Consider the following 287106-nt stretch of genomic DNA (forward strand, 5'->3'; position numbering starts at 1 on the left):
GGGGTAGGGGGGAGGGGAGCAAATTCTATTCAGGCATATCGTACCAAAGGCTTTTCCACTTAGTACCGCAAAACGGAGGTCTTGCATTAATTTCAGAATACGCATACAGTGGAAAAGGTTAAAGCCACAGGAGTGGTCATTCTCTATACAAACGTACTAGACTGTTTCGTTCTTGGTTTTTGAAGCTAGAGCAATGATTTTTTGCAACATAGATTACTATTATTAATATCTGTGTCGGGCTGTTTTGCTTTTTTTGAAATATTTTTTTCTTAAGGCGCTAGTGGACTTCAAATATTCGCAAAAACGGCCAAATTTACTAGGCCGCAAACAGAAGCATGGTACTGAAAAAGAATTTAGACACTGTGATTTTCTAAAATTTTAAACTGCATTCCTTTTCTTTTCATAAAAAAATATAATATTGGTTTATATATTTTAGTCTTTTTATGACATTTTGAACATTAACCGGCACAGAGAATCTGTATTTTGCGCCATGAGTTGTATGATCCGAGCGTGAATCTTGAAATATGTTAAAACTGGCACTGAATTGTTTTTTTGTAAAACCTAGTTTTTGCAAAGGTTACTTATCACTTTGATATCTATCAATAAAGATATTTAGATTACGCCCGATAATGGCATCGTCGCCCTCACGAAAGCCGTTTTCCTCTAAGTTACAATAAGAAGATGTTTTTTCAATTGGTATTAATTCTGAAACTAGGCAATAACCAGAAAAGTTTTTCGGCCTTTTGAGTCTCGCAAATGTGATCAGGAATTTCGGTTTCCTCATGTTACACCATATATTTTAAGACCAACACTAAGATAGATGACAGTGACTAAGCAAAGGGTTATGTATGAGAAGGCAGAGGTAAACAATAGGATTTGTCATAATGGCCGATCCCGGTTCCATTAAGAGGAAAATGGACGACCTCGAAACCGCCTTTCCATTTCTATGTTTTTTTTTCACTACGTTTCTACGTAGTCCTCGTTTTCCTCTCTGGATATTGATATTATGAAACACACCATTTGATGTATATTAACCATAGCTATGCCGCTTCATTACTCCACTAACATGAGGAAACAACACAAAATATGCATATTATTTGCTACTTTTGTGAAAAAAATGCAATTATCTGAATAGTTTTTGAAGAATCATTGTAACCCTTTACCCATGTATTCATGATGTTGCGATGAAAATACTACAAAAAAAAAAAATTCTAATAAAAATAAACAGAAAGTTGGTACTTAGGTATACACTCCGGCAATTAGAGAACTCACAATGGTTATTTCAATTATAACCTAAGTTTTTACTCAAACAAGTTTTAATCTTAAGTACCTAAATCTTTATTAATTTTAATTATAATTTAATAATAATATTTTTTCAAAAAAAAATATTTAATTTAATTCATAATTCATAAGCAAACTTATACAAAAGGATTCTTAAAAGTAAACCAGAAGGTCTGTTTCCTCAGTAGGCGAACCTGTGATTTAGGATAAACAGTGCCCCTCCCCTTAAATATAATTATTATTCAAACTATCTGACAATAATATTACGTAGTTAATTTTAATACGTATTAAAGACACGTGTATTATTCTAGCTTATTGAAGATTATTTTGATTTTGAAGATAAGATTCTACTTAACTTGACTTTACTATTTTACCCCCAGTGGATACTTCGCGCTTCATAGGAATCCAGGATGGGGAAACGTAATATGTATTATATGTGCCATATTTTAATAATGTGATTTTACTACGAGTTAAACGATTAGGTATACGTGGAAAAAGCAGGCACTTTATTCCACATTTTTTTTAAATTATAGCATGTAAAGTATGTACTAGTATGGCACTTTAAATGTATTGTATGTCAATAAGTAACTCAATGACTACTTTTTAGTGCATGTATATTTTTCATGTGGATTTGCCCGTGAGACGTATTGACTTCGAAACTAAATATAATTGTTATCATAATAATATACTATTTGACAAATCTGAATACTGCTCTTTGGAATGGAATTAAGCTTATTAATTAATCAACCTAAACTTATATCGAGTGAAAACTAATTTACGTAAGTAATAGAATGACAAAGGGAATTTAATATCATAAACTATTATATTAAGGTAGGTATCATGTCTAATATATTGGGTTAGCTTAATAGAAAATTGTTTTACGCTCTAAGTTGATAAAATTACAGTATGCTTATAATGGTGCTGCTTTACCGCACTACTCCAATAATTAGCCCATTACGTAACTATGTCAAAAAGGAGATCATCGATTTTGAGCCCGGAAGAAAAACCATCGCGTGTATACTACAGACTATTAATACTACTACAGTAATTATGTACGCACTTATTACGAAAAAATATATAATATTGGGTGAAAATGAAACGGGGATATACATAATATAAATACATTATATTGTTCATTTCTTTAAAGCTTTACCGTCGTCAACATCTTTATTAGCATTGAACCTAACATAAATTAGGTTTTACAATTAAGTTAATATCCATCGACCCCAAACTAGGCTCAGCCCGTAGTATCTCATAAATACTTAAAATAATAAAAAAACTTAATTTACTTAATATTTTGGTTTAAAGTTTGGATATGTAATTGTATTCAGAATAATGATATTAAATACACTCCTTTGATACAACAAAACGCATCCATCTTTTTTTCAATCTGTCAAATATTTTCAAGCAACGCCAACCTTAAATAAACCTTATTATTATTGAAAGTCGTGTTACAAATGGTCACTTAACAATATGTTAACTTTCTTCTTGTTACAAACAAGATCAAAATATTACCCTATATCACATGAGAAAATGATTTCAGTTTTATTTACACGCCAAATTTTGTAATTTTTTATGAAAAATACCGCACTTATGTTAGTATGAGTATAGGCATAAGTGTTTAAAAGTTGTTCTTCCCAGATTCATGTCTTCACTCACTGCGGGATTATTTTTTTTTATACTACATCGGTGGCAAACAAGCATACGGCCCGCCTGATGGTAAGCAGTCTCCGTAGCCTATGTACGCCTGCAACTCCAGAGGAGTTACATGCGCGTTGCCGACCCTAAACTCGCCCCCCCCCCCCCCTCGTTGAGCTCTGGCAACCTTACTTACCGGCAGGAACACAACACTATGAATAGGGCCTAGTGTTATTTGGCTGCGGTTTTCTGTAAGGTGGAGGTACTTCCCCAGTTGGGCTCTGCTCTAGATCTGGAATGACATCCACTGGCTGTGCCCTACCACACAAAGCGAGATGAAATTCACAATGCCCATACCTCTCTTTTGGACGTAGTTTAAGGACGTACCCGGGTCCATTGATGAATAAAACGTTCGTTTTAATCCAAAAGGCTCCAGTTGGTTCTGGACCCAAGTGTCTGTAAAAATTGACGATCTCCTTTAAAGGGCCATATGTACTTTAAAGTAAAATGTTGCACGATACATTTGCGAATAGGTAATTCGCAACTCGTGTCGATTTAATTTATCGCCACTCGTTGCGAATTTCTTATTTTACGCACTTATGTATCGTAATGTACTATTTTAATGAATCGTATTTTTCATTATTAACATCAGAAATTATTTCACTGGCGTGCCAATTTAGGATTGATTAAAAATGTAATCATATTTTTTTACTGTTAATATTAGGTTAGGTTAGGTTAGGTTAGGTTAGTTTTTACTAATAAACCGAGATTTTTTTTTTCTCAATAGTAACTCAAAAATTGTCGACTTAAAGAAAATATGGCATCATTAAAAAACCGGACAAGTGCGAGTCGGACTCACCCACCGATTTGTTATTATAGCGGTAACAGAAATATATCTTCTGTGAAAATTTCAACCGTCTAGCTATCACGGTTCATGAGAACAGCCTGGTAACAGACAGACAGATGGACGGACAACGGAGTCTTAGTAAGAGGGTCCCGTTTTACCCTTTGGGTACGGAACCCTAAAAAAAAGATTATATAAAGTTTTCATTTTCCAGGGAGCAGGAAAGCGTACCTACAGATTTGTTTAAATATCGATGGGGTTAGTGGAGGGTTAAAAAATCGTTAAGTAGATTGTGAATTTGATCGTTTTGGTCCAAGTTAATGCAATAATGTTTCTATAACTTAATCTGACAATTAATTTGTACGGTTTTCCTTAAGACGCACTGTTAATTTTGGCATCAGGTATCTTCATTTTTTTCAGCAATTACAAACCTCAAAATACTTGTTTGTGAACTGATTATTCATGGCATCGACTTCATTTCTGTAATTGCTGTTACACGATTGGTTAACTTTTTTAGCAAGGAAAATCGTGTCAAAGATGTCTCTTTTTAAACTAATATTTTAATTGTACAGGTCAAATGTGACCGGTTCAAGCCTTTAAATTTTCTGTGTAGATTACTCTAAGCATTGTAATACTGTAGTTATGATTTTTCGATTAATTCTTTTTTTTCCTTTAAACGGTAAATAAAACCCGTTTTGCCGCATACGACCTTATAGAATAAGCTAGTGCAAAAGTAGATTCACTACGCGCGAAGTTTCGGGATGGGTTCGGAAAGCAAGAGCCACATTTTTAGATTTTATTGTTTAACGATGCGTCAACTCAATCTGACAATCACAAGTTCCATGCCCGATTTTCACATTGTAACCGGCAGATTAAGAAAATGCGTACAAATAATTGTCAAAATTAGTAATAGCACATTTATAGCATTAATTTGGACTAATCCATAATCTGCTTAACGATTTGTTGAACCCCCACCAACCAACGGATCAACATAGACGACTAAAAGTGGTTACACAAAAGTCCCCTCTTGGGCTTCCCAAGCACTATTAAATTTAAAAATAGAAAGAAACAAAGTATAATTAAAAGTTATTTCTATAAAGCTGATTTTAAATTTTAGCTTGAATTCGTATTTGCAGTTCAGCTAGAATATTCTCGTTTTATCATTCAGTGTAATGGCCACTAGCTAAGTCACGAACTTGGCCGTAAATCTCTATGACTTCCTTTTCCTTATCCTGTAAGTACCTGTGACAGAGGTTAGCAATTTAAATGCAGACGTATACTGGGTAATTCTGACAAAGAGGGCTGAAATTAAAATACAAATATAAGATCGAAAAGTGAAATAAGTTTTCAAAATTGACATCGGCGTGATAAGAATAGAAATTTATTAGGACAAATAATTATTTTTTGAAATTGAGTGATCGATTTTCATTGAATACTTTTTTCAAACGTAGAGGCTCAATTCTGCTGACCCATATAAAAACCCAGTAACTGCTTTAGACCAAATTTTACAGGAGAGCGTAAAAACATTGTGTCAGCCTCAAAAAATGTTTTCTTTATTAATAAAAATATAGATAAAATATAGATATAGGCAGGGTAATATATAGCTACAGTGACCACAATATACAAAGTTGTATTAGCATACGACTTGATGATGATTGATTGATGCTGTAGCCGTCTTAGAAAAATGATTTTCGCATTTTAAAACAGATTGTAAGAAGCACCCGGTAGTTCAGTAAAACTGGAAATGGAGGAGTTTTAATTAGATGAGTATCTCTGATTTTAAGGGAGGGCGAAAGTGGATTAGTGGGGCAGAGTATTGATTAGTTTAATCAGTTTAGTGGGAATATTAATTAACAAAATGTAAATTAGGTAACTAACTCAAGCCGAAGTGATTTTTCAAGTCGACGAAATTTACGGGGTCAGTTTTTACACAAAGAAATATATTTCTTTAGCTTCGTGCCAGCGTTTCTATTATCATTCTTACATCGGGGGGATGGACCATAACGAAATAAAAATATATACAGATAAAAAAAACTTTTACAAATAATTCCTCTTCACAATTAAAACCACTCAACCGATTTAGTTAAAATTTGATATCGAGATAGTTTTTTGTCCTAAATTCAAAAAACCGGCCAAGAGCATGTTGGGCCACGCTCAGCGTAGGGCTCCGTATGGGTTCCGTAGTTACTCTTCCGTCACAATAAGCTAAACTGGAGCTTAAAGTATAGTAAATTGTTAACCAAGGGATGAAACGGTACCTTTCACCCGAGTTAAACAAATAGGCAAATTTGCATAATCAGTACCTAATTAAAGTAAGTAAGTCTTTTTCCTATGAAGGGGAAACTTTTTGCGATAACTCAAAAACAGCTAAACTGATCATGTCCGCTATAGTTTTCATTTAATGTATTTCTTAAGCTCTACTTCCACGATTTTTTTCATATTTTTTGGACCTATGATTCAAAAGTTAGAGGGGGGGGACACCTTTTTTTTCTTTCGGAGCGATTATCTCCGAATATATTCACTTTATCAAAAAATGTTTGTTGAAGACCCCTATTAGTTTTGAAAGACGTTTCCAACGATACCCCACACTGTAGAGAAAAAAAAAATCACCCCCAATTTACGTGTAGGGGAGGTACCCTAAAAAAATTAAATGTTTTAGATTTTATTGTACGACTTTGTCGGCTTTATTGATTTATATATCCATGCCAAATTTCAGCTTTCTAGCACTAACGACCACGGAGCAAAGCCTCGGACAGACAGACAGACAGACAGACGGACATGACGAAACTATAAGGGTTCCTAGTTAACTACGGAACCCTAAAAAAAGGAACAGGAGTGTAAAAGGGGGGTAGAAATTTGTAAAACCTGCATCAAAAATATGGCTTTTTAAATACTTATACAAAAGGAAGCCTTTGGTTCAGAAAAAGCCGTATTTAGCCTTTTTGTGTGGTATGCAAATGCAACTACATAGGCAGGATTTAACAAAAAAAAAACCTTTCAAAATGGAACAACATTAAGATATGTAACACTGTAAAAACATCACTTATTTAAGGGTATGCAGGTTAGCATCGTGCCAATTTATGTTCATGTGCCATTAAAACAATTGCTCTAAGAACACGAGACTTGAGGGAATGTTGGTGCGACGGCGCCCTAATTTATGAGACGTAATATTCGTGCTCCCATCTTACCTGCCTTGTTAATACAATTGCTCTAAAACTGTAAGCGAGTTGTATGCTCAAGAGATCCAGCGTAAACGTGGTCCCTGAGTAGTTGCAAATCTTAATATTACAGTTACGCTAGTTCATTATAGTGGTTCAGTCGCGTGGTCTTCGTTAGCGCTGGGAATTATACGGCCCGGGGCCTATTCTGATGGACTCGAGAGACAAATTTGCTGGTGTTAAAAGCTTTGTTCGAGTAATGTTTCAGCGTAAAATGATTCTTTATTTTCATGCTAATGATCTGTGATAAATTGCACCTGATTTAACAAAATGCGGTGATAAATTTAGTTTGTTATTGATTTTAAATGTATGCTGAAGAATGTAAATTAAAATACCTGAGATCAATTAAATCAGCCCGGGTAGTCAACGTGCCTATCGTTCACGCTCCGTGGCAAACGAAACGCAACTGTCACAGTCGCACTAATATGGCAGAGTGATAGAGAGAGATGACTACGCTACGCTACGGAGCGACAACGATTGTAATGTTGGCTACGCGACCATTAAAAAAATGCATTTTGAGGAATTAATATCCTCCCTTAGGACACAAATAACTATCCCCCTTTAATTGCGCAAACTAGGATTGCACGCATTTAAGACCAAATAAATGTATTAAAACGAATTCCAGCTTGCTGGAAATTATTCCTTCGACAATTCTTATATTTATTAAAAATAATAAATATCAGGGGCATCTTACATAGATCAATCCAGCCCCAAAACTAAGTAAAGCTTGTACTATGGGTACTAGGCGACGATAAACACATGTGTTTATATAGATAAATACATACTTATATACATATAAAACACCCATGACTCAAGAACAAATATCTGTGTTCATCACACAAATTGCCCTTACCGGCATTCGAACCCAGGGCCATCGGCTTCATAGGCAGGGTCACTGCTCACTACCCACTAGGCCAGACCGGTCGTCTTTTATTATTTTAATTTGATTAGCTGTTTTTGTGGTTCTTCAATTACATTATTATACGTGTATATTTTGGTCAATTCAATATAATATAACACCTATTCGTATGTTTAGCCTTAAGGAATAAAGTTAATTTTCACCAGTAAAGAAGACAATTGTACTCGTACATCGACAAACGCCAAACTTTATCGAGAAGACAGAAGCTACCAAATGCTACGAAATGTCATCATCAATTTTGAGTTCATTGACATTAAAGTAATTTTACCACAATTTAAAACCAATCAGATTTATTTACGCGTGTACACCTGTGAAGTAAACATGTGCAAACCAATCAAATAGTTTCCATTTTGGCAAATTGTGTATCGGGCAAATATTCCCGTCAATTCTCAATGCGAATTGAAATGTTTGCTGAAGTATTATTGAAACAGACCGTTTTCAAATGCTGTATGACAACTTTATTAATTGAAACGAATATGAGTGCCAGTTTACGATAGTTTAACAAAGAAACATATGTACATACCGAGTAGTGATAAATGGTTTTGTGGAGATAAGTAATAGTTGTCCTTTTTTATTTTATAAACGGTTAAAAGGTGTTGTTTCCTGGAAATTCGTACCTAAATTTGTAGGTTTGGTACTGCTCTCTCTTCTTCGCGTTGTGCCGGCATTTTTCCACGGCTCGTTGGGAGCCTAGGGTCCGCTTGGCTAATTCAAGAATTGGCGTAGACACTAGTTTTTACGAAAACGACTGCCATATGACCTTCCATCCCAGAGGGTAAACTAGGCCTTATTGAGATTAGTCCGGTTTCGATATTTTTCTTCACCGAAAAGCGACGAATATCAAATGATATTTGTATAGGTATATGTATAAATTAAATACCACAAAAAGTACCACAGACTTATCACAGACTGGTTGTTGAGCCATTTAGGGTTTATATTACATTGGACACTTCCAACAACCAATTTGCTTGAACTCTAAGAATTAATGTCCGTAACTATACCTAAATATTGTCAGCTTTTTACGTTCAATTTTATTTTGAATATTGTAATTTTAATAATAATAATCTTGAATCTGGGCCTAGTGTTGTTTTTTTGTCTACTCAAAAGCAATGAAAATGATTTACTTTTTATGTAAGTTGACGGTCATAGTCATCTTCTTTATTCTTGAGTAAAGACATTTTTCACATGTTTTTTCGCAATTATTTAACCAAAAAATAATAAACCTAGATACTAGAAGGTATATATTTGTATGACATTCACCTTTTGTAATTGTAAAATAAAACAAGTACTAATAATGCTATTTATTACGGTAATACCCGTACCCATACCTTTTACATATTTAATCCTAAGCGTTTCAGAATTGAGGGTGTTGTATTGTTGTAATAAATTTAGCTAAAAGGCTGGAAGTTTTTTGGTAAACAGAGTCCCTAAATAGCAAGCTTGGTATGCCGCTTCCATACAATGGATAACACCAAAACACCAAAATTGACAAAAATATATTGAGATGACTGACAGCTAAACAATATAACAGTTGAACTACAACAACTAGTCTAAAGTTTGATAAATAATAAAAATAAGTAACAGATATTAATTTCTTGGATTAACGAGATCTGAAATACAAGCTTTTATCGCTGACTGTACTTTCCTTTCCACAAGCAACTTATACTCTTCGAGACAATAATTCTAAAAACCCCAATCAAAATTAGGTTGTGTTGTTTTATCACAGAGGTTCCTCATCATCAGTACCATAATATTGCATTGTCACGCGTCTTACATATGTATGCAAAATTTTAGCTCAATCGGAAACCGAGAGGTGGGTCAAATTTACCTCCCAAGATTTGACCCACACAAACATTCATACATGTATACATATTAACAGGGCAAGTTAAATAAAAGCTTGTAAAAACTTCCTGTATTACTACTTATACTTCATAAGTTCTTCAATTTCGGTTCCAGAATAAGTACCTACGACTCAAGGGTATCCGTCCCACTTACTCTTACATACAGGCTTAAGAACATAATCTTTATCACTCGAGCACTCGCGGACTCCCTTTATTTTATTCCCTTCCAAAGACAAGTTGATAATATAGCCTGTTAATCTCTATATAAAGTCGTATTACTGTATTACTCATCATTGTTGTAGATGACATAAGGCGCCCGCTGATTACCAGTTCGCCGGCATCGACATATTTCTAAGGACGGTCCGTAAGGGCATTAAGAATGTACAGCGGGTCACGCACACGAATTTGAGCCAATCGGGCTGTCTAACGTCAAAACGCGATTGGTTGATGACTTCGCATCACGCGCGCGGTTGGTCACAACTAGTTAGACTACTTAAGTTCAAACTTACTCCTCACATATTTACTAAAATAAGATCGCAAAACTCGAGGAGTTTCGTACACTTACATTTTTATCGTACGCGTGTAATTATACTCCTGTTCCTCCCATGATGTGGGCGGTCAATGACACTGTGCGAGCGGGTCAGCAATATATGCACGTGGGATAAAGATAGAAACAGGCGAGTCAATGTACGAACTTCTTTGTACTTTGCGTCCTTACTTGTGATTTAACTCGCAGTCGAAGCTGCGTACTGGTAACGGGTATATTGCTAATGTTCTATAGGTAAGACTCATTAAAGATTCATTATTTTTCATAGTCACTATGTATGTATTACGGATTTTTGTATTAAAATAACCGCTATGAGTATGTCATCTACAACAATAATTAGACACGTTTCGCGGATTCATTTATTCAGAAGATAAAACAAAAACAGTCGCAAAAAATACAGCAATTAATTGTCTCTTTTATTTATTTATCCCTCCTGGCCTCTTGTAACGTATCTCACATACGGCGCTATGATATATGTTAAAGCTCTAAATTATTGGATGAATGTGTGGTGTGATATGCTCTCGGAATGTCCCATAAAGGTGATGCATTTTGCAAAAGTTTGTACGTCGTTTACGTGCAATATACGCTGAGTGCTTTTTACCTGCAATAGCACCTGAGCAGAAAACTTCTACGTTTTCTTGTAAGATTTTTTACTTTGTCAAGTATTGTGCATATTTTCTACTAAAAGGCGTTTACCGAAGATAAGAGAAAAGTGCAATGCAGTGAATGAATTTTCTGCTCGAAAGGTACTTAGATGCTGTTTAATACATACGAGTAATAATGATATCACGGTATAATATATATATACATTTTGACGTATAGGCTCCGTTGCGTACTGGTTGGTTAAATAATAGTATATAGTAATAGTAATTGGTACACATATTGTACGCTGCACCCGACCCGCCGCCGCCGCTTCGGCAGCCGTCAACGGAGTGCGTGCGTAGAAAACCTCTTTAACCGTTATGTCAGCAGTTTGATTGTAGGAGAAAGTTTTTATCATTAGTTGTAAAAAACCAAAAAATTAACTATACGTAAGGTTTAGTGGTATTAAATGATTCTGAAAGAAAAAAATAATTTACTCTTAACCACAACAGTATTTTTTTTTCGAGCGGCAATAAAATCAATACTTCGCGATCACTTGTTTTGTGACCTATACATAGTGTTGTGTTCCTGTCGGTGAGTAAGGTTGCCAGAGCTCAACGAGGGGGAGGGGGGGTTTGGGTCGGCAACGCGCATGTAACTCCTCTGGAGTTGCAGGTGTACATAGGCTACGGAGACTGCTTACCATCAGGCGGGCCGTATGCTTGTTTGCCACCGACGTAGTATAAAAAAAAAAAAAAGACCTACTCGTAGTTGTGACGTACGTCAGTAAATTCAACGTTTGAGTTGAACCAGAGTAGTGATACATTACTCGCTCAATTATTTTATATAGAAAAATAAAAGTCCTCCATTTTTTATAAGACCTTTGAATGTGTGTTCGTTAAAGCCTAAACTATCGAAGTCGTATCTGCTGTATAAAAAGCCTAATAATCTATCATGTTGGAACATTATTTGCAACTTCTATTGATTTCCACTTGTTATAATTATAGCGTGGACTACGCAAAATGATCACGTTTTGCTCCCGTTTCCCTAATTACAAATTAATTTTCGCGAGAGTTCGATAATTTCCGGAGCGTATCGTTTTCGTGTTATTGCGTTAATAATTAAATTTCGGCTCAGATTTCATTTTCGTGCACAATGAAGTCGTGTATATTTTATGCTTACACAAACTTTACCTTATATAATTTTGAGCCAATTATTAGTCGTTGATGAGACTCAAATATGAAACTGATACGCCAGTCAATAAGGTTACCTACAATTAAGAGATTTTAAAGCATTTCAAAAATATTTTAATTTTATAACTATAGTATTTGCTACAGTAATCTTAGTCTGTACTTGCATTTATAATTCACAATGCGATATTATTAATTAAATATCCGGTAATGATGACATTTTTCAATTTCAGCTGTATTAATTATACCTCGAATTGGAATATTAAAACACGATGTAAATTGTTCTTGATTAAATAAAATTAATTGAACCAGGAACCGTTTCTTATTCAAATTTGAAATCGGTTAGAAATTTGGTTGAATTGTGTGGGAAATAACAACCGTCTACCATTTTAAGTGAATGTCTGGTTTTGCGGCTGTCCGTGGGCGACTATAATTGCTTAACATTAGTCAATTTGTCTTTTCATTCGCCTCTTATATCATAAAAAAAATATAACGATGCATAGGTATTCGTCAGTGTCGGATGCAATGACGACGCGTAGGTCACATAGTAATTTTAACATGGGGAACCCTAAGTTTATAAAAAAAAAAAACAACTGTTCTAATTCCCTGGCTTTATTTTAGTTTTAACCCCTTCTGACCCCCTCTTAGGGCCAGTTTCACCAACTGTTATTATCAACAGCAACAATATATAAATTATATAAGCTTACCACAAATAGGTAGGTACAGAAGAACTTAATCAAACTAGCTGTTCCGGGTGCACTTAATTCTGGACCAAACAAAAGTATGACGATTGAAAACAAAGCACTATTAAATTGTCTCGTTGGATTGGCAAGAGTAGGGCCGACAACCCACCACGCAAATAGGCGCAACTGTATGACACACGAGTACCTATTGGCTATAACCTATGTAAATGGACTCGTTGATTGCAGTTCAGACACGTGATTATAATATCCTTCCAACTTTGTTATTAATGAGTGTTTAAATTGGATCATCAAAAGGACGTGTATATATTATACAACGTGTTTATGACCTTGAAATATTGATTTTGCTCCTTAAACTTACTTTAGTGTGTAAGTGTACCAAATCAATGTGATTGAAATGTGTGTCAACATTTCTTCAAACAAAAACGTCACTTTTGTCACCCGGACATAAGCGATCTATATCGTATCTAGACCTAATGTTTGACGTATTTTAAATTTCGAATCGGGCCGTATTTAATAATGGTTAGTAAGAGAAATAGCCATGGCGCAGCAGTATAACTCTTTCATCCTAAACAATATTTGTATCATTTTTTAGGGTTCCGTAGCCAAATGGCAAAAAACGGAACCCTTATAGATTCGTCATGTCCGTCTGTCTGTCCGATTCTGTCACAGCCACGTTTTTCCGAAACTATAAGAGCTGTACTGTTCAAACTTAGTAAGTGGATGTATTCTACGAACCGCATTAAGATTTTCACACAAAAATAGAAAAAAAACAATAAATTTTGGGGGTTCCCCATACTTAGAACTGAAACTCAAAAAATCTTTTTTCATCAAACCCATACGTGTGGGGTATCTATGGATAGGTCTTCAAAAATGATATTGAGGTTTCTAATATCATTTTTTTCTAAAATGAATAGTTTGCGCGAGAGACACTTCCAAAGTGGTAAAATGTGTGTTCCCCCCCCCCCCGGAACTTCTAAAATAACAGAATAAAAATCTAAAAAAAATATATGATATACATTGCCATGTAAACTTCCACCGAAAATTGGTTTGAACGAGATCTAGTAAGTAGTTTTTTTTTAATACGTCATGAAATTAAAAAAAAAAATTTTTTTTCATCATACCCATACGTGTGGGGTATCTATGGATAGGTCTTCAAAAATGATATTAAGGTTTCTAATATCATTTTTTTCTAAACTGAATAGTTTGCGCGAGAGAACCTTCCAAAGTGAAAAAAAGTGTGTCCCCCCCCCTGTAACTTCTAAAATAACAGAATGAAAAATCTAAAAAAAATATATAATATACATTACCATGCAAACTTCCACCGAAAATTGGTTTGAACGAGATCTAGTAAGTAGTTTTTTTTTAATACGTCATAAAATTTAAAAAAATTTTTTTTCATTAAACATATACGTGTGGGGTATCTATGAATAGGTCTTCAAAAATGATATTTAGGTTCCTAATATCATTTTTTTCTAAACTGAATAGTTTGCGCGAGAGACACTTCCAAAGTGGTAAAATGTGTGTCCAAAGTGGGAAAATGTTGAACAAGATCTAATAAGAAGATTTTTTTTTAATACGTCTTAAATTGTACGGAACCCTTCATGCGCGAGTCCGACTCGCACTTGGCCGCTTTTTTTATTTAGGTTTTACTTCTTCTTCCTCGCGTTCCGACGTTCGCGTTCGTTCGTCCGGCTTATTGCCATGGCTCATGGGAATCTGGGGCTCGCTTGACAGCTAATCCCGAGAATTAGCGTAGGCACTAGTTTTTTCGACAGCGACTGCCATCTTTCTGACCTTCCAACCCAGAGGGTAAACTAGGCCTTATTGGGGTCCGGTTTCCTCACGATGTTTTCCTTCACCGAAAAGCGACTGGTGAATATCAAATGATATTTCGTACATAAATTCCGAAAAACTCATAGGTATCAGCCGGGGTTAGAGCCCACGACCTTCGGATTGAAAGTCTCCGCTCTTATCGCTATTCTATCTTTAAAAAACTCGCAAAAAAACTAATGATGGTGATTAGTAATCACTGATGACACGTTACAAGGGCTAGAATTACCTAAATTACGATAAAAATTCATAAGACGAAGAAGACAAGACATTTAATGCCACAACATCGAACATAAAGAAAAATAAGACATGAAAACAAACAACATTGGACGTTCAAATAAAATCCCCACTCAGAACAATGCGGCGCCGATCCGTGGCGCTGGTTTTCAGTGGGGACTTAAAACCATTAGTTAGTGGCGACAAATTACACGATATGAAAGTCAAACGTGAATGCCAAAAGTTTTGATAAAGGTTACTGTTCATGTAGTTATACTGTGATGCTACACGCTACCAGTGGGTTGCCCATTACTTAATTACGGGCATGAGCTCTAATATGGCTTGCGAAGCCGAACGTTGCCTTACACACGAGCCTTTAATGACCCAACAGCCGCAAAAGGGTAGTTAATGTTTTAGAGTAAGTGTGGATAAAGTCTAATAGGGTCCAAATAGAAACGCTCTAGCATTGAGATATTTAGTTAGTTTTACTAATTACAGTTTGACTTGTGACTAAGCAAAACTTTAAAAGTAAATTTCTTGAGCATTTGAGGGAAAGGAACTCTTAAACTCTACAGAGTATATCTATGGGTATTCTTTCACTTATATAGCAAGGCCATATAGCAAGAATGAGCGACCAAAAATGGACCAAACGTGTAACACTTTGGAAAGGGCCACATGGAAAAAGAAAATCTGGCAGACCAAACACAAGATGGGTCGATGACGTCACCAACATCATACCGCACAAATGGCAAGATGTAGCGCAGGACCGCTCAGAATGGCGGCGGCTGGGGGAGGCCTTTACTCGCGAAGAGGTCCACTAATCATAGTGCTAGTTAGTAGTTAAATTAAGTTAATAATAATAATATAAAAATAAGTAAGCTAGAGATATATATTTATTAATCATTGTTATTAGAGTGGAATTAAAGGCTTTTTTATTTTTTATTTTTATTTTTATTTATTTTTATTTATTATTCTTTCACTTTCTTCCGTGTTCCGAAAGATCCTTGTTATTTTTTCCTTTAATATGAAAACGTTATCGATAGTAGCCAGTAATAGTAAGTATATAGTTGCCGTTGATCCGCTGCCCTTTCTGGCACGGTCACGTCCTCAGACACCTCGCTGTTTACAGACCTGATTGCGCCGCCGGCTGTTTGATCAACACCTCTGTCATTGAATAGTCTTCTAAGACGTTCCATTCGCTTGCCGAGAACTCTTGATACGAGCACGTTCAGGGGCTACTTGGTTAGTCACTTGGCAGTTTCTGGAAAACACCTAACGGAATTTAAATCTGTCACCACGATACATTTTTGATTGGTTTTTGTCCATAAACGTTTGTCACTTGACTAGACCTCCTACAGCCTTATTACGACTGCCTTAGCAGTGTCAAACTAACATATTCGCTAATGTCTGCGTAACTTACTTTCTATAGATCTCGTTCACACTTATATGCGAGTACGAGCAAGATGCATAGAAAGTAAGTTAAATACACGCTAGAGTGTCAAAAGTGTGCTAGCTGTACAGATATGGGGAATATGCCGCTGATGTGCCATTTCCAAATTGTTAATCATAATGTAATCAAGCAGTTAGCCTTTCATCTTTAAAGCTCGCCCACAAGGTCCGGATTTCGGGGCCTGAGGAAGCAGGAAAGTGAGTATTGTGTTGCAAATACAAACAAGCTTCAGTATAGTTCGTGCCATCCATGAAGAAGCGCGTGTGTGTCAAATCTAACCTTAAATAACATGACAATACGCGTCGTCGTTAACACGATCTATATTTTATTACCTACCTATCTAAAATTCCTCATATTTCAGCCCTAACAACCAACCAATATCTCTTACGTCTGGTAACCCTAGCAACCACCACCTCTACTGTATTATATTTCAAATTATGTCATCTTGTTTACGGCGCGGCGGCGTCTTAGAAAGTTCATCGAGAGATTTTTCTCAGGGTCCGTATTGAGTTACAAAAACAAAATTAAGTTTGCTAAGTCGGGAAATGCGGTGGGGAAGTTATGGTATCCTAATACGATTTGTTTTCTGTGATAAACAATGGTGGATGTATAAGATTATGTAGATAAACGGCCCGATTCGAATAATGATTAAGACACGTTTAAGATCTTAGAAAGATCTTTAAAAGATTGATAACTAAACGTCATGTCAAAAGTGACGTTTATTTCGATTCCGCTGTGATCTCAATAAGATCTATCTACGATATTTCTAACGTCAAAGTAACATTAGTTGCCCGAATCGAGCTGCTTCTGTCAATTATTCGACATACAAATGAGAACTTATCTAAACCAGAACTTATCGTTATCGTATCTCATTCTTCGAATCGGGCCGAAAATCATTCACAAAGGACTGTTTTTAGTCTGCCACGAACAGTTTTGTGACCATACGAAACTAGTGATCCCAAGTTCGAAACCGGGTTGTGTCGTGAGCATTTTTTTATCTGTTATGGGTATATATACTGTATCTAAGCTTGTATCTATGGTATATCATAGACAAAATTATCAATAGATCAATGTTTGATATTGTACTCCAAATCCAATCAATTTATCCTAACGCTTTATGTTTGTAGACCCAATTCGTATGTTGGCTTATTCAATCCGATCCTAATATTTGCGATTTTCAAAATTTCGAATCAACAATTTGTCGATGTAAGAGCAATACAATATCAGAAATAAGATACATGAACTATATGTAAGCAATTCTACATACTTACAAGTCTTACAACAAACGAAAACCTGGGCTTCTGATTGCAGCTCCGATCTTTGGACAGTAACAAAATCATTAGTACTATTCTGATAAAAAGTATTTAATTAATATAAATAATAATTTTGAGTACCCTACAATACTCATGAATTAAGTATTTCCCTGAAAAGAATTGAATATATTAGTGTCATATAATTATCATTTGAAATATTAAACATGTAAAAATGTTTTTTTGACATACTCGTAATATTATATCTTTCCTCTTCGTAATGCTCATTTCCTCTTAATTATATATACACAGTGTTCCACGAGGAACCCGAAAGATTTTGATACTCGTAGTGTGATCATATTCAAAGACCGAAATTTCCTATAAACTTTTCTGGAATTTGCCTAGAGTTAATGCAATGAATAATTGAAAAAAAAAACATATTTTATTGTTACTTAGTGCTAAACGCCTTTTTACTGGCGATGTTGCTACTATGGGGTATAGTCTAAATATCCTCGTTGTAGTATAGATGTAGAAAAGTGACAAATTATACTACAAAAAAAGTAAAAGTAGTAGTATAAAATCCATTTTAAGTGGCAAGTTTACTATTAAATACAACTACATACAAATTTAAAAAACGTAAAAACCAGATTTTTTTTGTGAAATTGACTTAAATATGTATAAAAAAATCCTTTGTTTCGCGTCAGAAATGCGTGGTTAATATCGTTCGAGTTCATCGTGATACACCGTGTATAACTACTATAACTAGCAATCTCGGTGAAATAAATGTCATAATTTTCTAAATCTGCACCCCTGAGAACCTAGAAATCGAAATCTATGACGTCGTTAACAAATAATACATGTCCGCCAACTTGGAATTAAAAACCGGGCAAGTGCGAGTCGGACTCGCGCACGAAGAGTTCCGTAACATTATTTAAAAAAAAAGGCAAAAAAAATATGTTTGTTGTATGGGAATTATTAAATATTTATTTTATTCTGTTTTTAGTATTTGTTGTTATAGCGGCAACAGAAATACATAATCTGTATAGAAATTTCAACTGGCCAACTATCATGGTTCATGAGATACAGCCTGGTGACAGACCGACGGACAGACGGACAGACCGACGGACGGACGGCGAAGTCTCAGTAATAGGGTCCCGTTTGACCCTTTGGGTACGGAACCCTAAAAACGGTCGTTATTTTCGATTTTCCCATCTTCTACAATCCAGAAACCATACCGATGACCAGTACATGTCAGCCATAATTTTATTTACCTATATATTTCGTGATTTTAACCGACATTTTACTAAATAGCTATTCTGCTAATTGGGGTAGAGACGTATCGAACCGTAATATAATTGGTAATAGTTAGACACGGATTTCAACTTCACTCAACATGGCAACTTGATTGCTTACATAATTAGAACAGCTACCCAATATGAACTCAGAGCTTCATGGACGTACGTTATGGCTCTAAATACAATGTTCCGGGCACTGAGTTGCCTAAACTCCTAACTATTCTGAAACCGAATATGAAACTTGCCATAACATTTCTATGAATACCTACACGTTCTTAGACTGCCGATTAGAGAAACTTCGTCTGCCTAGTTAGCTGTTAAGAGGATAGTTTACAGCCAACTTTCTATGAAAATGTAAATGTTTGAAAGTATCGTAAGGTCAGGACAGTCGCAATTATGAGGCATATGACCTAAACAACTAACAAAATACAAGAATAGAAGCTAGAGCCACTTGTATTCATGGCACACTTTAACCGGTTATACAAGAGAGTTCACCGATGGCTCTGATATGGCTCTAATCTCTTGACTCACTTTTGTATTTTTAGAGTAGTTGCTTTTGCTATAGTTGCAGTTACACTGGCTGACTATAAAAACTACTGGCTAACTAATAAAAAAGCCCAATTTGGATTTCAAAGTTCGACAAAAACAAAACTAAAGTAGCGATCAGGCTAAATAAATTTGAGCACAGAATGATTTTTTCAAAAGGAAATTTAGGGTACAGTAACGCTGTCTTTTTTTTAAATTAACTGGTTTAAAAGATAGCTGTTCGTTTTGGACAGGATTTATGATACAAGCTCTGTAAAATAGCAAATTTCAATTCAAATTTCTCAACTACTTCGCATATTCACTATCCTCTTAAGTGAAGGACCCGCGCGAAATCGCCTTTTCATACAAACGTAGTCCTCATTTTCCTATTTTTTACAATAATCAAAAAATAGAAAAAGGCAAACTTAGCTTAGCTATGTTGAATATATGTACATCAAATTATGGAAATATATTTTCCATAATGTCAAAATCCAGAGCGGAAAATGGGGACTACGTTTATATGGAGAAACGGCCGTCCCCATTCCTCTTAAGGATTGCACATTGCACTGTAAGTTTTACTTTATAATCTCACACGGGTTTATTTCCTGGTTAAGATTTTTGGCTAAGTTTACTCGTGAATTGTAATTAGGAGTGTCAGTGCTGCGCTTGTGGTGTGGTTTAAGATACTGTTCGGATTCAGACTACACCAGCATTACTGCTGCAGTATTGCAGCATGACATTGCTGCCGGAAATGTCATTTATACGGACATTAACATTGATTTTGATATTTATGGCAGCGCTTAAGTATTAATTTGCGTACCTGTACCTACTCACCTCAAGTACCTACTTGTAACGTAATTTATCACACAGAATATTCATTAATATTGAAAATTGCAATTTACAGATTAAAAAAAGGCCTAATACACAAAGTTTATTTTAAGTAACTAAAAAATATAAAATAAAATTGAAAATGGGTAAATGTTGTACAGCCAGCATCAAAAGTAACGGCTTAAACAAGGTGTCAAAAGTTTCTACCATTCTGTAACAGCTTAACAAAATGTGATGGTTCTGTGTGTAGAATAATTAAGACTGTAAAGGATATACTTTTGGACATACATTTTAGAGATTTATCTTTATTTGGAAAAGTTATCTGGAATATCAGATACTTTTGGCGCGTTGTTTCATCCGCTACTATTGATGCTGACTGTACGGGATTTACACAAAACTTTTGCTGACACTCCCTATTACAATACATATTGTTTTGTCGTTACATTACTAATCGATGCCGATGATATTGTTGGAGAGGTATATTATACGGAATATCTTATAGACGGTGGATTTATTTTACAAACGAGAGTACATTTTAATATTATTTATATTTTAATATTCGGAAATAACAAGCTGCCACTTGAAGTAACATATTTAATAGGTATCAATTTGCGTTTAAAGTCTAGTAGGTACCTACAATGAAAAAAGCCAGCGCTTCTTTCTTTTTGAATTTCGATAATTAAATAAATCTATTTTTACAATCAATTATTCTTATCAGTACCCCTAGTGTAAATAAATTCTATTTTGAAACGTGACGTACGCGTTTGCGTTTAGTCTCATTTTGTATTGGATTTAGAAAGAGCGCGCCAAGCGGGACGTTTTGGAAACTCAAAATCCTATACAAAATGAGACTTAACGCAAACGCGTGCGTCACGTTATGATGTCGATAAAATTTACACTAGGGGTACCTGTCGACGCTTTATTTAAATATTAAGTAACCGAAAATCTTAGACCATTTAATTTAAGTAAATAATAAATCAGGCGCAACTACTTTGAACGAACCCTCAAAAGTTGTTATCACGAAAACAGAAAGGATTGGGAAATCTTTTGAAGGGTAATTTTTCTCTCAGACAGATGGTAGTTTTGTACAAACCTAGCTTTTTGGCTGGAAAAAATGTGCGTGAATAAAAAAGTCCTGAGTGATAAATCGTAAAAGCTGATTTTAAATTAAGTACTGTAAGCCTCAAACGGCGCAAATATGCATCCATTGATTCCGGTTGCATGTTTGAGCCGTTTGGGGTGGAGACCCTCGGAACCTGGGGACCCGGAGCCCATTGTATTTTCAGAGAGCTGGCGAAGCGTCTCATTGATGCTACGGGTGACCAGAGGGCTGGTTCTTTCCTTGCCCAGCGAATTGGCATCGCCATACAACGCGGTAATGCCACCAGCCTTCTGGGCACCCTACCATCGGGCGACGAGCTAGCTCCCATTTTTTATTTGTAAATATATGTATTTAGATATGTTTATTTACTTTAGTTATATTCTTTTTTGTATTTTATGTGTTTTAATAAGTTAGTTTAAATATATTATACTGTAAAATTAAAAAAATTAAGTATGGGTTTGATAGGTCAATTACACACACTTACAATTCGTAAATGTTTATTATTCGATGTTTTCAATTTGTGAAGGATAAAAAATAAATAAATATCACGATACAATCTTCATTTCAATCTAGTTGTCTGTCAGTTCTCGGATGTTACGATGATTTTTATTTTTATCTCATTATATTAAACGCAGGGGGTATTTATTAAAAAATAATACATGTTAACAAAATATTGTCTCAAACGCTGTCAGCTCCATGTAATTTTAAATAATAGCATCTGTTTCATGAAGTGATCATTAATGCCTGCTAATATATTGCTGGCTTGGGTTAGGTTAGGTTATTTTTCCCCAGAATTAGTGCCTAGTAAATATTCTGAATAAAATTGTAGATTTGAAATAGGCTATAAGTAATATGATTTTAATATTAATATTTTTTGTATACATTTACATTTATGTTTATCTCAAGAGGTTAGTTTTGATCTACGTAATACGATTTTAGGGTTCCGTACCCAAAGGGTAAAACGAGACCCTATCACTAAGACTCCGCTGTCCGTCTGTCCGTCTATCACCAGGCTGTATCTCATGAACCGTGTTAGTTAGACAGTTGAAATTTTCACAGATGATGTAGTATTTCTGTTGCCGTTATAACAACAAATACTAAAAAACAGAATAAAATAAATATTTAAGGGAGCCTCCTTAAATATTTATTTTATTCTGTTTATTATTGTATTCTTCCTCACTCACTTTTGACACTGGCAGATCAGTATCATATCGGAAACAGATCGAATAACCAAAACTCAAATTGGGCTGCTTGTTTAATAGAACCACGAATAGGATCACGTTTAATACGATTTCTGCGCACCTAATGCGCCACTGGTCCTTGAGGGCCTACCGCGAACTAAATTCGACGTGCTACCTCTCTGTCGCACTTGTAAATTGTACGTAAGTGTGACAGCAACGTGAGGTTTGTGGTTTGTGAGGCAACACGGGCGCAACACTGCCACTTATTTCCATAAACTTGTTCATGATTAATAAGCCTGGAGACCGATTCAAATTTCTCAACTTGTTACGGCTTTGGTATGGTTTTGATTCGACCATGAAAATAGCTCACGATGATTGGTGCATGTGAAATAAATTGAACGTCGTGCGTGATATGCGTGCAATAATCAAAACGTTCGTCAAGTCCAAAATTCAAAAATGTATTCTGCAATTCGACCTCAAGGGCTCTTTTACAGGTTAATACAACATTTGCAGTGACATCATATAGTGACATGAAAATACATATCAACATTTATAAATGCAACAATACCTAAGTAAAAATATATTAAAGTAATCTTAAAATAAATATTGACCTTATTGAGCCTTATTGAACTTACTGTGGGACTTAGTCAATTTGTGTAATAATGTCCTATAATATTTATTATTTATTTATTTATTTATTTATTTATTATTTTTATTTTCCTCTACTCAGTGCTATATTTGTCTACCGTTCTTCATCAACTCTAATCTACTCAAAGGTTAACTGGAAGAAATCCCTTAAAGGAATAGATAGATAGATAAAATCTTTATTCAACCACAACTTACATGCTTTGTGACATAAACAAATAACAAGAGAAAATTGACAAGAGATAAAGAAAAGGGATAAGTTCGCCTTTGTACTGCTTATCCTGTGCCATATTTATGTTTTGTGTTTTGCACAAAAAAGAGTTTATACACACATATGTATATACATAAATAATTACAACAATATTTCAAAGTTCAAATCAAAACCAGTTGAAAGACATATCAAATTGTTAAATTAGAAACTACATCCCGTTTGAGATACGTTTTTGACATGCTCCCTGTATTTAATAATGTAAAATGAAGTATCTTAAATAGAGAAAGGGTAAACATAAGGTAAAATGAAGTATCTTAAATAGAAGAAGCGTAAACATAAGGTAAAATGAAGTATCTTATTTTCAGAACAGACTGTAGGTAATAATTCTATTCTCCAGTGGAATTGACCTATCCGCGCCCGTGCCGGGCTAACTACTAATGGCAAAATTAAACTAACGCTCGGTTAGTGCTAATTGCATTGTTTGCTGACGCTCATTTGGCTTTATATGGACATGGGGGACAATTACAGCGCAAGTTACATATCATTTCACCATTGCTGGTGTAAGAAAATTAAATGAGTATGTAGATGGCCTTAAAAAATTGAAGTAATTTTTCTGCTTTGAAATACCATAAATCAATAGCAGTTTATGTGACTGGTACATATTTAAATCTCGCTTTAAGCTCGTTTCACTGTAAATTATTAGGCATGAAAATACGAGTCCAACTGTAGATAATAAGGCATTAGGTAACTAACACGCATTATAAGCTCTATATAATGTGTTCATGAAACGTATGTGGGTTTTAACCACGATTGCGTCATTTGATCACAGTTTACAATTGACATCTAGTAAGTATATAAAACGTTATCTCGACTACTTAATACTACAAAATAGCCACAACCGAATACAGAACCTAGAAGGAGGCTTCTATGAAATTGAAGTCGGTTAAAAATGAGGTCGATTCAAATTCCTTTGTTTTTACAAGCTTTTTTAGTTTCACCTGTCCCGCTGTCTGTAATCAAATGTTGCTTAATGTTGTTAAATTTGATCCACTTTTCGGTTTCCGAATGAGCTGAAAATTTGCATACACATGTAAGTCGGGTGACAATGCAATATTATGGTACCATGGAGCTTATCTGATGATGGAGACAAGAGGTGGACATAGGAACTCTGTGATAAAACAACGCCACCTAATTGTGTTTGGGGTTTTTAGAATTGGCTCGATGAGTATTAGTTGCCTGTGGAAAGACAAGTACAGTCCGCGATAAAAGTTTGTACCAAAAATGATTTTTTTACCAAAAACTTATTTAGAGTAACATTTTCACAAATAAGAAGTATTTTTACAATAAATAAAATTGTTGCTGAGCATAATTTGTGGTTTTGAACGCATTATATATGGTTTATGATATGTGTGTATATAAAATATTAAATAAAACAATTTAATGTGCCATTATTAACCAAAATACTATATAAATACTATGATGGTACTTGATTAAATGCCTTAGCCTACAGATAAACGTCCAATTTTTAAATAATATGGCGGCTGTGAGAGAGTAAGCTGAATGGGCAACATGCCACTGAATTATTAAACAGAATGACCCTTTCTTAAGGCAACTTCAGTTCGTGTCTGTTCTAGTTAGGTATTCTAGTCGTAATAGGTAACGAACAGTTTTCTTTTGAGTACCCGTTTATCTTTCATGGTGGTTTATTTTTAATGATGTTTGTTTTTATTTTATTTTTTTATTCAGGCAAACAAACAGTCACTACAAGAAAGGCTTATACATATATAATAGTACATTGTGCAACGAGGTAAGTGAAATTTTGGACACGAGGGAATTAATGACCCGAGTTTGCAATATTCTTACCCCCGGAGTTGTTCAACACGCAATGTTTTTCATCACACTTGCGAAGAAAAAACTATTAAAATTTAGTTTTTTCTTAAATTTCGCGAAATCATTCTTAAATGACATATCAAACATTCGTCCGTCATTTTTGAATTTATTGGCAGATGAGGCATTTAGATTTTTTTTGCCTTAGGGCACAGACCTATTCGGCATTCAGCCACAATTGAAAATTACGTAAAATATTTTAATCGGCTGTTAAATTAATCAAATTAAATAATTTTAAACATAAACAAAAATATTAAATTATAAACCTCAGTATTTTAAAAGTAAAACTTATCTATGCTACTTGTATGAATAAGTGACATAATAAATAAATAAAAACCTAAACCCGCGAGAACAAAATAGGCCTTTGTCCTTCAGCACACCTGCATCAAATAAGATCTTTTTTGAACAAGTGTGATGAAAACTTATTTTAAACACTGTTCACAGTATGTGTGACCAACACTGTTCACCACTTATTAATTAGGTACAATTATTTAGATTATTTGTAGTTTTTTTTACAACACTGGAGCTTAAGACTCTGGGAGGCATTGACATTAATAAATTCATGAAGAAGATAAAATAATCTTTAACGCTTAACAGTTAACAGTGCTTGCAGTGTTAACGTTAATATTGAATAGTTACTATTTTTCGCTTCATATCAGTAGATGTTACATTAAGTTATTGTATTTAAGCACATCTATTACAAGTTTTTTATATATTATACACCTGGTTAAAATGTGTGTTGTAAGTATGAACGAGCCTGCGAAGAGGAGCGCGCTCACCGGCTCGGGTGTGGCAGCGGCCGGTGACGAACAGCCGGTGCGGGCGCGTCACTCGCTGTCTACTACGGTTGGGCACTTTATAACTCAGCTCATTATTAAGGGCAACGCAATCAAAGTGGTTATTGCAGTGGCCGTATAAAACCATTACCTCGAGCAACATTCGCCTCGAACTTAAATCTAACAGAACAATTTTTTTTAGTAACTGCTGGTAAGGTAATCTATTTTTGTAGAATCGAAAGTGCACATAGTATTTAAGATTTTTTTTTGACTGTTTTGAGACCTTCCAAGTATTTATTATAGTAGGGGTTCCAAATTGCGACAGCGTGTTCTAAATGGCAGTGAATTAAGGAAATGAATTATTGCAAATAAGTATTCGGCCGACGAAATTCCGTACTAGACCGCATAACAAAACCGTACATCTTGAATGCTTTACCTATTAGGTATACTATTTATGTGTAAGTCAAGGTGCAGCTTTGAGTCAAGTGATTGTTACGAGGGGTATTATTGTTTATTTTTTGTAGTGAAATAAAGTACTCAACAAGTCGTATATTTAGAAGAAAACAATTAAAATAAACAATATAGGTAACATTTTGATAAACTTCTTCTTATTAAAAAATATTTATTCTCTTCAGTATGACGAATAAATAAAAGATAACAACCAAAATATATATATATATATATATATATATATATATATATATCGACTGTCCGATTCCCTTATATTCATTCTCATGAATAGTTTCTTGATGACATGTACCTAATCATTTTTTATACGAATTTATTTACAAAACAAAACAACATTTTCTTTTATTTACAACGTTGGAAAATGAGATTTCATTATTATCTCCCTGAAACAAGAAATCAAAAAAATTTCATAGCATGGCATATAATTAACCCCTTACAATAAACAAATATTGGTAATGTAAAGAGCCCCAGAAAAGCCATGTTTTCTCGCCTACAGTAAAATTAGATATGTCATATTTTGGTTGGATCTCTGCCTTTTCCGCTTTATCGGTCATCGGTTCTACGAATGACAATGTAAAGCCCACTGTCACTTAATACTGGTAAAATTTAAGGGGACCTAGCCTAGAAATAATTGTTGAAGAAAAACGCGAATATTAACTTAAATCATATATATAAATTGTTCTTAAAGTCGCGTAGACTTCGACTCGCGGTTTAACGTAAAGACAAGATAATATTTTGTCTCGAAATAGGCAGTTGTGCTCCGGATTTTAGCTCAAAGTCGCAATCCGTTGTCATTTTCTTACAATGATGTTTGCTCGTGAGTTGTCGCTTTTTCCGCGCGTGAGTTGTGCTGCACCACGCGATAAGGCATCAAGTCACGTCGATCTGTCGCTTCTCGCGGTAAGTTATGCTAGCAGTGGTGATTTATCGTGGCATTTGTCATCCCAATAATTTTTTGGCGTTTCTGGATGTACGATTGGTATCTTGACTGGGCCCCCATAGCTATGACAACGATCTTAATTAGATCAGTAAAAAAGCAATTACGATTTATGAAAGACGCATGATTGAAAAAACGTTTCAAATTCTTTTAAGTAATAGCCAATTCAAATCGGTAATATATTTTACACGTGCTTTCAGGTAATAGAAACACAAACCGGGCGGAATGGCGCTCTTTTTCGCACGTATGCTGTAAAGTGTTTCATACACATACTCGCGCGAGCAGGGGCTAAGTGGAAGAACTACAGCCCTGAGCAGTTTTGTGGCATTCCAAAAACCTAACGCGGCTCACCCTAAAGACCTACTGTCACTACAAAACCATTCGGCTCGGAAGAGAAAGGACAGGCTTGAACCATTCCAAAGCGCTCATAAAGGCCTTCAGCAAAAAAGCGTCCTCGAATGCCTTAGCGCTGTCTAGAGCCAACTACGCAACTTGGTAAGGGTGCTTACTGGGCGCTGCGGCCTAAATAAGCACATGCACACCATGGGAAAACGATATGGAGGCAGAGGAGACGCCCTTGCACATTCTCGCAATGTGCCCTTGCCTAATGCGTACCCGTGACTCAACCCTGGGCAGTCACATATTACGCCTGGAGTTGAGGTCTCTCGAGATCAAAAATATCTTGCAGCTGCTTGAAGTTGCAGGTAGTAGGTGGCGATCATAATAGATCAGGAATGGTCGCAGTGATATATAGGCTGTAGAGCCTTACATAGCCCCCAAGAAGAAGACGAAGAAGTTATATACACATTCATAGTACAAAACAAATTATATAATGTCAGTGAAAGTCTTTGTCGCACGTGTGTTACATTCTGAACCTGGATGGATTCACAAAACTGAGTAAGCTATTTAAAAATGTAATTTGTATTTCTCATATCAAGTGAATTGTACTCTGTTTGAGATATAAATGTCTAAAACCATATAACAGAGTGACAGTGACGACATTCAGCAGGGCCACATTTAGGGGAGGGCAACCGGGGCTGCTGCCCCGGGCCTCCACAAAAGAGGGGCCCCCGAGGCCTCCAGACCTCTAAATCCGGCATTGACATTCAGAGTACCTATACCCATTGTAAATTAATTGTTTTTTTAGTGTGGCCGACGTACTGTATCCTGCGATACGAGTACCATTAATTCCAGAATCAGCGATTAAGCGTTACACAGTACTTGCAGCACTTGCGGCAGAGCGTCACTGATAATGATCGCGAAGTCATTAAGGGTTTAGTTCAAGGTTAATGAATAACCCGCTTCACCGCTGGCTAGGTTTTATGTGTAAGTAGTTTTCTTAATAAAATTAGTCTGCACGCGTGATTCGGGGAATAGTCGCGAAATAATATCCACCGGCCTTGTCACCTGTACCGACTTTTTCAGCCCAAAAAATAACAACACATAAAACACAAAAAATAACAATACATTAATATCCGATCTTAATTCAATATTAACCTAAAAATAATATTTTAATTTCTTTCTTTCGTGTGTATTTCACCGATTTTTAGCCAAATCACTAACGTCGTCAACAAAAGCCACGGCCTACAATAAACTGTATTAAAAAAAAAACCGCTGATAATTCAATAAAATCTCACATTTTCAAGGAAAAGTCACGGTTACATGGAATCTGCGGGCTTTGTGAGAGAATTCCCGGTAATTTTGCGGCTTTTCTAGGGCTGCCACCCACTAGAGCGACTCTTGTCCGCGAGATTCCTGTGAATAGTTTTGAAATTGTGGCGTTGCTGTGTAAAATAAAAGGGTTGGTAATAGATTTTTAATACGTGTTGTATGGGAGGCGGTCGGCGAGGGAATTATTCGTCGGATTGAGGGCAGATCACAGCCCTAAAGTGGGCATAAACGGAGGGAAAGCGGCAAATCTCCGCCGCTCCGCAATTCGTCCGCTCCACGTAAACCATTTCGCAGGCTCACGAGCAATTGTGTCTGGTTTTTATGATTCGATGCTATTGTTCGTTAGAATTTTTCAAAACCCTGGTACGGAGCCAAATGTAGGATTCGGCTGAATATAAAACGCATTAACACCGTTTGCGATTTAAATGTTAATCACTGGGAGCGTTAATGTGGCAATGTTTTCTGCATTTGCTAAAGCGACGATTAATGTTGTTGTATTACGACAAAATTGTTCTAATTTGATACGCAACGTTGTACAACTGTTGGTACCATTGCTTTATATTTAGGCAAAAAAGATTAGGGTAGGTCACAGTGAACTCAGAAATTACCGTTTGAAATATACCTAACATTGTTCACACTGTGCACTGTAATATAACAATTCATTACTCTCATTGCAAAGATACCTTTAGTCAGCTAAAAGTTTCTGTTTGTACGTTTACTGTACTAAAAAAAAGACATGGTAAAATATAAATAGGAACTATTCACTGCACTGTATTTTAATGTATATTTTTTATCTGTTAAATATTATTATTCCCATTCGCAAATTTTCTGAGAGCTTGTGGCGGAGTATTTATTTTATAAACTTTTGACGATACCTGTTGGCATAACTGATGTGGAACTAGAGGAAAATACAGATGCCTTTTATGTATTTTGGACGGATTGAAGATGAATAATTTTATTGGTATTATTTTTTCCTTAAAAAGAATGTGTAAAATATTAATGACAAGCATGATTATAAAACGTTGATTATGAAGAGAACACTACACACACCAAAAAATAAGTCTGAGAAATAAAGTAGAGTTCAATAGAAATTGTAAATCATGTAAACAAATATGACAGATTCTGTTAGTATTTGACATATAACCTATAATTTTTAAGGAGGTTGTTTTCTCTGAAATATAATTAATATATAATTAAAATATTTAAGTAAATAACCTATTGATGAAATAGATCATGGTTGTCTTTCAAAAGCGCGAGATTACGAAGAAAGAAGGTAAATTTGGTTTGTTTACATTATTTACATTTTCTATTGAACGTCACTTTAGGTGAGTAGGTACATGTAGAGACTGAATTCATACTTTAATTTAGATTTTTTAGTTTTTATTTAATTGTAATTTATTATATGTAAAACTTCAGATATTGACATTATTATTAATTTTATATTGCTAATATTATGTTTCTTTAATTACTTGAATAGATTATGATTCAAACAAAAATCGTCTAAGTATCAACATTTTGAGTAAAAATAAAGGCGTAAATAAATAAACCGAAATGCAAAAATCGCGAAAATTTATGAATGATAAATGTCAATTTTTAAAATAACAGCAATGTCGTCGCATATTTATTACTGTTAATCTCGCTCGGAGATTTACGAGTATATTTACGTAAGCCTAAGGCATGCCATTCATCCATAAAGTTCAGGCAGATACATGAAGCTTATAACAACGTTGGATGTTGTAAGAAAATCAAAAATATGAGGCTTCCACAGCAATGCAACAAAAATAATATATTTCGACAATTGCTCAATACTCACGTTTTTTTGCACGTTTGTTGCCAATATTTCTGACGGAATAGTCTCGATTGAAACAGACGCTAATGTATGAAAGAAATTTCAGATGAAACATACATTGAGTAATGACCCCTAATCTGAAAGAAAATTTCATAAGTGGAAACTTACCTAAAAACATTCTTGTGAAAGTTTCTAGGAATTTTCGTTAATGCCCTGCAACTTGCATATTGCTAGGCTAGGAAATATGATCTTGAATTCCAGAAAGCATGAATATAGGTTATAGGTCAGGTACTATGCGTCCCGTGTACACGGGACTGTCACGTCCCGTTTTGTCCCGTACTTATATCAATACCGCTGCAGAATCACCTTTGTTACAAATTAGCGCGGTTTTAATAAAGATGCAATGCCAATCCGTAACATACTGGATCGAGCATAAATATCTACACTCGCCGGTAACAAGCGATACAACAAGAGAAATTCAGTCCAACAGGATTATCATGCACGGGACTAACCTGAGGTTGCAGCAATGGTGGAATCCTCTCGATGTGACTGGTTCTTCTTACGTTTATCACCTTTTTTTCTTTCACACGCCGGCCGGCGGTACGGTTAATAGTCTTAGGCCTTTTGTCACACGCGATAGAAAACTAAAACACTTAGGTTTCGTTGCTTAAACCATAAAAAAAACGATTTAAATCGGTAGCGGTCGATCCGCACGCCTTGTGCGTTTCGTTAGTTCTCTCTTTTGCCACCAGAGGCGCTCTGCTGATGGCTGTCCTTAGCATGTCGTCCGATCATTTTCGGGCGATCCTATTGGCTTAAATTTCAATATTGCATCGCTGTGAAGTGCGTTTTGACATTGCATCGATAAACGGTTTGAAGCGCGCGGAATATGATTAATTATTTAAAAAACTAAACGTTAAGAACGGAACATTCCGCCCACCAAAATACCAATGGGATTTTCCCGATGAAAAAGAAAACGTTACTTAACTGTTGATAAGACTACGATTTACGAAACTAATCTTAAAACTAGGTAATAGTATTTTGGAGTGATTATTCGGATGGAAGAGGACATAGTTTGACCAGGGGCCTTTTAACTAAGTTATCCTTCGCGGTTCTCACGGTAGCCACCCGAACTACTCCATCAGGTCCGTTATGGAGAGAAACAACTCGTCCTAACGGCCAATGAAGAGGAGGTCGGTTCTCGTCTTTAATAAGCACGAGTGAATTTACGGTTAACGGTGTCGAGTCTTTGGTCCATTTTGCCCGCTGAGTTAAAGCATGTAGGTACTCATTTTGCCAGCGTTTCCAGAACTGCTGTTGGAACGCTTGTATGAGTTGCCACCGGTTTAGTCGATTAAGTTTAACGCCCGTGTAGTCAGAGTCTGGAACTGCGGTCAGAGGCTCTAATGTCAAAAAGTGACCGGGTGTGAGGACGTTCAGATCATTAGGGTCGGAACTTAATGGACACAAAGGCTTAGAATTTAAAATCGATTTTATTTTAGTGAAATATGTCAATAATTGTAAATGCTTAACGATTGCTAGGAGCGCGCGATGGCGCTCGACCTCCGTTCCGAAAAGGTATTCAGATCCTGAAACGATGTCACGCACGTTAGTACAAAACCTACGAACGTAAGCTAGAATGCGACAGAATTTGTCCAACGACGAATATCTCTCAAACAGCCGATCGATTATTGACGTTTGCTGGATAGGTGCGGTTTGGCTTGTTACGAGAGTTACACGACGCTGTTGGGAAAGTACGACGTTATCGTTGTTGCGATCCTTCGATAGATCTGATGGCCATTCAGACGGCGATTGGGAAAGCCGCTCTGGGCCCGCCCACCATAGCGAATTGGTTAATAGTTCCCGAGGCAACTGCCCACGTGAGCAGATATCTGCGGGATTCGTTCCAGAGGGAACGTGTCTCCAGCAAGCGGTAGGAACGATGTCCTGCACGTGGCTAACACGATTTGCGACAAATGTCACCCAACGAGAGGACGGAGCGCGCAACCAAGCCAATGTAACGGTTGAGTCGCACCAAAAGTAGGCTTCGCGAACAGGAAGCCGTAGCATGTGGATGCGGCAAACGAAGTGGACGCGGATGGAGCCATCAGGCTCGGTGATACTTAGATATACGACGGCGCCATACGCTATCTCAGAACTATCACAAAACCCATGCAGTTGATACGATTGAATACCTTCGATGGCGAATTTGCGAGGAATATTCAGATCCCTACTTTGAGGAAGCTGATGGAAGAAACTGTTCCATTGCGATACAATTTCCGGAGGAGGCGTTTCATCCCATGAAGAGCCGAGAATCCAAAGTCTTTGGATCAAGGCTTTGGCTTGGATTGTCAAAGGAGACAAGAAACCCAAAGGGTCAAAGATTCTGGCAACCTCACTCAGAATCGTTTGTTTGGTACACGGTTGATTAGACGGTTGGACGTTACAAACGAACGAGTCTGAAGCGGGCTCCCATTTAAGGCCAAGGACCTTAACGGTTGTGACTTCTGCCTCGGTGAATGCGATGGCGTCCGGAAGACACATTTCTGAGGGCATATCCCTTAGAAGTTCGGGTCGATTGCTTACCCATTTTCGTAGCTCAAAAGAGCCGAGCTTAAAAAGAGCGATAACTTGTGACTTGATGTCACGAGCATCATCCAGCGAAGAACTTCCGGTAACGACGTCATCGACGTAAATATCGGAAGTTAGAACGGTTTTAGCCTTCGGGTACTTATGACCATCGTTGTTGGCCAATTGCTGGATCGTTCGGCAAGCAAGAAACGGAGCCGAGGAGACCCCGTACGGTACGGTGTTGAATACGTATTCCTGAAGAGGCTCATCTGGGTTAGCTCGCCAGAGAATACGCCGGTAATCACGGTAATGCGGAGCAACGGTAATTTGACGGTACAGTTGGTGCACGTTGGCCATAGATGCCGCTTCGTGCTCCCGGTAGTGGAAAGGAATCTCCGCATTGTTGGATGATATCTTTGGAGCCGCGTTCTTAGCAGGCATCAAAGACATGTGACAACTTTCGCTGTAGTCATCGGTCATGAAATCAACATATTGTTGTTTCAAGTCTGGATCACGAGAAAGGCGCTTTTCGATAGCATGGAAGCGTCGTACCGCTATCTCCCGAGAGCCTTCAAACACAGGCTCAGCGTTATCTTTGAAGGGAAGACAGACGACGTACCTACCAGTCTCGTCACGGTAATGCTCGTTTGTGAAACTATTTTCACAGCGTTGTTCATCTGGGGTTAATCGGGAAGAATGCGGAACGGTATCGATCTCCCAGAAGCGTTGAACGATATTGTTTAAGCTATCATCCTTATTAGGTGATGGTACACTTAATAAAGACGACGACGCTAGTCGGGTTTTTCCGACTATCAGCCATCCGAAGACAGAGTTGAGAGCACGCGGTTGATTGACGCAGCGTTTCAAACGTTGGTCGAGAAGTGACTCAGCAAAGACGTCGGCAGCGAGCAAGACATCAATTGGACCAGGAATATCAAAACCAGGATCTGCTAACGGTAATGTTTTGAGGTCATCCCATCCACTCATATTGAGTCTGCCTATAGGCTGATCTGCACATATGTGCGGTGAAACAAACATTTCCAGACGGAAATGTACGGTGTCCTTGGCACCTATATCACAGGTGACCTGGCCAGTCACTGATGCAGGTGCACCCCCTAGGACGCACGGCCCATCACTAGTCGCGGTAGGCTTCAACTTTAGCCGCTGAGCCGCGTGTGTGGTGAGGAAATTATTTTGACTTCCGGTGTCGAATAACGCGCGGAATGTCTGAAACTCGCCCGAAGCATCACGAATTTGGACGAGCGCGGTTGCCAGCAGCACGGTCGTATTCGAAGGTGAATTGGACGGAGTTAACGGTTCTTTAGCCAGCAAGACGACTGCTGAGCTTGATTTTTCACCAGAAGGTTCGGGGTTGCTGACAGCTTGCTCTCGGTGTAACAGAGTATGGTGCTTCCGCTTGCATTTCTGACAAGAGAATATCGATGTGCACTGTCGCACTGAATGAGACGCGTTAAGACAATTATAGCACCATTTCCTCTCCGTAGTCACAGTCATTCGTTCATCCACCGATTTCGCTAGAAAGGCCTTACAGGCTGAAATGTGGTGCTCTTCACCACAGAAGGAACATTTTCGGACAACTTTTGGAGTTCCCGAAACTTTCGGTTTCACCTCTTGTTTGTCACCACCTTTTGGAAGGGGGTTCACGGTAGGAGAGAGGAGTGTATGCGTGACGTTATGTCGCTTCGGTTTCTGTAAGGTTCCCGTTGCCTCTTTAGAAGTGTTCGCGTTTTTAGAATTAACAGCTGTAAAGTGCGTATCGCGCAACAAAGCTTCGCTTTTCCCGTGTAAAAATGCCCTAATTTGCTTGTATTGAGGCATTTCCACGTCGGCGTGTTTTTCTTCAAATTCGCGTCGTAGCTTGGTATCTAACTTCGCAAGAATATTGTAACAAAGGACAAAGTCCCAATGTTCGGTCGGTAATTTCAACTGTTTTAAGATAGTTAGATTTTCATCGATTGTATCTAGCGCATGTCGAAAATCTTGAGCGTTAGCCGTATTAAAACTGACATCTAAAATGTCACGCCAACACGTAAAAGCTAAGTCGCGTTTGTCCTCGTAGCGGGACTTGAGAGCATCGTATGCACTTAAGTAATGTTCACTTGCAACAGGAAACGTTCTAATTAACGATAAAGCGTCACCGCGTAAAACGGACACTAAATAATGAAATTTCTCAATTTCCCTCAAAAGGGTAGATTCGTGAATAAGCGCATTATAAGTCGCGATGAACTCGGGCCACTCTTTAACAGCACCCGAAAAGGTCGGTAGTGAAATTTTTGGAAGCCGCATATTACTACTGTGAGTACTATGCGAACCCGTTGGAATGTCCTGTCTCGAAATATCCGGTTGATGAGACGAACACGGTAAAAATTTACGCTGAATGGCAACTACGTTAAAATACGCTTCGTCGAATCTTTCCTGAATTTCATTCTCACTGTCGTCGACATCATCCCCTAATAGATCCGAAATGATAAGGTGAGACTCTTGAAAACTATCAGCTATATTTTTTATCTCCTGACAATATGAAAGAAATAATTCGACTTGTGAATCATCGGTATTGGCTAAGGTCCCTATTTCCAAAGCCTTCGCTATACGGTTATACGCTATAGTTCGTTTACGTCGTAAACTCGGTAAGTTGTTGACGGTATAAGCTTTATCGGTACATTTTTTACCTACAGATTTACGCCTTGTTAGGTAAGACATTGTTTAAGTTTAGAAAACAATGTTTACTAATACGCAAATAATATACGCTAAAACAACAAGCTCGTATTTAAAAACACTATACGTTATCAGTGATAGCACAAATAAAAACAGCTTCGATGTTTGTATAACGCGACAACTATTGAAACCGGCACCCTGAGTTCGCGGAATTAATGTAGTAAAATATATCAACTCGGTCAATTTATATGAAAAAGAACTCAAGAAGCACTCGGAACGGTTGGCGATGTTCGAAAAAGTCGATAGAAAATAAAATGAAAGAAAGTCCAGTATAATTTTCTTATTTTAATTCAACGAAAATAATTCGGGCAATATGAAACTACGAAATAAGTAATTAAAAAGTTTGAATATCTTCCTTCAAAGTTATTATACGATAACGTTCGATTTCCAAATTTTAAATATAATGACAATTTTTAATACGATAACTCGAGCGGTCAAAATAAGGAAATGAGTTATACGACTTTCGAACACCTGGGTGGAGTCGTTTTGAACAAAGGAAACGGACCAACGTAACGCGTGACTACACTACGTACAAAACTCCGTAAGACGGGTGCCTCGTTACACTGGGAGGTTGTCAGGTTGATTTCTCGAATACCCGTCGGTAGGGAATATTGTAAGTTGTAGTTTTATTTAGAAAAATGATACGATTTCTTAGTAAGTAATTCGGTTATTTATGGTACAATTCTAAATGATTTTGTAAACTAGATTTAAACGATTAGGTATATTTCGATAAAGTTTTAGTGAAAAGATTATGCAATTGTAAATTCGTTAAACGGTAGGGTAGCGAGACAAAATGCACCAAAGACTTTGATTTTAACTTCGTAATTACGCGATAGATTGACGTTGCAATTCGTTTACACGGTAAATAAGGAAGAATATTAAACGAGTATTAACGACAATGGTAGAAAGGTTACGAAGTAAAATTGGTAGTTGGTAGGCCGAGTGTAAATGAAGGTCAAAAGGTGATTCCCGGGTTTCGGCACCAAAAAGAATGTTACAAATTAGCGCGGTTTTAATAAAGATGCAATGCCAATCCGTAACATACTGGATCGAGCATAAATATCTACACTCGCCGGTAACAAGCGATACAACAAGAGAAATTCAGTCCAACAGGATTATCATGCACGGGACTAACCTGAGGTTGCAGCAATGGTGGAATCCTCTCGATGTGACTGGTTCTTCTTACGTTTATCACCTTTTTTTCTTTCACACGCCGGCCGGCGGTACGGTTAATAGTCTTAGGCCTTTTGTCACACGCGATAGAAAACTAAAACACTTAGGTTTCGTTGCTTAAACCATAAAAAAAACGATTTAAATCGGTAGCGGTCGATCCGCACGCCTTGTGCGTTTCGTTAGTTCTCTCTTTTGCCACCAGAGGCGCTCTGCTGATGGCTGTCCTTAGCATGTCGTCCGATCATTTTCGGGCGATCCTATTGGCTTAAATTTCAATATTGCATCGCTGTGAAGTGCGTTTTGACATTGCATCGATAAACGGTTTGAAGCGCGCGGAATATGATTAATTATTTAAAAAACTAAACGTTAAGAACGGAACAACCTTGTTTCCTCAAAATTTAAATTAAAGCTTTGTGAATACGTAATTTCACCCTATGATCCGATTCGCCTCAGTTTATTATAATTGCTTATTCATTCATTTCAAAAGAATTACCCCAAAGAAAGAAAATATACCCATTCATTCCAGAAAAGCGGCATTTAACTTTAAAAACGGCATTCAACATTCGATTGATGTTATTATATTATTTTTCAAACAGCGATACAGATGTCACCTCAGTAAAAATTTTGCAAGATTTTCTGTTTTAAGTTTATAAATTGTATGGTGATGACATATATCAATGTAAAAAAAAAATTGTATGTAATGTGTAAGTTCGAATCATCCTCCCGTGCAACCTCCAGGGATCTTATAAGCTTCTTGCCGAAACATGCTCAGTCGTGAAACGCGATGACGTGGCTGATAAATTTATTTTACGGAACGCTTCTTTTACGGATAGTGCGCACAATTTATTTGCATCGGTTTGAGAACAAGATTACCGGAATAAAATCAGTGGCAATAGTCGCGTGAGGGTTCAAGTAGAAATTAGGGCGTTTTCTAAAATAATGATTCTTACAATTCTGTAATTTATTGGGCTCATTCTACTCAGAATCGTTAGCATTCTCCAATTTCTCAATCCTACCATTAAAAAAAATGGTCGTCCTATTACGTCACAATTTAGTGTGAATTTTTTTTACTTGTATGAGCATGAAGGAGTGGAAACTACAATTTCCATACAAAAATGTGGGACTTTTTTTAGCATAGAGATTGAATATGCTAGTGATTCTGAGTTGAATGAACTCAAAAACACCAGGATCTATGAGAATCAGGTCTTCAATATTTTATTAAAAAGGGCATGAAATCCTTGTTTCTAGTAGAGGAGAATTTAAATAAAACTGTGCCCGATTGCCCGAATCGATGGACTGAATGTAAGTATTTTTGTGTGTTGTCATAGTATCTTTATGTGCGAATGCCATGTGTACTCGTACTTATACATGTTATAATAATAATCGGAAAAGGACAAGGAGAGGAAGAAGAAGATGCACAACGTATCAGCATTGCGATGTAATAAGGAAATGCCGCCAATATCCTTGGTATAATGCTTCAAGGGCCTATTTTAGATTTAAACTAGTTACAGTAATACTTCTGTATATATTATCTATTATATAAATAAATATTTTGTTGAATTTAAGTAAATTGTATAATATTTACTAAATAGTTTTAAATACTTAATATTATGTAAGTAATTGTGGTACAACTTCATTAAATCAGAAGCTTCTAAATTCTCAGATGAAATCTACTCTATTAACGTTTACTCGTGTTAAATTATTACCTTCGATAATATGGCTGTTTTCCACCAATATGTTATTAAACGTTTATTTCGGTATAACCTTGGCACCACTTAAAACAGCCGACCCGTGAAGAACCCTCTCTACTTGTTGATCGAGCGCTTTCGAGAAAAGTGCCTCTATCATCTTCTATGAAAAAATAGGCCGGGCTAATGGGACTTCATATAATATAATGTATGTATGTACTTTTTTTCCTTCCGAAAAAGGAAAAGATTGAAATAGTTGGGTAGTTAATGAATAATGGAGTTAAAATTAGACAAACGTTACAATGAGAAATTGTTAGGGGTTGTCAAGGGGAATGATTGGGTGGAAATTATTTTCGTTGCCTTGTTTCTGACCACTCTGTCACGCTTGTATTGGTGGCTTTTATCAAATAAAAAAAAGTTTGTGCTATTGCATGTCTTCATAGTTGTAGATTTTATTTTACTTGAGAAAAAATTAAAACTAAAAATCACCCATACAAAAAGCTACACTCCGTCACAGTTTTGGGGACAAAAACAAGACGACGAAAAATTTGACCTAGTTAATGAATAATTGAGTTAAAATTAAGCAAAGGTTCAAATGAGAAATCGTTACGGGTTGTCAAGGTTTATTAAACTGCTATTACAACTACACTGTAACTATATTCATTGATACTAACCATTATTTTATATTAAAGGAAAAATGAAAAAAAACTGGTAGGCTTCCGTAGCTCAGTTGGTTAAGAGCGATGCACGGATTGCAGATATTTTGTTGGGTACGTAAAACATCGCATCGAAACAGAGCCACAGTCTAGTTACGGGATCACTAAATCGCGGACCGCCGACCTACTTTGTCCTGTACGTTACATTTGCTTATTCAATGAACTCAAATATTATATAGAAACGGACCGCGATGTTCATTTTATTTTAAGAACCGAACCTCTGAAACTACTAATTGGTAATTTATCTAGTGACATTATCTCTTTTAGGATACTTTTGATGCATGAGCTCATCTCATGCTGCTGTAAGTTTCTTGTCATCTGCATATTTATGTACCTACAAGTAAACACTTACATACCTAAAAACCCTATTTTGAAACTATGTCAACTAAATATTATTATAGTACCTAACAACCTTGGAAGTCTTGGAACAAACTAAACTATCAATGATCCATTAGGATATTAGTTTGCACAACTAAATTATAGCGGTAGTATATAATTTAATAGACTAGGTACTTTGACGATATTATTACTCTATACTATAGTAATTAGAGGAAACTTTGCTTTCATGTGTGTGTTATACTGCTCGTATAGATACATTATCGAAAGCCAGGAATTTCATTTGTAGTGGTTGTAGGTACCGTTCACATGAAAAGGAAAATAATTTTAGTCTTTTTCATTTTTTTTTATGAAATTATACTCGAATGCTCTATTCAATTAGAATAAGTACGAGTATGTCCTTTTTTGCATTTAGTCGCTATCATATTAACGTACTTGTAATTTAACTCTTTGTTAGTAACAAAGTTTTTTTTTTATGGAGGATGCCTATCCATAGGCCAATGCCATATGCCATAGGCGTTTGACCACGATCACACCTGATGGTAAGTGATGATGCGGTCTATGGTGGAGCACGCTTACCTATGAGATACCTATTCTATTTACTCTAGCCTTGAAGAGATTCAGATTGTACTCATGCGGAAACACAGACTCGGGCAGGGCATTCCACTCCTAAGTAGAAATAAACAAACATAACTGACATATCTGATTCATATCGTATCTAGGCCTAATACTTGATGTATATCTTAAAGTTCAAATCGGCTCGCTAGTCACATCCTTTGCGAAATATATTACTTACTGCAGTGTTTTTTATTCCTGGAGCTACATTTTCGTTGAAATATATAATTTACTGAGTACATATAAGAAATCAATGTGTTGTGAGCGTGTGTTACCAGAGGTGATTATATTCTATGACGAATAAATGTATGCTTGGATAGTCCTTCTGAGTCTACTCCTTGTAAATGAATGTATGAAATAAAGGTTACCTTAATGTAATTACGTTATTTTATGTTAAGGTAAAACTCCACGTTTCTAGTTTTGTGAAGAATGTCTTATAAAGAATACCTTACAAAAGCAAGTACAAAACGCTAACATTTAAGTAGAAAGAATGTGAATGAACGCAGTAAATTAGAAAAGGGAAAACTGTTCCCGTAGTCTTTCATTTTTCATACCCATTAGAACACAGTAAATGTTCTGGAAGGGATTTTTCCAAAAATTACATTATATTTGATCAGCCCATTTTCTTTGAGTTTTCCCGCATTTGTTAAAAGTAAACCTTTATTTCCTTGTTTATACAGGGAGCGACCGTTATGGGGGTTATAACTTAGACTGACGCTTCTTTGGAATATCTCAGCCTCTTTGAAATAATGGGAGGAATATGCGGGCCATCAATGGCGTGTACAAATATAAGGTTGCGATGTATATAATGTATGGCTGTATCGTTTTACCATAATTATGATCTTCCTTGTGTTGTCCGGGCTTTTAGCCACGGGTCATGAAAATGACTGCCATATGGCCTTCCAACCGAAAGAGAAAACTGGCGGCCCCATTCGAACTTTAAGATTCATCAAATATTAGGTCTAGATTATACGATATCGATTGGATATGTCAGTGTCAAAAGTGACGTTTTTTTGTAAAGAAACCTACCTGGACCTAATATTTGACGTATCGGGTCGTAAAACTTAACAGGCCTATTTCATAATTACTCAAATGAAACAATATCACAGTAAATTATTAATAATGTATATTTTTTATTTATTTATTTAAGACGCAGACCTAAAAAAATATACAAGTGAATTTTGTTGGTGTTACAAAGGAAGCAGTTTACAAAACTTTTAAATTGTTCAATATCAAAGGGTGTAGCAGGATAGCCTAGGAAAAATTGCCCCCAGCGATTTTGGGCCGAAACTGTAATCAAACGATGCCTTTTGGGGAGGTTATACTCTGCACAAAGTTTCATCCCTCTGTTACCCCCTGGGGGTGAAAAACACCCGATTAACCCCAAAACTGTTTTAATTATTTTTTCCTAAACTATGAAAGTGACGAATTTGAAATTTTGTACAAATATTAATAATACTAAAATCTATGTGCTAAAAAAATATTAACCCCCTAACCATTTAAATTCTTGTAAAAAAAACAAAAATAAAAAAAGAATCACCCTGTATATCAAGTTTGGCTCATGGTACACACACCATTTTTTTTTTTCAAAAATGAACCAGTTTATATTCTACATTATACAAAAGCTATCCTGCTACACCCTTTTATGATGTAAATGAAGGAAGGTAGAACATAAATATAATGAATTACAAATTTAATTTTTGACTTCTCAAAATAATTTCTTAGATTGTTTTTCAGGAAACCGTTGCATAGTATTTTTTATTTAGAAACCAAACAGTCATATAAACGTATCAAAAATGCAGATCAGGCAGGTCGAAATCGTCATCTGATGGTGGATTATCAATGAATGGTTTTTGGCACACATCTCCGGTCTGGTATATTCTCGCAGGATTGATCATTGCTGTAGTTGCAAATAGCTGAGCATTTGAGTCCTGCTTCCCTGCAACCACAACTGCTGCTACAACTTTTTTTGCAGTTACAGTTAGTTAAAATTTTGTAAACCTTTGAGAAGCCGTAGAAACTATTTGGCTCACTAAGACTATTAAGACTATTGTCAATGAATTGCAAATTTCATCTGCTCGAAAGTGTGCATAGTGACTTTTGCCGTAACTCTGGTTCTCTGTGGATTTTTACAAAAACTGAAAAGGTCCTAAAATTAAATGGATTTTCATGTACTTTACGATCCCAAGGGCTTTCGAGGTCGAAAACTTGGATTTGTTATTACTATTTCATCACTAACAACATATTAAAAAAACAGAACTACCTCATTTGATGTTAGGTAAAATGTACCAATTCCATGGACTATTTACAAGAGCTAATAAAATGATCGACCACTGTATTGTACTAACTGTATTTTAATTTTACTCTTATTTACAGCTCCTAATGATGGTGATGATGATGTACTCCTAGACGTATCCGTCGACAGCGACAGCCTGTCAAATAAAAGCGGCCAAGTGCGAGTCGGACTCGCCCATGAAGGGTTACAAAATTATAACGTATTAAAAAAAAACTACTTACTAGATCTCGTTCAACCAATTTTCGGTGGAAGTTTGAATGGTAATGTAGATCATATATTTTTTTTAGCTTTATCATTCTCTTACTTTAGAAGTTACAGGGGGGGGGGGGACACATTTTATCACTTTGGAAGTGTCTCTCGCGCAATATACAGTTTAGAAAAAAAAATATTGGAAACCTCAATATCATTTTTGAAGACCTATCCCCACACGTAAGGGTTTGATGAAAAAAAAAATGTTTTGAGTTTCAGTTCTAAGTATGGGGAACACCCAAAATTTATTGTTTTTTTTTTTCTATTTTTGTGTGAAAATCTTAATGCGGTTCACAGAATACATCTACTTACCAAATTTCAACAGTATATTTCTTATAGTTTCGGAAAAAGTGGCTGTGACATACGGACGGACAGACAGACAGACAGACATGACGAATCCATAAGGGTTCCGTTTTTGTCATTTGGCTACAGAACCCTAAAAAGGGTCTTAACTATTACGTGCATGGGCGCGAACGTGGCTTGCGAATCCAAATTTTATTTTGAAAATCCGGCAACACGAAACACAGTAGAGTTGCCCAGATGTGTTTTATATGTAATGGTAGGAGGGATTGGGCCGAGTTTATCGGAGCTAGTGTTTGGCGTTAAGATCATTAAGTTCGGTGTATTCGAAGTTATCAAGATTTGTGTTGACAGCAGTTCACCAGTCCGATCTCCGCGATGCAAGCTCCTCCCACGACTCGCATGATATGCCAGTGGCCAAAAGGTGGCGTTTTAAGACATCCTTGTAGCGCAGGTACTGCCCACCAGCCTTGTGTTAACCTGTGATTAGCTCAGAGTAAAACACTGTTGTAGGCAGTCTTGATGGTGCCATACGTACAAGGTGCTCCTAATACCTTAATACCTACTGGCGAAATGGTCCCACTGGACTGAAATCATAATTTTAAATCAATGAATGACTCCAGTTCTTAAATGCTTATTATATATGCATTACAAAATTTAAATAACAATAGTAATATTGTTCATAACTTATGTGTTTGGATGGGTGCTAACAGTCTACACGAACTGTTTACTACACCTACATCGGAGTTCCAAAACTACGAATCACATTAAGTGGGTCAAAATTGCCTCCCAAGATTTGACCTAAACAAACACACAAGGTAACTACACAAACAAAGCTAAACAAGAGTTTGTAATTAAAATAGCAAATATTGACCTTGAGCAGAAGGTACCTTTAAAAAGATTTTCATATAGCGTCAGGACGGTCGAAAAAGGATTTTTAAAGGTCACTTAGGCGATTCGTCAGGGTGTGACAGACCCCCAATTTATTCTGATTGACGGGCCGTATTTGACTTTCATAACTTGGACGCGATTTTGAGTTAATGTTTTAAATAAAGTAGGTAAGTATAATAATGAGACCTCGATAATACAAATCTATGGAATCTTTTTGTTTTGGCACTGTTAACAAGTTTTCATCTGGTTTTGATTGATTTTGATTTTATATAAAAATACCTACATAATAATTATACTAACAACTACTGACTAATACACCTTAAAAAATTAAAACCCGTTCTGAGTCATGCCAAGTCCAAAGGTCCCCATCACACTAGCAGCGTTACCCCGCTGTATGGCGATGGAGATCTCAGAACGGGGGTCATTTTTCTTTCTCTCTAAGTCGCTTGCCAAGCTCTTGAAAGAGCTCACGCGTCTCCCGCCCCCAGGGCCCGGCTGTCTCGACGGCGACGGGCACGAAGTCGTAGGTGGCTTCCAAGGCAGAGTATTTCAGGCGCTTGCTTTTGGCGGCAGTCTCTGCCGCTGAGCCTGCCGACTTAGCAGTGTGTCCTACATGGGATGCAGCAAATGTACTCACAGAGGCTGCAACCCATATAAGACACCGTCCCAATAGGCACAATGGTTGTCGATTTGCGGAAAATGCCCAGAAGCACTAACTAAGACACCGTCCTCTCTGCCATGGAACCAGCGTCAGCCCGTCGGGTCGTTTGCCGTCTGTTCGAGACAGCTCTGGTTTTTTCAGGAGGCACGGAACACCTACCGAGAGTATCGCTCGACGAACGATTTTGATTAGAGAATGGTGCCTGGGGAAACGACGAATGTATAAATAGGTACTTAATTACATAAAAAAACACACCCAAAAACATCCATGACTTAGGAACAAATGTCCATGCTCATCACACGAATAAATGCCCTTCCCAAGATTTGAACCCGGGACGGGACCATCGGCTTCATAGACAGGGCTGTCAAACTACTACTCTTACTACTACTAATACTACTAGGTCGCTTGAAATCGAAAATCTCAATTCAAATCGCATTTTACTATATTATAAAGAATATTTCGCTTTATCGAGGTTCCACTAATATCAACGCCATCCATCATGCGATTTGAGCAGACTCCGACCCCTCGAGAGCATTTCTCGAATCTCGGGAGTAACATTGTTACAAGGATTTTCCGATAAATTTCTATTTTAAGCGAAATCGCTACAGTGGCAGTGATGTTCGCAGCTGATTGGATTTGTTCGATAAATGAGATGGTTACGAAAATCCTCTTGTCAACTTAGTTACACTACCCAACTATGCTCCAAAATCTTCTATGATCCAAAACTAACTCTGGTATCTTGGTTTAGATGTGATGCTCATAAATGACAGAAAACACTCGGAATATACTAATAATAACATCTATTGGAACTAAGTAGTTCTAAGTGTTGAACTTATGGGCTATAATTGTATTGGACTATTATATTTATAGTTGGGTAAGTTGGGTGATTTTATGTTACTAAATATATCCTAGTAGCGAGGCGTCAATTTTTTTTATAAATGGTAAACAATTGTACAACCAAAGGATGGTAAGAGCTCAACGCTAGCTAGGGACGAAATATATATATATATACAAGAATTGCTCGTTTAAAGGTATAAGATTATGTGTAACTTTTCACAGTATTTTTTACGGCGTCCGGATATCTATTATCTCGAGTTATCATAGTTTTGCGTAACCATACGAAGGTAGTGAGGCGACAGGCCCTACTCGCGGAGCGCGGAGGGAGCGACTCACTAACTCATGAAATATAAGAGTCAAGCTTGCCAAAAACTGATTTTTTTTTGAGATAGCAGAGATGCGTCTGACATGGCAGTGCTCCCAACTGGGTAGTTGTGCTCCAACATTCTTATATATTATATAGGTTAAACCTATATCACAAACTCATTTAAGTTTTACATCATGATAGATGTAGAGATGAACTGATGATCTACTTTCAATCAGCATATACATCAACATGCCACTTTAATATAATTAACAAAAATATTTTGAATTTCCAATTCTGATTGAAATCTGGCGCAAAGTATGCTACAGCATAAACAACATATTCAGAGCGAAAATTAATTAATAGACGCGATTGTAACAGCTAAATTACTCGTAGAAGATGCCCCAAAGCGCCTCACGTTTTGTGGTAACTTGATCGTCAAACGTTAGCGCTTCACAAATTAGTTACTAGAATACCAATTCACTTTGTCTTAGTATTTCCTTTGACTAAGTATAATGTTATCATTAACGATAGCATTAATAACGGGTTTGTTCATTAAAATACATTCGATAAACATACGAATATGTGTAGTGCACTGTTAAATTTTATCTTACGTTCAAATTCAAAAAAAATGCAGCATAAAAGTCTTACTTGCTCATGTTACAATGTTTTCATTATCGAAATCCAGACTACATTTTTCACTGAAACGCTTCAAATATGGAGCGTTGCTAACCCCGGCAAAGTTTCAAATCCAAGTGGTTGCAAAGAGCGAACATTTTTGGTATTTCATAAAAATTGCTCTCCGCGATTGCCCGTTCAAATTCGCAAGTTCATATGCGTTCTAAACAGTTCATACTATCCCTTTTCTCTATGGAAATAAAGTTCAAATTGTGAACATTTACTTATATGCAAGTTTAGTTCGAGTGCGCTCAATGTTTACTCTGAGTTGGACAAGTGCAACGACTCCAAAACTATCGCACACACAAAAAAGGGAGTATCTGACTATGACAGCAGCAAATCATAAGGCGTTAAGGTTCTGTTTAGCGTGGCAGAACAGCGTATTGCAAGTCGCTAGTCGCACGAGCGGGTCCAAAGCCGGTTCAAACAATTCTGAGCTGAAAGCACTTTGTGATATTTGCATTTACACTAGCCAAGACGCTGAAATGTCAGTGGTTATGAAATCAGTTCCTATTTTAGGTATACATAGTTTTCGTCGCGTTCGCGCAAATGGCATTGGATTGGGCATATCCTCAGGAAGCCTGACACCCACCTATCTAAGGTGGCCCTGACCTGGAAGATGCCCGGAAAACGGAAACATGGTCGCCCTAAATCTACTTGGCGCCGTTCCGTGGAGCAAGAGTTGGGTGTATTGGGGATGGGGTGGGAGGAGGTTACCCAAGCTGCCCAGGACCGGAGTCAGTGGAAGAAAATGGTTCGAGCCCTACACCCCAGCAGGGGGTAACAGGATGAAAAGAAGAAGAAGATAGTTTTCGTCGCGACGTTGCTTTGATACCTATAAAGAGACTAGGGAGGAATTGCTAAAAATCCAATTTCGTTCTTCACGGTCACCATGTAGTACTACCTACTTACTATTCATAATAATTAAACTAACTAACTATCGTGGCGCAGTGATCCAAAGAGGGTCTTGGCCTCCAAAACGAGAGAATGCCACCTGTCCCGATCCTGTGCCACTTCCTGCCAGTTGTCGGCTTTGAGTTGGCACAGATCCGCCTGTACACTGTCGCTCCAGCGGTATCTGGGCCGACCCACTGGACGGCGACCAGTCGGTTGTCCCAAATAAGCTCTCTTAACACCTCGATCCTCACCCATCCTCAGTAAATGGCCGAACCAGCGAAGTCTGTGGCATTTCGTTTCGCCGATGATATTGGGTTCGGCCACTAACTCCTCGATTTCGGCATTCTTATGGATCCTCCAGGTGCCGTCATCTCTTTTGATAGGTCCCAGGATCTTCCGTAACACCTTTCTTTCCGCTACCAGGAGCTGACTCTCTTCTTTCAGTGTTAGTGTCCAAGCTTCGCAGCCATACATAAGGATTGGTCTTATTATAGTTTTATATAATAATTAGGTACTTAAATACAGTAAAGCGCTTAGAACATCTTACTTAATTCATAAACAGATCGAAAAACTGAAACTTGAATTGGCCTTTTAGTGTATTTCAATACCAACAACGAATATCACAATAATATCAAAATAATATTCAGGAGGCTGATACGGACACAACTATATGGAGTGACGTAAGATCGACTAAGCCAGAAGGGATTTATGTGTCAAGGAACGGGCTATGTATTGGCGTTGGCTATGAAATATCACCAAATGTTGGTAGTAGCCTGTCTATAGACCGCTCTTTTGGCAAATAAATATATTCTTCCCTGTTATACTCGTACTTAAGGGCGTTCTGTATTGAGTCGCAAAATATCTAAATCACACCCAAGTTGTAATTTACCCTCAAAGACGCTGATGGATTGACTTAAAACCTGCCAAGATGCACCCATATCATTTTCCTGAATTACGTAAGCGCTGGTTTATTATTCAAAAGCCCTCAAAAGGCCGAAATACGGGGGTCTCGACGCCAATTACAACTTTGTTCCTTTCGGTGTTGAGACTCTCGGTCCGTGGGGCCCGGGAGCTCAGAGCTGCTTTACGGATTTGGCCAAATGGCTGGTTGAAGTTACTGGGGACAAAAGAGCTGGCAGCTTCCTCGCTCAACGAATAAGCGTTGTGATTGAGCGAGGAAATACTGCCAGTATCCTTGGCACTATGCCCCAGGGGCCTTCTTAGATATAGATTCTTAGTTTTTAATTATTTTAAGTTTGTATAGTACCTATATTCACATTTTACTCTAATTATTTCACGCAATGCACGAAAAAAAGCATCAAATTCATATGTTTAGTTGAAACATATTGATTGGTTGATATCTTAAAAAATCTAATTACGTAAATAATATACCCTCGTTGATTGTAAATATTAATGGAAATAAAGTATTTGTATTTTATTTGTAAAACTGCGACACTAACAATGTAAAATAATACTACTTTGCTTTAATATTTACTCCAAATTAAGAAAATTATGCATTATGTCCTAAACTATTTATTATTTAAATGTGTTCAGATGAAATATTAAGAAGAACATCTTGCATATCTATGATATTTTTACCGATAACTCAATATCTATTATGATCGTGTACAAATGATTAGGCGCACGATTTATGACCAATGTAATAATTCAAAATATACAATAAATTTTCGTTTACCTGATTATAAAATATACGTTATACTTGACATAAAAATAGTATTTGAATATAACGTAAAGTAATTTTACAGAGTTGGGCCATAGTAATTAATCTCACGGGAGGAAAGTAGTAGGTACCATTTTGCGGAACTATAAGCCTTCCCGGAAACAAGTGACTGATCAAAGATTAATTGAGAGTCCCCGGCAAGCTCGGCCGCATTTCACCTTCCCATACAAAATGGAGTTTCGGTCTCATTTTAAAACTACGTGCAGGATTGTATTATTTATTTAATCGTATGGCATGCATGGTTAGGCAATCAGAGAACAGCTTTGAGGTTGTTAAGCCAGGTAGCTTGACACCCGTGTCAAGACATCTAGATCCTCAGCTGGGCCAGGATAGAAATGAAGTGGGCAGCGCCGAAATATGTGCTCAATGGTTTGTTCTTCTTCGCCGCACTCGCAGAGCGGAGACTCCTTCCAACCCCACTTATGTTGGAAATAATTACAGCGGCCATGACCTGTTCTCAACCTGTTCAGACGACACCAGATCTTTCGAGGTAGATAGAACCCTTTTGGTTTTCTCTTTACTCTTTGTTGGATTGTATTGAAACTTTGCAAATATATTGACATGTGGTATATCTAGTCCTGTAATTAATTTATATAGCTCCAGTTAATAAAACAAAAGAAATAGAGCAAAAACAAGTTTTGTATGAAAAACTTAAATTCGCTGTATTTTTAACTACGAGTATGGAATCGGAAGCTACATAAACTAATTACAGGAAAAGATATACCTTATCCTACTGTGTGTACAGTTCTGTTTCAGAGCAATCTAGCTAGTCGTTTTAAAATGACAGCGTAACAACGTTTGTATGGAGAACCGAGCTTGAAATATCTTGTTTCATGACAATTATCTTTTAATTAACTTTTTCTCTAATATGCTCGGAAAGGTTCGCTTTATTATAGCAAAAATAGTACGGGAAGTTCATATCCATGGTCTAACTCAAATTAAGAAAATCTAAACCATTATTGTCTTGTTTTAGCGGACGGGAAGTTCACACTATATTGTTTTACTTTTTTAAAACATGTATCCTATCCACTAAGAAAAATGCAAACATCCTATTATTATAGCCGCGGGCAGCGTCTATATGACCCGATCAGCTATCATTTGAAGCTATAGGATAGAGTGAGATAGTAAGATATACGACCTTACATATCTCGTTCTAGATTACAAGAGCTCCGTGCGAATATTGTTTAATAAATTCAAAGACTATATAACTGTTATATTTTTAAGGATATCAGTCGTGCACAAACAGCTTATATTACACAATTATATTGGATGAATAGGTACCGAATGGCAGAAAATGTTGTGCTTTTAACTTTCAAAAAATAATTAAAGAGGGAAATCAATTTTGGCGGTTTTGATGTGAAGGAGATTTGAGTGATGCTTGATGCTTAAATAATGACTATTTTACCTTATTTCCTCGCAGTTTTGGAGAAAAGCACTATATATGTCTCGGCAGGAATAGCAATTAATCGAACCTCATCCAATTGCCCTTTCCCGGCCTCTGCAATAATGTACTAAAACGTTCTTATACCAAAAGTGTTCAAGGAAATGGGATAAATCCATTTTTTTTTGTAAATTAAGTATTTAAAACTAAAGAAAACAAACCTTAAATTAAAAACAAAACTTAAAAATAAAATTTATTATACCCTCAGCCTAAAATAGCCCCCCCCCCCCCCCCCCTGCATCGTACCTGGCCCAAAGGTCCCCATAATGCCTGCACTCCACTAATTATTTATTTTCTTGCTTACTTTACGGCCCTTGCAATGGGGACGTTGGGCCCCTAGTCGTCCGATACCAGAATTTTGTCGGAAAGGTGTCAGTCCGGCTGATAGGCGTCTTAGGCGGACCACAGGGCGGGCGTTTTCTTTGCCCAGAAGCGCCGACAGGCAGTGCAAACGCTGGTGGGAAACAACCTTCCCTTCCAACCTTCTTGCAACCGTGCCGAAATGTGACTTGGGCTCTTTTATTTTTAGTTTTGTTTTGTTTTAGTATAAGTTTAAATTTCTTGTTCTTTTTTTAAATGAATATTAACTACGGTTCATACATAGAATACATGATACCTATAGCTGCATAATATTATTACTTATAGTACGGCTAATATTATACAGTTTAGAGTTACCCTCAACCAGTTACAAAGGAATTCCGCATTAACAGATTATTCATGATCGTTCATTGTATTGTTCACTGACTGTTAGCTTACATAATTTAGCGATACCTCAGGGAAATACTGAAGACAACAATGCCGCATGAATCCGCAATATGCATGCAAATTGCATGCATGCGTTGTATGGCTACGTAACGTGATTGAGGCATACGGCATGTTTCCTAATTGACTATGGACTAAATTAGCGGATCACAACTGCAATTGTTGTCAACCTTAGTAATGACAGGGGAAACTACTGTAAAGGATGACTCATGCTGGAATTGTCTCAATTTTAAAGTTTCTAACCAACTTAAAAGTTTGCAACTTTCGACTTCATAAGGTAGTTTCGTGTTCTTTTCTCACTATCAATGAGAGTAAGCGTGAGAGAGATGGATGTACGTGCTCGGGACCGCGGATATCATGTTTTAAATTATGTGTTGTAAGTTTTAACAGAAAAAAAGTATACTATGAGTTCCCTCAACAATAAAATTGCGTATTTTTAGAAGCAATTTTCATATTTTTAGCTTTTGTACATATATTGTTACAAATTTTAAAGTACGTTTTTGATCTATGTACTTGTTTTTTTTCTATCAAGCGAAAGTCAAGAAATCAGGATCCGAATCAAGGAAATCCTCAAGATTGCTAATTACATTTTTGGCAATCGTATTATGATGTACAAAGTGGTACAAGCTGCCAATGACTCGGTCCTAGTCCGGGCCGAGGCGTCCGGCATTTTATTTTTTCTAATGGTCGGAGGCCCGGATCCAGATCGTTCTTCGTGGTTTTTTAAACAGTAGGGTGGCGTATAAGCATTGAAAGAAGGAATAGATAGGTTCGCATACTTCTGGTAAGCCTCCGTAGCTGCTAGTGGTGATTGGACCGTTCTTCCAGTGGTTGTAAATTCGAGTCTTCAAACTTCAACATTTATTCAGAAAATTGGCCACAAGGGCACTTTTATACGTCAAAATGGAATTTACATACAAGCAAATAAAAACATTAATAAATACCCTCGTTCTGGGTAATTCCTCATGCAGAGGCTGATGTCTATCGCGATTCAGCGTGGCAACGCGGTGGGCTTGATGGGCACTTTTGCGTCTGGAAGGGTTTGGAACGGGTTGTTTGAGCAAGCAAAAAAAAAATGCAACTGACTGAAAATATTCTGAAATTAGGTATTTCGAGATGATGTAAATGTCTCCAAATGTCCGAAACAAACTATATATATCTATGTATATAGATTATCAAATTATCCTTAGAGATAGATAGGGTCTCCAAGAGTCAAAATCCGAGAACCGAATGAGGTGTTTCACTGTATTATTTATATTAAAAAATAAAGTTCTTGCCGAGGGTGGTTAATTTTTCCAGTTTTCCTTACATAAGTAGGATGATTGGGTATTTAATTGGCCAATTAAATCATCATTGTTTTCTGTTCGAGAAAACAAAGTTTAGGTCAACACGCCCAAAGCTCATCATTATTTTCAGTTGCCTTTCATTTCAAGTGATAGCCTTGTTTGTAACATTAAATAATTAATCATACTTCAACTCGAAATATATAAAGAACGTCCAAATGATGATTGCGGGAATCAGGAAACTCGGGAAAAGTTGGAAAATTCCGGGAAACTCGTTAAGATATAAATTGCAATGTTACTTCAAGATGGATTTGGAGCGTTTAACCAATAATACTTCACTTTAAATTGTTCGCAAAGTAAATAATAATAAAATTATTGTCTACGCAAGTTTCCTGGTTCAGTAATTTTTTGCTGGTATTAAATTAAATACTTATAACTTCTGGCTAAGTGAGACATATTGAAAGCAGTAACAGTAGATTGTTAACCAAGAGATGAAGTGATGCCTTTCACCCGCGCTAAACACTCTACTTTTCATTTTGAATACGAGGATAATAGATGTGTTTAAAAAACATGACTAAGTAGTAGTTCTTGACGGTACTTCCCATTACCAATTTCGGTAAAAGTATCATTATTTATGGAAAGGGGAGTTGGATATCCAAATGGATATTCTATAACAAATCCATTTAAAACCAGACTTCAATTACTTATGGAAAAAAAAAAACAATAAAATCGAACTTGGAAATTAAAATTCTCTAGTCCATAAACCTATCACTTTCTGCACATCTCATATAACAACAATAAACCGCTTGCAGAGCATGAGAAATAACAAATAAATATAAGTATCTCGAAAAACTTCAAAGTATTTAATAAGTTTCGAAAAAATGATAACATCGGCAGTTGTAAAAAATGTGGATTATTAGTGTCACTAGCACAAAAACTTGCTCATCTTCTTGTATAATGCCAAATATTTCCTGGCTTGAAATTTATTTACTTATTGGTACCTGTCTTTATTTGGTACCCGGTATTGAAGAAAGATAAGCGCATAAGTTGCTGCGCATTTAATTCCGACATGACTTTACTCAATTTACTAAAACCAAAATGTACAGTTAGCATCAACATTAGCGAATGTAACAACGTGCCAAAAGTAGTAATAGCAATACAATACAAATTAATTCAAGTACAAAAAGTGCATGCAGAAAAAACACAAACAAAAAATACAATCAAAAATAAAACATACAAGAAGAACATGCGTAAGTGGACTTATTTATATTAAGGGAGTGGAGTGTGTGTGTGTGTGTGTGTGTGTGTGTGTGTGTGTGTGTGCGTGCGTGCGTGCTTGCGTGCGTGCGTGCGTGCGTGCGTGCGTGCGTGCGTGCGTGCGTGCGTGCGTGCGTGCGTGCGTGCGTGTGTGTAGCCAGATAAATCTCTACAGTTCGCGTTCAATAGTACCTGTTACAGTCTTAATTTGTTCTATATAAGTAAGAATATATCTCTATTTGTGACAGTCCATCTCAAAAGGGACCTTATGGCGGTCGGCGCTTACGCCGATACTAGCGTCGCGCCAATACTAATGGTATATGCATTACGCGTCGTAAGCACCAACAGCCATAAGGTCCCTTTTGATATGGACAACCACATTTGATGAGGTTTTTAGTATTTGGTAGATACTTTTGATTCAGACTACCATGAAAACTTTACAGAAACTTATAGATCCTGTCATTAACGACGCCGCGTGCCTTGTCTAGTATTGTCATGTTGTTAAAGGTTAGATTTGACAAATCTGCGCGTCATCGTGAACTATATAATTATGTTTTCAAAAATTGACAGAATACATAGCAGAATTTACAAGCGCAACATCGCATACCGGCCTCTAACTTTACTGACATACCTAATGAACTATTTTACCCTATGCTTGAAATAATTGCTCCAACTAACCTTATTATTACGAAAAAAACTTTTCTTTTCAAACCAAACCGGACATATCAATATTTTGAAAGCGGAAAGTCGCCCCTAAAAATTTTTATCGTGTTTAATCCTATTGTTTCAGTGCTCAGTAATCTTTACATATCCGCCGAGCTCGAAACGATGGACATAGATTACATATTATAAAGTAGATATGCCACTCAAAGAAAAACTGTATCAATTGGAAATACAATGGAAGGCCGTTTCTAGCTGGAATGGCTGGCAGACAAATTAGTATTATTTTTGCTAAAAATTAACTAAGCACTTATATCGGAGGAACGAGTTACTTGGCATCTAATTATTATTAAATAAATAAAATAAAAAGCCTTTTTATTCCATAACCAACTTAAGCTATACAGGTATATAGGTACATGAAAAAAGTTATAGTTTTAAACAAATTAAATAACATAAAATACTTAATTTACTCCATTTTAAACTATGAAGGTTTAGACCCCTCTCTAAATCATGCCATTGCGCTCTGTCTTGAGCTACTTCCTGCCTTATTTATGTCGTCTGCCCAACGAGCGTTTCGTTTGCCGTATCTTCTGGTTCTTTTTGGTCTAGTCCACAGCGTGACGATCTTAGTCCATTTCTCTTCGTGCATTCTTACCACGTGACTGGCCCAATTCCATTTTGATCTTAATGTGTATTCTAGAGCTTCAATGCATTTTGTTTAATGTCGTAAAAGGTCATGTCTAATTTTCTCGATTAAATTTATGTTTAATATATTTCTTTTTATGGCTCTCTGACATTTTTCTTTAGTCTTGTATGTAAACTATTACTTTTTCTTTAGGTTTAGTGGTATATTACTTATTAAGGTTTCTTTCATACTCCAGAACTTGTTGAACCCTCCGTTATATTTCGTCCAAATTATTTGTTTGATTTAATGGAATCTGTTTGCCGAGATAAATGAATGATTGGACTTTTTCGCTCCTTTCACTGTCTAAATAAGAAAATATTTTCATCTTTAACATTTGTCGTGATTTTTGTTTTTTGCAAGTTAATTGCTAAACCATTTTTTTACTACTTTTAATTATTATTATTAAATAAGGAATAGACGGGGTCAACTAAACTAGATGTTAAGGCGTCATCTAACACGGAGATAATTTACCGTGCATATTTTTTTATAATACTGTTATAAATTCCTATATATATAATTTACATCGAAGTGTAGGACACAATTTGCCTCCTGATCTGTTCCATTCTAAAATGCTAAATCTGTATGTACTTACTTAACTGTAAGTCATTTAACGAAGGTACACAGAATGTACATAGTTCATTTATACTATTTCGATAGCATATTTTTGTCAGTGACGTTTCTGTTGTACTATAATTAAATAATCTATGGCTCGGGCGCGACAGTAGCTATTTTTCGTTAAAAATGCTGCTTAAACAATTGGTTTTTCGAAACGCTACAAGCTCTAAGCTTGGGATTTTACACTTTTGCAGAAGCTTTTAGTATTTCAATTTCTGAAATTTAATTAAGTGTCAGAACTTTTCGTAATGATGTAAAGTTTTGCGTTGAAACTTAAAGTTTTTCAGAGTATTCATTTTGTGTTCTTGGATTTTAATGGAATATACAAAGATTTTATAATGTTTTCTTTCTTAAAATAGGTAATAAACTTTTTCGATTCGAACTTTAAGATAGGTACGTCTAACATTTGCTAAAGATACGATATGGATTAGATATAACAGTGTCGTTTCTTCAAACAAAACCATCACTTTTGACACTGACATATCCAATGCACAACGTATCTTAAGGAATTTTTTGACGTATCTTATCGAAGCTTGAATCGGGCCGATGGTAACATTAGGTAACTTACCTAGTTACTTACTGTTGGATAGTGTTGCTCCACAGTTACTCCACAAAACTGGCATGTGGATACATTTTTACAGTCATCAATAAGTCCAGTGTGCCCACTTACCATTTAAATTTGGCAAATCTCAAAGGTACCATTACAGACCTATTTATAACTTACCTACTAGTGCCTACTAGGCAAAAGTTCGACCCTAATCCAAACTGATAGTAATCCATGAAAGGAATTTGGCCGAATCACTTGGGAATAGCCCTTTAGGTTACTGTTCAATGATGAAATTAGAACATTGCCTGATGTATACAGGGTTGAAATGAGTATTTTTTGTATAAGTTAAGGTTCCGCGTCTTTCCTGTAAACAACATAAAAAATGGACTTTAAAGTATTATTTTCTCGCCGAACATTAAGCCCTTTATAGGGCAAAGGTCTCAAAAAAGACCATATAACACCATCTTTTTTTTTTCTTGTACAGAATTTTCAGGACGAGGCTATGAGGTTTGAATTGAGGATTATTTTAGTCTTGCCCGTTACAGGGATAAAGGTCTTAAACCTTTTACTTCGTATACTTCGTAGATGCAAGAAGTAAATAAATTTAAATCTTGCCTCCTTTTTTCAGCATTCTTAACTTGGAAGTTCGTGATTTCGTAAGCAAAAAAGTTTAATGTTTTTGTTGAAATACATAAAGCAGGATTCTGTAGTGATTGGGACTAATCCGGTCCCCGCAGACTTGTAGAAATACTGAAATTTGCCGCGCTGGATTTAATTAGTAAGTGTCGACAGCATTACCAACTTTGCAAATTTTTTTTCAAGTGTGCTCATAATGTGGAACTTATTAAACCGCGTTTAGGCTCATAATCCTAGATAGCTTTTTCATTTCAATTAACGATCTTGTGCGGTAATTTTATAATCATCGAACTAGTGCGGTAATGTATGTTGCCACTTTTTTTAAATAGTACACTAACTTACTGTTATAAAAATTTAAGATTAATATATAATATATATTTTTTTCTCGCAAGTATGTTGAAAAACGGCGTATGAAACACGTGTAATTTGATCATTACACACATCGGCTTTTTTATTGCGCGCTCGCTTCCAGCTCACGCCTCGGCTATAAAGACCAACGTAACACACTTATAACATAACGCCTCCATTGCTTCACATTGCTTGTTAGGTACTATTATCACTTTTCTTACCTTTTAATTTATTTGAAAGGATCTTTTATAAGTTCTCTAGCTATTTATACAGAATTGTCTATGATATTAAAACAGTCGAAGCCTTAAAATTAGCTCAAATTTCATTTTAGTAATATTAGTCAGGAAAATCTTAGAAAAGCTTTTACTTTTGTAAATGAAAACTAGAATTAATGGCTAAATTTATATCAAAGGGCCTAAATCGGATTACCTATTTAAAGAATTGAAAATTAAAGGATACCATAAAAGAAAATCGGTACATATTAACTTTAACTTTAACCCAAGAATAATATAGGCTCGAGTTCACAAAGATCTTTTCTAGTCAACGCTAATATTTGGAGGGAACTTCGATTTGTAAATATGTTTGTGAATTCAACCGTATCTACAGTCCGATCCGAGGACATGTTCCGTGTTCGATTTAAGCTTTTCTTCGGCTAAAATTCAATAAATTTTCGTTTAAATTTCTACCGCAGACACAGAATCAGAATACTTACCAAATACTTATGTAATTCGTTCCCGAGCGGGATGAAGCATGGCCATTCTGATGCTGTATCCCTTTACATCAAAAATTGACTATAAACTGTATATGTAGAATTGGTAACCACCTTACATGAATTAAATTTTTCACAACGATTATTAAAATTAAGAAAATACCCTGAATTTTTTTTAAAATACCTACCTAACAAATCGTTTCGACGTCTTGATTTAAGCAGGATTCGATTGCTACCTACTTAGTACAAAAAATAACAACCTTTTACCTATGCTTCAAATAATGTTAAGGTACAAACACCAAAATCCAAGTCTTAACACGTTTCAAGCTTCCGCGTTCCTAAAAGTCCGGTATCGGTTAACCCTTGCCGTAATTTCATTAGACCAGTTTCCTTACTTTGATCCCGTCGTTGGCACGCAGAACGCGTCACGCACATTAACATTCAACACCTAACTGCGCCCTTGGGACGTCAAGTCGTGAATTAACGTCAAACGTTACGTCCGAATTTATGGTGACGTTGGCAATGGTTGAGAATTGTTGGACAATACGAGTAGAAGTTTATTGGAAAACAGGTGTTTGAATCACATATCACCAATGTACGAGTATGCTTGTCGCGAAATGTCGGCTTAACCTAACTGGTGACCGAAGAGCTGTCGGCTTCCATGCACAACGTAGCAGCATTACGATACAACGAGGAAATGCCGCCAGCATCCTTGGTACTATTTTAGATTTAAGGTAGTTATTAATTTCGTTTAGTATTTATATAGTTACTGTAGTACCTCTGTATATTATCTTATACCTTTAAACGAGAAATTCTTGTATATATCTGTATATTTTGGGAATCTCGGAAACGGCTTTAAAGATTTCGATGAAATTTGCTGTGTGGCGGTTTTCCGAGGCGAAAAGACGATTTTGCTATATTTTATCTCTGGGAAAACGAGCATTTTTGAGTTTTATATATGTTCCGAGCAAAGCTCGGTCTCCCAGATACGAGTATTATCTATTATGTAAATAAATGATTTTAAAATTGTTAACAGAATTGCATAAATTATTTGCTTTTGTAGCAATATTTCAAGATATAATCACTTTGAATTCCAGTTCGCTAACTTTACGTTTTAGTACTTTCAAGCAGCCGCTATGAACCTCAAAAATGTATACGTTTTTTCATTTGTAGTCTCGGTACCTCTTTCGCACTAATAAATGTTCATACCTATAAGTGGCTTCCCTTTTAGATATTATATCTTTCATGTCATTCTAGATCGGTGCTTTGAATACAGATATATTGTTTCAGATATATCGGATAGCTTAATGTGGACATACTTGGGCTGCACCGGTTGGTGGCTACCCGGTTCTTATACTTTAAAAATGAATGAATTCAAATTTTATATTCATGTTCGCTTATACCATAGACAAAACTGCAAGTTCATATTAAACATAAAAAAAAAATAGCAGTTTGCCTTACCTTACCCTACCTTACCTTACCTTACCTTATAAATATGACGAATTAAATATTTTGACGTAACTGATGTGTTTCAAAACTGACGAAACACGAAAATACTGTATTTAAGGAAAATGTTTCCCTAATCCGAAAGCCACACCGCAATGCGTCCGCGAAATGCCATTATTGTTGATGTGGCGTTATATTACGCAAACGACGTTAACAATGATTTGTGCTGTGGTGCGTGGTTTACAATTGCTTAGATTACAGGACTGCCTCACTGCAGCCGATGACTTGTCTTTATGTTGCTGCAATTTGTACGACTTTGCAATCGATTGTCTTAATTTTAGCCGACTAGCGAGAAGGGGATTTTCGGAGTTCCGTAGCAAAAACGATGATAGCTGTAGCTTAGTGTTATCTGTAGATCGATTACCTTCAATTTGTAATGTGATTAATTTCCACTATAATATATAACGGCACAAAACTTATTGCAAATTACAGGGCGCTCTCATGTTGCTTCTCGCTTTGGTCCTCGCGCTGCCGCGATGTTGCTCTCTCTGGCCACACACTGCTATAATATTCGTGCATTTATTTAATCGCGACGCTCCGCTCAAAGCAATGGCCGTAGAAACGGTGGCAGCTTGCATTTTTAGTATAGCGGTTCTTTGACCCGTGACAAAAAACCGACAAATTAGGGAGCGGGGCATGACGAGGAGCATGACCTGCGGCATGACATGTAACATTCCCACTTAGTCTCTGCCTACTTTCCATGCCACTCGACGAGTGTGTCGCAGGGGTAATACTTTTCACTGTATCTGTCATCCAAATACATTTTCACTATTCGATTGGCATTTCTCGATATTCGATCATCAAATTGGCTGCTACCCCTGAGGTACTAAATAAGTGACAATTTTTCATCATGATACATTTTCACTTTTGGGGTTGGCTTTTGCTGATATTTTATTATCGTTTTGTCTTGCGCCCTTGGCCGCGTAGTCAACATGCCAATCGTTAACGCTCCACGCTCTCTATATCACTCTTCCAAATTAGTGCGACAGTGACAGTTGCGTTTGAAGTCTTAGGGGCAGTATCCCGTGTACAAACCTGCCTTTATGTCTATGAAAACCTATTAAATAATGTACCACATTATAAATAGGTAGGTATCGATGTCTATACGGATCCGTTGTTAGACCTTACGTATTGTTCAACTGTGAAAGCGAGAGACGATGCGTACCACAGGGCAAAGAAACTACTTCGTTAAGGCTTAAAGAGGAACGAAGCTTGAAAAAAAGTACTTTTTTCATTTATTTGAGTGGTAAATGTGATTTGCGGCTTCTCTGGATCCAAATCACTCTGTCTCTAAAAACGCCACGCGTCGGTATTTAATTTTAATGCGACATTTTCCTAACAACGTCCTTGGCGCGAGATCCCTTGCGGCTAAACTCGTTATTCGTCGACATACACACGCATCCTGGTTGGAAATGATTATGTTGTAATTATAATTATATTCATGGCCTCGCCTAATGCAATAAGGGCCCCGAACAAAAGCGCAATCACAAAGGACGAGCTAAATAATGGCGAAAATTTTTGGCATAATTTTAATTAAAGGCTAATTTGTGACATTCGCGAGCGGGAAAATTGACCTTTCACAATTTTTACATCAAAGGCACATAATTAGATGGCAACAATCTTTCAATCGACAAAGTTGGGATTCAGGTACGATCCTTAATTTGTAGAAAAGTAGGGCTTTTTACGGTAAATTCGTTTTCAAACGATTCAGGATTGAACATACCTAAATTAAAACGCTGAGAGCCCAATGGAACCTGTGTTACTTGAATAACAGACACGACATAATGCTGTATTTTTTAATTTTGCCGTTATAATAAATGTTATTCTAGTAGTCATGAATATTTGTACAGTCACAATCATATTTGTTTTTTTTTTTATATTTTTCATGTGAATGGAAACTCCGAAAACCGAATCCCATCGGAAGTGAAAAATGTCAAACTTTTAAATTGAGTATTTGTAAATAATAATGTGTAAAATATTTTCACAGCGGAGCGCGCAGAAATATCTGAACCAAACGTATTAGTAGTGCTATAAAAAGTACCAGATATGTTAGGGTGTTATTATGTGCGAGACAACACGGTTGCAAGTGAAGTGACAATACCAACGAATAAGTATTACACAAATATGAAGACAGAAAATATTATCCATGTAAGACATAAACCTACATACAGAACATTTTCTGCTTTCAATATCATTTTATGGGAATTTATGGACACGTGACGGCTGCCATGCGCCTTATAAAAATCTTTATGACACATAAAACTGTTTTATTTACAAAATATTTACAACGGCACTTAACCAATACATAAAGAATTTTATTACACTTAATACAGATTCATGAACAATCATTCCGTTTGTAAACATTAATTACGTATTTGAAAACAATTTCATTAACACTGATCTAGATTTATGTTATGAGAAACAACTCAAAAAAGTAATTTATTTTATTTACAAGTTATATTTATCATACATTCCTTACAATTTGAGTGTTTAAGGAAGAAGCGTAGGGAAATTTCAGACTAATTCAGAATAATGTAGAATCATTTATTCTCCTTCGGCCATTGTTTGAATCTTACAGTGTTTAGATACTTCGTAGATAATTAAATGAGATTTATGAAAACTTTTTCCTTTGAGCAAATAAATTGTAAAAGTTATGAATCAACCATGACGAAATATAATATGACAGTGAGGTGAGGAATTATTCCATCTTAAATAAATCCAAATGATTTTTTTGTGATTTTATTCCATTACATTTCTGAATATTTTTATTGTACTCGTTTAATCAATTATACAATATTATCTATGAAGATACTGAGTGACAGACTATGTCAAGAAATAAAATAAGAGAAAGAATTCCTGGACAGCTTTTATATAACTCCAATACAAATGAAAACACCTGTATGCGAGTTAAATGAAGCGAAATCAATTGATTTGATACAATAATGTGACTGATAAACACATCATTTTATTCATTCTTTTTACGTCGCCAAATAAAACCGATAACAGCGCACGTCGTTGAAAATAATGCTGATTCCGTGGTAATTTTCAGCTGTACAATATAACTCCTAGCAGACACCAGAATGTTTTTGTAATTTATGATTTAGGAGCATACTTAGGTCTAAAATGTAGTCATTATTCTAAGGATGGGTAAACAAAAACAATACATTTTCACTCATGCCTACTAACATTGGTATTGGTAACATAATATTGTAAACAGGTATGGGTTCTCATAAATTACAATTAGAAAAGAAAGCCATTTTGCTTCTTTGCAATCGAAAATAAATCTAAGTTCACTAGACTTGAGACGACCTTGCGCATTAGGGTATAGGAGCAAGTAACATACCTAGTTATCCATTTTTGTGTCTTCATAATTACGAAATATAACCTACGAATTTAACCACTTTTCTCTTATTAGATTTTATGAAGGATTCCGCTGTACATAGTAACAATACTATAAGTAATCTACTGAAACCTACTTGATACTTACAGTAATTCGTTTCTTTAATATCAGTTTCTCGTAATTCCTAGGATTTTAAAAAGCAGAACGGTTTTAGATAGCTGGTCATCTTACAACGCATTTTCTAGGGAAATTGTATACGAAAACTACTTTTAAGAATATGAGAAATGTTTTTAAGTTATCACGTAGTGCTTTGACGTCAAAGATGTTTGTGTTAAATGCGAATAATAGGAGAAAGATGGGATAGTGTGGCAGAAGTTTTGAGGCGTGACTTTGCATGGCCGCTGGACGCTCGCCGCTCACCACGTGGACCACCACTGAAGCTGAATCTGTTGGCAAAAAACTCGATTTAAAAAGAAATAATATAATGTATGTGTTTGAAGACTAGTGACTAGTGTCTTGTGGCAGGAGTAAAAAATCGTAGAAATATTCTTAGATGGATTTTTTTCTAGATATTCATAACAAAATGCGCGAAAGCAGATTGCGATTATTGGGACACGTTCAACGTTGTAGCAATGACCTTACAAAGAGTGTAACCACCGAAGGTGCTGGGGTCACAAGGGGAAGAGGCCGACCGTTGACAAACTGGGCTTCGATCATCAAAAAAGACCTACTCTACTGACGCAAGGCTTGATCCCGGATATGACAAAAGACCGCCAAAAATGTCGCAAGTGTTAAATGTGCCGATACTGCCGACCCCAAGTAAATGGGATAAGGCAACGATAATGATGATAATTCCGTCATAACCAGTATGTCAAAAGTAAGGAGATAAAATCTTAATTATCAACTATCACTATTTTTCAATAACACTAAAGCTAACTATAATGCATTGCGTAGGTTTGGTAAGGCCTACGTGATATTTGAGCGTTACCGGATTCATTATTTTTTGAATGCGCTCGACACCAATTTTAGTTTAACTAATGAAAATCCAAATTCAAAGCCTTTAGCAATTCCTAGCCTTAATTGAGCTTACCTATAGGACTAGATCGATCTGTGTTAAATTGTCCTATAATATTTTTTTAAATACAAAGTTGTTTAAAAATACTGTAAGATGTCTGGCCAACCAACCAGTCATAGTATTAATTGAGTTAATATTTAAAAAGACCGAACACAGGCCGATTTTCATTTATTCTATTTGACTTTCTATCAACTATCAAGTGAAGTTTATGCCGACGTGTGTCTTTTCATTAGTCATTATAACAGAATTTACAAAAAGTAAAAGGAATCTTTTATTAAGATCCGAACTAAACATTATTTAAATACGATTAAGGTCAAAGGTGGCTGCGGGATAAGCATGACTGGCCTTCCATTTGGGGCTCGTTTACACGGACGAGTTCATACATTTGACACTAAACGCAAGGAGCAACTAGCTAATGTATACAGTATATACTCTAATCATCAATGTCAGACCCCATTGTGAAGGGCAGTCTAACTTACCCGTTTCGATATTTCAAAAAATCCGTTTAGTAACAAATCGAACTGCTAATACCAAAATTGTCTAGATATATTTAATTACCAAAATGGCGGTTTTCCATTATCCTTTAATACCTAGTAAGGATGACTTACACAAAAAGGATTAATAACGCAAAAACCTCCATTATCATGAATCTTTTGAGGTCGCAGGGTCTCGTAATAATACCGATGTTTCCAGTGATCAACAAAAGAGAACTGATCAAGGAAACCCGAACTTACGGCTCAAGTAATACAATAAAATCGGTCGCGTGGAAAACCATCGGTTCCGCGGTATGTTTTGCTAGTTTCGGTAAAATAAAACGTTGCGAATTAAAATAACGATTTACTTTACAGACATGTATTTACAAGGTGATTATTAAACGAAAAGTTCAGTGACCGCAGCTACTAAATCTCGTGCCATTAACGGACGACTCACTCTATAGAAACCTAAGTGTCGGAAGCTTCAGCCCAGACTGGAACCAGTTTTAGCAGTCATCCTTAACTTTTTGATCTGAGACAATCATCATTGGCAGATTTTGGTTCAACCATTGTCAGCAGGATGATATAAATTTAGTAATTTTTTTTTTTTAATATTTATTAAAAACATAATGCCACAGACGGACTTACTTATACAAATGTTCCTAAGTATGAGCATGCTTTGTAAACCAACGTTTTGGAACTAAATCTAACTGGAACTGGAATCTAATTAAGAATACACTGAAAGAAATGTTTGCATAACTGTAACAAAATTTTGGTTACTGTTTACACAAAAATTGGGACTTGCGAACTATGTGTTATATGTTTCAAAACCGTGTTTGGCTATCAGTGTTCAGGTACTGGGTATACACTACAAAATAAGTTTGTAAATTTATGCAAAGTTTATTTTCTTATAACCGTAGTTTAGTTATTTAGTAAAGTTACAAAACCAGTTCGGCTATCTATTTTTTTCAGTGTAAATCATCAGGATTGTCTGGGAAACATCTCTATGTTATTTCCTTGTCAATAAACTACCCTAATTATACGACACAAAACACATTGAGAAACGCACTTAAAAATAGAAACTGCTCATAAACAAAAACACAAAAAATTATGATGCGACATCTTTTTAAGCTTTACATGTGTGATTTACAGAAGTATAACAAATAGTTAATTCAAACATTTAGGGACTAGGAAGGGACTCCAGCGGGGCGCGAAAAAGATAAATGGTTTTCCCACAATTATGGACAGAGATTAGTGAAGGGCTCAAAGAAAAATATCTTACAGCTGAAATAGCGACCACTCTTTTATCAACAAATGAAACACGGCCGGTGTTTTTCACGAAATATGTAAAGACAAAAAGCAGTGACAGTAATCACTCGAGGGTCACAAAAACACAACAACAACTTTTTCCGAGGCCTAAGCATTAGCGGCAAAGGGGGTAATACTAAATGCGAAAATGTTTGTAACATTAAAACTTGAATGAAATATTGCATAGCATAGAAATGGTTAAATCGTTATAAGCAGTGTTACTAATAGTTGTTGTAATTAACTGCGTTGTTGTTGCTTCCGCATTGCTGTCACGATTGAGACTAACTACTTGAACTTGTTTTTATTCCGTCACTGGTTAAACGTTACGCTTAAGCTCTTCTACGTCCGTGTGCTTGCAGCCTTAATCCACTTTTAGGGAAAACTCATTGCCACCGTTTCGTAGAATTCATATTCTTTTGTATTTTTATTAGAACACCCACGCGCGGTGGATTTGCCTTTGCTTTTATTGGCTTAATTTCACTTGACCGGCTTAAGCTTTATGTTGACAACATTTTGTGATTATTTCCTCTGAAAATAAATTTAGTATATATTTAAAATGTTACGCAGTACAGGCAGTTTCCTATAAATAGGTTTTTTTAACAAGTACACAACCCAGCCTTGGCTCGATAGTCTTTTTATAACATAACAAACACAAACCATAAACAAAATTTGCTAAAATTGTAAAGGGCCAAGTTAGACATTACTAGATCAATGTAGGAAAAACAGTAAGAATGACAAATTCGAGATCGTAAAGAAGAAAAAGCTTGTAGATGGTCTTTTCCACATTTAGTCTACTCGACTAGTTCAAAATGGTGAAATATAGAGATACTACTCCTAAAATTACGTGTGATACCTCATTGGATTTGGAATAATGTATAAGAAAATGTATTCAAAGCGTTTATTAGCACACAAACAATTTCAAAAGTTGTAGACAAAAAAAGGGCGGAAAAAATAAGACATTTCCTTTTTCGCCATATCTCAAAAAGTATTAATTTATAAAATATTAATATAATATTAAAGAGAAGGAAATTTACAATCAAAAAGGCTTAACTTGCAGAGTATTTTTGGGATATGTGCGCGGCGTGAAAAAGTATTTAATATACAGTTAAAAATTTTGAAAAAATATGGTGTATTTTATGGTGTATATAACACATGTTAAAAAATGAAAATCTGTTAGAAATTTATCTTAAAGTTATTTTTTTAACAAGTTAGGCAATTATCAAGTAGCACATTTTTCTCTGACTTTTTAAATCTAAACAAAATGTAAAATATTATTATTTTTACATACATACTAAACAAGATCACGTTATAAAAGTTTTAATAAAATTAATAAGTAATATGTTAAAGTTTTTAGAATAATGGTGAAAACTAACAAAAAATTAAAAATCAAGGTAAAATTGTAAAATATAAAACTATGAATTATGTATAAGCATTCTATTAATTATTTCAAAACTGTTATAACATGATCTTGTTAAGCGTGTACATAAGAAGGACTCAACGAAGCAAAAATACCTTAAGATAATTATTTATACACTTTTTTTTTTTTAGGTACAACGAAGAAGGTAGTCCGAGAAAATTTTGTTAATACACAATTTCCTTACTTGTTGAAAAAAAATCTATTTTTCTAATGGTAATAGATTCTCTAAAGTGTACGCCATAGTTTATTTAATTTTTTACACAATTAATACAATATTCAATATAAAATATTCAATGTGACATGTACCTACTTGCTTTTGAAGCCGCGCACCCATACCTAAAATCACGCGTGGATTCCTATTGTCAGCGTTGAATAAAAAATACTAATATATAAATAATGGAGATACGGTTCTGCAAGTAAGACTTTTCTAGTAATATTTTCCTCTTTAATAATATTAAGTTTGACTTCTTGAATATTAATAATTTTTGAGATATTGGGGAAATAATATCTACTTTTTTCCCCTTTTTCCGGGTTCCGTACCTCGAAAGGAAAAAACGGAACCCTTATAGGATCACTTTGTTGTCCGTCCGCCCGTCCGTCTGTCTGTCTGTCAAGACCCTTTTTCTCAGGAACGCGTGGAGGTATCAAGCTGAAATTTATATCAAATACTCAAGTCTACTGTCCTATGGAGCTGTGAAAAAATCAAACTTCTAAGCCAACGAAATCAAAACATACAGCCGTTTATGCCGCAAATTTCCGCAAATTTTCGACACTCACAAGGTAATCAAAACCTACAGGGTACTTTCCGTGAACTCAGAATCTTGAAATTTGGTACGAAGCAACGTCTTATAGCACAGATAAAGGATAAATTGCGAAAACCGTAAATTTTTAGTTACATCATATAATACAGGTACATACAGGTTTGTACGGAACCCTCGGCGCGTGAGTCCGACTCGTACTTGGCCGGTTTTTTATTTATTAACACATTTTTCTAGACATCATTACGAATCTAATAAGGTGTCACACGTATTTTTAGGAGTAGTATCTCTATTCTTCACCGTTTTCAGTTTGTCGAGTAGACTAATTGATGTTTCTTCAATTCTACTCGTTACGTAACTTGGAACATTTCGGACACTGTAAGATGTAAATTATATAGGTATATTATTATGACAATTATGAGCAGTATCTGAACCATTTATAATAACTAATTGCAAAAGCCAATTATTATTCGTTATTTTGATATTCTTTTATAATACTTACATAAGTATTACTACTGCTCATAATGGAAATAGGTATAGGTATACCTACTTATACCTATTTCCTTAGAAACACCATGTGTTCTATTTAAAAAGATGATACACCATCCCATTCCTCCTCAAATATAACATTCAATTTCCGTAATCGTAGGGTGGCATTACGTCGTTACCATGTCGTCCGATAAGTTAAGTAATTAAGCAGCTTTCTCTGTCCCTCCGTGAATAGGTGACCTTTCCCATTTTTACTTTATTACCACTATTTGGCGTTTCAGATGTTTTTATAACCCCGTCCAAATCATATGACGCACGCCTACGGCAGAAATGACTCGGCTTTTCTGAAAGGTACAGGCGTCCATTCTTTATAAGAACTATTTATGAGGTCGCGGTCTACTTTAATAATATTTGGATTGTATTACGTGGAGGCCTGATATCAATTTTATTTCTTAGTAAAATTGATTTGATTTGTAGTCGTAAACTAGATTATACTTTCTAGGCTAACATTAATTGTTTTGTGTACCTACAGATAAAACATACCTATATATCTTCAATAGGGTTTGGTTTTTATTCTTGTTTAAATATCCTACAGTTATTACTGTGCTATGGTAATAAATGCAAAGCTGGAAACCCAGAAGGGAGATTAACGCAAAAAGTTAACGCTCCGCATTCAAATTGTTACAGAAAAAAGCTGACTCGCAGTACCCGGAAATCTCGAAATCCGGTACAAATTACGACCAAGTGCAGGCCGTATGTTCCCATTTTCTCGCCAAGCTTGGGCGAATCAAGCCCTCAGGACAACCAGTATATACTAAAAAAAGAAATTGTTCAGCGACGAGGTTATTACTTTGCGATAGCAGAGAATACAACTTTTCTATTCCGCCACTTCACCCAAAATTTTAGGAAAGTTTTGGTCCTAATGGAAAATTATCGGCTGGTTGGCCTTGATATACCAATCGCAATAATCAAGGCTCGGAAAAACGCCCTTAATTTTGAAAACATAGGCCTGTTCCCTACAGAAGAGACTTCCTTATACCAATGTCAATGATCAAATATGCCCCAATGACATAATTAAACTGTGAAGGATCGTTTTCGACTCATAAATGTTGTCCTAAATAATGGTTAGAGATTTACCCGGTAAATACCCGATATACCGCGGGTAAATAGGGAGGTATTTTAGTTTTTCTTCTCAATGTGATGAGTTAAGTGGTGTGTGAGCTTAAATAAGTTTTTTTTTAATGTTAAGTATAATGTATATTCAAATCAATAACGAAAAGTTGGCTATGTGAAATTCGATTTTTACGTGTCAATCCAATTATGAAAATCGTGTAAAATCATTCTCTAACCTCCGGAGATTTTTTTATTACATTAGAAAGATGAAAATAAGACTGCTAAGTCAATGAAAGAAAAAACATTGTGTAGTAGGATTTACGACGTGGGAAGCTCATAAGTCAAATATAGTTAGTTTATGAGAAAAATGTACCTATATAACTTTTTTGTAGGAAATTTTGTCTTCTTTAGTTTCATCATACACTTTTCGATATTACTGACAGATTTCTAGAAACATGACAAAAAATACCTATCAACCCCTCTCCCTAACCACACCCCCACTGATCGAAATTGGAATGTTTATTATCAACGTATTAGTACTATATATTTCCTAAAATTTTAATTATTTATGAAAATTATATGATAAATACCTTAATTACAACTGCAGGTTTCATCAAACCGTTTCATTCTTATTTAGAACACATAATCATTACTACCAACAATTCGGTATATATCTCCACTATAACAACACAGTCGCTCACTCACACGCGTTCGAACATGCATATTTATACGAGTATCTACTTATAGGTTAATTATAAGAAGCAATAACTCTCTGTAAGCTATGCCTTTTAGAACCATCAAAATTGTAAACAACTTAGTGAGTACCTAACTAATTTAATTTAAATCTTATACCGGGTGTTTCCTGTAACAGGAGCAATAAATTAAACTGTAGGCTGTACTCCTCAAACTCACCAACATTTGTTCAGCAACTTTTAAAAATAACTTGTGTTTTGATTTTTATTACACTTTAAAGTTTATTCTAAGACGCAATGTATTGCGAATTTTGTTATGTTTAAAGCGTGACAAGCAACGTCAAACACACTGATGTCAGCGTACATTGAAAATAATATTTAATTTGTATGAAAAAGATAAAATCTAAAGATTTCGCAATTTTTAAAAGTTGTTAATCAAAAGTTATGTCGTTTGAGGTGTACAATATATGGTTTAATTATTTGCTCGTGTTACAGGAAACACCCGGTAGAACTTAATAGAATATTATTTTTATGGCCTGTATATGTAATGTACACACCAAAATTGTAAGCTACTATTGCGGGAGAGCGGTGCTTCTTAATACAAGTATATTCATTACTTAAAAAAAGGCATCGGCACAGATGTAAAAAGTTTACTTATAAGTTACGAAATAAATTTTTTTTTTTTTTTCATTTGGGTATTTGCCATGTATTTACCCGAGTGGGTAAACTGGGTAAATACCCGTGACCTCTCCCAACTCTAAGCCAGTGTAACAGCCTGCGGCAGCTATAGGTCAGAGCGAGACACAGCGATCCGACCTTTTTTAGGTGGGAACCTATGGCCGCCGCTCGCCGCTGCCGCCCCTGCGAAGTCGTGGACGGACCGTAAACGGTGAGGTATATTCACATAGTATTTTTGTATATAGACAGAGATGATCTATCAGCTTTCAACAACTACCTGAATAGACCTCCTTGTTCATTTCTGAAGTAAAGGAAAAATTATAAAATTTAAACTCACATTTTTGTCTACTGTTTCATTTTGAAAGTTGTAGTACCTTTCTTTGGCAAAATCAAGAATTAATTCAATTCACTATGACCTCAAGAAACAAAACAACAATCGGTAATTTAAGAACGTTTTATACTGGAAAACCTAAAATATTCGCATCACTGGAGCTAAACAATTGAAATAATACTCAAGAAAGTTGATGAAAATCTTTTATAATTCCTGGGTTAATTTTACGATTATTACGATAATTTAATTCCGCCTGGATAAAGATTCCGTTTCATCTTTATTAACTGCTATTACAACAGTCTAGCTACGTTTGAAGTATTTAACAATTATTAATAATGATTTTAAGTACAAGGGAGGAAAGGAAATGTTTTACTTAGGCAATTGAATTATTGTTAACGTTGAAACGATTTTTTAATTTGAGCAAAAGGTCTCTGAACTCTCCAATATCTATAAAGGGTTTCTTAAGCTTTTCAATAGGAACTAATATCGAACATAATTAATTAAAACTTCAATTCCAACGAAATTTTTAGTTTACAAATATTTAAAAGCTTACGATATTATAAAACTGATAGGCTTTCACAGAATAGCTAATAGCAAAATGGCTGGAGTTAAAATAAAATTTAATTTAAAATGTTGAAGTGATAGGTATTCAAACTCTTATAAAAACTAATTAATTCTAGAACTAGCTCTTAATGTAAATTTTCCAGTACTCGAGCAAGAGATGGGTGATTTAGGGAAAGATGGGAGGAGGTGCCTGGGATCGTGATCACTGGAAACAGTTTTTTTTTACCCCTTGTTCTGATATTGATAATCGAGCAAGCAATACATTCAAAAATATTACCACGACCGTAGGTAGTAAACGGTTCTAAAAGTGGAATCATGACAGTTGTGAGGATTTCAAGCCACATTTTGACTGATAAACCCTTATACATAATATATAAATAAGTACTCAATATAAATTGTATTAAAGTAAACCAAAGTACTTAGATATAAATTTTGTCACATTATATTAAACCTGAAATATTGTTTTTTTTTTCATACTTATTGTAGGTATACTGTACTGTACACTTTTTTCTCTGTTATAATAGATTTTATTTCTGCTGCCACTATTGTGTAAGCTTTAGCGGAGGAATCGCTGACTCCCGAATCACAGGCTCTGACCTAGTTCGGGAGACAAAAGCTGGACCCTGGTGAAACCATTACAAATCTAATTATAAGCTTTTCTGTATCTAGTATAACATAATATCGACACTCTATACTGTGTTAGGTTTTTTAAAATGAATAAAGATTTTTTTTTTTTTTTAATTTTCTACTGTCAAATAGGTAATTAATGTCTCACAGCCAAGCGGATACCACTCTTGCACACAACGGTAACTTTGGCAGCACAAAAGGTATTCGAAAATTCTTAAATATTACAGAACTCGAAGTGAAACGTTCCACTGGTTTGTGAAAGAATTGGATTTGCCCGCATACACTCAACTTACAACTTTACAGCTCAGTCGACCTCATTTAAAACAAGTTATAGTCGCCGGTGTCCTTGAGCTTTAAAAAATGGCTCAACACGTTACTCAAGCCTCGTATACTAAAATTGGTTTTAAAAGCACCGCAGACGGTGACCTTTTTCAGCGATACAATCATCTATTTCAACCTACGACCAACTGCGATTTGATACATTTGTATTGCCATATTGCATCGCCCTGCTCACTGAAATTTTAAATGTACGAGTAAAGTAAGTTACATATTGAAAAATACATTTATCTGTCTACTTGATTTTTTGGTGATTTATTCTAGGTCTACAATTAGTTACTTGATGATTAGTTATTTAGATGATTTGATTAAGTTGTTATGTTGATTATTTTGGTTGATTGATTCATTGTTGGTTGGTTGGTCACACTAGTAAATGCATAGCTCAGTCTGTCTATTGATACGTCCGTTGGTCTGTTTAATGTAGCGTTTCGGTTTGTTTCTCTGCGAACGGTTGTTATCTTGACTAGCCTCCCAGGTGCTGGTGCGCGTTCGATGTTCCGTCTCCAGGATGATGCCCTTGATGAAAGTATGTTTCGTCTTTTTATTTATTTACATATATATATATATAGTATACGTGTGTATTATATTTGTATGTAAATGTTATTATATGTATTTTTGTTTGATTTGTTTTGCTATTGTAATTGTAGCACCGCTCACAATCTCTCTGCTTAGCCTTACGGTTGACTGGTAGAGAATGCCTCGTGGCATTAAGTCCGCCTTTTGTACTATAAGATTGTTTTTCTTTTGTGCAATAAATATATAAATAAAGTCACTAGAACGGTTGCTAGGTATGTAATCATGAAAGTGCCACTAACCATAGCTGCTAGGAGCGCAAGTGTAGTTCCCAAAGTCTCTAGGCGCGGCGCGCGCGATCAGCAGCCTTCTGATGCACATACGTTGTTCTATGTCCACGCTGATGCCCTTGAAGAAAGTCGCTAGGTAGCCATGAAAGTGCTAACCAGAGCTGCTTGAGCACAAGTGTAGTTCCCAGACTCCCTAGGAACGGCGCGCGCGTTCCGCAGCCTGCTGGCGGCTGTTCGTTGTTCCATCTCCACGCTGATACCCTTTGTGAAGGTTGCTAGAAAGTTTGCTAGTTAGGCATGAAAGTACTAACCAGAGCTGCTCGGAGCACATGTGTAGTTCCCGGAATCTCTGGGCGCGGCGCGCGCAATCAGCAGCCTGCTGGTGCGAGTCCGTTGTTCCGTCTCCACGCTGATGCCGCCGCGCTGCGCGTAATTCACCACGTGTGGGCCGCGGTACCAATAGATGAAGCTGGAAGAAAAGCAGTAAATAAGTAGACTGAATTATGAAGCTGACTGTTTAAAGTTTATATGAGAATTGATATATTCAAAAGCGCTCTTTTAAAAAACCAAAATATTGCTTTGCTAATTTGCGAAAATATTATAACGTGCTGGTTAATAAGTGAAAAATACCACCAAAAGTACAAAACTTGACACGAGTTTCGTCTCTCTCTGAGGCTTCATTAGGAGATGCTAGAGACGTACTGAGAACGGAATGAGCTGACGTAACTGGTCAGCCAGGATATGTCAAACTTAATATAAAATTCTCCATAAAAATCCTTTTTGACATTTCCTGCAGTAATACAGTCGGCAACATGACTGTCTCAGTATTGCAACGCGTCATTACTGCTGCAAATGCCAAAATCAACGTTGCTGCCCGAAAGTCTGACAGCAGTAATGATGGTGTAGTCTGAATCTAAAACTAAAAAAATGCCTTTCGCATATACCTATAAATACTTAGGGCCGGTTGCACCATAATGTCTGTCACCGTTAAAGAATTCGCTAAATTTTATTGTATGAGAAGTTTCATTGTAAAACCGATACGGCTCGCTGGGTGATCAGTCTGTCAGGTGGGGAATGAGCAACTGGCACTTATTAAGCTTGGAATAAATTTAAAAGTGGAAAAATTACTGTCTTGGGTGAGACTTGAACTCACACTCACTTGATCCAGAGGCCGTGAGTTTAAGTCTCACCCAAGACGGTAATTTTTCCACTTTTAAATTTATTCTAAGCTTAATAGCATCGTTCGCAGACGTTTCTGCTTGTTAAAAAATAATTTGGCACTTATAAACCCCAAAAAACATAATTATGTTGAAAGCCACTTGCAACATCCCACTCAGCCGGGGTTGGTCAACCCCGGGTTAAACCGTTGACCCAGTGGCAAATTGTATTGGTAACCATGGTAACTCTATGCTTAACCGGTTAACTCCTGCAAGTGGTGCTTAAGAATAATAAGAATAGATCCTAAAATTATTACCAGTCATCCTCAATTTTTACTTAATTAAAATGAAAGACAACCAAGTTCTTAATAAGCTTATTACTTATAACTTCAAACATAGACTCAAACTCTAATTTAAATTTGAAGTAGACTTTACGAAATTAATTACATTTTCGAAGCTATTTTGAGACTTGTTAGATGAATGTGGAGTCATAATTAATCTATATTACACGTAAGTAATAACTCAATTTATATAGATGCCTAGATGGTACTAAATTAGTTTTGGCAGGAAAGCCAGATGTACAGTTTTCGAAGTTAGGCGGCGTCGGTAGTGTGGGTTAGTTTTGGATGTTATGAAGGATCGTTGCAACTTTCAATTTCGGCCGTGCTTAATATTACTAAGTACTACGAATTATAACTAATAATGTTAATTGTGATAAAGGTCCGCTTTATCACATGTGAACCATGACATACCTACACATGACATACAGTAGCGGCAAAAATCTATCATATGTTTTTGATACATTTGCATATATATTATATATATATTTTTTTGTAATTGTTGAAAAACAGCTTTAGCGATTTCGATTAAATTTACAATATAGGAACGTATGAAATTCGATCAACCTAGGGTTTCTGTTTATAAAATTATTGTGCCCGAATTTTCGTGGTAGCTCGGTGGGTATTAAATTGTAACGTAATGATTCGATTTTAATTTCAAACCAGAGGCTAACGAGGGCGAAACTTCGATCCATCTAGATTATATTGTAGGTAAGATTCGCTTTTGAGTGTTTTTAAATAAGGAATTCAATATTTATAACATACTTAATAAAAAAATGGTCGCGCACTGTTGGTTTAAGAGGAATTTCCTTCCGCGGACGCTCCGGCTGTGGAATGAGCTCCCTGCCGAGGTTTTCCCGAGGGTATTCAGTATGGGGTTCTTCAAAAAAGGAGTATACAGGGTTTTAAAGGCGTCCATAGGCTACGGTGACTGCTTACCATCAGGCGGGCCGTATGGTTGTTTGCCACCGACGTGGTATTAAAAAAAATTGGTGTGTGGATGCAAGCGATTGTGTCTATAAATATAACCACATTAATATTAAACCGATTGAGATTTTTGCAGCAGTTCGTCAACATAATATATTAAACGCGTCGCGCGTGCGAAACTTCGTAATATTTTTTTTCATCCGCACGGAGTAATGGATTTAAAATTTAAACGGACAAATTGAATGTTAATAAATTATAGAGTTTTCAAATTAATTGTGATTTTATGACAGAACAGGTAAGTATCGTTGATAAAAGTCAAATTGTATGTTATGGAAATGAAACGAATATACCTACATTTTTTAACGATTCAATCGTCTGATCCTTCGCCTAAAGTTACGAGTCACGGGCCACCCCAGACTAGCGTCTTTTGAGCGGCGGCGTCTAGTCAGCGCTATGGAGTTGATTAGATGCCGACGCTCGGGTGACCCTAGTGTGGGATGGTTCTAAAATATTGTAACAACAAGTAACTAAGTTATATATGTCATCACATTAGGGGTGTCCCTCTACCAAAATTATTAATTTAATTCGAGTGAAACACTGAAACTAATAACATAATTATTGCTACCATAAAATAACTGTTAAAATCGTGAGGTCGATTCCAATGTAACAATTTGTTATGATTATGAACTGGTTTTGGTTTTATTCAGTAAATGAGTATATGACTTCGACATTTGAAATTGTAAATTGAATTTTAACGTAACTTGTACCTAGTTTTTATTAAAGTCAAAGCATTTGCCCAAAAATAGGAACCTCACCTATAATGTATAATATAAGTAATGTTCAATTTATGTAATATTTTTTGGGGCCAAAAAACAAGACAACGAAAAGAATTTTCACCCACGTGATAAATTCTAGGGCAGAACAGCTTTACGAGGGTAATTATTACTATAATAGGGTTGTTTTTCTTTTGTTTCTTAACTCCTACCATAATTAATGAGACTCCGCTCACATACAACAAGTTACAAATACCATAGTAGGTGTACCGAGCGCTCGTCTTATATATACAAACCAGTTTAAATGTGACCTTGAAAAGTATAATATTTAATTATAGGTAATCAAAGCCTAATTTATACTGTTTCCCTCAAGGCAAATAGCTTGAGGAAGGATAATAGAGTAAAGAGAAATGTTCGCAATCTCCAAAGCCCAAAGGGTCGCTCGGTCCTATTTCTCGAACCATATTCGGCTAATATTAGTAGTGTGTTGCTATGGCAGCTCATACGACTTGACAGTTCGTAGACTAATATTTCGAGAAATGGACCCCAGTGGGTGGTCATACCAAAAAGGGTAATGACACCCACGCCAAATTTTAACATTTCCCACGGTTCAGTGTGACCGCTAGCGTAAAGGGTAAAGTATCTCGTATAATGCCAATTTTAATATTATTATATCAAAACATTCCAGTTGATTAGTAGTCCCGGAGATATGGGTGTGTATCTCATCTCACTTTGTATGGTAGAGCACAGCAGATGTCATTCCAGATCTACAGCAGATCCCAAACTGGGGATGTACCTCCACCTTACAGTAAACCGTAGCCAAATAACACTAGACCCTACTTACATTGTTCCTGCCGGTGAGTAAGGTTGCCAGAGCTCAACAAGGGTGCGGGCTGTTAAGGTCGGCAACGGGCATGTAGCACCTCTGGAGTTGCAGGCTATGGAGACTGCTCACCATCAAACGGGCCGTATGATTGTTTGCCACCGACGTAGTATTTAAAATAATAACTGCTCCTCAAACGCATAACAGCCGTTGGAAAACTCATTAAACATTTACCGCAATTTATTCCTAATTCAAACTGGTGTTTCAATAGCACTTACCGTAGGTTGGAGAGGCGGAACTATCAATGTTTTAATAAAATTGGTATTCATTTCCAGAAAAATTATACCCCTATACCGGAAAACTTGATATAATATGAACACATAGTATTGTCTTTATCTCTCTACTATTTCTTGCTTCCGTATCGTGAGTTAAGTCAATACTGCTGACTAAAAGCAAACGTCATGAAAACGTGTGAATTCCGTACATGTTTCCCCGCTTTTTCTTTGGGGGACGTTAATGGAGCGAACTACCTCATCTTTTCCAATTATGGGTGGACTCAGCTCGGCAAAAAGCCATACTCCAATGGACGAGGAGAAAACACAGGTGTCGGAAAAATACAAATAGTTACTAACAGACCAATTCGTACATACACTGATATCATTGAGTTATCCGGCAGTTTCCTCGTACCTCGTACTGCTCCGTTAATTAAATAACATGATCGATGGATAAATTGTGTGAAAAAGGATATGAGGAAGAAAGGAGTGAGTGCTGAGATGAATAAAGATAGAGGAAAACATGTTGTGCCGACCCCACATAACGTGGCATAAGGGCAGGAAGAAGAAGATACATTCGATACAGTAAACAATTTAACAACTATGTACAATATTTGGCACCCAAATTTAGATCTCAGTAGTTTTGTCAGTGAACTCAACAATTAAGCATATTGAGTATTGGGTATTGGGTGGTTCTCATATTAATTGTAATGATAATACAGGTAACACAGTTAACAAATTTATTTAGTACACTGTATACCATCAAGTAACATAATTTTATTGAAATTCTGTGGAATGGGTAAGAGCCAAAAGTCTCCCAAGTCGACAAAGCATTTTTCTAGTAGCTATTCACTAATTCAGTGGCAAATAAGTATACATTATATGTTATTACAATCGCCTATAGACACTGGCCACGGGATACATTGACTATCGACGACCGATCTGGCCTGGTAGGTAGAGACCCTGCCTACGAAGCCGGTGATACCGGGTTCGAATCCCGGTAAGGGCATTAATATGTATGATTAGGTAACAGCGATAATTGTGTCTGAGTCATGGGTGTTTTCTATATATATAAGTATGTATGTACATAGTACAAGCTTTGCTTAGTTTGGGGCTAGATCGATCTGTGTAATATTCTCCCCAAATATTTATTTATTTATCTAACAACCTGTATTTTCCATTTTTGAAAAACCCATTGGTCCAATAGTCGTTGATTGGACTACAGACCATTACTTAGCCCCGGGACTTGGCTCGCGATGCACGTCGAGTTAATGCCTAGCCGGCACGTACGAGCAGCGGCCCCGAGAGTATCCTTCGACACTGCGTGAATAGTCCTTGTGACTGATATCTCGTAGAAGTCGTAGATTATACATTACTCGTAGTGTAGTTTAATTGACTAGAATCTATGATAGGTGGCCGTTTTGGGAAAATGGACGTTTTACCACAATCTATACAGAAATCATTGTGTATATTAAAACTATTTTTAAATTAATAGTCATGATTACCTAAAAGTATTGATATATTAATATTGACCCAAGGATTGAGGACAGCTTCTTAGACCAAAAGTAGACATCTTTACTAACCTATTGTTACGTTTTTCTCTACTTCATTTATAAAAAGAAAACGATATTTTCTGTTTATGGTTAGTTTTGTGACAGAAGGTTGTTTAATTTCATATACTTTTATATACGAAAATTTGACGACACTTTTTAAGTAAAAAGTGTTCGTTACTCTGAGCAGAAATGATTAGAAATTCACCTTTTTTTGGTTTATATTTATATTTTTTTAGTACAGTTGCCATCAGTTATATCAGCGAGGCCAAGGTGCTCACAAATATCTGAATAAAGTACCTATTCATTATCAAACCAAATATCAGAAAGAGATACTTTTGAACGCGAACTAGGTATAGAGAATAATCTCTATCTGGAAAAATTCTCAAGGGTGGCAGGTACTTTTGCTGACTGTACTCACAGCACAAGCTTACTAGAATTGTCCTATAATATTTATTTATTTATAATTTGTTAGGCCAGATAGTCTCCTTCACAGATCGCCAGGACAAGGAGATTGATAGAAGGATCGAAAACGCCTGGCGGAGCTTTTGGTCTATGAAGGAACTCATGAAAGGTAAACTCCCAATTGCACTAAAGCGCAAGCTCGTCGACATGTGCATCTTACCCATCCTCACCTATGGTGCCCAAACCTGGTCATTAACTGAGGCGCAAAAATCACGGCTCAAGGTTTGTCAAAGAGCAATGGAGCGGAGTATCCTGGGTATCCGAAGATCAGACAGGGTGAGGAACACAGAGCTTCGCTCCAAAACCCGTGTCGTCGATGTTGGGATGAAGACCGCCAGGCTTAAGTGGGACTGGGCTGGACATGTCTGCCGGATGAATGATGACAGATGGGCTAAAATAGCCACTAGCTGGCATCCCCGGTATAGTCGTGGCAGAGGCAGACCGAGAAAGAGATGGCGGGACGACTTGGATGCGTTTCAGCGGGACTGGCGGGACCTTGCTCAGCACAGGGAGGATTGGAAAGCTAGAGGGGAGGCCTTTGCCCAGCAGTGGGACACACAAATAGGCTATTAAAAAAAAAATAATAATAATTTGTTTACCTCGACGGATCAGGCACAATTCGAATATGAATTCGGCGCAGGCCTAACGATGCACGTCAATTTAATATCGGGCCCGTGCAAACAGCTCTGGCCCTGTCTTCACATATTTTTTTATCATGGATCGTCACAAAACTGACTGTAACATTTTGGACACTTTTAGGTGAAAGATACTTGTTTTTGTGTTAAAATAGGTCTATTTTTTTTAATAATAAGGGAAATTACCTTGGTGGATCGGGCGCATGCCTCGCGATGCACGTGAGGTTGATATCGGATCCGGCCCGCACGAACAGCTCGGGACCCGAGAGGATCTCCGCCTTCGACACTGCAACGAAATACACCAATTTAAAAGTCCGGGAAAATTAAGATCACCTTCTAATGGATGTTCGTTTTATACTCCCGATACCCGACAGATATTTCTTTTCTTCGATATATTATGCGAAGAGTAGGTAAGTAGGTACCTAAGACCTAAATAATAGTTACCTTCTATAGTAATAAACATTTAACGATAATGAAAATATCTTGCTTTTAAAATTTTAAGTTGAGTAATAAGACTAATAAGTTAAAAAAAATATATAGCTGCAGTAAACAAGACTACATTTTTTGGGAACATCATCGGAAGGCAGACTAACGTATATACAGTATGTTTATTAACTAAAGCCATTTACTCAAACCCGTAAATGTTTAGGTCATACTGAGTAAGTCTTACTATGGGACCAACCCCGAAATCACGAAATAAAATTTGGCTATTATATATTATATAAATTTAAAAGTCTTAAGACGATTAACCTCGAGGTGTTTCTAATGGATTTTAGTTTTATCCTGCTGCACACTTTTTTTTACTAATGATAGATGGTTGCGGGTAATATAAGTGTGTTTTGTTTTAGTGAGAACAGCGGTAGTTACCAGTATTTCCACCATTCTGAACATTTTCCAAAAAACGAAACGACAGAAAAATTATATTTAACTACTAAACTTGCTCACAAAATATCACAAGAATCGGTTGAGAATTGCGACTTGTAGAGGAGAACATCCCGACATAGGAAATCAGTTTGCCCGAATCAAAACGAACACCTTCGCTAACGCTTCTAAATTCTAGATATTTTATTATTTTAAAATAACGTAGACGTTAACGTTTTTAAAAACAAATTTACCTTTTTTGCATGTTTCTCCTCAGTGCCTCATTTACTACTAATCACCTGGTTTAAGTCCTAGGCCATTAAGCTCACCTTCAACTAATGGTTTTTCGTTTCGTTTTACACTGCATCGTACTTTTTACAATTTCGCTAATGATGGCTCAAGGGTAATAAACTTATCCGACCGACAGGGTAACATTGCCAGACCATTTCCGTCGTAAGAAAAGTTAGTAATATTTTTACCTAACTTTAGCACCTTGTACCGGACAAATGGCCGCCGGTCAATATAGCTAGTATCTAGACATTAAAAGTCCATACTAACACTATATTATCCCATACATTTTATTCATGAGAAAATAAGTAAGGTCTGGCGGCTTTCGGATCTTGCTCTATTAGTAACTTACCAAGAAGCACATATTTTTTGTCCGCAATCGCCCATTGCCCGTGGGGTAAATATAGATATCAATGTTGGTCTAGGAGATAAACATGCGACAGTGCCCTAGCGGTTTTTAAGCTAATATCTAGATATCGCTCCTTAGCGATAAGACCACTTGTTGTCTGCCTCAATTTATTATTTTTTCTTCCCTTTTGCATTTTTTCACTGAGGTGAGCCAATAAAAAGTATTATATTCTATTCTATACCTGCATAGAAAGAAGAGTTATTTTTCGAAGTTATAGAGAAGAGAAGAGTTATTTTTCGAAGAATAGCACCTACGTATACCCATATTTATTATTTAAAAGAGAGCGAAGAGGCATTTTTAACACATGTATGTTATCAATGGCAATCACTGGGCATTTAAATATTTTAGTCGAGTTCTTTTTCTCAGAATAGAACCTACGTAATAAAAAATATTGTTGTTACAATAATTGCAAGCAATTTATGCAGTTGCGGGCACGTATTTTTACAAATACGTGCCATTGTTATGCCTCAGGTTTCTGTTCAGTTGTTATTTTATTGCAAATGTTGCTGGATATTGGATTTCTTTTGTGTTTTTCCGTGAACATTTTGCAGTGAAAATGCGAGTTTTATTATTTTCTAACGAATACGAAAACGATAACATAATATATGACTTCTGATATTTAAGACGATTAATATGAAAATATTGTTACGATATTTATCTTCATCCAATACGGGTAGCTCAATATTGTTTAGGTTACGATGATTTAAGTATATACCTATATTTATATGTGTGTATATGGACATTACCTACTGTATTCGATATGTCATCTAATTAGTATCAAAATTTGAAAATTAGGTTCAGAGGAAGGAAGGATGAAAGGGAGGGAGAAAGGTAGGAAGAACAGAAAGATTGGAAGAGGAAATAAAGAGCTTACCAACAACGGTGAGCCTGAAGGACAGGCTGATCTTAGGTTCCGTGGAGACCTGGCACTCGTAGCCACCGGAGTCCCGCGGCTGCGCTGGTGCCACACGCAGCGTCCACTCGTCCGTGCCGTCAGTGTGGAGCGCAGCGAACCGCGCGTCGCTGCTGTACGTGTGGACGCCTACGGTGAGGATGTGGAGGTCGCGTTTGCGGATCCAGGAAACCTGGTGGCAAATAACAAATAGTTTAGCTTGTTTATTACTGCAAGGTACCCAAACCCACCACACTCCTTCACCGAAAAGCCTCAAAGTAAAGCGTTGGTGTGTTCGATGTGACAGTAATTTTTTAATGAAATGAGTGACGATTTCACGTTTTAATCGCGGCGGTAATTCGGCAACGACACCCAACGCAATTTATCAAATACTTAACATTTACATAGTTCGCGTCTACGCTGTGGCAGTAATATTGATACAGTAATGCTGCTGTAAGAGGTACAAATTATTGGCCTAATAATATTAGCCAAAAGATTATTAACCTAAAACTGAACTAACTGCGGTCGAGGTACGCATTACATATTCAGCTGGGAAATTGTTGTTAATATTGCAAATATATTTTTTACATAATAGAGATATACAGAGGTATTACAGTAACTGTACAAATACTAAATGAAATGTAAACTAGCTCAAATGTAAAATAGGTGCTTCAGGCATTGTACCAAGGATGCTGGCGGCATCTTAATTAACATTAGGTACATTAAAAGGAAGTTAACATCATTGGTGTAAGTGTTAACATTATAAAATAAGTAAATTTTATAAAGTAAAAGTGCTGTTAGATTAAATTGAAAGACTGAAATATACTCGACAAAATGGTAAGTACTTAAGCTGCGTGAATGGAATAATTATCACCTTCTTCGCCAGCTCTTAATCATAATAAATGGTTTTTAAAATAAAATTCCCAATTTATAATGCAATTTGCTTTATTATTCTGACACGAGTTTCAATCAACGTATCTACTTAATCATGTTTTTTTATTCAAAATTATCGACCCGCCATAGCTTTGCAAAGGGTTAAACAAAACCTTAACAAATTATACATTTAAACCTTCCTCAAAATCTAATCTATAAGGTGTAAGCCGCATGAAAATCCGTTCAGTATTTTTTGAGTTTATCGCTGACATAGAGACAGACAGGCGCGGCGGCGGACTTTGTTTTATAAGGTGTAGTTATCGTGAATAAAGTAGGTACTTATTAAAAAAAAAAAAAAACTAACAATTTCAAACAAACACTTGGTGATAATACTTAGGTAGTTAGAGGCATACTTTAATAAAATAGTCTACTAGTTATGTACATACATAAATCCCGTTTATAAATCTATAATATAAAAATAAAGGTCAAATGAATTAATAAAAACGGAAATTATACTAATTGCTGTCCAAGAGCAATTATGGTGTTTGAATGAATTGAAACACTATTAACGATTTATTTACGACACGACGACAAATGTTTCATTTAAATACTTAATAACTCGATGTTTTATCTCTCATTAAAACTTTCATTGGCCCACAAAAACGAAAAAAGAGTGTAAAAAGTTCTGTTATAAAACGCCGTCACGCACGGCCCAAAGGAATATTTTAAAAGCCGACTCGACTTTCATTGTTTTTACATGGAAAAAAAAAACAAAGTAGCCGTTGATAAGCTAACGTGTGTAGAGACCCGACAATTCAACTTGGTAATGTAACTGGGTAATTTTAAATTAACGGGAATGTTGAAAATATTTTAGAAAATCTTTTAATTAATTTTAAGAGCACAAAAGACAAGTGCAGACGCTTGCGGGAGAGTACCCATGACCCTAGCTCCAGGTCATTCCTGATGCAGATTTGATCGTCACGAACGGCGAGGTATACTTCAACAGTTTAATCGGTATCACTTTTTGGTATCATACAGCGTCAGTGTAAGCATTAGGAAAATTCTAAATACCTAAATCTTTACTGGTGTCTTCATAGACTTCTACCTGTCTTCTCACTCCCTTAGAAATATTTTGGGATATAACAAATCCTTTGCTTTAGTTTTGGTTATTATATTATATTGCCAAATTCTATCGAAATATGTTCGATGTTCAATTAGACATGATATTCGGATCGCGTTTGCAGTACCTAACGGAAAAAGGAAGTAGACACTTTTACTTGAAAAATTGCGCTGATGTCATAGCCACATTGCTGTTGCAATTAGAACATTCAATCCTTCACTTATTTAGTCATTTTGAAACAGTCATCGGCATCTGCAGTTGTCACCCACAGTACACAGTAACCGTTCGTTACGGTTTACGGTTCAATTTATTTTCGATATTTTTTAATTCTAATTAACTTTCGGCCAACACTGACCCTCAGTCATATTAAGTAGCAACCAATCACAATTTTTTTATATTCACAATATTAGCAGGATTACCAAAAAGTTACGAATTCGCTCTCAGAATTACAATATTTCCGCGTAGCAACATCACTATCAGTACAGTCCCATCAGTCCCTAACCACGACTTACACTTTCAAATCCGGATCTAGCGATAGGAACATTAGGAACACGTGTAAGCTCTTTTGTTTTCCACTGTCTGACCTTGAGCTACTTCTGAAATGTGTTGACAGAACTGAGATTAGATTAGGTTCCAATTGAATGGGCTTACTGACTGACTTATTGAAGTAAATCCTTATTTACTGCAATTAGTATAGACAATAATGAAACAAAATTATAGTGACCCAATGACTAATAGGTGTATCTTCAGTTACAGAACTAATAATTGAAACGTTGACCTTATAAATTTGTATGTAATTGGTAAATTTGTTTCTTTGTTAAAAAATTACGTCTAATTTCCTTAAAATGAAAATGCATATGTCTAGTATAATGTCTTTTTCTAGCGTAAAATATGTTAGGTAAAAGTATACTTATACTCGTATATTAGGTAACTCAATGCACATACATTGTGGATTAACAGCAGTAATTTATTATTTTTAAAAATGTTTGCAAATGCATGATGTTGCTTTGATGTACTCACTTTTTTATCTTTTCTCTCTCAGTTTCCTAGACTGATTGAAATGATAAATTATAATGTATTTTCATTCTTCAAAGTTCCCTTTGAGCAATTCTGTTTTATTCCATTAGTGGAACTGTTTTGGCTCATGTATTAGCAATATAATTTACGAGTATATCCTGTATTATTACAACTCTTAGGCGCCTTTAGTATTTTAAGGGATTCTTAGGAATAATAAGCTGGTATTCCAGAGTAGTGAGTTTATCCACTATTCCTTTATTTAAAAGTATAATGATATCGTTTGCATCGTTTCTGCTTAATACAAAATTATTTTTTAAGGGATCTTTCTGCTAGTTTGTAAATCTAATCTATGCGACTATGTAAGACAAGCTTAGTGAGCTTCAAACGTTGTTTTTACTGTTGTTTCAATTTGAGTTTGCGGTTATTATTGGCACATCAGAGTGGTCATCAAGTATCTACTTTTCTTATGAACAAATAGCCAGGGCAGGTCACGACCCTCCATTCTTTCGAGTCAAATAGGCCATTAATAACGATGCCTGAGAATGGACTCAGAGTTAATATTTGTACAGGTCCAAAAATTTAATCTCAATACATTTTTGGCGCTGAAAAAAAACTGACATTGCCTGTTTCTACAGACTTAGTGAAATACGTAATTAAACATGCGGCCCTATTCGAAGAATGAAATACGATAAAGATAAGTTCTGGTTTAGATAAGTTCTCATTTAGATATCGTTTGTATGTCGTATAATTGACAGAAGCAGCTCGATTCGGGCAACCTATGTCACTTTGACGTTAGAAATATCGTAGATAGATCTTATTGGGATCACAGCGGAATCAAAATAAACGTCAGTTTTGACATGTCGTTTAGTTATCGATCTTTTAAAGATCTTTCCAAGATCTTAAACGTGTCTTAATCATTGTTCGAACCTAGCCGTTAGTATTAGCTATTTGGGTAATCTTTATCATGTTGTTCGGTGACTTGTTTTATTTTTAGTTATAATAGTATAAATCCGCACTAGAAGCGCTGGTGGCCTAGCGGTAAGAGCGTACGACTTGTAATCCGGGGGTCGCGGGTTCAAACCCCGGTCCGTGCCAATGAGTTTTTAGGAACTTATGTACGAAATATCATTTGATATTTACCAGTCGCTTTTCGGTGAAGGAAAACATCGTGAGGAAACTGGACTTATCCCAATAAGCCCTAGTATACACTATGGGTTGGAAGGTCAGATGGCAGTCGCTTTCGTAAAAACTAGTGCCTACGCCAAATCTTGGGATTAGTTGTCAAGCGGACCCCAGGCTCCCATGAGCCGTAGCAAAATGCCGGGACAACGTCGAGGAAGAAGAAGAGTATACTACTGAATGTAGGTATGTATTTCCTTTCAATTGGCATATTTAGCTACCATTCATAAAAATCTGTGCTAGTCCAAGGAAAAGTGTCTCCTAGTTTGACAGGCATCATAATATTTTTATGGTAAGTATGTAGATATATTTAATACACAGAGTTACCCCATTATGTACGGAGACACATCTACTACCTAAAATCAATGTAACTTTGCTATCACAAACACCAAGATATAGAAAATTTAACTCGTAAAATTAACGCCCGTGTAATCTTATTTTAACGTTCCAAGTTTGTTTTATCGCTAGAACTTGTTTTGTTGTACTAATTTAATTATCTCAATTATTAACAATCCTTCTGAAATTAAAATATTAACATAAAAGTTTGTAAGCGAGTTTGGATTACAGTAAAAATTGGTCCGAATACGGCACCCGACCAAAATAAAGTGAATCTAAAGAAACTAATTTTGGGGTTTGTCAAATGTGACCAAGTGTGACGAGGAGGGGGGGAGGGGTCAAAAAAACTTAAAAACTCGTGTGACGTAATTAATGGATGACCCCATAGCTAAGGAAGAAAACAGGTATACGGAGACGAAGCAAAAACTAGTGAATACACTAATTGACATAAAAAAAAACGTTAATATGTGGACTTTATTCTTAACACAGATACAGGAACAAAATACGACAACATTATGACAATCTATTGTCATTTGTTCATTCTAAACGTTAGAGGATTTAACAACCGGAGCGGAGTCACCTTTAAGAGCTTACCGCTCTGTCGAAAACCTCGGCCAATGGTCATAAGTATTGTACGTACTGACGTTTATCTGACATGGCTATTTTTAGTACAAATTTTGTAAGTTACGTAGAAATAGCCATACATTTGACATGTACCTGCAAAAATCGGCAGACTGTTCTGTACAAAAAATTACGGACAAGGCGTTTCCAGTTGTTAAACCCTCCAAATTCTAAACTGGTAAAAAAAAACAGTGACTTTTGCGGCCGAGTATTTCATGAAATTACCGCGTTACGGTATAGCTCATGTCATTCACGAAGACGCGTGCCTTGATTCGTAATGTCATGTTATTAAGGTTTTTTTTTAATTGTATTACTTATATAAATTTTTTTATTAACTTGTCTCGGGTGCCCATTTTGGATTTAGATTTTTAGTTTTATATAGTAGTTTTAGTTTACTTAATTAAAGGTTAGATTTGACAAATCTGCGCGTCATCATGAATGACACGATCTATATTGATCTAACACTTTTCGTGGATTACTTTTATTTTCATGGCTCTACTCTTTCCTATAAATATTTTAACGAATATCTTATATCACAAAATATGTCATCAAGCATCAGTCAGTAGGTATAGGTACTCATTGAAATTCATAATGTGACTGTAAATTCATATCTACAATACACTCATTTAAGTCGGATTACAATCGTAAGGAATTCTCTAATGATATTTATTCCCACCATAAGCGCCGACGAAACGCATACAACTCCAATGAGATTGATATAATTTGCCTCATGAGATATTCAAGATCCAAATTAGAGAAACGTTCCCCTGTTTGCTTTCTGAATTTCATTTATTTATCTTGTTAAGCGTTATTGCGTAAGGAACAATGGAATTCCGCCTTTTGAATATAACATTTTATTAGAATTTTCTTACACTGTTTTATTAGAATTACTCGCTTATAACTCTTATAAGAACTATACCCGTACCATGAGTCACTGACAGTGTCAAAACTGACATATACGCTGTCGAGAACGTAATTTACTATGGAAGGTAAGAGGCAAGGAACAGAATTTCCATATACCAAAAAGTGTCCGACAAAAAACCATAAATAGGTGGCGCTACAATACCTAGAATACTTGAGAAAAAAATCTAATCAAAGACAGCGCACTTCACTCCGTCAATAACGCTTAGGTTCCTAGGCTATAGGCGCGAGAGGTATTCTATTCTATTTATGATAATGAAACCATGAATAAAGAAATACTAAGAATAAGATGCTTAAAATAGTACAAAATACTCAGGAGACATTATTATTCAAAAAGTCATTTCTCGACCAGAAATGTCACTGTTGACAGATATGGAGCATAATTATTTCCCATCGTAATTTCACGGAAACGTACGAACGTGTCTTGCTATTTCAGTCAGTCTTGTTACAAAAAATACTGAGGTTGACTCAAGTAGCATGACAAGCACGAACGTTTCCGAGAAAATACGATGGCAAACAATTACATTGGCGTTATATATGTATATATGTAATGTGGGTTAATAAAAAAAAATGTGCATGCCTAATACATTATTGGCGAAATGTGCTTAATACATTACTGCGAAATGTGCTGAATTCGTGAAAAAATTTTAACACCATATCTCTGTACCACATTTCTAGCAAATGAATTTCTAATCCAAAATAGGTGACCGAGACTTGGGGACGAAATTTAGTTCCAGTAAAGATTTATGACAACTAATTAAGAAAAGAAATATAAATATAAAGTGACAAACAAAATATAGATAATAAGTATAAAAAATATAAACAACATATAAAACCTATTTAGACCTCGACAATAGGTGAATAGCTCTGTGCTTTCCCGTGAATTATGACAAATATATTATGGTGAAGCGTTCATGTTAGGGAGGTTCCTAATTAACTATGCATTTTAAATAAAACGCAAACCATATTACTTTACACATCTCAATAAAATCTTTCACTCCAACTTTTCTATAAACATCATCCAAAAATTCAATCTTTCGACAACCAATGTCTGCAGCCTCAAATAGAACAACACCATAATTAACCAGTAAGCAGCGTCAGGCAATATTTAAGTTATAAAATAAAACAAAATCGCCGCGACCAGAGCTGGCTTTGTTCCAAAATGTACGAGCCTCGACCCAATTCTCTTTGCTTTATTCCCAACACAGATGCCACCTAATAGATGGAGCAAAAGAGATTTGTGACAACGGCTCTTATTTTTTACACACCAGAGTGCATGCTAGTCTTGTAATACAAGAAAGCGATTCTTTAAAAGTGTTCGTAAACGACATTATGGTAGTGCACCATTAACTGACCAGCGAATTACTTTAATTTCATCAGATAAAAGTGACGATACAGCCCAGAATGAGGACTACTTAAATAGCTCATAGTCTAGTCAGCCTCGCTTCAATGAATGACGAAGCAAATAAATGTCGACAGTATAAAAATTTAACGTTCATACTGAGAAACAGTGTGACCGCAAATTTCAGCTGTCCATATTTATGAACTATGCGCAAACAAATTTACAAATATACAAAATTTACGTTCAAAGTTTAGACGTGAGCTGTTACAATACAAAATATAACGCAGAAGAGGTTGAGTTATAAGAGAAATAGTGTTTATACTCGTATGTGGTGACTGTGTACTTACTTACTTACTTACTTATTACAATTATTTTAAACAGGTTACCCATGTATACGTGATACTACGTAAACTCGACTAATACTTATTTTTTGTATTTTTATACGCATACAGTGCTGTGTCTTTAGGGGCTAATCTATGCTTTATCCCTGAGCTCGGTACTCGGCTCACGCGACATTTCCTACAGTACTTAGACTCGTTCGGAAAATCAAATGCTATATACGGAGCTAAGCGGCATTGCCAATAAACGGCATAGACGATCGTAAGACCGTTTGACTGACTTTTAGCTGAATTAGCAACTCATGCGATAGATTTACTAGCCAATTTTTAGGTTCCATTTAAACTCTACCTATGTTACTTAATATCATTTTTTTTTAATCTCTATGTAACTTAGTAATACATTATATGTATGTTTAATTCTAGAGATAGTTCCAAAAATGTATAATGTGTGTAATACAAGTTTACTAATTTTATGTTCAGTACCCCTAGTGTAAATTTGATCGACATCATAACGTGACGAACGCGTTTGCGTTAAGTCTCATTTTGTATAGGATTTTGAGTTTCCAAAACGTCCCGCTTGGTGCGCTCTTTCTAAATCCAATACAAAATGAGACTAAACGCAAACGCGTACGTCACGTTTCGAAATCGAATTTATTTACACTAGGGGTACTGACTACATATGTATTAACAGTATAAGTGCCTTGGCTGTAGCTGTAAACTTATACTTTGTGTTTGCCTGAGTAAAGAATAAAGAATAAAAAGCTTTACGGCTTTTGGACAATGAAGCTAATTCTGATTTAACAATTTGTTATGGGTTTGATCTTATTTAGAAGCACTTCACAAAAAGGTCCTCCTACCTTCTTCAAATCAAACCTTAAGGAATACTATCTTTCCCTTCCATAGTTTTTTTATTATTATTTTTATTATTAATGACACTGTTTCTTTATTTATGTATGTTTATGGTTAGACGTATTTAAGTATGTTTATTCATATTAATGTCTTGTGTTGTTTGGTTATACTATTCTATTAGAATTTTAATTATTATTATTATTTTGTTGTTTTTCTTTGTGCCACCTACCGTATATTCTAATTTTATTATCTCCGATACCCAAAGGTTGTCTGAAAGAGATCGCTCTTAAGCGATAAGACCGCATGTTGTTACCTCTATCAAATTGGCTTTGTTTGTTTCTGTACATTTATTGTTCAACTATGTGAGGTGTTCAATAAAGAGTATTGTATTGTAAAGATAAGTTTTCAAGCGTTATCACGAAAATATAGGCTTTTTAGCTTTATCTGAAGTGTTAAAAAATTGTGTCACGTCACATACCCGACACTTTTCCTGGAAGGTCCTTTTTGATACGACCTTGAGTCGACGTAAAAATGTCGTAACATCAAGCATCTGATGAGTCAAAAAGTGAGACCGAGATGCTTTAGGAGACGACAACTGATTGCATTTCGTGAGTATCAATCAATCAGCGTATGGGCTCCTAACTTAATTGTAATATTCATGCTCCAGGGACGCACGCTGAGCGCTGACACAAGTTCCTATTAAAATAACATTAAAACCATATCAACTTGTCAAAACAGCATCGGCCTCCAGATTTTTGACAGACTGCGGCAGTTTAAAATAATAGTTCTATAGTTTATTACCTATAAAACTGAAATATTTTATTATTCTCGCCTTAGCAAGCATTTGAGTAAATTTGACAAATGCAAGCCTCATAAAAACTGGTTGTTATTTTTTTATGGATTTTATTTAAGCTGAATATGAACTTTTTTCGCCACTGTAAATAAACTTGAAGATACAATCTGAAATACGGTACTTATTTTAAAGCACTTATCACACAGGCGATTTTATAAAAATATTATAAAAAATCAAGGTCATACTGGGTGGGCCCTGTAACACATGTAATTAAAACATATATTTTACTAGTGAAACGACAAAACTTACGAAAGTTAGACCTATTTTTCAAACAAATTAATTATTATTTTGCCGTAAAAGTACATGACGATTTTATCAATGAATTCATTCATAATTTATCCATGCAATCACTGAACATTCATTGTGATTGACGTGACTTCAAACATAACAAAATTCAAAATAAACTAGGTCTTAGCATAAACTTTAAAGCGTACTGGAAATCAAAACAAAAGTTATTTTTCATAATGTTGGTCATTTTGAAGCCTACATTTTAATTGTTGCTTCTGTTACATAGCTCACCCGGTATTTCATAGTAACAATATAGTTTTTTCAGCTGAATCCTTTCTAGCTATTGTTTTGACCTATTTTTCATACATTACATTTAAATGTCGAGCTCACGAGATGTATTGCCATTCGCCGCAATGTATGCGTTTGTCGTATGTTTAACGTTGCGTGATTCCAACAAATAGACTTCCAATGCGTATTTTCTAAACCCTATACTATAAACAGCGATATGAATTCTATTCCATTAGAAAAAGGTCACTTTTTCACTGCTATAACTTGAGATACGAGGTTGAAAAATTAAGCACGATTATGCTGCGTATACACATTTTTGCGGGTCGTCTGGAAGTAATGTGTTGTAGCTCAGCCAACTTTTATACAAATTGTTTATGGAACAACGAAGCTTTTTTATAATACCATTACTACTCCACCACTAAATACCTTCAGGAATTGTGAAGTAATGATTTACAAGCAGTGGCAGTTAAGTTTTACCCGGATATAAAGAGATGAACGTGGAGATAAATGTATGTAGGTGTGTTGGCAAGTTTGTGTCGTGTGTTCCACCGTATCATAAGAAAGTATTAGATGATCTTGATAAGTGAGAGAATAAACGTATCCGTATTAAAACTCGTAGTCTCTTAACAGATTTCTAACTCATTATTATAATAGGAATATACTATCAATAAACATTTACCGCTTTATTCTTTTGTAACATAAATCGTTTTGCTTTTCTGATTATCAGACTTGTATTACGATTTGTTATGACAGCAAGTAATATAAATATATTTCTCCAAGAACGCCGTTGGTGACATTTTATTACTTTTCTTTCGTTTCCATTAATACTTTTATGCGTCACTAGCTCTTAATTGTGTATTTACTCACAGTATTATGATGAGATTAAAGAGGTAGCTTTAGTGTTGGTTAATTCTCTGATTTGATTGTAATCTTTGACTCTTCCGTTTTAAAACTCGACTCAGTTTCGGGCTCTTACAATTTAGTTGAAACTCGAGTTATTTTTACCTTGTTAGAAACACGAGTCTGTTGTAGAGGTTTGAGTCCTTTTTAGGGAACTCGATTGTTTTTAGAGGACGTTTTGTTTCAATTTTGACCTTAAATTATCAATAAGAGGCCTCTTAAATCCTTAAACATCAATTTTCAACCTGGATGGAACAGGAATCAAATCAATATGGCGGTCGTGTGTAGATTTTAATTTCCCTTCAATGTCCACTTTTCCACTGTCCACAAAATTCTTTATGTCAGGCATATAAACCGTATCATCATCGTCTCCTAGCCGTTTTCGGCCACAGCAACTGCTTTCTACCGCTGAGAGTGTCGCTGGTGCGCTCTCAGGTGACTGACGTAGCCAATCTTAGCAGCGAATGTGCGGCCACACTCGCTGCAGGTCAGCACCCCTCCGACGTAATTATATGTTATGGCCATAGGTGGTCTGGCCTTTAGCTCGTCACGCTTATCGTCAAGTTCTGTGCGTCGCCTGGCTTCGAATTCACGCACCTGCGTCTGCACAATATGCCTCCACTGTGGACGGTCACCAGCTAGACTCTCCCATGTCGTTGGTTCTATATGAGCTCTCTTCATATGCCGCTTCAACACATCTTTGAACCGCAGAAACTGGCCGCCTCGCTTTCGCTTACCATTTTGCAGTTCGCAGTAGAAGATGCGTTTCGCGACTCGGCCCTGGGACATCCGGGAGACGTGACCGCACCATCGTAGCTGTCGTCTCATTAGGTAGGCCTCTATTCCGGCGACATCGGCACGTCTAAGGATCTCCGTGTTCCTAAGACGGTCGGACCAGTGGACACCCATAATGTCGCGGAGGCATCTCAGATGGAAGCTGTCTAATGAGCGAATATGCTTCCGATACAGGCACCACGTTTCTGAAGCATATAGAAGATTTGGCAGGACAATAGCCATGTATACAGCAACCTTTGTAGCGAGCTTTATGTCGTGTGACCGAAACACCTTTGAACGAAGTTTGCCGAATGCTGCTGCAGCGGCTCCTATTCTACAGTTTATCTCGTTCTCAAGGTGGCACTTGGCTGTGATGGTGCTACCCAGGTATTTAAACTGCTCTACTTGGTTAAGCGAGTCTCGGCCGAGTTTAATGTCAATCTGGGAATTGGCAATTGTGTCAAGGGCCAGAACTTCAGTCTTTTTAACACTTATTTTTAGGCCAAATCTTTGACAAGACTCATCAAGACTCGACATAAGCTGTTGTAGAGCACCTGGAGATTCGGCCACAAAACACAAATCATCTGCATACATTATCTCAGTTATGACTGCGAGAGACACTTTGGTGCGCGCTTTAAGCCGGGCTAGGTTAAATATGCCACCATCGGTGCGATAGCGAATACGGATGCCGTTAGAAGAAGTTTGTAGTGCCTCCCGAACTACTACTGCGAAGTACAAGGCAAACAAAGTGGGCGCAAGCACACAACCCTGCTTCACGCCACAGCTTACAGTGAAAAACTCTGATTGTTCGCCCTTAACACTTACGCAGCATTGCATGTTGTCATGCAATAGCCGGACCATCCTAACAAACTTTTCTGTGCATCCCAGTTTCGCCAAAACCACCCATAAAGCTTCGCGAGGCACACTGTCAAAAGCTTTTTCTAGGTCAACAAAACACAGATACATTGGTTGACCTTGCTCTCTACATTTCTCTTGCAGTTGTCGTATAGAAAAAATAGCCTCGCAGGTGCCTCGATCTGGTCGGAAGCCAAATTGGGTCTCAGGTAGAATGCTTTCCGATAGTGGCATCAAGCGGTTTAGTAGAATACGGGCAAAGACCTTCCCTGGAGAAGTTAGAAGGGATATACCTCTGTAGGAGTTACAGTTCGCGCGGTCTCCTTTGTTCTTATATAAGGAACAGATGCGAGAGACTCGAAAGTCAGCAGGTACTCGCTCTTCGTCCCACATTTTAGAGAACAGCTTCCACACCGCCTCATGAAGCTCCGTCCCTCCATACTTTAAAAGCTCCCCAGGTACATTGTCAACGCCCACCGCTTTCTTATTTTGTTGTTGCTGTATGGCAGTGACAACCTCACGCAAAATCAAAGGCTCATCTAGTTTTTCCTCAGTAGGCAGAGCTGGTATTAAGTCAATATGCTGCATATCTGCAGCACGGTCAACATTTAACAAATTGTTAAAATGTTCTGCCCACCTCTTGAGCACGTCAAGCTTATTGGTGACAAGTTGAGTTCCGTCGGAGGACTTTAACGGCACTGAACTTCGTTTTATCGGACCAACAAGCTGGCGAATCTCACTATGAAATGCACCTAACTGGTTCGTGTCGGAAAGCCATTGCATGCGCGCGGCTTTGTCGTGCCACCATTTGTCCTTTACTTCCCGGATTTTTCTCCGAAGAAGAGTGCCATTCTGTTTGACTGCGTCTGCTTGGTCACTACGATTCAAACGCAACAGGGCCCGGTGTTTCCTAAGTGCTTCAGTCAGTGTTTCGTCGTTATCATCAAACCAGTCCTCGCGTCTACAAGATTTTACACCAAGTATCTGAGAGGCGGTGTCGACTAATCTGGACGAAACCAAATTCCAGCTATCAATAGGATCACCACTGTCGTAATTAAGAGTCTGAATCGCATTAGTGACTGCCCGAGCATAGTTCTTCTTACTTTCTAGAACTTCTAATTTCCCTACATCTAAGCGCTCAGGTTTCACTCCTTGAGATCTACGAGGTAAGTGAAGACGCATTCTTAACTTGGTAATAACAAGCCGATGGTCACTCCAACAATGAGCTCCTCGCATGACGCGAGTGATGCGGACTTGGGAAGTATTATTCTGCCTCACAATTACGAAGTCTATCAAGTGCCAGTGCTTGGACCTAGGGTGCATCCATGTTGTTTTATATTTTGCGGGTAATCTAAACATAGTGTTAGTAATTACTAGATCAAATTTGGCGCAGAGTGACAGTAAAAGCAAGCCATTACTGTTCATATTCCCAACACCATGCCTTCCCAGCACCCCAGGCCAAGCCTGACAGTCACGGCCGACCCTTGCGTTAAAATCGCCTAGCAGCAAGATCTGTTCCCTGGGCTGGATCTTAGAAAGAGTTTGGGTGAGCTCTTCGTAAAACTTATCTTTGATGTCATCGCTCCTTTGCAAGGTCGGCGCATAGACGCCGATAACATTGAGGTAATTTTTATTTTCTAAGTGTACACGCAGGGTTGTCACACGGTCAGAGATGTGAATAGGAAATTCCTCTAATTTGTTTACTATACTGTTCTTGACCGCGAACCCAACACCTGATCGCCTAGGCTCAGAAGATGGTGTGCCTTTCCAAAAGAATGTATAACCACCACCGTATTCCACCAATTCACCCTCGTCAGCTAAGTGAGTTTCACTGAGAGCAGCGACATCAATATTGTAGCGACGGAGTTCACGGGCCACAATGGCGGTTTTGCGCTCAGGACATTGGTTACCTTCGCGATCAAGAAGAGTACGGACATTCCATGCGCCAAACGTCATATCACAGAGTTTAGGTTTGGTTTTAATCTTATTTTTCTTCTGTTTTCGACCACGTATAAGGTGATGCAGAAGCAGCCGCGGTTACTACCTCCGTTGTGAGTGGGTCAAGCCTTTTTTAGGACACCTTTTCTAGTCCCTTCCCCGACTGAGCGGGGGAAGCAGGGCCTCCCTAAATAGGGCTGCTTCGTCACTCAGGGTGCTGCCGAGACCGCACTGTTGACCCATTGCAGTGCAAAAGCGACCACTCTCCCTGAGCCGCCCATGTGCAGACATCATCCACAGCCTGGTTAGCATCATAACCAGACCCCTCTGACTCTGCCTATCGCCACAGGTCTTACGGGTAAATCGGAGTTCTTTGTGAGAAAACAGTCAGATTGCGCAGGACATATTAAAGTGCATAAATGTTCGCGCTGACACAAATGCACTCTCTCGTCCTTACCCCTCTAATTCTGATGGAACGGGAGACCGCTACGATCAGAGAGAGGCTCAGATGCAGACATCCACGGAGATGTCGTTCCGGGTTTTTGTTCGAAGTTTGCCTTCTTCTAGGTGATTTTTAGAAGCCGAAGCTGGGAAGCCCACCAAGCAAAGACTGGGAAATAGGACAGGCGGCGGGGAGAGAAGAGATTAAGGATACTGTCGTCATGGAGAGAAAAGGGGCAAACAACGACAGCAGCTTGAGTAGGCCGGGGTCGCATACCCGTATACCCATTTACTTGTGCCGGACAAGCAAAAGTAGTGGATACCTCTGACCTTATAAACCGTATAGTGTACAGCTAATCCGGTTGCTGGTATCCATTGTTTGTGCAGGTATACGGTTAAATTGTGATAAAAAAGTGACCAACTCAGAAAGTGACTAACTCCGAAAGTGGCGATCTCAGAAACCCTAGAGGTTTACAATAGTGGTTTATCGTGTTAAACCTTTTCTTTAAAAATGAATTTAAAAAAATAATAAAAGACATTAAAAGTGGTGACAAACGTGGACAGTAAGAGAGAATAGAATAGAATTTGTTTTATTCATAAACACACAAAGAGTAATAGACATACATAAAAGAGAACATAGTGAGAGTAAAGTGTCACGAAATGGCCTCATCTCAGCTGCATGTTGCTGGCAACTTCTAGCGCTGAGAGAATGAACGGAAACGCATTGATACTTTGATTGGGGAAGGATGCTGCGGATATCGTTGACTTAGCGTCGCACTAATATATCAATTCTCCAGGACTTCAAGGTTACACAAAGACTTTCGGCAATCGTTCACTCTCGCATCCTTAGCTACTACGGTCACGTTACGTGCAAGGAAGACGGCACCATGGAGAGGCTGGTTGTTCAGGGCAAAGTGGATGGCACAAGACCAAGAATCCGGCCCTCAATGCGATGGACCGACCAAATGAAAGCTCTCATCGGGTCACCTTTGAATCTGTGCGCATCAAAATAGAGAAGCATGGTGAGAAACAGCGATGAAGGCCGTACCAGTGACCACGACCACTCTGACAAGAGTATATGACTAAGAAGATGATGATTATTGCATATGATGTATCAACTGAAAACAGCGATTTCTTTATCCAGTAATATCGCTTTTGACAACTGTCAGATCATATAAAAAAAATCTAGTTCAAATTCATAACGTGTTATTAGAGGTATAATCATAATAAGCCTCCTGATATTAGCAAGCAATAACAACTTCTTCCCACATAATTACAACCCTAAGACAGCATAATATTTATTAAGCACATCCTTCAAGAACGTGTTACAAACATATCAACCGCAGTAATTTAAGGGCTTACCGATTCTGATTCCGAAGAGTAAGGGCTTACTATGTAAATGCAGAGTTAATTTTGAGATAATCTGTTCGTATTTGCACGTATCGTGTGTATTCAACCGAGTTTGGTCGGGCTTCGCGGGGCTTTAGGCTTTCATGCTGAAACACTGGTGTGACTTTAGTATTGTATATAACAGGAAATGCGTTGAGTTTCATTTATACAGGGATTTGGAAAATATGGCTCTTAATCCTTTGGGTATCCACGTTGACGATGCTTTGAATAAATCACGATTAAATTTTATAAGGATCGTGTTCGATTCGTTCACTAGACAAAAAAGACAAACGATTTTGATTTTAACAAACTAATAATAGAAGAAAAAAAGCGAGACGTAAGTTAGTGGGTAATTGTTAACCGAATACTAAATCCAAAAGGAGCTAGTTCTCTTTTTTTTTCTCGGGAATTCATGCTCTTTTTAGCTCGACCCAGCATTGAATCAATTCTCCAGAAAAAACTGACAATTCACTTACATCTTTTAATGTTAGAATTTATTGGACCAGTTATTTTAGCTGTTTCTTTAAGATGCAACATTGTATTACTGCAAAACATGAGGGCTTAAAGTTTTCCAAGCAAATACACTTGGTCTAGCTGAGCTCCGATGGCCGGCGTTCTGTATAGCTGTCACATAGGTAGGTAGTCTGTGTGGAAAGAGAAGAATCGTCTCTTTCCGTACAGACTCTACCACGATTTCTGGTTGTCATATAGTACAGATAGCAATATTTTTATTATAATTAATGGTTTGGAACATGTTTTACTGAAGACCGTACAGACCGCATCACCAGCAGACCGTTCGCAGTTAGTGTGCGTGCGTGCGTGCGTGCTCGCGTGCATGCTTGCGTACGCGCGTGCGTGCGTGTGTGTGTGTGTGTGTACCTTATTTAACATCCAACATCTTATTACTGGAAAACATGATGGCTTCAAGTTGTCCATAGCGCATAAGTATAATAAAAAACTTGAATCAATCCGAGCCCGCATAGCTTCTCTGATTCCACGGCACATAGAAACATACAAGTATAATAACATTTAAATAATTGGTAGGTGAGGTATGTACTTTCTTTTATCACCGACTGTTATTTCCTTAGGGCCATCAAGGGCAGCAGGACAGTAGTCTCAACTAAGCTGCGTTCTTTTATTACGGTTCATATGGTCACTTTGGGTCTCTATCATAAGCGCAATTGATTACACCATATCGCACATATCGCAGTTACTTACATAGGATAACAAGTAAGTAAGTAAAAAATTTGAAGCTTACTGACAAAACTTGAGGGCTAACTACATGTCCAAGCAAACACACTTGTCCCGGCCGAGTTTCAATGGCCGCAGCCACCGTTGCGTATAATTAAAGACTCGAAACGGTCTGAGTCCGTATAGCTACTCTGATTTCACATCACGTAGAAACAACAGACATAAATAAATATTGGCACATTTTTATCACCCACTGTAATTTTCTTAGGGATGGCCCTTAGACAATTTGTAACTAAACTGCGTTGTATTATTACAGTTCATATGGTTTCTTTCGGCCTCGATAATAACATCATAATATTGTATTGCTGAATTTCTTAAGTAAAGTCTTGCTTCCAAATTTGGGGCTTACTGACAAAACACGAGAGCTTACACATGTCCAAGCAAACACTTAGCCAGGCGAGTTTCAATGGCCGCCGTAGCTACCCTATAACTGAAGGCTCGTAACCGTCCAAGTCCGCATAGCTACTCCAATTCCATTGTCACAAATAAACATTTATAGGTACAGTAAACCCCTACTGTTCACATCTATTGCTAATAACAGTGACGTTAGTTATGAAATGAAGTGAAAAGATTAAATATACTGGGACAAACACTCAGACGTCGACTAAGCTGTTCCTTTGACATACAATTTTTTATTTCTACAAAACTAGTCGAAGCGAACACACTTGGTCCGGACGAGTTGCAATGGCAACCGTTGCATATAATTGAAGACTTGAAATGCTTTAAGTCAGCTAGCTACTCCGATTCCACGTCATACATGTATTACACGTGTAGAAAGTAGTCAGATGTCGATGTTAGGAACCTTTCCGCATATAATATTCAGTTTTTAAAATTAAAATAGCTCCTATTATTTGGGACAATTTAGCCTGTGTCAAGGTAGTAACAGCAAAATTATACGGAATTAAACAGTTTGTATGGTTATTATAATACAGTGTACGGTTATAAGCTCTTGTAAAGTGATATCTGGTCTTTATAAACTGCCACGTGGACTGCCGGGTGTCGACTCTAGAATGGTTAAACGTGTTTCAAGATTAATTCTTTATCGTCTGCATATTTCCCCATTAGTTTACTGCATGATAAGCTATCAATATTACGCTTTAAACAACATTAATATGGCGACGGGAAGTCCTGCATACAATATAGCTAAATCGATAACGCTGCCATATTTTAAAATAGTTGTTTATATTACAATTGCTAAGTGCGAAAAGTCCGTAATTTCACACATAAAAAACGCGTTAGCATTAGGAATCGCATAACAGCATGTAAGGCACACATCGGTGTACAGTGGAATAAATATTCCATTACTAAATTAAAAATATATTAATATTACCTGATATTTTTAATTTAGTAATTATGGTTTTTACACCCTTAAAATCAACTGCCTCTGTGCAATGTTATTAATTTAAAGGCTGATCTAACTGCGTAGCACCATCCACATGAACTTTGGCAACTGTAGGTAAACTGCCTGCCGAAATGAAACTAGCAGAGCGTGTGAAAACTGTGAAACAAGTGGCACTTTCAGCAACTTTACGGCACTTTGTATCACGCTGCACTGAATTCCATACACATTCCATGAAGTAATAGTCCGAGCGATGAATACTTTAAAGGCATAGACACGATTATAAAATACTCGTATGTGATTATATATGGATGCACTTAACTGTCGCAGTACATTTTATCTCTAAAAATAAGCCATTAGCAATATAGATGACAGCACGTTTACCTCAAAACACACGATTGTGACAAACACGTACTTACAGCGCCCATGTTAAACGGATATTGGAGCCTATGAGCACTTTCAACTCGTTGTCACATGCATGTTCTGCTTTTGATAAATCAGAAAGTTCTGTATTGATGGCGAAAAATTCGATTTAACACGTTAAAGGATTTCAATTTATCCGTAGCTTCATGTCAATCATAACTTCGATAGAGGTAATTTAGTAACGCTTACCTCTTAGTTAAGAAACGACAGTAAATAGTAATAATAATAGAATTATGGCCCTAGTTGTTTATAAAAAAATAATATCTGAACAAAACTTTAAAATGGTATGCTTCGTAGCAGCTATGCTCCATATAATATATTCAACTTAAACATGAATTTTTATGATTTTTTATATAAATGGCAATTTTTGATAGGAGTATACGAAAATATATACCAAATACGATATTAAATACAATCTGATTTTGTTGATCTTAAAAAATAATATTTAATTTAAGTACAATAAGTAGTACCATAATTTCAATGAAGTCAGTTACTGAATTATAATTCTTCAAGTGGCGGTCAACTTGTGAATTGTCGGATCGTATGATAGTACAATAGTCGCACGGGTCAATGCAAAAACCAAACAGCCTGTCGGCCACCAGGAAGTGATTAATGAGTAGTGGCCGTATTTAGAGGCGAAATTGAACGCTTTTAAGTATAGTTACGTTTTTCTAGCCCCCGAAAGCAGGTCTCTTTAATTTACCAAATACCTATATTATCACTGTTTTAACAATATATGACAACAATGAAAATATCACACTGAAGTTTTAATTTTTCCAAAGCATGAATTGATGGATGTCATTTGTTTCTCGTTATCAACAAAGAAGGAAAATCTACGTCGTCTCACAAACTATCACAGACTGTATTGGTGACCGGGCATTTTATGGCGTGAATTATTTTAAAGCCAATAAAAATATTATAACGCAGATTGTGACGGCTGGTGCCAATTTTCGTATCTGGGTCGCATATTTAATTTTAACAGAAAAGTAGAAAATCATTACAATAGGTTGCATCTAAATATTTTGCCATAGCAATTCTAAGTAAGTAAATTGAATTGTTTTGTGGTTGATAGAAATATTTATCGTCTGAAAACGAATTGCACAGTCACCATCTGTACAGTCGCTATCAGATATAGCGAAGCGACCAAGGCGCTCTCAAGTACCTTGTATACGCCTTTATTGACAAGGTCTTGTTAGAGTGCGTGTTCAGATACTTTTGAGCACCTAGGCCGCTATGATATATCTGATGGCGACTGTACTTATTTGGAGAATAAAAAATTTGAATATAAAATAAAAACGGACAACAATGCACAATGGAGATGCTAAATATAATACGACCAAAAACGTAAAAAAATACCTCTTGCATATCTCTCATAACTTCTATAAGGCCTGTGCTCACGCGGAAGCATGCGTAAATGTGCACGTTTACATTGTACGAGTAATATAGGGATCCTTATGAGAGACAACACATCGCTTGCATGGTGAATACATGCAGGGCTCCACCATTTTAGCATACGCTGAAGTGCATGTCTTCTCACACGCAGCCGGTACGTACACCGAATTACGGAATTACTTTTTTTGTTGGATTTTTTATCTATTTAAGTATGAATCATTCGTTGATTCAGACTTCGTAAGACATTGCTAGGAGAAAAAATACAGCATTTGTTAATGGCTCCTTTTTACTTTGTCGCCCTTCCATTCAAAATACCTAAGGTCAATAGCGGCCAAATACGTTTGCGGGAAATTCCAGACACGATTTTTGTTTTTTTTTTTTGTTCAATCGTGGGTAATAAAATATATACTTTTTAACTGCTGAGACTAAAAGCAATCGCTGCTTTGTCGATGAAGATAATAATTTTGTACCTATTATTGTTTGAACAATAGCGCTCATGTACGGAAAATAATAGATACTGAAGTCAATCAATGGTAGAAAACAGAACCCAAATTTTCAGGCGTGGCTTACTCCATATTTTATCCTACTAACTTATGTATCTACCTTACTGGGTTTAAGGCAAGTAAGCCTTCTTAGTTCAGTAGGTACTATTACTTATTCTGTGACTTAGCAAGGTTCGTTATCTAGTTCGTTGTTCGGAACCAAAGGTAACTATTGATTAATCCACCGAAACGTGCCCCGGAGTCCTGTCACTTTGAAGATTTATAGTGAGCTTCCCTAGCGAACATCAATTTAGATTGGATAAAGAATAGATATATAGATTATAAATAGGACGTGATAGCTGGTAATTTAAGTATATAACACACAAAACAGTAGTTATTGCGTTCCGCCTTAAAACTCAATAGAAACTTTTATCGTTCGAACGGCAACTGGAGCTACATTACTGCTGCGGCCTTGACTCTGTCTTTGGCAACATCTATAATGGAACTGCAGGCGATGACTATGAACGTTAAACATCACCCGACACTTGTTTTTTTTTATCGAGCATAGGCATGCATTTGACCACAATGTAACCTGACCTTGTTACCCCCAACAGAAACGTCTGCCAATGTTTTTCGAATTGATTTCATAATTCCTCTTAATACCAAACCTAGCATCCTGTAGGTGCATTTTCTGATGGAGGTCAAACCAATGAATTGACGGACACCAATAGACAGCCAGATGGCTAAATCCATTCCAAATTTGGTATGACTACGGCGATAGTGTCAGGCCCGGAGAAGGACATAGGGTAGTTTTTATTATCAATCATTACCATCTCATTCCACGCAAACTAAATCGCGAGCAATAATTTACACGCACGGTTTAGGTATATATTTACACCTAGTTACCTACAGTTTACTTTTTAATTCTTCTACATATAGCATATCCTTGTCTGTAAATTTACGAGATATTGATTCTGATTGTACCTGTTTACAAAAGCAAAAACTTCTGTAACTTTTCTGTAAATCCCATTCAACTGACCCAAGACATTATATAAATCGAAGACCGGTATATTAATAAGAAAGACCGACAAAAAGTGTGTGAAAAACTCCGTCCTTCATCACCAGCAACGATACCGTATTTCATAATAATGAATAGCTTTTGTTATCTTAACACTTCGTATAAAGTTTCTTCGTACGGGATTTTTCGGACACTTTCTTGTGAAAAAGTAAGAGTGATTGAATAATTATGGCTGGTGGAAGTTTTTGTCAAGTAATGTCTTGATATATTAGTTTCTCCCTTACTATATGGAGGTGTTACTTTACGTAGGTAAATGAGATATTCTTGCAACACAATTGTTATAGCAAAATACTTACCAAGGATAGTGAAATAACAAAACTTTGCAAGGCACTTTCTAATTACTGACGTTTTTTTCTGAAATTCTATTTTGCTGTTAACAATCATTTATTGTACGAGTATGACTGGATAATCTAATCTGTTCCTCCTTCAAATATAAACGGCTCATGGAATTCAATAAGATTTGGCAAAAAGGTAACCTAGAAAAAAGATACTTTTTTAGATATGATACTTTTTTCTTTCCAGTTCCTTTACTCTAAAAAGGGCGCAAGAGGGGTTCCAATAGAATATTAAAGTATTAAGAAGGCGGCGATGGGTAGAAGTTAAACTACATCATCCTTCTCGGCTCCTTTAACTATCTAGGTATCTGCATACCAAATTTCATCTCAATAGATTTAGAACTTTAGTGTGAACAGTGAGAAACTAAATAGGTATAGGTACCTACATTCAAACTACGAGTAGATTCATTAGAACGGATCTCTGAATCGTACAACGTAGTATATATTTAACATTTCTAATACATGGACGGTAACCGCTCTTGAGCTTCATCCAAATAATTTACATATCGGAATTACGAATACGTAATCCTAACCACAACTGTGTTGAGCCCATGTAAAGTATCTTATTCTTTTGGTGTGTAATACTTAGATTAAGTCCTTATGTAACAGACTGCACTAAATAAAATTACAAATAAAATCATACCTACTAGAGATTCAGTTTAATGCGACTAGAATCCTCGACGATGTTGTCCAATGTTTCAAGTACGCACAGAATAGGTACATTTCACTAAGTGTATAGTAATTCCATGCATCAAAAAATAAAGGAACCTTCTCTTGTGACGCGATAATATGTTCGTAAGAAATAAAATACTCTTTCATTTATACTTTGTAGCAACACGTTTGTTTGACCCCACAAAATTGTATTCATTTAATTTTTTTACCTGCTGCTTTGCGGTAAATATTGAAGATTGTCAAAAAAACACAAAGAAGGTTATGAAGATTTATAAGAAACGAGCGTTTACAAGCTCTTTCGTCGTTCTTAACGCTTGTGTTTGTATACGAACATACTCCACTTACCCCGTCGGTACAGCAGGAGTGATCCTCTTCCTTTTTGACTGAATGTGAACAGGAGTGATGGTCTTCTCTATGACAGGATTCCCTGTTATAAAACCCAAACCCATATGCCTCCAGTTATGTCTTCCCAACCTTAATACTAACTTTAATCTTAATTCTTACCGCTCTGTCGCCTAAACTCTTGACGCGGCAGTGCAGATAGGCAGCCTGGCCGACTGCCGCGGTGTAGTCGCGCTTTGTCGCATTGTCGAAATGCGGCTCCACGCCTTCTGTTACGTTGTAGCTTGTCGTCGTGTTAAATAATAGGTCCTGGTCGCTGACGCCGCCGCCGCCGGACGACATGCCTGTCAACAAAAATATATTTTTGTTACAATTTATTTTTGATACAAGCTCTTATGGCTGACTATACCCTTCTTTTAAAAGTTAACTCTAATAACCCCAAACAAAATTAGGTTGCGTAGTTTTATCGTCGAGTTTCTCTCCTGTGTCCATTATCAAATCAGCTCAATGGTACCCATAATATTGCATTGTCATCCAACTTACATATGTAAGGTACCAGACCCATGTACCTTATTTATGTTTAGATACAAAAATAAAAGTATTAATTTTAAGAAAAAGACATGGGCGTGCATGGGTCAGGTACCTTAGGTATAGTAAATTTCAGCTCAATCGAATAATGAAAGTGAGTCTTTTTATAGTTAAATTATAAGCAATAAAAATAAATATAATATAATATAGGGCCTATTTTAGATATAAGCTAGTTATAGTAATCATCTGTATATATCCATTATGTATATTGTTATTGTCAATAAATAGGTTTTTTAAAATTATAAGCTTGCAAGCTTAGACCCGGACATACAAACAAACATTGCAACCTAAATAATAACTTGTATAAAAGTGTTATTTTACGGCAATTTTTTCCAAAATGTTTTAAGACCGGTGCGCATTCGAATTGGCCTGCTAATATCAATAGCAAACTTTTTCATAATGTATTCAACCTTTAATAGTTAAAAATAGGGAATTCGCAATGCGTGGTTATAACTTAAAACACGACCGAAGAGTGTTTTAAATAGACACGAGTTGCGAATATCCTATTCGCACTTGTATCGTAGTTACAACGTTTTACAGTACATATGGCCCTTAAAATATTTTCGACACAGTTACGTAATTTGCTAATTATCGCACATGAAATACCACCATATGTACTGTAAACTTGTTTTCGTATACTTTCACCAAACTTATTTTCAGCAAAGCATCATATAGGTTGATCATATATCAAATAAATTAAGTTTGATTACTTTTTATTTGTTATTAAATAAATTAAATATTTAGGACATATAAATATGAAAGTACATAACGAGTTGACCTCAATTTGCTGGGTCTATAATGGCAATTGGAAACTCCAGTTCCGGCATTTACATCGGACGGTTTCTGAATATCCTCATCATTACTATCCCTTCCTTATTTTGTTATTATCTCCATTTAGCACATTATGTATTTAGGTCAAGACATCGACAAATTAGCATTCAGGGGCAATATCTAATTATTTAACTTCTTCCTTTATTACGGCTACTTGTTGTGTTGTTGTTGTTTTTGCATTGTTGTTGAAAGGAAATTGAAAACGCCAAAGGGTTGACATACATTTCTTAAGGGATTTCTGAAATCAGTGTAATAAAGGAAAATGCAAAATAAACATTCAAAGTTGTATTCAATTATCAAAAAACTAAGCCTAAATTAGCCCGAGGCATTGTTCCCAGGACACTGGCCGCGTTCCCTCTCTGCACAGTGAGGCTAAGTTTTTGTGCGAAAAAAGCGCCAGCTCGTAGGTCGCCAGACACCCAGACTAGTTTGGTAGAAATTTCTTTTACTCTTAAATGCAAAATACAATATTTGACAATATAAAATAAATTTGAAACTGGTTTGAGTAAAAAAAAAAATATGACATAACAGTTTTTTTCTTTTAACAGGCAACTAATGCCTACTCATCGAGACTATTCTAACAAACCCAAACACAGAGTTCCCAAGGCCACCGCCACCATCAATAGGTCAGCTCGATGTTACCATTATATTGCATGGTCACCCAACAGTTGCGGAGGTAAATTACAAACTTAACCCTAAATCTAGAAATAAATAAAATACCCCTTCTAACTAATCCGTCCGTGGCATGGACCCCATGACACTGTTGCAGGATTTTACCAGAACTCACATTAAAAACAATGCAAATTAAATAAAAGCGTGCAAATAAAACAACACAGCTAGAACGACAGCGCAAGATCACCCCCAACCGGCATATATTTTTAATATATAAAAATTATAAAGTATAAAAATATATAAATAAACTAATAATATGGGGCCATCTTACACAAATCGACCTAGCCCCAGAGTAAGCTCAATAATGCTTGTGTTGTGGTACTACACGACGTTAACTCAGGAACAAATAACTATGATGAACACAAATATAAATGCCCTTACAAGGGTTTGTAAGTAAGTAAGTAAAGTAAGTAAATATTCTTTATTGCACCACAAAGAAAACAAATTTAAAAACAGATTTACAATGTAAAGAAAGGTAGCAACAGGCGGTCTTATCGCTGTAAGCGATCTCTTTCAGACAACCTTAGGGTAGCAGGATATAAAGAACAGTAAGTTTTTAGAACAGGTAGTGCACGAATTAATTAGAGGAATAGGAAAATTACACATACATTAAGCAGACAGTACATACAGTACATTTACAATTAAATTAAACATATAAATATAACAATACTTACCTATATAAAAATAAATAAATATTAGATACATATCTAAATATACATACATACATAATATAACACAGCGGCACATTAAGAAAGAGACAAGTAATGATTTTTCAGTAGGGTTTTAAAGCTTTGAATAGTTTGTACCACCTGCTTATTAAATTAAATTATAAATTTGCCTTAAATGCTTTAAAAAGTTGTTTCACTAAACGTATCAGTGTTGGTTTAATATTTATGCTTCAAGCAAGGCTGATGTATCTATCAATTAGAGATAAATAAAATAAATAAATATTGGACACTCTTACACAAATTGTCTAAGCCTGACAGTAAGCTCAAGAAGGCTTGTGTTGTGAATACTCAGACACATACTGACATATAATACGAGTATAAAAAATACATAGAAAATATCCATGACTCAGGAACAAATATCAGTGTACATCACACAAATAAATGCCCTTACCGGGATTCGAACCCAGGACCATCGGCTTCATAGGCAGGCTCACTACCCACTAGGCCAGACCGGTTGTCAAATGACTAGTTGTTTTTTTTTCGGGTAACTGCTGCTAAAAAAACTGCAGCACACACGCATATAAACTGCCAAAATTTATGAAAGTCCCCTAAAAAACGCACCACGCTTGGAATTTTCACTGATTTTGTGGAATACCGAAACGAAGCAGCAACCATTACACGCACGAGGCATTGGAAGATTTTACCGCACTTATTCATACACGTTCACGTTTAAGTACCACAAACACGGACCGATAAGCTGCAAACAAGGCTTCCGGTTGATACTCTCCCCCTTTAACACCCTTTCGATACGATAGATTAAATAAAACTAGAACAGACACTGATTTAAAATTTCACGATATTAAAACGTAATAATATACTTAAACCGTAAACGTATATTAATATCGCCGGTTGAAAAATCAGAGAGCATATAGTCAGTATGAAAATAGTCACGTGACGTTTTGTCGCATCTGTCTTCCCAATATATTTTTCTATGCGTTTTATTTTAGGTCCCAGATATCTTGAGTAATGTGCGCTGACCGAGTGACATCCCTAGCGTGCAACACGTTCCACTTGTATCCACTTGGATACACAAGATCAAGTCCTGCACATATCGATAAACTCGCGCATCTGGGAGAATTTCATCTCAACTCTAGCCAGACTTCCATCTAGACTACGAAGACATTATCATCTTGAAAACATCGGAGCTACCGTACTCTAAAGCTTAGATATATATATATATATGCGTCGTAAAAGGCCACTGCCTAAAAATACGTTCCTGAGTTATAGAGGCTAGCATTAAGTTCCATTCTTTGCGTGTATGTCACACGGATAATAAAGTGTTTTTTTTTACAGGTGTAGTGTTTAATTCTTTAAATATATATTATTCACTAATTAAGTAAGGCCAAGTGTGAAAATTAGTTACGTTGTAATTATTGGTTTTATGATCTTTATACATTTAAAAAGCTTAAAAATCAAGTTTTAAATTTTATTATCCTTTGAATGCATTCTTTTGTATTCATTTAAATTGTCTAGAGGAATCTAACAGTATCAACTGACATTTCTATACAGTATCGTATCTATACTGTACTTTAACATATCCTGTCGCAATACCTACATTCCTATATACTCGTTACCTTTTGACACAGTACGACATCGACACCTCACAAAGTGTACACTCAGATCAAAGAAGAGCGAACGTGGCCCATTGTTCATATCTCAGAGTTATGTGCCTTTGAATTCTTTGATATATTTATGAGACTTTGTCAATTTTATACAACTGCGAATTTCTTCTACGTGAAAATTTTTTAAGATAAAATATGCATGCTGACTAGTAGGCCAATTCGAGTTATTCGATCTGTTACCAATATGATACTTTTGAAATGTCACTTTTGACACTAACAAATCAGTATCATATCGGAAACAGATCGAGATCTAATAACTAAATCTTGAATTGGCCTGTAGGTAAAATGCTTCATGATTTTGACAATTAAGTTACAGAAATTAATTTGATTGTGATTCATTTTTAAGTACGTAGGTTACCTTTAGTTTTGATTATTTATTTCCATTCACTAGGCGCTACGTGGCGGATTTTCCATAATGTCCATATTTAGGAAGGCAATAGAACATTACTATAGAGGCCAAGAAACTAAGGGTTGCAGGCCAAGTAGATATAGGATAGGATACGCAGCCGGCAACACCGTTTCTCGCCGAGATTTGTATAGTGCCTTTCTTAAACTTGCAATGAAAGGTTTATACAGCTAAAAAAAATAACAAATCTACTACTATGTGAACGTTGTGTCACAATTTGACGTTTAAAAACAAAAGAAGGTTGCTTTACATGCCTAGGTACACATTACATGCAAGGCTATATGAAATTCCTTTACATATCATCTTCACTCATCGCACCGGATACTTAGTACTTCCGGACCTAATTTAAGGGTCAACATTTCAATCCAAGTTTGAGAAAATGAGGATTACATTTGTATGGAGAATTGGTAGTCTTCTCTTTATTTGTTCGCTAACTCTCGATCGAAAACAGTTTTTAACCGACTTTAAAAAAAAGGAGATTATCAAATCGACCGGATTTTTCTGTTTGTTATATAAACTGAATTCAGCTTCAGTGGCTGAAAAGCTCTAAAAAGCTATGACAGAGAAAAATGGCGCTCTTTGGAGGCAAAGGTGATTGGTTGCCATTAATAAGCCAATGCGGCGAGTTAGTGATATACCACATATAAAGTTACTTTTAAACTAGAAAGTAGTTCGATATTGGCAGTGAGTTTTTGCCTTTTAAAACATTTTCAACGCAATAAAATCAATATAGATCGCGACATTCACGACGAAATGTACCTTGAATCGTAATGTCATGTTATTAAAGGTTAGATATGACAAATCTGCGCGTCATCGTGGATGACACGAACTCAAGGTAGTGTACAGACAAAAAGGTCTGCAACATCTTTATGAGATCTCTGTCGATGCCACTGCGAAATAGGTAGGTATTAAAAAAAGAGTAATTTAAATTCCTATTAATAAACCATCATGCTTCATGCTGAATTAATAACTTCCTGCGTCTATTTTGTCCTATAAGTAAGAAGGTTAATTTCGAGAATTTATTCCACGTGCAATATCAAAACATTTTCTCACGTTGGAGACAAGCTGCTCCCACATAGGATTATATTTTTTTAGATATTACATCTGAGACACTTATTTTTCCTCTTATTAATTTCGAATTCAATAAAGCATTATTTGAGTATCACACTCGTTACGTAGGCGTCGTTAGGAGCATAAGATACTTATTTCTTGCGGAACTTTGGAGTTTGGGGGAAAATCTAAAAAATATAGAAGATAGAGTTAGACCAACATACGTCTGCAACGTCTTTGATAGCACACCCAGTGCAAGTGTTATTTATATGTCATAATTTTATAAAAGTTTGACGTTTAAAATAACACTTCCTCGGCCTGTGCTATTAAAATCGTTGCAGATTTATCTTGGTCTGACTCTACAAGGAAAGTTATAAATCCTTCACCCTTTTTTGTGACAACAATTTGGGTATAATCGAAATGTCTATCAAGTTTGAGTAGTCCCTAGAATATTAAACAAACAAACTTTTTTTTTTGTTTAGTTTTTTTTTACTCCGTCGAAAACAGCTTCGCTATAAGTTTATTCTATTAGTACAGTCAAGGTATTAAATATAGATACGGACAAAGTGCCAAAAATATGTATACACGACCTTATTGCCTTTATATTAAGGTAGTGTGTACATATTTTTGTCACTTTGACCGTATCCATATTTAATACCTTGACTGTACCTACGTGTATCTGCGTGTCAGTCGGTTTGTGACATCGTATCTTAACGGATAAACCTATTTGAGTTTAGGTTTTAATAGAAAGTGTTTTCTGTCAAAATGGTTTTTCGATAGATTTCAATGCACTAGATAGCGCTGTATTATTTTATTGAGTTTTAAAAGTTAAAAGTAATATATATTTTTTTTATATCTCACGTTAAAAACACTGTTTTATACTGACCTCCGATAAAAAAGTATACTAGTCTAAGCACTCAAGTCTCTAGAAACAAGTCAAGATGGTAAAGAGGCGTGTTATAATGGCAATAAATTGTATGCTGCAACACATTCATCTTCTGATATTTGCACTCAGTGAAACACAATCTTGATATTTTTATTTTCTTAAGATTCCTTTGTTATGTAGGTTCCAATGAATTCAAGGAAGAAATCCTAGTCTTTACTGTATTGAGAGCTGGACAATATGTATGCACTCGCATTTTCCCTTTAAGTCTTAGTTTTGCGAAAAATTAAATCAATGATACTAAGAAAATGTCAATTTGCGAATTACAGATTAATACTGCTGCAGTACTTAATGCCTGTCGGCTGCATTAATGCAGGAAACGTGTAATAAAATACAGATTTCTCGATAAATTTACCCTTTTGACATTTTCTACAGTAACTTTTTTTTTATACTACGTCGGTGGCAAACAAGCATACGGCCCGCCTGATGGTAAGCAGTATCCGTAGCCCATGCACGCCTGCAACTCTAGAGGAGTTACATGCGCGTTGCCGACCCTAACCCCCTCCCACCCCTCGTTGAGCTCTGGCAACCTTACTCACTGGCAGGAACACAACACTATGAGTAGGGTCTAGTGTTATTTGGCTGCGGTTTTCTGTAAGGTGGAGGTACTTCCCCAGTTGGGCTCTGCTCTAGATCTGGAATGACATCCACTGTGCTGTGCCCTACCACACAAAGCGAGATGACATTCACAATGCCCATACCTCTCTTTTGGACGTAGTTTAAGGACGTACCCGGCTCCGCCGAGCAAGAGCCGGCGAAATAGACACCGCGGCCCGGATGTTTGACATTTGCGGCTGTAACTTCGCGTTGCCATACTGCCTAACACTGTATTGCTATACTTACCAGGAGGTATCCGCTACAAATTTTGTTTTAATTCAGCTAGATACCAAATGAAATATTCTGATTATTTCATTTTGAATACTACAGCAATATTGTTAGTGTAATGTTAATCCACATCTGCAGCAACTGCTGTAATGTTGACGCGAGCGATATCACTGTCAAACTTCTTGATAAAAGGAATAACCAATTAAAACGAAAGTGGACGACCGCCCCGAATGCTTTTCCATACAAACGAGTAGAACACAATATTGACAATATTTTTACTCAAATTGATGTATTTTATAAACACAGCTATGCCCGCTCGTTTAATTTAAGAGTTACGAGCGAAAAATCGATTTTGTTTTTTTTTTATTGTAAGAGTTAAGGAGCTTTGAAAATGTTGTACGGAATAGGTTTTTCGTGTCTAACTCTTATAATAATTAAACAATAGAAAAAAAATAAAACGAGCGGGCATTGGTAGCTGTGTTTAAAATACATAAAATTGAGTAAATATATTTTCCATAATGTTAATATCCAAGCAAAAAAATGAATGAATCGATCGTCTCCTTTCCTCTTAAACGTCCTAATCGAGCCAGCAATGCGGCAACGTCACCAGCGCTATTACTCAATAAGATTTACGGTGAGACTGCCAGCGTAGCACCAGAGGCACTAGTTTTACAAAAGCAGATGTTATCTGGCTTTTTCAACACTCGAAGGGAAAAAATACTATTAATTATTGCCGCATTAGTGCCCTCATTAGACTTTTCAATTCGTTACTTATCAAAGAAATGGGCTGCGCCTTTGTCATCACCTCCACAGTAATATAGTTAGCTGCAGCATGTACGACCTTTACTTGATACCAATGCTCTAAACGCCCCTCGTATCTGCTTATACTGGATTTCCAAGGCGATACAATCGCTCGAGTCATGAATAAATTTCAGTAAGCTTTTTGTAGACTCCACATCCTTACCTAAAATTGTTGCCCGTCATTCTCTCCTAAAATAGCTTTCATAATACTAGAGGCGTGCGTGCCCTTACGACATGATTGATGTCATAATAATCTAAACAATTTTGAACTTCGGTCTATGAAATAAACATATAAAAATAATTCAATAAATTGTCTTGGCAAGGAAGTTACGCTGGTCGCAGATCCGATGAGGATTCTTAGGAAAATTTGGGAAATAAAATGAGATGAGACAAATCAATCTTATAATCGATTAAAAATAGGTACTGTCAACTGTATTTCTCAAAACTTTTAAAAACAACTTGTGTTTTGATTTTTAGTACTCTTCAAATTTATTCTAAGTCGCGATGTATTGCAAGTTTTATTATGTCTAAAGCGTGACAAACAACGTCAATTTAATTTGTATGAAAAATAGGAAGTATAAAATCATCTCAGTTTTTAAAAGTTGTTAAACAATCGTTTTATCGATTGAGGACTATGATAGGAAATATATAATGTTAGAATTATTTTTTTGGTATATAAATGTCGGCATGATAGCCAAACCGTATCTCTATACACAAAAGTAATTTTAATGCAGTTATTAAATGAATAATATAGGTAAAAATTATGTAGATTATGTAGGTACCTAACTTCTTTCCATAAACTACTTTTACAGTACATATGGGGCTACTTTATAGCACTAGTGCGAAAAGTAGCATATTACGTTACTGTGTTGAACATTTAAAGGGCCATATGTACTGTAAAACGTTGTACGATACATGTGCGAATAGGTAATTCGCAACTCGTGTCGATTTAAAACACTCCCTTCGGTCGTGTTTTAATTTATCGCCACTCGTTTCGAATTTCCTATTTTTCGCACTTGTATCGTAATGTACTATTAAAGTGCTATAGAGAACTTTGTGATTTATCTTTAAGCCTTCAAGCTACGGCACGGTTCAGGTAGGGTTAGCGGTAGGTTTTTACCTAAAAGTTCCATTTTTATTTCATTTGGAAAAGATTTACACACGTCTAAGTATCTTTTTTCAAATAATCCACCGAAACGATCTATTTCCGGAACCTTTCAAACTTTTTCATCCCTGACCAACTTAAATGAATAAAGTTCAGTTCAATAAAGGAGATTTAGGCACCCAGTCATCGTCTTAAAATTTCCAACGTGAGAAAAGGTTACTGTTATTGGCAGCCGTCAATATGATGGACGAGGTCTGCGTTCTTTGAACGGCCGTTGCGTAATCCCTAACCTTAGGTATATCTCATCGCATACCTAACACAGGCAAGTGAAACGCTTATCAAGCCAGTGTAACCAAGACCTCCGAATCCTTAACAACTCCGATTTATCAGTAAGAAATTCTACACTGGTTTTTTGTGTGCAGTGTTTTGTGGGCGATTAGAATGTTATTTCTGGGCTCGACAAACCTATTGGGGCTGGAAAAAAGCTTTCAACGGACGACAAATTGCCTTCTGTCAGGCGGCCGGCAACATGTCGATTACTACACTCTGGTACCGTTTAATTGTAGGAAGCACGCGTGTTGAAAAAGTAGCTTTTTTATGTCAAAGGTTGCGTGGTGTCTAATGGCTGGTTCTTTTTAGGGTGTAGTGATCTTATCATTACTACGGCGTTCAATGTTGGAAGAATATAAAGTAGATTTAATAAAAAAAGATAATTGAAGAGTTAAACTTTGAGACTTTGAAGTGCTTTAGAGCGTCATTGTAAGGATCCTTTTTATGTTAATTCAATTCAATTCAATTCAAATATACTTTATTCATGTAGGCCTAGCAACAAGCACTTATGAATAGTAAGACAGTATTACATATAATTATCTTAATCTAATTATCAGAGCAATTTATTGATGTTGTAAATATTATTCCATATATAATACTAATGAATATAATTCATAGATCAAATTTAATACTAAAACTTTCACAAAATATAGTCATACAAAAAAAAAATGTATAAAAAATACTAGTCTAGATTGTTTCTAGAATAAATTCTAAATGTCAAACAAATATAATAAAAACAACAAAGGAAATACATGCATTGGAATATCCATTTCATCATCATTATTCAAATATAATAAATAATTAATCATTTCGGATCACAATTAATCCCACGTTGTTTTATCATTCATGTAGTCTTGTGTGGTATAATAAGCTTTAGAAATAAGTTTACGCTTTACATGATTCTTAAATTTATTAATTGGTAACTCAGTAATATGGTTTGGAAGTTTATTATAAAATCTCACACAATTACCCATGAATGATTTTTTAATTTTATGGAGCCGAGTGAAGGGCACGGCGAACTTATGTTTATTTCTAGTATTAATATTATGAATGTTACAATTTTTCTTAAAATCGGCAATATTTTTATGCACATACAGAATATTCTCATAAATGTATTGACAGTGCACTGTCATGATGTCAATTTCCTTAAATTTATCTCTCAGTGAGTCTCTATGGTTCATTTTATATATTGCTCGAATAGCCCTCTTCTGCAGAACAAAAATGGTATTTATATCTGAAGCACCACCCCACAGTAAAATACCATATGACATAATGCTATGGAAGTAACTAAAATATACTAATCGAGCTGTTTTTACATCAGTTAACTGACGGATTTTGCTTACTGCAAAAGCTGCAGAACTCAGTCTATTCGAAAGAGTAGCAATATGGGGACCCCACTGGAGTTTAGAATCTAAAGTTATACCAAGAAAAACTGTACTATCAACTAATTCCAATTCCTCATCCTTCACAATGACACTTGTTTTTACATGCCTTACATTACTAGTGACAAACTTAATACATTTAGTCTTATTCTCATTTAACAATAAATTATTAACATTGAACCAATTTACTACTTTTGAAATAGCATCGTTTACATCATTGTAAGCTTGTTGCTGTCGTTTGACTTTGAAAATAAGTGAAGTGTCGTCTGCAAACAATACTATATCATGGTGGGTCTTTACAAGGAATGGCAAGTCATTTATGTAGATAAGGAACAGGAAAGGTCCCAATATTGACCCCTGTGGTACACCCATAGAGACCAATGACCCCGGTGATCGCTGTCCATTCACATCGACCCTTTGTATTCTACCATTTAAGTAGGACTTAAGTAAATCCAGTGCCGCTCCTCTAACTCCATAATAGTGTAGTTTCCTGATTAATGTTCCATGACAAACGCAGTCGAAGGCCTTAGACAAATCACAGAAGATACCTATAGCATCTCGTGACTCCTCCCAGGCATCGAAGATATGCTTAATTAGCTCAACACCAGCATCGGTTGTCGAGCGACCCCGTGTAAAACCAAACTGCTTATTATGCATTAAATTATTGACGTTAAAATGTCGTACTAATTGAGAAAGAATTAATTTTTCAAAAATCTTACTGAACGTTGGTAGCACAGATATCGGTCTAAAGTTAGTGGGGTCAGAGTTGCTACCCGATTTAAATAAAGGAGTTATTTTACTATGTTTCATTAAATCAGGAAACTCGCCGCAATCAACACTGTTGTTAAATATAATTACTAAGTCAGGCGCTATAATTTCTACTAAGGATTTGACAGCATGGACAGAGACTCCCCAGAGGTCATTCGTTTTTTTGACATTAACCGAATTAAACGCCTTTACTACATCGGAGGTACAAACACGTTCAAAATAAAAATCTCCACAACACTCTGGAGCGTTATCTTTTAATAGAGTAACAGCGGATGAGGGTGATGAATTTAAATCCTTAGTTGTGAAAACTGGTACGTCAGTGAAAAAATTTTCAAATTCTGTAGCTACTTCTAAATTGGAATCTATAATTTTGTTATCAATATTTAGTTTAAAATCATTCACTCTGTGTTTCGAGCGACCAGTCTCCACATTGATTACTTTCCAGGTTGCTTTAATAATGTTGGGACTATTTTTTATTCTTTGACTTAGATAATTTCGCTTAGCTATATGACAATCTATTTTAAACTTTTTCGAATATTGCTTGACATGTTCTTTAAATTCATCACTCGTGTTAAACCGCCGTTCCTCATACAAGGCATACAGTGCACGTCTTCGTTGATGTAAGTCCGCAGTAGCCCACTCACTAAAAACTGATGCACCACTAACTACGACCGATTTTGAAGTAAATATCGCATTATAATGATCCATAAAAGTGTGAAAGAATGAATTATACATACTATTTGGACCCATATCGGAAGACAAAAAGGGTAGCGCCTGAACTAGACTTTGCTTCATTCTTTCTACGCGGTCCGAGGTTACTGGTACAAAAGTTATTTGTTTTCTCAAAGTATTTTTCCTTAATGTCTCAAATACCATTAATTGACCTAAGTGGTCTGATTCTAAATTACTGATAACTTTTTTAGTAATAGGAACAATATCAGTGAAAATATTATCTATACAGGTTGCACTAGTAGCAGTCACTCTAGTAGGCTCCATAAACATGTGGTTGAGATTACCAGATTTGAATAGATTCAACAATCTACAAGACATTGTTGAATTTTCCAAAATATTTACATTAAAGTCGCCGCATATAAATAATTTCTTACTAGAAGATGATATTTTAAGTAGCACAGAATCCATTACACTTTCAAATATTTCAAAATTACTTAATGGCGGCCTATACACACAGACAACAATAAATTGCTCCAATTCTACTGCACTTAGTTCTATAGTCCGTTCAACAGACATGGATACAATATCCTTACGTTCCTTAAATTTTAACTGACTATTTAATATAATTAACGACCCACCATGTATGGAACTAATTCTGGTGAACGAACTTCCCACCTGATGATTATTAAATTGAGGCATTAATTCATTATTTGTTAACCAATGTTCAGTAATACATAAAATATCAACATAAAAATCGTTCATAAAAAGTTCAATCTGTAAATCTTTTCCTCTAATACATTGAATGTTTTGATGCACCAGGTGGATATACTTTCCATGTTTACAGTATTTTTCATTATATTTATTTAAAACTAAATTGCCAGAGACAGAATCTTTTGTCTTAACAGCTAGTTTAAATCATTGGTTATGACTGGAACCAATTCCAAGCTCATACTGGGCTGCTCAATAGGAGCAGAGTTGTCTGCCAAATTCTTGGCAGAAATGTCAAGTAAATAGGATAGCGATAAAGCTATTTGTCTCTTGTAATAATTTGAAAGGTAACACTTACCTTTAGTCAAAAACACCATAGGCATATGGTATTTACTAACAAATTTGTTAGTGTCAATTATGATAAACTTACTACTATATGTACAAAGATTATATAGAGATATATTCAACTTATGTCTAATGTTATTTTCTGCCTCTGACATTTGCTCACAATAGGGGAATGTGAAAAAAAAATAATTTCATGCACTGCAAGTGAATTTAACTGTTCAAAGTATTTAAGTAAATTATTTTTGTTCACATTTCCCCTATTACCCATAAGAATTAGCAGTGTTGTCTTAGAATTAATATTACTGTCATTTAAAATTTGTTTTAAGATATTTTCAAAGCTACTGTGAGGCAGACAATTGCTGATTGTACTAAGTCCCTTTAGGTAATAGTTTAAAAATGAGCTCATATTGCTCCCAATTTCATCACAATACATAATAATATTAGGTTTAGGTGTGCTTTGTTGTGGAGTGTGGAAGGAGCTATTATCATTTATTTGCTGTTGTGGTAAACTGTCACACAGGCTTGGATCGAGTACACTGGTCAACAAATGTCCAGTCGCTTGCTTACATGCACATGACTGGGCATTGGTCAGCGACTCAAACCGCTCTGAATTGTGCTTAATCTGGGATATTAAATCATCCATGGCTAAAGAATATTCATTAATCACCTTTTTCGAACTCTCATTTATTGTTTCTAGGGATTGTATAGAATCCTCCAAACTCTGAACTTTTGATTTTAAAATCTGTGTGTCAGTTTCATACTGTAGTTTACTATGTTCTAATTGAACAGAATACAAGTCTAACTTATCCACTAAATTAACATTAATTTTACAAAATCTCAATTTCTTAAAAAACAATTTATTCATTTTTGATAACCTCTGGTTTTTTTTAATCATTCTATTTAATTTAATATATTTTTTGAGTTTGTTTCCGCTGCAATTTACTGGTCTTGATGTGGTGGATTCATTGATTAAATCTATACTAACAACAGGGTTTTCAATTGGAGCGGCAACCAACTGTGAGTCGGGCCGGACCAGTTCCTCGAATAAGTTTTGAGTGTGTGCCGCTGCAGCGATATTTTGGGCCTCCTGTAGCTCGTAGATTTGCTCGTGGGCGTCGTGCAGTGCTCTCTCTAATGAGTTGATGTCTGTCAAGGCCTGTTCATATGCTGCACTACACTCAGTAAACTTGTCAACCGTCTCCTGGAGCCGGGCCCGCTCTAAATTTACATCATTGTAAACATTTTCTAAAGAACATAGTTCCTTCTTTAACTTCTCTACACTATCAAGTGATAATAATAGTTCCTTTTCACTATCCTCTCTTTCACTAAGCAATTGAGCACACAATTCCTTGGATTTTTTTAATTCCAGCAAGGTAATTTGGAGTTTGTCAGCCTCCTGCTGGCGAACCGCTGCAGCTGCTCTGCGAGTTAGCATTATAAATATATTTTATAGTAGGATAGACCCAAAACAAACCAGGGAATTGCTTACTCAAGCTAAGCGATATTACGAATTAGTTAACGAAGTTAAAAACACTAATCGTATTAGCAGTATGTACTTAATTACTATACTTAGTAAAGTAATAAGATCGAAACTGAAAATAAACTTAATATTCCGAAGATGAACAATACAAGACAAAACATCGGTATACAGCTTTTAATAATGGACGAAAAAGCAAAGACGTTGCATTTTAAAAAGTTGGGACACTTATTTTTGCTCGTAAACAAAAGACGCGAGCGAACATCGCGAATTTATCATTGTTGCTTTTGTACAATGATAATTCACGGTGTTAAAGTTCAATTCCATTCTTATTATAATGAAATGTCATTAGCGAGGTCTTTGTACCTATATGATTAATTTACCTGTTAGCGGCAATGCAGAAAGCAATCGCAGGGACGACTGCAGCAACATTACTACTAACGCGACCTTGTGAACTGACACAGGAACTATCACTCGGCCCATTTTGAAGAATGAGATACGATAACGATAAGTTCTCATTTATATATCGTTTGTATGTTGTATAACTGACAGAAGCAGCTTGATTCGGGCAACCAATGTCACTTTAACGTTAGAAATATCGTAGATAGATCTTATTGGGATCACAGCGGAATCGAAATAAACGTCAATGTTGACATGCCGTTTAGTTATTGATCTTTCCAAGATCTTAAACGTGTCTTAATCATTCTTCGAATCGGGCCGTTAGCCAGGCCGCGGACTGAACGCACGGCGCGCGTTACCGCGCCGCCTGCCTCTCCGCTCGCCACGCTGCGCGCCGCATGCGTCCAATCCGCGGCCTTAATTTCCTTTATAAAATGAGTGACCGATTGAACACGACAGTAATGTGCTAGAATTAACAGTGAAAGTGTCCGTCAACGTCGCAGAAGTATTTCTGCAATATCAACGCGGCTACAGTTACCATCTGAATGTCACTACCTGTAATATATTAATGTCAAATCTCTAAAGTGGAGGTCAATAGAAATGGCAAATTATGTACACATATATATTATATATATTTTGTTAGCATTTGACATATAACCTTAAAGTTTTACGATGGTTGTTTTCATTAAAATATTCATAATTAACATAACACCACTTCCAATACGGAAAGTTTACCCAATTGCTCGCTAGACGGCGCTAGCGTCGAGTTAGATCGCGCAAGCGTTAGTCTTTCACAGTTTTATGATATGTACTAATACGCCATCTAGCGAATGGTTTGCATACTAATGTATGTCTAAACATTAGTATGCAAACTATTCGCTAGATGGCGGTGGCGTCAGAATAGATCGCGCAAGCGTTTGTCTTTCATGGATTGGCTAAGTTCTAAGTTTAATTACGAGTATTATGTATTTGTTGAATACAATTAGACGACACGGTTTATTTATGTATATCATGCAAAGATTGGGCTACTAAATGTACTTTCTCTAAGACACAGACTATTATAATAGGTAGCCCAAAACTGCTTCCCAGAATCGACTTTAACAACCTCTCACCTATTTACTTTAATGGTGTTTTGATTCCCTACTCGCAGCAAGTAAAAAACCTTGGCATCATTATGGACACTGGACTGGAGTACCTTATCGTGGGGACCTCAGGTGGCCGAAGTCAGCAGGAAGATGTTCGTGGCAGTTAGCTCACTCAGGAGATTACGGAACTTCCTTCCCATTCCCACGAAAATTGCTCTCGCACAAACTCTTCTCCTCCCTATTCTGGATTACGCTGACGTCGCTTATCTCGATCTCACTGAGGAGCAACTTAATAAGCTTGAGCGTATCCAAAATGTGTGCATACGGTTTATATTTGGGTTACGCAAATATGACCATGTCTCTCACTTCCGTTCGCAGCTCAAGTAGCTCCCTATTCGCTTACGTCGTAACTCTCACGTTTTGTCCCTTCTGTATTCCATTCTTTTTAACCCCGCTATCTCAAGAACCGTTTCAGCTACCTCCGTTCTGTTAGGTGCTCCCAGAACTTGTTTTTTTCTGTACCATCATCCTCTTCTAAATTTTATAATAATTCTTTCACGTTTCAAGCTATCCGACTATGGAATTCTCTGCCTATAGACTTAAGGCGCGCTCAATATCCTAATTATTTCAAGAGACTTATTAAACTTCACTTTTTACCTGCTCCGTAATACTTTTATCTGCTTCCTTTTCCATACTTATAGCTGGCATTTATTATATATATAATATGTATTTTAATATATGTATGTATATGTATTTATATATCTTTTTTATTTATATTTTTATATGATATATTGTTTTGTTTTGTGTTTATTCTGTGCAAGACTTCTTTTATTGCATCTGGAACACCTACTGACATCACATAATTTTTTTTTAAATTCCGCTACCTAAAGGTTGTCTGGAAGAGATCGCTTTTTAGCGATAAGACCGCCTGTTGTTTACCTCTTCTTTATGTGTTGTATTATTTGTACTGTTTCTGTATTGAGGTGTGCAATAATAGTTATTTACGATACAAGTGCGAAAAATAGGAAATTCGTAACGAGTGGCGATAAATTAAAACACGACCGAAGGGAGTGTTTTAAATCGACACGAGTTGCGAATTACTTATTCGCACATGTATCGTACAACGTTTTGCAGTACATATGACCCTTTCAATTTTCGAGATGGTTACATAATGTGCTAATTTGCGCACTAGTGCGGAAAAGTAACACCATATGTACTGTAAAGAGTATTTGTATTGTATTGTATTGTATTGTATTGTATTTCTCTAGAGATACTCTGGAGACTAATTACTATTTGAATTGAAACTCGGTGGTAACTAGTGGGAATAACCCAGAGTATGCAGGATCAAACATCCTCAGCACGAACTTGACCACGGGTTATAATTGAAATAGATAACCCCATACTTACTCTTTGTGGGTCGACACATTTACACGGACTTTGTTATACCTTTTTTGTACCTACACTGATGGAATAAAATTTTAATGTTCATGACGACCGGTCTGGCCTAGTGTGTAGTGACTAGTCCCGGGTTCGAATCCGGTAAGGGCATGAATTTTTTTGTGTGTGCACGTTTTGTGAGCACAGATATTCGTTCCTGAGTCATGAGTGTTTTCTATGTATTTAAGTATTTATCTATTACATATATCGTTATCTGAGTACCTACAACACAAGCCTTCTTGAGCTTACCGTGGGACTTAGTCGATCGGTGTAAGAATGTCCTATAATATTTATTTATGAAAGAAACTAAAGCAAAATCGAAAGATACATCTAATGTCCAGGGCGCTTAGCCAACGTGCCAATATTTAACGCTCCGTAGCGTAGCGTACTCATCTCTCTCTATCACTCTTCTATATTAGTGCGACAGTGACAGTTGCGTTTCGTTCGCCACGCACCCAGGGCTGGGATCCAACCAGCGTCTTCTGCATCTCATGCGGCAGACACTATAACGAACAGGGGACCCGGATCACGACGATACGGTACGGCGCGCAGTTTATAATTGCATAGTATTTTACCTACTTTAATAAAATAATGTCACCTGTTTCCTAATCTTAACAGAACGAATCATAATTGACATGTTGGTCTCTGAATGAGGTATGTTGTAATGTAAATACATAGTTTAAGAAATAAATTAAATCCAATACGTCTTCCCTTTAAGAAAATACATTTATATATTAACAGATGTTTAAAAAAATGATAGAAATCATTTTGACTGGTATTTGTACGCAATACGTACTCGTACTAATTGCTTTTATATAACTATCTAGTAGGTAAAAAAATGAGAACTGGTAAATATTTATGTGGTGTAACTTAAATTACCTTGCTTTTGTATAAGTATAATAATACAATAATTGCTACCTTTAATTTATAATAGTGATTTATACTTAAAAGTACCACTTTAAAAAAAGGGTATCGAGGTTGCAATATATTTGCGTACGACTAAAACACTTTAACTAAGATGGTGGCTTGCTTGACGTTTTGCTTACCTACTTTAGTTTAAGTTAGTTTAGCGTGAGTACAAATTAACTATCCAATTTAGGTCAGACTGAGTAAGTGTGCAACGTTCCCACAGCTTTTCGTGTTTTCTTACCTAAATCTTGTACCCGCTCTGAAAAATAAATTCGTCGGCCAAGACTTGGCAGTGTTGTCAGTGTCTTCACTAAGTCTTGGCTGACGGCCAAGTTAAGCAAGCTTTCTTCGTTTTAAGAGAACACCTGAATGTGTACTGTGTAAATTTAGTCAGTTTATGTATATTTTTCAAACTTTTCTCAATCAAAAAACTTTAAAGTAGGTAGGTATAGTCAGCAAAACTATTCGCATACAAACTTTGCATACAAACATATATGCAGGGGGTCACTTTTTCTCAGTCACCAAAGCCTATGGACGACTCCAACACCTAAAGCCTTTAAAAGTCTGTACACTACTTTTTTGAAGAACCCCTAAGACCTTGCGTCAATCTCTTTTTACTGTATGTACCTATTCTATAGCAAGTACAAATTTCAATCGCCTTTTTTACTTTTTTTTCCTTTTTGACATAATTTTTATTTAGTCTATGATTAAGTTTTTATGTTTATTTTTAGAATAAGTTTTTATGTTTCTAGAGCTACTATTATGGTCGTGAATTTTCTTAACAACACTTATAAAGGTTTTAAATCGAAGGCCTGGAACTCAGGATTAATAAAAAGTGAGATGTAGTTGAGTTAAATTAAGTAAGTAGGTACTTATTTATATATTACTCTATAATTATAAAGACTATAGAACCCTAATAAATACAAATTGTTGTCTAATTTTACTGGTGAACAATATCCCAATTACACCCACGAAACAGCTAATTGAATGTTTACCAAACGCACACCGCTAGTTACCAGAATATTGTACGTGGTTTGAAAATTTAGCTTCGAAATGGCTTTCACGTGCCCAAAACATTCAACGTGGCCTTTAAAATTTTAAAAAGCAATTTTGAACCTTGTTGTCATGGTGACAGAGAGAAAATCTATTTCATGTTGTAAGCCGATGGACCGTCCAAAATCGGCTTTCGACCTCTTCAAAGAGATTGGCTTGTTTGTAGTCAGGTGTAAACTCGAAAAAAGAAAACGGACGGCAATAAAGCCCGTGGTTGGTGGATTATTTTTTGGAGCTTGTGTTTCGCGTATTCATAAAAATGTCACCTGCAATAACATAGAGATGTGAAATAGGCAGGTCTCTAACAGAATATATTTTTGTGTACAATTTCTGACTATATTTTTTTAAATAAGTTTGTATATATATAATAAGCAATATCTACGCAGTTATAATTGATAAACTTTGTTGTTTAGTGTACCTGCTTCAAAGTTTAATCAGAACCTACCACGTAGCTGTTGATAGCACATGCGCTCCATTTCTTTAATAAGTGATATAGCCGAGGGATCTGAGGACCAAAACTTTAAAAAAAAATATTTTTATAAAGTGATTAAGATATAATATAAAAATTCATGATGAACCGTGTCTTATGCTTCCTTCTAATTTCCTGGCTTTACGCCTCTTAAACAGAATGACTAGTTTAGTCAGCACCTACTATATAATCCATGTATATAGCAGACGATAGCACTTTAGCGCTCCATTTCATGACTATGTAATAAGTCAATACGGGCTCTATCGAACTTCGTACTCAGTTTGATGTGTTCCACCTCACTATTAATTGATTTAAGTGGGTTTCTCAATACGTTAATCAGTTAACACTAATTTTGATTACGATATCTACTTCTATGCTTAGTGAAATTAGGTCAGATTGTAGGTATTTCGGATGTAAGTAATATTTGGTCTTGTGGAATCAATATAACAAGGCAACGCACTTAAAACCCCCCTGGTGTTGCGGGTGTCCATGGGCGACGGGTATACCAACCTGTTGAGATGCTGCAATGAGACCCCGATCAACTGGCAGATCAAGCGCCGGAAATAGAGGTGGATTAGGCATACACTTTGAAGGGATCGTGGACACATACTGAGGCAAGCCCTAGACTGAAATCCCCAAGGAAAGAGCAAACGTTGCCGTCCGAAGCAGACCTGGCGCCGGACTACATATTATTGCAGAGGCGAAGGCTCTCTTGAGAAGACTTGGAGTGAACTCAAGCACGAAGCTCAAGACCGATCCAGATAGTGGCACACTGTGGACACACTCTGCCCCATCTAGAGGGCATAGGACAATAAGTCAAGTAAGTCATGCTTTATGAAGAAGGAAAGATTTTTACGTATTTATTATTAAGAACTAGGTACTCTAACTAAATACATAAAATCTGAAGGTAAGGCCTGAGTACGGAACTAAATATAGAAATGTATAACGTGATTCCTTTCAAAAAACTTTATTAATTAGTGGGGTACTACTATAACGGATGGAAGTTTGTCACAGTTTGTGTAGTATCAGCAACTACCTACTATAAACTTTTGTGTTTCGGCTTCTGTGTAACAAAAAATTGTTAGATACGTCACCATAAATATTCGCGAAACAGGGCGATTTACCAAGCGAACAACTTTAATCGTAAGTTCGACGTACCGAGCCACTTTATACCAAACAAATACGCTACGTTATCTGACCAACATCTCTGCTTTATTTCTCTAACTATACTCTCCAACTTTTCTTACACATTTGGCTCTGTAATTGAAAATTGTGTTACAGTTAAGGCTACGGAAATAGAGAACATGAATTTTATTATAGGTAACTTTGAAGTAACCAAAGCTGTCTAGGTTTAGAGCTTACTGTGTAAAAAAAACTATGAAAAAAATATTTAAATTATAAAGTATGAACTAATTAAGTAATTATCAAAAATGTGCACTCGTAGTCGAACAACATTGCTTAAATCTTGATTTTTAATACTAGACTTGTAGATTCTATCTGTGTGGGACCAATAAGAAATGTATTTTTTTACGCACGATTCCAATGCGCGCGTAAGGCAAAGACGCGAACGAAATCGACAACCAGCCAATTAAAAAAATGTAAAACAACTAATATTTTCGTATTTCTATTCGATGAATGGAGAACAAATCGATAAAATGTTATGATTATTCATTAATATAATTTATGAGATAATTTAATCTATAAATTATGATTGGTGTGATAAAATCTCTTTGAACTAATATTTGAAACCTAATAGTTGGTTAAAACAAAAATTATTACTCGACCAAATTAAGAAGGTTCCCATGCCATGCATATTATTAGCTTCAGTTACCTTCTTAACTCAGTGGGGTAATATAATGAAAAAACACGAGTGTTATAATATACTGAAAAAGCACGCGTGTTTAATATCTAGGATTATGAGCCAAAAATCGGTGGAATAAAAACGTCGTTTTGAGCAAGTGTGTTGAAAATAACAATTGATATAGGTACACTTTTATTTTTATTAGGTACGTATTTTTATGTAAATGTTATGCCAAATGTGCTTTCTCTTCTTTGCATGTTTATCGAGCACTTCTCGGGATCTTACTAATAAGCCTAAATTCAATGATTTTTTGTTTTCCATCGAAGAGTTCCTTTCGCTATCTTGCAACTGATAAAAATAGATACGTGGTGAAACTAAATGTGTGTACAAATACATTATTTTTATAAATTTAGTAGAAGACATAAACTTGAATTACTGTAAAAAAAACTTTTTATAAAACAATCAGATATAAAGAGGTGCACAAACAAGGTTTTAATAAAAAGTCACCGGAACGTGGCTTTCAAACATTAAGTCCCGCCCAATGCTTAACTGTGTATCCTTTGAAATAGGGATTAACAATTTTAGGGTCTTTTTTAGGGCAATAAAGGATAAACTTTTTGCGAGAAGCAATATAGTAGGTGCCTTAATTTAATAATCTAGATCTCGTGATGTTATTGAGTTCCATATTTATTTGTTACGAATTTTACGCAATCTTACCAATTTATGCTAATATGACAAGTCCGTTTGCCCGATGGTAACGAAGTGGTCAAGAAACATGAATAAAATGCAGTTTTCACAATTATTCTTTGGCAGATCAACTATTTAAATAGAAAAAACCGGACAAGAGCGAGTCGGACTCACCCACCGAGGGTTCCGTACTTTTTAGTACGAGTATTTGTTGTTATAGCGGCAACAAAAATACATCATCTGTGAAAATTTCAACTGTCTAACTATCGGGGTTCATGAGATATAGCCTGCTGACAGACGGACAGATGGACGGACGGACAGCGGAGTCTTTGTAATAGGGTCCCGTTTTATCCTTTGGGTAGGTACGGTAAAAAGGGCGAAACCATTTTAATTTAGTTTCTTCTATACTCATATTTGACTATACTATCTCAAATAACTGCAAGTTCTTTTAAAAACTAAAACACGTTCGAGCTATTTCAAGCTTCATTTATTAAAAAAGATAACCAAGACGTTGGAACAAAACTCCCGCTCTGAGCAACCATCTAAAGACCAATTTATACCATTACAAGCGTATCAAAGGAGAAATAAAACCATTGAAACAAACTGATGCTATTAAGACTAGCACGCCGGCAAAATGATCGGTTGCTATATTACAGGCTTTCTGATACATTATTATTTCTGCTACATTTAATGCTACACAAACAACCATACGGGCCTGCTGGTAATCGATCACCGTAGCCTATGGACTCCAGTACCTCCATAGGCGTAACATGCGCGTTGTAAATGCTTTACGAATTTGTACTCTTATGTGTAGTCTCTAATTGAGAATACCGCAACGGAGAGCTCTTTCCACAGCGTCCGTAGAATATATTAAAAGAAATAATAGGTAATAAATAATATCAATCGACTAAGTACCAATTTATATAATTTTATTACAAGCGTATAAAAGAGGAATAATACCATGAACCAAAGTGATGCTATTAACGACCCACGCCTGCAATATGAACGGTTTTGACTGGCATCTAACAATTACTGGACTATTATTTTTGCTACAATTAGTACTAATGGAATGAAACATGCTATATCTAGAGGTCGGAAGCTTGGCGATGTATTCGAGCTAGTCGTTTATTCGCTGGATAATAAAACGCACTCGCTGAGCAAAAATTTCATTTTGTAAATCGGTTTTAGGTGTAATTTCTATGATTTATGAGACATATCATCATCATTGGCCACATCATCTGTTGTAGATGTTTCTTGGGGCACTTGTGGGGTCTCGCGTCGCCGTTGATGGCTATAAATAAAGTCCTATAGCAGCACGGCATTTCTCCTCACCTCGATCACACACAAAACACGTGTCCGTAGGAGGTGGCAGAGCACGACGAAGAGTCGAAGACTTTTCTCCTTAAGGTTCTCCAGCCAGTCATCGCCGTGCTTTGATATTCCGACTTTAATGTCGTGACGCCATTCCGGTCTCATTTCGGCGCGTTTCTCCCAAGCGTCAGTCCGAATGCCAAAACTGCCCATGTTCCGCTTACAAGAGTCCTTAAACCGTAGAGTTAGACGCCCAATAGGTCTTTTTAGGTCCGCTATCTGACCCAGCCTTACTTGGCGTGGTAGTCTCTCAGGGTCCAAGCGATGGACGTACTGTTAGTTTAATAAAATTAGTAGTAAGTTTTTAAAATATAAATATAAACATAAAATATAATTGTTTCTAAAAAGTAGTTTTATTTTTTCTTAAATACTTTACAAGTTTATAACATAAATTCTAGAACTATTTTACTTCTTAAAATATAATGAGAATTTAACAGCAGCATTTAAAAACCGGAGTCGTCTTTAAGAGCTTAACCCTCTGTGGAAAACTTCGGCCAATGGTCATACTCACGTCATACTTATTGTATGAACTGACGTTTATCTGCTATGGCTATTTGTTAGTTACGTAAAAATAGCCATACATTTGACGTGCCCTCCCCCTCCATACAAAAGTACGTTACTTAATAGACGTGAGCGAATATGTCAATGGCAAAACTGGTGGTAGCGGTACAGTTCGATATCAGTAGAATAGAAGATTAGTCAGTTGTTAATTATCTGTCTAATCTTAATGACGTCCAGTAATGGATAGTCAGTCTACTAAAACCTTGTTAATTGCACACGAGCACTTGAACTAAGTGCGCTTTCAAAGCACAGATCGGTTACCTAATAGATAGAGCATACAAAGGTGTAAATTTAGTCACCTGCAATAATTTACGGGGTGAATATATAGGTCATACTGAGCGACTAGTAATCTATGGCACCAACCCCGAAATCGCGAAAAATAATTGACATCAACATCAGCCGGCCAAAATGTATGGGAAAGTCAATTTCTTTCGCGAAATTATTGCAGGTGACTAAATTTACACATTGTACTTACGTTGCATGAGCACTTTCGTAATAATAAAACACGAGAACCAAATATATAGTTAAGTTTAATTTGTTCATTCGGGTTTATTTATTTGCTGTTTTTAATATTAATTCATGTGCACAAAATGACGAATTTATAATCCATCTTTGCAGTACCTACGCATACTTACGACAAGTACTTTAATCTGATGGTCACTAGTTTGAAGAAAAAAGTCGTATAATTGTTCTGTCAAAAGAAAAATGTGGTAGGTATTGGATGCATAAAGAGTTACTGCGTTTCCACTTTGAGTAGCAGTGTGAAATACGAGATATTTTTCAAAGTAGCAATTATATCCTTTTTCCGTTATACCGAAAAGTTTTTTTTAACAAGTATCTATATTAATACCTAATTTTCAGAACGAAAACGTCAGAAATACAGATATATTTATCTCTTTTCCGCTGTAGTACGATTTATCGACCACATACGCGTCAATAGAATTTCAACTTTAGCATTCCGATTTAAGTTTTAAATTATAGATTGCACTTTCACAAAACGTGACTTATTTTTAATTTTAATTTAGTTTTCCGGTAATATATACATTGTGAGATACAACTGAATTGCGAGGCTAGCTGGTATTAGATCATATTTATCTCTCTGGGCAGTGAGTGCGAGTCTTCATAGGTATTAATTAGGTATACCTACTTTATAATGCGGAATCTATGGAGACGAACTCTAGTTGCCTTGCTCGAGACGCAGGGATGGACCAATTAAACTCTGGCTGTGTAGCGGTAAATGTTAATTAAGTCTCCGCTTGATGTAGGTAAGTGAAATTGATAAGGAAAGTTTGACACTTTCTGAATAATTTATTCTTAAGTCAGCAGTCAGGTATTACAAAAAATAAATTATTGGAAGGCCTACGCGCGTAAATTATAATGTACAAGCACCTAGGTATCTACATTGTCCACATAGAACTCGTTAAAGTTTCAATTGCTTTTTATTTGTTTTACAAAGGGGCAAAGTTGTTGTTTAATCCATCGTGCTAATATACCTCGAGCAAGCGAAAGATTTCAAAATTGAACCACGAGCGTTGCGATGGTTTCAAGGCACCAGAGTTAAACAAACTTTGATACTAAAGCGAAGAAAATAGTAATTGTAAAATATTAAATCAAATCCTACGCTGTAAAATATTTGTCTAACAATGAGGATACAATTCAAAAGTTGCATCAAATTGTTTTGCCACCCTTCTGGATAAAATGCAATTTTGCTCATTAGTTTATGAAGAATAAAGAGAACCTTTACGAGCTCGTAAAGTACAGTTTGGTGAATAATACCTACATATTTTATTTTATTAGAGGGGCTCTGAAACATTTGAATGTATGGGTTTTATATATCAAGAACATACAATTAACTGTATTTTATTAATATGGCAAGAAGCGCTGATGGCCTAGCGGTAAGAGCGTGCGACTTGCAATCCGAAGGTCGCGGGTTCAAACCCCGGCTCGAATCAATGAGTTTTTCGGGACTTACGATTATGTACGAAATATCATTTGATATTTACCAGTCGCTTCTCGGTGAAGGAAAACATCGTGAGGAAACCGGAATGAACCCAACAAGGCTTAGTTTACCCTCTGGGTTGAAAGGTCAGATGGCATCATCATCGCTTTCGTAAAACCTAGTGCCTACGCCAAATCTTGGGATTAGTTGTCAAGTGGAGCTCAGGCTCCCATAAGCCGTGGCAAAAAAAATGATTTTATTTCAGGCAAGCACCCATATAAAATAACGTGATACACAGAATTTACAATTTGAAATGGCACAAAAGTGTAAAAAGTGAAATAACCGTTAACAAAATTTTTTTTAAATTACAATTTAGAATAAAATAAAATAAAATAACTACTTTCGGTTCGCATCTTGATGCAGAGACAGCCAAAACCTACAGATTGGACTGTGCAAATCCTCACTAATCGTGGCTAGGATACAGTTCTCAGAGCTGCGCAGCCTACTCCAAAAGGACGCCACTCTAGCTAGACCGAATTACGGCAAAGAAATCGGGGACACGAGCCTCCGCAAACATACTCGACGCACTACACCACCTTGGCAACTTCATCAGGATTCTGAAGGCGTCGTTATATTGAACCCTTAGGGTGTTAATTGCTTTCCTGGTGAAGTTGGTCCAAAGTTGCCCTGTGTAGAAGCTTTGACAGTATGCTCTAAAAAGCGTCACTTTGACCTCGTCAGAGCATCTGCCAAACCTGCGCGCGAGCATGTTGCACCTTACTGATAAGGCTCTTCTCTCTCGCTCGATGTCTTTGTCGTCCTTCAGGTTTTCGGTTAAGATATGTCCGAGGTATTTAAACTGCTGCACCCTTCGAACAGGTAACCCGTTTAAAAACATGTCAAGTATCCTCTCCGGACCCTTTCCCGTTCTAAATACAAGGTATTCAGTTTTAGAGCTATTATACTTCATTCCGTGAGAGATCGCATATTTCTCACAGAAATGAAGCAACCTCCTGAGGCCCTCAGCCGAGGGGCTGAGGAGCACCATGTCATCCGCATAGCTTAAACTATTAACGCAGATGCCACCTATGTGACATCCGACTCTGGTACTCCTCAACCCCATAATCAGGCCATTCACGTAGAGGTTGAAAAGGTCCGGAGAGGTTATTCCCCCTTGGCGAACACCGCATTCTAACCTATACTCGTTAAAAGTCGCTTCGCCCCATTTTATGCCGGGACAACGCGAGGAAGAAGAAGACAAAAATGTACATTATTGTTAAACAGCTTTTATGTTTTAACTCTATAAATGACTACATAATAATACAAAGTACCTAATCAATTGCGCATTTACCTATATAAGATAAGCTGCTCATTAGTATCAAATTAAATTAAATTAAATATATTAAATCTATTTATTTGCATTAAGTGTGGTGCGCATAAACCCTGTAACGCTCTTCTACATCTCGGCATAACTAATTTAGTAGGATCTCTTGGTCGGAGCTTAGGGTGTGTACTAACCGTTGTATATATGTGAGAATTTGTGTATACAAATATTACGATTTCAAAAATGTACACTCCAGTGAGGGTCAAAAGGTTATTTTTTTTAAACAATGGCCTACATAGTTCCAGACCTCCTTTCCCACTTATGGCTCTCACACATTTCTTTTGAACTACGAACACTTGCCCTATATAGCTCGCATTACCCCAAATTATTAGACCATACCGTAATTGAGATGCAACATAACCATGGTATGCTGTTAGGGCAACTTTTTGACCAGCAACCCGGTTTAGTTGTCTTAAGGCATATGTATTTTTTTCTAATTTGGTGCAAATGTTGTCAATATAGTATCTCCAATTGACTGTCTACCAAAATACCTAAGAATTTGGTAACATTAACCTCTTCAATAATTTCATCTCTACATTTAATATTTAACTTCGGAGTTTGTGTTTGTATATTGCAGAACTGAATGTATTTCGTTTTATTTATGTTTACTAACAAATCATTGTGTCCTAACCTAACTAATTACATATAGAATCATAACAAGATTTATATTATTCATACAAGCAATGTCTATAATGTCATTAATGACATTGCTTTTGTGAATCATATAAATCTATCAAACAAACAAAGTCTATCAAAGAAAATAATAATTAGTCCGCTTCTCGAGTCCCAATTTAAAGTATGAATAGACCTCCTTTCCCACTTATGGCTCTCACACATTTCTTTTGAACTACGAACACTTGCCCTATATAGCTCGCATTACCCCAAATTATTAGACCATACCGTAATTGAGATGCAACATAACCATGGTATGCTGTTAGGGCAACTTTTTGACCAGCAACCCGGTTTAGTTGTCTTAAGGCATATGTATTTTTTTCTAATTTGGTGCAAATGTTGTCAATATAGTATCTCCAATTGACTGTCTACCAAAATACCTAAGAATTTGGTGACATTAACCTCTTCAATAATTTCATCTCTACATTTAATATTTAACTTCGGAGTTTGTGTTTGTATATTGCAGAACTGAATGTATTTCGTTTTATTTATGTTTACTAACAAATCATTGTGTCCTAACCTAACTAATTACATATAGAATCATAACAAGATTTATATTATTCATACAAGCAATGTCTATAATGTCATTAATGACATTGCTTTTGTGAATCATATAAATCTATCAAACAAACAAAGTCTATCAAAGAAAATAATAATTAGTCCGCTTCTTGAGTCCCAATTTAAAGTATGAATAATACTTACTTAAGCACCAATTACCTTAAACGAAAACGGGTATTACACGAAATTAAAATGTTAAGGTAACAAATTGAGATTGCTTCCTCTTTCTGACGTGGCGTGTATTTGGCAAGTCACCATTTATTTTGTGCTATAGAAAGCACTTAATTTTCTTTCTCAAAGTGACGGAAGCGGTATTATAGCGCAATTTCGGAAATTAAAAGTAGAGCAAAAGGTATTGAAACATGAAAGAGGATATAACAGTCGTGTTTCACGTGTAATATAATATAGCGCGTGTACGCGAAATTTCCACATTAAATATAAATATAAGTACCTACGTAAAACCGATGTAGCGTCAAGTACTTAGAAGTAATTTCAAACATGTGTAAGTACATATGTTGCATCTCATTTGAGACATACTCTGAAGTTGGCGGGATCGGCGGCAGAAAGAGCTGCAAGGCTCAAACTAGGGTTTCTGCTCGAGAATTCTCGAGACGAGAAATCTCGAGAAATTTTTCCAAAATGTTGTATTAGTTAACACTAAAACAACAACATTAACATGTACAATAAATTTGTGTCGATGCTTGTGCGGATTACATTTGTGTTTTGACGAAGCATGTGGCAGATTGCATTTGTATTTGATAGTCTCTTGTCTAATTTATACCTAATTTTTATGTACTAAAATCTTGCAAATATATTTCAAATCAAAATGTCCAATTATTTATTACCTATATACTTACCACAGAAAACCGACTATCATCCTAATATTGGTCATTTTGTTCGCGACACAAGTCACCAAACTGTGAGGAAGAGGTGCGGGGCGGGACGAGTGATACACTCGTCTCTCTACCGCATTAACATGTAAGAGTGATAGAGAGACAGAAAGCGTGTCGTTGTCGTAGCACAAACGATTGGCATTTTGGCTAGGCCTCCGGATCCCTTTGTGCGCAAATCTGAATCATACTTAACTCATGTAAAAAAGATCTTGTAGAGACTAGGAAACCATTTTGAAACTGCATTTATTTTATTTACATTAGACAATCATAATTCTTAAGAGCCTGGTTATTGTCGGTGGAGTAACCGCCGTTACGTTCTTCTCTCTGCCACTGTCTTGAGCTCCTGATACGTCACTACGTCTTCCCCTGCCTCTTTTTTTTTCTATTCTTGCTTCAATTATAGACTTTATATAAGTATCGCGCCGTGTTACATGCTCCAACATTATTCCGCATTTAATTTCAATCGTTCTCAGCGGAGATATCTTTTCACCTACCAAATGTAATACGTCCGTATTACCTATAAGTATTTATTTCTAGCTTAATTAAGGAAAAATATGTGGACGAACTTGCCCATTATTTATCTTATCCGTAAAGGTATCGTTTATATAACAGTGTATTCTCTCTAAAGGTATCGCAATATCGCCATCTGTCTAATAAATATAAATTAGCCACTCATTTCGCTAAGGTGCTTAATGGCGGTTTTGTGTAGGCCATAAATATTGTGTTAGAGACACTGATCACTTACTTCTAGATAAATCACAAATAAAACTTGGCATTTTTATGAAACTTTTGTGGGTCTATATTGGAACGCATATTTTTTTCATGCCTAATTTCACTTCGAATAATAACAACTGGCATAACAACGTTTGGAATAACTATTGATCCGAATTAATTGATTATCCTAATTTTTATGCGCATAAACTTGTGTTGTCTAAAATATTTTCGCCCTACAGGATAAATGTCATAAGTCATTCTATACGCATACCCAGTATAGCCTAAATTGGAACATCCAAATATTTTATGCGCATACACTTGTTTTGTCTAATAAATTTCTATCCTACAGGTGAAATGTCATAAGATTCTTATGTCGAATCCTTCTATACGCATAACCCGTATAGCCTAAATCCAAATATCTTAAAACTATACTACCAATGCGTAAGTTACCCAATATTAACTTCTTTACAATAGTTTATTTAATAGCGTTATGCCAATCGTATTATGCCTTGTGAAAATATGACAATCCATTTTATGCGAAAAAGAGGGCACCCTACTTTTGTATTTATACTATTTCGTTACTAATTGTTTACGAATGTGGTATTTTAATTTCCACGCGATAAATAAATATATGTTTACCACTTGTGGTCATTTAAATATACAGCTTCACCACTTTAGTGAAAGTTTGTGCTTCCTGCCTCGCCCAGCTATACTCTGGAATGAACTATCACCTGCGGTATTTCCGGACCGATACGACCTTCAAACGTTCAAGAAAAGAGCGTACTCTCATCTTAAAGGCTGGCAACGCACTTCCAACCCCTCTGGTGTTGCGGATGTCCATGGCCGGCGGAAATCGCTAACCATTAGGCGATCCATCTGCTCGTTTGCCTAATATATCATAAAAAAGCTTCAGTGGTGACACGTGAAAGAACGCCTGCGTAAGTGCCATATATTCAAGAAATTATGCTAGTTTCCACACAAGGGTTGAAACGTCATATCGTAGTCGTTCATAAATAGCTGCGCCAGCGCTAAATCTTGGTATGAGATTGCCAAAAATGGATTCTGTAAAAATGCAACCGGGAAAGCGCAGTGATCAGGAGGAGGAGGAATGCAGTCTATAGGAGCAAGTCTGTGGATAGATATTACTGCCGGCCGGCGTGCTTGTGTGTGATAAAGCGAAGCAATAATTGCTCGACCGGCCGGAAGTGTTCACGGTCTATATTCCAAACGCTTAACGAACGCCTAATCAGTAGATAAGATAAAGTTATTCGTCATCATTAATATGTATATTTAAAATTTTCTCTATCAACTAGAGGCGCTGTCGAAATTTTGGTTGTAACACTGCACTAATACCGCCTGCAAAGCGTTCATAGCCCCCAGCCTTCACCTCAGAAACGTCGCGCACTTTGCGATTTAAGTGCAATGATATTATGTATCTATAGATGTTTAATTACAATAACAATATACATAATGGATATCTACAGAAAATTACTATAACTGCTGGCGGCATTTCCTCGTTGTATCGCAATACGGATATGTTGTGCGAGGAAGCCGCCAGCTCTTCGGTCACCAGTTAAGTCAACCAGATGCTTCGCGATTTCTGCAAAAAAATCTTCTTCGCGCTGGGACCCCATGGATCTATAAATAGGTTTTACTCATACATAAGGAGCACAATACATACTTCCATATTTATTTAATTGCCTACGAATGAATCTTTTTTTTGGTACATTTTTGCATAACATTCATCTTTGTTACACTTGTTGTTGAACATAAGCTTCTCTCTTTCTCGTTCGGTGTACTGGAGTGGTGCACTATAGCCTGCCTAGGCGCGACTAAAGAGCAACGGCACAATTTGTACAATTCAAGTGCATCAATTTTCGAACGCCTATAACCTATCTGACGTTATAATATCATTGTTCTAATGGAATTTCCTCCCGCGGACGCTCCGGCTGTCAACGTTTTGCCGAGGGACTGAACTATGGGACTCCTTAAAGAGTATACAGTTTATAAAGGGTCAGCAATGTCCCCTCAGTAGCAGGTATCTATGGGATACAGTGACCGCTTACCAAGCAATATATTTTTTGACACCGCCACCGGCGTGATATAGGAAACAAAAATATCAGTGCGCGTGAGATGATCATACGTATCAAAGTTCTACTTACTTACTGCTGTGGCGCAGCGACCCGAAGTGGATCTTGGCCTCCGACACCAAAGACTGCCATGCTTCTCCCTCCAAAGCCGTTTCTGTCCAGTCGACGGCGCCGAGTTCGCTAAGGTCTTTTTTCAAAGTCGAATAACAATGAAAACCATTTCAAATTGTTTCTGCCGCCCTCTGGTAAGGTTATTAGAGATTTTTTTTTATAATCGCTTTGATACTAAAGTACCTTAAGAGCTCAGAGCCCCGTTTCCGTTAAGTCTCATTTTGTATGGGATTTAGAAAGAGCGCCATGCGGGACGTTTTGGAAACTCAAAATCTCATACAAAATGAGACTTAACGCGAACACGTACAGCGAAACAAATTTCGCTATCCAATAAATTTACACTAGGGGTACTTACTGGTGTCCTAGCGCTAAGAGCGTGTGACTTTCAATCCGGATGTCGAGGGTTAGAAATCCCGGCTCGTACCAACGAGTTTTACGGAACTTATGTAAGAAATATCATTTGATATCTAACATTCGCTTTTCGGTGAACGAAAACATGGTGAGGAAACTGGACTAATCCTAATAAGGCCTACAAGGAAGGCCTAAGGAAAACATCCCATAATCACCAGTGACCTGTCATAGAAAATGAAGGGTCGGTTGCCTCGGCCCGGGTCGTTCTAAAGTGAGTCATCCTTTAACTGGGAAACCCCGTTATAAAGATATAAAAATAGAAATAGAGATATAAAATTTTATATTTAATTATTGCTTCCAGCGTGTAGCCGCGCGCTTGTTGCAATTGTCATGATATAAAAAATATATTTAAACGAGATTTCACAGAATTTTAACAATAAACTATAAGTAATTTTAATAATAATAATACAGATTACAAATAAACTTAAAGTAAAGGCATTATAAATACAAAACGTCCCGCAAGTCGCTGCCGATAATATATTTACAGTAGGACTAAGATGGTCGGCTCTTTATCATTTGTCATCATACCTGTCACGTTCTGACAAGTATGTAAGCGTGAAAGTGACGGGCCCCTACAGGGATTATAAAACGGTGTTAGTGCAAGATCCCTGAGCTGCCTGACCTTAAAGGCAGGTCTGGCGGCTCTGGGATCTTGCTCTATGTCATATGCATAAAGAACCGCAGTTTGACGTTCTGAACTTTGTATTTAATGAAGTTCCTACGATTACCTCACGTTTTCTATCAACTATTATCATCCTGGTTTGGCCCCCTGGTGAGCCTGAATTAGTCGGTAAGGGTTATGAATACTGCCTAGGGGCACTGATAATCGATAACCCGTGTATGTTACATGAGCTCCGATGATACATCCTGCATCTGTCACTTCACTTTCGACTAACAATATGTCTTAGGTAAATTAGGTTTTAGTGAGATGATTTTGGAAATAAATAGAATGAATGAAGCGCGTGAAGCCACGCTCCCGACTCCGGCTTCGACACTGCGAGCACCCTCGCCCTGTCTACACCCACCGCACACCCCACTAAGTTACCGAACAGCCGTTCAACCCCCACGTCATCCCACAGACGCTGACGACCCGGTCTCTCCAGCGCCGTTGCCTCAGGGTTGAGAGCCAGCCAAGCCTCCACAGCTTCCACGGCGAAAGGTATGGTTTAAAATTGGATTCAGGCAACAAGGCCCATATTACAAATACCTTACATATTAACATACATATAAGTACATTTTATAAAATTAAAACGTGACACTATTTAGGCGACAAAACGGCGTGGCTCTATTGAATCGGCTGCTCTTGTGTCGGATTCAGCAGTTCACCCTGGAACGTCCGAAACATGACACCCTTCGGCCAGAAGTCGGGAAGTAAAGCTGACGCAGTCTGAATCCGTACGTCACCTTCACAGAAAATTCCTTATTTACGTGTATACGTAAGATCTGTATATGTATCGCCAAGGCCATTATATACTCGTAAGTAGGTATAGATCCGGCAACCTCACATGTAACTAAATAACCCACACCTATTACAGTGTAAGTCAGCATGCATTATTCATTTCCTTTAAGGGGAACGATATTGCGGTCTCGATTCGGAAATTACACTATAATTCGGGAAACTACATACGTATTCGCGTGATACTTACAGACGTATTATGGATAGTTTTATCCACGTGATAAAAGAATCGTTACTTTTTAACACCGCGGGATTGAAAGTGATGGACATAGTTTTATCACGCTGTTACGAAGGCAAGAATGACCACCATATCCGTACTGCCCCCGTAGCCAACGTGCATATCGTTCACGAGCGTGGCGAACGAAACGAAACGCAACTGTCGCTACGCTGCGGCCTGGTGTGAGCAAGACCGATGCCCCGCATATTATATAGCGATGACCCTCGAAAATCCGTCCGAAATCCAAATGATAACCGTGTAAGAAACTATATCCTTATATAGCCTTCCTTTGCAAATGAAGGGTAATGATTATTAATCGGCTATATTAATTCGTTAGTTTATAGACAGCATTTATGTATTTCCAACTAAAAGTTCACCCATGAAACTCAATTTTGTAAGGTTCCGTACGTCAAAAGGAGACAACGGAACTCTTATAGGCTCACTCGTGTGTTAGCTTATCTGACATGTCTGTTCTTCTGTCTGTCTGTCATAACTATATCGCTTCAAAACTGACTGAGCTAAAATTTGTTACTATGGTACCTTTACATTGTACTTTAATGGCGTTATTCACGTTTGACAAATCTAACAAACTTTAAATAATCGTTTGTCATTGGTTCCAGTTTTCCAATCTATTCTCGATACGTTCACACGTTCAATAATAATTATATTCGAGAGCAGACTAGCGTGCATATTGAAGATTGAACTAAGTTTAAACTGCAGGTATATGAAAACTCAGACGTCAGGTTCAAGCAATTTAAATGCAATTTGGCAAGAACTAGACATCAGGATAAGCGATCAAGTTTGTGGTAGGTAACATTCTATGTTCGTTATTAGTTTCAAGCAAAAAAATTGTACATGTAATGACAGAAAACCTGCATTTGATTGAGGAGAGATAAAACATAATTATTAAACAAATCGGCCGATCATGTTCGATATATTTTTCATTGAAATTCAAGTTCTTTCGGAGCAATTATTTGCAAAAATATTAACTTTAATCATTTGTCGTTGAAGACCTTTATTTGTTTTTAAAGATCTATTTAACGATACTCCATACCATTGGGTTTAAGCGAAAAAAAAAACATTTTGCATGGGAGGGGACCCTAAAAAATATATTTTTTAACTTTTTATTTTACCGTTCTGTAGCCATGCCTGATTTATGTATTCATGCCAAATTGTAGCTTTCTAGCACTAACGATCACGGACCAAAGCCGCGGACGAACGGACAGACGGACATGGCGAAACTATAAAATATTACTCACGCTTGACCGGGCCGAGGCCGAGCTGAAGCAGCACGTGATCACACTGATCACCGATCAGCCGTCATAGAAAATGACGTGTCGGACGCCTCGGCCCGCGCACGGCCCGGTCTAGCGTAAGTCGTCCTAAAGGGTTCCTAGTTGACTACGGAACCCTAAAAATGGCTGATAGAACTTATCGATATCTCAAGATTAGCCGAAATGTATAAGATTACAATGTTTTTCTTAGTGTTCTTCAACTGAAGAGGGATTTAAATCTTCTCGAGCGGAGGTATAGGGTTAGACGGCTCTAATATAGCATAGCTTTATTTGTCGTTCATAAGTGCATTTTAATATGCCTACCTACTGGAAAAATAAACTATCTAGGTGTATCTTTAAGGATCTTAAACATATCTCGTATAGCCTCCCCATGTGTATGAGAATTTCCCTGTGAGTTTTAATCGCTCCGTGCATGACTGTGGCGCCGCCCTAGGGGGTGTAGACATATTACTTATTTGACATTTGGCAGCTGCCAAATAGCATGAACATATTGAAAATGGCATTCCACGAATTCATATTTTCACCACGTTGTGCGTTGGCATCGCTTGTGTTTCCCCCACCACCAATTTCGAACATAGCTAATAGGCTGATGATAAGCTTCTTCCTTAACTTACATAAGTAGTGTAAATATGTATGTTCCATCTCAAAACTATTCCGCCAGAGGGCGCCACTTGGTAGTTCGGCAAAGATCCGTTAGATGGCGCCACTTGGTAGTTCGGCAAAGATCCGTTAGATGGCGCCACTTGGTAGTTCGGCAAAGATCCGCCAGAGGGCGCCACTTGGTAGTTCGGCAAAGATCCGTTAGATGGCGCTACTTGGTAGTTGTTCATTGATCCCCGTCAGATGGCGTTACTTTGTACGTGTAAGTAAGTTAGTTATCGATGAATTTAAAAAGTACGGCAAAGATCCGTTAGATGGCGCCACTGCTGCCCCTGGCCCTACCGCCGCCTTGCCTCAGTTTAGGTATTTGTCTCCCGACGTGTTGCATCAGCCGCCAATGTGGCGCCGACGGCCACCTGCAAATTCCTACGTGGGCGTCGAGGTCGATCGAGATAAGAGAGAGAATAAGTTAGATTTAAAATATGCATATATATATCGGCTTATTTTTCTTCACGTCGGTGGCAAACACTGCCCGCCTGATGGTAAGCTGTCACCGTGGCCTATGGACGCCTGCAACTTTTTTTTATACCACGTCGGTGGCAAACACTGCCCGCCTGATGGTAAGCTGTCACCGTAGCCTATGGATGCCTGCAACTTCAAAGTCGTTACATGCACGTCAGCCCGCCGCATTCCCGAGTCGAGGTCGATGGCCTAGGAGCCTCGCCCCCTCCCCCGCCTTCCCCGCCGCTGCCGCAGCCGCCTCCCCGCCCTCCCCCGCCTCCTCACCGCCGCTGCCCCTGGCCCTGCGCCCCTTGGTAGTTGTGCATATATCCTCGCCAGTTGGCGCTACTTTGTATGTATCTGACGCCACAGAGCACGTGTACGCGTCAAGGTCGAGATCGATGGCCTCGGCTCGCTCCCCGGTGCGGTTGGTTTTGGAGCTTGTGGTCAACAAATATATGGACTTTGTACTTTTCCAACTGCCCAATAAGTTTGTTTTAAAATATGCATACGGGCATATTTGCAAGAGCACATAATATAGAGTGGTTACAACCGGATAGAAAAATATATATGTTCTTGAATACCTGGGTATTCGATATTTATCCAGGTACTAGTCGTAATGTTAAACATACATGTTTTTACTTACAGTACGGGATGTTTCATGTTAATCTAAAAGTTGTAACTATTTCTAGTTACATCTGGTAACATTTACATCATTTTTTTTAGAAAAGGGAGTTTCTAAACCTAATTATGTCGTTAACTAGCAAAGTCGAGTATATCTGTATGTGAATAATAAATAAATATCGAATACCCAGGTATTCAAGAAAAAAATACATTTTTCTACCAGGTTGTAACATCTCTATATTATGTAATAGGTATTTTTTAGCTGACCTAATTCCGATTCCTGGTAATGGTGAACTTATTTATACCACGTCGGTGGCAAACACGAATACTGTCCGCCTGATGATAAACTGTCATCGTAGCATATGGACGCCTGCAACTTTTTTTTTATACCACGTCAGTGGCAAACACGAATACTGCCCGCCTGGTGATAAGCTGTCAACGTAGCCTATGGATGCCTGCAACTTTTTTTTATACCATGTCGGTGGCAAACACGAATACTGTCCGCCTGATGATAAACTGTCACCGTAGCCTATGGATGCCTGCAACTTTTTTTTTATACCACGTCAGTGGCAAACACGAATACTGCCCGCCTGATGATAAGCTGTCACCGTAGCCTATGGATGTCTGCAACTTCTAAGTTGTTACATGCGCGTTGTCGATCACTGGTATTGGTGAACATTTTTATACCACGTTGGTGGCAAACAAGAATACGACCCATCTGATGCTAAGCAATCACTGTAGCCTATGGATCATGCGCGTTGTTGATCATTAAAGTATGCGAAATGTTGTGAAATTGCATACGGCGCGACCTGCCTGATTGTAAGTGTAGTCAGTGTAGCCTTTGGACGCCTGCAACTTCAAAGTTGTCACATGCGCGTTGCCTCGCCCCAGTTTGCGTGTTTGAGGACTACTAACGTATTCTAATCTAGAAGAACTTGTGTTATACAACTATTTCTACAAGTCATGGAATTGAATAAATATAACATCACCCAATTTCTCGATTCTACATTTTATATGTACTGAGACGTCGGTGGCAAACAACCATACAGTCCGCTCAAGTAAGCACCCTAGCCTATGGACGCTTGCAAGTACTATTGTATGTACTGGTGAATGTTTATTTTCGGTTGGTTTTGGTCAGATAAACGCCAGTCCATACAATAAGTATGACCATTGGGCGAGGTTTTCGACAGAGGGGTAAGCTCTTAAAGGCGACTCCGGTTTAAATGCTCTAAGGATTGTAGGCATTTAACGGAAAATTTGAGGAAATATTCAACCTTAAACGCTTTGAAATAAGCTTCATTAATAATTCACGAGAGCTGATATTTGCTTGTAATTTCATACAAAATATTAAGGACAGTAGACCTTATTAACCTTAAATACGGCTTACCATATTACCATACCGTATTAAACCTTAAGCACTTTGAAATAATACAATACTTAATTCACGAAGACTGATAAATGCTTGTAACTTCATACAAAATATTAAGGACGGTAGATCTTATTAACCGTAAAACTCTATCTGTCAAAATCAAATATATTCTAGATTAACATAAAGAATAATGACAAACAACGATCAACTCTAAGTACTAGAAATAAAGTAGAATTTTACTCAAATCGGCCGGCTGTAATGCGACATGCATAATTGAGGCGATGGAATAAAAGTTTCACTTTAAGGGGCTCCCTAGTGCCAATGACCTTCGATCTTAATCCCCTTAGTTACCTTACCATAGCTAGTAGCCAGTTTACCATATTTACTTCAAGTTTATTGTCTTCGAGATATTTGGCATCAAAGTTGAACAATTTTAGGCCAAAAAACTGGTTTTCTGGACATAACTTTTGTGTTAGTTAACTAGTTAGTTTAAAATTAAAATCTCTGACGAGTTCTTAGAGACGACAGACGAACCCAAATGTGTAGATTTCGTGTATGTAAAACCCTTCACAGCAATCGAGTAACGAAAAAAGTGTTTTTATAGACAATATTTAAAAAAATCACAAATAAATAAGTGTTCATGTTTCTTTTAAAATCGGCAGACCAGAATGGAGATAAAATATTGAAGACCCGATAGCCGTTCGTCATAAAATTCTATCTAAAGTGCAAATGTAGGAGTAACGACTCAAAACTTGTCAAAAATCTGGACTGGGGACTGTGACAAGAACAAACAATAGCAACGCCTTCTCTGCTACTCCTACTGAAAGATAAATAAGACTATCCCGTTCGGTCATTTCCCCCCACCGCTCATGCCATGGTTCAGAGAAATTTTATCATAAATGAGACCACATTACCGGCAACCTGCCACTAGCGCATACGCATTCTAAAATTAATTAAAAATCAGAAAATAATAATGGAGTACGTAATTGAGCTCGTTGTGAGGCTGTGGTTCAGTAACAAGGGGTTGGGGTATAATTATAAATGCGGAGATAGCGACGAAACAAATATTGCTTTCATCTCATCAATCGAGGCGCTAGCACCTGACGTGGACATCTACAAGTGGGAGGCAGCCCGGAGCGATCTGAAGAAGCTGATCAAAGAGATTTTGGAGGAGAGGTCCGTCCTCCAGTTACACTCGGGATACCATGCGGAGGGGCTACTGCTGGAGGTGCTAAGGAAACACAACATTAGATCATTGCTCTCCGTGCCTGTTAAACAGAAAACTTTAATCTGGAAAGACGCGGGGTTGTGGTCCGTGGAGGTGATTAACCCGAAAATCATAAAAAAAATATATGTGTTTGCGGACTAAGAATAATTGTATTTGTATGCATTCCGAAAATAAAAAAGTTTAAAAGTGAATGACTAATTATTTATTTATTTACCAATCATTTAGGTATTTTATAACGTCCCCATGCAAAGGTTTTAATACCATCGTCTAAAATTAACCCTTTACCGCATACGAAGCTTTGTATGGCGGATATGATATTCAACTATATTGACAACTGTTAAAGTTCAAATTTCAACATATATCTTTATAACATGTGGTAAGGGGTTAATCTCTTTTTCATTCTTTTAATTTGTACATATTGTGCTTCATCATCATCATCTCAGCCAAAAGACGTCTACTACTGGACAAAGGCCAAATTATACATGTTATCATAAAGAGGTTTACGTAAGTCTAAACAGCAAGAGTATTTATTAAAATTTAATCGTTGTCGTACAGGAGCGGCATTAATACCTTTCGTTTTTTACACATTTAATTTTGTTTATTTATATCGTCTGAGGCTAATATACACGCATACATTTTTGGTCTTAACGCAACCAATTCTCGCACTATTCTCCATTTGTTTTCATCCTTCATCATGCCTAAAACTTTTTATTGACTTGTGGTAAATTATATACATTGTTATGAGAGGTCACATTAGAGTAAATTGTCTATTTATAAGGGGGATTCTACGTGTTTGCTTCGGCTCCACGCACGCATACCAAATTTCAGGTCCTGAGATTATGTAAATGACAGAGATAATAATTAAGTAAGTAAATATTCTTTATTGCACCACAAACAAAACAAATTTAAAAACAGATTTACAATGTAAAGAAAGGTAGCAACAGGCGGTCTTATCGTTGTAAGCGATCTCTTCCAGACAACCTTAGGGTATCAGGATATAAAGAACAGTAAGTTTTTATAACAGGTAGTGCACGAATATATTAGAGGAATAGGAAAATTACACAAACATTAAGCAGACAGTACATACAGTACATTTACAATTTAAATAAACAAATAAATATTACAATACATACCAATATTAAAATAAATAAATATTAGTTACATATCTAAATATACATACATAATACATACATACCTAATATAACACATTGACACATTAAGAGAGACAAGTAATGATTTTTTCAGTAGGGTTTCAAGCTAATTAATCCCTTGCTTTTAGATTAAATTGTCTTAAAGGACCTCTGCGCTGTTGGCTTCGGCCCCAAGCATGCCTCCCAAAGGTCCCGAGATATGGAAAGGACAAACAAACAAAATAACTAACTAACTAATAACTGGAACTGGAAGAGATCCCTGAAAGGGATAAGTTCGCCTTTGTACACATGATGTGTTTTTTTCTGTTTTATGTTTCTTTTTGTACAATAAAGTGTTTTACTACTACTACAATAATAATAACTCTAGACCCTAGCTAATTACGAGCGTGAGCTCTAATATGCCCTCGTAAAGCCGAAACTATGTCGCAGGTGGGGTTGTAAAGTTGACGAGAATCATTGTAGGTATAATTATAGGAGGGTTTCGGTAGGGATTTACCTATCTGACGTTTCGCATCAAGGTCAATGAGACTCGTGCCTTCAAAGTTCTTTACACTTGTTTTAAAACGAGAACGTCATTCTGACCGCAGAGATGCATAAGTACTCCTCCCATTTGTCAGGTGGTATAGCGTAGGTGGCGCGTAAGCACGTCCTTATTACGTAGGTGCTGCCCACATTGCTTCCGATTACCAGTTGATAGCTGGGAATAGAAAACGGCTTTCCAGTCTAGTCTGCAATCCGCCATACGCCAAACATGCCTACACCACCTTAGCTGACCCTTCATTAAGAGCGCCTCCATGTCAGGCATCCTGCATCGACTAAGAACTTCAGTGTTGGGCACGCGATCTTACCATCTTAAACGCAGAATGGAACGTGGCTTGCAAGCGAATGTCGCCTTTGTACAAATACCAAGAATCGAAAGAACCATGGCTCTGTACATCGACAACTTCGTCTGCAGCTTTAGATTATGCGATCCCCAGATACGATGTGTTAACCGACTGAAAGTGGACGCAGCAATCCTAGTTGGGATCTCGGAGGCTAGTCTGTTATCCTTTCTGATTTGGCTCCCAAGACACTTGTAAGAAGACACTTCTGTTAGGAGTTTCCCTTCTATAGTAATAATATCAACAGACCAATTCCAAAACAGGTCACAACAGAACAGGCAAACAAAAATAGGTTAGAACAGGTTTTGGAATTGGTCTGTTTTAATAGTTAATAGAATGGGGTATGTTCTATAAGGGCCATGAACACAACGGCTCAGATGGACTGGGACAACTACTATGAAACCAAGGCCAGGTACATACTGCGGTACTGGAGATCATGGAGGAACGTCTGCAGCAGCATCGAAAAACAAGCCCACAGCACAACTGGGCAGCCCGATGGTACATACACATATTCCCCTACAGAGACCCAACGCGTTCTCTCCCTAGTAACCCACTTTCCAGGACGCGTAAGTCTCAACAATGAAGATCAGCAGGATGAGGAATACAGTACAACTGACAAATGGCGTACAGAATCTCGTCACCGCTGAAAAACTCAGGCGTGGGCCCATTGACAGCTTTCATCCCTACAAGACGGCTGGTCCGGATGGGATCTTCCCTGCTCTCCTACAGTGGGGTCAAGGGCTCATTTAGGAAACCCTGACTGCATTAAAAACATTTATGCCCACTAGATTCTACTCAAATCATGGTGAGAGAGCACATATTTCATTACAAGACCTTTCAACATTACTTGTTCTTTATTTCTTAAAGTGCCTCGGTCCTTGATATTATTACTATAGAAGGGAAACTCCTAACAGAAGTGTCTTCTTACAAGTGTCTTGGGAGCCAAATCAGAAAGGATAACAGACTAGCCTCCGAGATCCCAACTAGGATTGCTGCGTCCACTTTCACTCAGTCGGTTAACACATCGTATCTGGGGATCGCATAATCTAAAGCTGCAGACGAAGTTGTCGATGTACAGAGCCATGGTTCTTTCGATTCTTGGTATTTGTACAAAGGCGACATTCGCTTGCAAGCCACGTTCCATTCTGCGTTTAAGATGGTAAGATCGCGTGCCCAACACTGAAGTTCTTAGTCGATGCAGGATGCCTGACATGGAGGCGCTCTTAATGAAGGGTCAGCTAAGGTGGTGTAGGCATGTTTGGCGTATGGCGGATTGCAGACTAGACTGGAAAGCCGTTTTCTATTCCCAGCTATCAACTGGTAATCGGAAGCAATGTGGGCAGCACCTACGTAATAAGGACGTGCTTACGCGCCACCTACGCTATACCACCTGACAAATGGGAGGAGTACTTATGCATCTCTGCGGTCAGAATGACGTTCTCGTTTTAAAACAAGTGTAAAGAACTTTGAAGGCACGAGTCTCATTGACCTTGATGCGAAACGTCAGATAGGTAAATCCCTACCGAAACCCTCCTATAATTATACCTACAATGATTCTCGTCAACTTTACAACCCCACCTGCGACATAGTTTCGGCTTTACGAGGGCATATTAGAGCTCACGCTCGTAATTAGCTAGGGTCTAGAGTTATTATTATTGTAGTAGTAGTAAAACACTTTATTGTACAAAAAGAAACATAAAACAGAAAAAAACACATCATGTGTACAAAGGCGAACTTATCCCTTTCAGGGATCTCTTCCAGTTCCAGTTATTAGTTAGTTAGTTATTTTGTTTGTTTGTCCTTTCCATATCTCGGGACCTTTGGGAGGCATGCTTGGGGCCGAAGCCAACAGCGCAGAGGTCCTTTAAGACAATTTAATCTAAAAGCAAGGGATTAATTAGCTTGAAACCCTACTGAAAAAATCATTACTTGTCTCTCTTAATGTGTCAATGTGTTATATTAGGTATGTATGTATTATGTATGTATATTTAGATATGTAACTAATATTTATTTATTTTAATATTGGTATGTATTGTAATATTTATTTGTTTATTTAAATTGTAAATGTACTGTATGTACTGTCTGCTTAATGTTTGTGTAATTTTCCTATTCCTCTAATATATTCGTGCACTACCTGTTATAAAAACTTACTGTTCTTTATATCCTGATACCCTAAGGTTGTCTGGAAGAGATCGCTTACAGCGATAAGACCGCCTGTTGCTACCTTTCTTTACATTGTAAATCTGTTTTTAAATTTGTTTTGTTTGTGGTGCAATAAAGAATATTTACTTACTTAATTATTATCTCTGTCATTTACATAATCTCAGGACCTGAAATTTGGTATGCGTGCGTGGAGCCGAAGCAAACACGTAGAATCCCCCTTATAAATAGACAATTTACTCTAATGTGACCTCTCATAACAATGTATATAATTTACCACAAGTCAATAAAAAGTTTTAGGCATGATGAAGGATGAAAACAAATGGAGAATAGTGCGAGAATTGGTTGCGTTAAGACCAAAAATGTATGCGTGTATATTAGCCTCAGACGATATAAATAAACAAAATTAAATGTGTAAAAAACGAAAGGTATTAATGCCGCTCCTGTACGACAACGATTAAATTTTAATAAATACTCTTGCTGTTTAGACTTACGTAAACCTCTTTATGATAACATGTATAATTTGGCCTTTGTCCAGTAGTAGACGTCTTTTGGCTGAGATGATGATGATGAAGCACAATATGTACAAATTAAAAGAATGAAAAAGAGATTAACCCCTTACCACATGTTATAAAGATATTTGTTGAAATTTGAACTTTAACAGTTGTCAATATAGTTGAATATCATATCCGCCATACAAAGCTTCGTATGCGGTAAAGGGTTAATTTTAGACGATGGTATTAAAACCTTTGCATGGGGACGTTATAAAATACCTAAATGATTGGTAAATAAATAAATAATTAGTCATTCACTTTTAAACTTTTTTATTTTCGGAATGCATACAAATACAATTATTCTTAGTCCGCAAACACATATATTTTTTTTATGATTTTCGGGTTAATCACCTCCACGAACCACAACCCCGCGTCTTTCCAGATTAAAGTTTTCTGTTTAACAGGCACGGAGAGCAATGATCTAATGTTGTGTTTCCTTAGCACCTCCAGCAGTAGCCCCTCCGCATGGTATCCCGAGTGTAACTGGAGGACGGACCTCTCCTCCAAAATCTCTTTGATCAGCTTCTTCAGATCGCTCCGGGCTGCCTCCCACTTGTAGATGTCCACGTCAGGTGCTAGCGCCTCGATTGATGAGATGAAAGCAATATTTGTTTCGTCGCTATCTCCGCATTTATAATTATACCCCAACCCCTTGTTACTGAACCACAGCCTCACAACGAGCTCAATTACGTACTCCATTGTTATTTTCTGATTTTTAATTAATTTTAGAATGCGTATGCGCTAGTGGCAGGTTGCCGGTAATGTGGTCTCATTTATGATAACATTTCTCTGAACCATGGCATGAGCGGTGGGGGGAAATGACCGAACGGGATAGTCTTATTTATCTTTCAGTAGGAGTAGCAGAGAAGGCGTTGCTATTGTTTGTTCTTGTCACAGTCCCCAGTCCAGATTTTTGACAAGTTTTGAGTCGTTACTCCTACATTTGCACTTTAGATAGAATTTTATGACGAACGGCTATCGGGTCTTCAATATTTTATCTCCATTCTGGTCTGCCGATTTTAAAAGAAACATGAACACTTATTTATTTGTGATTTTTTTAAATATTGTCTATAAAAACACTTTTTTCGTTACTCGATTGCTGTGAAGGGTTTTACATACACGAAATCTACACATTTGGGTTCGTCTGTCGTCTCTAAGAACTCGTCAGAGATTTTAATTTTAAACTAACTAGTTAACTAACACAAAAGTTATGTCCAGAAAACCAGTTTTTTGGCCTAAAATTGTTCAACTTTGATGCCAAATATCTCGAAGACAATAAACTTGAAGTAAATATGGTAAACTGGCTACTAGCTATGGTAAGGTAACTAAGGGGATTAAGATCGAAGGTCATTGGCACTAGGGAGCCCCTTAAAGTGAAACTTTTATTCCATCGCCTCAATTATGCATGTCGCATTACAGCCGGCCGATTTGAGTAAAATTCTACTTTATTTCTAGTACTTAGAGTTGATCGTTGTTTGTCATTATTCTTTATGTTAATCTAGAATATATTTGATTTTGACAGATAGAGTTTTACGGTTAATAAGATCTACCGTCCTTAATATTTTGTATGAAGTTACAAGCATTTATCAGTCTTCGTGAATTAAGTATTGTATTATTTCAAAGTGCTTAAGGTTTAATACGGTATGGTAATATGGTAAGCCGTATTTAAGGTTAATAAGGTCTACTGTCCTTAATATTTTGTATGAAATTACAAGCAAATATCAGCTCTCGTGAATTATTAATGAAGCTTATTTCAAAGCGTTTAAGGTTGAATATTTCCTCAAATTTTCCGTTAAATGCCTACAATCCTTAGAGCATTTAAACCGGAGTCGCCTTTAAGAGCTTACCCCTCTGTCGAAAACCTCGCCCAATGGTCATACTTATTGTATGGACTGGCGTTTATCTGACCAAAACCAACCGAAAATAAACATTCACCAGTACATACAATAGTACTTGCAAGCGTCCATAGGCTAGGGTGCTTACTTGAGCGGACTGTATGGTTGTTTGCCACCGACGTCTCAGTACATATAAAATGTAGAATCGAGAAATTGGGTGATGTTATATTTATTCAATTCCATGACTTGTAGAAATAGTTGTATAACACAAGTTCTTCTAGATTAGAATACGTTAGTAGTCCTCAAACACGCAAACTGGGGCGAGGCAACGCGCATGTGACAACTTTGAAGTTGCAGGCGTCCAAAGGCTACACTGACTACACTTACAATCAGGCAGGTCGCGCCGTATGCAATTTCACAACATTTCGCATACTTTAATGATCAACAACGCGCATGATCCATAGGCTATAGTGATTGCTTAGCATCAGATGGGTCGTATTCTTGTTTGCCACCAACGTGGTATAAAAATGTTCACCAATACCAGTGATCGACAACGCGCATGTAACAACTTAGAAGTTGCAGGCATCCATAGGCTACGGTGACAGCTTATCATCAGGCGGGCAGTATTCGTGTTTGCCACCGACATGGTATAAAAAAAAAAGTTGCAGGCATCCATAGGCTACGTTGACAGCTTATCACCAGGCGGGCAGTATTCGTGTTTGCCACTGACGTGGTATAAAAAAAAAGTTGCAGGCATCCATAGGCTACGGTGACAGTTTATCATCAGGCGGACAGTATTCGTGTTTGCCACCGACATGGTATAAAAAAAAGTTGCAGGCATCCATAGGCTACGTTGACAGCTTATCACCAGGCGGGCAGTATTCGTGTTTGCCACTGACGTGGTATAAAAAAAAAGTTGCAGGCGTCCATATGCTACGATGACAGTTTATCATCGGCAACGCATCAGTCGTCGGCAACGGATTAAAATTGAGGACACTCGTTCATCGTGGTGCAACACACTGGCTGGCGTCCCGCAAGGTGGCGTGTTGTCTCCCCTCCTTTTCTCTATCTTTATTAATTATATTTCTCGTGACCTCCTTTCCTCTTATCATTTGTATGCCGACGATCTCCAAATTTACTCACAGTGCCCGATTGCTAACTTATCTTCTCTGATTCAATCCACCAACTCTGATTTAGAACGCATTCTGCACTGGAGCTCCTGTTATGGAATTAAAGTTAATCCTGCGAAGACTCAAGTCATTATTATTGGTAGCCCTATGAATATAGCAAAGGTGAATTTTGAGAGTCTGCCTCCTATCTTATTCGATGGGGTCCAGATCCCGTACTCGTCCCAAGTTAAGAATCTGGGAGTGATTTTGGATCGTACTCTTTCTTGGGGTCCGCAACTTAATGAGGTTGGACGAAAAATTTTTGCTGCCGTGGGATCGCTTAGGCGTCTCCGCAACTTTTTACCGCTTGCCACTAAAATTGCGCTGGCGCAATCACTTCTTCTTCCTATTCTAGACTATGCTGACATATCTTATCTCGATCTTACAGAAGAGCAATTAAACAAGCTTGAACGTCTTCAAAATGTGTGCATTCGTTTCATTTTTGGGCTACGGAAATTTGACCATGTCTCCAGCTTTCGGTCACAGCTCAAGTGGTTACCGATACGTTTTCGACGTAATACGCATATCCTTTCTCTTCTCTACAGTACCTTATTTATTCCTAATACTCCTGGTTACCTTAAAAAGCGGTTTAGTTTTCTTTCGTCTGTTAGGTGTTCTCAAAATCTTCTTCTTGCTCCCCCTCGGTCATCTAGTAAGTTCTACATCAAATCCTTCACTTTCCAGTCTGTAAGAATGTGGAATGCTTTGCCCATTGATATAAAACGAGCTCAATCCTTAACCATTTTTAAAAAACGTCTTAAAGAGCATTATTTATCACTTTCTTAGTCTTGGTCATTTTATTCATGTAATTAAATTCTCCTTTATTTTCTCTACCTGGTTGTTACTTCACTCCCTAGAATGCTTAATATTTATTTATGTAGGTTTATGTAGTGTATTATTGTAATTTAAATAATTTGTGTAGTTTATGTAGTGTATGTTTTATTGTTTGTAGTTTATAATTTAAAATTAACATATTATAAGTATACTTGTTTTATTGTTGTTTTGCACTGCCCAATAGCCTATTTCTTGCCACCGGTTCGCTATCTGAAGGTTGTCTGGAAGAGATCGCTTTATAGCGATAAGTCCGCCTGTTGTTACCTACTAATTTAAGTCCTGTCTTTGTTTGTAATATGAGTATTTCTTTAGTAGTGCACAATAAAGAATTTTATTATTATTATTATTATTATTATCATCAGGCGGACAGTATTCGTGTTTGCCACCGACGTGGTATAAATAAGTTCACCATTACCAGGAATCGGAATTAGGTCAGCTAAAAAATACCTATTACATAATATAGAGATGTTACAACCTGGTAGAAAAATGTATTTTTTTCTTGAATACCTGGGTATTCGATATTTATTTATTATTCACATACAGATATACTCGACTTTGCTAGTTAACGACATAATTAGGTTTAGAAACTCCCTTTTCTAAAAAAAATGATGTAAATGTTACCAGATGTAACTAGAAATAGTTACAACTTTTAGATTAACATGAAACATCCCGTACTGTAAGTAAAAACATGTATGTTTAACATTACGACTAGTACCTGGATAAATATCGAATACCCAGGTATTCAAGAACATATATATTTTTCTATCCGGTTGTAACCACTCTATATTATGTGCTCTTGCAAATATGCCCGTATGCATATTTTAAAACAAACTTATTGGGCAGTTGGAAAAGTACAAAGTCCATATATTTGTTGACCACAAGCTCCAAAACCAACCGCACCGGGGAGCGAGCCGAGGCCATCGATCTCGACCTTGACGCGTACACGTGCTCTGTGGCGTCAGATACATACAAAGTAGCGCCAACTGGCGAGGATATATGCACAACTACCAAGGGGCGCAGGGCCAGGGGCAGCGGCGGTGAGGAGGCGGGGGAGGGCGGGGAGGCGGCTGCGGCAGCGGCGGGGAAGGCGGGGGAGGGGGCGAGGCTCCTAGGCCATCGACCTCGACTCGGGAATGCGGCGGGCTGACGTGCATGTAACGACTTTGAAGTTGCAGGCATCCATAGGCTACGGTGACAGCTTACCATCAGGCGGGCAGTGTTTGCCACCGACGTGGTATAAAAAAAAGTTGCAGGCGTCCATAGGCCACGGTGACAGCTTACCATCAGGCGGGCAGTGTTTGCCACCGACGTGGTATACAAAAAGAAAAATAAGCCGATATATATATGCATATTTTAAATCTAACTTATTCTCTCTCTTATCTCGATCGACCTCGACGCCCACGTAGGAATTTGCAGGTGGCCGTCGGCGCCACATTGGCGGCTGATGCAACACGTCGGGAGACAAATACCTAAACTGAGGCAAGGCGGCGGTAGGGCCAGGGGCAGCAGTGGCGCCATCTAACGGATCTTTGCCGAACTTTTTAAATTCATCGATAACTAACTTACTTACACGTACAAAGTAACGCCATCTGACGGGGATCAATGAACAACTACCAAGTAGCGCCATCTAACGGATCTTTGCCGAACTACCAAGTGGCGCCCTCTGGCGGATCTTTGCCGAACTACCAAGTGGCGCCATCTAACGGATCTTTGCCGAACTACCAAGTGGCGCCATCTAACGGATCTTTGCCGAACTACCAAGTGGCGCCCTCTGGCGGAATAGTTTTGAGATGGAACATACATATTTACACTACTTACATAAGTACACCATTTATTATGACCATTCAGTAAATTGCTACCAGGAATCATCAGGAAAACATTAAGCGGCAGTAGCGGCCCCAACTTGTGGTATAACTTATTCAAAACGGAGCCTCATTGGTTCGCCTGGAAGCTCGACCAAGCCACATTGTAATTCAATAGGCAATCGATATCAATGCTCCACGATCAAATCGTAATGAAAATTATCGATTGACGTGTATTGAGGCTTATCATGAGGTACAAATCAATGAAATATTAACGACTCCATAAACTACGTAACAGATGTTGACATGGCTGGCTTCTTTAATGTATATAGTATCGTCGCTGCGTTTGTAAATTCCGCTGTGTGGTCTGTCAAATTTTTAGGAAAGAAATCCTTATTTTTCGTAATTTCTGAAGCTATGAGAAGCGGACTTGATAGGGCCGATATCTACAATAGTATAAAGGTCTTATAAAACAATAAATTAAAAAAAAAACCTTATACAGGATGGAAAAAATCTATGGGCCGAGGAGGAAAACTAAATCTTTTATTTAGCTCATTTTACTGAAAGGAAACACTCCTTTATTTTTGAAAAGAAACTAAGTTGCATTCAAAGGTCTTCTAAAATTCGTTTGTCTCACTCGGGAATCGGACCAACTAAATATTAAAAAAATAAACCCTCGCTATTTTAGTATTCAAATCAGTAGGATTATTGTTCAGGATAAAAAATTCTAATAAAAATTTGGTCTTTGAAATAGAGTGAATACTAATATTAATTTACTAATAATAATTTTATCATCAATATGAATAACACATAAACACGAAACGTTTTTTTAACGTAGACGGATATTAAGATGTGAAAATAAGCTTAATATTTTAACTGATAAGTGGTTCGAAATTACTCCCTCCTCGTTCCGGTCACACAAATTTAGTCTTCGCTGAAATTAATCGTACTGTGCCCTCTGTAAAGTACTGTGATGTATGCTCCTAATAACATGTTCTATCGCAACTCTTAGTTCTTGTACAGTATTAAAATTTCAGTTTTTACATGACCCCATAAAAGTAGTTCAGAGGCATCCAGTCTGGACTTTTCGCAGGCCATCTAATCGTCCCGTGGGTACCTAGGGTCTAGGGGACCCTAGCGACATCGACATCAGCGTCATCAGATGGCAGAGCGCTGGAGTATCGATCCAGAGGCCATGAGTTCAAGTCTGACCCAAGACAGTATTTTTTCCACTTTTAAATTTATTCGAAGCTTAATAGCATCGTTCGCAGTCGTTTCTGCTTGTCAAAAATTAATTTAGTATGGGTAGCACATCGTTACTGGTGAATTTCCAATATGACTTGGAACTCCGATAGCCGTCTAAGAAGTGTAACGTTCTTACGGTAGATGTCGCTAGGGTCCCCTAGACCCATATGGATGAAAATTTGCTGCCTAGGTCCTAATCCATAGGTGTCAGTGGCTCAGATGGCTGAGCACTGGAGTATCGATCCAGATGCTGTGAGTTCAAGTCTCACCCAAGACAGTAATTTTTCCAATTTTAAATATTTTTACCGATTCGTATAATAAAATAGAGGGTTTCTTTTTCAATTTTTTGTAGTTCGATTCCTGGGTGAGACCAGCAAATTTTATAAAATCTTTGAATGCAATTTGTTTCTTTTCAAAAATAAAGGGATGTTTCCTTTCAGTAAAATATGCTAACTAAAAGATTTAAAGTAGCCTTTCAGGGCCCATAGATTTTTTCCATTCTGTATACAGTTTTCAGGGTTTAATTTTAATTTTAAAAATCGAGCACATTGCGGAACTCACAAGCACAGCACTGTGATAGTGATATTTCACTTAATTTTTCGAGTACGCTCAGGCTTACGACTCGACTGCTCCGAGCAGTATTCAAAAGTATGAACTAGTGAACCAAAAGAGAACGCGTCTTTGTCACCTTAGGGATACTTTCATGACCTGCACGGCTAGCACATGATTACACGCGGGATAACTCGCGCCGCGAGAAACAACAGTCGCGTGTCACAAATTTCTATCTCGACCTGTCAGTTTCTCGATTTTGGTAGCATAAGTTGGAAGATCGAGAAAAGAATTCCACGCGAGAGAGCCATCCCGCGGGCGACTTAGCCAGTGTGGCCATTTATACTTGGAACAAACTTTTCTTTCGTGGCAACACTGAATCGGTACTAACATAATCGGAAAAATAATGAATAGTCAGCTTTAGAAACGGAATAGAGTTTCTCTTCGAGAGTTCTCGAACCGAGAATTCCCGGGAAATTTTGCCTTACTCGAAACGAGAAAAAAGTGGTCGAGAAATCGAGAAATCGAGAAATTCAGTCAAAAAATTTAAAAACATAATAAAGTTTTAACAAGAGGCTTGATTAAAAAAGAGTTTCAATTATATGAATCAACTGGCAAAAGAATACCAAATCTGGAAAACTTGTATAAAGCTGTTATATCAGTAAAGCCTACGTCGACAGAAAATGAACGGGTTTTCTCCTTGTCTGGAAATTTTGTGACGAAAATACGAAACCGATTGTCAGATGATGCTATAAATGCCCTCTTATTTTTAAAGGCTTATTTCCTTAATAACAAGACATAGTGGGCTAGCTTTTGATTTTGAAGCAGTTTCCGCTTTAAATTGTGATTGTAATTAGTCTAAGATTATTAATTATTTATTAGGTTCTTATGTTTACGTACGTAGTAACGAAAAGACTGTCCATTTATAATAAATATTGAAAAGTTGATACAAAGACTAAACTAAGGTATCTTACTCGTAAAGTCGTAATTATTAAGCTAGTCTGATTGTTATTTTTTATACCTAATTGAAAAACCCGAAATTTGACCCGGGTATGTCCTTAAACTACGTCCAAAAGAGAGGTATGGGCAATGTGAATGTCATCTCGCCTTGTGTGGTAGGGCACAGCACAGCGGATGTCATTCCAGATCAGAGCAGAGCCCAACTGGGGAAGTACCTCCACCTTACAGAAAACCGCAGCCAAATAACACTTGACCCTACTCATAGTGTTGTGTTCCTGCCGGTGAGTAAGGTTGCCAGAGCTCAACGAGGGGGGTGGGGTTAGGGTCGGCAACGCGCATGTAACTCCTCTGGAGTTGCAGGTGTACATAGGCTACGGAGACTGCTTACCATCAGGCAGGCCGTATGCTTGTTTGCCACCGACGTAGTATAAAAAAAAAAACTGTCATTTTATGTTACATACTTAAAAATTTGGAGTACAGACAGAGACTAAAGTAAATTATATAGTATGTAAGGTACTAAGTTTTATTGTGGTGACATGATGACATTGTTTTTAGAAGATATTTTATTTGTTTATTCCAAAGAAAAAGACTATTTAGTTCTAATTGTTTGTAGAAATAATGATTAAAAGATCTCGCTAGAGTTTATTTCGCTTTATTAAAGTTTTCTATAGTTATAGTCACATGACATTAAAAATAAATGTTGTTGATTAATAAATGTTGTTGAATATTGCATAAAAAGCGAAGTTTTATTGTTAAATCACACATATTTTTAAAAATTTCCGTATTTCTCGACAACCCGGGAATTCCCGGGAAATAGTGGTCGAGAATTCTCGTGCTCCGGGAAATAAAAAAGGTCGAGAAATGAGAAACCCTAAAACGGAACGTCCCTAGTCACGATAACTTTGTCTCCTTCTCGCAGTATTAAGATTAAAGAAATAGCAAATATTATTTTGAAGTCGGAAATGTCAATGTGTCAATCATAATTTGATTCGCTTTGTCGTTACAAGTTGGAGTACATTATTATACCTAAAGATAATTACCTACCTAATAATTAAATACCACTCCTTACGAATGATTGGTGTTTTTTTAAGATAATTGAGATTACCCGAAAGTGTTGGCAAATGAGCTACCATCTTTACAAAGAAGACTGAAGATCTCATGATAATCCCCAACATATCTCCCTTGTGGCTGGCTAGTTGCTGCACCGCTGGCTTTGCAGATAGATTGATGACATGCACAAGTCTGTCATCAAACACGGCGCCTATACCTAAGCATGCTGCTGCTGGGCACAGCCATCCTGCCACGGAGGACATAGAAGGGCTCAAGTTGGGAACCTACTCCATACAACGACACTCGAATGTTTAAAACAATGAGTTATTTTTGCGTGTTTTGTATTTTAGCGATCTATGGATGCAGCGTTAGTTTTTTAAGTTTTCTCATATTGCAAATACACAAAAACATTAAGTTATTTTATTTACTCTGACCTCTTTTAGATATTTAGATTTAAGTACGGCTACTACGACTCCCACCGAACGGGCGGAGTCGGATCGCATTTCATATTTATGTGGCCGCAAGCAGGTCGGCTGCTCGCGGACGCGGAGACGCCTCCGGACGGATTCTATCGCTTCTGCGATATATAATATATAGGCACATTAAAAATGCGCTCCGGTGCGGCCTGACTCCAGCCAGTCGGTGGGAATCGTACATTAGGGTGGTAACTACAGAATACTCGTATTACGGCCGTGGCCTTTTGTAAGGTGGAGGTTGAGTTGGGCTGCCAGATTCATTATTTTCATTATTTTATTATCTGCGTATAATAAAATAATGCATATAGTAACAAAAGTGTACTTAGACACCTACTTAGGGTAAGTAATAGGTACCTAAGTACAGTAGGTGTAGGTTACCTTACCCAATCTGAAGGCTTTCTCCAAAGTTTTAAAATACATTGCGTTTTTGTACTACTACTACTACTACTTCACTCGCTCAGTGACCCAAACAAGATCTTGGCCTCTGACGCAAGAGAGCGCCACTCTGCCCTATCCTGCGCCACTTCACGCCAGTTGGTATTCCGAGGTGCACCACATACACTCTTCTCACAGCACGATCCTCTCCCATCCTCTCTAGGTGGTGCGTTTTTGTACACATATTATAAATCATTAGTACCCGGATATACCTATAATTAAACCCCAAGACCGCGGTTTATATCCCACAATCAATTGAAGCACGTGACGAGTTTTTGTACTTAGGTGGTGGTTTATTTAATTATTTGCGTATATATTTTTAGGTGGTAGGTTGCATGCATTGACTGTAAAAACACGCGTGTAGGTGTAACGGGTTAGCACTGATTGACTAGCACTTAATTATTTCGTGGATTTTTGTATCAATTAATACTGATTTCCACAAAGTAATTTCTATTAATCATCCTCCAGTCAATTCGCCATCAAACTGTTTGCTTTGTTGATGTAGTAGCACAATCTTAGGCTTTTAATTTTTCTGTCGGGTTTTCATTTAACTTAAGAGAATAAACAAGTAAACGTGAAAAAATACAATCATTTTGTTATTACCGGCATGATATAGATATAGGTATCTTAATAGGTATGTTATAAAGCAATACCACGTACCTACACCTTACCTACCTAGCTAACGGACAAATCATAAAACTCAGGATTCATATTAAAATTACACAGAAAATTGCTGTAGTATGAAATAAATACAAAATATAGAAAATTAACTTTCTTTTAGGACCAAAGTCAACAAAACTTCGACAAAATATGCTTCTCGCGACCCTCTAGCCTCGAAGACAGTTTCTCTCCTTTTGACGTTGAAACGCGGGATATTTTCTCTCCCATAGTGCACTTGTGCTACGAGTTTCGAGAGTATCCCGCGTGGAACTATCAAACGACAAAATTATGTCGCTTTGACATTTGTCCGCGAGACAGCGGGTTGTCGCGCGCGTCTTATGCTACCGATTCGCGAGAAAGCTCTATGTCGCGGCATTTTCTCGCCTGTCGACCGTCGCGCCCGTCATGTGCTAGCCGTGCTGTCCCTGTCAAACTTCGGTTTTGACAGTGAGAATTATGTACTTAAATTCGTCTGAATACGTGGCAAAGTCTGAGCCGTAAAAGACGCCTTTTTTCATAGAAATTTGGCATTTATGGTCTGTTTGGTCTGTGTGATGAACTCTACTATCTTCGATATTTTTCAGTATTAGTCCGTCAGTAGGTTATATGGTAAACAAATATACAGCTCAATAACAACCCCCACTGCGCTAAACAATAATTTATGTGCGGACATAAATCGACAGAAAATGTTATCGCGTTTTATACAAATGGACTCAATTGCTTGTAACGTTACATTCGGAGCGTACAAATGTCCCTAAGCGTTATTTATTTTAAGGTGGGATGGGAAAGCATAATAAGAAAGTGAAATATTTAACTTTAATTGAATTCCTTCTAGAAAAAAGTTGCGTTTACAAATCTGCCTTACGGCGCATTTTACAAACTTTGATTTTCAATCTTCTTGTATAAGTTCAAAATATTTTTTTAAACATTTTTATGCGTAATTGTGTAGTAGTTTAGGCAGCCATGACGTCATCGTCTTTTCAACTTCCTATGTTATATCGTGCAAAGCAATCCATCATAACATTAAAAAATATATTTTGAAGATTGCTTAGTATTGCAGAAAAAAATGAGAAGGATGATTACTCGGTATTTAAACAGTTACCTAAGTATTAACAAATACTTTTTTAAATCCTAACACAGGCTGATCAACATTCAAATCGAGATCCACTCATGCGAAAAGCGAAATTCTGAAATCTAATTCACTAATGTCATTTCATTTTCGAAAGTGCTTCCTTAGTGGCTATGTTCCGTATTTTCCGTAAAAGATTTTTTCCGTTGTTAATTTAATTATCTAGCTGGATGAGCTTCGCGTTTGCCGTGCCTGGTGAAGTGAAGTTGTCAATATTATTCCCGGGAATATATTTTCTACTGGCAATAATGGCCTGTTTTTTATTTTATTTTACAAGTACACTTTACTTATATTAGACTACATTTAGTTTTCTTTAAATATTGTCTAATTTTATGTGAATATGGTATGTTTTATTTTGTTGGATAAGCCTTCCAACCTTCAAAAAAAGAAAAGCGTACTGCCGGCAACGACCTTTTGGTGTTCCAGGTGTTCATAGGTGACGGTAATCTCTTACCATCAGGCAATTCAAATCAGAGTTTGACTGGAGCAATGGGGACAGGGCATTTATGGTTTCAAATACTTAAATAAAAACCGGACGGACTCGCCCACCGAGGGTTCCTTACTTTTTAGTATTTGTTGTTATAGCGGCAACAGAAATACATCATCTATGAAAATTTCAACTGTCTAGGTATTATGGTTCATGAGATAAAGCCTGGTGACAGGTGGACAGACAGACGGACGGGCAGCAGAGTCTTAGTAATGGAGTCCCGTTTCTTCCTTTGGGTACGGAACCCTAAATACCATGAAGGTGACGGTTATTTCTATACTCTGTATTTTTAGGTATTGAAATAAAAGTGAACAAACAATTTGGTACATTTTCGCGTAGTTATAACATTTATTGGTTAACCAACTAAATAAAAAAACACCTGGATCTGACACGGAACGACCTGACTTTAACCTACATTATTTGATCATAAAATGTTTTTATCTACCCTCAACTGGCTTAAGACCGCGAGAGAGCCATTTGGGGGTAGATTATGTATACTTTTATTTAAATACCTAAAGGTACAGAGTATAGTGGTCGGTGACCGGTAGCATTTTTTCAAAGGAAGTATTATATGGATATGATTTTTTTTTGCACAATTTATATTAAAATGTCTGCAGTTTTATTATCGAATTATTTTTTATTACGAATTTTGAAAAGCTTGAATAATAACGATGAAATATAGATTCTCAATGTTAAAAGGAATCGATTGTAATATCAAACATAAAAATATGAAAAATAATAATAATATATTTTTTTTTAATTTGTTATGGTAACATAACAAATTAGTTAATTAATTATTAACATATTAGTTAATACGCTTGACGTTAAAGTGACATCAAATACCTACTACCGATCACTGGTTATTTCCCAAGATTCTATTCTGCTTGCCGCTTCTGTTTTAACAATTTAGCGATCGTTTCATCTTGTTTTGATTTAATTTTATAAGTCTGAATATTGTAGCAATATTTCCGGTTACTGACGGTACATCACTAGCCTTATAAAACGAGATGTCGATGGAGATAAAACCTACATCAAATAACGTTACAGTAACTGCGTCAGCGATTCTTCGAATAAATGTAGGAAGTGATTTTTCTGTTTGCTGTCAAGGCCTGTATGATTGGTTAAGGTTTGTATTCAACGGCAAACATTTCAATCATACTTAATTTAATTTCAATGTTTAATCATAAAAAAATTATATAATATTTCTCTCTATACTTCCTCGGTCTGCCTCTGCCACAACTACTCTGGGGATGCCAGCTTGTGGCTATTTTGGCCCATCTGTCATCATTCATCCAGCAGACATGTCCAGCATAGTCCCACTTTAGCCTGCCGGTCTTCATTGCAACATCGACGACACGGGTTTTGGAGCGAAGCTCTGTGTTCCTCACCTTGTCAGATCTTCGGATACCCAAGATACCCCGGTCCATTGCCCTTTAGCAAACCGTGAGCCGTAATTTTTGCGCCTCAGTTAATGACCAGGTTTGAGCACCATAGGTGAGGATGGGTAAGATGCATATGTCGACGTGCTTGCGCTTCAGTGCAATAGGGAGTTTACCTTTCATAAGTTCCTTCATAGACCAGAACTCCCCCAGGCGTTTTCGATCCTTCTATCAATCTCCGACCTATATCTATATCTATCTATCTCCTATCTATATCTGGCGGGATGACTTGGATACGTTTCAGCGGGATGAGCGGGATCTTGCTTAGCACAGGGAGGATCGGAAAGCGAGAGGGGAGGCCTTTGCCCAGCAGTGGGACACATAAATAGGCTAATAAAATAATAAAAAATATGCATATATATATATATATATCGAATTTAAAATAAATCGGCAGAAAAAGTAATAGACGGACGGCATATCTGTTCCTTTCTCACAAAAATCCCACAATAAAAGTAAGGCCACGCTTTGTAACACATTTCCTCGATTGCGTATCTTAAATAGGTATCCAAATTTCTGGTATATAATAGGTATGAAAATTCTAGTCTAAACAAAACTGATACGAGGAATAAACATAGATTTTGCACTTTGCAAACAAATATGTATAACACCAGGCATTTAATTCTTAGATATTTCTAAGCGTTACTCGTCGTGGGTCAATTCGAAGGCTCTAAGGCATATAACATATAACCTATAAGAGTACCTAGTAATAGTCAAATGGGGTTACTATGCATGAGGGTAAACATTAGACAGGAATTATTCACTATTAAGTTGTACGGCTAATTGAACGAACATTGCAAAATAGTATTATTTAACAAACAGGCTGAAGCGGCGAACCTCAGACAATAGAATAACTGAATACATTACTTAGTTTAAAAAGCACTATATTTTCCTATCTTTCGTTTAATTTATTATAAGTTAATGTTTAAACGCGGTTTAAATATAATTAATTGTGGAGGTGCGAATGGAGTCTGGTTCTGGCTGAAAAACAGCGCTGAATTTTCACTTTCGGGCGGGCACTTTCAGCATCATGCTGACGCCAAAACTGTTTGCCACATTATTAGAAATAAATATATTATAACTTATAAGGTATACTAAGTATTATTAGAATAGTTAATTTAAATTAAGGTACGTTATTTTTTGTACTCGTTTTTTGTGGCAATAAAGTATTTTTCTTTCTTTCTTTCCTTCAAAGAGGTACCTTTACCCTTAGACTTACTATTAGAATACCTAGTGTGCCTTGACTCGTATTGTCATTTTATTAAACGTTATATTTGACAAATCAGCGCGTCATCATGGATAAACACCATAAACAATAGAGTCCTGCCAAGCGCATGAATAGAATTGGGGATGATTTCTTATCTAATGTTACTCCTCATGACCCAAGTTATCCTATTTGCAGGTACCTCGACAAATACGAACCGGTGCCAGCTCGCTCTTCGAGCCCGCATGAAAATTTGTCAAAGCGCGAATCCAATCGGTCTTGGCTTGCGTTAACGCATTTCATATGGCGGTGGCATTCCGCAATGAATCACCTGACGCCCAGAATTCACTCACTGGATAGATTTCTTTTACACGTCTTACTCATCACGCATAGTTGCTTTGATGCGTTGCTATATTTGGTACATTTACACCTGGATTGTAATAACTGGATTAATTTGATCTGGATTTGTTATAGTATGAACAAAGTGGCAAAAGTGAAATTTATTTAAACCGAAATGTCATTTTTGACATTGACATCTATGATAAATCTAGATCAGCAATATAGCAACTAAGTACCGAACAACGTCATGCTCTACTAATATAAATAACCACTGACACACCATATACTAGTATAACAAGTATAACAGTTACAAAACCAGCTTTAATCATTTCTTGAAATACTAAATAACAATATTAAAAACTTGTTTTCAAGAATAACTTATCATTAATTATGTTGTTGTAAGGTTGTCTGGAAGAGATCACTCATAGCAATAGCATCGCCTTTCGGGCCATTTCTTTATTAAATCTGATACCGATATGATACTAATCTGTCAGTAGCGTCAAAACGAACATTTCTTTAACCAAAACCGTAACTTTTCACACTGACAGATCAGTACCCCTAGTGTAACTAAATTCGATTTTGAAACTTGACGTACGCGTTTGCGTTTAGTCTCATTTTGTATTGGATTTAGGAAGAGCGCGCCAAGCGGGACGTTTTGGAACCTCAAAATCCTATACAAAATGAGACTTAACGCAAACGCGTTCGTCACGTTATGATGTCGATCAAAGTTACACTAGGGGTACAGAATCATATCGGCATCAGATCAATAACTATAGTTCGTCGGGTTGTTTACACTGCTTCTGATTTTTCCATAATATGGTGCAATGAAGAATAGTTCCCTACCTACTTGACTTACTATACAATTACGTAAGAGTACTTACTTCGTGGTATCTGTGAGGAAGAGCATTCATGTATACTTTATAATGCGGAATCTATGAGAAGTTATCTACGCCAACGCTGATTCCACAGAATCGTGAAATCATGGAATAGGATTATACAGGCTTTGATGGGGCATAAAGGAACCTTGTGAAGCTGAAACTGTCTGTCTGTCACATCACAACCCTCCTGTAAAGGGAGAAATGCTCTGGATTAAGTCGCTGGTGAAATTCTGTAATATTGTGTATTGTACTTTACTGTCTTGAATAAATTAAGATTGCACGCCTGTTTGAGATGGGTGCTTCCACAAGAAGTTAATGTAATGTAATACACCTTCATTTTTTGGTGAATAGGTAAGAAACGTTTATGGGTCATCTAAACAAATATTTTCAGATGTACGTATACCTTATAATGTGGTGTAATTTTTTTGTGTATTTTTGCATTTTCGTAATATTAAATACACATAGAGTTAAAAACATTGTTCATTCTTTTAACCACATGCATGTTTATAATGTAAAAAACCAGGCCAAAGATTGAACATTGTTTCACCTGATAGAAAGCGCTTGGAGAATTAAATGTGAAGCTATTTTGTCAGTAATACTCGTAGTTAATTCGCTCATACTTATATATGAAACGAGAGAGAAAATTATAAAGGATTTGACTTAGTTCGTTTTTACCAACAAACCAAATTTTAGAAAAAGTAACATAGACAAACCTAAACTTATAAAATATCAAGTCTCAAAGGGAGACACACTTCCTGGTTTTTGATCCTTAAGTTATCAAATGTTTATCAATATTTTTTTTTTTAATCAAGTTATGAAACAATTTCCAACTTGATTTTTTCGTCCATATACATCAAATAGTCTACCTTGATGCCAAGTGTCAAGTTTGTAGGTCATCTGGAAATGGGTTAGGTTTTTGATCTATAAGTCCGAATTAATCGAATAATTTTTAAATATATGATTAGTTTTTCATCTAATTATCAATAATCCTCTATATATACACAATACTACCTTGATGCCAAATTTCTAGGTCATCTGGAATTGGGTTAGGTTTTTGAATGTTTTTTTTTTATCTGCCTACTAAATGATAGTTTTTAAACTTTAGCTACGTTTATGAAATTTTGTATTTTAGACTAGCTTAGGGGCTTGAATAAATATGCTAAGTTTCATGTGTGTAGGTTAAATACGTTTCAAATTACGAAGGCAATACTATTAGAAGTATCAGAAAAAAAAACAGTAAATATTTTATTTAATTTTTATTTCAAGTAGAACCACTACTATATAAATTATAAACCGAAATAAATGTCACTTACTAAGAAAAAATGACCAAGGCCTCCAGTGCAGCTTTTTCTTAGTATATGACATGTATATACTAAGAAAAAACAAATTATATAAATAATTGACGATCATAATGTAAATTCATATAGATTAGTTTTAAATGATTTATATTGTAATTTAATATTATGAAAGAAATAAATCTAAATCTATTTCGGTTTATAAATTACGAAGGGACCAAAAGTAGTACGTTTGCGTCGCTAGTCCCTTTTTCCAAACTTGGTTGGATATGCTACCGTGTGTCTAGTTCAAAAATACATATATATAAGGTAACCGGTAGTGCAAAATATAGAGCTCTGAAAAAATTAAGCATTTAAAACAACTTCTTTACGATTGGCATGGTCCAAGAGTAATACAGATAATTGTGAGAAATAATAACATGTTTTAAGTAACATTATTTAACTGCTTACGCTATTTTAAAATTTATTACATTTTATTATATTTCATGAGACTTTATTAAATGTTACCTTTGAAACACGTTGCAGACTCAAGGGGCTTTGCCATTAAACTTGTATGAAGTTACTTTGGTGATATTCATAAAAGGTAAAGTATAAAATATTTTTTCCGAGAAAATGACCGTCCCTTGTTGGGTGCCACTTTTTAACAAATTTCTAGTAAGAGATACCCAGGCTATTATCGTTGTTACCGTAAAAGGACAACCTATTTTACGGTAGTAAAGATACTAAGCCCCTTTAGTAACGAAAATGTTAAAGAAATTACGAAGTCACTCACCGTAAAAATTTATTTTGTAATCACTGAACCCGTATTTGCAAAGTAACACAGAATTTTACGATAGTCAAGAGTTTAAAATCCCTACTTGATGTACATAACAAGTGTATAATTTACATTTATTTTTAAAGTGATTTCTGGTAAGCATTTAGCGTATGATGGGCAAGTCTAAATGACTATTACTAATTAATGTAAATAAATGTTTATATATTATCTTGTTTAACTGCATTGGCCCTAGCAATACAAAGACTAACTAACGGACAAATTCTTGTTATGCAATACAAAGCATATATGTATAAATAGTAATAAGTTAAAGCGATTAATTGATATTTTTTTTAGTTTTTAGTTTAGTTTGTAGCCTTTAGCATTAAGTACTTATATTATATTTCTACACCCTTCCACATGTTCACATAAATTGGTGTATATAATTAATATGTTGTCCATGTGTGCAAATAAATAAATGAAATGAAATTATTTGCATGTAACGTGTACTTAATGCAAATAAAGAATCTGAATCTGAATCATAAGTACCTATACCTCTAGTATTGATAATAGCAGTAAGCACTTTATAATAAGGGATGTATTTTAGGTAATCTTTGATAATAAGTTTTAGGTTCGGTTTTGGAATATGTAAATATTTACCAGAATAATTAAAATAAAACAACATTAGAAAACTTTTTGCCCCACGTTGGGTGCCACTTTATAACAAAATTTCTACAGCAATGAGTAAGCCTGCTTACTCAACATAAAATGTATGTACGATACTTGAAGAATCAATACAAAGCTCCTTGATTCCTTAGGGTGTTAATGTTTGTAAATTAAGACGATAAAATTAATTGTAAAAATATATAGATAATCTTAAAGTAACAAATACTTATCCTATAATAAAACTTCGCGAATAATTTTACTATTCAGCTGCAGCGCGAGAGCTGAAATATTTTACAGACAATTTACATAGATTTTATGAATGTGAACTTTAAACATAAGTTAGTCTGAGCTCTTTTGGATGAGGAAATGCATCAATTTTATGGATAATATAAATAAATTAGTTTACTCTTTTGACACGTACAAAGTTTTGATCAACAGAAATGTTCTACATGGAAGTCATGAACAAAAACAAGCGTGTTAGCCGACAGTTAAAAGTTGAGCTTATTTAAATCCAAAAGGTATAGACATTTAATGCCTTATTTTCATTAAAATCCGTTTCTAAATGAAAAAAGAGTAATTGAAACACTAATAAATTGCTATTGGAACAAATTACTTAATTGCACGAAGTATTACTTTTAAACGATAGTAATTACTTAATTACAGTAATAATTACTTTATACTGTACCATTATTTGAAAACTATAAAACATTAAAACATCTGTACCCCTAGTGTACATTTATTCGATAGCGAAATGTGACGAACGCGTTTGCGTTAAGTCTCATTTTGTATGGGATTTTGAATTTCCAAAACGTCCCGCATGGCGCGCTGTTTCTAAATCCTATACAAAATGAGACTTAACGCAAACGTCACGTCACACTATCGAATAAATTTACACTAGGGGTTCTGAAATACTTTATGTATTACATAATAACTCTGAAATACTTTATGTATTATATAATACTTCAATAATAATAGAAACGACAATTCAAAATCGTAATATATTGTTCTATTCTCCATGCGGAGAGCATTAAGTTTCGGCACGCTGTGTTAAACGAAGTTGCTGCTTTCCGGCTTCGTTGAACAGAAAGTAGTGTACACCTCGACCAGTACTTAAGGAAGTCCCAGATTACATTCTTACATTAACGCCCTAGGTATGTAATATACTATATATTTGTTTCTGAGCCATGGGTGTTTTCTGTCTACTATTTAAATATTTATATATAGCTTTGTCTAAGTACCCACAACACAAGCTTTATTGAGCTTACTGTGGAACGCAGTCAATTTGTGTAATAATAACCTAATATTTATTTATTTACTATTAATAACAAAGTCAGCTGAAACTGTATCAACAGTGGCGAAAAGTTGAAATAAATACGATGACAAATTGCCGTTCCTGAAGTTATTTACTGTATTTCTGCTCCAATTCGTAGACGTGCCATAAACTATGTGAGCTCAGTCTTAATGACACGGATTAAATTTATGAGGCTCCGATACATTTCTAATGATTTGGGTATAGTGGTGTGCCACGGGAAATTTCCTATATATAATAAGACGTCACATAGGTCAAACACAAAGAAAAGGGTCACTTTTGCAGACAATAAAAGAGAAGTAATGTAGGGTATCCTGATTTTTTTTATTTGAATCTCAAGTACTGATCTAATCCCGCCTGTATGGGTACAACATAAAATTAGCTTTAATTGCCCTTATCTTTATTATGTCTATGTGCAATTAAGATTCCAACGAGTTAAGCATGTAGGTACTATAAAATATGTATGACCTGCATATAATTACATCGATTAAGTAAAAACCACTGGAAAATCGTAACAAAGTCAATATGTGATTTAAAACATATGATGTGCTCCCAGACGTATCCGTCGACGGCGACATCCTGACAAGCTAATTAAAAAGCGTCTTTATTAACTATCATGTGCATGGGCGAGTGTGACTTGCAAATCGAAATTTGGTTTGGAAAGTCCAGTAGCGAGAAATACAGACTGTGTTGTAGAGCTGCCCCGATGAGTTGTATGTATAGTTGTAGGAGGGCTTGAGCCGAGTTTTCGGAGCTGACATTTGGCGTCAACATCTCCAAGCCGGGTGCGTTCAAGGTTATCAAGACCCGTATTGACAGCAGTTCACCAGTCCGATTTCCGACTCCTCCCACAACTCGCATAATATGCCGGTGGCCGACAGGTGGCGTTTTACGACATCCTTGTAGCGTAGGTATTGCCCGCCAGCCTTGCGTTTACCTGAGGTTAACTCAAAAAACACTGCTTTGGGCAATCTGGACGGCGCCATACGTATTAAGACACTCCATACCCGGAATGCCCGTTCGACATAGAACCTCCGAGTTTTGAATGCGATCTCTGATATAGGTATCTAAAGTCTCATACTATGTACTAGTAAATTGTGAATGAAATCAAGTTATATTAAGCTCATATTTTTTCTTACTGTTATAATATATGATGAAACTTATATATTTTTTTCTGAATAGGTAATTTATAACACTCTAATTAATTAATAAAAAACTAGAGTGTTTATGTTTGGATGTGTGCTTGTTAAAAGTGGTAACAATATTTAGGCATTCAAAACCAGTGTTGGCCGAACGTTAATTAGAATTGAAAAATATTGAAAATTTCAATTCTAATTAACGTTATACCAACACTGTTCAAAACCACACATTATTCCATTTAGTTCATAATTTTTCGTACCGGACATCTTGACACATACCATACTAGCCTACTCAATACTACAGGATTACGCAAAATCACCTGAATTAAGCCACATTTGAATACTTTCAGACTCCAAGCCACTTCGGAGCTATGTGAATGGATGCTAAGTTATTCAGGATTGTTAAACGATATTAATCAGGATTTACTCTGAGCAGTTATGAATTTACTGATATTTTTTTATAAATCAGGTAGTAATTATAGAAGTTTTAGCCTACATTACGTAAAAAAAAAAACATGTCCGTCGTTCCAAAGTTATTAATGCATGTCACTTATTATTAACTTTAAACTGTCCATCACTAAACCACGCCCATCCGATTCAATACCTATATAATTAGACACAAAATACTCTGTTAAACATAACAATCCTACATTGTTCCAAAGAATTAGCTGTGTAATCCATCCTAACCACAGATATCCTTTCAATAGATCCTGCAATATTAGTACAGTCAGCATCAAAAGTAGCGGATAAAATAGCGTTTCATAAGTATCTACCATTCTGTAACAGCTTAACAAAAAGTGATGTCTTTAATATAGAACAACAAGGACTATAAAATATATATTTTTGAACGCGAATTTTAGAAAATTATCTAGTTTTGGAAAAGTTATACGGAATATCAGATACTTTTGGCGCGTTGTTTCATCCGCTACTTTTGATGCTGACTGTACATACATACATATAATCACGCCTATTTCCCGAAGGGGTAGGCAAAGACCACGGATTTCCACTTGCTACGATCCTGACATACCTCTTTCGCTTCCTTCACTTTCATGACATTCCTCATACACGCTCGTCAGTTTAGGGTGCTCTTGACCTGGCCTTTCTTCAGGATTTCCCCTATTTGATCAGAGAAAGTCCGCCGAGGTCTACCCCTTCCAGCTCCCTCTTCTACTTCTCCCTTATACACTCTCTTTGTTAACCTTCTTTCACTCATTCTTTCCACGTGTCCAAACCATCTCAACATACCTTTCTCAATTTTTGTCACTACATCTTCGTTCAGTATTAGTCCCTCGTTTAATATTACTTACAACAAAACAATAGTAAAACATTTAATCACCTACAGAATAAACGTCCAGAATATAATATTGTGTATAATAGTAATCAAAATGGACAATCATAGCTTTGTAATTGTGTTAAAGTTATAGCTTTTTATTAATACGAGTATAATACCAGCCACCCGCCTCGGCTTCGCACGGGTGCAATACAGATAGTCATACTTCAACCAATTTACACAAGACCTTAACGAATTATATATTTATACCTTCCTTTAGAATCACTCTATTATCAATTGGTATAAACCTCATTAAATCCGATTTATTGAGGCACGCTGCGCTAAACAAAGTTATCGCTTTTCGGTTCCGCCGAACAGACAAGAAAAATAGTATATACAATCCTGGGCCAGTAAATAAGTAAGCTTCAGATCACATGAAATTGTCAGCCGAGCGCATGGTCTATACTCTCCTCTCGCTGGCCCAACGGATTCGGAATTTTACATACACATAGTGTTGTGTTCCTGCTGGTGAGTAAGGTTGCCAGAGCTCAACGAGGCGGCGGGGGAGGGGGGTTTAAGGGTCGGCAACGCGCATGTAACTCCTCTGGATTTACAGGCGTACATAGGCTACGGAGACTGCTTACCATCAGGCGGGCCGTATGCTTGTTTGCCACCGACGTAATATATAAAAAAAATTGTTGCGGATATAAGGTATCAAGTTTCCTCACGGAGTGCGCCTTCACAGATTTCGTTAATATTCAAAATCACAATGCAACCACAAATTGAGAGGCCTTAAACTCCATCTAGTATTAAACAGGTGATCTGTGATTCCGTCCCGTGTCTATATCGAAATTGATTGGAATCGTTCCGTAAATTATGGGGGCAGGGGCGCGTTAATGGCAATCCGATCGGCGAAATAATCCCTGCATAACTTTACCCCAATATCCTCATTCGTCTCTATATGTGCTTTGAGAGAACTGGAGCTGCATTTGAACTTTAGACAAATATATCAATTTGAGTACAGTCCAGGTTTAAAATGTACCATCATTATTTACTATCATTATTTTTTCTTATAGGACATCCTCATACCTTACACAAATTGACTAAGTCCTATAGTAAGCTCAAGAAGGCTTGTGTTGTGGGTACTCAGACACCGATATACCTATTTAATACAAATACTTAAATACACAGAAAACACCCATGACTCAGGAGCGAATATCTGTGCTTATCGTACAAATAAATGCCCTTAAAGGGGATTCGAACCCAGTTCTATCGTCTTCATAGGCAGAGTAACTACGCACTAAGTCAGATCGTCGCCGCGCGCCGTCGCGGCCGTCGGTGGCCGGTATTATATTTTTCTCCTACTTTCAACGCATTAGTGAGAAAAATGTATGCATTAGTGTGGTTCACCTTTGTATGGGGACAATTACTTACGGAACAGTTACACTTAATAAATAAATAACGAAAAAGTATTTTATTTGGAGATTATAACATTAAACATCTAAGTCAATGATATCCCAAGTTTTGTAATTTTATCTCAACTACAAAGGGGTGCTCAACCACTTTGAAATGTTTAATGTTGTGCCTATTTTAAAACACCAAAAAAATGATTTCAATTTTTTTTACTTAAGTAGTTGTTTTCACATTATTTGGAGATGTTATTTATATGAGCTATGAAGTAGAGAAATATTATTATTTCTTTTTTTTGTATTTTACTTTAACTATAGTAAAAATCGTTATTTATGTTTTACAAAGGGCCGGTAGAGACGGACTGCAACCCAACTGCAAGTTGTATGGGAACTTGAGTACCTTATTTAATTAGACATGTTACAGCCTATATACCCACACTCGTTTAAACAGCCTTCCTTTACTGCTCAGAAATCTTGCTAACATAATCACTCATGTATGGTACTGTAATGAAGATATGCTTGGAGTTTTCTGCGAGATTTAATTAAAACTAAGAGCTAAGGTGGTCGCCATAGCGCAGAGATTTGATAGACTTAGAGCGTTTTCACACCATCCGATCCGATATCGTATGTCGGATTCGACCACAACATAAATACTTATAGCTCCGTATAAGGTAAATAAAGTCTAAGAAAAAAAACTAAAAAAAAAAATCATGCTCGAATGGCTTAATATCGCCAGATATTAAACACATATCTGTGAAATAAAACGGGCCAAATAGCCTATACCATTTCTATGAGTTTTAGTCCTGTGTCGAAAGATGGCAGTAAATTTAGTTGACTACAAAGTTTACTTTGACAATACGTCTCTATATACAATTCTTTTTGGAGCACAAAGTAGTGAAAATTGAAAAAGCACCGTTGTGTGTAGAGTATTGCGATACGTTTGGCCGATAAAAATAAGCCGGATTTTTTCCACTTGTAAAAGCATTCCTTCTGTTCCTTTAGCTCAGTCTAACCAGCGGAACTTGATCTTAGGATGCATAACAATTGCATGTAATACACTTTCTACATCGAGTTTGCTAAACAAAGTATGGAAGTGTTATAATTATCATATTTTAATAGATATTTTGACGTTTTGTCTATCAAGTGACAAAGTCTGTGCAGTGCAGAGTTAGCCTAGTCCAACTCTAGGAAGTGAAAGGGTTTTCTCGCGGCAGCGAGTACTGACTTCCTCAGTTTTACAGTGGAGATATTTATAGCGAATGAATCCGAGCGATCCGAGTGATTTACCACAGTCGATATATGGGAGCGACAGGTCGTATTGCGCTGATACATTCTCGCGTAACCGTAAGCTTTCTAGGCGCTCGTGTTTGATAAGCAATTGGAATGCATCTCAAATGTACGGGTAGATGGTGAAACCGACCGAAACGCTGGTAGCGGTTGGGTGCTTAGGTAGGATTAGTCAATTGAGGCTCTTTCCTCATACACGTTTCCACTCAAGGGACTCCACGGGATTCCACGTGCCAGATTTACCGATCGTCACGCCCACATATCAACTGTATTTATTTGAAAAACACACAATGATGGCCACGTGAAACAAATTGTATTTCCTACATTCACGAACTAACTTTTGTTAACTTTGTTGCCTTGGGTAATTTAGTTTACCATAAGACTTCCTTGTTGACTATCCTCTCATTTTGTTATATATTTTTCCTTGAACTTGTATTGCCTAATCAATAAGAATGATAGATGATAACAACAGCTACTAACAGGCCATGATGTGTTTTAATTTTCCATTCAATGTAAAAACGTATACTTTCACGCAAAAACAATACATATCGCTATTTATATTCCAAAAACATTCAGTGTTACCGTCATACATATCATACCTATCAAACCAATCACAATGCTGGTAAAATTCAATAATAATAGAAAAACCTATACACTATAAAAAAGGGAAATCAATAAAAAGACCTATGCTTTGATATTCGTAAAACTGTCAGAGCTACCCTCGTAAGTGTAAACCGAGTGCAATGCTGCGAACAAGGCTAACAGCTCAATGCATAGACAATAAGATTAGTGATTCAGCCCTCTCTTGCATTCATGTTCACGGCAGGTTCAATCGCTTAGGTTTATCAAGCAAATCCCATGTGTGAATGGTCAAGGCACATATGCAATGTTAAGATTTAAGCTACTCGACCGTATTCGAACATTGCTTCTAAGGGATCACTGCGTTACGATAAAGATCTGTCACTGTCAAAAGTGACAATTCTTCAACCAAAAATAACACTTGATACTTAGAGTGCGGTATCGTACCGCATGATCTATTTGACCCTCAGTCCTTCAGAACACGGAGCGTAAGCGTATCGTAAAAAGTTACGAGTACGAGACGCGTAGAGTTCTGGGGATCAAACGTCACGTAAGCGTAATCGTTTTACAGCGCGGCTTACGTGGGCGATGACTCGCGAATGCGACGCGGTGCGGCGCGGCGCGGCGTGGCGGCCCAACGGCATTCGGAGATGGCCCACGTAGGACACTTCCATAGGTATCAAAGGATTAAATTCACCCCCGCCGCTTCGCGTTCGCGAGTTATTCGCTCAGGTAAGACTGCCTTATTGAAATCTCATTAGTCGAAATCATGGTCTCACTGGCGTCAGATGTCGTCGGCGGATGTATCGACAATCGGCCTGATTCGAAGAATGAGATACGATAATGATAATTTCTGGTTTAGATACGTATTTAGATATCATTTGTATGTCGTATAATCGACACAAGCAGCTCGATTAGGGCAACCGATGTCACTTTGACGTTAGAAATATTGTAGATAGATTTTATTGGGATCACATCGGAATCGAAATAAACATCAATTTTGACATGTTGTTTAGTTATCGATCTTCTAAATATCTTTCCAAGATCTTAAACGTGTCTGTAGCATTCTTCGAATCGGGCCGTGTCTTATACCTTCCCGTCAACTGAAGATTATTTATTGTTCGATTAAAAAAAAAAAGTTTATTCACATTGTTTCATGCCTTATAAATATTTACAATATACTTCTGCCAAACCACAGAGTGGTTTGTTGGCAGACGACGAAGCTCCTATAATATGCAAGCTAGGTAGTATATATGTTACTTATATTTTTATCTATTTAACCCCTTACCGCATGCGCAGCCCTATATGGCAGTTATAATATTCAATTCTATTGATAGCTATTAAAGTTTATTTTTAAACAGATATAATACTTTTGTTTACGACATCAGAAGATTATGTCAGAAGTTTTGTTTTTATACGCCTGTATGACACTACGCCTGTCGTAATGACGATATAAATCTCATACGCTACGCTACGACTACGCTTCGTGTTTGGATTTGTTTGAATTTGAACTTGTTCGTGCTTGTAGCACTCTCGTTCTACACGCCTTTTACGCCTACGCTCCGTGTGCTGAGGGCCTTAGAAGCATTGTTCGAATTGGGCTGGCCGACTTGCACCAAATAATAATAAGCTTTTGGCCCAAAAAATAATTTTTGGTAAGTAAAAGTTTTTATCGCTGATTGTACTTTTCTTTAATGGAGGCAATTGTAACAACCGCAAACACAATTAAGTTGCGTTGTTTTATCAGGTAGAATTGAATTTTTGGTGACGATTTTGAATGATAAATATTCAATAATGGTCATTTTAACTTGATTCGTAACATTTTAGTTAGTATTTTCCTCGTGTTGGTGTAGTAAAAAAATATGTTTCACTTGGTAGGATACATGTTGAACCCTCGTGCTCAAGATTATAAGTTTTTTTTTTCTAATCTCTAGCTACGCTCATAGTCAAATGTTTTACTAACTCGGGTATAAATATTAGTAAGTGGGGTTAAACAACAACTTGTAAAACAAATATTTTTACTGCTGAGTGACGTTAATCAGTCGACTAATTTTGGTTAAACTGCTCCTTAGTCAAACGGAATTAGTAAACACTCTGGTAGTGATAGTCGCTCAATTATTCAAGGCACAGTCTAGCGAGTGAGATCTCTGTTACGTCATGGGTCGCGCTACATATGGTCATGGACTGGACGCACGCGGCGCGGCAAGCGCGGCGGCGGGCGCCGCGTGCGTCGTTTGTTTTACCAAAAGCATATTTTTAATATTCAATTAGAGTGACGGCAGTACGGATATGATGGTCGTTCTTCTGATATGATGAGCAGGATAAAACGGTGTCCGTTATTTTATCACGTGGATATAGCTATTCATGAAACGCCTGAAGATTTTTATTTAGTTGTCTCTTTATTTCGTTAGATTTTAATCAAATTTCGCTGGCTTGATAAGCTTCTCATTGTGGGCGGAATAAACATGAAAAAAAACCGGCCAAGTGCGAGTCGGACTCGCACAGGAAGGGTTCCGTACCATTATCTATAAAAACGGTCACCCATCCAAGTACTGGTCCCGTTTGACCCTTTGGGTACGGAACCCTAAAAATGGTTCCGAAAAAAAATCCGTTGAGCTACGAAAAAAAAAAAGATTTTTTAGGACAAACCGTGAAATTGTGCTTATATTGTTCAGCATGAATAGGACTCAATAGTTTCACCAAATTATAACGATATTTACCTACAAATAAATAAAAAACCGGCCCCAGATTTAATTGAGAAATGGTATAAAATTACAATTTGTTTTAAAATATTTACATGACGGCTTTTTTTTTCAATCAACGTCAACGTTCGAATAAAATAAACACATAGTTCCGTGGAACTTTCGCATTGGCCGAACAAAAATGAAAATTTCACATATAAACTAAAACTTCATAATTATATTTCTAGGAAAAAAATCTAGTGCTGAAACTAAATCTAACTTTAACTGATATTACGCCGAGTCTTTAGTTTTATCCAGTGGATAATTTAATTAAATCATGTGTTTCTGCAAAGCTATCACAAAAATACTGCTGGCATTTAATTTAATATTTATCATTTATGTGGATGATATTTTAACAAAATGAAATTAAAAGCTGTTCGCTTTTTATTACACTGGTTTGAGGATTCTTAATTAAAATATTTGCATCCCATAAGGCGAAATAAAAAAATATATATTGTACGTAAAAACTCGGCATACTAGTTTGAGCGATACGGCCCGGTTTGAACTTTAAGATACGTCAAAAATTTCCTAAAGATACGATATGGTTTGGATATGGATTGGATATGTCAGTGTCAAAAGTGACGTATTTGTTTGAATAAATTTCACTTTTGACACTGACATATCTAAACTATATCGTATCTTTAGCAAATGTCCGACGTATCTTAAATTTCGAATCGGGCCGATAGTCATCAATTCGCTCGCTGATTCTGCCCATTCACTTAGGGTCGGCGCAGCATGTCTTTTTTTCCATGCTTGTCTGTTGCGCTCTCTCTAATTTGAGCGACCTTAGTCAAAACTGAGAGTGATCACTTATACCTAAGGATTAAATAGAGTTTATCGATATATTCCCTATATTCCCTACTTGTTAATTTCGCCCCCAAAAATCCGATATATGCTAATTTGATACCTAATCATAAAATCCCTTCGTATTCATGTGATTATAAATGACTTGTCTCAACGAGTCTGAATTTACCTGCCTAGCAAAACGGACTTCAGAATTACGGTCCGAATAAATGAGGTAATTGCACTATTGCTTGAACAAAGTGGGATAATGTGTTGAACAAAGTGGGATAATGTGTGGAACAAAAGGTGGCTCCGATCCGGTGATTTCGGTTTCGTTTCATTCAGCCGTGAACACATTTTATTAAGGTCGGGGATGAAATAAATTAGCCTGACCCTTCATGTTTTCCGGTTTAAAACAGCAAGGCGGATCAATTCAAAACAGTAATCGAATACCGGCATTAACTTGATACAAATTAACAGGTCTTTCATTTCGATACTACGGTTTTCAAAGTATATTTTTGCCTTGTCTGTTAATTTAATAACGACCCACAACTCCCACGGGGGACTGCTGATAACACATCGCACTGATCGTAAGACGTATTAAACGAACTTTACAATTTTAATATTGTTTTATGTTAAAATAAACACATTTATAATTGTATTTAATAACATTTATGTGATCATCAAGGAAAACAAACAATTAAATCAAAATATTTTTGATTGTATTCGGTTTTAGTTCCTATAATAAGAAGTGTGGACTGCATTATGCAAACGAGGCATAATAGGTACTTTACATAGTGTCATCATCAAAATTAGAATGAAACACATTCATCACTTCTGCTGCTTTAAGAGCTTCAGATACACTCGGAGTGGTACAAGTTTCTTCTCAGTCATCGTCATTGTTAGGCTCAGGACCGTTTTGTCCACAATCTTATTTCGTCACTTTCTTAAATCGACCGCAATGCCATGTCGTCAGCTGTACAATTCATAAATCGTCACCTTTCTAACTCGTCATTCATCCATTCATTCATACGTCATTACCTTTTTTATCACAGTCCTAGATCGTCTACATTCCCATTTTGACCACAGTGCCAGCTCGTCAATCGTCAACATTATTGTACCATCCATTATCCTGATTGTCTTCTATAAATAAGACAACATGGAGTTTTGCCAACTAAAATTTTAACCTCCATCAATGCCATGGTCCACTGTGGACCATATAGGAATAGGACGAGTTAGAACTGTGGACCACATAGGAATGTCGACAAGATAGGAATGCGACAATATAGGAAGGTTGACGAATCAGAACTGTGGACCATTTGGCAATAATGGCAAGTTAAGAAGGTGACGAAATAGGATTATGGACGAATCGATCCTGAGCCCCATTGTTATTGTCACTATTCTTGATTGAGGACATTTTATAGAAAATTTTCGTCAGTCTGCTCCTTACACGTATTAGAGCATCGTCGACAGCAGAATATTGTTCAAGTTCTTCATTTCCTACGGGTCCTTTATTCAGAGCTCTGGCCCAAACAGACAGCGGCACATCATCATCACAATCAACGCTCGTCGTCGTTACAGCCGAACAATTTCTGCTTGAGTTAGTCCAACCAGAGCTCATCGTGCTTTGCCATGCCGTCCTGCAGGTTACGATGCCACTCCGTTATAAGTGGAGTCGTAATAAACGGTTGTAGTTAAGTACTCTCACAGTAGCTCATATTGAAACCAAATATATGCCCATACTTCGTCGTCGTCGTCGACGTCGCTAAAAATGGTTGGTTGTTATGTTACATGTGAAGTCTAATAGCAGGGATATTGGCTTTGACTAAAAATAATTATAATTAGATATGTTCTTGTTATTTCTTTAATTTTATTATTTATCTAAAAGTAGTTCTGCGCCATGATCGGTCCCAAATAGGAATGTGCAAGTTGCAGAATATTCTCAAAATATCCGCAAATTTCTGGAAACTTACATAAGATTGTTCTCATAAAAGTGTCCATTTAAAAAATCCTATTCGGAATATAGAGTTACTCGATGTTCTTAACTGTTAACTACTGTTTCATATAACATTTACGTTAATATTGCATCTATTGCAAGTAACATATAAATGGAAACTAACTATAAGAAGATTTGGGAATAAACGTGCAGCAGAAAAAATCCATGAACATATCATGAGAAGTTTGCAATTGCTGAAAATTCTCTTCGGCACATTGCAAGTCCAAAAACACCCACGTTCTAAGCCGATGGAAACTTAGACGATCTATTCAACCCGATGCAGAGGACCTACCGCGAAAACCGAAATTCGTAAATTGGGGGATCTTTCTCTTTTACTCCAATGAAGGCGTAATTAGAGTGACAGAGAAAGATGCTCGCAAGTCGCGAATTTCGATTTGTTCTTGTTCTTCTCTGTATAGGCCAGGTATGGTTGATTGCGATATTAACTAAATGCCGTAGCAAACTTGTTAATATCGTATTTTAAATTTTAATGCTCCTGAAGACCTTTGTATACTTAATTAACGTTACAACTCAACAACAACTAACGTAACGTAGGATTACAGTATTTGCTTTGACGGATCGTACAATTAATATAACTTATGCCATATAAAATCATTAATCAAATGATTAAGTATCGAACTGTTATGTAATTGAGTAAATTTAATAAGGAAGTTTAAAACCTCACCTCAAACAAGAATATAAAGTTAGAAATGGGATTCAATGATTTAACATTTAGGATATTGATAATATTACAAAACAAACTTATTTATAAATAATTTAAATTAAAGGAAAGAGGAGAGAGGCAAATTAGATAGCACCGTCGAAGTACGTTCAAGTCAGTAAGCGTGCAAAGGGCGGATCGTGTTGAAAATTAGTATTTTATACAATCGTGACATAAGATTTTCAGTCGAGAACCGTGTTTAGGCAACGAAGCTTGCCTAATTAAGGTACGAGATTGAAGCTTGACTATATCACTATTGCATACAATAATTTTTCTACGAGTCATCTGAAATAATACTTTTCTTATTATAAAACCCAAATAATTCATGAAAATTGGTAAGTAGACAAAAATGTAGTACAAAAGACATAAACTCTGCGACTCCGCGCCGCCCCGCGCCCCTCGCCCGTTTCTAGTATTTTCTATGGGAGCGCGGCGGCACGTGTTTGATCAATTTTTTTATAGTTGACTACAGCGTATCGAAATAGTATTCTATACAATCGTAATATAATATAGAGCTTTATAGTGGAGTGCCGTGTTTAGGCAACGAAGCTTGCTGAGTTGCCTAAATAAGGTACGACATTTAAAAGCTTGATTATATCACTATTGTATACAATACTTTATCTACGAGTCATCTAAAGTAATACTTTTTTTTACTATCAAACCTAATAATTAGTGAAAATTAGTAAGTATCTTAGTAGACAAATAAACACTCACCCCGCGCCTCGCGCTCAATTAGTCTTTTCTATGGGAGCGCGGCGGCACATGATTGGTAAAAAAAATAATAGTTGACTACAGCGTATCGAAATGAATCTTATAGTTGAGTGGATGTGATGGTAGTTGAGCATGAAAATTACGCAATTATAGTTAGGTAGACGAAATCTTAATTTAAGCATTACAGTTGACGAGTATTTTTTTTTTCTTTGTCATTTCTACATGGATAAAGTCACACACACAGTCGTATAACAATAACATTATGCTTAAATTGGCTTCAGGTACAAGTTGGAACCCAGCAACGTATTGCGTTGCGACTGCAGACAACAGCCCGCCTGACTTCGAATTATTTCACAGAAATGCATAGAAATCAGTATTTCAAGCAAATTTGTATTTATTTGAAGCCAACTTAAGCATAATGTTATTGTTTTACGACTGTGTGTGTGACTTTATCCACGTAGAAATGCCAAAAAAATTTTTTTTCGTCAACTGTAATGCTTAAATTAAGATTTCGTATACCAAACTATAATTGCGAAATTTCATGTATGGGCTCCCACTCAACTGTAAGATTCATTTCGATACGCTGTAGTCAAGTATATTTTTTTTTTACCAATCATGTGCCGCCGCACTCCCATAGAAAAGACTAATTGACACAGTACATAGTAATTGACTCGACTGCGTGTTGACACGTCGCAGGGTTGTACCTTTATGCCTCGGCTGCTTAGGATTATAAGAGAACTGCCGAGTAGCTAATATATATATGATATAACTTAGTAAGTACTGGAATAATCTTCTTTTCCTGTTTAACATTTTTTAGTAGATTCGCAGTCCGCATAATGCGATGCAAATGCTTGAATATTCTAACTAAAAATACTCTACAAGTCTGGTGAATAGGAAGACGAATAGCGAGCTCCCATTTAATTTTTGTAAAGTTCCTTACTTGTTTAAAGATTGGAGATATAAAAATACCCGTAGTTTCATATTGTTACAATAAAGGTCATGTTTCTTTTAAATTTACATGTCAGAAAATGTTAACTCAGTGTATCTTCTTTTAATATACAGGTATGTAAAGAAATATAAAAAAGTTAAATGTAGACAAATTTTGAAAGTGTATATTTTATCGTGTAACATTCATTATTTAACTTAATTCACCGATAGATAGCGTTAGTGGCGATAGTGGCGATTTTGGAAATTTATTTGGTTTATTTTTGATGGCAATTTACTAACTAACTAACTATTGTGTAGCAGTGGTCTTGGCGTCCAAAACGAGAGAACGCCACCTGTCCCGATCCTGTGCCACTTCCTACCAGTTATCGGCTTTGAGTTGGCACAGATCCGCCTGTACACTGTCGCTCCAGCGGTATCTGGGCCGACCCACTGGACGGCGACCAGTCGGTTGTCCCAAATAAGCTCTCTTAACACCTCGATCCTCACCCATCCTCAGTAAATGGCCGAACCAGCGAAGTCTGTGGCATTTCGTTTCGCCGATGATATTGGGTTCGGCCACTAACTCCTCGATTTCGGCATTCTTACGGATCCTCCAGATGCCGTCATCTCTTTTGATAGGTCCCAGGATCTTCCGTAACACCTTTCTTTCCGCTACCAGGAGCTGACTCTCTTCTTTCAGTGTTAGTGTCCAAGCTTCGCAGCCATTCATAAGGATTGGTATTATTATAGTTTTATATACCCGTAACTTAGTATTTCTGCTGAGAAGCTTGGACGCCAACACCTTATGGAGGGCTGCGCTGCATCGCAGGGCGTTCTGGATGCGTATATTGATCTCCTCCTCTCTGGTGTTTGTGTCGGTAATCGTGCATCCGAGGTACCGAAATTTGTTTGTTTAAGATATTTTTAAAATTATTTAGACTAACATGTATGAATTATTTTGCATTTAAGACAACAATTTAGCGATTTGTCGTTAAAGAAAATGAATAACTACCTAAATAAGTCAAAAGATGGCACTTTGTTCCCAATGCGTATTTTCTACAACGCGGTGTTAAGATTTTTCCAGGGTTATATATAATAAGGTTCAGGGAATAAGGGCCTACGCTAGCTGGCGCGGGTGCACGGAGCGGACGAGCGGTTTAACGAAAAATACTATGAGCAACGCTAACTGAAGCGGACGCGTGCGGCGGATTTCACCTACAAATAGCACCCGCGTGCGTGCGCACGCGGCGGGCGTCCGCGTCAGCTAGCGTAGGCCCTAATAGGTCATCAGTCTCTCAGGGCAAAGAGATATAGGACCGGACTTGTCCGGTCGACTACCATTATGTCAAAAACAAAAACATTATTCCAAGTACTGTATGTCGTTGTTTTTGGACCTCGTACACAAAATAACACCCTATTAATCTATGTTTTAATTTGAAATAAAATACTACGTATGTAAGTAGATTAGGTTTGTTTCAGATATATTTTCAAAATGTGTTCACCTTTACTAAATACTATTTAGTTTAAACCTGGCCTCTATACCTACATGTGCTAATGTTAATGATATTAACATAAACACAAAATGTTAATCAACCCGCCCCGGCTTCGCACGGGATATACAAAATCTTAACAAATTATACACCTAAACTCCTCAAGAATCACTCTATTGATAGGTGAAAACCGCATAAAAAATCTGTTCTGTAGGTCGTTTTTTAATGTATTACAAACATACAGACACACAGACAGACGCGGCGGGGACTTTGTTTTATAAAGATACCTATTAATCATATTACGCATCTACTTGGCCACACAGAGGACACACTTGTGACGTCAATCGATAGCTTGAACTTGGTGATCGAAGCCATGTCCATCAAAATTTGATACTATCGAGTCTATCGACTAATGAACACACGCGTGCTGACTTGGGGCACGCGCACGTCACAGGGATTATATCGGTAAATAAGATGATGATATACTTAGTATAATTAATTAATTACACTAGCTTCAGCCCCCAAGCAATTTTCATATTTTTAAGCGTTTGTGCATTATTACAAATTTTTTAAGTGCGTTTAAAATTTTGTACTATTTGTATTATTACCACGCCTATGTTCGTGATTTTTTCTATCGAGCGGAAGTAAAGAAAATTGTATTCGTAACGATCAGGCCACTAAAGAAGATTCTCGAGATTGCTAATAAAAATTTGGCAACTGTATTGTGATCTAAAAAAGCGGTACTCCAATACGAGAACTCAAAACAATCCTGTCATGTCCCCTACAGTCCACGCGCGCTCTCTACAAAGTGTAAAAAATAGTGAGGATCCATTTAAGGGCAATAGAAGAAAAAAAAATTGTCGCGAATAATATTTAGCCATTGTATGCAGGGTTGGCCTGATTTGGACGACCTGTGACAAAGAAAAAAGAATTGTTTTCATGTCTAAAAATATTTCTCTTCTACTTTTTCTGAATTAGAATACGATACCAAATATGTCCGTTAACGGATCCCACTAACTGCTATTGTTACACCTTGTATAATGAAATTAGACAGAAACTTACCTAAATATCCAAATAAGCATAGCAGCGCAGCAACCCTCATCATGATTGCTCTTATATTTTCACATTATCAACCCGACTCACTGCCGAAGTCTCCAACACTGCAAACAATAAATGATATCATTCTTCAGTCCAACAAAAACAACAATTACGCACAAATAACAAAGAACATACTAAATAAATATCACTCGAGAAAGGAAACAAGAACTTATAACAATACGTAAACATATTTAAGTAGTAAATAAAAGTAGTAATAATATTTAGTTGAAGAGGAAACTAGGGAAGATTTGATGGCAGCTCCTTAATTCATCGTTAGTAGAAGTTCTACTAACTTTTATTATCACTCACTCGAAAAGAAATAAGAAAGTTATATCAGAACCGATTATGTGGGTAATATTGTATTTTTTATTTATTATGAGTGAGTAAAAGTGTGATAAGTTTTATAGTACCTAATAATAATTCACAATATGTATGTATAGGTAAGCTCTAATGCACCTAATTATAGTGTATTAATACATTAGTACGTTGTACAATATACGAGTAGGTACATACGTATAGTGCTAGTTACGATACTAAGGCGATAAAGTAGATATCATATGTACTGTAAATTTAAATTATGGACATATAATATTTTGGTATTTAAAGTTGTAAATTCACGAAAAATTTCAGACATTCTGTAGATGGATTTATGATTGTTATTAAATAATGGCATAATTTTCAAAAAAAAAATTTGATGACACAAACTTCATCCATATAGAACAAACTGGAGTAATATAACTTTGAAAAATATACCTGTGCAAGTCAATACTTGCACAGGTATATTAGAGATAAAGGACCGAATACACTTCAGTTATACGCTCCTCTCAATCCGATTGGGTACACTATAAATCAATCCAGTTGAGACTCACCCCTTTCCTCGGCACGATCGAACGGGGAAAAGCGAATCTACTTACTGTAAATCAGGGCGGAGACGGAGAGAGTTATAATAGAGTCCTACACTCAGAGGGAAATTCTCACATCGATGATTCTATGTTAAATTCGTCAATTTTGATACCCCTATTTTCACGATGTTTTTAGAGTTCCGTACTCAAAGGGTAAACCGGGACCCTATTACTAAGACTCCGCTGTCCATCCCTCCGTCCATCTGTCTCGAGGCTGTATCTCATGAACCGTAATAGTCAAAATGTTCAAAAGTCAAAATGTACAAACCGCATTGTAAAACTGTATTTATAATTAAAATTTACGTTTAGAATGTTTAAAACTTCACAAACTCTACACCTTAGTCAAAATATGTGGCTTGGCCATTTCGTTACTACAAGAAATATTGTATAAATAATGAATAAATAGTGAATAAATTTTTCACCTTACGCCCATGTGACGGTAGCTTGTAGAATTAGAAGGTTGGCTCTACAAAAGATCTTATAACTTTTTGACAGTGCGAGCCTTATGGTTTCATCCTGGCAACATTTCACATGAAAATGTTTTTGATGAGATATAATATATTTGCGAGCAAACCTTACGCTATCTTCGCCGTACTCGCAAAAACAGGAAAAACATGTAACTGCTCACAGCTTTATCTAAGAGCTGTCAGTTTCGTTTACACGTGTTGTATATTTTTAAAACAAGACTACCTTCTATACCCTCTGTCCTTGTTAAGTTCTGTCTGAATAGGAACAAGATCCCTTGGTAAAAAAATATAAGAAGTAGTGCGTCTCGTTTACATAATTCTAGAATTAAAGTAGAGATATGTCCATCATTCGTAGGTACCAATAAAAGAGGACAATGAAAACAAAAATGAAAACAAGAAATTTTATATAGGCAAAAAGCTAAATAATGAAATAATATATGTCTTTGATGCCTCATTTGAAGGAGTTCTATTGAGTTCATTGGCTTACGATAGGTAATGACGCAAATATGAGCCGATACTCCAATGTGAAAATATTCACGCGCCTCCAAAACTCTTTGATCAAAGGAGGTCTTTGAGATTCTGCTACATACGCGTTTGTGCAATCATCGCTTGTGAGATTCTGTATCCTGAGCTCTCCTGAGCCGCTTTGAGACCGTAGATGACGTATCAACTAGATGAAACATATATGATGACTTTTAGGTCACACATATCCATTTTAATATAGTATACGTTAAGCTGTGTAAAAAGCAAACGCAAAACATTCCTTATTTCGAATGTAGTACATGTAGCTGCAAAAGTGCATACTGATTTTATGAATGAATTTCATTCATAAAGTGGATATGCAGTTTGTAGTACTCTGTACAATAAGTCCACAAAGTCTATGGTTTTTCCATTTCTAGTAGGTGCAGACATCGCTTTTCACAAAGTCTATAAGTTTACTATCTGCATGCGTGAGTAAATTAAAAATATGATTAACAATTGAATTATAATAACATACCCTGGCTATCATTATTAGCAGGTATTCATTGGTATGGATAGCAGTGTGCCTTGTATTGTAATATTTTTACTAGTACAAGTTCGTCACAAGTCACCAAGTTTGGACCGATACAACGTACAAATAATTTGTGGATTGACTTTATAGACCCATACCATACTAGAAAAAAGCCTTTAAATAGTAAGGCCGACTAAGGTCATTTATCGAATAGCCCCAACGATTCGCTTTCCCTTTAAATTGCTTACCCATTCATTTGACTTTGAAGGGGTTTCCCTTTCAGAAATACCGCTAAAATGAAAGAGTATCCCCTTCCTTTTAGTTTAAACGTAAATAAGCAATATTTGATTCTATTTTTAAGAAGAGAAAGTTAATAATGGCATATACGTTATAATTTATAATTGATACCCCTTCAAGATAGGAACAAGCTTCATAATACGCGTAAGCTGATAAGCTTCCCCGTATTATGAAGCGCAAAGCCAAATGAAAGGTTTTTAGTTACCAACGGCTTTGGTAAGCAAAGCCTTACGAATACCCCTTCCAAAACCCTCAAAGAGGATACCGGACCGGTCCCTGATTGCCATATACTTTTTATCAGGGGAGAAATGGGGAAATATTATTGGAAAGTTCCAAACGGGGGGGGGGGGGGGGTGAGGGACAAAATTAGAAAAAAAATTGCCAAAATGACAATCGGTGATAAAAATTGCCCATCAAAACACTAATAAGGTATGGAAATATTTAGTCACGTGCCTTTTCGTAGCATTGTTCATCTCAGTATTTTTTTAATATACTTTTGATGTTTATCGATGTACGATTGTAATCTTGGCTAGGCCCCGTTACTGTTAGTTGCTCATCTTTCACAATGCGGAGTCCGTTTGAGGTAATCTATGCTCCAGCCTACCGAGCGCTGGAGCATCTCTTTTGCACAGGAAAATATTCAAAGTTCTTGGTGAATTCAGAGTTCGAACGCAAACAATCAATTTAAGACGGCATACGGTTGCGCCGCGAAGTCAATTGATAAAGGGGTGCCAACAATATCGCAATCAATATTTATTTTACAGATAGGTACAACTATGAATATACATATATACAAATACAAATACAAATACAAAACTTTATTAATAACGCCAAAGTTATAGGTCATAATGTCTTAATAATAGGTACAATAGTACTTAAAACAAACATATCAATGTCACAGAGTAATATTTAATATAGATCTCATTCACATTAATTCTCATTTCATATAAACAACATAATATAAGTTAATACAATTTCATAGTACCTTAATAACCTATGTACACGGTAGTTTAAAAAACTCATCGACGTCATACAAAGATAAGGTTAGTAGCCACTTTCGTAGTCTACATTTAAATATATCGGTGGAGGCTGCATCTCTGACCACTGCGGGCAGTCTGTTATAAACGGACGGGCCCATGATGTATGGAGAACGCTCTGACTTCGAAAGCTTGTGCTTAGGAGTGACAAGACGGTAACTGTATTTATTGCTACGGAGCGCATGACTCTGATTTGTACCGTGTTTTTTGAACAAGTGTAAGTTTGAGTGAGTGAATAGCGCCATCTGGTACACAAGTTCGCCTGGTAATGTCAAGACCCCTAGGTCCTCGAAGAGGTTTCTGCATGAGGTGTCGGTTGGTGCCTTAACAATGCAACGTAATGCTTTCTTTTGCATTCGAAATACACGCTGGGAATCAGCCCCTCGGGCCCACACCTCGGCACCGTATGTGAGAAGACTATGCACCGTCGCAAAATAGCAGGAGCGCATAACGTTCAGTGACGCGGTGTTGGCCAGCCTACCCAATGCGAAACACGCCCGCCCTAGCTTCGAGCTTAACTCATCGATGTGCCCGTCCCAGGTGAGAGAGGAATCAACCAGGAAGCCCAGTAGCTTTGTCGACTGAACCTGATGTAATACTGTGTCGCCAGCGTACACATTGAGAGACTTCTGAACTTTCCCATTCAAATCAAATGTCATGAAGCAGGTCTTGTCCCTGTTCAGTGCGAGACCATTTGACGCAAACCACTCCTCGAGCTTATGGACTACCTGGTTAACTTTAGTTTCGAGCACCGCGTCCGAGGGAGCCTCGATTACCGCAGCCACATCATCTGCGTACATGTAAATTTCGGCGCCTGTAATGGCCGCGGGAAGGTCGTTTAGTAAGAGGCTAAAAAGCGTATTCGACAGACACGATCCCTGCGGAACCCCCAGGACATTCTCCAGCTCCGCGGAGGTGACACGTCCCCCCTCGCCCACCACCACTTGGATCCTATTGGACATAAATGAGGAGAGCAATGAGAGAACTGGACCCCGAATTCCGTGGAACTGGAGCTTGTCAGCGATGAGGGCATGATCGGCGGTGTCGAACGCGCGCGAGAGGTCGCAGCACAGCAGCGCCACGCGCAGGCCCGCCTCGCGCGCGCTCAGCACGCGCCACACCACTTCTCGAACCAGGTCAGTGGTCGCGCGTCCCGCCCGGTAGGCAAATTGACGATCCGATAAAACATTTCTATCCAATACATAATTCAGCAATCTCTTATTAAGCCCTACCTCTAATATTTTACTGATTGCTGGTACAAGGGAAATCGGTCGGTACGATTTAGCTTCAGATCGGTTTCCTTTACCCTTGTACAGCGGACTGATTTTTACCTTCTTAAGGGCCGAGGGGTAGGTCCCTTTTCGAACGCTAGCGTTACAAATACACGAGATCGTAGTAGCAGTTGGTATTGCTATTAATTTAAGTAGGCTAGCGGACAGGCCATAGTAGTCGGTGCTAGTTTTGGAAGCTATATGGTATCTCAAAATATTAACTATTTCGCAGGGAGTGAACCGCGTTAACCACATTGACACGTCACTCACTCCCGCGTTGGCTTGCAGCGCAGCACCGGCGAGAGGCCGGTTAGCGGGGGGAGCGCCGCACTTGCTTGCCGCAGTTATAAACTCCACATTCAGTGCGTTAACTAGTTCCTGTTTTGATGAAAAAGGTTTACCATCTGGGTCCCTTATGCGGTCGGTATAATCAACACGATCGCGGGTCTTACGACCTAATTCTACATTAACGACCTTCCACATTCGTTTTGACTTATTGGGATCGTTACGAATCTGCTCGGAATAAAACTCGGTTCGCTTATTTTTTAATAAGAGCTCGTATTTCAAGGTCAACTTTTTAGCAAACTCGTCAACATCGGAGTTTGCCGGGAGGGCGCGCTTTAAATGTAATGTTTCGGATACTAGATATTTTAAATTTAGAACTTCTTCATCAACCCAGTTTTTCATGGGATATACAGTAAGTTGTTTTTTAAGCGGAAAACAAATCTCAAATTTACATAATACAATTCTAAAATGTAAAAGTATACCTATACACTTTTACATTTTAGATTACAAGTTTTAATTATATACGTAGAATTCAAAAAAATATATTCTTGAAATCGAACCCGGGCCAACTATAACTAATCTCAAATGAATTCAAACCAAGGTACGACCCGAGAATCAAACCCATATTTATCTTTGACAAGCTTTATTACCTACTACTCAAATACCGCTCAATTTTAATATTTGATAAATCCTAGTCGGGACCGATGACATTTAAAACTACTATCGATAATAATTATTACTCATTCCCAATTCAAAGTGTTCTTTCACGATGAATAATCCATTAAATTACCATCTGGGCTCAGTCAATCTAAAGCCATAAATTTAAAACGACTCAAGTTGACTAAATCCCTGTTTAATTAAAACTGAAATTAAACCTTAATACAAACTCCGAGCCTCATTTCAAGGCTTGTTAAATCGCTATAGAGTTTATTCGCTACTTTAGATATCGGAGCTGCGAACGTTTTTGTAAAAATAGTCGATAGTCGAGAGTAAAAATTTCACGCTTTGGAGGCTGATTCTGTGTTAACCATTTGATATGGTTTTTACCTTATTTTGATTCATGATCTAGAGTCGCACCAAAGGCATCTATCACGCATCAATAATTGAAAGCGAGATTATTTAGGCCTTATATTAATGATAAAGTAAAGCCCAGAGACCAGAGGGGTTGTAAATGTATGTTTAAGATTCCCAGTACGCTCTTTTCTTGAAGATCGTATCGGTTGCGGCATTTCGTCAGTAGTCGGCAGTGTGAGCCGCTGACGCAAGTGCTTGTGATTAATGTAGTATCAAAACAAGCTGAAAACCATATCAAATACATAAAATAGAATTGGCCTCTTAGAAAAAGCGCCTCGGCAATCAGAACGGATTGTGCTGGATTCTGAGCTAAGCTCCTCTAAGCAGCGTTGGCACTGGCGTATTTCGCTACGACAGAATCCTATTATTGATTTACAAAAAACGGGGAAATGCGCGGTAGGCCGATAATGGTAGAATAAATAGGTTTTATTGATAAACGTTTTGGGAGTCAATGAAGAGTGTTGTAAAGTAAATGTAGACACTGCAAAGTATGCGGCTTGTGACTTTTATTTAATTTTTATTTTATACACATACACTACACTATTACCTACTAGCAATAGGTGTGTTACATCAACCTATTTAACTATAGGTATCCTTATGCATCCCTAGTGACGCATGACGCCCCGTTTTCAAATATAATTTAACTTAAGACTTAAGACTTTGACGACCGGTCTGGCCTCGTGGGTAGTGACCCTGCCTATGAATCCGATGGTTCCGGGTTCAAATCCTGGTAAGAGCATTTATTCGTGTGATGAGCATGGATATTTGTTCCTGAGTCATGGGTGTATTCTATGTATTTAAGTATTTATAAATATTTATATACTATATATATCGTTGTCTAAGTACCCTTAACACAAGCCTTATTGAGCTTACTGTGGGACTTAGTCAATTTGTGTAATAATGTCCTATAATATTTATTTATTATTAAGCACAGGGCCCAAACGCTACATATTATATTATCAATCACGAGGATCCACTACCTTAGGAACTTAACAGTTTGATCACACAAAGGCATTCAGCGGTAGGTACATATCGAGAGTAACACGTATATATAATATTACGTTACAAAATTACACAAAACTATGTAGGTACAGGCACCGCTTGCTATATTACACTCTTTCACTCACAGGCGCGTATTCGAATAGTGACATTTTTAGTTGAAGAAATGTCACTTCTGACACTGACAGATCAGTATCACATCGGAAACAGATCGAAAATCTAAAATTCGAATACGCCTGAATGTCTTCAGTCATCCGATCACGCTTAACCTATTTGAGTGACAGGTATAAATATCTATATATTAACACACGATGTCAGTAGGCTAAAATAGCCAGAATATCTGCAGCACAGATCAGCTTTCAAGCCGTGCGTGGACATATGTAGCCTCGGGCAAAGTTCAGCTAGCATCTAGGCTAGGTCAGCATAGTTTAACTTTATAAAGAGCCTTCGATCTGCAGTGTTAGCAGAAACTATTATCTTGGATGGAAACATGATTGGAAGCTGAATTACCTCTTATTTGTAGCGAACGTCTAAAACGTCTTTCGTCTTCGTTTTATTTTATAAGAGATGTGAAAGAAAGGCTTTCTTTTATCAAAAGTGACCACTTTTATGATGCTGAGCAGTAAACCTTTATTATGAGCTAAGAAACATATTCTGTAAGCAAACAATGTTTTGTAAAAATTAACAGTTACTTTATTTAATATAAATATTATGGGACATTATTACACAAATTGACTAAAGTCCTGCTGTGAGCTCAATAAGGCTTGTGTTGTGGGTACTTAAACGATCATATACAAATATTTATACTATGTTCTACCAATGACGCAGGAACATATATCCGTGCTCATCACACGAACAAATGCCCTTATCAGGATTTGAACATGGGACCATCAGTTTCATAAGCAGGGTCACCCACTATTAGGCCAGATCGGTCGTCGAAGTTACTTTCAAAACTTTTATCAATTTGTCAAGCAATTGTATATTCTCGATCTCGAATCGAAATTTAATGTGAAAAGTTTCTCGATTACATGAAACTTTAACTTATGAAAAGGAATTAAACATTTTAGACAACTAATACTAGTATTTTCAACAGAACTACATGCAAAAAAATTCTGATCTCTAAAAAAATTACTGTAAGAAACAACAAAAAGAATACTAAAATGTATATGCTTATATGTGTTCTATAATATCTCTTGCTCGCTGGGTAAAATTTATGGCACCCAGATCCATCAATTTCAATTTCTAACCCTATGCCGTAAAAAACGTTAATATGCGTCATAAAAACATAAAAGCTTTACTATTTTTACGTACCAAAACAAAACACATTAAATAATAAGAGTTAGAACACGAAACACCAGTTAAATGTTAATACTATACACAATTTATTACACTAAGCTGATTAATTTTGAATGTTTTGTTTCAGGTTATATAAAAACAATGAAAGATTATAGATTTAGTATGAGGAAAGGGATTATAAGTCTAAACTATTTGTTTCAAATATGAAACTAATAATATTTGTGTGATCTCTTATTTCATTAAATTACTTCTTTAAAAAAGGCTTAACATTTTTGAATACCCATTCGTACCCACGCAGATAGATTAAATATAATCTGAATAAGCATACAAGATATCCATAATCTTCATGATCACGATATATCTAGAAGAGAGGATTACAAACGGGGGCAAAATAGTTATCAGTAAGTATAATGATTTATATGCAGATGAATTTTCGGGCAAAGGCTACAATAAATTCGTAGTTGGGATGTACAGCAATTAAGTTATAACATAACATATTATATACACAGGAGTTATGATTTTATATTTGGAAATCTGAGCTGCGTAAGTTATGATTAGTACAGACACGACAAATTTAATATTTCAAAAGTTATCTACACAATTCATAACCTCAACAGGCTATAAGTCTAATTGCCGTATTGCCTTTTATCAAAACCAATTAAATAGGCCGCTCTGAATCGGATATTCAACTCAATAACATTCTACCAATAGGAAAACCGAATTACCAAAACTTCAGAGGCTCGAACAACCGTAATTTAAATGGTGTCAATGCGGCGAATATTGATACTGGGATTGCTAAACTTGGAGTATTTACACAAGTTGGATGGCTCACTGAACTGCTGAAATAGTGAGTATTTAAGGAATCTAAATATGAAAAATTCACTTTTCGCATATACATAGAAAGCATCCATTTTTCAACCTAGCGCTAGGGTCCGCTTTCCTACTTAATCTGCTCCACTTTGCCCGGTCTTCGGCATCCTCAGGTGTGAGATTGTTCTCTTCCATGTCCACTGTCACGACTTCCAGCCAGCGCTACTTATACCTACCGCGGCCGCGTGAGGGCCTTGGGAAGTGAGGTTGAGGCTTCTATTATTGAGCAATAAATAATTGTGATAAACACACAAATATATGTCCTTACCAGGATTCGAACTCGGGACCTCCTACTTCGTAGGCTTTCCCCTCACTGTGCTTATTAGCCAATGTTTTCGTAGATTAGATTAAAAAAGTGATTTACACATACAAGGTTTATCACACCTGACATTATTACTTATCTGACCTTTACGAAAATATTTTAGGAAATAGGGGAGAGTTGGCTATATTGTACCGCCGATTAAATCGTACCACCTCAAGTTTTCCCATTAAGCAACCTAGTTTATTTACACATAAGGCACCAAACAGTGCCCTAATGGAAATACGCTCAATAATCTAATCAGATAAGGCATACGACTACAAACGAACGATAAGAGAGAAAAAAGGATGACCTACGTCGGACTTGATCAGTACCCCTAGTGTAAATTTATTCGACAGCGAAACGTGACGTACGCGTTTGCGTTAACTCTCATTTTGTATGGGATTTTGAGCTTCCAAAACGTCCCGCCTGGCGCGCTTTTTCTAAATCCCATACAAAATGAGACTTAACGCAAACGCGTACGTCACGTTTTGCTATCGAATAAATTTTTACTAGGGGTACTGACTTATAATTTGCGTTTATAATACCGTAACGCGTGATCTAGATAAGTTAAAAATACACAGTGAAAGTATTTAACTAGAAATATAAACGGGCTTATTGCGCAGGTGTTCAAATTTGTATTATTCAAATTACTATTTCAAAACAATGGCTATTCGTTTAAATAGTAAAATGACATGCTGGCATATGTACCTACAATTCAAACGACCATGCATGTTTATGTCGTATAAGTATGATTTCGCATTTTGGTGATACATATTTGTTATTTTAATCTAAAATAAGCAATAAACTTGCAAAACGCTTCATAGATACAATAGTAGGTACATTATGATACAAGTGTGCTAAGTTGGTCATTATGAGCGATATTGTAGCGCAATAAGAAAGCCGATGTGGGTAATGACCAATGCACACGCGTTTCATACGACGTTTTTCAACACACTTGCGAGGAAAAAACAAAACTTATATATAAGTTTTTTTTTTGTCAAAAGAGTAAACATGTCCTCCTGCTCCTACATTTATCAATATGTGTGTTGGTTTTGTTCTTTATGACAATAAATAGGATCGTCAAACGCTTGTGTCCACATCATTGAGCAGCACTTGATTTGAAAAAAAATTACGTTGATTTTATTGTTATTTTAAGTAATATTTGAATGTATTCACCGCGAGATCACGGAAACAATTGAATGAGTTTTCGAATGTCACTTAAGAGGTACAAACTGTCGGGAAAGAGAAGTAGTGAAACAAAAGGGTACCAATACTTTGTATGACCTCTTTCCGCATAGACTCTGTTATGTGTGGTATGGCAGAGTATTAATATGAAATCAAAATCTGTTTCTTACATTTTGTAGGTTGACTTAGGTCCTAGAAGTACCTATTTAGAATCCCCGGCAAGCTCGGCCGAATTTCACCTTTCCATACAAACGGAGTTTCGTTCTCATTTTAAAACTACGTTTTGGATTATAATAAAACTTTACACATATAACGACATGAGGTGTATCTAGTTTTGTATTAAGCTTATATAGCTCTAGTTTATAAATCAAACGAAATAGAGCAAAAATAAGTTTTGTATGAGAAACTTAAATTCGCTGTATTTTTATAACAATGGTATCTGAAGCTACATAAACTATTTACAGGACTAAAATATACCTTATCATTTTGTAAGAACAAAGTTTCAGACCAATCTAGGTAGTCGTTTATACATGAGGGCGTAACTACGTTTGTATGGAGAACCGAGCTTCTTATATCCGTAAAGACAACCCCGATTTTATAAAACTTAGCAAACCGTTGTCTAATTCACTCCTTTTCAAACACAAAGGTCAATAAGAACAAACAATTATCAAGGGCAAACGATCATCTTGTTGAACTTAACAGGCGTTATGAAGAAAGCCATGCCTAAAAAGATAAAATTTTGTAAAATAAGTTTAATGGTTTATAATGTAGCTTTACATAACTATCTTGTTAATCCCAGTCTTATGTTCGTAAATGTTGTAAAATTCAAATCATCTTCTAAAAAATGCGTGCAAATAATAGCATAATAAAACTCTACTAAAATACCCAGTGTTTATACAACGTATTTTAATATTACATTCATTCCCAAAATGAATGCAAAAGATCCGCCTACTGAGAGTACGGAGACTTGTATTTATAATTCAGACGTTCAGGAACCATTCTATTTTCAAAGTAAACACTGATCTGTATTACATCCTTAGAGGATCAAACCAATTTAATTGAAAGAACAAGTCTTAGACACATATTGTTTTAGCTTGTTCAAATGAGCAACAAGCACAAAATTACAAATTTAACTGTTATCCGATAAATTAATTATTGTTCTTGGAAGGAAGTTCAACGATTTGCGATAGTACTTGTGCGTAATTAGAAAGTAAATATAAAACAATATGGGTAATGGGACCAATAGATACAAATACACAAGGCCTAAACCATCACATCAATCAATATCTTTATTAAAATCACGGCTACACTCACTTGACTTTTTTCGTCGCTATTGGCGACATGTTTCGAACCCATCGGGGGTCCTTCCTCGGGATGGGTGCTCGCGTCGGCTGCACTCCGTCCGTCGTGTTTAATGTTGATCAATATCTTTATTGTTTACTTTTACATAGGAACATAGCTTAGGTACAGTCACGTCTGAAAACATTGACACGATCGAAGTGCCCAAAATAAGTATACATGACGTTATGGCCCATATATTAGGGTAGTGTATACATATCTTTGGCACTTTGTCCGTATCGATATTTTCAGACGTGACCGTAGATAAATTGCTATACATATAGATATATTTATACTAATATGGTATAGCGAAAGCGAGCTACTTTCCTTACTAGTTTATAATGTATTACGGCACAAGCCTTGCCCGCGTTCCATGATGTCATAGTTGGTCACCCCATGAAATGAGACTAATGAGTTTGAGTGAATACAGAAAAGAGAAAAAAGAAACTACATATATTTTTTGTAGATTTTTCATTCTGTTATTTTAGAAGTTACATCACACATTTTTTCACTTTGGAAGTGTCTCTCGCGCAAACTTTTCAGTTTAGAAAAAAATGATATTATAAACCTAAATATCATTTTTGAAGACCTATCCATAGATACCCCACACGTATGGGTTTGATGAAAAAAGTTTTTTTGAGTTTCAGTTCTAAGTATGGGGAACCCACAAAATTTATTGTTTTTTTTTCTATTTTTGTGTAAAAATCTTAATGCGGTTCATAGAATACATCTACTTATCAAGTTTGAGCAGTATAGCTCTTATAGTTTCGGAAAAAAGTGGCTGTGACATAATCGGACAGACAGACGGACATGACGAGGGTTCCGTTTTTTGCCATTTGGCTACGGAACCCTAAAAACAAGGCTATGTTATAAACTTAAGTACTCATTTTACCAAGGTAGAACCTTAATATTTGAAACATAATTATGTTCTTCAAAATTGAAATATTGTAGAATCCCAATAAGAAATGATTTTAGGTCAATCAGCTCCTACTTAAGGGATTAAATGTGGTTAATATTTTATCGACGAAGAGGAAAAAGGCGGAGGCAATATACATACTCGACAAGTCGACACACAGTAGATAGGTACGTTCATTACGAGCCTAAATATATATTTGTCTATTTCATTCGGTCGATCTCACTCTCAAATACCCATAGAAAATAACAAAAAAGAAATTAAAACGATATCATTATCATCTTCCTCGCGTTATCCCGGCTTTTTGCTGCGGCTAATTAGAGCCTGGGGTCCACTTGGCAATCCCAAGAATTAGCGTAGGCACTAATTTCTACGAAAGTGACTGCCATCTGACCTGAACGCAGAGAGTAAATATAGTAGATCTTATTCCATTAGGCCGGTTTCCTCACGACGTTTTCCTTCACCGAACAGGTATATCGGTAAATATTTCGTACAAAAATTCCGAAAAACTCATTGGTAGGAGCCGGAGTTTGAATCCGCGACCTCCGGATTGTAAGTCGCACGCTCTTACCGCTAGGCCATCAAACGCTTTTAGAAATTAAAATGATATAATAAAATTATACCTACTGCTTTGTTTTGTTTTTATATTTTCATAACCTAAAATCCGAAAATAGACTAAACCAATATGCAGATGTTGTCGTATTCGTGCAAATTAAGTTAACATGATAGATCATATTTCACGAAACCTTATATAGTCAAAATATTCTCTAAATTGTACAAATCTACCTGCGCTATCAACCACTATATTTAAGGTTATATGTGTCGGGGTCGATCCGAACCGAAATATAACACCAGCCTTAAACTATAAAAAATAAAAAACTAATAAACTATGATAAAAAATACTACTAAAGTTTTGAAATATTACATAAAAACTGAAAGCGACCGCGCCATCCAATACTTTCCTGATGAAGGTATCATCGCAATAATTTGGCATAGACTGATGGTTCTTCGCCACTAGCGTTATTGAACGGAAAGGGATCGGGGTCCATTGGGAAAACTAACGTGAAATATTTCTAGAAACGTCGGCAACAGTGGATAGGTAAGTTTATACTTTTAAAGGCATATGGGTTTATAGATTAATAGGTAGTTTCTATATATAAAACAGTTCCGTTACTTAAAAAAATATAGAGAACGGAGAGTATAAACGGTTGAAGACTTGGCCTGAATTATTTTTTTTTTTTTTTTAAGGGGTGAATCGGGTTTTGAAAGTTTTAAAAAACTAACACACACAGTCACAAGCGAATTCTAGTAGGTTATTTATTAACTTACAACACAACTAGGTTGACAATTTGTTAATGAAGGTATTTACAAAATAAAAATTGGCCAAGAGCATGTCGGGCCATGCTCAGAGTAGGGTACCGTAGTTATCATTTGGTTAGAATAGGCTAAACGGGGGCTATTAGTAAGTATCACGTACACTACAAGCAGAAGAGAGTACCCTCGCGGCACTTAGTACGTCTTTTGACTTAGAAAATAAGAGTTTTTGCAATAACTCAAAAACAGCTGGATTGATCATGTTCGCTATAGTTTTAATTGAAAGTATTTATTAAGCTTTTGTTATACGTTTTTTTTTAACCATGGTTCAAATATTAGAGGGGGGGGGGGACACATCAATATCAAAAAAATGGTTGACCGAGACCCGTATTTGTTTTGAAAGATCTATCCAACTATACCTCAAACCATTGGGGTAAAGCGAAAAAAAAATTAAAACAAAAAAGTTTTTTTTTTACCTATTTTACCGTTCTGTTGGCATGCATGATGTATGTACCTATTCCAAATTGCAGATTTCTTGACTACGGAAGTCTAAAAATATGCGAGGAATTTTTAGAACCCATATCAGACATGATTTCAATGATTTAAGATGTTGCCAGTGTATTTATTTATTCGTTTGTTACACATAAATTAAGCGCCTGAATGAATTTTCCTTCAATTAGGCAGCGAAATTGTTGAAGCTATTCAAGTTCGGGCCCAGCTTGTATAACTCAAACTTATACATATAATGTACAGTCAGCATTACACAACGCGAATTAAACAACACAACAGCGAATTAAACAACGCGCCAAAAGTATTTGCCATACTTCTCCAAATAGAGACATATCCAAAAGTATCTGTAATAGTCATAGAACTATTATTGCTACGTATAGAACTGGCACAGAGGACCAGTATTTTGAGCCATGACTTGTTGTCGGCCAACAACAAACTATGGAAGCGGAGCGTGAATCTCGCGACTTAAACGCGTAAGCACCATGAATTTCGCGGCACTTATGACGTTTTGGTCGCGTTGTACATGTGTAATAATGACTGAATGCTCACCGTCTCATTGTTTATATACAGGGTGATTTCGGAATCGTGGAGCAAGAGAACTACAGAACCGAACATATACATCGTGCAGAATTCAAAGATGAGCCTAATGCTGTTGCTAATTATTTATTAACACCAATAATGATTATTATTTTTCAGATGACCAGTAGAAAAAAACATTTTTGCATACAATTTGGTCACCCTACTCAATGTAATCGCTATCCATACAGCGTATGTCAAAAGTCATAGGGTGACCATGACTACTTAGTATAAGATTAATTTTACTTAAAAATAAGTAAAAATCACTAATTATATTTTAATCAAATACTACCATATGATAATGTGGATCATTTACAGAGTCAGAAAAAGTGGTTCTGGATCACGACCCAGAAATCAACCTGTATATACAATATCTCGTTTTGTTATTAAGGAATGGTAGATACTTTTAATGCGTAGACTGAACCGTGCAGACTGTACCTACATAAGTTTATGACCGCCTGTCAAGTAATTATTTTAGTTTGCCAGTTTATCTTAGCTCATCGTCTGGATAAAGGTACAGCCGAGAGTTCGAAGTACAAAGGTAATTGTTTGAGATACAGAGACTCTTTGTTACAAATACGAGTACAACTCTACAAAAGTTTATCTACAGTAAAGTTAAGTCTAAGTTAAGTGAGTAAGTAGGTACCTCTATTAAAGGCACTTTGACGTATGCCTATATGAATAAATGAAATCTGTAGGTAAAAAACCGTTCAAATCATGTGTCCTTACTTGACAGTTATCTTTGCTTATCTAATAGAAACAAAACTTATTTCATTGTTATTGTTATTTGATTTTTTGATTTGATTCTTATTTGATTTACCCTGTTAGTATTGTATGTACGTCAAATCTTGAAAGCCAAATTTGACCCACTGGCCGGTTTCCGTTTGAGTTTAAATTTTGCATGCATAATTATGTAAGTCGGGTGACAATGCAATATTATGATACCATCGAGCTGATCTGATGATGGGAATAGGAGGTGGCCATGGGAACGCTGTGATAGAACAACGCAACCTAATTGTGTTAGAGCTTTTTAGAATTGTCTCGATATGTTTTAGATGCCTATCAGAAGAAAAGTACAGACAGCGATATAAGCTGGAATAATGGAATTTTTGGAGCGCTTTATATATATCAATATGTCCTATAATATTTATTTATTTATTTACTTAGAAAGGTAGGATATGTTCGTTAGGTTGCTCCAGTTGCCCGAAGGGCAAATCGTCCAGATATTAATACTCCGACCGTCCGTCGACTCAGGGAACGAGACAAAGATTTTCACGTTCCACGATATGCCTAGAAATTTCGCCATCTGTCTGACCTTACGATCGGCCGCCGACACATATATTAGCGACTGTAATTATTAAGTAGTGTTAGCATAATTTTAAGCTTAAAAGTCTCCCCTAAAAGCTCACAAACATAATATTTTTTATTATTACTCCTTATCATGCTACGAACAAATGTAACTATTAGAAATAAAACAAAACTATGCCTATATTTATTTCAAAAAAATGTCGAACAGATACCTACACAGTTTGAATTTTTTCGCGTGGAAACTATTTCTGTGACAATCGGCACATACAAATCGGGAACCAATCACTGAAGGCTAAGCCCGGAAAGTCGAAAAAACTTCGGTCAAATTCAGCAACAAACATTCAATATTTTCAATAGGTAGTATCATTATTTAGAGATCGGTGACAGAAATAACACACGCATATTAAGTACATTAAAAAATTTCAATATGACTAACATGAAACGTTACTCTAGACAATTCTAGACTAGTCTATACCTACACATATTGTCGTGTACGTGGCCGCTTTCTAAATATATCTTGTGTGTTTTACATACAAAATTTCTAATCGTTTATTTTCTTTGTACACAGATGTAAAGGTCTTAAACCAAGAAATATTATTTGTTTCAAGCTAAGGAAACTCGAATTTCGGCCCGATTCGAACTTTATGATACGTCAAAAATTTCATAAAGATACGATATTAATTAAATATGTCAGTGTCAAAAGTGACGTTTTTGTTTGAAGATACGTCACTTTTGACACTGATATATCTAATCCTTATCGTATCTTTTGCAAATGTTTGACGTATCTTAAAGTTTGAATCGAACCGCTTGTCAACGTTCAAGAAATAAAATGTCTTGTATTAACATAATTACCTATTTATTAAAGAACTATTTATTTTCTTGTATCAAATAAGAAGGGTCTATTTTTTATTGAATGTGTACGTATTTCATTTTAGCTATAAGTACTAAATATGTAGTACAGTAGAACCCAAATGGTTGACTGGTAGAGAATACCGTAAGGCATTAAGCCCGTCATTTGTAAAATTTTATATCGTGCAATAAAGTTAAATAAATAAATAAATTAAAATATTATTAAATAAATCTTTAATAACACTAAAGTAAATCTAAAATGGCCCCTCTGCGGCTTTATACCGAGGACGCTGGCAACATTTACTCGCTGGGCTGTTAGGTTGATAAGTTGAGCGAGGAAGCTGCCAGCTCTTTGGTCTCCTGTGGTGTCTCTGAGTCTCTTCAATAGAGGTCTTTGAACTCCTTTTGACTCCGAATAAATAAAAAAAATTATTAAAGCAGATTAACCCGAATATTTATATTGATTAAGATAATTATTTCACCAGAAAAACTATTTTTTTCAGTACTTACTCTAAGAGCAGAGAATTACTTAAACGGACTTTTTTATGATACGTAAATTATTTTCACAGAAAGTGTTTTAAATATACATAAAAATATGTAAGTACCTATACATCATAAATGCATTTACGTTCTTCTTAGCCTTATGATCGTTAAATAGAGGAATCCCATCATTTTATTAAGTAAATAATTTCGTATTTAAATATATACCATAATTACTAATGTAGTAAATAAAGAAACCTTTTAACTCTTACAACAAAATATCTAATATACCCAATATACGAAAAATTACAATCCATTTTCCGTCGTAGGTTTCGCCAAAAACACAGCGTAAAATATTCATTAAACGGAAGCCATCCGACATGCAAATTGACTTTGGTAAGTATTTTTGTTTTAATTTAGAACACGGGAGTATTTTTTAGGCTTCCATACCCAAGGCGTAATGTTACATCTACGTAAAGCTAATATATATATTAAAGATTATTTTAGGGCTAGCTAATTTAGTCTAGGTAAGCTACAAAGCTTAGACAAAAGTGGAGAATCCCTGCGAAATCGTCTTTTCATACAAACGTAGTCCTCATTGAAAATATTTTGACACTATTTGTTAAATATCAACCACAACTATGCCCCTATTTTTGATTTTTTTTTATTACAAGAGTTAGAAGTATTTAAAATATTGTATGATATTAGTTTTTCGCTCCTAATTTTTACATGGTTAATATACATTAAATTATATAAAAATATATTCCTTAACGTCAATATCCAGAGAGGAAATTGGGGACTACGTCTGTTTGAAGAAGCCGCCGTCCCCTTTCTTCGTTAGGATATATAGCGAATGAAGCAATTCTGTTGTTTTCGAAAAGAGTTAAGGCAAAGATATTTAAGAAGACCAAGAGTGCTCACTCCATACAACGGTTTTGTTACCAAAAATACTATTATTTTCGTAGTCTACATCTAGCGTCAAGTAGCGGAACTCTCAGTACTGCTACTCGACAATAGATGTCGCGGCAAACAAAAAGTCTAATGCTCAACGATTTTCAGCTAATATTATAACCATAGTAAGCGTAGGAGTTGGAAATAGAGTTCTGGCAGAGTTCCGGTTACTCTGGTTATAATATTAGCAGAAAATCGTTAAGCATTTGCCTTTTGTTTGCCGCGACATCTATTGTCAAGTAGCAGTACTGAGAGTTCTTAACCAAAGAGACTTAATTCTCTTTGGTTAAGGTGACGTTTGAATGTAAACTGCAGATGTATTCCTGTCGCGGAGTCGTTATTGCCGCCACTTTTCCTTAATTGTTTCCTTAATAAAATTATTTAACGACCTTTTAGCCAAGTCCGTAGTAACCCTGCCTACGAAGCAGGAGGTCCCGGGTTCAAATCCTTTTAAGCGCGTTTATGTGTGTGTTCTTCACGGATATTTGTTCTATCTATATCTATATTTTATATAAATCGTCGTCTAATACCTACCCACAACCTTATTGAGCTTAACTCTAGGTCGACTTTTGTATTAAGATTTTCGCATAATATTCATTTATTTAAAATAAGTGAAGGAAAGGACAGTCGACGTCAAAGATTTGTTTAACACTTTTCGCCTTAGGAGTAAAATGTGTAGGTAAACATAACTTTGACGCCGACTGGACATCATAACCGCGACAGTAATGCGGCGGCGCATGTCACTCATTTTATCAAGGAAATCGATAATCAGTGGCGACACCAATGACTGAAACAGTAATGCAGCTGCAGTTGACATTTGAACGTCACCTTTCTTGCTGCGGCTTGGAGGATTTAACAACTGGGATCGCCTTTAAGAGCTTACTTCTCTGTCGAAAACCTCGGCCAATGGTCATATGTATTGTATGGACGTTTATCTGACATGGCTATTTGTATGTTAGGTACCTACCTACAAATAGTCATATTTGACGTGCAAAAAACTCAGCAGATCGTTTTGCACAGAAAATTACACACAAGACGTCTCCAGTTAAATCCTCCAAGTGCTGCGACGTTATCGTGGGCGATATCACTTTCCAATATCAATTTCTTTGATAAATTGTGTTGCTGTCGTTGCCGCATTGCTGTCTCAATTAGAACGTTCAAAGAATATTGACATTGCCCACATCAACGCTGCTGCAATCGCCATCCGAATACAAGCTTTAAAATCCCGGTAAAGGCCTATAGGTATTTGTATAATAACTGTGATGACTTTTAGAATATATACATGTATATATTTGCTTGAGTTAAAAATGTGTTCTATGGTTCTTATGTACTATCACTAGAAGTTATGTATAAACTAAACTTTAAAATTTAAAAGTTGTCGTGAGTAAAATGTATTAATTTCAGTAAATTTTAAAGATGGTGAGCGTTTTTTTTATTAGTGCTTACACTAATTACTGAAAATAGGTTTCCGAGAGGCTTTCTTAGTGAGCCTTCACAAAAACCCGAGATAGTGCTAAAATTCCCCAAGGGAGTGGATATTCCATTTTCCCTCGGATAAACGCAAGGTACCTATAACTCTTTTCAGATCATAAATAATAATAATTTAGGTTATAAATATGTCAAAGGCACAAACTTTATTCATTAAGGTACTTGATATGTTCATGTTTTCCGCTAAATTATTGAAAAGATACGGCTTGACAGTTACTCATCATAAACATTTAGCTTATTTATATTATTTTACTTTATAAAGACTCGCCCTTCACCGACTTTTAATAAAGAAATAAACAGTAATAATTAACAATACATTACCTATATAACTGTAACTAAATTGCTAATATACGTGTTAATTCAATTAATAGGAATAGGTTTAAGTAGGCACTTTTGAATTCTTATGAAAATGTGTGATAATTTCGTAGGAGCTGGCATCAAAATGTTATTAAACAATATATATATAAAACCCAAATATAACTAAAGTTTTCTTATAAACGAAACTAACCTTATATTTTCTTTTAAACTTCCTACGTTAACCCAATAACTTCATATTTCATACCACGAAGTTCACAACACTTAAAACACTGTCAATAATTGACCGTTCAATGTTCACGCACGTGTTCTTAATTTAAATTTTTAAACGCCGCGCTCGAACGGTCGTATTTCGAAGGAAGAACACATAGAAGCCCGTTCGGTAATCGCGAAGCGACTGACTGGGACCCCGCGAGCCGAAGCGCCAGTGCGCATGACACGACCTTTTATTATATATTTTGACATACCCTGCCCGTGACATTCCGCGGTAAAACCTACTCGTAAATTATTCAATTTTATTTACTTATCTGCACCCCTCGGCTTATGACAGGGGTAGTGTGATTATTCATCTTTATTATATGTTACTATAATATCATCTGCAGCCAGATATAACTAAGTTGCGACAATGTTTTTGTTTAATGGAATAACTTTGTCCATTTTTTTTGTCAAAGACGATACATATGTTATACTTAAGACGTTGAAATATATACTTAAGTAAGTAGCCATATCAAACCAATTAAATAAACATATCATTTGTTTCCACCACGGAACAATGACGTTCCGGACCTTTGGGACGCGTGCGCGGAGCCGAAGCCAACGCGTAGATGCCCTTTTGACACTAATGAAATATAAGAGGTACACCGAGTGGATGCTGTCCTTGCCGGTGTCACATATTATTTATTATTATCTATAGAGAAACACGTGAAATAAATAAATACTTATAATAGGTATAATTATTTAATAAGTCCTAAAAATAAACCAACAATACCTAGTACACCTCAGACAGTAGGAATTCTTACAAGTGCGAGTCAGGCTCTCGCTGAATAGGTTTCCTTTACCTTTTTATCATATTTTTTAACACAGCAAATACTTCGTGTTGAGAATTAAAATATCCTCATTTTTGTACACACTGTAAATTATTTTCTGAATTGCTCGCTAGGTGTCCCTTTTTAAAATGTAAACTAGCTAACGAGGTTTTTATCCCGAAACAATGGGGTCGAGCCGTATCCAAGGGCAATTCAGTAATGAGTAACATTGCTAATACTGTCAAATTTAAGTACTTAACTAGTAGACTGTGACGCGAGTGATAATGCATCGCAAAGTGCACTAAGGGCCATAATTGAATAAGACCATACCGACTATTTGAACTTGTATAGAAATTCGCGAAGTTTTCTTTGGACTTGTACAATTTTCCGCGATATTTGGGACTTACTTTTTAGAACATAGTCTAGTTTACGAATTTACGTACATTTTTTGTAATAGAAATCAGAACTGAGACAAAAATCTGTGACTAAAGGTATATAATTGCATCGAGGATTAATTAAAAGCTCAACTACACCACCTACGTGACGAAACAAGTTACTGATCAGAACCCCCAGGGTAAATTTCAGTCGATATCGTGACGAGCGTTCGCGTTTGCATTTTGTCTATTTTTGTACGCGATTTTGAACAGCGCGCCAAGCGGGACGTTTTGGAAACTCAAATATCACATACAAAATGACACTTAACACGTGTACGTCACGTCACGCTATCGAAAGAAATTTACACTAGGGGTACAGAATGAGGTGATTACGAAGATAAAATACGCGAGTTGGAGTAAGCTGATACTACATACTACAATCCTGTACGGCTACCACCAGTTTGACACTGACATATTCGCTAGCGTGTGGAAAGTAGGTTACGCAGACGTTAGCGAATATATCTGTTTGATACTTGTTAGATGAATAAAAAATCGAGATCCATAGCAGACTGATTTATTTCCAAATGCGCAACCACCGACATACTTATAAGTCTACCCTACCTAACAGTACTGTTAAGGCACTCGTGGTAAGGCTACTTGAAAGATAGATTTGTTACACGGTGTGGAGCCATCAAGGTGTGAACATAATGTTTTTACTGTGGACTATTAAACTAGCTGATTTATGACCCCATAGAACGTTTAATACCCTACGTTTACCTAAGTGTCATAATAATTTTACTGTTTAAACCAATGAAATTCCAATGACGTACGAGTAGTAAATGTTAAAAAGGTTTGTTTCACAATGGGTCAGGAATCAAGTTCATCGATAGTATCCTGCGCACTTTCATCGAAATGTAGTAGGTATTTATTAAAAAAACCTAGATGTGAGAAAATTTTCGATAAGCGATAAGCTGATAGAAAATCACCCGGCCGGAATAGAATGGGGTCGGTTTTGGCAACATGCCCGCCCCCGGCTTATGCCGTCGAACCTGTGTAGGTACCGGACTTGTTTAAAAAGTGGAACCTAAATACCCAATGTCACCCGGCTTTATCTGAAACTGCCTTGACTGAAAAACTTTATGTGGGTAAGAATTACTCGTAGTAGATAGTTCAGTTCGCTTTTATAAAGATTGTTTTGATTTAAAGTCGAAGAAAGATATTTTTTTATTGAATGGCAAATTGACAAATGTGCGACGAGCACAATTTGAACTTGCGAACTTTCGAGACCTATTTTGCAAGTTTTTAGTCGGCGCGATCAATTTTTCAATTATTCTTTCAATTATAAAATTGTGATTTCACTAGCAGTCTTAGCTTGGTACAAAAATTAATCAAGATAGTTTTATATAAAAGTGTTTTTTTATTTATATTGCTTCAATAAATCGTCATAGCAGTATTATCGTGAATTCTGGTATACAGTGGTCTATTTTTTAACTACCTTAAACTTTTTTTTTAATAATACTTCGGTAGCAAACAAGCATACGGGCCGCCTGATGGTAAACAGTCTCCGTAGCCTATGTACGCCTGCAACTCCAGAGGAGTGCCGACCCTAACAACCCTCCCTCCCCTCGTTGAGCTCTGGCAACCGTACTCACAGTAGGGTCTAATGTCAAAACATATTTCAATTGCCCCCATACCCCATACTTACCATATGACAGTGGCGCCTTTACTTACAGTTCTCGGTACTTCACAAATCTGTGGACACGACCGCAATATTTTAATGAGTTACATAACACTAGCATTTTTTTACTCGTTAAAATTAGGGAATTTGTAAAAGCAATTCATAATTCAAATGAAAAATTTAATGAGAAAGGACGGAAAATAATTTGTAAATTTATAAATGGCACTGTTCTATGTAGATTCCAAAACAATAAAAGAGAGATAGAAGATGGATGGTCCTTAACTATTTACCTGTATACGGAAACCATGAAGAGTAGAAGACTTTTCTTAGGCAAAAAATTCCCAGCTTTAAACTACTTTTTTTTGATGATCGGTAGATTCTGGAGAATCTGCATATTGCAGAGAAACCGACTTTGGCAACCTAATCATAAAAATTGACGCTAGCAATCGTTTTTAAGTTTTTTTTTACCCGGATGGAGCTAGGCCTAACCTTATACTAGCTAAAACAATCTAACTGATCTAATTGTTATTCTTAAAAGGGTCAAACCCCGAAAAAATCTGTAACTATGGAATCCACTGTGTATACTCTTTCGGCTGTCAATTACTACAAGAAAAGGGAAAAATGGGTTAGCCGGTTTCCGCGGCGTCCCAGTGACACGTTTATGCAAAATAGTCTTACTAGAAATCCAAAAGGCCTTCGGAAAGATTTGGGATGTGGGAAATGAAATTGTTGAATAAATAATGCTACTAAAGTGTTGTTTAAACCAGGGATGGTACAACCGGTTTTATAAATAAAAAATTATTTACAGGTATTAAAATACCTGTAAATAAATTGTCAAACTATTACCGCTATAAAATAATACCTATATTCCTATTAGAGTTATTGTTTCCATTTCGCTTTTGCTTTTACCGCTATATATAGACTATTTACAATATTAAATACCTTTATTCCAAAGAGCATATAATCACTACGTTCTAAGAGACGGAACTCCATAGTTAGTAGGTATCTGTCAAACAGTTTGGTTTGACGTCTGACGAAGGAGAGTACTAGTACTAGTAGAGTTTATTCAATACTGCTATTCATTGCACTTGAAAGGTAAGATGTCAATCATACCCTACTACTAAATAAGAACAAATAGGTGTAATATTGTAACGTCACGCGATAACATTCTGCATAGCTGGCTGAAGTGTAGCAGTAGTATTTGTAGTATTAGTAGTAGTAGTACCTAGATTAATATTATTTACTACTGAAAGTAAATTATTTAAATAACGATGTCCTTCATTTTATTCGAAAAGGAAAAGCCTAGCCAAAGAAATAAGTCTGAAATATTCTGACAATTTAGAAATACGGCAAAGCACAACATCTTCGAAGAAACAAATAAATTTGATTTATTGACATTGACATGTATTACCGGTAATGGTTTTTAAGGGTAAATTCTCAAATACAGGTATTGTTGTCAAATGTCAAAATCACTAATAGACATGAATACCGTAATTAATTATACCGGTAATTAAAGCATTAGTGATATAAATATCGAAATACAACTATAACCGGTTATACCTAATTTAAAACCGGTAACGATCCCTGGTTTAAACTGTACCCATATATGTGACAACAAGCAATGTGCTAATTGCAGAACAACTAAAGAATGCAGGAAATTTTTTGGATGTTTCTGGAACGTTAACATAAGAATTAGAAAGTTTCCGTTTAGAAAGATTTCTGTAGGAATTTTTACAACTAAATAATAGCTAAGCATATATGCCAAAAATACCAGTCATAATTTTGGAAAAAGGCTAATACTCTTCAAACTGCTGGATCGTTTTTTTATTAAACATGCTAAGAACCACCGCAAGGTAACGCGCATGTAAAAACCCGCATCGATTTGTATATATTTTGGGGGATAACACAGAAACAATCATAAAACACACATGTATAGATCTATATCCATCTATCTATAAATCGGTTTATATGTTTGAGTGCTACGATGCCACAGACAGACATTGGCGTCAAACATATAATACCCCTCTTTTTGCGTCGGACGTTAAAAACTGCTGCAGACACTATTTATTTCTATTACAAGTTATATTTCTTCGCTAATATACGAAGGTTTCCGCACGATTGCTTTTACGGATGTCTGGTATCAAATGTACGTCAGTTGCGGGAAACTCATTGCTACGATATTTAATGCGAACTTACGACTTTAGTAAATGTCATATACGAACTAAAAGTGACCACGGCTTCGACTGCAATATTTGCACCTAAAATTCACATACAACTTTCTAACAAAAAAATTGTCAGATTTCATAATTTTTTGTAGTGAAAACTTCTTCAGGCGCGTTGGTAATGCTTTGAGATGGAAAAAAACATTAACTCGCGACCTGTTACCGTTACCGACACATAATAAAGCTACTAATATTTCCTGGTGATTCAAAAAATATACACGTATTTTACACCGCGAGCCAGGAACAATTTCCATGACCAATCGCCTCCCGGCTGAAAACTCGTGTAGTGGTTAACGGCTAAGTATGATGAACCCTCGTGGACGTCAGCCAAAGCTCCGCTGGTGGGTTGAGGAATGACAGCCACCGAAATACTTAAAACGTTTGATACTTTGTCAAATGATAGTTCAGACGCTATTGTTAATTCAAAAAATCGTCAGCTGATAATATCGCGATGGTAAGAACATCAGCTGATCGCATGGACATGTAAAATAAAGCGCTATACTTTTTATGATAGCAATAACAAATCAGGAAACTTTGCATGTACCATTTCTTCAGGCGTAAACGCCTGAAAAGCCATCAACGGATTACGCAATTTACACATTACACATACTTTGCCGCACATAAAGTGGTAAGGCGCATATTTTTTACATGTTCATTTTACAGCTGACGGTCATTTCACCGCGATAGAACCGGCTGACGGTTTTTTTAGTTTAAAACAGCATCTAGACTATCATCTGACAAAGTATCAGCCGGGAGGCGATGACTGACGAAATATGCTCCTGGCTCGCGGTCTATTTGTTCAAGTTTTCACTACTGTTGGCACTCCCGGCGTACCACTGTTTTTTTTTTTAATTGTTTTTTTGTCTGCAAAACAGTGCCAATGCCATTTCAATTTCGCATCGAGATTTTATTTATGAAATAATATTTATCAAGCAGTAGTGGAAGAGGTTGATGGTGGCAACGCAATGGCGGCAGCATGAATGGCAGATCATTTACAGCGATATTCCTCTTTGTGCTTCTTAATGCATTTTACCAACACTCATTTATTGGTGTGAGAGAGATTCGCTTTGGGTTACTAACATAGGTATCATTATCAATTCAAATGGAGATGTTGACGATTAATCCAGCCATCCATCGTCTTCCCGCACCACCTGTTAAGTTTAAAAAATATCTTTACTAAAAAGAATTCACATTTAATTTTACGAAAGCGAAAGAATATCAGACGCTCTAAAGCAAGCTTTCTCATCCCATTTGTTTCATGTATATCGGACCGATAAATTATTTTAAAACTTCGTCTTTATTACCTTAGAACTGGTAAAGATTTAAATTATTCGTAGAAGTTTTAGATAAAGGCGCTCCTCACGAAATCATTTTATGTGTGTTCCGTAACCGTAACTAATGTAATTTTTCAAGGGAATCTAGGTTTAGGAGATTCTTTTTATCACACAAACCTAGCCACGAAATTCTGGGCAGTAGAAGGTTTGAAAAAGAATCTATACAAATCTTTAACTGGCACTCGATTTGTGATTAATATTAGGTAATTGTAAAAACCGATAGATTATAATCTATATAGCGAGATTATAACTGTCGAAAGATTGTGTACCTTACATACCATTTACAATTTAACCCATTATTTTCGGTCTGTCGCAGTGAAACCGTCAATTATGAACTGGCGTGCGAAGGAATCAAGGAATGCACCTTGAGCGCTGATTGGTTTAACGTTGTGTGCCGCGCGCCGCCATATTTAAAATTATAAATTGATTTCGTGTTGAAAACAACTGAAAGCTTTAGAATTAGTTACATAAAATTGTTGTGGAAGTAAATTTAATCTGTGATTAACCAAAGAATTGCAGTGCTAATGATACACCAGTGTTAGTCACCGGACTATTTGTACTACTTGTACGAGTACAGCGTTGCGTGAACAAAATTTTCATTTGGCAGGAATCCTTTGGATTGAAGGAGTGCAGCCACCCAGATTTTTGATGTAATTTTTAGGGGACGGGGGGGTCAACTTTCTCTTGATATCTTACCATTTACGCTACTCGGCTAAGTTTGGTATCATTTTTGGTAACTACTGAACCAATTTAGTTAAATTTGGTATACCTATAGATATAGTTAATATAGGGTGTCAAAAGAGAGATGGAGGTAAGTATGAGGAATCAATAACCGCTGATCCGATCAAGTTGAAATTTACGTCTACATCTTTGATTTCGTTGAAAATTATACCAAACTGGACTTAGAACCTAAATTTAAACATATAACCTCAGACGTCGCCGAAGCTGTCTCGACGTAACAAAACATACAAAGTGTAGTAAAATTGTTAGACGAGTATATAAAATCTCAAGAACGGCGGCCAACAAACAAGCATAACTATTATGAAAAAAATACGGTGTAATGAATATTGGTAACCAGAAAGTTATAAGATTTGCAATGTCATGAGCTGCTTAAATGCATTGCAAAATTATAGCACTCAGCTATATATTAGCGAAATAAAGTAGATAAGTAGTTTAATTTCCAATGCATACTTGTGTTCTCCAAATTACAAAGCGGATGACGTCACGTGATCGCTTCTCCATGCAAACGTAGTCCCCATTTTCCTATGTGGATATTAACATTATAGAAAATATATTTACGCATTTTATTGTATATGTATATGTATATCCACGGCTATGCCCCTTCGTTAGATTTATAATTTTAATTATTATAAGTGTAAAGTATTTAAACAAACAAACAAAAACAATTACAATAACAAAACTTATTATTATTATTATTTATTTCCAAAATAGTTGTACAGCATAACAGTATATACTAAGTCACCGCAAAACTACAAACAAATTGAAACAAAAATAGGTTAACTAATAATATTATGTAGGTACAATTACTAATTAGGCATCGACAGTTTCTAGGCAGGTTACCACTCTAAGATATAACAACCACATTCAAACAGTTGAAGGACGTGCATCCATCGTCTCACAGAACCTCAACAATTCATCTCGCACTTCGCTCCACCTGCCAGCAAATAAATCACACTCGGGCGCTGATGCTAAGAGCGCATTCAGGAGGGGTAAAGGGCGAACAAGTGGGGATTTTCTGTGAGACACGGTTCGCGAACTCGGGCCTACAAGTAGACCACGGTCACGAGGCCGGAAATTGACTCTGGTTGGCGTAGGGACAAAAAGACGCAGTAATTGCGCCACCAGTTCGGCACAGTCCGATTCACCTCGCAAGACGCAACAGGCAGTCGTAAGGAGCTTAAAATTTCGTCTTACCTCCAAAGAGTTCAAGCCCAAAGAACCTAGCAAGTATTTTGTTGGGTATAAAAACGGGAAATACCCGAATATTTTTTTATATAAGAACCGGAGAAATACTTTTTGCACCCTCTCCAAAAGCAAGACGTAGCATAGCTCATAAGGATTCCAAACAATGGCAGCTGACTCAAGCTTGCTTCTGACTAGAGATGTATATAGAAGCTTTATAGTACCAGAGTCCTGAAAATCTCTCGCGTTCCTAATGATAAATCCTAACCTCTTATAGCAATCACGAGCTAGCGATATCATGTGTTCATGGAAGTTGAGGTGAGTATCAAGAATGATTCCAAGATCACGAATAGTGTTGACCCGGGATAATGGTTCCGATCCTAGATGATACTCATAGTAGAGTGGATGACGGGCCCTACTGAAAGTCATGACGGCACACTTAGTGACATTAAAGGACAACTTATTTTGAAGACTCCATTGATGCACTTTATCCACATCCTCCTGGAGAGATAAACAGTCGGATACCTCTTGGACACCGTAAATAACTTTGAGGTCGTCGGCATAGAGCAAGCATCTGGCAGATTTAAGAACTGATGCAAGATCATTGATCATGATCCCAAAAAGTAACGGCCCAAGTATCGAACCCTGACTGACGCCAGAGCGCGTATGATAGGTTCTAGATACAAAACAGCCGTGTTGCACATACTGTTTCCTGTCGCCCAAGTAGCTCGCGAAAAATCGGAGTAGTTGGGGAGAAAACCCAATGTTACACAGCTTGGACAACAGGATATCATTATCTACTTGATCAAAGGCTTTTTTAAAGTCAAAGTACAACACATCTACTTGTATGCCTTTGTCTAAATGATCTGCGATAGAGTCAATCAGAGTTAGCAGATTAGTTTCTACTGATCGCCGAGACCTGAAACCGTGCTGGACTCACAGAGGTAGGGCCCGATTTGGTGGGCAACAAGTCGATTTATAGTAGACTCGAAAAGTTTTGCCATCGACGAGAGGATAGCGATAGGTCGATGATCCTCAACCTGGGTGGTCTTGTTAGTTTTGGGAATAGGCTTGACTCTCGTTATTTTCCATTTGTTTGGATACTGCCCGGTACTTAATGCCAAGTTAAAAATGTGCATCATGGGTGCTATAAGCCACTCTTTGCAGCCTTTTAAAATAAAGGCAGGAAGATTGTCAGGACCAGGGGAGCTTCGAGGTTTCAGATGACCCAAAGAAATTTCGATATCTGACTGCAAAATCTTACTAATATGCACATAGTTTGCGTTATAACTTCGGTCCTCACGCAAAATTCGTTGGTAATCAAGATGAGGCTCCTCGGAGAGAAAGACCGACGAAAAGTAATTAGCAAAAGCCTGAGCCGCCTCACTACCCTGAAATTCACTACCGTCATAGAAGACTAGGGACTCGAAGCCTCCTTTGGCTTTAAGACTTGCAACGTGTTGCCAGAAAGCACGGGGATTGGTTTTAAGCTTTCCTTCCACTTGAGTAATGTAATTCTCATAGGCAAGATTTATTCGAGTTTTGATGTCTGCTCTGAGCCTCGAGAAGGAGTTGTACACAGATCTGTCTCCGCTGCGCTTCCAATCTCGATGCAAGTTAGCCTTTATCTTAATATCACGAATGATATCCGAAGTGAACCAGACTGGATAGCGTCTACTAGGTTTGCTAGACCTCAGCTTTCTAGGTATGCTCCTATCAAGGACACTGTAAACAACTTCGTAGAAGGTATTTACAGCAGTATTGACATCACGACTGCCAAGAACTTGCTTCCACGATACTTCAGAAAATAATTCATATAAAACGACGTAGTCTCCTCTGGCAAAGTTCCAGTCATGGCTGGAGTCAACGTTGCTGGGCTCAGAAAACAGAGGGCTATGCTCGGAAACTTTAAGCGGCACAGCTATTTCGAGCGGAGGATGGTACGCATCCCGATGAGGTACGAGACCCCCATCATCCATCTCACTAACCCTTACTCCACCGGAATGGCCTCGCACCAGCACCACGTCTAATACTCCTCCAAACGCATTTACCACATCATTCGTCTCATTCAGATTACAAACTGTAGTAAAGTAACCGAAATAGCTAAGTATGTTAACAGATGAATATTTAGCATTTAAATTTAAGTCACCAAGAATCACAACTACACCGTTTAGAGAGTCAATGATAAATTCAACTTTATGGAAAAAACTCATGTAGACGTCGTCGGCAGCTCTGGTAAGCAGCAGCGGCAACTTATAAACTATTACTAAAATTTAAGTATGAACACATATGTGTAAAGTGTGAAAACAATTGAATTTGTTCTAATACAATTGTGCAGTTTCATGAATTAAAATTAGCAGTATGATCTAAATAAAAAAAATAAAACTTATACTCACCTATCTTAGGTTCCCTAGACAATTAGGACCTTATTATAACAGTTAAGACCTTTCAAAAAATTTAATGGAATTTGTGTTTTGCCCCTAACTCTGAAAATAATTTAAGAATTGACAAAAGTCAAACGGAGGGGCATTTTTGATATGCAATAAAGTGTGTAAAAATATTTTCCATAATGTCAATATCTGGTGAGGAAAATGAGGACTACGTTTGTATGGAGAAGCGGTCGTTCACTATCCTCTTCAATTCTTAATAGATTAGCTTTAGATTTAAATTATGTTAATTACAACTTAAATTACAAAGCTGAAATACTTGATTCACTAATGTGTATTCTGTCTGGAAAAAATATTATAATTAGTTTCAAATATGCTTTTAAACAATTAAATCACTTGTTAAGATAATTTGTTCTAATTCAAACAATTAGAGTTCCTTTGATACAGGCGTAATTAAAAACTTTTCTTTTCACCAGGCGACAAGATCGACACGAGGCTAAACTCAACAGGAGGTAGATTTAATTTAACAATTGAAAAATGTTAGCTACTCTACTCATGCGATTTTAATATTATAAATAATATTAAAATTAGTAAATGTAAGCGGAAACGAATACCACCGGTTGAAAACACGTATAATGTTAGTATAGTGTGTCGACCTAATAACGTTCTTAGTGTGCAAAACGTTCAATTTGTTAAACCAGTACCCCTAGTGTAAATTTTATCGACATCATAACGTGACGAACGCGTTTGCGTTAAGTCTCATTTTGTATAGGATTTTGAGTTTCCAAAACGTCCCGCTTGGCCCGCTCTTTCTAAATCCAATACAAAATGAGACTAAACGCAAACGCGTACGTCACATTTCAAAATCGAATTTATTTACACTAGGGGTACAGACCAATTAATTGCGAGTACCTAGTTCGAAAAACTCGCGGTGCTAGAAAATGTTGTTGTCAAATTTAGCCTGCCATCCTCCGAGACCAAACGTCGGAGGTAATTTTAAAGATTGTTGAAACTGGTGATAATTAAATTAAATTAATCAATTTATATAGGTTGTAGGCGGCTCCTTGTTTACCTACGAGTATGTGTGAGTTGATGGTTCGAGTTCCAGAATTTGAGTTCTCGGTAAGGGCGTTTATTTATACTCTGCGGACGCGTTGTATTTTTACTGTCTTGGATATTTTCTGTGTATTCATAAATATTTTGAATTCCATAGTCAATATCTAATTTTACATTATTACATTATTGATTTAGGGTACACGAGTCAAACGCATTTTGGAAAAAGGTCCCTTCGGTAAACAAAACAATACAACAATATATCGTGTTTTTCTTATTTGAGTCACAAGTATTGAAAAAATGTATCCTACTTGTAAGAGTGCAGTGTAAAAATTAGGTTTTGATTTTCTTAACTTTGCGATGTCGACAAGAAAGACGTGAACGTTTTATTTTAAGCGTACAATAAAATGTGTATGGCCCTCACTAGAGTTTACGAGATTTGTTTAAAAGTTAAATCTACTTTAGTAACTATTTTTCCTAAGTACAAGTATCCTGGATATGTTGGTTTCGCGGAACCCTCCTAATATTAACAAAGTTAAGAAGATTGTAATTTACGTTTACTACATACCTACAGCTTTTTACTTCAAAATACTTTCATTTTAATTCCGTCTCCCTTAAAATGAAGTCACTATCCAAACCGGTAGATTTTCACCAGCATGTAAATTTATATGTAAAAACTTTAAAGTTAAGTGGAGTATGGTTCTACATACCATACCCTAAGATATCAATCTGGTTTTGGTTGCATATTATAATTCGGGTGTTGTATGCCATCTTCGTTTTTATTATACCACCAATAGCACAGATGGCTTATATCGCGAAATTATTGGTTTCGGGAAATCGTGAGATTCAACGTATCGCTTCAAGGTACAGTACAATATGGTTCAATTAATTTGTTAATGCATATGTATATTTTTTGAGACACCTATACTGGCTCAACAGACACAAAATGGTAGCCCAAAATTAAAACGGCGATTGTGGTGGTAATTTCATTAAAGTTCCAGGCAATCTGAACAAATTTAAACGAACCACGTGTTTTAAGTAGTACATTTTATTGAACGGCCATATCAAAAAACGGTGGCGGTCCGTCTGCCAAAGTACCGACTTACTTGTCGAATCTTATCTTTCAGATTGCTCTTTGTCATCCCCCATCTAATCATTTTTTATTTATCCTTTTTTATCTTTCGTCTTGCAGCCCTCCACACATATACTTAGATATATAAGTAAAAGGTATATTTCTCGTCATGACTTTCATCACTCAGCATCACATGAACGTACCATGCTAGCCGAGTTGTCCTTTATCTAGTATGAATAGTATGGGCTGGACGCAATACATCTTTTTTTGAGCAATAATATTACTAGAAGACTGAAAACTTCATTCAAAGTGAACAATTTCTATTTGGCAGCATCAACTTGGTCATAACCGAGCTGTACGTTTCCGTGAAGCTGTTCAACATGTTCTGCCAACGAGACTTGCTCATCAAGTTGTTTGACCAGCTCAACAATGTCGATTTCCATCATTCTACTCACAGAGAAGTTCTGGAACACGCCATCAAGATATCGAAGAATCTGTACTGGGTTCTCTTTATGGGCTCGGGCATGGATGTATTTAGTAAGTTTGTGTTTTTTTTTTCTACACACTTCATAACCCCTTGATAATGCGTTTACAAATCGCAAATTACAGAAAGCGTAAAAATATAAATTGTTTTGATGGAAAAAAAATCTTAATTAATAAATTTGATTTAAATGACATTCCAATTTTGAACATTTTGAAAAACAAATAAATTTGATTTCACCTCAATTTAAATATCAGTTCCGATGAAGATTTATTTGAAACGAAATGTCAATTGCAAACAGTGTGATCTCTATGATAGATCAATAGCGGTCGTAACATACGGTTCCTGAACACATCTATTTTTAAAGTTTTTAACATTTTCATCTAAAATTATAATCACACAGGCCGTAAATTGCTTATCTGCTTATGCGGCATCACCGCTTTTCCACTAACTGTCACGCTACAACGGTCCGGGCCCGGGCCGGGGCTTCCGACACTTCGTTTTCTGTGACCAGTGATCACGTGATGCTTGCTATAGAAAACTAAAGTGTCGGACGCCTCGGCCTGGACCCGGACAGACATGATCCTTTAGACAACCTTTGCAAGAGATAGGACTTGAAACATGAGGATCTTTATGCACCAAATGTTAACATGTTTATTTAGTCTTAGATAAATTGTTTTACATCGATAATATTATATCCTCTTACGTACAAACATGAACCCTGAAATCATTGCACTACTTTTTTTAGGCAGTCATGTCAAAACTTTATACCTAATAAACATTCAGTGAAGAATTTTAGATGCAAGAGTTTCCAATTCGGTTGTTTTCACTAAACTTTTTCTCGCATATCTAAGTTTAGGTGCAAATTTGGAAACGTAAAATATGACACCGATTTGATTTTAAAATTGCTTCATACTCGCGCAGTCGTGTTAACATATCTTTGCCACACTGGTAGCAAATATCCGTAAAGCCCGCAGACATCAAATAGTAAGAGGACACCGCAGCTTAATGACACCTTCAACTACAGCCGCATCTTTTCCAGTTCATCTGCAATAGTATCGAACGAAATATAGTTTGTACTATCCACGAACACACATAGCTAATTGATTTGTATAGACCTAACTACTACACGGCTAAAAGTTTGCACACTTGTAATGTAAGCTATTAGTGAGAAGAATGGGGTGCGTCTTTGCATTTAGCATAAATTATATTTGAATTTACTGTACCCTAACTTTACAAAATATATATACTGCCGTATGCTTCACATGACGTGATGTAAGATCGCGATAAACTGACATGTATGTCTGTTGAATATTCAATTCATATAGAGTTACGGCAAACTGTTGAGCACAGGCCTCCTTTTATTGTACTTACTCGAGAAATTGGACTATTATTCCCACGCTACCTAACCCAACATGTTATTTTCTTTCTTTAAAAAGTAATTGACAAATATAAAATGGAATTTTTACCACACCAGCTCAGAAAAAGCTTTCTTTATTCTTCAAAAACAGATAGGTCGGTTGAATTTTTTCCCTTATAGTGGCAAAGTAATTTCAAGTTAATTTTGTGTTACGTTGGCTAATATAATGTAATTTTAAGTAATGATTTTGAATTATATGTATATATTTAAAGGCATTCATTTTTCTTTCTTCGATTTGTATTTTTAGGTGAAAAATGTTGTACTACACTCGGCAGCCAAGTTTGTTTAACTCTCGAGCATTGTAACCCACGTAACGTTCTAGAAAAGAAACCACTATTGATAATATAATTGATATTAAAATGAACATTTATAACATGGCACAGAAAATTCAGTGAAAGTGCTTCATGAACTTAATTTTTTTATAAATTTTATAGGCCTCAGGCTAGCCGCCTAAAATAGGTTTTTTTTTATTTTGAATCTTAATTTTGACAAATCTATATGGCATTTGTCGTGGCATGTTTGGACATGCCACATCAACATCCAAATATGTGAGTAGTAGACTAATTAACCTACTCTCGTATTTTTTAGGAAACGTACGAACGTGTTATGCTATTACAGTTAGTACAAAAAGTACTGAGGTTAACTGAAGTAGCATGACAAATATGAACTTTTCCGAGAAAATACGATGGCAAAGGATTGTTTAATACATGTAGGTACCTAATATTTATGCGGCAATATTAAATTCCTGGTATTTGTGTTTTTTGTAGTATATTGTTACCTGTTGGCCAGTTACTGGTAAAATGTATGTTTCTTGTGTTTCATATGACCAACTTTTATACCAAATTTTAAGCAAACTATTATTTACTCACTTACTAGCGAAAGTACTATGATCATGTCACTGTCAAGATTATGTCACTGCAAGATCGGTGCCGATTTATTAAGACGGATTCTAAGTATTATTTAACTAGCAATTATGGATTCACGTTTTCGAATAGGGCCCTTGGAAAAGAAAAAATAATATAAGTTCACTAGTTCGTAACTTGCAGTTCACATGGTGGTGGTGCCAAGTTTGAACAAATTCCAAACTTTGCCGGTGAACATGGACTTCATTTTTGTGGACGCTAATGAGCCACCATACATGTACTACGCTTGTTTTTACCAGGTATGTCTAGGTCATTGTATTGTGTACTTTTTAGGAAGAAAGAAAACAATTTTTACTAAATTGGTTGGTAATGATTTAATTTTTGAACATCTGCTCACTAAAATATTCTTAGTTAATAAATAAAAGAACCTGCCCTTTAATAGTAGCGTCATGTTCAAATGTTGATCTCATTCCATATTTATTAAATCTATGTTAATGTCTTATATATGTTCTTAGTTACCCATGTAAACATACTATAAGTAATTCAAAGTTGTTGGAAACAAGTTCTAGATAATCTTAGCTTAGCGCGACGACAACCTGAATGTTCTACAACATTTTTGCTTTCATTAGCAAGATTTTATCTTTTTATGAAGACCCCGGCTTTGATGTTATATATTAGCTAGGGGTAAGTATAAGTACGTGATGTGTTCGTCAGATCTATCTGGCAGATCTGTGATGTTAGGTAAAGTTACATACCTATGACATGTCTGCGGACAGTTTTTCAGCAGCCGCATCTGTGCGTAATTTCAGCAGTGTGTAATAATACAAAGACAGATTTGTTCGCAAGACACGGCGGCTTCCAGACACATTTGTAGCTCCAGTACGTGGCTTTGTTCGTAGATATTAGGTTTTAGTTGTTATATTGTATTGTAATAACACCTGCATTCATTTTATTTTTATTTTTGCGTTGGACTAACCAAACAATGGATCCAGAATGTCTGCAATATTTTTTATGTCTTACAATTACACTATTTAGGTACCATTTCCCGAAAACTAACCGTTGTCAGTGATTCTGGATGATTATTTCTGCATCAGTCTGTTCGCAATCAGTAGACCGATTGATAGGCATCAATATAAACCGGTTCAAACCGAGAATCGAACGGAAAACGAATTTCAAATTAAACCGTTTTGTGAATGTCCAATCGTAATTTACGAAAAATCAGATTGAAAAGTATGATGTTTTACATGCCTGATAATCAAATTAAGCTATTTGGGGACGATTATATCAAACCATCATTAAAATAGTCAGTTGCAATGCTCCAAAACGCGAAACAACCGTACCTATTTTTACACTCGAAAATTCGTTCAATTGTTTAGGTACATGCTGTACATGTATTTGTATCTGGTTTTAACTAGTATTTTGAAGAAGACAGACAACGTAAGACCACGAAACAAATTAAGTATGCTTTGAAAGCCATACACAAAATGAAGTTATGGGGCTTCGAATATCAGATTTTGGGTAATTTAGAAAAAACATTTAAGAAATCGTATCGTATCTCCAGAACCGTGGCTCCTAGGACCAACGTTCCAATCACGAAAAAGAAGGAAATGACACCACCAACACCCCAAAACAATTTGACGGGTCATGTACCACACCTCCTGTATACAAACCATCGTTAATATATAGTTAGTAAGTTAATATTCTTCATTGCACCGACAATAATTATATATGTAAAACTATTACATTTTATATGTAAAACTACGAGTACAAATAAATTTTAAAGTACTAATCTACTTAAGTTTCTATTCAACTCATCATGTAGTAATATAGTATTTTCTGTTTTTTTTAAGTTAATCTGTATCGCCTTTGTTAGTTAAGATACTTTACTGCGGAAGAGCGGTGTCTCTTATCACAAGTATCTCTGAATACTTAAAAAGAGACATCTACCCTGTTATTGTAAAAATCATGTATGCTAACGAATAAATAAAATTTTATTTTTATTTATTTATTTACTACTAAGAGTACTTACTATGTATTGCGATACCAATATAGCCCTGATCTTTGTTGTCATTTGGGAGTAAGTTAAAGTAATCTTATTAATCTTATTATTTTCAGATATTGTATAAACCAGCCCTTGTAATATTATTAGTGGTCGTACAAACATTACCGTGGTCTCTTTTATTGTTTATCAGTAAGTAAATAAATTCCAAACCAGGTAAAAAATTGGGAACTTCCACGTAATTTACATTTTAGTTTGGACATTGTTGTTGATTAGCAACATGCACATAATTTAGATTTTAGTTTTAGATTGTTGTTAATTGGCAACTTGCACGTAGTTTAGAATTTAGTTTGTTGTACATTGTTGTTATTTACTTTTTAGCTTCGTTGCATCCGTAAAGTTCCAGTGCATTGAGTTTATTTTTAAAAGTTACACGAAAAACCCGCTCCCAAACAATCGAAAGAACGTTCACATTTTTTTTGTAACAATAAAATGGATACTTTTTTTACTTGTGACTTGTTTAATTAATTACATGAAACTTGCCATGAACATTTACATAACATTATATCCTATGTCCGATACAGTTACAGACTTTGTTGAACCTTTTGGGGTTCACTTTACATTGGACAATTGATACCGTTACTATACAACCAATTCAGCTTGAACCCTAAATTGCTCAACAATTCAAGTCCGTGACTGTACAGTCACTACTAGGACTAGTATTCGTTGTTAAATATATTATAGGTTTTGTAGATAGTAATACACGAGGGCCGTGGACGTGAAGGCCACTTTAAGATAGGCATAGTTTAGTTTTCACTTAAAATTAATTATTAAAATGCACATTAAAAAAAACTGACTGATAACCTAATAGCAATTGTAAATTAATTCATTTTAGATTTAAATTAGTTTTCATGTTAGGTTGCGAGTTTGAAATACTCGTGCTTTGTTTGTATATACTGTGATTTGCATAGATCATGTCATTCACGACGACGTGTGCCTTGACTCATAATTCCATGATATTAAAGGTTAGATAATATGATAAATTTGCCCGTCATTGTGGATGACACGAACTATATTGTTTTCTATATGTTAATGCTTAAGCAATTTGACAAATTAATAAAAATATATTTTATTTAGTTGGCCAATTGGATATTCTAATTGACAAGTTCAAGAATATGGAGACGCTCGTGAAAACGACCATGATTGAGAAGAAGTGCGACAAACATGATGCCTTCAGGGTTCTGTTTAATCGTTATGTATTACACCACCGCGCTATTATAAGGTGAGTAAATTTATTCGATGTTCTTGCCCATTTGTAGAATTATAGTAGATTGATAACAAAACTTCCGTGGGACACAGACATATTATAAATAATAAGAAATAAAAAAGCCTTACATTTATTGCAAAAATATAAAAAATATACACATCTAACTGAACTTATTTTTACATTGTAATCCTAAATTTATAACACTGCTAATAATAACACCAATAATTTAACACACTTGTAATTTTTTACACTGCTTTAAAATTTCATATCTATAATATTGTAAGAACCCCTCGCTACTCGAAGGTGAAGGCCTCCTCTAGTGTTTTCCAATCATCTCTATTATTCGCTTTGTGCATCCATTGATCACCACCCAGTCTCACAATCTTGTATGTCCATCGCGCTTTAGGTTTGCCATGTTTTCTTGTACCTGGTGGCCCCTTCCAGGAGTCAGTCTGTGAGTCCATCGATTGTCTTTCATCCTAGCGGCGTATCCCGCCCAACGCGACTTTAATTTCTTACAGTGAATTTCGTCTTCTTTCTTTTCCATTTGCAGAATAATTAGTAGATTGATAACAAAATTTAATATTAAAAACAGTCCCGATGATGCTCCTCGGTAAGGAGTGAAACATGTCGAGCGATTTTAAATTTAAATTATGTGAGTGCCCCGTTTTTAATATATTTAAAAGTAGAGTGAGTCACAAGGAAGCAATATGACATGTTTACGGCGAGGGCGTACCTACTTTAAATCAGTACAGTACAGTGCGCACAGTCAGAGGTTCAAGTATTAATGCCCATGGCGGAAATAATTTTGCTACCAGGTGACATATACTGCTCTTCACATCACCTATGAAGAAATTTACGGCCCGATTCGAAGAATGATAAAGACACGTTTAAGATCTTGGAAAGATCGATAACTAAACGACATGTCAACATTAACGTTTATTTCGATTCCGCTATGATGCCAATAAGATCTATCTACGATATTTCTAACGTCAAAGTAACATTAGTCGCCCGAATCGAGCTGCTTCTAACAATTATACGACATATAAACGATATCTTAATGAGAACTTATCTAAAATAGAACTTATCATTATCCTATCTCATTCTTTGTATCGGGCTGATAGTTTCAACATCGAATTTAAACTTTCGTGAGACAGACTAACATTAATAATACTCATTGTGCTTGAAATAGGAGACCTAGGCTATCCAAAACATGTCGCACAAGAGACTGAAAACACGTGAGTCCCTTTTCTGAATAGGTGATGTGAATTTCCTTTTTCTGTAATTTTTATCAAAATCATTATATTGAATTGTGTGCAATATTTCAATATCTTCCATAAAAAGCTATCCTCAATTGACGTGCTTTTTTAACAGCAATTTGTCATTAGTTTTCAACACGGTAAAGTCTCACATAAATTAAAGTGGCGAAGTATCTTTATTTCACTAAATAATTATAAGTTAAATAACATTTAATTTGTATAATAACAAATAAATACTTAATAGCCCATTTTTCATAACAGTAAGAATAATTGTTAGAATTATACATTGTCATATGAATACATCGTTAAATTTAAACCAAAAACTAAATCTAAAAATAAATAATACTAGTCTTATATTTATAAGTTGATATATACAGTTCTTAAGTACAAGCTCTTTTAGATGTAATATATGCCTGCATGTAATACTTAAGCATAATAAATACAATGATACCTACCTATCTATATAAAAGGCAAATCAGCAAATTTAATTTAATAGCTATCTTTAAGTTATTTAATTAAATGCAACCTGCATCGTTCTTATTGAATACACCTGAAAATGTATAAAAGCAATTAATAAAATGGTGTATTTACGTAATTGAACTGAAATTAAAGTTGTTTTAAACCATTTGTAGCTTCGCTCGGCTGAAAGCAATTTGGACAGCTGTAAAGAATTTAAATAAAAATATATTTAAAAAAAATACAATACGTTTACTTAACTACGATTTTTCTCTGAATATGTTATTTTTATGCGTAAAAATACAATTGATTATATTTTACATAGAATCACAGTGGATAAAATCACAAATAAAATATGCTGCAAATTGAGCACATTTGCTCGGTTTGATGTTCTATAAATGTTTATTTTATAGATAAAATAAACCAAATAGATAATATCTGTTATTGATGTCATTATTTTTCTAAGTAAGTAGGGAGACCTGGGAGGGTTGTGACAGAGGGGAAGGGAGTTATGACAATGAAGATTTCTCGTAAAGTATGATTGTTAGCAAGCTCAAAACAGCGCTTTTAAGCCCGTTTGGAAATGCGCATTTTGGCGTACTACCTGCTAACGGCGCATATAACGCGGTTTTGGGTGTAGGTATAACATTTACGTGCAAAAAAAAACACGAAAAGTAACTTTTCCCAATGATTGTATAAATATTGTAAATTATTACGTTTGTTTATATTCTATGGTTTTTAAAGTTTCAAGAGGTGACTTTGTTTTATATAGTTTGCATATTGTTTGGCAATTATGAATTATTATTCTGACGAGTTTGTGAATTTCTGTACCTAGGCGAGTTGTGACAGCTGGTCTGGCCTATTTAAGTTTATTTTGGTGCTTAGATAATCTTTTGGTCTTCTGGTGTATTCTAAAGCGTTATTTCTTGTTTCAAATGACTAACAACTATAAAAAAAGACAAAGTTACCAACCCAGTAGACAAAATGTTGAGTTGGATGTAATTAACACAGAAAGGCCTATCAAGGACAAAATTGAGGTCGTATAAGCCAGTAGTAGAAAGTGAAGAAATGCGTAAAGCTGATTTTAAGCAAAGAATAGTAGATTGTCGAAAACAATGCAGAAAATATTAGTTTTTGCTTGTGTTGCGTTAAATGGAGAAGTGAGTTCAATTTCTTGAAATCCAAGGCTAGTCTTAACTAAAATTTTAACGTGGGCAAGCTGCAATTGGTCTTTTAAAATACTTTTTAATACATTTAGATTACAGACTATTTTTATTACAACTAGTCTTAAAAGATAACACAATTCCATATAAAAATACTAAGTATATCTGCTAGAGTACTAACTATAATAACACATTGTTTTGGTTGGTATTTTTCTTATGGTATTATTTTATCATAGGAAATATTAATGACATTCATCCCCTAAATGATACAATTCTATATGCTGTTTGTGTCGTGCATGCATCGTACAATGCAGATGCCACCGAGTTAATTATGTACTGCTTACTGAATTAGTGCTAACATGAAAATTAGTTTACTAGCTTAATAGTAATGCCTGTGACATATTTCGGTTGCAAGTGCTGGTATTTAAGTACCAATTGAACTAAGAAGAAATAGGAGGGTAATTTCTTCATACCCACGTATTCGCCATTTTCCTTTCTGAATTTGATGTATGAGAGAAGAAAACGAAAGGAGTCGTTTGAGTATTTTCGATTTTATAAGTCACAATAAGAGTTGAAATCGAAAAAAAATACAAAATAACTATTTTTGGAAGCTCTTAACTACTATAATAATTGTCGTATCTTAAAATATCTGCACTTCATTTAAAGGACGGCTAGCTGCAGGCCCCTGTGACTTAGAAAGTAAAGAATAATAGGTGAAACACTAGACTCTAATAAGTACCTAGTTGATTGAAGAAAGCCTAAACTTGGAAATAAAATTATTATGCAAAGAAATAGCAGGAAAGTATTGATAGTTTGATTGCTAATAGGCAAAACTCAATTTTAAGAATAAAAGAGTTGAAGATTGTAGCCTTATTAATAATAATAAAAGCCAGTGTCACGTTCGACAAGGTATAATATAATGTTTTTTTTTTTCAATTGTCGCTATAGATCGTGGTCAAAGTTTTTAATAGGTTATGGTTTTGGTTTGACCTGCATAGGTATGCAGAGAACAGCTGTTTTTTTTTCTTTTTATTGGATAAAATTCTGTTATGGATTAAGAAATGGGTTTTATAAAGACGAGCGATCTATAGAGTTTTTACACTTAAAAAATCGTTCTGCCTCGTTTTCCCAGGTAGAAGCAGTAGGTAACAGTTTATACGAGCATTTTAGAAAAAAACTACATTTATCTCATGACTAAATTACAAAATGTATATGCATACAATATTAACTTGTAGTATTGCCACTATAACTCGCCCGCAATGCAACTGCCATGAGCGACGTCTAGGCACTAGAGTCATTAACAGTCGTGCTCTAATATGCGACTCAAACTACTATGAATACGAAACCGCAATTACTCTAGAGAGTTCCAAGATTTAGTACAGGTAATAAATAAAGTTTTCCTACTAGGACCGCGAAGTGTAGGTACGTTTATCAAATGGAGATTCAGCATTAAATATGTCATTAGTTAAACGAGTTCTTTGTATGTGAATTAGCAATGTGCAAGTTGCTGAAATTTCTCAAAAATGCAGGAACATTTTTGTTAGTTTTTGGAAACTTATACGAGGATTTAAAGCAAGTTTCTATTTTTTTCTATACAATTCAAAACTTGATTGCATTCCCTAATTCTAATGTGAACCCAATGAATTGTGTATTTCAACTTCGATTTGAGTATTATGTTATACCATGCCCTTGGTCAAAGAATAGTTCATAGATTTTCCTTCTGGCGTCTAAGTTTCCCTCGTATGATAAAGATACACCTGACATTGTTAGATAATGCAGTGAAATATTCAACTGCCAACTTTATTTGCTATAATAAGCTGTGGCCACCCTCAGGCTTGGTTTGGAATAGCGAAATTCATGTATCCTTCCTCTGCTTAAGTCTGTGTATCGACTACACTTTCTCAATTTATAACATGAAACGAATTATAGTCCGAGCTTTAAGGTGCTGCTTCAGCCGGCAGAGTTTTTGAAAGTTAGAAGTGCTCTTTTGGGTGATCATACGGTTGTTAAAAATATAAATAACAATCTTGAGTCCTTTCTCTAGTATCTTTATTTGAAACCTGATTTATCAACTTTCCCTCGATAGTTTTTTTTTACGAATATTGGTCTAAGACCGTTTAATTTTTTACACCAAAGCTACTGACACAAAAATTGCTTCTAAAAATGTGTAGGTAATTTAATTTTTGATCAAACTCATCGATTACTTTTTTTTTTTACTTTTGTAATCCGCGATCCCGGGCACGCACACGGCTGTCCGCTCAGTTTTAAGCGAACTGCTGACCGAACCGAAAGCTGAACTCACGGCGCTTTAACGCATCGTAACAATGTAAACGCATTTTAATAAGGCTGGAATGACCTTGCGTTGTATGCTCTTAAAGTTAGAGTGAGATAGACTGATTTCCCACGCATCGACCTGATTTAAATGAGCGTCGCACCTGTATTTGAACTTGAATTAGTCATGTTTAAAAAACCATCTCGACCACCTGTTGCCTACATTACTGGAATTTTATCCCGAATATTTCGAAAAGTTACATTTTTTTTTAAAGCACGTTTTAGCGAAAGGGAAGGTTGTTGAGAATATGTTATCCGTCTTTATTCATTCGTAGATATAAAACTAGTGTCTCTGTGAGCTTAGACCTCGCGTTAATATTCAAAAGCTAAAAGAAGGTAAAAAAAAAACAAAATAAAAAATACTTTCTTCTTTGAGTCATTATCACAGCGTACTCGCAATAGTCTTAAGTGGCACTTAAGTCCTTTATGCCAATTCCCACCATTTTGAACATTTTCCAAAATACCAAACGACAGATAAAATCTATCTTACTATGGAACCTGCTCACAAAATATCACGAAAATCGGTTGAGACTTGCGACCTGTAGAAGAGAACATCCGGACATACGAAAGCAGATTGCCCGAGTCAAAACCGCCCGAGATCTTTGCTAACGCTTCAGTCAATAAAAAATATATCCATTAGTCTTGCGGTTTTTTGGAGATATAATTTCTGAATATTATCAACAATATCGCTTATTCGGATTGAGAAACCAATTGTGATTAATTTAACTATTTTGACACTTAAGTTGAATTTTGCGGTTTTCAGGTTCGTAGCCACCGCCGAGAAAGCGTTCGGCGGTCAGTTTGCGTTGACTCTGATACTGAGCTCGGGTATTATTTGTACCACCGGCGTGCAATTTCTTTCGGTAAGACTTTCTTTTTCACGAGAAGAGGTACACGGCCCGATTCTCTCTTCGTCTTGATACGATATGGATCGGATATATGTGGTTTTGATATTTGTTTAAATAAGAATGTACATTTGTTTGTTAAAATAAAGTATAATGTACCGAAGTCCAATAGAAAAAGCAAAGGTAAACAATTATGACAGCTTTTGGTGGCATATGACATGTAACTTAAAAAAAATATAGAGGTTGATTTCACTGAAATATTATTAATTTAATTACCAATATATTTTTAACAAATTTTAACAAAAAAAATATACATATAAAATATTTAATAATAAGGTCATGATTGTCGTCAAAGTGCGTGATTACGAAGTATTGAAGTTAAATTGTTTACATTATTTGCAATTTTTATTGGACTCCACTATAGGTTGTAAGTATGTATAGGTATGTAGGTCACATTCGAATAGTGACAGCAGCAGCGTTGTAGATCATTGAGGTAGTACTAGAGTCGGCATCTGTAACAATGGTCTGTAAATTATTTTAACTAATGCATAATTATGTTATTTCATTTAGTGCAAATGGAGCAGCCTGTACCGAGTAAGCGCGGACCGGTTCTTATTTCGCTCGGCCGCCCGGCCGGTATGATAACAGAGAACCTACCGCGAACCACGTTCGACGTGTTGCCTCTCTGTCGCACTTGTAAATTCGTACGCAAGCTTGACTTGAGGAAGGCAACACGTCGAACGTGGTTCGCGGTAGGCCCTCAGACGCGCTCGCTCAGTTTGTGATATTTGCAATGATTATGTTGTTTACGAATTAGATGTGTATGTGTATTGCATTGTATAGTGACAATAACAATATACATAATGGATATATACAGATGATTACTATAACTAACTTAGTATAGTTAATTATCAGTGATCGGAACTACGGGAGTAAAACTTTAACAAAACTTGTTAAGCGGACATAAAATAGTGCAAACAGCCCTAAAAATATTCATGTCCATAGGGATAGGAATAGTATAGTACTTACAGCCATAAAAATATTTACATTCATAGATATTCGAATATGTTTAAGGCTATAAGCACTCTTTATACGTCCGCTTGATAAGTTTTGTTAAAGTTTTACTCCCATAGTTCCGATCACTGTTAATTATTTAAACACTGCGGAATGGAGTATCGAGACAAACCATTGTGGTTTAAGGATACTTTTTGATGAAATATTCTGTAATTGTGATTTATCTCTAATAAAAAAACGACGCTGACGCATTTATGCGATTATACTTAGAACGTCGCTTTATTATATTAAAGAGTTTGATAGTATTAACATCGCCCGTTTCCTATTACTTCCTGCAAGCTGTGTAAGTGAATGAATGAATGAATGAAATTTAATCCAGAAAATTATTTCCATATATACTATACATTTACACATCATACAATTACATAACATAAATAATAAAATTAAATTAAATAGCGTCCTAAAATTTAAATAACAATATATTACCTATATTAAATAAAAATTCTAATAAGGGCCTGCGTCCCGGGTCACCCTGATCCCGTCACGATAGGCTTGTGATAGGTGTGTGTAAGTAATGTTACTGTAGTAAATAGCCATCGGATCTTAATCTTAAGACATTTTAAGCTAAGATATGACTCCCGTGCAATGACAAAAAGTCAGGAGAACGCTAAAAAGATGATAATGATTGATTGATTGAAAACTAGTAAAATACCATCTCGTTTCAGATTGAATCACCGTCCAAGGATATAGTCGGCGTATGTTGGATAGTGGCATACATGCTAATTTTTACCTCGGTATTGTTTGGTGACTGTTATTTTGGGAATGCCATTCATATAAAGGTATTTTTTATTTAGAATAGAATAGAAAAATATTAATTCATGACATACATACAATACAGTACAATAAAAATACAGGTAAAATATAATCGAAATGTAACGGTAACAGCATGCAACTTTCTCATCAGAGAGCATTTATGAGCCGATGTGGTGATTGTCAATTTATTATTACTAATACAGTGATACAACAAACAGAGGTATAATACAAATACGTACGTATTTAAAAGCTTGATTTTACTTGCCCTGTTAGTAGTGTTAGTACGTATGTTAGTTTGTTAGAGTTAGTGTGGCACTTGCCGATTTTCGATTGAGCTTAAATTTTGCATACATGTGTAAATCGGATGACAATGCAATATTATGATCATATGGAATTGTGTTTGGGATTGTTAGAATTGTCTCAATGAGTATTAGATGTCTGTGCACAGAAAAGTACAGTCAACGATAAAAGCTTGTACCAAAAACTTATGCAGATTTTTGAATTCGTAAACAATGTAATTAATAACACTTTTAGAGCACAGAAATAGCGACGGTCGCCTACAGCAGCCCCTGGCTAGAGATGCCGCAAGATCTGAAGAAGAACCTGGTGCTTGTGATAGCCAGAGCCCAGAAGCCTCTGGCCTTAACTGCCTACACCCTCGTTACTGTATCGCTACCAACCTTTACCACGGTAATAACTAGAGTTGACTACGAGTACCCCAAAATACCTCCTTAATCGCTGCATCTATTATCTGCAAAGATGCTGTGGCCAATGATGATTTCATTTCATTTCATTTATTTATTTCAACATAAACTTACAGTGCAACACCAAAACGTTTACATGAGAGTTATACATATACGTTATTTATATATAAAACATTAATATATTAAGAAACAAATATAACGAAATAAACAATGTCAGCAAAAAATAAATAAATGAATACACATTATACATTAAAATAAAACAATTACGTCACATTAAAAAAATGACATTTCGTTAGAATTAAATAAATAAAATTGACACGATTAAATTAAACGAGAGCAATCAAATTACAATAAAACAATGAAATAATAACAATATAATAAATTAATCACATAAAATAATATTTAAACTTTGGAGACATTTACTGCAAAATTCACCAACATTATCTAGGAAAACATCAACGCCATCACCCTTAATAGCCATCACATTAAAAAGGGCCAGTGCCCGGGGCGTAAGCGCGTTGTCGGCCCGGCGGATGAGCGCACGCAGCTACGCGAACAGGCGCAGCGCATTCACGGCGTCCGACACCGCCCGCTACACTGGCATATGCAGGCCCATTCGTTCTAGTACGGCTGAATTATTTACTCTGTTGTGTAAAAGTAAGGGTAATAGCCATAGGACCTGCTGTACAAATACCTAGCGAACTTTTTTTGTAAGTTTTCGATCATGACGATGTATTTGCACTCGCAGAGATCCCATGCTATCACGCCGAATTCAAGTTTACTACGAACATATGCATTATACAATATTACCGCTATTCTCACATTTCTACATTGAAAACTCATCCTAATAATCAAGCCTAGAGTTTTAGAAGCACTCTTACATGTGTCAATAATGTGCTGTCGGAAATTAAGATGAGCGTCCATGGTCAACCCCAGATCACGAATTCCATCTACTCGTTCTAACTGAACACCTTGGAGACTAGAGCCGTAATGGATGGGCTCACCATGACCTTGCACTTGGTTATATTAAAGTGCAAATTTTTAATGATGCTCCACTCAGCCACAGCATCAATATCTAGGTGTGAACCCTAACTTAGCAATTTTTTGCAGCTATAAATCCTTGTCAACCATGTCGAAAGCTTTCTGGAAATAAAAGTATGCTACATCAACTTGGTTGCAACGATCCATTGCTGCAGCAGAATAGTCGACAAATAGACCCGATTTGTGGTCGTAGACCTACCACTACGAAAACCATGTAGGGCTTCGTCGAGATTTAAGCCTATTAAATTTGTTGATTGACAGCGATAAGCTATCACGGTTTCAAATATTTTTCCAAAAACTGACATCACAGCTTTTGGCCTCTACTTTGTTATATCTGACTCAACTTTACCCTTCGGGACAGGGGTGATACCTTCCGGCATGAGGTATATTTAGCACGCTGCAAGGCCAAATTAAATATGTGTAGGAGTGGTTTCTTGGAGGATGTCACGCAGTTTTTGGCTAGGTATGATGGAATGCCATCAGGTCCTGGAGCCGAACGTTGTTTAAGGCTGCGAACCGCCCGCCTTATATCTGATGCACTTAAACTATCAATAGCCACTCGCGTCGCATCAACATCAGAGCTTCTTGCTGCTGCTTCTGCATCCAGCCGTGGTATTTTGCGCTAGAACACAGAACTGACATACTCAGTAAACGCATCAGCGGCCGCCTGTCCCTTAACAGTCCGATCCTTGTAACAACATTCGCAACATTGACGTCTATCTTTGCGTTTACTCTTGACAAAATTCCAGGCTAGCTCCTCGCTAATATCACGTTCCATATTACGAATATATTCCGTGTAAGCTACATTGATACGAGTTTTTGCGCAACCTCTATAGTATTTATAAATTTCTTTGTTGAATTCTAATCCCAATTGTTTGTATTTCTTTAAATGAAAGTACTTGTTTTTAATAGTGTTAATTATTTGGGGAGTATACCATGCAGGATAATTGTATTTGCTAGGTTTTTGATCATTTCGCCTTTTTAAAGGTACACATGACGAAATACATTCCTCTAGCTTTGAGTAAAATTCCTCTGTAGCTTTATCCACATTATCCGTCTCCATTACAACACACCAATCATATCTGATAATCTGGCATAGAGTTGCTGAAAGTCGGCTTTACGAAAATTAAATTCAGGTTTTAACGAGTCACTGACTGATGGGAAAGTCGGTATTGGTGAGGGTGGATGTCCTCGAAGCAGCGTCAGCTTAATTTCTAGCGGCGAATGGTACGCATCAGCCGGCACCAACGGTTCCACCTCGCCTGTGACGGTTCCAATAACTGGCCGCCACCCACTCAAAACTAGATCCTACCGTGCCCATTGCAAATATTATTATGTTTTGCAGAAATCCATAAAAATAGAGAAATTACTTTTTACATTAACACTGCATGAATTAATGTTAAAGTCTCCTAATAGAATAAAATCTAACCCTGAATATTTACATACTGCTCTTTTAAGACATGCTAAGACACTTAGGTATTGTTCGTCACTAAAATTGGGGGGTAAATAAACCACACCACATAAAAACGTTACATTTTTTCATGGGACTAATGCTATTAAATTTTTTCACTAGAGATTACACTAGAGAAACTAAGTGAAAAGGTGATTTGAAAAGTTTATTTGTTTTCTATTACATTTCTGGATACGATTCTACTTAACATTGATTTATGGCCAAGTAATATAGGTAAGGAATGAAATAGCCTGCTCCCAAAACTTTGAATCAGTAATTTGAATTTTCAAGTATTTTAGCAACTTCCAAGAGAGCCTTCTAAGTAATTAATCCAGAACTTTTCATTCTTTGTAATCAGATAATAAACTGCAAAGTCTGTCGTATCGATCTATTCTGCTCAGTCAGCGGTATGATTTTGTTATCCAGTAGGCGTATTATAGATGGTATTATCCACGTGATAAAGTAACTGTCACTTTTTCACGTTCACTCTGGCACGTAGACAAGAACGTCCATCATATCTGTGCAGGAATATGAACGTGAGATGGATAACATAAAGTATATGCGAGCAGTAGATACGTCACTCTAAAAATACGGTTTTTACGTATGATAATTACGGTTTTGAATGGACAACCAAGCGAGCGTCCACAAGAAAGAACACTTTTTAGAGTAGGGTCCTAACAAAGTGGACCGAAGAGTACAAGGAACCCTTGAATTAGGGTAACGTATGACCGGGCGCCTTTTTTACTAACTTGACAAATTGACACCTGACACTGAGAATTTCATGTACATTTCTGGGTCGATAAGTAACGACGGTAGATACGGACATAGCGTCAATGTTTAGGCGGTGGCAACGGTCAGGCGACTGGCGTCTATTGGTTTTGGTAATACAGCGGTCAAATGATGTCACTAAAACATTGTCTATGTAAACAAAATGGCGCGGTTTCCTAGAGAGCGGTGATTGAACATACTTTTTGAGTCCGTAATACCCATTACTTGCGGCTGCTATATGACGGCACCAGCCAGAGTTTTAGTGTGGTGAAACAGGGGCCAGTCGTTATTTTGAGTAGATGTCATATGAACTTTTTTAATTGTCACAAGCATACATGAAAAAATATATAAACCATGTTTACAAGGCGTTCGTTCTAGAGTGGCGTATCTGCTTAAACATATAATGTTTGCAATGGATATAGTTGGCTCTATACGCCTATTCATTTGTACAAGGGTGTATTACATGGTAGGTTGAACCTGTAAAGGTTGTAAAGACCAGTTCGAGTCCCTTTATTTACCTAACCTTAGTATATCTAGAAGAAAATGCCTTCAATGACGTCAATTACGAGTAATGTTGGACTGTTACAGTAGATATTATAGTTACCTACTGAAGTTAAGGTTGGAAACACTCAACAGCGTAGCGTAGTCATCTCTCTCTATCACTCTTCCATGTTAGTGCGACAGTGGTAGTTTCGTTCGCTACGGAGCGTTAAACGATTGACATGTTAGCTACGCGGGCAGGTTTGTAGAATCGATCTTAATAGAAAGTGTACCTAAGGTCAACTAGGATAAATGCAATTATTGCTGCTATTTCATTATTTTTCAAATGTAATTGTTTGCCTAGTACTTTTAAAATGAGAACGAAACTCCGTTTGTATGGGAAGGTCAAATACGAGTACGACCGAGCTTGCCGGAGAAGAACTCAAATAGACGCTATAAATCCATTAAGCGGTATTGTAAGCCGTTCAACCTTACCTTAAAAAAATTTTAGAATACTCACCCATGGAACCCTCAGTTACAAAATATTAGTCCTTGTAATATTTCCATTGGAAAGTAAACTATTATTGTATTACCTTGGCTAAAAGCGCAAATCTCCTAACTCTATTTCAAGGACATTCGTATCTTACTTTAGCCACCAATACTTAAAGTTGCAAATCTCTTAACTCCTTCGGGGAGTTACGCGGTTTCATCGTTTCGACGCATCATCGTTTTTTACGCTTCGTCGTGATCGTGTGTAAAATTGTAATAATATAGGTAGTTTAATATTTCTTTTTATTTCAGGTAATGAATTGGACGTACAAAGCCTTCGCCGTTATGAATGGGATGAAGTAATAACACCGCTATTACTCTATTTTGTCACTAATTTCTCATGTTATATCGAGTTTTAACCCTTTCACCGTCATTCACTACATCTACACATATTTACTACCAGACAAAAAAAATGTAGCTATTGTTTTGCATGGAAAAATAAAACCTAACTTTTCCACTAACCAATTGCCAATTGTAAAGGTTTTTTCACTATTCATTTTTCGTATTATTTGATACGGATTTTTAATAATACAGTTTAATTCATCCTCTTATGACTAAATGTGACACTGACCAATAACGATATTAATAGACAGTAAGTATCATTCACGAAGACGCGTGCCTTGACTCGTGTTGTCATGTTGTTAAAGGTTAGATTTGACAAATCTGCGCGTCATCGTGGAATGAACTGTCGCCTGCGGTATTTCCGGACCGATACGACCTTCAAACCATCAAGAAAAGAGCGTACTCCCATCTTAAAGGCCGGCAACGCACATACAACCCCTCTGGTGTTGCAGGTGTCCATGGGCGGCGGTAATCGCTTACCATCAGGTGATCCGTTTGCTCGTTTGCCTCCTCTACCATAAAAAAAACTACCTATAGGTACATAAGTCAAAATGACAGATTAAGAGGAAAGGGGACGGCCGCTTCTCCATAGAAACGTAGTCCCCATTTTCCTCTTTGGATATTGACATAATGGTATATATTTACTACGACTTTGTTTCGATTTTTTGATTATTGTAAAAATTAGGAACGAATAACAGATTTCATACAAATTAAAGCAAATTTATTAAAAGTTCGAAAAAAATCAGATGCATAGGGGCATTGATGTGCTTGATATATACAACAAATTGTGTCAAAATATTTTCAATAATGTTAATATCCAGAGAGGAGAATGAGGACTAGGTTCGTATGAAAAGGCCATTTTGCACGGGTCCTCCACTTTCGCCTTAAGACAAACGAATAATATCAAAATAAGGCTTGTAGCACGCTTATAAATAACGTAATTTATCAGAAATCATAAGTTTTTAACAGTTTTTATAAATTATACCCCGGATTTTTGGGGACGGGAATGTTTTACACTAGACAACAAATAGGTAAAAACTGTAAAAATACCACATATTGGAGCCTATTTCCTATTTTATACCTATTTTACAATAAAGGCAGTTAGAAATACACGAAATCATCTCGCACCCAAAAATATTATTATACGACTACGACGTCTTTAGACGTTCTTGGAGTTACAAAGGTTAAACTAGGCAGAAATAATTGCACAACAGAAATTACACTAAGCTAAAAAGAAAAAGAGAAATGCTAAAATGAAAGAGCATATTAAACGGGAAAAATACAGCACATTAAAAATGAAAAGTGGAATATAAATGCATTTACTAATTGCGCACGTAGATATTTGTGGAAAATATGCACATTGGATAGAAATAATTGTAAGGGAAAACCGTAACGTCCGTAACACACACATAATTAAACCGTGTAACCAGTTCAATTTACTTTTACATTATCTTGTGTGGTTTTATACTTTTGCAGCTCGGTAAATGCTAAATATAAATCCATGATATATCCATGGATAAATGCTCTTGCCTCTTTTACCACGCTACTCAGTCACATCCTACAGTATTCTACTAGAATAACAATACCTACTTTGCTCTTGTTACTGAACTTTTGTTATTATATAAATTTATATACCTACTAAACGTGAGTGCAATTAAATATAACAGTCGTACATCCATAAGAATTAAATTAATAACGGAATGATGAATTAAAATAAACACTAATTTGGTCGTGACCATGAGCGATCTAAGAGACATCACACACCTATGAATTCATCTTAATTGCCTTCCCATTCCTATGCCACTCCCATGTTTATCCATCATCTTTCTTTTATTGATAACTGAAAAATAAACATAATGTGCATGTTCTAAATGTTGTTGGCTCCGATTAAAATCTGTCTTCAATAATAGATTGCCTTGGCCAGCACAAAGAAAAATATATCAAGCAAAAACGTCTGCGAACGATGTTATTAAGTTTAGCATAAATTTAAAAGTAGAAAAAGGCCCATATGGTGGAAATATTAGCTATCCATGGATGAAGTCTTGGTAGTTTAGATGGCAGAGCACTGGGCTAGTGATCTAGTGCTCGTAAGTGCAAGTTGCATCCAAGAAAGTAATTATTTCCTCAGTTATTACAATTTTAGATAACCCAGTCATAGATATTTATCTGAAGTTATTAGTGAACCTGAACATGATAAATTAAGGGCATGAATGTTTAGGTGTGTGAGGTTACGTTCTATTTACTACAGGACAATGTTCCAATCCCAATAGTTGCCTTCTTCAATCTTAATACAATTCCAAGCAATACAATTGACAATTATTTGCCCAAAGACTAAGCTGAGCAACGAGGTAATGCGGCCAGCGGCGTCATGGGAGCAATACCGAGGGCTACACTTGGGTTAAGTTATGATTCGTTTTTAAAGATTTAAATGTGTTTTATGTGATTTTGTGTTAGATTTTAGTTTGTATGTAAAGATTATATGTATTTAATGCAATATTGTAATAACGTTTACTTTATTTGCTGTAATAAATTTAGACTATTTCTTCAGTGACAAACGGGCTGTAAATGAATTACGCTGTCAAACATTTGTAAGCTTACCTTATCATGGAACGCTAAATTTAAATCAGTCAACGGAAATCCGTCCAGTGACGGATGTCTTATCAACAGCGATAAATGGCGGAAACGCGACCGAAATACGCCTGGATCTGTAATCGTCGAGGTCGATATCGTTATAACAGAAATCACGAGTCATCCATTAGTGACAATTAATGTTCGTTGCAATCAGACGCGGGCTGCTGGACCGTGGGAGTATTTAAGCAGTACTTCAACTTTGTTGTTTGGTTGCATTTCCACTGAGGTGAATAATGAGAGGAATCAATCAATAGTATTGACTAATCCACATCTCTTATCCGCTGTGCTGGATTAACCATTTCTATTAGTTGTTTCGTCTCTATATCATATCCGCTCGGAAAGGCAACCTTATAAAACGCCCATGGTCTCTGGGACAGAAAGGTTCTTAAGAGCGCGAATCGGCGTATATTGTTGTTGATATCCATGAGGAAACATGACCAACAGTGGACGTTTTTCAGTTGATAGGATAATGACAATTAATGCATTTCGAGCAACAAAAACTAACCTATACTTTCTTCTTGATATTTCTTTTCCATTCCGTCACATTTCCGTGCATTACGAGTAGGTGAGTGTTATCTAAGAGAGTCGTGTCAATATCAATTTAAACACGTTCCCTACCTACATAAATGTTAATAGAAGAAGGGTTATCATAAAAAGCAGGAACGAATTGTATACTTATATGTTTTAATTGTCTAGTACAGTCATCATCAGAAGTAGTAAAAAAAAAGCGGTAAAATATTCACCATTTTATCAGCGTAACAAACAGTAGAATCTAAGTATTCTAAAATTTTTGAGGGAACTAATCGATTACATTTTTTGTTAAAACTTACCGAGCACGCACTACCTCGCCACACTTACGCTCATTATAACATTTGATAGACCTTCAAACATAAACAAAGGTATTTTTAATGAAGTAAGTAAGCTAAGACAACACAGTAGCCTACGGACTCTTGCAGTACTTCATATTCATGTAGATAGTAACTGGATCAACTAATCCATCGTGTTCGTGTTTCCAAAAACATTCAATAGATAATAAAATACATTCCTGCCCCAAACACCGGCTGCATTGTTGGCAATGTCATCTAAAAGCGCAACTACAAATTACCCAGTCGAAAACTGTCGGGTGCCGACAGCACGCCGGACGTGTGACGTCACGCCATGTTACGCCACGGCACGCCACGCTTCGCCACGAAACGCCACAATTCAATTTGCGGTATTTGCTCCGTCACAATCGAGAGAAATATCGCGAGTTATTATTTACACTTTTAAGTTCTCCGGGCTGTAATAGGAACGTGATTTTGTAATAGATTGTTTTTCATCACGTTTTTGAATTCATAACATACTTACGGTTTAACAAGATTTCATTGGCGCTGCGCTTATTTATTTACGATAGCTAGCTGCTAGGCTGCTACTCACTTTTTTCAATGGAACCTAAATCTCTATAGGTAATAATAGGTACTTACCTTTCATCAATATTTTAAGGTTTAAATGTAAAGCGAGTTTATTTCACATTTAAATAATATTAAATAAGGTATTTATTCAATGGCCTCTATAGTAGATTTGGTTAAAAAGGAAGAAAAATTAACATCAACGCAGGTACTCAGGGTTCCATTGTAAAAGTTGATCAGTAAAAGATTTGTCTTCTCTCTAGAGGAGGAAGTTTAGTCTAGGACCATGCTATTAATTAATTAATTCACTGACTAGTCAGTCAGCAACACGCTATTGACATCTCTGTAGTCGCAAGCGTCCATTGTGCTACATCCGTTCAGCATCAGACGTCTCGTGTGCTCTTTTGCGAACTCTAGTTATTTTGTTGTAAGAGGTGACAGTTCAATACATGTTGGTTGATCAAATGCCGGTTTAAGTTCTCTAAAGTGATACTAAAAATGGTTCAGCGTGGCCCGCAAATCCACCTCACAAAGTATGACTTTACGTTCAAAATGCCCTGTATTTAGTCCAGGAAATATACGGCATCGGCCCAATCAGTCGCGTTCCGGACCGAGCTATTAATCAGCTGTGCACATAACGCATAAGTCAACAGATATGCGATACGATCGAGAGCACATGTGCAAAATACAAGAGCCATTGTAGGTAAGTATATGGTTACGTGAATGATATTGATGCGGTCAGTGTCAAAAACACTGCATTATTTATTAATTGTACGAAAAATAAATTTCACTCAAAATTTTATTAGGAAACAACAACAGGCATTCTTACCGTTAAAAGGCGATCTTTTCCAAATAATCAATGAGTATAAGGTCCTGTAAAGTATTGGATAGCTGATTAACAAATAATTAACTGCCAGATAAAACTTCCTACAAAACTTAGCCCTTTATCTAGCCATTAAGCTTATTTGAAGATTGTGAAACCACAATTACAATAATTTTTAGAAAACGCCTATCAAACTTTAAACCTATATAAAGTAGAGGGATATTTCCCACCTGATTTTAAACTTTATCTCTAATTAATAGGGTGCAATTTTTCATAGTTTCTGACACCCTTATACCTTGTAAAGGGTTAATGCATTCAAATGACGACATAACTTTTTTTTCGCATCTGTCATGCCAATAAATCTACACTTCTGGCGTTTGTCGATATACGAGTGTACGTTGGTTGTACGGGCGGAAATTGGACAGAGTGCATACCTTTATTATTAGGGTTTCGATTATCCGCCTTCGGGTATTGAACCCTAAAAAATCTGTACTCAATATTTTAACAAAGGCTGGTTAGTAATTTGTAACCACAACATTGAATAGACACCTATATAGGAAACACATAACTACGTATACTTACAGAGATGCGATTTATCTAAAGTAACCAGACTCTGATGAGATGACATTCAATTTGACACTTCATAACATTCATGGACAAAATAAAAAGTATTATTTGTCGGATGTATTCTAATTTTACATTAGACATTCATCGTAAATAAATAAAAACTTTTTTATGAATAGTAAGAATCAATTAACGTTAATCTCACAAATACTGGTACGAAACTGTTGCTTATAACTTACTGAATGCGCTGGCTTGCTCCTGCCTACATCTCCTAAATCATCCTATATAATATGATACAAGGTATCTAAGTAGTTATATAATTCAAGATGTCTGAAACTGTCCGTGTAGGATGGGGAATGGAAACCCGGAACATGACATCCATTAGGATACATTTCCGATACAATAAATGTTTACATGTTCAATGCTGAAATATCATTGAAACTATCATTATCTTGGCGTCTATCGGTATGAGAGCCGGGGATCCGTTAGGCACCCATGTTGCTACAGCCATGATAATCAAATCTAAAATTTCACAAATCGTCCTATGCTCTCTCACACTTATTTACTGTAAAGGTGAAAATTTGCAAGATTCATTATATTGCCCTAAAACACCTTCAAAGAGAGCGCTGGTTAGAGCGCGCTAGCGGTAAGAGCGTGCGACTTTCAATCTGAAGGTCGTGGATTCAAATCTCGGCTTGTACTAATGAATTTTTCGGAACTTATTTATGTACGAAATATCATTTGATATTTACCATTCGCTTTTCAGTGAAGGAAACCGGACTAATCCGGATAAGGCCCAGTTTACCCTCTAGGTTGGAAGGTCAGATGGCAGTCGCTAACTAGTGCCTACGCCAATTCTTGGGATTAGTTGTCTAGCGGACCCCAAGCTCCCATGAGCCGTGCCGGGATAATGCGAGGAAGAAGAAGAGAAGACTAAAACACCTTCAAAATAGAAATACGTCACTGACAGGAAACTATAGGTATTTCTGGCGGCGATGCCAACTTGCAACAAGATATATATCAATGTCTACTCAAGGGTATCATTCCACTTGCAAAACGGGTTAATATAGCGGGCGAACCAGGAAACCTTTCTCAAATTACGTATAAATAGGACTTTGGAGCAGGCTATTTGGAACGAAAGGAATTCAAAATGCTACCCATGAGCTCGATTATCCGGTACATGGAAGATGGTCAAAAAACCTCTTGGGTAGCTGACGGATCTTGCCTAAAGGGGCAACTACACGAAAGATCCCTATGGGTAGTAGTGGATACAAGGGCCCCAGAAAATCATAAGATAAGATAAGACGTATAAATAGTTGTAACTAATCTGGGATGCACAGGGATTCCACAAGCATCAACAATTAACATAGATGCATCATGCGTCTTTGTCAGCGTGCCGGCGCGGCGTTGCAAACTATGCAAACAGGTAAGCTGCGTTGTGAAGGTTATATTGAAAAAGTTGGATATAAATTACATAATTTAACAGTATAATTATGAGTCACCTTAGAACGGTCCAAGTCCGGGAAGAAGGGGGTTGCGATACTTTTTTTTCTATGACAGGCGCCCCGGTCCGGGCTCGGATCGTTGTAGCGTGAGTCATACCCGTCACATACAACAATTACAACGTACCTGAAGGTTTCGGGCCTAAAGCAACATCACCTACCTACGAGTATCTGTTACACAGACAAGATTTTAGAGAAGACTAGAAATGCTCGCTACATTATGTGACAGTAATAGTAGTTGTATAGAAGCAGTAATAGTAGGTATAAAATCACATTTGAGTCCAGAAACATGTCATCTGAGGCTTTCTTTTTACTGGCTGAGGTGTGTGTGAGCCGGAAAGCGGCAACTACGCATATCAGATTTTTCGGACCCGGGTACGTCCTTAAACTACGTCCAAAAGAGAGGTATGGGCATTGTGAATGTCATCTCGCTTTGTGATAGGGCACAGCACAGATGTTATTCCAGATCTAAAGCAGAGCCCAACTGGGGAAGTACCTTACAGAAAACCGCAGCCAAATAACACTAGACTCTACTATCGCAATAGTGCTGTATTCCTGCCGGTGAGTAAGAGCTCAACGAGGGTGTGGAGTGTTAGGGTCAGCTACGCGCATGTAATTCCTATAGAGTTGCAGGCGTCCATAGGCCACGGAAACTGCTTACCATCAGGCGGGCCGTATGCTTGTTTGCAACCGAAGTAGTATAAATTCAGGGGAGGCTATGTTTAGTGCAGAGCGGGTCTTTCGAAAGTTGACGCTTTCCGACCGGACGACAGAAAAAGTTCATGTTACACTAGTTTACCTGCAAACTCGACTCGCACTCCCTTGTACGGGCATTAAGAAAACCAAAACCTCGCTCCAACACTCCCGGGAATGAAATATTTTGGATAACCGCTAAAGATAGAAGACGCGTCGAGAGTTCAGATTCTTGACAGCGTGTTGATTTGAAGTTAGAAAGTGTATTTAGAAACAGCTTGACTATTGTTTGAAGTTATTACTTGTAACAATTGACTATATCTTAGCCAGTTTAGCTCTACAATCTCTATGTAGAAACTTGGCCCACGAATAGAATAACACAAGTTTTAATTATACAATATTTTTTCTTCATTCTCAACGTTATTACACAAAATTGTAGTTTTAATTTTTCGCCAAAAAAGGATTTTCGATACGTGCTGGAATTGACCGTTTGACTTTATTTTTTTTGGCACATTCTGCAAAAACTAAAAAACTTCTCAACTGAATGGAGCCTGAAACTTAAAAGCTTATTTTTTTTAATCCAGCCTGTTTATTGAAAACCCTAACTTTATGTGTTTCTTTTAAGTGGGCATATTTATTCAGTGGTACCAATTTATTTTTTGTTAGAAATGGGATTTTTTTTATTAGTTCTACTTAGAATCAAAGATTTTTCTATCTTTTACAAAAAAAAGTGTCCTCAATATTTTTGCTCCGTTTGGTTACGGTTTTCAATACAACCTTCTCTGGCCGTAACAAAATAGATAAAAAAAAATCTCGTATCAGGATCGAAAGAGCTCGTGATTCTGAGTGGAAATAATATAAAAATCCTAAAATAAAATGCAAGTTGCTCATTTCTATTTACAACTTTAGGTAAATAGAAAAGTCCAAGTACTGTCTTTTAGCAGTTTTACAACACTGAACTGCACCTGTTATTTTTAGGTACCAAGCGGTTATTTTTACAAGGTTGAAATTCTTTTGTTTAGTGTGTCGTATACTGCTTGCATTTTTATACGACCACATATGTTTAGGGTAGTTAGTATAGGCCAAAATAAATGAAGAGTCAATTGTTTTTATTACTAAAAAATACCTTAATTTTCCCTTATAAAATCATTCAGCACGAAATTCTATCCTTTGTTAACCGACTTCAAGATTTCAAAAGGAGGAGGTTATCAATTCGGTTGTATGTTTGTTTTTTTTTAATGTTTGCTACTTCATATTTTTTTTTTCAAAACATCGCACTTCCTGACACAACGTCACAACTGTCACAAGTTATGACCACATGAATACATTGCCGCTCGAAATAAAATGGCACTTTGTTAATTAATGCCAAATTCGTTTCATAGCGCTGAAACCTACACCTCGTTTAAATTTGAGCTTGTATTATAACTGCTGTATACCCGTAGGTATTGCGGTATTTTAACTTTGACGGTTCGGAAATACCCCTTGTGGTATACAATGTCGGAACTCTATTGATTGTTAATCGCTTCCCATATTGAGTGAAGTGTGAACCGACGCACATTCAATACAAAGATTGGCTACGTCAGTCACTTGAGAGCGCACCAGTGATAGTAGTAAAAGCAGGTGTTGTGGGCCAAAACGGCTAGAAGACGATAATGATTATAACCTTGATTATTTGAAAGGGTCTCTATTGTTTCCTATAAAGCTCTATAGTAAACAAAGAGCCAAAGAGCTGAGAACCATACATCCCATGACTGGAGCAAAAACCCGTAGTTTTAATTGGTTAATAATATTGAAACTAATTGCAGTAGCTTTCATTCAATACATAGAAAACTTAAAGGACGAATTGGTCTTTTTTATGGTAGAGGAGGCAAACGAGCAGACGGATCACCTGATAGTAAGCGATTACCGCCGCCCATGGACACCTGCAACACCAGAGGGGTTGTAAGTGCGTTGCCGGCCTTTAAGATGGGAGTACGCTCTTTTCTTGAAGGTTTGAAGGTCGTATCGGTCCGGAAATACCGCAGGCGACAGTTCATTCCACAGTTTAGCTGTGCGAGGCAGAAAGTTCCTGGAAAAACGCACAGTTGAGGACTGCCAACCATCTAAGTGGTGATGATGGAAATGTTGTCGCGTAGGGCGATGGCGAAAAGAAGCGGCAGGGATTAATCCGAACAATTCCTCGGAGCACTCCCCGTTGTACATGCGATAGAAAATGCAGAGCGAGGCCACATCTCTACGCAGCGCCAAGGAGTCAAGCCGATCCGAAATACGCTGGCAGTCGACAATTCGAATCGGTCTTCGTTGAATGCGGTCCAGAGGGAGAAGCTGGTGCTGGGGTGCCCCTGCCCATAGATGAGAACAGTATTCCATGTGCGGGCGCACCTGCGCCTTATAAAGCAGACTCATTTATTTAACTTTTAAAGCATAAAGCGGTAGAAATTATCCAAATATCAAAAATTATCCAAATTTTGTCTTAACTGTCCCATGATTGGTGCTGTTAACATAAGTCATAATGTATTGTTTGTCCGCATTTTCGTTAATCATAATTTGCTTTTTCTCAGAAACGCGTAACTTTTCCGGATTGACATAAAACAAACCTAACCGAACCTATCTATAGGATAACCTTACGAAAATCCTGAGAAGTTTCAGAATTATGACTTATGATAATCTGACAATCATTACATTATGACTTTCGATAATTATGTCATACAAGGAAAAAACAGCTCTTTAATCTTTACAAATGATCCCCAGGAGAATGGAGTCTAGGGAACACGTTCACTGTACTAAACGCTTTGTGAATACGAGATATAAAGCTAGGTTATATATAGTTATCGCCTCCGATAGTAAGAGCGGGTGGACCAGTGGATATCAAATTTCGCGCGATCCGCACAACGTCTGTTTGCGGTGCTATTCGTTAGTAAATAGCTTTTCACAGTTCGCGAACGGTTGGCAAAAGTTGCGATGTGACGATGGATTCCGTTTGCCAGTGAGTGCATGAGCGAGTCGTGTACTCATGTGAAACAGTGTAGTTACGACCAAGAGAATAATTTGTTACTGGTGTAATTTATGTCATCCTTGGGTAAAGGAACCTTATGGCATCTGGCGCTTAAATCTCGTAGCTTCGCATTAATATTGGAACTTCGTTTAGCATATCGTAAGAGCCAACGGCCATAAGGTACCTTTACCAACGTCACAAACTTTTATCGGTGACTGTACTTTTCTTTCCACAGGTAACTAATAAATACTCATTGAAACAATTCTAACAACCCCGAACGCAATTAGGTTGCGTTGTTTTATTACAGAGTTCCTACGGCGTCCTCTTGCCCTCATCATCAAATCAGCTCGACGCATAACATTGCTTTGTCACCCGACATATGGCTCCTCTACACGATGGCCCAGCGCTAGGCCAGCGAGATGGCCATGCGATGGTTGAAACACCACTACTCGATGGCGACATTCAGTTGCGATCTATTCGTTTTCCAAGATGGACGTGGAAGCATTAGCCGCTGCAGCAATTTATTTATACGCCACGTACCAACATTCTCTTAATATACACAATAATAAAGTGATTTAAAAGAATTGACGCTGAAGATTATGGTGGATAACCAGCGCAATAAATAAATAAACAAATATTACAGAAATTGACTAAGTCCCACGGAAAACTCAATAAGGCTTGTGTTGTGGGTACATAGACAACGATATACATAATATATACATATTTATAAATACTTAAATACATAGAAGACATCCATGACTCCGGAACGAATATTCATGCTCATCACACGAATAAATGCTCTTACCAGGATTTGAACCCGGGATCATCGGCTTCATAGGCAGGGTCACTACCCATTAGACCAGACAGGTCGTCAACTAAGTCAATTTAAATTTGTGCAATAACTCTTCGACGTCATTAGATGTCGAAGTGCTTGACACAATTTATCGATCATTAATTTTAAGTAATAATATTGTCTGTGACAAATGTCATCTAATGGGTTTAGCATGTCGAGCACTAGGACGTTTACCTTATATAGCGAGAATTCTGTACTTAATAAATGCCACTAGCAAAATTAATAAATATAATAATAGGTACCTACATAAATGTTGTCGGTACAAAATATTATTTTTAGTTTGTCTGCAGGGAGCGCATCCTACATGTGTAAGTATGTGGAAATTCTGACCCCTAAAAAGTGTTTTAAAAACTCTTTGAGAAAAGAGACGCAATTTTGTTGTGATAGGCATATATTTCGTGATGTGGATCGCGACATGCGTGGATTATACGATAATATAATACGTGTCAACACCAGAAAGATGAGTCATATTCTGGTTCATCGCATCGGTCGACTCGCTCTATTAACAATAAAAACAACACCTTACGTGGCCAAAAGGTCGTTTGCGGGAATTGAATCGAATTCTCAGCTCGATTGTTTCAGGATAGTTGAGATTTCGTTTGCGTAGATACCTGTAAATAGTTTTGATATTCACTGGGGGAAATTGTGAAAGGAAGCAGTCTGATAGTGGTCGTAGCACCTTTATAGCCGTTCCATATCGGCTTCAATCGCTTCACTATATTGCTTTGGAACCGATATGGTAACAGCAGATTTAATAAAAATATTTTAGTAACGTAATAGCTTTAACAATTGATATTACTAGTACTAAAGGCGAGAAAAAATGTTTTTGTTTGTTTAAATACTTTAGAGACCTTATTTATTCCACCTGTAAATATATCTATGTATATATGAAAGATTCTTATCTTCGTGGTCCTATAAACGGCAGAAATCATAAAACTTGGCACTACATACTACATAGGTGCATGAGTTTTATAATTAAGTACAAACAAAATAATGTTAGCATAACATGATCTAAGCATTATTTAGATTTATCTCGTCATGAACAACACATAATGTTAAAGTTATGAGTAACTCCTCGTTGATTAATAAAAACCCGGCCAAGTGCGAGTCTGAATCACGCACGAAGGGCCCCGTACCATTATCGAAAAATCATTTTTTTATATGGGAGCCCCCTTAAATAATTATTTTATTCTGTTTTTAGTATTTGTTGTTATAGCGGCAACAGAAATACATAATCTGTAGAAATTTCAACTGACTACCTATCACGGTTCATGAGATACAACCTGGTGACAGATGGACGGACGGACGGACAGGGGAGCCTCAGTAATAGGGTCCCGTTTGACCCTTTGGGTACGGAACCCTAAAAACGTTGCTGGTACAAAATTAAATACCCAAGTAAATAAATTGCTCACAAACCGTTTTGTAAGTTGTAGTTAACTATAGCCGTTCTTACATAAAATTGCAATCGAGGCACAAATGAAGGAAGAGAGAGGAATTTTCTATGGGGCTTGCCTGCATTTCTATTATTTGTACCTGTAAAAGATACACACATTTTATTGTTTTCTACTAGAAATACCCATGTTAAGATTTGTTAAGCTAAGGAGCCCTAAATTAACATAAGCCGTAAAAGTGCACAGCGACTTTAGCAATGAATTCATTCATAATTTCTCCATGCAATTAAGACGGTGAGTGGAGGATCCAAAATGAATAAATAAGTATTTTAGGTTCCTCTGATACTCAAAACAAAACCAAATTGAAAAACGGTTTTTTATAATACAGTCGCTCAGAAAGTGCTACTTTACGTAGCTGTTTAACGTTGGCAAAGTCGGTTTTTGCGAACTAGTGGTTTTTACTTTTCCAACTTTTATAAATTTATATCTGTCCGTAACCAATATGACCATTCCAAAGAGTTTCTATGTCCAAAAATTTAATATATTATTTTTATTATATATTTTTTATTTTTTATTTATTTCGCACGTTACACGTTGATTACGTCCAAAGAATATTATTACACTATATAAATCAAATATTTATTTGTTATTATACAAATTAAATATTACACGATACGATATTTCACTAAAACTATTTTTTTTTTTAATTATTGGCTGAATGACTCTCATTGCCACTTTGGCTGACGTTAACAGAAAAATTAAAAGTAAAACCGGCGCCCGCCATTTTCAGTATTTTTACTTAAAGTATAGTTGTATCAAAATAATTCAACTTTTATTGCAACTGTGAGTGTTTTTAGGGTTCCGTACCCAAAGGGTAAAACGGGACCCTATTACTAAGACTCCGCTGTCCGTCCGTCCGTCCGTCTGTCACCAGGCTGTATCCCATGAACCGTGATAGCTAGACAGTTGAAATTTTCACAGATGATGTATTTCTGTTGCCGCTATAACAACAAATACATAAAAGTACGGAACCCTCGGTGGGCGAGTCCGAATCGCATTTGTCCGGTTTTTTGTTTGTCATCGCTGAACGCAGTGTATAGTGCTGAATTCACAACAGGATTCAAGTTCAAGTAACCAACAACAACCAACTCTGGTTACGCGAGTTGGTTGTTGTTGGTTGATATATGTTTTATTGTGTTTTTTTCGCAAATGTACCTATTAAAAAACGTCGTTCAACGTACGTGTGCAAGTGTCATTAGTTTGGACACTTGCATTGAAATGTAATATTAAAGTTAAAAATAGAGACATGAAATCCTCTCGCGTGATCGTGATACGTGTCATAATCATTCCAAGAGATGAAGCACCAGAATAGATTTACGGGCAATTTTAGACCTTATGGCATTAACTTTATTATTGTAATAGGTCGGTTATCGCTTGCTCGCTTAAGAGGATAGTTGGCGTTTCTTTGCACTATAATTCTGCTGACTTATTAACACTCGGAAAAAATATTACACATACCATTTAACTTAAGTAATTGAATTTTCCATATCTATGCTTCTTTTTTGATGATAACGATATTCTAATTATTATAAGAATTAGGAACATCCGAAATTCCTCAAATTTACCCAATCAAAATATCAAGTAAATCATTCTAACTAAGCAAATATTTTAATGAATGTCCTAAAACAAGGAAATTGAACACTTCAAAATCTTTTTAAAGTTAGTTTTCAACGAAAGATATAATTGGTCCAATTTTTAAAGAGAACATTGGGGACTATTCAATATAATACTGAATAAGCGTGTTATAGATAAACATATTCAAAATCAAAATCAAAATAGTTTATTAATACAGTGAATCTAATAATTAAAACAAGGTTAAGTAAACTTATTCTACTTAAAAATATGTTGTTTCAAGATATAGAAATTGCCCGTGACACCGGCACTAGGCTATGCCTGTCTCGCAGGATGGCACTTTTCCTAGTTTGCCAGTTTTTTTATTAAAATACTTATTTTTATAAATAATTTTATTAATAATCAAGTAACATTGAAAAAAAAAATACAAAATGAAAATCTTAAAATCTACTTACAAAAATCGTAACCTAAATTTAAAACTAACAAACACAAAAACTATTACCGAAATTCGCCCCGCGTCCCTCCAGATGTAAAGGAGCCCAACACGCTCGCCGCGTTGCCACGTTGAACCGCGATGGACAACCTTTGCATAAAGAACGACCCGGAGCGAGGGTCATGACCACTCCCTCTCTCAAACGTCTGCCCAATTCCCCAATAAACGTTTTGGCCTCAGAACACCAGCAGCCAGCGGTTTCCACGGCAAGAACATAGTATATTAACTTAAATAACGAACAAAATCAATAAACATTTTACATTTAAACTAAAATATAGTAGATCTTAAAATAAACTTATGAATAAAACATGCTCCCCAGGTCACTGGCAGCGTTACCTTTTTGGATGGCCAGGCTTATCCTCTGGCCTCGGTAGCTGCCAGCCCTCCGATCGCCTGAGGTAACTCTTATTTTTATTGAAGTTGACTGGTTTGTGTTGAAGTTACGTTTTCATTTTAAAACGTCTTCCTGAAACAGCGCGTAAATAAAAGAACAAGTAAACGTTTCACATAAGGTGTAATGGGGTAAGAAAAACATAGTTTATTTTGCTTACATAAAGTACAAACAACGATTACATAAAGTGTTATTTTTGTCCCGGAATTCGTCTTACCCCATCTCACCTTAAAACATTTATAATACCAGTACCCCTAGTGTAATTTTAGTCGATAGCGAAACGTGACGTACGCGTTTGCGTTAAGTCTCATTTTGTATGGGTTATTGAACAGCGCGCCAAGCGGGACGTTTTGGAAAGTCAAAAATCTCATACTAAATGACACTTAATGCAAACGCGTACGTCACGTTTCGCTGTCGAAAATATTTACACTAGGGGTACAGACCTATGTCGGTTATTTATGTTACTTAAGAGCCCATTAACGTGCTCACTAGCGCCACTGGCAAATAATTGTGATTTTTCAAATTTAACGATAGATATTTTAATAATAACCGGCCAAGAGCATGTCGGGCCACGCTCAGTGTAGGGTTCCGTAGTTACTCTTCCGTCACAATAAGCTAAACTGGAGCTTAAAGTGTAGTAAATGGTACCTTTCACCCGAGTTTAACAAATAGGCAAATTTGCATAATCAGTACCTAATTAAAGTAAGTCTTTTTACTATGAAGGGAAAACTTTTTGCGATAACTCAAAAACAGCTAAACTGATCATGTCCGCTATAGTTTTCATTTAATGTCTTTCTTAAGCTCTACTTCCACGATTTTTTTCATATTTTTTGGACCTATGGTTCAAAAGTTAGAGGGGGGGGGGACACATTTTTTTTTTTCTTTCGGAGCGATTATCTCCGAATATATTCACTTTATCAAAAAATGTTTCTTGAAAACCCCTATTAGTTTTGAAAGACCTTTCCAACGATACCCCACACTCTAGGGTTAAAGCGAAAAAAAATAATTCACCCCCACTTTACGTGTAGGGGAGGTACCCTAAAAAAAATTAAATTTTTAGATTTTATTGTACGACTTTGTCGGCTTTATTGATTTATATATCCATGCCAAATTTCAGCTTTCTAGCACTAACCACCACGGAGCAAAGCCTCGGACAGACAGACAGACAGACAGACAGACAGACAGACAGACAGACAGACAGACAGACAGACAGACAGACGGACATGGCGAAACTATAAGGGTTCCGTTTTATGCCATTTGGCTACGGAACCCTAAAAAGGGGGAAGCTACGTACTGTATTTTGTATTTAAGTACCTTTTGAATATATCAAACTAGTTTTTATTTTGCTAGATTCGCCGATCAATGGCGCTAGTGAGCACGTTGATGGGCTCTTAAATGTTCATGCCAAGTTTCATGTTATTTCAGCTATATATCGTATCATTCATGAAGACGCGTGCCTTAATAAGTATTGTCATATTATTAAAGACGATGACACGAACTACAGTCGCTTTAAAATGATAGTGTAACTTCGATTGTATGGAAGCGGCTTTTTGGTCGGATTTCGTGAGACTCTTAAGTTTTTACTTTACTGCAAATTGGCTGCATTCGCACGTCGTATGCATAAAATGCTAACGGTATCCTTTAGAAATGAATCACGACACTTCGTGCAAACCTCTAACATGTCGTGAACCGCTTGCTATGAGAACCTGACTTATACGGCCCGATTCGAAGAATGAAATACGATAACGATAACTTCTGGTTTAGATATCGTTTGTATGTGGTATAATTGAAGCAGCTAGATTCGGGCAACCAATGTCAATTTGACGTTAAAAATATCGTTGATAGATATTATTGGGATCACAGCGGAATCGAAATAAACGTCAATTTTGAAATGTCGTTTAGATATCGATCTTTCCAAAATCTTAAACGTGTCTTAATCATTTTTCGAATCGGGCCGATAGAGGTGTTAGTAACAATTCTCATGCTCCGAAAGTGGGTCATTGTTGTTCTGTGAAGTGTAAAGAACGTGATACGTTTCTGCTCTAGAGCATTTTACTTTCCAAGATTGTTTTTTTTTCACGATAAATTAACGATATTAAGTCAAAATGAGGAATATTACGTCACGTAGATGAAACTTTCCAAAACATGTATAAATAAGTCCAAAGTGCTTATTATTAAGCCTACTTGAATAAATTATTTTTGAAGTTTGAAGTTTAAGCAGAGAAACTTTTTTTGTTGCGGATATTCCAAGAACCCAATAAAAACGCATAAATTCGTAACTTACCTATAACGTAGATGAGGTGGTTCGATTTTCATACTCGTACAAAAAAAATTACTACATAAATATGTGCGCATCTATCTACTTTCCAATATTCGTTAGCGCTAAATTGATAGAAAAACTTTATTTTTATAAAAATCACGCAAAAAAACGGTATATTTTTTAACAATGTAACACCAAAATTACGGTTTTTTATAAACTCCAAACGCTCGATCGAATTGTACCGGCCTACTGTAGTTGCAAAACATTGTCAAATTTGTAGTAAAAATAACATTCTCGCATGTCTCCAGCCAGTTTGCACCCAGAAAGATTCTTATGGGAACTTTTCAAAAAAAAGTATAGTATTTTATATCACATATTAATTAGACAAGCGGTAGAAATATCTAATAGCCTGATAGATGACATGTTTCCATTGTTTGCTAAATTTTAAATTTTGAGAATTTTTCCTATAAAAATTCAGCATTTTCTATATTCTCCTTACATGCTACACAGAAGTAAATATAAGTCAGAGCAAACATTTACGTTAAACAACAGGCATTTTGTATCGTATTTGCTACAACAAATTCCCCGCAAGTGCAGTATTTCAGAACGGATTGACACTTACACCGAATGCCACTTCGCCAAACGTGAACCTTTGTTGTGAATGATACTCGCATTTTTGTTAAAATATTGCGAGTATTTTTTACTTCGCATTTTACGTAAAATATGTGTCCATCAAGTTCATAAAGAGTCCAAAAATATATTACATTATCATGGTCGTGTAAGTATATTTTTGGAACGTCGGTTTGTAAAAATGTTTCCCGAGACAGACAGACAGATGAACAATAAAGTGATCCTATAAGAGTTACATTTCTTCCTTATGAGGTACGGAACCCTAAAACAGTTAGGTATTTTTAATAAATACCTATAAAATTCCAGATAGCTCCAAGGATTTCAAAAAGCCTCAACGACCGATTTATTAGTATTACATAGTATTAAAATATAACATTGTACCTATACAAATAAAAAAACAATCCCTGGGCAATTACGACATATTAAAGTCCCATTCAACATGATTACACTCTTGAAATTATTATGTTAACAAAAGCGCCCCTTCACAATAAAACGATAATTAAGTTAACAATGTATAAAGGCTTGGAAACTTTTTACAAACCAATCTGAACTGTCGTTATCCACATAGCGCGCTCTCACCGTGACTCGTTGGAAATCTACAGATATGTATTTTAGTAGAACACGCGATTCATGCGAACGCATGGGGCATTGAGCAATGAGCACACACACATTTTGTTCGATTCTCAAAGCCGCTCCTAACAATTCTGTTTTCCGGTTAAATACTAGTTTAAAACTTGAAGCAAACCCATACAAACACTTTTTCAGCAATCGAGTGGTGAGGGCTTGGAACAGACTCCCAGAAGTTGTGGTTTCAGCACCAAATGTGAACCAGTTTAAAAATAAATTAGACAAGCACATGATATCTACTACTCGTTCATGATAACTATCTTTATGAATATTGGATACAGGTCATATCAGTTGTCAAACTGCCTGCCTGCTTATTAAATAATAATAATAATAATAAATTACTACTCTTGAAATTTGTTGTTACTTTATCTTACGTTTAACCTTTAAAGTAGGTATAAGTGAACGAATTAAATTTATAGAGTTAAAGACGGGGGATTAATCCATAAAGGACTGGGACTAAACCGCGTAAGTATTTTTCAATTGATGTAGAATCAAATGATATCGCACAAATCGGTTAACACATCTCTATGTTTACCCCGTCACTAAAATAAGTATCAATATTCAGTCAAAGCAATCATTATAAACAATCACGATAATATATTTTTTAGGGTTCCGTACCCAAAGGATGAAACGGGACCCTATTACTGGGACTCCGCTGTCCGTCCGTCCATCTGTCACCAGGCTGTATCTCATGAACCGCAATAGTTAGCCAATTAAAATTTTTACAGATTATGTATTTCTGTTGCCGCTATAACAACAAATACTAAAAACAGAATAAAATAAATAATTAAGGGGGCTCCCATACAAAAAAGTGATTTTTAGATAATGGTTCGGAACCCTTTGTGCGCAGGTCCGACTTGCACTAGGACGGTTTTTAAATTCAGTCTTCCATTACCTAGACTTGGGTCTTTACGTCGTAATGTTCGGACAGGAGGTTAAAATTTTTTTCGAAGAAGCTTTTGGTCGTGTTCCATGCGAAATCTACAATACAAATATGTCTGTGAACTGAGCGTTGATGAAAACCGATGACATCGCAGTTCCGTTTTCATTTCAACTCGGTCGCATTTGTACGTATTTGGTAAATTGCGTTTCTACTATATTATTCGCTAAATTGAGGTCTATTGTATTTCCTATTTTCCTTTGGAAATCAACACGAACGTTTTAAATAAATAAACGCTCGAGCTACTACATAATACATGTATCCGGGAACGAAAACTACATTTTCTTTCTTCGTTTCTTATTTCTATAAATAAGGTTTTCTTACTGCTAACAACCGGGGGAAACGGCAGCGGATGGTCACTTCTATCGCTTGTTTTACGATTGTTGTATTTAAAATTACCAAGTTAGGTACACTAATATAATAATAATAATTCAGCCTATATACGTCCCACTGCTGGGCACAGTGGGTTAGGTACACTATTTACGGAATATTCCTAACAAACTTATAAACTAATAAGCATGGTCGCCATTAATATCCATAGAACTTTAGAGTTAACAAACCACAAATTATACAACACCAGGCGCTATTTTCGTGACAGTAATTTCTCAGTAGCGGCGTCAACTTAAACGACAAACTCGACAGTTTGCTTACATTAGCTTAATAACTGTTTTATTGTTGTTAGCGGTTTCCTTTAACAATGTTGTTTACTAGCTACAAAATAATTAATAGTCCATAAGTACAGAAGACATTCTGTATTACGAACACAGATCTGGGATGACGCTTACGCTTAAAGATAATTGAAACGTGCAAAAGGGAAGATATCACGTATATGAACATTATATACATACGTGAGAAAAAGGAAAAGTACTAGTAAATAAATCACTTTGAGCTTCACTACGGCCGCTTGAATCTGAAAAAAATGTAAAATACGAATGAAGGGTAAGCTTCAATATTTCATTGTTCACAATGTTAACAATGCATTATTTCAATCATAGTTACCTACTAATAAAACATTCAAAAATAAAGAGGTCGAGGTTTTAAGGACAGTTAAAAAATGCAAGATACAGTACCTTGGTCATATCATGCGAAAGGAGAAGTACGAACTCCTTCAACTAATTATCCAAGGGAAAAGATCATCCGGACGAAGACGTAACTCATGGTTCAAAAATCTTCGAACATGGTTTAAACAGAGCACACGTTCATTATTAAAAAAAAAAAAAAAAAAACAAAATTTAATCTGTTTATTTCAGTTTTTGTTGAGGTACAGTCTGCACTCAGTTATAATCTCTATATTTGGAGATTGTGTTGTGATTGTGTTTCCGCGCGGCTGCGTCTAAAATCCGTATAGCCCTCATAGCCGACCTCCGGTAGGACATGGCACTGGAAGAACAAGAGTTACCTACATTGGACGACCAGTCTAGCCTACCGGATAGTGGCCAATGCCAATGGTCCTGGGTTTGAATCCCAGTAAGGGAATTTAATTTGTGTGATGAGCACAGATATTTGTTCCTGAGTCATGGAATTTTTCTATGTATTTGTATATTATATATCGTTGTCTGAGTACCCACAACACAAACTTTCTTGAGTTTTCCGTGGGACTTAGTGAATTTGTGTATGAATGTCCCCATACGAGTAACATCTATTTATTTATTTTATATTTACATCGTTTTTCGTTTTTATTCTTTTTAAAACTTTATTGCACATAAAAACGAGTACAACAGGTGGACTTAATGCCACTAGGCATTCTCAACCATAAGGCAAAACAGAAAAGCTTCAAGGTGGGCGCATTGAGAAATAAATAATAAACTGTAACTTTTGAGCGAACTAAATATATATATATATATATTAATACACAAGGATGTAATACATATTCGAGTACATAAAATTAACAAGTAATAAATATAATCAACAAACAAAATTAGGCTTTAAAGTAAAAATTACAAACTAAAATCTAAAATAAATTATAACTAGAAAATTTTCCCAAAATTTCCATCTATTGGCAGCTTACCCAGAAGGTTGGCAGTATTGCCACGTTGTATGGCAATGATGAACCGATATGCTAGATGCTAGATATGACACAGCCCTCTGACCACGCGTCAATTCCACTAACCTGCGGCTACATTTATTGAAGACTCTTATTTCTGATTTCAATACTTCATAACACCTTGATATCATTCCAATTTTGGTCGTGCTTTTGATATTTAAAATTAAATTACTTCTGAGGTTAAAAATTGGTACGAATTCTCTGATTTAAGCATTCACGATTTTTACACATTATTATATTATAATTACAGTCAGCATCAATAGCAGCGGATGAAACCACGCGCCAAAAGTATCTGACATCCCCGATAACTTTTCCAAATATAGATAAATCTCTAAAATTTACATTCAAAAGTATATCTTTTACAGTCTTGATTGTTCTAGATATAAAACCATCACTATTTGTTAAGTTATTACAGAATGGTAGATACTTTTGAGACCTTGTTTGATCCGCTACTTTTGATGCTGACTGTACGTATGTTTTTTCTCTACCATTATAAAAATGGACTCCTTGCCAAACACGACTGCACTTTGTTAGGGAGGGTACGTACCCTACGCCTCTAAAAAGGGTTAAAATATCGCCTCTTTACAAGGGTAAAGGGAAAAAGTCCGATATGAAGTCTTACAGACCGATATCTCTGGTTCCTGCCGTCAGTAAGGTGCTAGAAGTAGGTCTGAACAAAAGGCTCCTATCCTTCATAGAACAGAGTGACGTGATGACTGAGAGACAATACGCATATAGGGCCGGGCGCGCCACCACCGACCTGGTGCGCGAAGTGGTGTGGCGCGTGCTGAGCGCTCGCGAAGCGGGCCAGCACGTAGCGCTGCTATGCTGCGATCTCTCGCGCGCATTTGACACCGCAGACCACCAGCTTATAGCCGACAAACTGAGATTCTACGGTATTCGCGGACCGGTCCTGTCCCTGCTAACATCATTCATGTCTCACCGCTCGCAGGTCGTTGTCGCAGAAAACGGAAAGATCACATCATCTGAGATGACGAATGCGATGGGTGTGCCACAGGGCTCGTGCCTGTCGAATACCCTGTTCAGTTTATTGCTTAACGACCTGCCCACCGCAATACACGACGCGGAGATATATATGTATGCCGACGACGTGGCTGCCATCGTGACTGCGCCGACCACACGAGAACTGGAACACAAGTTGAACTCCGTAGTCCAGAGACTTGAGTTGTAGTTTCGGCTGAACGGCTTAGCCTTAAATAGAGATAAAACTTGTTACCTCTCATTCCAGCTCAATGGCGCGGCACCACCGACGTACTCAGTCGCTGCTGAACAAACAGCCCTGCAGATGGTCCAATCGGCTAGACTACTAGGCTTCCAAATAGACAGCGGCCTCACCTGGGACCAACATATCGATGACATATGCTCTAGGCTTGGCCGCGCATGCTTTGCGCTCCGTCGCCTCGCGAGTACCGCGTCTCGCAGCGTCGTACTATCGTGCTACTTTGCGACCGTCCACAGCCTCATCACCTATGGCGTGGAGCTGTGGGCGCGGGCTGCCGATGCCGATCGAGTCTTCAGGATGCAAAAGCGGGCGATACGCGCTATTGCGGGCGTGCCCGATGACGTGTCGTGCAGGGAGTTGTTTAAGGAATTGGATATTTTGCCCCTTCCTTGTGAACACATCTTCCAAGTTGCTCTCTTTACTTATAAAAACTACGATGCGTTTAGACAACGAGGTGTGAACGAATCCCGCGCGATGCGTAGCAACAAGCTTGCCCATCTCCTCGTCACTCCCGCCCACAAACTACGCAGATCAGAAAAGTCGGTATACATCTCGGGCCCGTCTGTGTATAATAGACTACCTGACACAATAAAAAAAGATGCAACTTCTGCGGTGGTCTTCAAAGCTAAATTACGCAAGTGGCTTCTTAATCATCTATTTTATTCTGTAAACGAGTTCTACGAACTCCCAATGATATAATTAATCTCTCTAGTCAGTATTTAAATGTTTTACTGAAATAATTCAATGTGTATATTAAAATGAAATAATATTACAATTAATTTTAAAGATATAGAATGTACCTGACATGTAACTTGGCGTTATTAATAAAGTATTTGTATTTGTATTTGTTAAAGTACCATTATCTGTCCATTTACCTCTCGCACATTAAAAAAAAATATAGAAGCGCTGGTGGCCTAGTGGTAAGAGCGTGCGACTTGCAATCCGGAGGACGCGGGTTCAAACCCCGGCTCGTACCAATGAGTTTTTTGGAACTTAATGTACGAAATATCATTTGATGTTTACCAGTCGCTTTTCGGTGAAGGAAAACATCGTGAGAAAACCGGACTAATCCCAACAAGGCCTAGTTTACCCTCTGGGTTGGATGGTCAGATGGCAGTCGGTTTCATAAAAATATTAGTGCCTTCCGTAATCTTGGGATTAGTTGTCAAGCGGACCCCAGGCTCCAATGAGCCGTGGAAAAATACCGGGACAACGTGAGGAAGAAGACATTAAAAAAAACATTCGATAGTTTATAAATTGGGGCATAAATTTCAAGCATTAATGTCACAGAGAATTTTCCACAATAATTATTAACAAAGATAACAAACTGTCAATTCAAGTTTTGGTTAAAAACATTCGGGAAAACCGGCTTCATTTCTGTGGAAATTACGAAAATTAACGATTTAAGTAAATTTTTGTAAGATGTTCTTCCTACAAACTCAAAAAAGCAGGAGGTTTAAACATGCCGATAAGAATAAAGTACAAAAATTTAGGTTAAAAATCGGTTTCCTTGATGATGTCCAAAGGATAGTCGCGTAACATTAACTTATACTAGAAAAGTTTTCGACTAAAACGGAAAATGATGTGGTATTCTTAAATACGTGAGCTTTAAAACATTTCAATACTCGTCGCCTATGGCGTCCCCTCGGCGAGGGATACGAAGCGCGCGACGTGTCCCGGACGCGCGCCGGATATCTCCCGCTTAACCGTCGCTATTTCCGGTTACCCGCTATTTTGCTTAAAACGCAACATAGAAGAAGTGTGGTATTTTTTACATGCAAGGAAGGAGTAAATAAAAAAGGAAAAAACAGTGATTAATTGTTATGAATTCGGATACGCGAAATTTGTATAGCTATAATAATAGGATAAACCTACCTTTAGGTATATAATGATATTCGGATGATAAGTATAATTGCATTACTCTCCCGACATTACTGCAGCAACGTTGCGAACGCACTGAACTGTCATTCTTTGATAACATTGGTGACATCCGTAGCCGCATTACTGCCGCAATTAAAACGTTCACTCCGTCACTTATTTTATCAAGGAAATTGACAGTACCAGCGCCAGCGTCACGGCCATAGCAGTAATGTCGCAACAGTAATGCAACCCAATTCTAAAATGATGTGAAAATAAGTTACTAGTGCTCGAAAATATTCAAAGTTTAAGTTGAAGTAAGTTTCAAATAATTTCCAAATTAACGTAAAATCATCCTTATTTCCCTTTGCTTCTTCATTACGGTCAAGTGAAGTACATCTGAAATGTGTAATAACTAATTTAAGTAATTGAAACAAACTGTGCATACTGCAGACCTATAAGTCAGGCCAAACTATTAGCAAGATGAAGTTTGCCAACCTCAAACAAGAATCGAAGTCGATACAAATGGCGTGGTCAGGGGTTGGAATGAGAAGAGATAACTCGTTAGAAGATTATATTACTCGTCAAGGGGACTAGAGGAGAATTTCGACGATTGATAGATTAAGAGAAATCTTGGGGAAAGCTAAATATACATGGCTTTTAAAGTAATTTGACAGCCGGTACCGACCGCTGAGAATTGTTATGTGAGAATTTAAAAGTAAACAAGTACAGAAAAATCAAATGGAATCTTAGTCAATGTGTAAGGAGTTTTGGCAGATTATAATTTATAATACACCAATTCATCAATTTAGGTAATAAAACTACTTGAGTAGGTATTACACTAAAAAGGGTTGATTGACTAAAATAGGCTTGAGCCCTAATTTTACTACAATAATTAAATAAAACTAATCCCTACTCGTGTAAATGCCTCACACTAATTTCACACTAATGGAAATTACAATAGATCATCGAAATTGAGAATGTATTTCATAAAAGGCTACCGTTGATTCAGTAGGTACTGGCGCTTTAAAAAGATGAGTATCATGATCAAGCAATAAAAGTCCTTTTTTTAGGAAATAAATAAAACTATCTCTTTCCTTTTTTCACAAAACGCTCCTAAAACTCGCAAATGTATTCCAAAAGTCCTAGTAAGATTTATAAACCCAAAGGTTGTGAAGAAGATTAATGGGCAAATTTCAACTATTCTCGAGAAATTGAGATATAAACCGTCAGCCATTTGGGTCAAGAGGTCGTCCTCGTTAGGGATAGGTTGGAATACAGACCACCTCTCATAGACTACGTTTTATGAAGCATTTGCGAAGACCGCTGCTGGACTGGGTCGAAATAATTCCGGTAAACCGAACATCTTTCCTGCGAATATTATAATGCGCGCGGTTGTTTAATGCGACAGACGTAGACGCAGCAAAGAACGCATGCGATCACGGAATGTAGGCAAAATTACAATGCGTTTACCGCGTAAATCAATATACTTACCGTCGTTCAATTATATGTTTTAAAATTGGTGTACGTCAAACGCTGCCTCGCATAAAATACCTGCGCGCCTTACAGTCAAAATTACATCTTCAAATTTTGGCAAGTTAAAGATTTCAAAAGCATAGGTATCAAGAAAATATGTAGACTTTAAAGTTCATTTGTTGTTTGACGTCTACAGGAACACTTATAAAACAGTGTAATACTCATTTGCACCCTACACCACTTCTTACTATATAGCCAATAATTTGCCCTTACAAATCAAAGTTTGCTTACACATATTTTTAATTGACGTAGTGGATGTACCTAGTTGAATTGTGCAAAATGTTATCTACAGGGATCAGCGCGAATACGACGCGACTACGTGAGAATCGCACTAGTAACGCAGCGGCGTACGTGAGCGATGACTCGTGAATGCGACGCGGCGCGGCGCGGCGCGGCGCGGTGGCCCAACGGCATTCGGAGATTGACCACGTAGGACACTTCCATAGGTATAAAAGGATTGAATTCACCAGCGCTGCGCCGCTTTGCGTTCGCGAGTTATTCGCTCACGTAGTAAGACACTGCCTAAGCGATGTGACCATCGCGTGGTCGCGCGATATCAAAACCGGTAGCCTTACCTCGACTGCCTTAGCAGAGTCAAACTGCAACACTAATATGCAAGTACGAGCGAGATACATAGAAAGTAAGATACGCAGACGCGCTGGCGAATAATATGTCAGTGTTAAACTGGTGGTAGCCGTTCTTGGTGTCCTAAATAGAACGCGAATACGTGAACATCGCGCGAGTTGAAGACGCCGGTGCTCACCCCGCTCTCTGATGGTTTGACGCGATTCTTCACACCTACTCGTACTCAAGTTCAATACATTTGATCACGCGTTATTTGCATAGTCACATTGTATAAGGACGACCCTAAATTCTTCATTGCTTTGGTAAGTGATCTATTGTTTGGAATGGTCGGATTTCAGCGTTATGGATCTTTTGGTTACCATAAAAAGTCGGTAATTATCAGGACGCTGCGTTGGCGTGGCAACTTTAACAATTAAGATGATTTAATGAAGGGTTTACGTCTGTTATTGAAGAGGATACTCCGTTTCGATGAAGTTAACGAGATAGTAAAGGCCAAAATATATTTACGGAGTACCTAAGTGATATAAATATATAGAACGTCATAAATACAATATTTGTTGTCTAGGCCCACGTTCGTTATTCCGCGCGGTTGTGTCTAAAGTCCGTATAGGCCTCATGATAGCCGACCTCCGGTAGGATATGGCACTGGAAGAAGAAGAGTACACCTACACCTACATTGGACAACCAGTCTAGCCTACCGGATAGTGGCCTATTAAGCCAATGGTTCTGGGTTTGAATCCCAGTAAGGGCATTTAATTTGCGTGATGAACTCAGATATTTGTTCCTGAGTCATAGGTGTTTTCTATGTATATAAGTATGTATTTATCTATACACGTATGTATATCGTCGCCTAGTACCCATAATACAAACTTTGCTTAGTTTGAGGCTAGGTCGATTTGTGTAACATTGTCCCCAAATATTTATTTAATATTATGAATTTAAAAAATAACGAGCCAATGAAAAGAAAATCAGATTAAATTGATATCAATTTGTCATTAACAATCTATATTTCTTGGCATTATCTGTAATTTCAATGTTTCCTATGAAACCAAGCGAATTAGGTAAGTACCTATATTTAATGTCCTTTTTACAAAAATCAGATGGGGTCTACACTACGCCCCATCGTAAAAATACAAATCTTCTTCTTCCTCGCGTTGTCCCGGCATTTTGCCACGGCTCATGAGAGCCTGGGGTCCGCTTGGCAACTAATCCCGAGAATTGGTGTAGGTCCTAGTTTTTACGAAAGCGACTGCCACCAGACCTTTCCACACAGAGGGTAAACTAGGCCTAGAGGGTAATGTAGTCCGGTTTCCTCACGATGTTTTCCTTCATCGAAAAGCGACTGGTGAATATCAAATGATATTTCGTACATAAGTTCCGAAAAACTCATTGGTATGAACCGGGGTTTGAAGTACTCTCTATTGATCGTCATGCTTTACAAAAAATAAAATATGTAAACAATATTGTACAATCTGAAACCAAAATAAGTTGCACAGCGGACGCGATTAGGTATAACAGAATTCCCAATGCGATGTCATTGTAGATAAATAACTTTATGGCAAAAATTTCATTCTTCGTATAAACTTTTACTTACTACTACTACTTTTACTTTTCTTTCCACAGGCAACTAATACTCATCGAGATAATTCTAACAACCCCAAATAAAATTCGTTTGCGTTGTTTTATCGCAGAGTTCCCATGGTCACCTCCTGTCTCCATCATCAGATCAGCTCTATGTCATTATAATATTACATTGTCATCCCATTCACATATGTATGCAAAATTTCAGCTCAAACCGGAAATAGGTCAAATTTAGCTTTTAAGATTTGACCCACACAAAAAGGGCAAGTTAAAAAAAAAGGTTGTAATAATAAACAAGTTATTATGAACGTGAGCAGAAGAGAGAAATATGCGGTATCAATTAATTCAGTTGTTTCGAAAATATCCGATATATGAAAATGACCATGGCATTTTTAACGTATTTTGTAGCTTTGTTATTATGGTAGAAATTAACGTTTGAATTTTATATATTTATTTATTTACTAGCGATATAAGTACGCCAAATTTGATTGAATTTAATAACAGGTATTGTTTTATACTTCGATATGCCGTTATTCATGGAAATGCATTACCTGTGTAGAACAGATGCTCGACTTTATAAAGGACCGTGAAGTCAGGTATGAGAATCCGAAGCATATTAAAACAAGACTGACTGACTGACTGGAGACTGTTTACCATCAGGCAGGCCGTATGCTTGTTTGCCACCGACGTAGTATTAAAAAAAAAAAATAGTCGAAACAAAGTCCATAAGCCATCATATTAGATGCTAGATGTAAGAGTCCAACTCACCTAGTTATTATACCTAATTGCTTAGGAAGAGTATTATAATGATCAACATCAGGTAAATTATTAATCAGGAATTACAGGTACAGTCAGCATCAAAAGTAGCGGATCGGATTATGCGTCTAAATTATCTGCCGTTCTGAAATAGCTTAACAAAAAGAGATATGACTTTATATTATGTTGAATAATCACTCTGTAGAAAATACTTTTCGACGACAATATTGATTCTGACTGTATGACAAAATACAGAATAGAAATGAAAAGTACCTCTTCGTGACAACGTTAGTCCTTTTAAACATTATCCAAAGCCCCGCGCTGGAGAATACATTTTCCTTTTCACTGTTCTTACAAAAAAATAGCTTGAATTTATGTTCTGGCCTCTTGAGAATGTTTGAAGTTAATGGATTTAAAGAAATACTTCCCCTGATTTTATCCTTCGGTCTTGACGGTGGTACGTAATTCACTTAAATTCAATTTAGGTAGATATGAGTTAAGTCATGCAACAAACGATAAATTTAATTCTGACCTGTAACAGATAGAGAGTTCAACCACGTTAAGTTTTCATGTCCAGTGCCACGTGAAGTTATGGAGCTTAGTGTTTTTATTAATTAAGATGAAATGAGGTACAGCTGCACTACTATCTCAGCGTTGTTGCTACTTTTTTTTAACTCTCAGATTTCCTTGATAAAATAAGTGACACATTGAATGCGGCGGCGAACGTCACTCGTTTTATCAAGGAAATTGACATATACAGCGGTAACATCAACGACATCATAAAATGAAGCCTTTAGGAACAGAAAGTTGAATTCCTAAAATGTTTTGTTTCCAAAACGACAATCTCGGCAGAACCTAATCTGTCTCTTAGACGTGTCCAAAACGAAGTCGGGTTACTGGCTTCACTCACGCCGATCCATCGCCCAACACAGGTACTTTATTCGATCCTGGTACCTTACGCATAGCCCTTGGTCTCCGGCTCCCGGCGCCACAGACCACACCTGTGCTTCTTGTGGAGCGCCAGTAGGCCGACTTATCCACCATGGCCTTTCCTGCTCTTTGGGCGCCGGCCGCCTGTCTCGCCAGGCCGCCCTCAATGACACCCTCAGAACGGCTCTCATCAGCGCCAACGTCCCCGCAGCTTTAGAGTCTCACATCACGCGGGATGATAGCAAGCGCCCGGACGGGAGTCGTTAATCCCCTCGGAGAATGGGCCGTTTAGAATGCTATCTGCGCTGACAGATTGGCAGCGTCCTACATTTTAGCGACAAGCAGAAAAGCCGGGGCGGCGGTGGACGCCCGAGAGCGGTTTAACGCCTAAAAATATAGCTGTCTCGGTGCCAGAGTTCGGAGCTTTTGGCGTCGAGAGAGGCCATGGGGAAAGGTGCGCGTAGGCTACACAAGGACCTCAAGAAGTTGTTGAGGGAGGCAACATTACAGGCAACTCTCGCACCGGCAGCTTTCTCGCGCAAAAGTTTGCTATCGCAAGTGCCCTTGCCGAGTGGACAAGGTTTAGAGGGTAGGTTTTAGGTATTTGTTTTTTTTTAAGTTAAGTTCAGTTTTACTTGTTTTATTTTATATGTAGCCATAACCCTATTAATATATTTTTTGTATACCTTTTGTATACTTTGTTAGAACAGCAATAAAGTTGATAATTCCTTTTATAACACATAAATTATTGACACAAAACTGGCATAATAATTATTGGAAAAAGTTCTAAAGAGTAAGTTAAATAGTTCTACATTTCAATTTTTAACCACCTAAGAAACATAATTATATAGATTCCACGTTATTTCGATCTATCACTATGGTAAGGCCGAGTTGAAATTTCCATTAAAGTTAATTATTCTTTATTTGACAGGGCAGGACATTATTTCTCAGGGCAGGGATATTTAATACACAAGGACAAAATTAAGGAATGTGAATGACAGTCTTAAACATAAGTAACAAAGTTTCTTCAAAGTTGTTGTAGAGACTGAATACATAATAATATTTTAGATACGTAATTATTCGCACAATACAGAAAATATCTATTGTACGGCTTCTTATATTTCCTTTATACTTTGGAGGATTTTTCGTGATTACTGCTGCTAGTATTAAAACACTCAATATTAAAAATTGCATTGGTTCGTAAAACATCCGTCTTATGTCCGTTAAAAGATTAAAGTTATTTAATCTTTCAATTGGCTATACAATCATACCTTTTTTTAATACCGTCTGAGAGTCTATAGAAAATTGTTAACAAATCCAGAATCATTGTATTTTTAGAAAATCTTTGTACATCACTATGTAAATACATTGCCAATTCCATAACAACAAAGTACATCTTGTATGTACATGCTGGTCCCCGCTGCCAAGAAGGCAGTGACATGCCTATAGGACAGTTCATGAAAAAGCAGATCGGGATATATTAATAGGTCCCTAGCATATATTTCTCTGTAATTTTGATTGGCGTTCGTATTGTAGATTGCAAATATACGATAAGTATATTTACTTTTCCTACTTACTTTCTCTGATTCAATTTATTTGTAAGATGAATATAATAATAAATTAAATACAAACGCAACAAGAGTTTTTCGCGTAGTACTGTAATCCTTAAAGGTTTTTCCTAGAATCCGCCTTAGCTGCCAAAAAACAGCAAAATTTATTTTGTATTTGTTACTGATGTTAAGTATTTTCCCTTCCCTTCTTTTCCTAATAAAACTTCTACTCCAAAATAACGAGTATATACGAAAAGATTTTAAAAGTGTTTACCGTTTTCCACATTTACATTTATTGTGTCTTGTAACGATTTTAATGTTTCTGATTATAAATTGAGAACATTTTTATTATTTTCACTTTAAACTTATTAGAATTAGTAAATCTTTATATTACTTATCGACTGATTTTTTTGGCTATAAATAATCTTTATCGTCAATTTCGGTATTTAATGTCACAATACATGATGTGATGCTAATTATTCAACAAAATATATATTGTTATGCCAAATTAAATAAAACCCATATAAAAAATAATAAATAAAATACCTAAGCAATCTAAGTAAATAATCTAATGTCAGTGTAATGTAAGCATCGCAAAAAGTAGACACAAGTTTGAAATAAAAAGCAATATTTTCTAATTTTTGATAATAATGTATAAGTTTATAATATCAATTTTTTGTAACATTTAAGAACTGTACTCACTCGACCCATTCATTTTTTTATTTTTGTATCAAGCACAAATTTCAATTTAGAATTGCACTAGACACCGTACATTTTTAAATTTAAAAATGTGTAAATTTACTGTCTGTCGTCTCTTAGACGACTTAGTACAAAAATCTTATTAGTTTTCCATATTCAAACTTCCTACAACGTCTAATATTTTCACAAACAAGGTGATTTGATCCGAATGCCTTCAATGTTCTCGACAGATAATTTAATTCCGACGCAAACTTTTGATTCAATCAAGCTCCGTCTGTCTGTATGTGGCATTTTAAGCAAATTAGTACTACATTGTATGCGATGAATTGCATTGGACGATTTTCTACGCCACTGGAGATAGTATAGTAGATTGCTTACAAATAAAGTATAACTAAATTAGGAACAGACGGGGCTTACAAATAAGGAACAAGTAACTTTAATTATGAAAGAAAGTACCCATTTTGTTGTCATAATATTTTGATGGTGCTTGCTACATATATCTATGGTATGCATCTACACTCTTACAATACTGACATGCTAAGTTCTAAGCCTCAATTTAAGTTCTAGACATCGTAATAAAAATATACCGCCTCACTAGCCTAGACATAAAACGCCAGTTACGGAAAGAGAGACCTAAGCTCTCCTACGTGTACACGTTCAAGCTGGCCAACTTTATTGTCACGCGTGTAATAGAGTATTTAAGAGCAAGTTCGGCCTGGCCAGCCACATTAGGGCTCATGCTAGACAACGTCCATAATGTGTTTATTTGGGGTCGCCGTCATCGAAAACGATGAGGAGGACTATATATATAATAAAAATATATAGGTAACGGCTATCTTAAAATCCAAAAAACTTGTGTGTTGACACTATTATGTTCAATGGGTACTCCTCTTTCCTTTATCTATTACCTCTCTAGTTAGTGATAATCCTTTAATAGGAGATGTACAGATGTATAAAGTTTCACAGAAACAATACATAGATAGCTACGTATGTCCTACATGTGTAACGAGGTCGTTCGAAGGACAACAACAATTTGCGATAATAAATCCTTGGCATTCAGTATTGGATATAAAACAAGGACTTTCGTAATATTGGTTAAAGATCAGAATAAACAAAAGGAGAGGAGTTATATGGACGCTCTCAAGCATTGATCACTGCCATGTTAGACGGAGCATATCGTCAGGTGACAAGCAAAACTCACTAATTACTACATAATAATTAAACAAAAATCTACCTTGTTTTAGTAGTAATATGGTTCGTTATCGCTATGAACTTGTGGTGGTAATTAGTGAGTTTTGCTTGTCACCTGACAGTACTAATAAAATTGCTAATAATATTGTGTTTTATGACGATTGCTAACCGGCTGGAAGCTGTTAACATCCAATTTCGTTAAAATGATGTTACTTATTAACCAGTATTTTAGGAAAAACTATTAGTATTAGTTTTTTTTTAAATATTTTGATAAATTTCAAAGTCCATGGCCATATTCGATACATGATTGGACGAATGACTCTTTGGAGAACCTGTATGAAATCATAAATTATTGTATAATACTTCATAAAGCAGAATCTATATGAATAAATCTGTGCTCCCAATATTGTCTCCGGTCCCGAGTGTTTTTGCTCTCCGGTAATTCACGTCCATTTTATGTAACTGTTTACGCGGAGCTGAAACAAAAAAAAACGTAATTTGTGTGTTTTAAACGACGGTTCACATTTTAGAGATGTACCACATTTAATGCCACATATCATACGCAAAAAACTTTATAAGTACCTACTCATAAATACATGTATTTGTTAAGTGACATCTAAGTAATAAGTAAGTCTTATTTTGTCCTTATATATTGAATATTATTCTTTGTACATTTATTTTAATCATGTGTATGTATTTATGTTTTATAATCTTTATCCGAACGTGTAACTACTGTATTATCCGTAAACAGTTTCTTCTAAGTTACGATTTCTGCCATTCATATATTTTTCAATTATATGTATTTTTCAATAGCTACGTTTTCTAACCATTCGCATCTTTTCGTAATATCATATATATGAGACGTAAATAAAATTATTAATAAGTTATAGTATTCATCTGTATATATCCATTATGTATATTGTTATTGTCAATAAATAGATTTATTATTATAATAAATAAAAAGAAAAATCAAATTATTTATAAATCAATACCATACCTACAATAAAATACTTAAATCGGTTCTGGTGCTCATCAGCTGCATACTTAAACGCAACTTATATAAAACTATTTCCGAAAAACCCAGTACATTTATAGAAAGGCAATAAAATTGCTGAATCATTTATAAACATTAATAATGTTCTTCAGACACGCTGTGTAATAAAAAATTGCATGATCTTTTCCTAAAATAAGGGACTATTGTATCTAGGAGATTGTATTATCAATCTGTTTTTATAATACTCCTAATACATAAACACGTTTTATGGAAGAATATTGTGATTATTCTGTCCTAATAACACCCCAAATATAATTAATACATGGATGTATGTGCGCATGGTGAGTGGAATCCTTAGTCTATCTTTGTAGCTTCCTTATCTTTGTTTATTTTCCTTGAGCCTAAAGCAATATATGCCAAGGATAACATCGTAAAAATAAAGTATTACCAATACGTGACCTCTGACCTTATTTCGAATTGTGTTATTTTAATTATTGCTCAAAATTCACATTTCCTTGATTAACCATCTTATGAGGTTGTTGTACTGTTTCGTGAGCCAATGGTAGATATTGTAAACAAAATATATTGTTAGAAAATTACCTACTTAACACAATTTAACATTACTCAACAATCATCATCTTAGGTATACCAATACCAATACTAACCAGCTTATGAGTACTAGGTACACGTAAGGATATGTTATTATATTTTCGTAAATTTTAAAAATAATCGTCTTCGATGAACAGTGTGTTATTTGGCCGATTCATTTTTTTGTGCAACTCGTTGACTTGGTTTCGTCTTCTATTTATTTATTTATTTACGTTACAGAGATCCAACAGCTATTGAATTTAATACAAAGTAGCGCCAATGAATGAGAGATGGAAAGCCAATTACAGGATCACAATTATACCTACAGATTATTACATTCAAGTTATTACTAAAATGAAAAATCTCGACGCTCGGTCACAGCAACACACAACATAAGAGTTCACAAAGTACATATTAAGTAGAAACCCGAAATTACAAATTTAGAGAAAACAATTAGGTCTATTGTAGGTATCTTGTAGAATCAGAGATACAGTAGAAGAAAAAATACTTAGATAATCAAACACAACACCCTACAGTTTATAATTATATATTTAATGCAATAATAATCATTTCATTAGATAAGAATATAATAATTTTTATTCGTAAACACAAACAAGACACATTACATTACATAATATAACAAAAACAAAGAAAGTATAAAGTGCCACGAAATGGCCTCATCTCAGCATGTTGCCGGTGGCTTCCATTGCTGATCTTCCGATGAGACCATCATGGGAGAAAAATCACGAAAGGTAACAGACAAGAAGGAGAAAGACATAAAATAATATATAGTGATTGAAAAATAGATAAAAGATAACGACTAAATTAAGTAAAGATTATTTATATATCAAGATTAATTATATATCAAGCATCGCACACATAACACTGTATCGGTCCGGTCCAACCATACCTTGGCTGAACATTACAGCTGCATAGGCAACAAGCGCCAACAAGCATTATAATCATTATAATATATATATATAAGTATTTAATAAATAATCGGTCTTTCAATCGTTCCAATGACACTCGAGAGAGAATAATAAAATTTGAAAAGCTTTATTTCAAATTTTATTATAAGATTTATTTATAACGCATAACTGTAACATTGAAATCTATACTGGTTGATTGGTAGAGAATGCCTTGACGCATTAAGTCCGCCATTTGTACCTTCATGTATTGTGCAATAAAGATTAAATAAATAAATAAATGATGTCATACATACTTTTAATTCGCGTAAAAGATTTGAATAACAATTAAGTACTAAGTTAAAGCATTAAGTTAGTTTTCGTAATGATAAGAATAAAACCAAAGAGTAAAGTAAGTATATAGGAAATAAAAACTGTGGAATCATTAAATAAGTCACAAAAATCAGAAGAGCATATACTTACACGTGCCTTTATTTGCCGATACCTGTCATTACATTTTTACGGGCTGTCAAAAATGTAAATTCTGTGTAAATATGTTACTATCCCGACTTGACCCAATTTTACACAAGGGTCTTCGTAACTAAGGGTAACGAGTTACACCCAAAAAACTAGCTCTGCATGTAGCAGAAAGTGTACAAGAACTCCTATGATAGTGCTGGGGGCTATTCTGTTTTCATGTTACAAGCTTCGTTTTCAAGTAATGTGAGTTACCTATCTCTTCTTAGAACACTATTGTAAATAATAATCTTGAAATGTTTTTGACTGAGCCTAAGCGAAGGTCTCCGTTTTGACTAGGGCAATCTGCTTTCGTATGTCCGGATGATCTCCTCTACAGGCCGAATTCTCAACCGATTATCGTGAAATTTTGTGAGCAGGATCTATGATCAAATAGATTTTGTCGATTCAGTTTTAGGTTTTTTTTTCTAAGTGGCGGAGTTATACATTTATTCAGTTGTAACTTGTAAGCGCGATATCTACAGCTCACAGAGCCACTAATCTATCACTAAGTACCATATTTTCGCAAGTAGTCACTATGGTAATGCTACACTGCGACTATTAACCCACGTTTACACTTTTACAATATCAGCTGAACACAGCAAATAGTAGATTGTTAACCAAGGGTGGAAAGTGAACCATATCACCCGAGATATTTTGGCGCTCGAACGAAATCAGAGCGCCAATAGTTCGAGGGTGAGATGGTTACTTTTATCCGAGTTAAACACTGTACTTTTCATTTCGACTATGAGGAAAGTCAAACACAAACAAGAAATGTGGGTTATGAGTTATGACTTGAATTGGCGCCATTTACATTTTGATTGGAAAAAATCGAAAACCATAGACAATCCGATCTTAAATTAGGATGTGTCTGAAACGGCCTTAATGTATGCGCGCCTTAAAAAAGTGAAACTGAATGAATGAATGTAATGTGATGATAATATTTTAAACATTCATCGTGATTTTATATTGATTCACTTACTAACAAATATTTGTTTATTTCATACATTTAAATATTAAATACAAGTAATGTATTTTTTTTTAATAATGAAATGCAATTGACATTTAATTTCAATAATTAGCCGTAGCATGACTTACAAATTAAAAAAAAAATTACACCCTTGCTTGACTTACAAATTAAAAAAAAATTACACCCTAGGGTGGGAAATGCATTTTCCACCCGGCTATCAGCCTAAGAAAAGTTGAACTTTCCGATTCTAAGAGATGAAAAATAACGTCATGCTGTCATGCACTTTTTCTTCTCGTATTTTTACGATTTTGCTAATTTAACTATTTCTATCTTAATGTAAATGGATACAAAATGTCTTAAGTATCAATTGAGTACATATCGTCGATACCTCCTAAGTATACAGTACTGAGGCAAGTGCAAAATCAGGATTTTGCAGGAGAGCGGTTCAAAGATACAACGGAACGTAATTTCCTTATTTGTAAATGTAGTTCCATAAAATTTTGGATTTGTTCTGGTTTAATATCTTAGATAATGTCTGCATTAATGGAATTCTAAAATTTATCGCAGTTTATGGTATAAGAGTACGAATATACTCCAGTAAGTATACGCGTATTTTAGCGGAGACAACAAGCACTTGATCCAGTTTACATCAAAATTTGAACATTTTTAAGTTTAAAACTTAGGTATCAAATAATTGTAATTCGAATTGTTATTATCAGCTTTTTTACCACGTCGACCTAGTGAGTTGTATCAGTATGCCACATTTTTTTTCCTCTTCCGCGTTAACTGTACCGCGTACTGTGGTGCAAGTAACTTGCCTTAGTATACAATATTCAAGTTTATAAAATGATGTTAGTTGCATTCATATACCCACGTTACTTTGTTTCCAAAATAATACAAAATTCAGCATGAAATTTAAGTGCAAGGTAAATATTGTTATTTTAACTATATATAAGTAAAAAACGTAAAATTATAAAATGTTCACTTGCCTGAGTTACTAGTTAGGAGGTGTCGTTATATGTCGTTGTAGAGAGCATGATAAAAAGAATTGTGGAATGGCCCTCGCACGCGCGATGTTGAACAACATTGCAGCTATTTAATGTTGAGGGCGTGTCGCCACTGGATGCGCCCTCGGGATAAATACACACACTAAAAGCTGCCTCTTCAGGGGAGGCGTTCCATGGGCAAGTTTGCGAGCTACAAGCTCAGGGTTTATAAGGCCAAATGTCTTCGATTGACGCCGTACCCCATAATACACACTACCTACCTACTTTGTGCTCGTACAGTATTCTCTATGACGAAAAAAATAGATGATTGGCAGCGAAAAGTCTCAAAAGTTCATGGCGTCAGCTGCAGTTGACCTCGTCTACAGTCGTCGAACAGAGTAGACTGCGTTCAACAATTTTGACACCGTTTATTGAGAACCTACCGGTGTAAGGTAAGTGACCGCGCTTACGCGGTGACCACGACAATGACATCACAGTGCAACTGGTTTCGGCTAAAGCAACAACAAGCGGGCATCTCGCTCGTTTTTTCCCAGAACGTGCAAGTTGTGGAATGAGCTACCTTCTGAGGTGTTTCCCTTGCGCTATGACATGGGGTTCTTCAAGAAGCAGGTTTTTAGGGTTCTCAAAGGTTGGCAACGCATAAGTGGCTCCTCCGATGTTGCTTATGTCCATGGGCGGCGATGACTGCTTCCCATCAGGCGGCTCGTCTGCTCGTTTGCAGCCTATTACATAAAAAAAAAAAAAAAAAACAACCATAGGTTGGAGCAAGACAGCGATCGGATCTTTCGGTCCCACCTATAGTTGTCGCCTTAGCCAAAGCCAGTCGTGCAATGTCGTGGCCCGCGCGTTAGGTTTCCAGCCTTCAAGAAAAGAGCGTACTCGCATCTTAAATGCCGGCAGCGCATTTACAACACCTCTTGTGTTGTTGGTGTCTATGGGCAACGGTAAAACCATCATAAAAAAGACAACCATTTTGAACACGTAGCTAACTATTGATGCGAACTCGCTGAAAATGGCGGGATCGCTGTAACTGTACCAGTTAACAAAAGTTACAGTTGTAAAAATGACAAGTTGAAACGTAGGTAGGTACATTTAAACACAATAAATATAAAGTTTAAACTTTTAACTCACTTATGGCCAGCCATACCTAGGAATTAAAGCATTTCCGTTCCAATTTATATCAAACGAATTCTATAAAATCTTGTATAATTTAACTACCTACTTGAACTAATTAAAGTGAACAATACTTTCGGGTAGGATCGTGACATCAAAATGCATATAACAAGGTCGTCATATATCACGAAATTCACCATTTACGAAAGTGGCCATAATTCGCCATATCAGCTTGCGAAACAAGTCGAATTTACCCTCTGTTTCAATTTGAGTAGGCAAGCAGGTGCACCTAGATTTTCCATTCAACATAGCAACAAAAATGGCAGCGCATTTTCATCCCAAATTGGAAAACCCGTGCAAGGAAGGAAAACATTACCTAGTTCCTGGTTTTATATATTCCCGTGCTTTTGTTGAGTCGAGTTGTCGCCATACCGACGTAACATGACCTCAAGATTCGTCACAAGTTTATATATTCCCCTAAGCCTGCTTACACCTACGCTTGTATAGATTACATTTACCGTAAAACCAACAAACTATAGTAATCCAGTAACTTTCTCGTCTTTAATTTTATTTCGACGACCGGTCTGGCCTAGTGGGTAGTGACCCTGCCTATGAAGCTGATGGTCCCGGGTTCAAATCCTGGTAAGAGCATATATTTGTGTGGGGAACACGGATATTTGTTTCTGAGTCATTGTTTTCTATGTATTTAAGTATTTATAATTATATATATCGTTGTCTAGGTACCTACAACACAAGCCTTATTGAGCTTACTGTGGGACTTAGTCAATTTGTGTAATATTGTCCTATAATATTTATTAATTATTTATTATTATTTATTTTATAATGGGGTTCGTGTGTGTCAAATCCGGTAGTTATGATTTTTTCAGACTTGTTTATGATGTTGGCTCAATGAATAATCCAAGTTTGTGACCTCGAGCGCCGAACGTAACATTGTCAAAAACCTAAGACGAAAGTTTACACTTTACACAGACAATTCTAGTCTCGTATTATAGAAAATTTAGTCTATTACTTTAAAAGCGCCCTAAGAAGGTACCTACTATCAAAAACTAGTCATTTCGGGTTATAATTGCCCAAATCTATAAAAAAATACAAAATGTTTTGCGGTTTTCTCGAGCTCGAGGTCACAAACTTGGATTATTTATTGGGCCAGCGTCATATACAAGTCTGCATAGAATCGGATTTGATGCAAACGTATAAAGTTACTGTATTATTGCATAAAAGCTCCCAAACATGGTTAAAAATCATCAATTGTAATTCTATGTCTAAATATTTGTTTAAATGGAAGAATAAACGTAGGCAAAACCAAACTCAAATTTGTAATTATACTTAATTACGTCTCAGACTTCTTGACCATAGGGTGACTGCTATAGTAATTGGCCACTCTTAATAATAAGACTACCTAATAAATTGTCACAAGACGACGAACACTGTAGTGACTAATCACAAAAAATTACAAAAAAAATTACACAATAATTCTTCCTACTAATAAAGCAGTCCCGGTAGTTCTAAAATCAAAGTTCGCTTAGTTTTAAAGACTACAAAGATTTGTTTGCTACGAGTATGTCTGATTTATATAACAAACGATACGTTCCCATTTACGAACTTAATATGCATATAATCACAAAATTCACAAATATTAAGGAAAAAATAATTATTTTTTTGTGTTTGTATCGTTCTGAAGCTTAGCTTACCCCTAAGCCGACTCACCCGTCAGGAGGCAATTGAAATAACAACTCTGCATGCGCATACAGTGAGCAACATATATTTCGAAGCAGGAAACCTAAAAGCATAAAAAATGCGCTATAGGTCCTAAGATAAGAGTCATTTTCTAATGATAAAAAGAAATTGTCGCGTATATATGCTATATTTTGCTATACATACATTCAAACAATACCTTTGCAACTAGCAATGCCAGTTTTAACGTTCTTTTGTGTCCAATTATTAGGTTCGGGGGCTGCACGTATTAAGTTAAAATTGTATTTGTAAAATCTCAACACAGGTAGGGTAGGTCAGCAAAGCTGTTATTTGCACGCCTGCATACATGTTTACGCTTCTGCTACTGCTGACTGTACATCGCTCATGATTGAGGAGACCTACATACATCCGCATAAAACAATTGGGGCTTATGTGAGTTCTCAACCTACGGTGGTCCAGCGTGGGAACGACAGCCGAATCCCTCTCGTGCATTAGACCTAGGCCTGTTCTTAGCAGTGACAGTAGTTACTTACATATTTGTATGAATTAGTATATCTTTTCCGTACATTGATCAATTACAGGCGGTAGGTAGATGACTCATTCTATCCTGCATAATACCTAATGCAAATTAAACCAATATTAAGGCGCTTAGCAGGTCTGATGTCGCTATAAAACATGCATAGCGTTGTCTCGCTCAAACATCGGAGCGACGTGTGAATCGGAACCAGTGTGTTAAGCGCCTAAAATATTTTCCATACCGATACCTCTTGCTGACATAATTTTATACAGTCATTGTAGGACCCGCCCTGATCAGTAAACACTGGCTCGCTCACACAGACACGCACAGCAATGTCACACGTCCACTCTCGCCCTCGGCTCTCGTGCAACTGACTCGGCATCCTATGCGGTCTGCGCCCGAGACGGTGTGTATCTATTTATGTATAGATACTACCTATACACTACATCTCTTCCCTATTAAAAGACTTTATATTTATTATTTACCACAATAGCTAACTTCTATATTGTTTAATTTGATTACATGACCTATCGTTATCAAGTAGTTAATTCCTGTCACTTGCGTGTTCTTCAATTGGTTTCCACCCTCCTTCCACTTAATTTACTATTTTCCAATTTCTTATTAACGATTTCCTTTACATACACTTTGTCTCTTCCGGTTAGATCACTCTATTTTGCTTTCCTATCTCCGTATTTCTTTCTTTCCTTCTGTTGTTCTCTGTCTCTCTCTATCCCTTATTTCTGAATCAAATTTATTTCCCGTTTCACTTTATTTTTTGTTGTTGTAAATGGGATGGCATTTTACATAAGCAGATAGTCAAACAAGGTTTTCTTGGAATCTTTATTTTCCATGTTTCCTATCTTCACTTCCCCAGTCTGCCTTTCGATCTCGCCAGTTTGCTGAGTCCAGTACTGCCCTGCTTATCGTAAGTGCAGTACTTACATGAAACACATCTTTTAAATAAAGAACTTATTAAAAGATAAACAATTGCATGACATTTCAAGTGTGATCACTGCATTTGTTGTTAAAATTGGCAGAATAGGGAACTGCATTGAAAATAATGATGTTACATTATTTTAAGAGGCCAGAACTCTTGGCTGATGAATTGACCATCATTGTCAGCCGTGATTGAAACTGGATACCTACCCAAAGAATTTATTAAAAGATAAACAATTGCATGACATTTCAAGTGTGATCACTGCATTCGTTGTTAGAATTGGCAGAATAGGGAACTGCATTGAAAATAATCATGTTGCATATTTTAAGAGACCTGAACTCTTGTCTGATGAATTCACCATCATTGTCAGCCGTGATTGAAACTGGATAACTACCCCTAGCCTGCTAAACATTTCATCCAATATAATGATAATTTGCGAACCTAAACTTAATCTCTCTATAACGACTCTAATAGTCTAAAATTACTAGCAGTTAGTCGTTATTGGGCAACGATCCCAATAAATCGATCGCATGTCTATCCATGGCTCAGAAGATAATTCTCACCTTTTCATAGGGACTGGCTGAATAGGTGCACCAACTAAAGTTTTGCAACTCTTAACAAGGTTTTCCGCATCGCGATACATTCGATCTTAGCCGAACTTTCATTGCCACGTTATAGTTTAAAGGGTATGACAATTCGATTTCAAAAGGATACCATCATAAAAGCATAACTCACTTTCGAAATCCTTGTATCCTTTTACCGAATCATCCCAACAGCCTTCATATAACCCAGATTTCTCATTGGTAATTTTGGAATCCTTCGCTGAGTGTTCCATATATCTCTCATATATACTGCATGTGGTCTTTCATGTTGCACACTCTGACACACGTGCTGATCCGCATATAGATATCTAATAACACCTTTTTGGGTACAGAGTTTTGAAACAAAGACAAATTATTATTGTCGAGTTCTAGAGTCAAGCTTCACAAAAACAACTCGTTCTGTATGGCTATCCAAATTTATAGCTAGCTGCATAAAAATGTCCTACAAATCGCTTTAAGAAAACACCTACGGGAGGGCAAATGTTTTTACTCAGTAAAGGACTATTTAGCAAATATACCAAATACTTATCTAGTTCCACAGATCTCAGTTAACTACTCTGACTTAATACTATAACAATGTTGCCTATTGTTCTGACCAAGAAATTTATATTTATGTAATAATTTGATATTAGTGTATACACTGAATAGTTCATTTGTTATCGTACAGTCGGTTCACGTTTTTGTACTATAATCCGAGCCC

At 36.5% G+C, this 287106-nt stretch overlaps 3 protein-coding genes across 3 annotated transcripts; 1 reads left to right on the plus strand and 2 right to left on the minus strand.

Annotated features, from left to right (window-relative positions):
* Positions 1–32678: 32678 nt before the first annotated feature.
* LOC133527131 (uncharacterized) lies at positions 32679–35235 on the minus strand. The gene is made up of 2 exons (XM_061864018.1): positions 32861–35235; positions 32679–32772 (listed from the first exon to the last, which is right to left on the minus strand). The coding sequence occupies exons 1-2, from the start codon at positions 35233–35235 to the stop codon at positions 32679–32681; spliced, it is 2469 nt and encodes an 822-aa protein (XP_061720002.1).
* A 26974-nt stretch (positions 35236–62209) lies between these two features.
* Positions 62210–210956, minus strand: LOC133526817 (limbic system-associated membrane protein-like). Its single transcript, XM_061863611.1, has 7 exons — positions 210637–210956; positions 189391–189488; positions 107096–107277; positions 83340–83550; positions 81094–81193; positions 74279–74436; positions 62210–63749 (listed from the first exon to the last, which is right to left on the minus strand). Exons 2-7 carry the CDS (start codon positions 189431–189433, stop codon positions 63526–63528), a joined length of 918 nt encoding a protein of 305 aa, XP_061719595.1. The 5' UTR covers positions 189434–189488; positions 210637–210956; the 3' UTR covers positions 62210–63525.
* Positions 210957–222692: 11736 nt separating this feature from the next.
* On the plus strand, positions 222693–242981 carry LOC133526937 (odorant receptor 49b-like). The gene is made up of 9 exons (XM_061863798.1): positions 222693–223303; positions 223843–224048; positions 226459–226574; positions 228391–228466; positions 229412–229556; positions 235514–235613; positions 237335–237448; positions 237957–238112; positions 242667–242981. Exons 1-9 carry the CDS (start codon positions 223059–223061, stop codon positions 242715–242717), a joined length of 1209 nt encoding a protein of 402 aa, XP_061719782.1. The 5' UTR covers positions 222693–223058; the 3' UTR covers positions 242718–242981.
* Positions 242982–287106: the final 44125 nt, after the last annotated feature.

The sequence above is a fragment of the Cydia pomonella genome, chromosome 17 (genome assembly GCF_033807575.1).
Source record: "Cydia pomonella isolate Wapato2018A chromosome 17, ilCydPomo1, whole genome shotgun sequence".
Lineage (NCBI taxonomy): Eukaryota > Metazoa > Arthropoda > Insecta > Lepidoptera > Tortricidae > Cydia > Cydia pomonella.

What these genes read in the sequence shown, in the direction of transcription:
- LOC133527131 (XM_061864018.1), bottom strand. Translation starts at nt 35,235, where the DNA reads ATGCCTCAATACAAGCAAATTAGGGCATTTTTACACGGGAAAAGCGAA. An exon ending in GTTCGCGAAGCCTACTTTTG is followed by an intron (nt 32,773 to 32,860) that starts GTGCGACTCAAC and finishes AGCCACGTGCAG; the next exon opens with GACATCGTTCCTACCGCTTG.
- LOC133526817 (XM_061863611.1), bottom strand. Translation starts at nt 189,433, where the DNA reads ATGATGAGGGTTGCTGCGCTGCTATGCTTATTTGGATATTTAG. An exon ending in AGAGTTTAGGCGACAGAGCG is followed by an intron (nt 83,551 to 107,095) that starts GTAAGAATTAAG and finishes ATTTGCCACCAG; the next exon opens with GTTTCCTGGATCCGCAAACG. An exon ending in ATGTGCTCCGAGCAGCTCTG is followed by an intron (nt 63,750 to 74,278) that starts GTTAGTACTTTC and finishes TTTTGCCAACAG; the next exon opens with ATTCAGCTTCAGTGGTGGTC.
- LOC133526937 (XM_061863798.1), top strand. Translation starts at nt 223,059, where the DNA reads ATGAAGTCACTATCCAAACCGGTAGATTTTCACCAGCATGTAAATTTA. An exon ending in GTCTCTTTTATTGTTTATCA is followed by an intron (nt 228,467 to 229,411) that starts GTAAGTAAATAA and finishes TATTTTATTTAG; the next exon opens with TTGGCCAATTGGATATTCTA. An exon ending in CCGGCGTGCAATTTCTTTCG is followed by an intron (nt 235,614 to 237,334) that starts GTAAGACTTTCT and finishes ATCTCGTTTCAG; the next exon opens with ATTGAATCACCGTCCAAGGA.